This window comes from Pleurodeles waltl, chromosome 10 (assembly GCF_031143425.1).
Source record: "Pleurodeles waltl isolate 20211129_DDA chromosome 10, aPleWal1.hap1.20221129, whole genome shotgun sequence".
Taxonomy (NCBI): Eukaryota; Metazoa; Chordata; class Amphibia; order Caudata; family Salamandridae; genus Pleurodeles; species Pleurodeles waltl.
Window position 1 is genome coordinate 64,954,812 of NC_090449.1, and position 288,358 is coordinate 65,243,169.

General features: G+C 45.4%; 1 protein-coding gene across 1 annotated transcript; it reads right to left on the reverse strand.

Moving 5' to 3' along the window:
• Positions 1 to 15,993: 15,993 nt before the first annotated feature.
• Positions 15,994 to 184,067, reverse strand: SCNN1B (sodium channel epithelial 1 subunit beta). Its single transcript, XM_069209671.1, has 13 exons — positions 182,910 to 184,067; positions 111,727 to 112,048; positions 96,160 to 96,478; positions 91,261 to 91,451; positions 80,134 to 80,240; positions 76,950 to 77,113; positions 73,053 to 73,160; positions 38,773 to 38,890; positions 36,609 to 36,684; positions 32,939 to 32,996; positions 23,553 to 23,614; positions 21,915 to 21,990; positions 15,994 to 18,940 (listed from the first exon to the last, which is right to left on the reverse strand). Exons 1-13 carry the CDS (start codon positions 182,920 to 182,922, stop codon positions 18,587 to 18,589), a joined length of 1,968 nt encoding a protein of 655 aa, XP_069065772.1. The 5' UTR covers positions 182,923 to 184,067; the 3' UTR covers positions 15,994 to 18,586.
• Positions 184,068 to 288,358: the final 104,291 nt, after the last annotated feature.

The window sequence follows — 288,358 nt, forward strand, 5'->3', positions numbered from 1 at the left end:
CTCCACCAGGAAGAGGCACGGAATGGTTAAGGAAGAAAATGCCCACTTTTCTAAAAGTGGCATTTTCAAACCTACAGTTTAAGAACCAACTTCACCAAAAGATGTATATTTAAATTGTAAATTCAGAGACCCGCATATCTCTATCTGCTCCCAATGGGAAATTACACTTAAAAGATATTTCATGACAAGCCTCATGTTACCCTTTTGGAGTGATAGTCCTTACAATTGAGAAAAACGACTTAAGATGTATTTCACTATCAGGACATATAAAACACACAAGTACACATCCTCTCTTTTAAATACACTGCAGTCTGCCCATGGGGCTGCCTTGGGCCTACCTTACGGTGACTTACATGTATTAAAAAGGGAGGTTTGGGCCTGGCAAGTGGGTGCACTTCCCAGTTCGAAATGGCAGTTTTAAACTGCACACACAGACACTCAAATGTCAGGCCTGAGAACTGTTTGCAGGGCTACTCATGTGGTGACACAATCAGTACTGCAGGCCCACTAGTAGCATCTGATTTACAGGCCCTGGTCACATCTGGTTGTAGGACAGTACCATCTTTCTTGGCATGTTACCCCCAATTTCTGCCTGTTTGTCAGCGTGTTTTTACTGTCTCACTGTGTTGTCAGTATGCGTTACTGTGTCACTGGAGTTCTGCTACCCAGAACTCCAGAGCTTATGCTCTCTCTGTTTCCAAAATGTCACTATAGTCTAGTGACTCCATATTCCAATCCAGATTGGCACCCTGGACCCCCCTTATAAGTCCCTAGTATATGGTACCTAGGTACTAGGGCATTGGGGTTCCAGGAGATTCTTATGGAATGCAGCATTTCTTTTGCCACCCATAAGGAGCTCATTCAAACACTCCTTCAGGACTGCCACTGCAGCTTGAGTGAAATAGCGCACACACTATTTCACAGCCATTTTCACTGCACCAGGTAACCTAAAAGTCATCTATATGCCTAAGATTCAGCTACTGAAGGCTAGGTGCAAAGTTACTGTGTGTGAGGTCACCCTTGCACTAACAAAGGTGCCCCCACATTGTCAGGGACCAATTTCCCAGACTTTGTGAGTGTGGGAACACCATTATAAGCGTGTACTACATATATGTCGATACATATATGTAGCTTCACAATGGTAACCCCGAATACGGCCATGTGAGGTGTGTAAGATTGAAAAAATGTACCCCAATCAGATTCTGGTATTGGGGGGCCAATTCCATGCACCCTGGGTGCTCCACCATGGACCGCACCAGTACTGCCAAATCAGCTCTCTGAGGTTTCCACTGCAGCCCCAGCTGCTGCCACCTCACAGACAGGTTTCTACGCTCCTGGTGATTGAGCAGCTCAATCCCAGGAAGGCAGAACAATGCATTTCCTTTAGGAGAGGGATGTTACACCCTCTCCCATGGAAGGGGTGCCCTCCCAGAGCCCCTGGACATGCTTTGAAGGGCACAAATGGTGCCCTCCTTGCATAATCCAGTCTAAACCAGTTCAGGGATCCCCAGTCCCTGCTCTGGCACGAAACTGGACAAAGGAAAGGGGAGTGACCACGCCCCTGTCCATCACCACCCTAGGGGTGGTGCCCGGAGCTCCTCCAGAGTGTCCCTGATGTTAACCATCTTGGATTCCATGGTGTGGGGACCCTCTGGAAGCATCTGAGTGGCCAGTGCCAGCAGGTGACATCATAGAACCCTCCTGACAGGTGCATACCTAGTTAGGTAGCCAATCCCCCTCTCAGGGCTATTTAGAGTCTCTCCTCTGGGTGTTTCCTCAGATTTGGTTTGCAAGACTCCCCCAGGACTCCTCTGCATCCTCTGCTTCAGCTTCTGACTGTTGAATCAACCGTAGACTTCAACATGAATGCTGTAACTGCAACAAAGTATCCAAGAAGGCTACTGCAACTCTGTAAATTCAGCTCCTGCCAGCAATTGCAACAGTTTCCAGGTTGTGCACACTCTGAGGACTGTCTGTCTTCATTCTGCACCAAAAGTACCAAAGGAATCTCCCATGGAGTGACTGAGTCACTTCCCTGCTTCAGCAGGTACCTCTCTGCAATGACAACCCGGTACTCTGGGACTCCTCTTCTGTCAACAAGCATGATCCCTGGAACAAAGATGGTGGACCAAAGTGATCTTGACTGTCCAGATTTGGTGGAGGTGAGGGCTTGCCTCCCTGTGCTAGACAGTACCTTTTTGCATCACGTGTTCTGCAGTTCTTTGGGTTTCTGTGCACTTCTTCCAGAGATCCTTCATGCACAGCGTACCGCATATCCCCAGCACTCTATCCTGCGAAGCTCAGGCCTCATGAGTTGTTCTCCAGCGGCGTGGTATCCCTTTGTGTAGTTCTGAGACAACCGCCTTTTGCAACTCCTTTGTCCCCGTGTTCTGGGACTCCTGTGGGTGCTGCCTGGTCTTCTGAGGGCTCTCTAAAGTGCTGAGAGCCCCCTCTGTCTCCTCAGTCCGAGTTAAGACACACAGGTCCCTCCTGGGCCCAGGTAGGGCCTTTTCCCGCCAACTCTGAGATTTGTATGATCCAAGGCTTGTTGGCAGAATCCAACAATGAAAACCAGCCTACATCAAAGACTGGACATGGGAAATTCTTGCTCCAAGCAGGAACCTGCAGCTGTCTTCTTTGGTGCATTGCTGCCTTCTTCCAACCGGAGAATCCACTTTTGCACCTTCATCCGGGTTGGCAGGGGCTCTTGTTCTTCCTGGACTCTTCATCGACCTCTGGACATGGTCTCCTCTCTTCACAGGTCTTCAGGTCCAGGAATGCAACGTTGGTATCTTGCAATCTATCTTGGTTTTTGCATAATCATTTACTACTTCCTGGGCTCTGCGGTGGGGTATTATACTTACTTTTGGTGTTTTCTTACACTCCCAGCACCCTTCTACACACTATTCCTTCGTGCGGGGGAAACCGACATTCGCATTCCACTATTTTAGTATATAGTGTGTGTTGCCCCTATGCCCATTGCAATCTATTGTGTATTTCACTGTTTGCACTGTTTTATGACTGTTTACTTACCTGATTTTGGATACTAATGTATCTATTGTGTGTAATACTCACCTCCAGAGGGAGTACAGCCTTTAAAATAATTTTGGCATTGTGTCACTAAAATAAAGTACCTTTATTTTTTGATAAAGTATTGTCTTTTCTTGTGTACAAGTACTGTGTGACTATAGTGGTATTGCAAGAGCTTTGCATGTCTCCTTGTTCAGCCTTGGCTGCTCTGCTACAGCTACCTCTGGACAACCTAAGCTCATTGACACGGTCTACATTTCACTAAGGTGGATCACTGGACCTGGTATGAGTGTGTAAGTACCTCTGGTACCCACTACAAACCAAGCAAGCTTCTCACACGGGTACACTATACTAGGGACTTAATAGCAAAATATGCCAATCATGGATAAACCAATACCATTTAGACTTAGACAGAGAGCACTTACACTTTAGCACTGGTCAGCAGCGGTAAAGTGCCAACAGTCCTAAAACCAGCAAAAATGAAATTCAGCACAGGATCACAAACAGGAGGTCAGAAGCCAAATGTTTGTGGATAACCCAGCAAAAACACAAACCCCTCCCTGCCTTAAGCCAGGGTAGGCCAATCAATACCTTGCTGGACTTCATGTCTTAGGGCGATAGAGCCTGGACAATGGCCTACTACTGCAAGGGCTCTTGCCAGTTCTATGCCACTCTGAACCCAGGTGACCCCTCTGCCTACACTCTCCAGGCCCACTGAACTATCCCAGAGAGAACCCTTCTCCTCATCTGTGGACTCCATCTTTGCAGCACTTAACCTTACCTTGCTCACAGATGCATCCCAGTAGGCAGACAGTACCACCATGATGAACAGTGTGGTGTGGCCCATTCCACCCCTCAGGTCTGGCTTCGGTCCCCAACCCAGGGAAAGCTCAGACCACAAGGACAAGAACCAGGAGACGCAACTGACAGCTGTCAGTGTCAAGAGCCAGGCCCCAGGCCATCCAGGGTTCTTTAGCCTCTGTGGTTTCAAAAATTGGGGTGCAGTAGCCCCCAGTGCCTTGCACCCTTTTTCCACTTCACCTCACACCATTTCAGGGTTGGCATCCTGAGACTGGTCACTCAACTTAGAGTCTGTACCCTCAGGAGGAACAGAGGATAGGGGTGGGCTCTCCCTCCTCCTGTCCCTCTTGCTGAACTGCTAGCGCTCCTTTGGCGGCAGCCCCTCCCAGTTCCCCCTACACCAGGGGCAACTAATTCCCCAGAATGAAGTCTACGGGCATCTAGGGACTAACTGTGAACCTTCTCTGGGTCATCTCCTCACCCCACTCTAGGGACACCAGAACCATAGGGTGAAAAAAGTCCTGCCCATGGCTGGAGTCACTCTACACACCTGGCATGTGTACTGCTCTGGGGAAACCAGCCTTTCCACAACCATGGTCCGGCTAGCCCCGGTGTCCCTCAGAGCAGTGACTGTGACCCCTTCCGCTTTCACTTGGTGGAAGTGACGACTCCCCCCCTCTGGGATCACCAGCTCACCATCTGAGTTCACCTCCCAACTAAGGGAGATTAAAGCATGGTCTATGATCTGCCCCTGGGGATTACCTCCCGATAAGGCCACATTGGCCACCCCTGTAGAGAGGCCACCAGTGAGGGTTTTCTTAGTAGAGACAGAGTCCCCTTTCTTGTGTCCTAGCTGGGAACACTCAAAGCGATGGGGTTGAAAATGGGGCGCCCTGGGACATCACCCACCAGAACCTCCCTCCTTCCTTTCAGAAGGGACATGGGAACCTTTTTTCTCCCCCCTTATCCTGGGATCTATCCGTGTCTCCCTTGACCTCCCCCTCTTTCTTCTGTTGGGGACCCTGCCCACCCTTGGCTGAGTCTCTCACATACAACTTGTTTTGGACCCTGGTGCTGAGCCAGCAGTCCGCCTCCTTGGCAAGCTTCCTGGGGGCAGTAAGCCTGCTGTCAGTCAAATTCTGGTGCAGCTCTGGAAAACGACTACACAATTGCTTCCATGGAATCAAATTATACAGCCCCTGATAGTCTGTTACCTCGCTGCCCTTCATCCAACCATCCGATGTGTGTGTAGGAATGCAAATGTACACAAATTAATTAATTCACAACACATGGTAGTTAGGGTTTTATAGCCCCTTTTTCTAAATGTGATATCCTTGTTGGCAGTGAGAATTGTCTGCTAACAAAATCTTGCACTTCTTTCATACCCCAAGCCTCCATCCCCTCATTCATTACTGTGTGATAGGGCTGCCAAGGTGGGCCAGATGAAGCACTGTTGCAGGGCTTATAAGAACACACTTACACTTTCAGTCCCTTTGCTTTATATAGTTAACATATGAGCAATGTGTGGGACAGTATGTGGATGGCAGTTAATTCACCTATGGTGATATGTATGTCACAGACACTTATATGCGTACTTCTCTCAGTTGGGAGGCATACGAGTGCCAGCCTCAAAGAGGAAAAAAATACATTAAACCACTAGGTGATGGTGTTTTGTTTCATTTTAATCTTGATAAAGCTGCCTGTTTGGAAACAAATATGTGAAAGGAATAGTGATAACGTCTAACTTTGATAATACCAATATGTTTGGTTATGCTAAGAAAGCTTTTTGTATTACATTCTTCATTTGCGTTTCGATACTTGTAGTCTGCATTTGTGATACGAAACTAAGGCCGTCATTATGACATTGGTGTTAAAAACTGCCTATCGCCGCGGTGACGGCCGCCAACATACCATCACCGCAGCTACCATCCGACTACCATATTATGAGCACTGCCTGACATCCGCCACAAGAAGCACCTGCAACCACCAGCACCGCCATGCCAGTAGAACGCCACCAGCATTATTATGTCCAGTAATATGTGTGTGTGTGTGTGTGTGTCTGAGTGGGTGCATGAATGTGTGTGTGTGAATGCATCTGTGTGTGTTGTGTTGTTTGTGTGGATGGATGCGTGAGTGAATGAGTGTAAGAATGGTGAAGTGAGTGCTTGTCTGCATGTCAGCAGATTGTGTGTAAGAATGTGTGTGAGTATGTCTGGAAGGGTGCATGAATGAATGCGTGTATGCCAGTGTGAGTAATTGGGTGGATGCGTGGTACGTGTCTGCGGGTGTGTGCGTGTATTGGGGCAGGGGGTGAGTGTGAGGATCTGAGGGGGTGGGGGTGAGTGTGAGGATCGGAGGGGGTGAGGGTGAGTGTGAGGATCGAGGGGTGTAGGGTGAGTGTGAGGATTGGAGGGGGTGGGGAAGCTTGGATAGAGGGGGAGTCGGGGTGTCAGGTGTGTGTTAGGGGGTTGGGGGAGCTGCCTACGGGTGACATGGAAGGAATTCCCTGTGACCGGTAGGGCCTACCGCCATGGTTTTCGCAGCGGTGGTAGGCAGGCTCATAATTCTGCCGGCGGTACTATGGCAGCTGCCGGGCTGGAGATAGACTTCTCCGGGCCCGGTGGCTAATACTGCCATGGCGGTATGAGTGGAGAAGTGGCGGGTTGGCTTCGGCCAACCTGCCAATCTCGATATGTGGCAGTATGTACCGCCAGTCTCTTGGCGGTATTGCCGCCACATTACCACTCACCACCGGGGTCATAATGACCCCCCATAGTGCCAGATGTACAAAGCATTTTTTTGGTCGCAAATGGCCCGATTCACTGAAGGCACAAAATGCTAAATGCTATTTGGTAACTTGTTCTAACCGGATCACATTTTGCACTTGGTATTTGAGCGGGCGTGTTTAGGGTGTCCCTTCCAAATACCGAATCAGTATGTAATGTATTACTGTTTTACAAGTGAATTCCTGACGGACTTTTGTTCATTCGATGTACAAAGAGACAGTAGTTTCAAGACAGCTAATGTCACATGATTCATGCTACTCCACACAATGCCATTCTATGTCTGCTCTCTCTGTAACTACACACTAGGTCATCTTACTCCACTGTATGTTTCTCCTACAGCACCACACTCTAAGCCACTCCACTCTACACCACTTTACTCCACTCTATGCCTCTCCACCACAATCTACTCTGGGACACTTCACTCCAATCCATGCCACTCCATTTTATGCCACTTTACGCCACTTTCCTCCACTCTGTGAAACTCCAGTCTATGCCACTCCACTCTACAACACCACTCTACATACTCTACTACACTCTATTCCTCTCGATGCTCCTCTCTACAACACTCCACTGATAGCTGCTTTGGGACTGTGATTAATTTGAAGTGGACAATTCGGACCCTGGCAACCTCTTTCATCCTTCAGTAGCCAGACAGGTCAAGAGAGGTGATGCAGAGCTTCCCCTGGTGTTTCCTCACTCCCACAGTGGGATTGGTGAAGAGGAAGAGGTTTGTAGATGCTGCTGATGAAGACCATTCTGAGGTTGCCCATGCCCTGGCTCTTGATATACAATAGCCCTGCTTAGTGATGTCCATACAGTCACAATTAAAGTAGGACAGCCTTACTAAGAAGTACAACTATTTCCAGTTGAACCTCTGTTAGCACTGCTCAGTATTGCAAGTTCTATCTAGTTCTGAATATGGTAGTCTTGCTAGAAAGTGCCTGCACTTTTGCATCATGAGTCACAGTGTGGCAACCATGCTCAATAGTGTTGCAGTGGTCCAACTGAAAATATAGCAGCGCTTCTTTGAAGAAGGTATAGCTTCTGTTACTTCCTACAGGTTTACACAATACCTGCTCAGCTGGTTGGCATGCAGTTCTAACCCTCAAGTTCACTTTGCTGCCTCACTATTGAGACAGCCAACAAGTTATAGTATCCTCTTGAGATAGGCATCCTTACCAATTTGACACCAAAATGAGGAATGGAAAGATCATGACAAAATTGTACCACCTAAATGTGTCCAATGGTTGTATCTCTTAAACAAGATGGACTTACAAATGCCAAACTCAATCCCAGTGAGCTCTGGTGGGAAGATCCTGAATGAGAGAGAACTGTGTTCCAAAGGATGCAACAGAGAATAATACATAGACTGTGCACTTGAAAAGGTTTACTCTGGCTCACATTTGGCATTAAGTGCAGGCATTTACAGTACAGACACTTCCCAGTCTCTGATATTGGATTTCAAAAAACTGTTCAAAGCAGTAGAGGAAGGGGTTGAATTCTCTGCTGTTTTGGGTGGCATGGAAAAGTAAATCAAGCTTCTCTCTGATGTTTCATTTGACCTTGTGAGTGCTTCTGAATTGACTAGGGATGCTTCTGCCACCTCCAGATGCAATGTGTATACAAGGGTTGGTTTAGCAGAAATCCTCAGCATTGGGTGTGCCCTTTGAAGGTGCGCATCACTTTGTGCAGGAGCTTGATGAGGAAATGCATATATTGTTTAAAACAGCAGAGCATTCCTCTGCCTTTAAATCTAATGAAATGTCAACAGCAATCATCCTACACAATTTGTAGGAAAGTATTTCAAACAAGTATTCTCAAAAGTGGACAATGGAGTTGATAAAACCCAAAAGTCCTGACTATGCTGGAAATGGCCCAGAATGCGCAGTTGGAGGAAGTGTCCAGAACTTCAAGACGGTATGGGCGGAATCAACTTAAGATGAGCAGGTTCTCTAGAAAATCCCGAAAGGCTGGCAGATATAATGTGTCTCTGTTCTTCAGGATGGATGGGTCAAGGAAATGCCATAGCCAAAATTCCAAGAGAAAGGGATCACGATCCAAGATTTTCATAGAATTCCATATTGCCAGTTCTTTTACAAGAACTGCAGAAAGGAGCTTCCTCTATAATTTTTCTATTTCCCAAAGTGTCAAGAGGATTCAGAATGGTAATTGATCTGAAATAAGTGAATAAGTAATTCACATTAAAATGAAGAATCTGCAGCGAATGATCCTTCTGATTCAAGCAGAGACTTTATGTTTACTACAGATCTGAGAGATCTGCACTTTCATGCTCCAGTTGTGAGGAATCATCAGCACTAGCTGAGGTTCTGTGTCCAGGACTAGCTGCATCATTTAGAGTACTTTTATTATAATTGAGATCTAAACCCAGTGTTTACTAATGTGGTGCCACCATTAGTGGGCCCTCTGTATCTGCAAGGTTGGCCACTTTTTTCATACTTGAATGATTGCGCCTGTATGCCACAATGAGAACCAGAACATTGTAAGTATTGAGGGAGTCTACATTTGTCCAAATAAATACAGATTTCTACTCAACAAACCATAATACCAGAAGGTGCCTTCTGTAGATCAAACCTATATTGGAGAAAGGTTCAGGGTAGATTTGGATATAGTCTTCTTTCCAGGATCCGGAGCACCCCAAAGTTATCCTCTGACTCTCATGGGCATTTCTCAGGCCTCAGCAATGTTCAGGTTGAGAGTGCAACGACACATAGTGTTCTGCATCACCACGGTGCCATGTACTCTACTCTATCTTTGCCCACTTTTAAATCATACGAAGATGTTCTGGAAACCCACCTCTAGTAGCAACATGGCCATGATTCTAGCCTGAAATTCAATCAGGGATTCCTTGGCGTGGTGGTTGAATCTCTAGAACAGCGTTTCCCAACCTGTGGTCTGCGGACCCCCAGGGGTCCGTGACACATTCCCAGGGGGTCCGCAGGCCTGGACTGGCATAAAAGGCACTTCCCCCAGCTGGGCCCTCTACAGAAACGTGCGTGCTTTTTTTTTTATCTGTTTATTCAGTTGTGTGGCAGCTTTAAAAGCACTGCAAAGTTCAGTGTAAGCTTTCCCACATAAATGAAAGGGACAAGATAACTCTGGTAATTAATGTACCTACTGGGGAGATGGGAGTTTCACTAATAGTGGCAGTTTTGACCCATTGGAGGTAGTGCAGATGGTTAATATGCCAGATGCAAAGAACGTGCATCATGCAAAGAGAACCACATTTTAGGTGCATAGCACAGTGGGTTACCGCTTTTGTCACAAAGATTCTTTTGTTATTGTGCAGTTCATAAGTCACAATCATAATCTAGCACAGTGAGTTATGAACTGCCAATAAAGAACTACATGGAACAAATTAGAAAATTATATTTTTTCGAATTCTTTCATTACTGCTAAAAAAAGGTTTGATTGCATAGGAGTACGCTATAATTAAAGTCAAGGCTAGCCACTGTGTTATGTTCTGAATCCTGAGTTTGTGTTTTTCCAGACCAAGAACTCTTAGAATATGCGTAACAGTATGGATGAGGTGAATCCTACACCTTGTAGTCCCCTGTAAAGTGTTTCGACACCCTAGTATGAGAGGTGCTATAATCAAACTAAATACATGTGACAGAGAGGCTATGGAGAGATGAGAGGCCTTTATGGTTTTACTTCCTTTGCCCACCACACATTAAATTCAAAAGTTTATGTATCTAAAATATTAAGAACAAAATTTGCTTCGGAAATGTAGAATCTGACTTGAGGATTCAGCTTTCCTGAATAAAACCAAACATTGAAAAGTTAGTAGCCGAGATGCAGCACCAACCCTCCCATTTAAGTTTTCCAATTTTAGCAATGATATCTTTACTAATTTGAGTATTTGTTTGGCGTGTATTTTTTTGCAAATTACAGTTTTAATGTTTGAAATTTAAATCGTACAAATTTCTTGGGGGTCCCTGGCTTCCAGTAGTGATTCAGTGGGGGTCCTCGGGAGTCAAAAGGTTCGGAAGCACTGCTCTAGAATTTAAGCATACATTTGCAATTGCATTCCAAACCCCAAAGGTCACAATGGATGTTTGTTTTCTTGGGTAGGTCACAAAGTAGGAAGGCAAAATGGTGCATGGCTGGTGGTCTGCGAGGAAGAGAAGTTCATCTTTCATCTGGAGGAAAGCGGATGCACTATCAATGGATTTTGCAGTGTGAGGTCCTGAGATCCTACAATTTCTCTGGGATTAATACAATGCCAGTTTTCCATTCCTATTCATAAATCTCACTGGGCAGCCACTAGACCTTTCTAGAAACCTTGAGGCTCTTTTCATAAAACATGGGCTATAGTGACTAGAATGTTTAAGAGTTTTTTGTTGTCCAGACGGTTATTTAAACACATCATACGTACCTCTATGGGTCCTTCCTTTAGTATTGAAGGTTTTTTCGTATCATCCCTTTGAGCCTCATGATTCACACTGAAGACAGCCTCTTTGGTGGCATTACTTCAGCTAAAGGGTGAGACATTTGGGAGCTCTGTAGGTTACTCTTTCTTTTATTTTCAGTGGAAGAAGTTCAAAAGCACAGTCCTTCTTTTATGGCACAAGGTAGCATCTTTCTTTCACAAACCCAGAAAAGTAGCTTTCCATTTTGTTGTATTGTTCTATTGTCCTCCATCAGCTGTGCAGGACAGCCTTCATAATCTTTATGTGTCAGTATTCTAAGCTATTAACTGCATAAATCTCAATTGCTTCAAAAATCTGAAATCCTTTTTGTGACTTTTGGGAATTCAGGTCAATGGAAAAGAGTCACTTCTTTTACAACTAATTGTTGGATTAAATCTATAATTGCCATGTCATATTCATTGGCACATATTCCAGTCCCATATGATATTCCGGAAATATCAGCTAGCAGCCCAGAAGCTTCTTGGGTACAATTCACTGGTGTTCATCTGCCTGTGATCCGCAGAGCTGCTTCTTGGACTTCACTTCACATTTTTGTCCCTCATTAAAGACTTCATAGACTGCAGAACATGGGCCACAGTTTTGGAGTTGGTGTGTTAAGCTCTATCACATCATAATTGTGATGGGTTCCAATAAATCACGAGTGCGCATTGAAATCAATTGATTTTTGCCTTGATTAATTAGACAAAGTTCATTCTTTGGTTTGGTATTCTTCATAATATGACTCGGATGATGAACAGGGACATACAGAAAAAGGTACAATTCCTTACCCAGATCCCAGGCCCAGTTCTCCCCACGATGCTGCATCACTCTTGCTCCTGTCTTCTCCTTGCTTTTTCCCACTTTTTTAAGTGCATCTTCCTTGCTTTTGCCTTGGTCTCACTGCTTTCTCCTTGCTTTTTCCCTGTTTATTGTGTGCCTATTTGCTTTTCCTTAATGTACACTGGTTTATCCTTGCTTATCCCCCCTTTCTGTGCCTTCTCCTTGCTTTTCCCTTGTTTTCACTGCTTTTGCCACTGTTTTGAGTGACTTCTTGTTTTTCCCTCGTTGTCACTGCTTTCTCCTTGCTTTTTCCCCTGTTTTTTGTGTGCCTTCTCCTTGCCTTTCTGTTCTTTTCACTGCTTTCTCCTTGTTTTTCCCCCTTTTTTGTGTGTCAGTGATTTGAGACCTTCACAGGTGAATTGGTGCACTTTAAAACTCCTTGAATAAATGAATGATTGACTTACTGGTTACTGGCATTACTTTGGGTCCTACTCACCTTTGTCCCAGTTATTATGACCTCTCCCCAACCGTCTCTTAATATTGCTGGTCTTCTATTTCAGGAGAATGCTGTGAATGAAGTTTTTTTCGGCACTCGGCTGGGATCTGGTCCCCACTTTCAGCTAATTCTGGAGTCTCCTGTCACTTGAAGTTGGGATATTCTTAGTAGTGATTGGGATGAGTAGGGTTTAGAGTAATAAAGATGACTTGCAAGTAACTGGGTGATTTTTCAGAACCCAGCTTCACCCTCCCAAAATGGCCTGTGCTGTGTTCACTGTCACTGCTTTCTCCATCAGAAAGAGTTACACAGACTTTCAACTCCCAAGAAAAAGCACTGAGGCCCAGCTTTAAGAGGACCTAGCACGTCCTTGAGCCACATTAACATCGTTTTTTACGCTGATGTGGCCCAATGAGGCCAAAATTGCTGCATCCGAATTACAAAGTGGAGCAATGCATGCATTGCCCCACTTTGTAAACCCTTGCGCCACATTATGCCTGTGCCATGCATAATGTATGCAAGGAGGCATTCCCCTATTAGGACGGATGAAAAATGGAGTACCATTTTTTTCAGCATTTTTAATGTCTGCTCAGAGCAAGCGTTGAAAGGGTGCACACCATTGGTTACAATGGGCCCCTATTTACAGTTCAGGGTAGCGCCAAAAGTTTGCCGCTAACCCTGACCTGTACATCAATAATGTCAAAAATTCTGACGCTATTGCCCTAACCTGAACCATCCTGCGCCGTATTTTAAATATGGCTCACACATGGTGGTAGTAGGGGGCACCTGAGGGGGGCAAGGAAAGTGGCTCTGCACTGGGCGCAGCAGCACTTTTCTTAAATCTGCCCCTTATTTTCTTATAGTCTTCCTCATGGGATGAACTATTCAAAGTACCAACCAGAGACGCAAAGACGTTTCAGATATCTGAATTAGCACAACAATACACCGCTGTGGCACAGACCTACCTTTTGAACCCCTGCTATAAAAAACATATGTCTGTATGCTCATTATAAATAGGTTCCGCAGTCCCAGACATGTCTTGTGTACATAGTCAAACACACCACGTTGAAAGGTCATTTGAGTAAAAACATTTCTCACACTTTCTCGCACCAGCACCCAATAAAACACGAGTTTCACTGTCTTGTAACTACTTTATTGATGCTTGGGTCTTGAGAGGAGGGTTCACAGTGAATCACATTTATGTCTTGAATCCGTAACACCAAAAGCCTATCAGAGCAACCTCCTTATTAGCTGGGGGAATGATCTTCCAATCAGAAGCAATTTAGATGAAAAGGCCCTGCCCTTTCGGCCGTAGTGGGCCTCAGGCGTTTCCCCGGCGGGCTGGAAGGATGGGGACTGGTTTTGCAGCAGGTGGGCCGGTTTCCTTACTGGGGCCAGTGTTGCAGTGTTGTTGCATTATTCGCCTCCAGTTGCAAAAGCAGCAGTGTTTCACACTACCTCAAAAGCCCCACCACCCACCCACAGGGGTCTGGTCTGCCAAAAATGGCTGGGCTGCTTTGGTTTCCCAGTCAGGCCCTGTGGCCTTTCTATTGCTTCTGGAAAGAAGGAGGTAACACAAAATGATAGACAACTCTGATCAGTCCTTCTCCGTGCAAAAGGGTCTATTGGCGCTATTGCCATATAACATATGGTGCTCTTAGCCTGATCAATGATACAAATGTCATCAATCTCAGAACAATAAAAGGTTGGGTGAACTTAGCAGGATTTGAATCTGCAGCTGTAAGGTCAAATGCAGAACACAGTGATGGAAGCAACACACTGAGATCCTCGTTGTGATTGGCCTCTTAGTTCTGATGGGGTCATTAACAGCACTTAACGGCCCCATCAGAATGATAAGATTTGTGGGAACACTGGGAATCTCGTAAGTTCGCCCACAAATTTCAGCTATTAATCTGCCCCACAATGAAGATTTACTGGGGAGTATGGACTCAGAACTACCAATTACCCCAGTAATTCCTCATTCCTTAGTGGCCATCAGGACCTAACTCGTAATGGGCTTGATGTTCTCCATCTCCAACGTTTACAGTACCCCTGTATTGGAAACTCAAGGGTGTGTAAAATCTGGTCCATTTACCAGACCACTCATAATGAGAGCCTGAGTAATCAAACCTGGATCCCAATAGGCTCCAGTTTAACAGGTTTAAAGCTCCATTAGGAGTAAAACTGTGAAATTAGTTTGCTTGTGAAAGTATTTTTTATGAGGCAAAACTGTTGCAGTTCCTTCATTGTCACTTCCATATTCAAACTGTAGGACAATTCACAGGGATGGTACCCTTTCATGCATATGAAACAGTTAACCGCTAAATGTTTGATCGCTTGGTGGGGGAGCAAGGGTTGACTGTTATTGAGTGGGGTGACAATAGCTGTTGTTGAAAGGTGCAGTGGTGCGTCTCAAAATCTGTTGTCGAATAAAGTAGGTGTACGTCCACTGGCAGTTTCTATGGTGATAGAATTGATTCATGACTGCAGTTAATACCACAGGTTATCACTGATTAATGTACAGTTTGCTGTCAAAAAGTTATAGGAAGATGTTTCCTCTTTTGGGCATTGTTACACAGAATCTGATTGATAAAAACAAACACTGCTTATTGCAAAAGTAAAGAAACAGAATGTACCTTGGAAATCCCTCAATACTAGCTCAGAGGCCTCCAAACTATAACACATCAGGAGAATTCATGTTTATTCATTCTGTAGAGCCTTTCATTGGCTGACAGCTTCTTAGCTTCTCCCAAAACTCTTTGCCTAGTTCACTTATCTATTCATGGCCATGGAGGCAATAGCTGCAAACATGGCCAAGCTAATGGTTGTATCAGACCCTTTCTTGACCAGAGATCCACACAGGTAACTCCCTTGCAGACTGGACTTATTATCAAGAATGCCATTTATTATCACGAGTCACGCCATTCTTTCTCTGAACCCGAGTGCCTAGCTCTTGAGCAATTGCAGTAGGACTTCTACAATGACATCTGATTGTCTGAGAAACCTGGAAGAGGTGAAACATCTTCCACTGGATTGTCAAATGTCTTCAAGTGGATACGATTCTGCATCTGGGACCTAGAGAAGAAGATTGATCTAAACAATATTTGGCTGACCCCAGAGTTCTTCTACAAAATATAGCTGCTGAAATCAGTACTTGGGACATATCCTTTTTTATTGTCCCGGTAATTGAAGATCTCCAAGACAGTGTTACGAATCCCCCGGTTAAATAGTCTTCACCTCGCTGGGAATCATATTTAGCCTTGTCTGAACCTACTGGGCCCCCATTTAAACTTATGCATAAAGCAGATCTGCAGCATAGTTCATGGAAGATATTTTTTCTCCCAGCTGTTCCATCAGGTTGAGTGAACCATCTGCACCAACAAACATGTCACGTTAATCCTTCCCTCTCATCTTGTTTGTGTAATTAGTATCATTCTGCTGACACATGTTATATTTTATTCAATTATTTATGGATGTCAAAGTAAATCCCATCGTGTTTATCTTTCTTGGGTATTTCTTTGTATAATTAACAGTTCACCCTTAGCCTTTAAACCAAGAGTTGTGTTTAAAGTATGCTATACTTTCTCCTACATTGTACTATCTCACCAAAATGAACCACCACTGTACATTCTATAAGAGAGCATCAGATAGAATCATTTAAGAAGCAATCTTAAACTCCCTAATTTATTTATTTGCAGTTTTATACTGGATGCAATTCATACAGGCACCATTTCATACTTTATAGTCCCTATCTGGAAACACGTATTTGTAATGCCAATAGATCACAGGAATGTTGTATGGTAGTATGAAGCATTACAAGTAAATAGTATGGGAATTAATGTGTATTTGTATGGAAGCAAAGAACTGTAGAATAATATTGGTGTAGGTCAAAAGGTCGGATGACATTTGCATTGTCAAGCATTACCTAAATATCCATGGCATTTGTGCAATTGCCAGAGAAAAACATCATTAATTAGCTAGTTATCAAAGACACATTCATAGCATTTCAAAGTCACATGTGTGTCCCTAAACGTTTCAGCTCAGGCAGCTGGATCAATAGACAAAATGATCATAGTTGTGTGGAGGACAGGTACTTTGTTGTGGAAGCATATACTTTCTGCCCAATCACAGCACAGACTTCTAGTTCCCAACATGTGGGCGGAGCCAGAGTCCCTCTCCTGCTGATTCTCACATAATTGTCTGGTGACTGGTAGCTGTCAAACAAAACCATGAAAATGTCTCTCGTCTGCCAGGTGTATTTTATAGTATTTGGTTACAATTAGTATGGATTATTAAAAAACACAGAAAATGTTAACCCCTTCAGGCACGTGTTCCTTACAAACTCTTTTTCAAGAATGAAATTTGTAAATTTGGGTCTGCTGAAATGGGTTCTCGGATACTGCAGATTGTCCTTTTGTCAGGAATTCGAAAAACACTCAAAATGGAGAATTTGCAATAACCTGGATCCAGTGCCATAAAGTGCTTGAGTGTGAGTCCAGCGATGGCTGGAGCAGTACACACCAGATTCCTCTTCATTACTAATTGGATGATCCCAGAAAGAGCCTCAAGGATGAGTTCACGGCAGAGTTGATCTGAATGCCCATTCACGAAGAACCCAGGTACACACCACAAGCTTGCTTCATTGTACCCTTGATAGGCCTACAGGCTGTTGGCTATTTATGAGCAGTGGCACAGAGTAAAAACTCTTTCCACCATTCAAGCCAAGCCACTTTGAGTTCACAGATGTTTGCATGGCGCTGTGTCCCACCCATTTTGTTGGTTCAGAAGGGGTTAAATATAAGTGTTGAATAGGGATGCTAAAAGACAAGACATTGCAGACCACTGCATTTTCAGGATGACTGTGAGATGTGAAACCTTCCAAGCAACACATTTTTTGCATTGAACAAAAATGAAGCGGCCGGTGTCTTGCTGTTACCGTCATCCTTGCTAACCCAACGAATCTTGAAGGATGAGAAGGCAGCTCGTGCCCCAAGCTTCAGAGAAATACAGAAATGTCATCATTATATTGTTGACCTGTTCTTGGACATCCGGAAGTCCACTCTGATTGTCTGCAAAGCTAGGCTCAATTTCTCTGTCTGAGCAACACCACGACTGATGAACCCCCAAGCACCCAGAATGAGCATCCTATGCAGTGGCGTAACAAAACTTGAGAGGGCCCTACTGCAAAATACCCGAGGGGGTCCCCAGGACCCATTCAGAGGCCTGTGGCCCAGGCACAGTGTCCTAGAACTCTGGGGCCCCCTGCACCATGGGGGCTGCAGGGGCCTTTGGTACGCCACTGATCCTGTGACCTCAGAAAAGTTTAACTGCTAAGTCCACATTACTGTTTCCACCCCACCACAGTGGAGAATTGTCAATGTTTGTAAGAGTGAGGGACTGGCTCATAAGCGTACTCAGGACCACACAGCTGTGTGAGTCGGTTCTAGGCAGGTGCTGTATCCTTGCTAAGGCATTTATCAGCTGGTTTGGAGGCCTCTGCATGTGTCCTCCAAAACCTGCCCGTGGCAGCAAAGGTGGCAGCCTTTCCCAAACACTGATGATTTTATGCCTGACCCAGTCAGCATATCCCTTTTGACATTTTTTTTTTCCTATACTGCACATTAGCTGCACAGTTGCAATACAATATCAGCTAGAACAAAATAGGCACATGCTTCCTCATATTGTATGTAACTAGTAACTCCCTTTATCAAAATATAACTCCTTGCATTGTTACTGTTGTGTCCTACTAACTAGGCAGTGCAAACATTCTACGATTTTATGATTGCATACTAGTTATTTAATACATTTTAAAAATCAAACCTGTAACAAGTTTAACTGTTGAAAAACACTGTATTGAATAAAATCCCACTTAAACAGTCAAGAAGCAGTATATGCACCATTTTTAAACCTTCTTGGGGTGGGCTTTGGATTATTTCACCAAATGTAGACAAATCCTTCAAACTCGAAGTTACTGGCAGTGGGATAATTGCACCTGTATGGGTGGCTCTGAGGCTACCAAAAAGGATTTTCATGGCTCTTTTGTACTTGTTTCCAGTGTGTTTCTTCTTTGTGAAGCAAGGGACCAAGTGACCAGGGGTTTACCAAAAGAAAGTTTCCATCAGAAAGCGGTCCTCCATCTTCACTCTTGTAGGAGCCCAATCTGGGCTCTCTCTAGTAATTCATGGTTTTCTTTATTGGGCTGGTTCCTTTGCATTGGACTAGGGTGCAAGAGAATTGATTGGGTGCACTCAGTTCCCCCCCTTTTACTCCTCCTCGTCACTGCTGAAGGAGTTGATGTCGACATGATTAACCCGCAGAGAGTCGTAGTTTGGTGGAGGGGTTCCGGGGATGGGGATGCTATCCTCCTCGAGATCTTCTTCTTCAAAGGCGGGGTTGGCGTGGGCTTGCCGCTCCACAAATTCGGATATGGTGGGAGGGGCATCAGGATACTGCGCCCGCGCTATTTTAAGCTTCCGCTCCTTCCGCCAGCCAATGATCCTGATGATGGCGATCCATAAACAATCAATAATGATTTCACCAAACTCGATAATGCAGAGCACTGAGCCGCCCATCCAGAACCCAAACTGCCCACCAAAGTTCGATAGCAACCACACAATCTGTGGGGAGAGAAACAACACATCACAACACGGGCAAGGTACAGCTGAGAACAGTGATCCTGAAATAAGGGTTATATATTCATCAGATTTAAATAAGTAGCTTTTTGCATACAAAGATATCTTAAATATCTTTTTTTTCATAGTTAACTCTAGCCAATATTATACACACCTACCTATCTCTTGGGCTCACAAGTTAAACAGAAGTATTGCTTTGAATCACTTGCTACTGGAAGCCAAGCTGCACACCGTTGTAAACATACTTTCTGAAGGATACGATCAGTGCCCCCCCTTACATGAACTCCTGCACGCCAGCCTAGCCTCCCTCCTCATTGTATTGTATTGCAGTTGTATTTATACAGCGCTTACTATGTGCTTCGTAGCACATAAAGATACATCAGAAGTTGTCTTTATTGTTCCCGTTTTAGGGAAACAGGTTTCTTTTCCCTGGTGTATTGGGGCGCACACTTAGAGAAAGGCTCACCCTCTGCTCAGTGCTGATAGGCTGCGGCACCTTTCGACCCCGTGAATACGAGTTCTTCGGTGAGGGTCTGCAGCTGCCGTACAAGGCAGCTGATAAATTCATGTATGATACATGTGACATGTATGTAGCACACTTTGCCGAAAAAGAACTTCAGAAACCTGACTGTGCTTATTTATTGATGCAAAGCCCATCTGTGCTAAAAGAATGGACTGTTTTCCAAATGTAACTTGTATTTATTCTTTTGATAACATGGCTGCCTTGTGTAGAAAAGAGTCCAGCTTGCATGGTCTACTATGAATAACTGACCAGATACATAGAGCACTGTTTGTGATTTCCCTCCCTTATAAAAGAAGTGCTGTGAGAAATGGGCGGTGCCCTTTACGTCAGCAATGGTTCCAGATTACATTGCACGGTTTGACTTCATTTGCATTCCTTAGGAGCTCCTGCTTCCCTAGATGTGTTCCTGTCCTCTCTTAATGCAGCACGCAGCTCTTGTGCAGTGCGCACTGGCTCTGGGTGCCTTCTACGTGTCTGGGTGAACTCGTGCAGGGATGTGCCTGTCACTGGCCATGGTGCTCACACTACATGATCATCCAATCCTTGGCCTCTTTTTAGAGTGCACCGGGCAATGGTCACATCACATGCGAAAGACTAACAGAGGCGTGAAAGGATGAAAAGGGGTTTACAAGAACTTTGAAGACCACCACCCCTTCCACGGAAATGAGTAATGTTCAATTCAGTCTAATATTTTCAGGATTGAAATCCTTTCATCCTAATCATTTTTAAAAAATGATTTACTCATTTTACTAATTTGTCAGATCCTGTTAACAAGCATTGACAATAGTTCTGGCTTGGTCTAGGTGGGTATTGTGTGTTAAATCTGGATGCATAAACAGAGTACTCAGTGGCACCCAAATAATGGTCAGGGGGCACACTGTCTGAAGCACAGGGGTTTTCAACACATGTTTTATTCCACATCCTTATTTACCGAGGACATGCATCTTGGAAAGCATTCCTACGTGTGTTTTTGGTAGCATCCCATATTCAGACCTCCTCACTCCCAGGCACATTTTATTTCATCCCACTTAAAGCACTGGTGGTGCCTGCCTGCCCCTGAGCTAGACACACTTTGCTGAAATCTAAAAGCCCTGCCCATTGGGAGTAACTCCATGCATCGTAAACGAGTCATTCATTGCAACTGAATTCACTAATAAATATCACTGACCCCTTCCCTAATGGGGTGTGACAATGCAGAAGACACTTGTAAATCGGCTAAAATGCATCCACCTACAGAAACACGGTGAGATGGGCCTCTCCTCCACTAGAAATGTGTGAGGGAGAGTCTGGTGGGAGATGGGTGCTGTCTGCCAAGTGCCAACTTTCCACTGATAAAGTTGGGAAAATGGCAGAAGTTACAATAGAAAATACGTATGAAGGGGTGATTCTATGACACTGTGTTGAGGTCCGTTCAGTGCCCAAATAAGTGTGGAGTGGAACTTCCTATTTAGTGCTCACAAACCGACTGCCCTTTTATGCCCACATTGAAATTCAGTTTCATGCCCACAATCTGCCACCATTTAATGGCCGCATTTAGACTCTACTGTTTCTTGCCCGCTCAGCCAGCCATTTAATGCCACATCCAGGCTCTTCTCTTTCCTTCCTACAACCAAACTGGCATCCAGTGCCCACATTCAGGACCGACTGTTTCATGCCCACTCAGCCTGCCAAGTAACGCTCAAAACTAGACTCTGCTGATTAACAATTACATGTGGCTTCCAACTCTGACAATTCTCTCTTTAATGCGCTGCCCGACGCATGAACTTGCACCAGAACAGATTGCGTTGTGGCACACTGCATTGTGTTAGGGTGTGGTGTTTCTTGGTGTGTAATGGGATACCTTATGCCTCGTGGGACTTCTCTCGGTGCATTAGTTTACCTGTTGCACTCTATGATGCTGTCCTGTGATGATGCATGGGATATCACACCAGGCTATAGTACAGTTACTTAACTCGACATGGGGTGGTGCACTGTTCACTGTGTGTTATACCGTGTTAGAGTTTGATGCATTATTCTCTCTGTACGGTCTTGTGACAAAGATAACAGAAAGGGACCTGTGGGACGTTGGCACCTAGAGTGAGAGTGTACTGGGTGGAAACCTGCACTGGCATATGAAGTCATCAGTTAGATGTCACACAGATCTTTGGGGCCTCAGTCACTTCTCAGCGCCTCGGTGCCTTCCTCTGCACACAAAGCACTACAGGGCACGTTGGTGGGGCTTGGTGAACCACACACGCCCCACAGGTGACCACCGCTATAGTGTATACCTACAGGTGACTCTGGTAATATTTACACAAGTCCACACATGTTACCGTGGACCCACACATATAACTGTGTACAACATGGCGCCCAACAACACAACCCAGAAGGTGTCAGGAGATGTGGTTTGATGCCTTTCCTGGCCCGTGGACACCAGGTCCCAGGGCTATCACTTACATTTGTAGCTTCCGACTCCGCCACCATCCTGAAGTTAAATTCTTGAAAGAATATGTTTATTTTGAGAATGCCATTTCTGTGAAAAAGGAAAAAAAAAACATCCTCAGTAAGTCACACATCAGGTCAGCCGAAAAGAAGCCTACACCATGAAGATGAGAAAAGTGAACAAGTGCAAAGATACCTTAACCAATCACAGCCACTGACATCTCCACCTGCTCGGTGATCCTGGTCCCGGTGTTGAGTCCCTCTTACTTTTAGTCAAAAAAAGTTATTTTATAAACTCTCTTGGCAGAGATTTTAAGTCCCTTATCATCTTTCTACTTGTGGTGCTGCCCGGTGATCTGTGCCTCTCACACCAGCTGGGCGTGGGCTACTGTTGGTGAGCCTAAGGATACCCCAAGGGGGGCTTCATTCATGCCGGCGTCAGCTTCTGCACTTTGGATTGTCAGCTGAAGCCACCAGCTACTCTCAACTCTCGTGACTGTCCGGCCACTTCTTGGCACCCACTCAGCCTACGTGATGATCTGTGCTACTGGTTACATTAGATGCATCAGAGATCTCAGGAGCCTCTCACCACACCGTGCAGGGAGTGGAGATCACTGCCACTGAGGAGGGGCCTGAACAAACTTACAAAAATTCACACAGGAACTCATTTTATGTGGGTCTACGAGGTGCTTTACTACCACTTGTACAGGGCTGTAGGAACTGGGTACTCTTGCATTGTGGGGATGGATTATGTGGATCCCACATAAACCTGTGGTTGTCTCTTTTGAAACCACTGGAGAACTGTTTTGTTGGATCTTGTTTTTTGTGGTGATCCGTGTAGGCAGGATGTTGTGATCTTCTGTGTCCAAGACAGTAGATAGGTCCAGTAGGACTAGTGCATCTGTGTCTGCACATTATGTCCATTCGGCAGCAGAAATAGACAGGTTCAGACTCAGCAACCCTTCAGCTAGTGATATGAAAATAATGCATGTTTACCTCACTGTGTAGCTGGACAACCTGTTGTTCATATGTCTGTCCGACACAAGGCGTGCCGAGAAGAGCTTTGAGGATGGGGCTTGCATGGTTGCAGGTAGCATCTGCCCACCTTCAGCATGCACATGGGTTCATTCAGGGTCCACACACTGCAGGTGAGCGGGGAAGGCTGGGAGAGTGATTCCCTTCAGCCCTATTACCAAGGCCAGCCTCTGGCAATGGATGCCCACGCGCCCAGCCTTTTAGTGAAGCCGTGTCTGTGAACAATCTTGTGTACTACTATGGAGGCCTGGGTGAAATACGAATGACACCAGTGAAATTCCCGCAGTTTCCGAATTTTGAGTGAAGCAAAATTCAAGAAACTTCTGAAAATTTCGCATTACACAGTTTCATGTCAATTTTGCACACAAGAGACTAATTCACATTGAAAATGTCTTGCTGAGACGTATTTCCTGGTCAAGCCGCTCTCCTGCTGATATCATGAGTGATGTTGTTACATGAAGTGTCTGGTGATCTGGCATAAAGTTATACTATACATTGGCAAACCGCATATTGCTCAAAAATTATAAATACACACACAAGGTCTCACATAACTCACTAAGTTTGTCCCAAGATGAAATTATGGATCATTCAAATGACACACACATTACACAGACTCACCTGTTCACAGTGATGTTTGGTGAGAGGTCCCTCTCATAGGACAGGACATGGAAAATCCAATCCTAAGAAAAAGGTAAAAATCATTTTAACAACTTGCTTTCGATTAAACTTTGTGAATGCATTATTTCCTTCTGCAGACATGAATGAGTATCACTGCTAGTTCTGGTCGGTCAAGACATTCTACTACTATTTGTAGGGACTGAGACCGCCATACTCCACCCTATATAGGATAATGGCTCTACATCACTCCCTTTAAGGGCAATAGTCACCCTATGTCCCACTGAAAGTTTGAAAGCTCCTTATGCTCCTTATAGAACCTCTTAGGCGATGATGCCCCTGCAGTCTGCATAGGGCAAGCTCCCTCTCTGGGCTCTTCTAGGTAGCAAGGACCACTGGAAAGTAAGTACTACCTTTGTAAACACATAAGGTGTAACTGCCCTACTGCTTTTCACTGTAGGGATGGGATCCTCGGAGAAGTGTAAACTGTTCCACTAACTCTTATGAGAGCAGGAACAATCTCAAACCTTCAGGGGAGGTCATATGTTATTCAACTGTTCTATGTAGAATTCAATCAGTCCTACCACTATTGGAGGGGACTAAGGCTTTCCTCTATTTCTTGCAGACAGAAGGAATGTACTGCATACTGTTCACAGTCAGGGGATGACCTGTTCGAGTGGAATAATGCACTCTACACAGTGGTGTTAAAAGGCCACTGAACCGCACTGTGCACAATGGAAGAACCACCACACTGGACTACTGTGGAGACCAGGGCCGCCTACTGCACTGTTTAATGAGCCCATAAAGTCCTAGTGCTTCATGTTGGGGAAAGAGACCATCACGCTGTCTACAAAGAAGACATTTTACTGCACCAATCAGGGGACAGAGAGCCCACTGCAGTATACTGAGCAGGGAAGTTCCACTGTACCATATCAGGGGCTAGATCCACACCACTGCACAATGGAGGTTCCAAGGACCATCCAACCCCACCATCTAAGTGGTAAAGATCCCTCTTGCTGCACCATGTAGAGAGCTAGAACCATCTTTCTGCACTGTACAGGAGCTAAGAACCAATCAAGGATTACTGTAGGTGACAAGGACCACCTCTTTTCTCCCAGCAGGGGCGTAACTTCAAGGGGGTGGTGTAGGAAAGTGCCTCTTTTGACATGGTTACCCACCACTTTTTGCCTGGTTTCTGGTGTAATTTCCACTGAAAGTGCACTGGGTACCTGCTAAACAGGTCCCCTGTGCCAGATCTATTTCTCCAAAAACTGCACAGTTATTTTTCCAATTGGCAAACACTTCAGTTGCCACTGTAAGTCCCTAGTAAAGTATACCCTTGGTATCTAGGGCATGGGGCACTAAAGAAGGCCCTCAGGGCAGCACCACAGACTGTGCCACGCTCAAGGACCCCCTCACCAACTGCACACAGTTCTCCCGTTGCAGACTGCGTGTCTTGGTGCAGAGATAAAATGGAAATGAAAACATGACATGGCCCACATCCTGTGTGCCATGTCCCCTTACACTGCATGCAATATCTGTAAGTCACTCCTCTGGCTGGACTTGCAGCCCTAAGGCAGGGTGCAGTATATTACATGTGTGGGCACAGCTGCATGAGCAGCTATGCCCCTGTTATGTCTTTGCCGATTCTCAGACATAGCACGGGACCAATGTAGCCATTTTAAATACATATGCTGGAACACTGGTCATTAAGAGCTCCCCAGCTACATGATGGCTTCACTGAATATAGGGATGTTTGGTGTCAAACATCTTGTATTAATTAACCCTCACTGAATCCATTAATGGATTTATTAATATATATGCACTTGGAGGGCTTCTTAGAGGTGCCCCCTGAAAACCTACCGACCCCTAACATGGTCCATGACTGGTGCAAACCAGTGCAGCCACCTTGGCCATTGTTCTGGCCCTCTGAGGTGAGAGCCAATGCTCTTGAGGACTCAGAACAAAGGACTGCTCTGGGCGGAAGAGATAACCCCTCATCCTGGCAGGTTGGCCATTCCTTGGCGGGGAGCTTTAAGTGCCTTTCGCCTCTGCAAGGCAACCCAGGCCTCTCTAAATGGTAGAGAAGGCTGACCCCCTTAGTTCCTGACCCCACTTTTGGCAGCAGGACTGGCAGGAAAGGTAGTTAAATTAGGAGAGGTTTAGTGCACCATATAGATACATCTTTCTACAGGTAGTGTGTGTCACCCCCCAGATAAATGAATTTTAGGCATGAAAGCTTGGTCTGAGGGCCCTGAGGCGGGTCCTCTATGCTTTTGTTGCCTATTCTCATAATCTTCCTTTGAGTAAAAGGTTTTAACTTGTTATTTTCTTTAAAGGCTCTTAGACAGAGGCTCCCTTAATGCAGATATGTATGGAACCTGTTCCTCATGGCAGCTGAGTATCCCAACCCTTGGTCATCCCTCCACCATTCGGCATACTCTTTATCAGTTGGGAAATTTGCAATTCAGCTCCTGAATCTCACTGACAAAGCTACGCCCCTGGCTCCCAGTACAACCCAACAGCCATCCCACTCCTTTGTGTAGGGCAGAATAATGCTGCCTTTCTGCCCAGTACAGGGTTAGGGCCATCTCACTGCTTCTTTTAAGGAGTAATAATGCTGGCACTGTTCACTTTCTTTGGTCACGGTTACCCACCGTTCCATGTTATTGGCAAGGATGATCCGACCTGGAGTAGTGATGTGCCTAGTGAAGATGCTGCCAGAATCACCAAGTGATCCCTTCTTCGAAGCCATCACCCTCTACGTTCCATCCTATGCGGTGTGAGCTGGGACCCCTCACCAGACTTCGGCTTGAGTGAGTCAACAGTATCCCTGAGCCGTGTGCCCAGCAACCATTTGGCCTCCACACCTCTATCTCTTAGCTTGTTGATGCTGACCACAAGGTCCAACAAAAGAAGTGCGGCTTATATGAGCTGGGCCTATTAAACCATTATTTGAGGGTCAAACTGGTCCACACCCCATCATCAATAAGATGCAAGACCAAGCCAGAGACTAAATTAAAGACACGGGTAGTGAGTGGTAAAAATGCCGCACCTCCGTTCCGTTACAATTCTTGTTAAGGTAACACTGTAAGTAGATGAGAAAAAGAGGTGCCTCTTGGTCAGGTGCCCCACTACCCTGGTAGGCACAGAGATTTGTGTATCAAGATACACAAAAACAGTAAGTACAAATAGACCAAGGCACACAGAGAAGTAAAAGTTCAACAATGTTCATGGGATGAAAGTAGAGCCCAAGTACAACGAATCCGAAGGCGAAGAGTAAAACGATGATTCCGGGTAGGTGTTAAGGGTAGAGTCTTTATTCACAGGTTTAGGTTTATGTCGTCTTACAGGAAACAGCCTGTAAGACGACATAAACCTAAACCTGTGAATAAAGACTCTACCCTTAACACCTACCCGGAATCATCGTTTTACTCTTCGCCTTCGGATTCGTTGTACTTGGGCTCTACTTTCATCCCATGAACATTGTTGAACTTTTACTTCTCTGTGTGCCTTGGTCTATTTGTACTTATCAATAAGATGCAGTCCCCCAGACTTCAAGACCCCGAACCATTGAAGGTAGCGCCAACAGACCAGAGATATTTGTTGCAAAGACTAATGAGTTCATAAGCCTAGTAGGGAGACACTATGGGCACGATAATGCCATCTCCAAGATTAAATCTTGAAAGGATGCTGGAACTACTAACTACCCAGAGACCCAAGTGCCCTGCAGCAGTATTACATTTTAAAAGTGTTTAGTTGGAACCTAGATAATTGAATTGAACTTTGATCAACATTGATTTGCCTTGATTCGGACCCTCAGTCATTCCTCAAACAGTTATGCCTTTGTGAATAGGCTCAGAGGAATGTATCCACCTTCTACAGACTTAACAATAAAAGATTTTCAGCACCTCAGCCAGCTCCAGAGCTCTCCATGGTGCTGAACGCCCATAACACAACAGAGACCTATTGTTCCCTATGAGCGTGGGCTGCGCAGTTACCCGGCTGCGCCAGAACTGCACATCAAACAACTGCTCTGATAATTATAGGTTGCAATATCTCGTAAATGATTAGGACCAAAAGGACTTTCCACCATTCTCCTCTATTTTATCGCTATTTAAGGTGTTTGTAAAGACTTAATAACCCTTAATGGGCATTTATAGTGTAAATAATAACTATATTATTGTGTCTCTGACTCAACCTTCACAAGTCCTCCCATTAGCTAGCCAGGAGAGACAAGCGGGCTTTGGAGCTCCAGCTTTCCATCACAGATCCCCTCCTCATACTGTGATATTACTGGGAAGGCCCTACAAATTCAGAATCTAGTAAAAAACCTAAGATGCCCCCTTTCAGCCCTAGTGAAACCAAAAGAACTGACATGTCATATCTTTGACCCTTGACCCTGGGTTGAGGTGCTTCCTGTTTTTATACATTCTTGATTTAAAGCTCCAGGATACCACATCCTACTACTAAAACTAGCAGGCCCAGGGGTTAAAATAATCATTTTTTACTGCTCTTTCAAGTAAAATGAAGTTATATTGTAGCAGTCGCTTCCTTTCTCCAAACAATATCTTTGTGACTGTAAAGCACTGTTTTTTAACATTTTTTTATATCCTCTGTCGCTATGCCAATTTCTGACCGTTGATTCAAAAGAAAGTTAACTAACATTTACACATGGAGATTATTGTTTATCTAATTTTTATCTTCTCTGTATACAAAAAAAAATACTAATCCCAAAAATTTGCCAAAGTTAAAGATACAATTAATTAAAAAAATATGTGTTGTCAAACGATAACAGGGTTGCACAACTACTTTGGGGGCTTGTTTTAATTATACAAAAAATATAATCTGATTTAGTCGCCATGACATGGCGGCCTGAAAGGCATTACATTTTCACTGAAAGTAGTCCCACGCGTCGGCTGCAGCACTTGGGTGGAATCCCCACCGGGACACGGAGGGCCATGGAAGGCTGGGCCTCCACCGCCCCAGCAGCTATGTGGCCGGTCCGTCGGGCCTTACGGCCCTTAGTTGGACACAGCAGGGGAGGTTTAAAGGGGAAATGGCTGATTGCAGGCGGTGGACCTACTCGGTAAGACAGGCTCAGTGAGTCCAGCTGGGGTTGTGAAAAAGAGGGAATACGGTCTGATTGGGTTTGGGAGGACGAATTGACTGACAGGGGTGAACGGCCGCGAGGCAACTAACGTAGGTGAGTTGTTTACAAGAGCAGGGCCTAGAGCCCAGGGCATCGCCACCCAGCTCCCAGCAGCTCCTTCGGGAGTGGGTTTTTTGATGGACCTCTTCTGTCTGCAACTCGGCAGACAAAGGACCATAAATAACGCAAAAAGGTGGGAGATATGTGGGTGGATGAATGGATGGAAGGATAAATGGTTGGTGGATGAGTCGATGGAGTGAAAGGGTGGATGGGTGCATGGATGAGTGAAAGGATGGATGTAAGGACGGATGAGTGAAAGAACAGATGAACAAATGAAAGGAGGATGGGTGGATGGCTAGATGAAAGGGTGGAAGAATGGAAGAGTGAAAGGGTGAATGGCTGGATGGATGAGTGAGTAAATAGATGGAAGAGTGAAAGGATAAACAGATAGGTGAATAAATGGGTGATGGATGGATGCGTGAGTAAGAAGGTGAATGGATAGATGCATGGATGAATGAGTGAAAGGGGGGGAAGAATAAATGGATGAGTGAAAGGGGGGTGGATGGATGGGTGGATGAATGAGTGAAAGGGTGGATGGATGGATGATGTGAGATAGTGACGAGAGAAAGGATGGATGAGAGAAAGAATGAATCGATGAGCGAAAAGGTGAATGGAAGGATGGATGTACTCAGTGAAAGGGTAGATGGATGGATGAGTGAAAGGATGGATACATGGATGAATGAAAGGATGGGTGCAAGTATGGATGAGTGAAACAATAGACGGATGAGTGAAAGGCAGGGTAAATGGATGGCTGGATGAAAGGGTGGACGGATAGATGAGTGAAAGGGTGAATGGATGGACGCATGAGTTCAAGGGTAGGTGGATAGATGAGTGAGTGAAAAGATAAATGGGTGACTGAAAGAGTAAATTGATGGATGAGTGGATAGATGGGTCAAAGAAGGATGGATGAGTGGAAGGATGGATGGCTGAATGAAAGGGTGAGCTTAGGTTCAAAGTGCTGGGAATTTCAATGTTCTGACTATTTCCTAGCCTAGAGCTGTTGTAATTATTGGGCCTCCCCTTGCAGGGACTGGAGGGCGAAGCGCAGCAACGGATGCGCTAAAGTGCACAATCCTGGCGCACAGAACTCTTCTTCCCAACAGGCCAGGAAGGAGAGGTGGTGGGAAAGGGTGCCAAGAAGCCAGGCAGACAGGCGCCACAGAGAACGGGAGCATAGGCGCCGTTTAAACTGCCCTGTTTGACGTCAGCCCTCAGCCTTGGATCGATTATAGGAGAACCACGAAAAGGGGGCCTCAACGCAGGAGGCAGAGAGGGCAGGTTGGGGTGTTTACAATGGCTAAGGATTGATAAAAGGGGGTTATTGAAAGGTTGATTAGTGTAGTCTGGCTTCTAATTGCATGACCGACTTCTCCAACAAATGCAAACTTTTGCACAGCTAGTCAGTACTGACCAGACCAGTGATGGTAGCAGGAAGCTGGACAGAGGACTAGCTGTCCCTCTGCACCTGTGAAGTAGCTTCCAACTGCCTGCACAGCTCTTACACAGGCCGGGGCAGACATCATGCCGCCCCCTGCACCTGTGACGTAAGTACCTTCCAGCTGCCTGCGCAGCTCTTACAGGCCGGAACAGGGCACATACTGTCCCCCCTGCATCTGTGAAGTAACTTCCAGCTGCCTGCACAACTCGTACAGGCCGGGACAGACATCATGCCGCCCCCTGCACGGGTGACGTAAGTACCTTCCAGCTGCCTGCACAGCTCTTACACAGGCCGGGGCAGACATCATGCTGCCCCCCCCCGCACCTGTGACGTAAGTACCTTCCAGCTGCCTGCGCAGCTCTTACAGGCCAGGACAGTAAGCGTGCTGTCCCCCAGCACCTGTGAAGTAACTTCCAGCTGCCTGCACAACTCGTACAGGCCGGGACAGACATCATGCCGCCCCCTGCACCTGTGACGTAAGTACCTTCCAGCTGCCTGCACAGCTCTTACAGGCCGGGACAGAGCACATACTGTCCCCCTGCATCTGTGTAGTAACTTCCAGCTGCCTGCACAGCTCTTACAGGCCAGGACAGTAAGGATGCTGTCCCCCAGCACCTGTGAAGTAACTTCCGGCTGCCTGTCCAGCTCCTGCACAGCTCTTACAGGCCAGGACAGGGCACCAGCTGTGCTACTGCACCTGTGAAGGGACCTACCAGCGGCTTGGGCCGGGACAGAGCACATACTGTCCCAGTTCACCTGTGAAGTAACTTCCGGCTGCCTGCGCAGCTCCTGCACAGTTCTTCCAGGCCAGGACAGGGCACCAGCTGTGCTACTGCACCTGTGAAGGGACCTACCAGCGGCCTGAGCCGGGACAGAGCACATACTGTCCCAGTTCACCTGTGAAGTAACTTCCGGCTGCCTGTCCAGCTCCTGCACAGCTCTTACAGGCCAGGACAGGGCACCAGCTGTGCTACTGCACCTGTGAAGGGACCTACCAGCGGCTTGGGCCGGGACAGAGCACATACTGTCCCAGTTCACCTGTGAAGTAACTTCCGGCTGCCTGCGCAGCTCCTGCACAGTTCTTACAGGCCAGGACAGGGCACCAGCTGTGCTACTGCACCTGTGAAGGGACCTTCCAGCGGCCTGAGCCGGGACAGAGCACATACTGTCCCAGTGCACCTGTGAAGTAACTTCCAGCTGCCTGCACAGCTCCTGCACAGCTCTTACAGGACAGGGCACCAGCTGTGCTACTGCACAAGTGAAGGGACCTTCCAGCGGCCTGGGCCGGGACAGAGCACATACTGTCCCAGTGCACCTGTGAAGTAACATCCAGCTGCCTGCACAGCTCCTGCACAGCTCTTACAGGACAGGGCACCAGCTGTGCTACTGCACCTCTGAAGGGACCTTCCAGCGGCCTGAGCCGGGACAGAGCACATACTGTCCCAGTGCACCTGTGAAGTAACATCCAGCTGCCTGCACAGCTCCTGCACAGCTCTTACAGGACAGGGCACCAGCTGTGCTACTGCACCTGTGAAGGGACCTTCCAGCGGCCTTGGTCTGGACAGAGCGCACGGCAGCGATCAGTGCAGATGACTAGGTGAGAGGTTCGTCCCGAGTGCCGGGGAGCGGCCCCACGGATTGCACCACCGAGGACTGTTCTTGGGACCTCCTTGAAGTAATTGCCGTCCCTCTTGCTCACATGACCGCTTCCTGCGCCTGAACGTCTGCGGCAGGACAATTAACAGCCGAGAGATGTTATCCAGCGCTCCCACATGTTGGATGAGACCGGTCTGAGGCTGGCTGCACCCACTCTCCGTGTTCTCTCTGCTCAGGAAGGAGCTACCCCACCCACGATCGGGCTACTCCCTTGGTCCCATGCAGTGCTTAATTGTAAATAAAAACGTGCCGGTGCCCAAAGCTCTCCTCTGAAACATGTGGCTGCTGCGATTGAATGTGCGAGCGCTGAATACTGAGACAGCGTAATCCTGAAGCCATCTCCGGCCTCTTTAATCCATTTACAGCCAATCCATGCCCCTTGAGCTCACTCTTGCAGCTTTTTGCCTTTGTGACGCTTTTATGTTTTTTCTTCCTCTATCTTTCCATATGTGTCTTTTGCTCGCAGTTAATACTTGAGGCAGAAAAATAAGTTCCGGCCCTCAAAAATAAGTGCCAGAGATCCTCGCACCGGAAACAACAAGCACAAATTAATCACTGGCCCCACGCTAGCAGGGCCCGCCCTTCACCATTCAAAGGCATGCCCATGGTGGCTGGCATCCAGCACCCAAGCTTCCAAGAGGCCTCTCCTCAGCGCCCGGTTGTCTGTATCGCCTCTAGAACTTTATTTAGCACGTGCAGAACATTACTGAGTCCCAGAATGCAAAGTGCTTAAAAAAGATTACACCTGAATTTTCCACACACGATGCAGTCAATAAGCAACAGTACAAAATGCTAAATCGCACTGTGCCAAGAAGACGCTCTCTGGTCCTTCCAGGCACACTCCAACATGGAAGGGTGTCTCACTTTTAGGCTGTAAAAGTGTAAGTACCAGAAGTACAAAGGCCTTACTGTACTCATATACCACCAAAGTCCACTCTTTTTAGCCGGAAGCTCTGAGGCTTATTAAGCTTCCAGACTGACATTCAGTGTGATCTTTGACAAGTTGCATTAGAATATGCTCCCCCAGTAGAATTGTCTGTAGGCAGAGAGTTAAAAAGACAGACGTCACAACACGTCACTTACCTCTGCCCCCTCAGAAGGCCATTCTGCCATGGAGATGGTCATTAGATACTGGGTGTCACTGTAAGAGGAAGAGAGAGCACTGCTTCAGCTTCAGATAATAGAAGTAAAGGGATGAACGTCAGCACATTTGTGAGTCACTGGGGGAACCTGAGGACGGACCAATAGAAAAGAGGTAGAAAGCAGGAGAACTAGGGGACAAAGGAAGAGAACAGGTGAGAAGAGCGCAGAAAGAGAGTTACAGGAGTGCGAGAAGGGGAACACGAGGCGTGAGCGCAAGAATATGGGAGGAACAAAGGAGGCCCAGGACCAGAGGAAAAGAGGATGAAAGTCATCAAGAGGACCTCAAGGGATCATCAGAGAAGTTGTGGCGAGAGCCTCAGAAGGGTGGCAGAGAGCAAGGGCACCCATGCAGGGAACCCAGGAACAGAACAAAAGTACACCTGCAGAAAGCCAATGAGCAAGGAAGTAGAGGACATCTATTTGAAAAGACAGGTAATCAAATTCTCATTGCAGTCTCCAAGGATGCTGAAATGAGTGTTACTCTTTCAGATGCTTCCTCAGCAGGCAGACACCGCCCTCGTACTCTCCTGTAGAACTGCCCCAACGGTGCCCACCTGGGGGCCCTGGCCTACCTTCTCCATCAGCTTCTGCGGTTCCGGAACTCAGAGGCCAGATTTCTCCATTTCAGCTCTAAGGGGTGCACCGTACCTGCCTCCCACACAATGTTCTGGCTCTTGGGAAATATAATTTAAGGTAGTCTGCGAAGTGCCTCGGACAGTGGTTGGCGGAGGGCCCCAATTCTTGCAACAAAAGCTCCGAATCTACCACCGAAAGTGGAATCTCAGATCTCACGTGATCCCACTGCTGGTGGCCCCCAGGTGAAGCATCTTCACCCTTCAGACTTCTAAACTTTGGAATATTTTCCAACTCCCAGAATATCTTGTATTATAGAAAGCAACACAAACACTGCCTGTTTCTGCCCTCAGTTTGAGGCCTTCACACAATCACTGCATTGCACTTTGTATTCTTTTATTCTCTAACATTCATGTTTGAACATGGCTGACTCCAAGCTGTGGCTGGATGTCTACTGACCGATAATGACCTGGCGCTTGGTCCTATGCACCCATCTCACACCGCAGCCAGGTCAGGGCATGCGTTCTGTGGAGCTATGGACCTTCGCACACCTGTGCTAAGGCATTCTATGGTGCTTTCATGGAGATCCAGGTGAGCCAGCAGAGCTGGAACCAAAGCAGATGAAGCGACAATGAATACAAGCACCAGCTTGCACACAGGCAAAGCAGCTGAGAGAGCAAGTGGCAGCTTGCAAGAAATCAGACTGAGTAACCTTGGTGGCTTCAGTTTGAGCTAGAGGCGCCCTGTAAAGGTATCTGTGCTGCTGTCTGTAAGACGTCTGTGGGATTTGTGGAGTGGACTGACCCCAAGCTCTACATGTATTGGTATTTTTATAAGCCAAACCTACTGGGAAGAACTCTACATTACGTGAGCGGGTGAAAGATGGGCTACAAGGGTGTGTACATCAAGGGGGTCTACGTGAATGAAGACATTTTATGGCACAGGAAGATGAAGTGAGCATAGTGTTAGCTCTTGGATCCAAATAACGTCGAGAGCTTACACTACGCTCGCCTCTCTCCAGACGTAGGATTTATCATGGTCCTGTGAACATCTATCATTATTTTGCAATTTGGAGTTTGGAACTCGTCCGCATCGGTGACACAACAGAGAAGACAGTTTTTTTGCATCATGTGGCAATAACCGATGTCTATAATATATGCCTAAGCACAGCTTTCTCATATGTGACTGTCCCACATTTATAATGGACTCATCTTTTCTAACGCTTCTGCCTTGAAAAACTCACTTGGTGACAAAACATGTGTTGACTTATTTAATTGATTGACCATGAAGAATTATTACGGGCGGCTGTGTATAAATGAAGGAAATACAAAGGACTTTCACTGACATGAATGAACTACGAGGCTACAACAGAGATTTTAGTTTTCTTTAAGGACTGATCCAAAATTATTATATATTTGGAAACTATCATTTGCGTTCTATGTACTCATGCCAGAGTGCTGTGGTCTTAGTTGGATATTTCTATCTTGTGCATTCTTGTGATACATACTGTTTTGTCTTGAGGTAGTAGGGCAATTGACCACATAGCATCACAAATACTTCTTTATTTCAACTACTGGACACATGTGGGAAGTGCTTCTACATTATCATTACTACCAGTTTTTAGGGTCGAGCCTGCGTTGCATGCGCTCGCGCATGCGTATCGTAGCGAGGCGCTTTAGTGTTTAGAAAAGGGCTCAGAGCTTTCTCGACGTCACGTGCGTGTTTTTCATTGGTTCGTGGGCTTGCCTATTAAAATCTGCTTGCTTTCATTAGTCTAAGGCATGCACACGTCATGCCTTTTCCGGTGGCTAGCCCTCCTCGAGCGCATCGACCAAGTACAGAAAACATGAGAGGCTCGCTGTTTTCTGTCCGGCTCGTGGACTACCTTTTCTCTAATTTACTAGTGCGATTTCGCTTTGCAGAAGTCGAGCGCTTTACATAGTTAATTGCACTTTTTCGGGTTACGTGCATAAATGCACTTTTGCCGATAGGTGAAAAGTCGGGTTATGAGTTTACAACGCTATCAGCTCTAACATGAGCAAACGCGAGACCCGTTGCATTGCAAATGCTTGTTCTGTTTGTGTTCATTCCCAGAATCAGATGATGTTGAGTCAAGCTCAGAGGCCAGGATTCCAGCAGGGTCCCCCAAGGCCCACAGGCAGCAGCTGTACCTGCTAAGCCACATCTCCTCCCACCCACCTGTCGTGAGGGTCTCCTTTGGCTATTAGAAAGAGACCAGCAGACTTGCTATGTTTTGGGGGGAAGAGGATGTATGGGTTCCTGAGTCTCTTCTTCAGGAAGCCAGTACCTGTGAGATGAAAGTGAAGATTTACAACAATCGGAAGCCTTTAAGACGCATACTACACTACAACATGGTGAGACATTTATTTCCTCTGAATATCCACTCAGTACTTCTCAATTTATCCGAACCTGGTTTGAACCAGGAATTGCTTAATTTCTTTTGAATGTACTAATTTGTGTATTCGGGCAGAGGGAGCACACACTCTTTACTTCAGGAATAAAGCACTGCCGCGTGGACCACTTTACTAAGGTGAGCCAAGGGACCTGTTCATTCCTGCAGACGAAATTGTAGGACAGAACGCGACACTCTGTCCATCCCCAGATCTAAGCTGCCCTTCCATTTAAAAACCCAAGGAACTCTGGGGAGTTTAGTCCTGGTTCAGATGCATTGAACCAGCTGGATTAAAGAACTGCTGATCAAGATTCATAGAAGGAAATGGAACGATTGATCCAGTTTGTACCAGTAACATTTTGCATCCTCAGAGCCCTGCAGTGCTTTAGAGGGTATGTACCACACGCGGAAGCCAGAATGCTGGCTCAGAAAGCAAAGCACTCGACCACCAGGTTAAATCCTTGGGCAACCAATTGAGTCTTCCAACCTTCCAAAGCAACTAAATTGAGTACCATCATATTGGGTGGCAGACAAATCATTTACAGCACTTAGAAATTGCAAATAAAAAAGCTGCTATAACACAAATCTTCGTTTTCCTAAAACCAGATACGAAAAAGTACTCACTTGCAAGACTGTTTGCACAGGTCAATGCAGTTCTCTCGGGCACTGACTGAATCCCGCAGGGTGTAATAACAGGGTACTGTGTGTGAGAAATCAAACACATACAATAACTTGTGAGTCTTGAGTCTTTGAAATTGCACACGGTGATTGACATTAATTTTGAGACAGGTTAGCTTTGAAAGCAATAGGAAACATAACCCTGTCTCAAGAAGCACTGCTAAGTACGATGCAGACATAGCGAGGTACCATTCTGCCAAAGCAATGTAATGTAGTTTGACACTGAGATGACAAACTTCAGCCACTGACAAAGCAAAGGAGCACTGAAAAGATGGGATCCTCAGTCACTGGAACTGCAAAGCAATATTATCGAGATTGGATTGGATTTCTCTTATAGGGGAAAGTAATAGTGAAAAAAGAGATCCTTCAGTCATTGTGTTGCAAAACAACACTCACAAGAGGCAATCCTTCCACCCCTGGCACTAGATTGTCAACAACCATGCAAAGGAACATTGAGAGAAATGTCATCCCATGTACTAATATCCAAAACATAATCAAGAGAGTGATATTTAAGAAGCCTAAACAAAATTACTAAATGACTCCAGAGACAATCGGACTTGAGTACCAGGGCCAATTCAGGACAGCTGACAATACCAGCAATTAGCCAATGCAGTGGTATCCTAAAACACTCGTCCAACTTAATTATGACCTAAAAAAATAAACTGAGAGAAGAATTGATTGGTTAAACACTGTCACAAGAGAAACGTAAGATCAGTTGAAAGTACTACCCCGAGACCAAGGTAAAGCACAACCTAAAATGCAATACAGCCCAATTCCCAAACACTAACCAAGACACAGTTTCTCGGTCAATGTTAGCCTAAACAAAACAGAAACACAAGATTAATGCAGGACAGATTAAACACAATCCCCACTCCGAGAAAACAAACACAAGATTCATTTCGAGTATTGGAAAGTTTACCCAGAGTTCAATGTCCAGAAAGCTGAAGAGAGAGCCTTTGACACAATGAAAGATCAAATGTGATAACGGGACTAGAATCATATAGGAATTGTGAGCATAATTTCACACCATTGAAATGGTCAGTGAGGATAGCCTGAACCACAATTAATTGCATGATCCACTAATAACTTAGACTTAATGACAACAGCAATGTATAACTGCAGGGCATACACCTAGTAGACCAATGCATGGTAGCCTCAATCACAATTAATATGGCAAAGATCGTCTAAACCAAAATCATTAAACTAATGTCTGTGTAGCCAACAAACTAATCATTAGATCAGTGTGAGATTACTACATTATCACTGGACAGCTGTGGAAACAGCTTAAAGCACCATCAGCAGATCCGTTTGTAGATCATTTAAACTGGAATCACTAGACCAGCAGCAAAGAGCGTCAAACCCAGTTCATAGACTGATGCATGGATAGCATGACAAACCAATCAGAGATGGACAGAAATATGGTCATTAGAGCACTGGACAGTTAGCCTGAAAGCGATCACATGATAAATTTCTTGACAGCCTCAAAGAAAATCAAAGAACCAACGGGAAATCACAAGAAACACACACAGTAGATCAGTGCATGGATGCAGTGCTTAATTTGTCAATAAAAAGGTGCCGGTGCTCAAAGCTCTCCTTTTAAAGAAGCAGCTGCTGGAATTAAAAGTGCGAGCACAGAAAACTGAGGCAGAGTAATCCTGAAGCCACCTCGGGCCTCTTCAATCCATTTACAGCCACTCCCCGCCCCTTCGTCTCACTCTTGCAGCTTCCTGTTTTTCCCCTTTCTGATGCTTTTTTGTTTTTCTCTTCCTCCGTCTTTCCCACGTTCTTTTGCTCGCAGTAAATGCTTGAGACAGCAAACTAAGCGCCGGCCCTCAGAAATAAGTACCAGTGCTCCGCACTGGAAACAACAAGCACAAATTAAGCGCTGCATGGATGCCTGAAGCAGAACTGCCAGATATTGGAAGTTTATTCTAAAGGACCATTCAGGGCGTCTCTATAACAAAATGATTAGCCTTGAACATGCATTGCTAAACCGGACATTGCACGTATTCATGGGTAGCTTGACACAATCACAGAACAGGGAATCGAGAGGCGAGGCACGCTCGGAATGCCACGATGTGCCTAGAGTCATTCAGCGCCATCACCTTACCCCACTCTGAGTTATTCTCATGGTTGCAGTACTGGGCTCCTTTTGTCCGGGGATAAATGTAGTGGACGCAGCCACACTGGGTGAACATCTGCTCTTGGAAACAGGACCGCAGGCAGGACTGGACAGGAAGAGAAAATATAGCTTTGTTAGAACCAAAATGAGCAGGAAGCTTGTTTGCCTACGAGTCACAGTGTACCTGGATAAAATGTTTCCCACCAGGGAAAGGGTAAATTTCACTGCGCCATTTTAGGGCCTCCCTGCGTGGGAACGCCCCCCTTGCATACATTATGCCTGGCGCAGGCATAATGTAGCGCAGGGGGTTACAAAGTGGCACAAGGAGGCGCTAGGGGCTTGTAAATATGCCTCCATATGTCATTAACACCAATAATCACAGGGCCTTTCAATACTCCAGGATAAGTCTTTCCAAATGTCTCCATTGCGGAGAGGGGTCAGAGTCAGATTTGTGGAGATGTGAAGTCAGTAGGTCTACCTGAATGAGTTATAAGCGCTAGTAACGGATTTCTTGATGGCTTAGATAAAGTAGTGCACTTTATCTTGAAGAGATTGTATTGTCAAGTACAACTTCTGGATGCAGAGGTCCCCCCTTCACGCCTGCACACGTTCCATCAATAACTAGGAACTCAAACCACATATACAGACAGCAAACTTCAAATATATACCCACAAAAGTGCTACAAATAACACTCGACTTTTATACACTCACACGAACACACACACTGCTGTGACCTACATACACACTCATCGATTCATACCCAGTGGGTACTGAAGACATCTCTCAAAGTTTATCATTGTAAAACCCATGAAGTTTACTAAAATATTGTGTTGAAGTGACTTCATAATCTGAGCTATTCCATAAACAAATATTGCATTTTTTGGGAAACGTCATTTGGAAGGACGTTATGGCTTTGGTCCAAAACCTAAAAACGACTGACATGTTGTGTTTAATTATGAAACCATAACTGATCCTAATGTACATCGCAGGACTTCACACATGACATTACAGATGGCATCACAAATTACATCATTGGCCCCACTTATGACATCAGATAGGACAAAACTAATGACTCCATTAGTGCCCTACTACTCAAAAAGAGGAGGTTAGAGGTCAGCAAAGGTTTGAACTTTCTGAATTAAGCCATTGAGGAGAGGACGGGCAGAGCTGTAGATGAACTTGATTTGCAGGCCACAGGGCTCCTGAGAGTTACTGTCAGAGATCTGATCCTTAGCTCCTGGGCTCGGAGGGAGGGAGGGCAGATGAGTTGGCTGAGCTCTGATGTCAGCCCCATGGGTCCTGAGGAGGAACGGGAGGGGGATGTTAGACTGATGTTTGGACCAGGGCGCCAGAGAGATAGTGCGTGTGAGTGAGACGGTGAAAGATGTGCTCAGATGAAGCCTCGGAACCAGAGCTCCACAGACAGAGGAGGTCTGAGCATCAGTGGGGGGGGGGGAGAAGAGAGGGGGGGGAGAAGAGAGGGGGGGAGAAGAGAGGGGGGGAGAAGAGAGGGGGGGAGAAGAGAGAGAGAGAGAGAGAGAGAGAGAGAGAGAGAGAGAGAGAGAGAGAGAGAGAGAGAGAGAGAGAGAGAGAGAGAGAGAGAGAGAGAGAGAGAGATAGATTTGCTGTTCTCCGAGGTCTCTAAGAAAAGAGAGACAGAAAGATTATATATATATATATATATATATATATATATATGCACATGCTTTGATTAGGGCTTCGCTGGGCTCTCAAGAGTCAGGGCCTGGACTCACTTGAGCAACGGAGAGCAAGAAAGAGAAAGGAATGATAATGTGAAAGAGAGAGGGTTGAGAAACAGAAGTCAAGTGAGGCAGCGTGGAAAGGTCATAAAGGTAGAGAGAGTGAGAGAGACTGAGAGGAGGAGACAGAGAGAGAGGAGAGCTTAGTTTTGCTGTACTTTGAAGTGTCAGGGCCAGGGCTCCTGAGATACAGAACAAGAAGAAGAGCTGATGAACGTGAGATGCAAAAAGAAGATCCAGATCGGAGGTCGGGGGGTTACTGAGCCCCGGAGAGTCAGCACCAGGGCTCTGGAGGGACAGAGAAGAAGAGAAGGAAACAGAGAGGTGAAATCAGAGACTTCCCGAGCTTCGAAGTGTCAGGGTCAGGACTCCAGAGCGAGCAGGACAGAAAAAGAAGAGCGAGAGAAAGAAAGAGAAAAGGAGAGAAAGAGAGAGACAGGGCCAAGTGAGAGAAAGAAAGAGGACTTTAAAGTTAGAGGGCAGTGTCTTCATACGAGAGCCTGGAGCGACTCCGGTAGGAGGTAAGGGCCACATGTACGTAGCCTTTTGCACGTCGCAAACAGCGCATTGGGCTGTTTGCGACGTTCAAAATGCACTTCCCCATGTACCAACCCATTTTTGTGATTTGGTAAACTATTTACCGAATCGCAAAAAAGGATTGCGACTCACAATTACGAAGGGATATTCCCTTCCTAATTGCGACTCGCAGTCCCATGTATGACTGTTTTGTGACCGCGAATGCGGTCGCAAAACAATCACAGTTAGCACCAGTGTCACACTGGTACTAACCCATTCGCAAACGGGAAGGGGTCCCCATGGGACCCCTTCCCCTTTGTGAATGTCAGTGAAAACATTTTTTCAGAGCAGGCAGTGGAAAAAATGAAACAAAAACGTTTCATTTTTTGATTTTGAAATGCATCTCGTTTTCCTTTAAGGAAAACGGGCTGCATTTTTGAAAAAAAACTGCTTTATTTAAAAGCAGTCACAGATACAGTTGTCTGCTGTCTCTAGCAGGCCACCATCCCTGTGAGGGCCGCCATTCCCAAGGGGGTCGCAAATTGAAACCTACCTCATGAATAATCATGAGGTGGGCATTTGCGCCCCCCTTGCAAATCACTAATAGTGTCATTGACACTATACAACATAAGGTTTTGTGACTCGCAAATTGCAAGTCACTCTGACTCGCAATTTGTGAGTCGCAAAACCAAATGTTGGTACATGTGGCCCCAAGTTCTTTATATCATGTTAGACCCTTAGGTTACAGCAACAGCAGGAAGGGCCTTTTAGGGCTCCCTCCTTTCTCCATCTGTCCCTGTATCCTCCTTCCACTCCAGACCACACTCCAGCATCCTCTTACATCCCTCACTCTCAGCAGGAGAGAGCAGGATGGGCTTCGGTAGGCTCTGGTGTTAGGGCCCGGGCCTCAGAAAGGGAAGAGGCCATAGCTCATCAGAGTTCAGATGTGCCAACACGAGGGACCCCCAGTAAGGAGATTAGAGCTCCAACCGTTCACATCTGCAGATCTCTTAGGAGCACAGAGGTTTATATTTAGTTCTTATCTCCTCTGGTAAGGGCTGTAATTAGTGCGTTGTGAAAAAAATCATTGTTTTATTGGTGGCACAGATTGTGAATGCTTCATTATGTAACATAAGCAAAGGAATGAGGAAGTCCAGGTGAAAACAGAATAACCTATGTATGAAGTCACATTCCATTCTAGTGAAATATGTGTGATAAGTATTTCTTGTTAGAAAACACAGTATGAAATCGTTTAGCATTAAGTTGCTTGAGATCTTGTATTATTTTTTATCTTTGTTAGTGGATATTTCCTAAAATATGGGTTGAATTATCCCCTGGTGTACATTACAAGGATATTGTAATTTACAAAGGAGTCTGGGTCCAAAAGGTGAATCAGTCTGAGTTCAGGTTTCATTTTTAGGTCTCAGAACTCTAAAGTACATTGGAAATATCCTTTTAAAGTATACCCTTATAATGCAAGTAGAGGTGTTTCATTCCTTATAGTACACAGCACATTTTAATATGTCAATTTCAAATGTGGCTGTAGTTTGGAATGTGTTATGACATGCAGGGTGATTTATTATTTCTTGTAATCAGTACTGAGAGGTAATACATAGCCTTCCATAAATATTTCCAATTCAGCTAAGACTATACATTTTTTGGGAAAAACAATTCTGAAGAAAGAGCTGAAACACACGTTTCCCCTATTCACTGTGTGAGCAGCAGTTATACATTTGATTGGTGACTAGCCTATCACACCGGGTCAGGCTGCAAATATTTTAACTTCACAACGCAACTGCAACTAAATTATAGAAAAGCAGTGATCTTCATATTTGCAAATGAGTAATGGTGTTAAAAGTAGACCAGAATAAGAAAATTAGAGATATAGTTAATACAGTTATTGTACACTTTCATCAGCACAACACAAGGGCAAGAAGGTTCCAAACCGGACAGGGGCTTGGAGGCCATACCAATAGCATACTGCACCCTACGGGCCAGATCTACAACAAAAGTGGCACATCGGTCCCGATGTGCCACTTTTCTTGTGGCGACCGTGCCCCACCTAATGACACCATGGTTGAACTGTATTTACAATACGGTACACGATGGCGGTCGTTACTACAACTGGGTCAAAATTTATGATGCTATTGTGGTGCTTTGCTGGATTAGCACCATAAATTATGACGCTAGTGCAGCAAAGCACTAGGGAGGCCCATAGGTTACTATGGGTCCGTCACTTTAAGGAATGCCTCGAGCAGGCGTTAAAAATGACGGAAAAAATGTTGCAGTAAACTCTTGTAGATTTCACTGCGCCATTGTTTGTAGCCTCCCTGTGTGGGAACGCCGCCTTGCATACGTTATACCTGGCGCAGGTAGAATGTGGCGCAAGGGGTTACAAAGTGACGCAGTGCTAGCATTCCACCACTTTGTAAATATGGTGCGGAGAAATGGCCTCCTTAATGCCATATTAGCATTAAAAATTGACGCTAGTGTGGCAGAAGGGAGCCACAAGGGCCTTGTCAGTCTGGCCCTATATACATATGTATAACTTAATGTGTCATTCTGTTCTCATGGATATAGCAATACCTTGGTTTTTAATTTCTGGTATTTTGTCAGAATGCAGTATACAGAAACATTGCCTGACATAAATAATTTATACTAAATATAGTTTACAAGAACATCGTCCCAGTGGGTATAGGTTTTCTAATTAACCTCAATAGGCAGGGGTGTAATCCAGGCCCTTGCAGCACAGGAGTGGTTTGTAACTCTTCAAGGAAACCCTCAGTTCTTCTGGGGCCCCCCCATTCAGCCCAATGCCAATCATTATCTGTGAGGTACGGGAGATTCACGGGACCGCATCACATTTTGTGGTTGGCATAATTTTGCATTATGCCACTGCCAATATTTGTTGAATGATATTTTTACAATGATAATCAGTACAATATCCTTTTTGTCTTCAGCAGTCCCTTGTGCTTAAAAAAACCCTACGTCCTCCATCTTACTATTGGGCCCACAGAGATGCTATCAGCGCAGGGGGGGTCACACTTCCTTGAGCCTTCTGCTCTCCCTTCGACTTGCAGGTACCTAAGTGACCAGCAGTTGCCCTTCTGCTGGTTATGGTGCCACAGTCGGTTGAGATTCACTTGGCCTTTTGCTGCTCCTTGGACCGCAGCCATCCCTTGGGCTTACAGCAGCCCCTTCGTCTTCCTGTAGTAAGTCAGACCTCACTCAGTTGCCTTTGTTCATTGTGGACCTCGAGGCCTGATGATGAGTTGTACGAATCAAAAGGGAGGTCAGGGATTTCCTAATTACTGTTTGCAATGATTATGAGGTTGGACCACTGCAAAATTACAAGCTCTGAATGCAGCATTCTTGTGATGCAGGGGAAGGAAGGGGAAGCTGGTGTGACTGCGGCGGTGGGGATGGTGGGTGGCTGGGGGCATGGTCTGAGTGCGCAGGGCAGATGCTGAGACAGACTGAAGAAAGCTGATGCTACAAATGGAGGAAGTAACCCTGAAGAGCAGCGTGGCGTAAAGTTTAGGGGTTAGCTAGTCTGGCCATGGAGAATGGCTGCTGAGGTCAACAAATGTCTAGGGTGAATATCTTCTTGTCTAGGGTGCTGCCTAGCTCTAAAGCAGCTGCCGAATAGCTGGCACAGGTCTGCAGGTGTGTATATACCCCCAAGCACACTCCCCTTTGGTCACAAGCAGTGGACTCTACAGACAAGAACATTTGAGTCAAGCAGTGTAACTCTATTGTGTTCCTGTTCCTAAATAGGTGGAGGCACTCCCATCATGGCTTCTGTATAGGTGCACACATTGACATGTGCCATTCGCTACCAGCTACATAAAGAACCTTGTAAGTTCCTCTGTGGGGATGGATGGCAGTTCCAAGCATAAATTTATAGGAGATGGAAAAAAAATAGGAAATTCAGGGAATTGAACTGCTCAGGGAGCATTGGGTTGAGGTTGTTTCTTATCTGTTTGCACTCTTAACCAGAGCGGTACAACCTACCAGCTTCAAGATGACATAAGCGCCATGTGTGACCATTTCTGCTCAGCCGATGTGCCAGATGTGGTTGGGTAAGGGTTTGCCATGGAAGTGCGATGCCCTCCAGAAAGAAGAAGATGACTCTGGGATACCCTAAGCCCTGCATCAAGGGTTCTCTAATTGAAGATTTAGAAGTCCACCTCAAGGATTCATGACTTGCTTTTGCAGGTTGAGGGATGTATGTTCAGGGACATGGGCAAGATTTCTGATGATTTAAGACCCAACAATGCACTCCAGAAGTAGTAACAGGTCCTTTAAATGCCGCTTTGGATACAGCGAAAAGACACTGTCAGGGATTTTGCCCAATTTCTCTTGGTTGTAGGGGCAGCCTGGAAGTGAGAAAGCTAATAAGACAGCACACCACTCCTTTCAAGCTTCAGCCAAGCTTCTCTTAGTTTCCATGAAACTTCTGTGGTGGCTGTGACATCAGTCCAGGCTCGCACTGGGGAGATGGTGTGAAGGTTGGACACAGGCAATAATGAACATAAGGAGGGTGGCAGCACACTGCCTCACATCCCAGCACTCAGTTCGCCCCAATGCATCATGGTAAATGCAGTGCATGATAACACTTCAGTGACAGTCTTAAGTTTTGAAAGGATGGAAAATTAAAGACTATGACTGAAATAAGTGTTATCATGTATGGAATTTACTATAATGGACTGGGGGGGATCAGAGTGCCACTCGCACCCTCTTTTTTGTAATAATAAACGTGCTTTTGTTTTCACGTATTGCGTCACAGCACACTCTTGGATTTCTAAAAGATATTATTGTAATATTTATATAGCGCTGCGTAGCGCATTTCCGACGTTTCGAAGTGCTGCTAATAATAAAGAATGGTGGTTTTACCCAGTGTAATCATATTCAATTCCCTGTCCTCGGAAGGATGAAAGGCTGAGGGAGGCTAGAGATTTAAACTCGTACACTTAAGATCACTGCAGAGATGCCAGTGGTGAGCATTAGCTCACAGTCATCTTGTCTGCAAGTCGACATTTTCATAGGAAACAGTGGTGAAAACCGGAAAGGTCAGCACTTCCGGCTCCAGAGAGAAAGAACTTGTGTTACTTTTGGCTGATCTTCACTCTCACCCGGAAGTACTCGGATGAGTGGGATGCCATCTTGCTTTGGCTCTTTGAGAAGTCACAGCTTTCGGTCACAAACACACAGACCTCCAATGGGACAAAGGTACAACAAGGTAGTGTAAAGTATGTAGCAGTTCATGACAAGTATACCACAACAGTCCTCTGAAGTCTGGTTGGACTTTCCAGGCCAGAAAGAGTCGGTTTTCCTACTACAGAGGTATTTGGCCATAAATCACAATTTCATTAGAATAAAATTAAGTTTCTTGAAAACCCTTTGTGGACTTTGCAGTCAAGGTCTTGGCTTGCATTTACAAATGGTTTCTGGCTAGCGATAAATAGTCCTGAAACTCAGAACTGTTCAGTCCCAGTCGGGGTTTGACCTGCTGCAGTAGGGTTCACAAGATTGGTGGTTTGATAGCCCATGGACTAGCTTGTCACGTTCAAGATCTGTCAGTGCCTCAAAGCGTCACTTGGCACCGGGATACCTCTGTGAAGTTTAAGACAACAGAGAACTGAAAAAATCCAACTTCTCATCATGTACCAGTTAGAGGGATTCACTCTTCCCTAGCACATGATTGCTCACCAGGGGCTCCCTTTTCTTAGGCCATTAGTGGTGCTGACAAGGCAAAGGGGCATGCTGCAGTGCAGGGAGTGGGCAAAGGTCTGAGTTAGCGCACAAGTGGAGGCTTCCAGGTAGGGTCACCACCTCTAAGCAGTTGCTCCCCACTTTCATTGCTGTCATTGTGGTTACTGTGGTAATTCTAGTATGCATCTCCGCTGTAGCATGTCCTGTTGGGGCATCTTCCACAGTCCACAGGAGCTGGAAGGGTATTCCTTCATGATCTAATGTCCACCTGTTGTTAGAGTGTCTCTAGTCATGTGACACATTCTAAGCCAACAACACTTCAGGAACCTGGATAGCACTTGGCCATTTGCCTCGGTGCCACCCATAAGAGACTGGCGGACACACAGCCTCAACGTCCACCAAGCATTGCAAAATTTTACACAGGAACCTCTGGGTGGTCAAAGTGCTTTTGTAATGTAGAACTTTCAGTTGTGTTTACTAAAAGGAAGCTGGCCAAGGGTTCAATTCCATTCATGAAAAGCTATCTTTGAAAATCTGGGCAGACAACCACTCAGGTGAGGAGTTGTTTTTTGCATTTCTTTCATGGACTATGTAGGCAATCTTTCCTTAAACAAATGTTCCTTGGTCTTCTATACGCAGTGGCTTCTTGTCAGGCAGAACATGCCTCTGGCAGCGGGGCAGGCTTTAGAACTGGTGGCGCACTGTGTGACAGTCTTTTTTGGTGCCCCACACCCCATGGCCACCTCCTCAGATTCCCTCACTACCACCCGGCAAATGTGCCCCTCATATCTCCATAGCCCCCTTTCACATACATTAATTTGTTTTAAAGCGCTTGTAAAGGTTGGCTTTACTAATCTACTCCGCTAATTACATAAAACATAGTTCTGTTCTTTGCAGCAGGCACATTAACCCACTTCACTACTTTGTGGTGAGTCAAAGCTGCCACTAGGCAAAACTCCCATCTCTCTCTCTAGCAGGAACATTAATCACAAGAGGTATCTTGACATTCTAATTGTTTCCTGAAGGCTGGAGCACCAGGAACTTCTCAGGAGGTGCTTTTAAATCGCAAGTTTCGAAAGTCATTGCTAAACACAGCGCTCCCCCCACTCCCCCACTCCAGGTCAGCACCCGCTGCGGCCGCACCGTTCACACCGGCCCTGTTTGGCAGGTCACAAGGCTACCTCACTTCAAAGAACGAGAGGAGAGGGAGCTCATTTGTCGTAATATGCAGACACTTGTGGGAAAACCACAAGTGTCTTGAAGGAAACAGACGGGATTGTGGATAATGAGTAAAAGCTAGAAGTTATTCCCTTTCGGGGAGCATCTGGTGCTGGAGGTCCAATGTGATGGATGCCGCTGGGGCCGTGGTGTCTGCCTGCTTCAGTGGTGTACACCTTCAGTGGAATTTCAGTTTGATGATGGCAGCTATTCTTTTCACTTTGGCCCGTGGCACGTGGCACGTGGCGGCGAGGCATGAGTTATAATTCAGTGAGGAGACTTTTTCCACACATATCAAGGTCCTGGGCTTCTGAAACAATTCTTTAATCTGGAGACAGTCGGCAGGTCTGTGAAGGGAATTCGCTCTAGGGGCTACTTGGTCTCGGCACCTGAACCCGATATAGATGAAGATGCAGATGTTCCAGGCGCTACAGACATGCCACCTGGGCATCTCCTGCCTACGAAGCATTTAAGACCATTAAGTCGATATTTAGGTTTGAGCCAGAAACTAGGCTCAGTCAGCAGGATTCTTACATGTTAAGGAATTTCTAGGAGATTCCCTCTTGAGACGTTTTAGCATGAACGAGGTAACCCACCTATAACAATAGTTCTGCAGCAGTGAAATCTTTCATAGATTACTTGCTTGGATCATTCCCGTTGTCAGGATGGGAGTCCTTAGAATCCTTAACAAATAGGTGCAAACCATTTTAACATGCTTGAAAGGGCACAGACTAGTGTTTATTCAGTAGCTGTTGAAAACTGCCCAAACATCAGCCAATATGGTAAATGTGCTCTGAACTTCAGTCCTCCTTGCTTGGAGCTCAGATTTTATAGTTTTAGTGCGCAAAGGTGGTATAAGGGGTAATAGAAAAAGGACCACAATAGCCTTAATATTATTTGAAACTAAATGGGCCAAATAGACACTAAAAAAAATACGAGGGGAGCCTGTTAAAAAGGGAAGACCTGCATATAAGATGCCAACACTTTCAAACATTAGTTGCAGGTAAGTAGATAATTTGTTCTTAAGCATTGGATCTTTCGTACATGCTTGAATCACAACAGCAAGCGACACATTATGTATAGAAGTATAACATAGTTCAACATGAGGAATAAGAAAAGTTGCCTCACCTCAATTAAATAAGTTGTGAAGAACTGCCTGGCCTGCCATCATGTCTCTGTCCAATTCTGACTCGAGGCAGTTGTGTCTTGTTAAAACATGTTTATTCCTCCATGTAGATGCTCTACAAATGTTCCCAGAGTGGTACCTGCACATAAAGGTCAACTGTAGCCACCGCCTCTCTTCTGCAATGATCTGTCACCTTTCCTTGGGCAGAACATTTGGTCGCGAAGTCAGAACATGATGCTGCTGCAATAGATGTGGTAAGCCTTGCTTCAACCTCATAGGATCAAAAGTTACAAACCACTTCACCATAATTCTGAAGTCCTTCGTTCTTACCATATAGAACTTTGGACATAACCTGATGACCACAAGTGGATGGACCAGATCTCTCTCCGGAAGTAAAAAGATTCAGAAGAAATGACCACAGTTAAATTGACTGTGCTGGAAATAAGATGGAGTTCTTAGAAAGAACTTGAGGTTATTGGATAGCACTTCTCTTTCTTTGTGAAACAAGAGAAAGTGTTCTTCAATAATGCAGACATGGTTCTTATTGACATTAGTGGCTGGCATGCAGCAGCAGGGAGGCTTCCAAAGACAATGTTTACAAGTTGGCAAACTGGCTGAAATGGACTTTCATCAATTAAGACTGACTAATTGATTTGGAGTTTTATATAGCGTGTCACTGCCCTGGAACAGGGAGTTCACCGTGTTATTTTCAGACTGGTGAAGGACCTAGAACAGGGCTACCTGAAGCCCTTGACAATCCAGTTAGACAAGACCAATCGGAATGTGGATATTGCTGAAAGGAGAATCTTCATCAACCTGTACAACAAGCTTTGGCAAGTGTAATAAGATCTGAGGTGGCTGGCATAAGAATACATGCAAACCTTGGAGAAAGCTCCAGTTATAGAATAAATCTTTGTCTCTTTGCCTTATTCGCCTTTGTAGCAGAAGATGCTTGAGCCTGAGGCAAGATCTGCCAACATTCTTGTGCGATCCTAGGTGCAGAAATTCAGTGTTCAGGAACAGGGCAAATTCAGGGCGGTACAGTCATGATGAAGAATCTGACCAATGTGTCTGGAAAAGAGGCGTTTGTCCTTCTTAGAATGAAATTGTGATTTTGCTGACAATTGAAGAATGCCTGTAACCAAGACTGTCCTGGCCAAACCAAATCTTTGAACGACTCTCCCCGTACTTCACTGAAGACTCCCAAAATGAGAGAATATAGGGTAAATCGTATTAAAATGTCTCATAAGAGTTTATTGAAAAGGCCCAGGGAGATTGAATAGTTGTTTTCCAGAAAAGGTCGCCACTTGAAAAAAGTTGCCACTTGTGTGAAGTATTTTGGGAATATCACTGGGGAAAACTTTAGACTAAAGAGACACATTTTGAACTGTTTACGGCCGATTAAGGGCTACAGCTGACAAAGTTGTAGAAAATCTATTGAGCTTGCCATTTCTTGGTCTGATTTGATCTGCTGTAAGGTTTCATCATCATCACACCATCCAAATATTTCTTCCCCATAGAAAGGCATGTCCCACACTCTGTTTTGTACCTCAGGCAAGAACGAAAATACATCCTAGTTATCCCTGGTGATGAAAGGCTGCTGAGCCTGAAATTTGACACAACCCAGTGATGGCGCCGTCCATTACTTCTTAATCGCTACTGAGCACATGCTTTTCTTGACCATTAAAATGGACCTTATTCAGTGGCGGCTGACATCTAAGGAGAGTGATGGGGGAGGCAAATGGGGGGTGGGTAGTGCCATGCATTTTCGTGCCATATGCCACAAGCGAAATAATTATAATACACTTAACTGGCATGCAGGACATAATCCTCTTCCTCGCTGCACATCCTCCTCCTCTGCAGTCGGGTGTTGTCCTTGACCCTAGCCAACTTCCTTAACCAACCTGGTACTGCTCTCATGCTGTTAGCCAGCATGAGAGAAGCACCAGGATTGGAGGGAGCGGCCTCGCTCGGTGATCCCGAGGGCACTGGAGGCCTGTGGTAGCTCACACCCAGCTGTCTTGTGAATGCTGGGTTAGAGAGGTTTGAAAGTGCGCATGTCTGGCTATCCATCGCAAGACGGACGGTCAAAGGGACATGCGTACTTTGAAATGAGGTGCCCAGGCAGCCCACTGTCCTCCTTGATGCTTCCACTCAGCAGGCTCCTCCCTGATCCATACACTAAGTTTGCGGGCAGTGCTCTTCCGCTCTAATGGAGCAGCCGACTAGACTCAGCACCTTGCTTCTTTGTTATCAGGAATGAGGTCTAGGGAGGGGGTAATGTCCGCCCACATTTGTCTGTCATACCTGTCGATGTGACATGTGGCAAATCACATATCAATGAGGAAGTAGATGAAGAGGTGAACACTCACAGAGGAGAGTGCAATGGCAGTAGCGATTACAAGTCTGTTGACAGGACACTCACAGAAGTAATATTACACTTTGCAGTGGTGGACAGTGCCAAAGGAGTTTTACTAGATGATGAGACCATTGGCCATCGACTGTTTTGGTGAGAAACCTGAAGATTTTCCCTTAGGGCCTGAAGAAGATTTAGGAGGCCTGTCCTGCACCTTAGACATTATGGGGGTCATTATGACCCTGGCGGAAGGCGGAGAAGCGGCGGTAAGACCGCCAACAGGCTGGCGGTCTTTCCTCAGCGTATTATGACCATGGCGGTTACCGCCATGGTCATCCGCCGGTTCTCCGTTCCGCCCGCCAGGGCAGTGATGACTGCCGGGCTGGAGACCTGGGTCTCCAGCCCGGCGGCCGTCACTATACCGCCGGCGGTATTTTGACCCGGCTTACCACCGTGGATTTCCTGCGGTTGGAACCTCCATGAAATCCATGGCGGTAAGCACTATCAGTACCAGGGAATTCCTTCCCTGGCACTGATAGGGGTCTCCCCCACCCCCCACCCCCACCCGACTCCCTCCCCTAACCCCCCAACCCCCCTGCCATCCCCCAAAGGTGGCAGGACCCCCCTCCCCACCCTGACCCCCAAAATAACAACACTCATACACACACAACACGCTTGCAGGCACCACCAACACACATACATGCACATACACCGACATACATGCCAACATCCACACACACAGTCAGACACGCACACCCACATTCAAACATACACGCACACATCCATACAGCCATACCTACAGACATACACGCACTCATTCCCATACACACAACACCACTGCAAGCATACACGCACTCACACACCCCCTCTACATACACACCCCCCCATGCACGCACACAACACATGACACCCCTCGCCCCCTCCCCTCACGGACGATCGACTTACCTGGTCCGACGATCCTCTGGGAGGGGACGGGAGCCATGGGGGCTGCTCTGCCGACACCACACTGCCAACAGAACACCGCCATGCCGAATCACAGGACGTGATTCGCTGGGCGGTGTTCTGTTGGCGTGGCGGTGGAGCAGCCTCCACTTCCCTGCCGCCCCCGCCAGTATGGCTGTTGGCGGCTCTCTGTCCGTAAAAGGACGGAGAGCTGCCAACGGTCATAATAGGCCGAGCGGCAAACCGCCACCACTGGCGGTCTTCCGCACGGCGGTCCCTCAGCGGTCTGGAAAAAAGACCGCCGAGGTCAAAATGACCCCCTATATCTGGTGGTTTCATAGAGGTGGAATTTAGGTCTCTGAAGAAGCTGCTTTTTCTGGACCTTTAATTTTAGAAAGCACAGTAGGCTTCACTTGAGTACCTTTTGGAGGATTATCAGAGAATGCACAGAAAATCTTGGGTTAATGGTTAGAGAACATGTAATTTAAAATATCTTTTTGAGGGTCCACAAAGAAGATCTTTGGCCCACAAGAATCACAGAGGTTGCACAAGGAGTTATTTCTTTGGAAGATTGAGCCACCTTTCAAAAATAGTGTTTACCTGGAACAACACTAACATAACAACACTCCCCCAAAAGAAATTGTGTCTTGATGTATTGGGTTGTAAAAGAGAACCCAAGTAGAAGTCAAAATAGAGAAACAGGCAGGTATCTGCAATGAACAGAGAAGGATTCTTAAGGTACTCCCTCACACATGACGTGCAGAAGAAATCCGACCTATAATGACCTCCAACAGTAGTGCTAGCTTTTGCTTTTTTCATGGAATATGAGAAGAATTTGATAAATCTTGTCAGTATAAGATATTGAGTGTAATTGGGCTGTTGCCAAGGTTTTTTTGGCAGAGGACAATAGAGCTCTTGACAGGTCAATGATTGTTGACATCCTCCGTAACTTGTCCGAGATGTTCATTTGCAGTACTTGCGCATGGCAGGTGTAAAAGTTAACCTATTACAATCAGTGCTAAAAGTGCGACCATATATATCTTCAGAGCCTGGGCTGAATGCCAACATTCCTAACAGGTTGCCACTTTTTTAAACAGAGGAGTAAATAGCTGGCCTGATTAGCTTCTCTTTATAGAGTACAGACCTCATTGAAAAAAAACTGTTTCTGGTTGGGTCATTGAGAATACTGATAGTGGGGAGCGTTCTCTCCATCAGGAGTACTTAGCAGTCAATTGGGCCCCATATTTTGGATAAAAAGCCCTTATAATGCCAGCAAGCGGGCTTCCTGCCAATCTTCAACCTCAGCATCATCCCAGAGACACGAAATAAACAAAGGCAACAGAGGGCAACAGTTGATTTCGTCTCCTCCAAAAGTAGTGGCAGAACAGTGATGATTTCAGTTCCCTTTATTTAGGAGGCTACTTAAGTGTTTCATTTCTGGTCCTTGAAGAGGAAGGTTAACTCTGTCATAAATTGTAAGTTTTGAACCATTCTGTCTTTACAAGTGTTTCAAGGAGGACACAGTCTCTCTTCTTTGTGGCATTTTATTGCCTTGGCATTGAAAGGCTAGTCTGGATTTGAAAGATGCATGTTTTACTGTGATAATATTTCTGCCACACAGAAGGTTTCTCAAATTAAAATGAAACAGACAGATGTGGCATTTCATTTACCTTCCTTTTGGTCTGTCATCAACTCATAAACGTTTAAATCTGTGGTGGTGGCAATGAGAATTAGTGATAACCACATCCTCTTGTTTCTAGATGCCATGCTCTTTATGGTCCTGGGTGCAGCACTAGTAGAATTTGTGTTTTCCACAGGTCTTAATAAATTAAGAGAGATCTTATGTCAGACCTTCCCAGTGAAAGAGTATTTGGCCTTCCTGATGGACACACAGAAGTATTCTTTTCAAGTTGTAACTTAGATGATGCACACCTTCAACAAGAAGATGTGGTCAAGTTTTGTACTAGATCACGTTACACTGGATAGTCAAAACTAGAACTTTTAGCTTATTCCATTAACGTGACATTTCCAAGCCCCCTTCATTACAATGCAGCACAGTCTGAAGTTTTGACCTTTGTGGAGGGTATGTGAAATGAAGAACGTATTCCCATAGCTCTGGAACGTATTCCCATAGCTCTGGAGGCCATTGATGAGATTTCATGATGATTATGTCAGTTGTTGCTTGAAATGATCAAACAATTGTTGCCTGTCTTCTGTATATAGTTTTGGAATCAGAAGCACATAATCTTTGGTTGGGAGGCTATTGTGGCCAGTTATGAAGTAGCTGAACCTGGTCAGAGACAGGGTTGTCCTTGCACAACAGTTGTTTAGAGAGGCTCACATGCTCACATGCTGCACTGCAGGACAGTTGTCCAGTTTGCAAATGAAGTGGTCCCCCTTCCTTGTTGATCTGTTTGCCTTTGACTTTCCAATGTACACTGTACTTCGAGTAGAGGACCCGTGCAAAGGGGCACCCAAGAATGTACTTAGTTAGTTTCATCCTAGGGTATACTTTCTACAGTTCTGTTCTTTCTGATACTGATAGTGTTTGTGAAAATAATGCTTCACAGGGTTTACCAGATTGTAATAACATCTGAATACCCAGCTCAAGGTTGGTTCCCGGGTCGTGGAACTGCCCAAGACGTGTCTGTTTCTCATTTCATCATTATCTTCTCACAGATCTTCATGGTCTTATCAATTGTTTCTGGATCGGAGGATGATGTTGGTGGTATCAGATAGTTCAGTGATCCTGGCACTTTCAGTCAATGCTTCCCAGTTTCACAAGAAGGTATTGGCTGTAGGTACCAATATAAATTATAGGCTATCTGGGCTAGTATGGTTGGCTGGTTTTTGCTGAAGGGTCTCCATTCCATTTCAGGCAATGTGACAGAAGTTAACTTTCAGGCTGACTTGGCACAAAAGAGTAAGGCTTAAAGGTCACCAAATGTGCTTAGTGTGTGCATGGGAGTAAATAAAGATAATACACTGTTCCAGCTAAAGAAGGAGAGGATACTCAGGAGGAGGTCATAATCTTTAGGAGCCAAAACCTCACACACCCAAAAGGGTGTCATGCTTCATCATCGGAGTTGCTCCTCGTCAGACTGGCGCTGCAATGTCTGACGGGCACCACCCCAAATGGGGGGGATCTTTGCCGGAGATCTTAATCGACGATGATGCCACAACCCTACATAAGAGTGTGAAGGGAGGAGATCAAAAGGAAAAGGTTTAAGATTGACTCTCTAAATCTTGAAGAAAATTATCTATTTAATAGTCTGCACGAGGATCAGAGGCCAAGATAAAAAAATATATAGTTACGAGAGTGAAACAGAGGTAATGGTCAATCACTCTATAATAAAAAAGAGAACAGATGGTGGGGAATTTCCAAGCCATCCCTCGTCAGGGTCAACATGTTTCGCGTCGCTAGTGGCCCAAATGGGTCCGGTGACGCTTCTTCAGGACCAGTTAGCTATATGTATCTCCTATTCATAAATAATGTGGATAGTTACACACTAAAATTGTCAGTACAAGCGTATCCAGTCACTTACACTAGTATAGGGAGGAACTACTCTTCCTATCTGTCGCCCATCCCCGTTTAAGGAACGCGCTACATGGGACAACATGGACCAGTCGTCAGGTGCGAAACTTTTTAGTTATCAGTGCTCCTGGCTGCGAGCAAACTACCCGGGTCCGCGTCTCCCGTCAGAATGGGAGTATCCATAAGTAGGGAAGTGGGTTCAGCGACACCATGTAGTGGGGGGTCCTATCCACCACAAATATGGCTGTCTTTCATTGCCTAATTGCAGGGTACTTGTGCACATTTTCTTTGCTTGCATTAGGACCCGTGGCACTCGGGACTCTGATTACTTCCTGTGAACCACCCATTTAGCACTCATCTTTCTTGACCTTTCCAACCGCGGATGCGCCGCATTCCCCACAGAAGTTTCTGCTGGCAACACCACAGTGCTCAAGAATAAAATGAGAACTTCTGAGAATCCCAATCACTGCAAGGAACAGCCTGTGGCCATGAAAGCCTGTTTGTGTTGATGTTACAGTTGAATTCTCGTATATAAGTCGTACTGAAATGTATTTTACTTCCTTATACTGTTTCCCAGCTATGGATCGTGACTCATTGGTGGATACCGGATTTTTGTGGGTTGTGAATTTCCAAGCAATAAATAAAGATGTTTTTAAATTCTGTATTTATCTTGTCACATTTGCTGTGCTTCAGTGCCAGAGGTGTTCCCAACAAACTGCTGCTTATGTTTTTCACCATGGGGATTCGTGTTTACAGTGCAAACTCCTCTCACTTCACAGTCAGTGAAGGAAAATTAAAGTGAATTATTTGACAATCTTGCAGAGGTACAGACAGTGTAAGAGAAAAGGCTGTAGAATAAGTTTTGTATCACACTAGAAAATGGAAATATCTGTAGCTGAACTCTACACCTTTAGAAGCTCGCAAAGGGGAAATAAAGCCAATTTTTTGTGATTCTGAAAGTGTTCTGGAAACAAAGATTTTAATAGGATCCAAGCAAATCAAGACACTTTTACTGGGTGATGAGAAATTATAAATATTCACTGAAACTCGATTTCCAAACATTACCATTTGTGTGCAATATAGTGGTATCAGTAAAACTCCATGTCTATGCAAATTTAGTGGTCATTTCAGTGCAAAATGTGCCGTGTGTAAATGACTGTGCTACCACACTATGCTTTATTTACATTAAAAAACGACCCCCTGTTGTCCATTGTAGCTAGGAGAATCACAAACGTTTCTCATGCTAAAAAGTGAGTTGTGGTTCTAAAACGTTTAGGAACCACTGCACTAGAGCATTGTCTTTTCAGGCCGGTGCACTAGTTTAATCTGCAGTACATTCTGCTGTTCGTGTTCTTTCTTTTTTTTTTTTTTTTTTTTTTTTTTTTTTTTTTTTTTCTCTCTCTCTCTCTCTCTCTCTCTCTCTCTCTCTCTCTCTCCTCTCTCTCTCTCTCTCTCTCTCTCTCTCTCTCTCTCTCTCTCTCTCTCTCTCTCTCTCTCTCTCTCTCTCTCTCTCTCTCTCTCTCTCTCTCTCTCTCTCTCTCTCTCTCTCTCTCTCTCTCTCTCTCTCTCTCTCTCTCTCTCTCTCTCTCTCTCTCTCAGACTCGGTTGACATTTCTGTGGGTCAGTGTTCACATGGTTTCAGTGTTTTTTCATTATTTGTGGAACATGGACGAAATTTCAACTTCGTAACTGGATTTTTGTAAACTTTACAAACATCTCTGAAATTCTACTGAAAGGGAAAATCTTGCCAAAAAGTTTTGCATAAGATTTGTGCTGAAAAATCTGTTTTACACAAGAAGTCTCCCTTGGGAAGCTGGTATGTGATCCAATTTTTGACCAAAAAACCTGATTTTGCATTTTTTTTACAATTAAAACTTTGCAAACGTCATGAAGTTTTCCCGGTATGTAAAGTTTTGAAGTAAAGATTGTGAAACCTGCCAAGGAAAAAAATCCTCCCCTGAAAAATATTCAGTCCTTTGGAATGTTAAGGTACGTCAATAAAGCTTCAGAGTTTTAACTTTTTGAGACAAAAAAATCAAGTCACTTTCTAGGAAGGATCTTGTGTGAACTTTTATGGAGCTTCTTTGTTGTGTGTGTCTTTCTGATTACAAGGCTTTAGATAAACTACGCAGAACTCAGTCCCAGAAGTGTGTTTTTTTAATCATCATTGCCAGTGACTTCTGTTAGCTCAGTGGTTTACAAACTTTTTAATGCTGTCCCCCCCCCCCCCACCGCCCTCCCCTAAGAGGAACAAATCATCAGCCCCCCCTCAGAATTTTTCACCATTAGTCTATTAAGTTGCCAATATTTAAATATGTCTAGGCTTATTTAAACTAGACTTATTTAAACATTGCTGTTAAGTTCTGTTACCTTTTTAAAAATGAAATAAATTATTTTCTGCTTAAAAGAAAGCACTGTTATCTGCATAATGCTTCTTTTGGCCAGAGCCTGGTGCACCCTGGAGTGACTTGAGAACCCCCTTAGGAGGAGGGCCCACCCCCAGTTTGAAGACCACTGCCTTAGCTAGATGCATAACCGGTGTATTGGAAAAGACAGAAGTTTAAAATGTGTAATTCTGATACACATTCAGCAAAGTGGAAAGTAGCATCAAAGGCTTCTTCGGCTGACATTCATTTAAAAGGCACCTGGCGCACAATATGACCTAGGAGATGCTTCTGCTTTTGAGGCCTGTTATTGAACATCCGCAGTTAATGCCTCCACCTATGTAATTTAAACACTCAACTCTTCCATTAAAAGGCAGATGCTCTTAACTTTCAGCGAAGCAAAGTCAGGATTGAATTAAAGACACGAAATGGTTATATGATGTCATCATAATGTATATTTGTAAGGGACACGCTCGCCCCCCAGGGTTTCCTAGTGATGAAACAAGAGATGTTTATTGTTACTCAGCTAAATCTTACTTATACAGTCCTTCTTGGAAGGATTAAAGTCTTAATGGATGAACCAAGATTCAACCTTGCGATCACAGGTCAAACACAGATCCCTGCTGTGGACACATTAGTTCACTAAGCCACCAGACTCGGCTCTGCATGTTGGTTCTATGCCTGCCCAATTCATGCTTTTGTTTTCTTTCTACTCCCGTTGAAGGCTCACCGGACTTATCTGGCAGGGGAGGACCAAATTATATGGCAGGAATGTCTAAATTTTGTGGCAAGAAAAGACAAATTATTTTGGCACATGTTAGCACTGTCTAAGCAAAGATTTCACTTCATTAGTACCAGTTTATAACCTACATACACCAATAAGCAACCGAAAGCAAACTAGTCAACCTTTGTGAAAGCCATTCCACGGCTTGTCAACATGTGGCACCATGCTTTAGTAACTTTTGGTACAGTTGAGATAGAAACATTTTTTGTTAACAAAAGCAAATTATGCAGTAAAGGAGTGATTATGAGGCAAATATGGTAAGTCCATAATTATGTGGAAAATAATGCAGCCGCACAATCCCATGATTTCAGTGGCCCTGTCTGAAAGGTGAAATTTATATGTGAGATTTGAAGTTGTTCTGAAGGAAGAAAACTCCTTTTACTGTGGGATGGGTTAGCTCTTCTGCTGTTTCTACACGGCTCTCGTGCTATTTCACCAGGAGCGAGCAAAACGAATAAGATGGCAGCTGCTGAAGGCCCTGATTTAAACTAGCCTGGTTCCCAATTAGTTCTTACAGGTGTATTACAAGTTCATATTTTTTTGTTATTTTCTCTTTTACTCCTTTGGGTGATAGAACCTACTGTAAATTACTATTAGTTTAAACAAGAAAAGAGCGAGCATAATATTTGCTACATTGTTTTCAGAAAAATCTAGCATTACCAGACTGGATGTTTGGGAAATGTACATTTCAAAGGAAAATTATAAAATAATTTCAGGGTCTCCCATGCGCAACAAAATAAAACCTTTGATTCAGTAGACCGCAGGGAATCCTGAGCCAACATTTGCATTGATGAAACAGTGCAAAATATCATTTGAACCAATTGGTACATTAAAGAACTTGTGTCTATTTGCAGAGATTGGTTGGTGACATTTTTGGATCCAAATCTGCTTTGACACAATACATCCCACATGCAGATGTTATATATTGTCTGGTAGGCACCATCTGGAAGGATGTCTAATCAAGGACTTAGATCTCCCACTACAATATACTCTCCTGCATACACAAGGAAACTTATAGCTAAAGAAGGAAATATCCCTATATTAATTATGCCAAAACTAGCTTCTCCTGTGTCACTGTGCTAGAGCTGTGTGGATCCCAAAACCTGATGGTTTGCAATGTCACAGAGTTTTCTTAAGAAGTTAACCAGATCCACAAAACAGAAATCTGGCAACATTTAAAAAAACTCTGATATGAATAATGTTATGAACTATGTGTTTGATCGTGATATCCACTATATATTTAAAAAGGTTGTTTTTTTTCCCCGTTTCTTCCATGCGTCTTACCTCATCCTCGATATATGGTATGTATTTAATGTGGATTGTTTGAATTGCATCAGTAAAAATATATTTTTTTTAAAGAAAAAAAAATTAAATTAGCCGTTCGTGAATACACTAGCCGGAGGCCGGTATGAGACTTACTATGGTCTCTGGTTTTCCGCATGACCCATGCCTTAACCTCATTTTTTACTGATCACACATCTTCGAAAATATTTGAAGTTTTTCAATATAAACTTCACTTCTACATTGTTTAAGCTTTGAAAAAGTCAAGGGTCACGAAACACGTGTCGGCTGTTTTATCTCAACTATGGAAATTGGTATTGGCTTCCAATTCAGTTGCCGAATGTATTCTATTGGATCAGGGCATTTACTTCCCTGATACAGAACTAAGGAATAAAGGACTTTCATCATAAATCTGAGAAGTGCCGTGGTTTTCTTCTTCCGGAAAATGTATTATGTCTGGCATTGGCGTGACTGTACTGTTTCATTTCTATTTTGTCAAATATATGCAATACGCATGAAAAGCTTAAAACTATTCAGAAGTAAACATGCTGCTGTATAAAGGCATTATGCATATGTTTGCAAAAAGGAAAATGTAAAAATAATGAACTGTTGTAAACTAAATGTAAAAAAACTAAAAATGGAAGCAGAAATGGAAGCAGAGATTAGACCACTAGCCTGGGTACTGAAGTGGACTTTTTAGGTCGATGTACACAAGCAAAATACCATCACTCACAATGAACCTGTAGATGACTTAAGTGGGCTGACCAGTTGCCTCATACGTTATGCTCGGCTGGATGAAGCAAAATCTAAATGATGCTTGAACCCAACAATGGTTGGGGATGACTGACCAAAAGCCTCTGAATGTATATGTATGTATATCTTTTTACTTGGAGTTTTTGGAAAACATGATGCTAGTGAGACAAACCTATTTCTTGACCAGACCTAAAAAGAAACCCTTCTTCTTGGAAGCTCTGTGCTCCCTCTTTGTTCCCTAGTTCCAGAAGTTTCTTCTTACCTGCTCCTCGGAAACGTCTGGAAATGGTGAAAACTCCTGGGGTCGTGTACCAAGGATCAATGGGGGGTGCGGGGGTGCGCAGCACATCCAGGTGTTTCTCTTCCATAGTAAATGGACCTTAGGCTGCACATATTACAATTTCTCCAGTTTGTGCAATTATGCAGTTAACATTATAGTCATCATTAAAATGTTGCTACTTGTTATTTAAATTGGCCAAAAATGCTCATCTTACACAAGTTAAAGCAAAAATGATGGTGCGGACAATAGGGTGCACCACTGTTGTCCTGCAGTGCCATACTCAAAAGCCAATACAGTACCATATGAGGAAATAAAACATCAAGTTCTTCCATAAAGCCTGTATCCGGATTCCAACCATAAAATGACCAAAATGAGGCATCGTGGCTGCAAACTGTTCTCAGCAGGGACTGAGGTTCCTGGGCAGTGTGGTGCCCTTGGCAGAGATCTCTGATGTGGCACACCTGAGGTACGGCAGAACATGAAATGGAGTGGTCCCAGGTGTGAGATGTGGAATCCTGAGTGCAACCCTGCTTCGAAAATGTCCTCAAGCCCAAGAGTGATGGTTATTTTTAGATGGGTTTGCTCATAAGGGAGCAGCGGAAAATGTACTTTGTTGTTGTTTCTATCTGTGACAAATTGTGCCCATTGTGTGGTAATGTATCCCATATAAAGCGCTACATATTCCTAACTAGCGATTATAAAGCTGATTTTTGCCATCATATTTAAAGTGCCGGTCTTCAGCCCACCTCTCCTGGAAATTGAGCCAAATATGCTTCTTGTATAACTACTCTAGGGCCCACATCTGTTGACACACTAGGTGGCGGCCTCTATTGCCTACGCCCTTTTTGGATCAAAATGTCTTGCATTGCGGTACAAAATGCCCGTAGGTTGGGTGCATTCTAAACAGAGGAGTCTAAACTGAGAAAGGAGCCCAACAACCTTTGAAAATGGCATCTATAGTAAAGGTGATGATACACAGGTGGGCTACAACTCCAGGTTTATTCCATAACAGGAGCAGACGGAGAGACCTGAGGTCTTCTAGTGCGGCTTCCAGATGATGAACAGATTCAAGCGTAACCATTCTAAATGGCAGTGCTATTCTAGAATACAAGAAGATTCATCAGCCCACAAACCATACATGTAGGAATACAACACACCTTCTCCCGCCCCAACAAAATAACAAAGGCAAAAACCAATAAAACAGAAAGAAATCCAGAATAACAACATAGGAAAATCAAAACAAAATTGGAAAATTAAAATAGGACGAAACGCTAACAATCCAGAGGAACAACACAGCACCAGAACACAGAATTAAAATCTGATGTTATCACAAGCACTGCACCTCACAACCTAACACCAGCACATTCACAACTACGCGCCACATCCCCAGCCACAACAGGAACAGGCTCCACACATAACCCTCTCTCATCGCTCCATAACGCACCTAACAGTACAATCAGAAAATTTTTGCCCTAAATAATATCTAAATCTGGATTTAACACACATATAAACTCGATTCAAATTCCAGATCTTACCTCCCTCTACTTTCCCCACCTTACTCGACACTCCAATAACTGGTTCAGACAATCTAGGAAACTCCTTTCCTGACATCACTGGAATATTAACACAAATCGACTATTTCATACTTTAAAATGATATTTGGTAGCAGTACCTTTCTTCTCCCTCGTTTTCTGCTCCTATTTTTCCACTAGCTGTCCTGAAATCAGTTCTATGCCCACTGTCCGTGCACTTCTTGGGTCACCGTGGAATAAGCTTAGAACCAGGTTTTCTCACTGTGAGTGACTCAATGAGTGAAATCCCCATTAGAAAACTGGTAGCTTGCAGTGCCTTCCTCCAAATCAACCAAGATTTCACTGCAAACTGGTTAAATTCCTTCATCCCACATTGATTCTCTCAACTTACCCATTAGATTGTGCATACTAATTAACTGTTGCTTTCTGTGTACAGTACCACACGTGAATAAATAATCCTGATGCTCTTTGTTGTACCCTTCTCAGGAATTCTAACCATTTGGTAAAATAATAAGAAGACTCCATTTAACATGCTGTCTTTTCGCTGCTCGCTCTCATGCACCGATCCCTACATCAATTTGTCAATGCCGAGCCACCACTAAACTCTTTAAGGGGCCTGTTCGTATCAGACACTCCAACGTGCCCCACATCTCAAATTAAAAATCCTATTCCTCAAATCTGCAGTGGGAAGAATTTCATACCCTCTCATCAAGATCCCATCCTTCCATCACTTCGTTCTTCATTTTAGAAATTGCACCTAGATTGCCACTTAGCCTAGGCCTTTTGGGCCGTCCAGTCACTAAGTAAGTAAAATCAGTCTCATTTTGATATTACCTATCACTACAGTTCTGCATAACTCCTTATATACAGCACAAATCAAGTTCTCTCCACTGTCCCAAATGCTGACATCCCCGTTTTAAAAAGTCAACTCACAATCATTGACCTGGTTTCAGGTGTAATCTGCATGCACAATTGACTAACCTGGGGACATACTCTACAACAAAATGATAGGACTGAAGCTTGGTGACCAGATGTGACAAACAGGCTGCTAGAGATTCCGCTTCCAACTCTACCTGATGGGATGCAGTTGCAAGATCAATAATGGGAAATACGGCTGCCCCACAAACACGAACACCAGCTTGTCTGAATTTTAGCAGAGAAGGTCAGTCGATTTGTAGGTCTCCATTCAGACTCTATGCCACCACACACAATCTAAGCCCCCCCTTAAAACTTTTTAATGAAAAAAGCTGGAGAAACCCACGGTGATCATACTACAGAGCAAGTATCCCCTTAGGACACACATCTTCTATTATATCTTTGATTTACTCTCTATAAGTTAGGGTCAGACCTAATCTTGCAGAGATTGTGTCAAACAAGTCCTGTGTTATCTTTCAGTTTGATCTTATGTTTAAATCACTTGAATCTTCCCAATTTATCTTTGAACACGTGGAAATTTGAGTATCGACACAGACACATATCCACAGCAATGCCTTCTACAGCAAACACAGGTGGGACAGCATTTGCATCCCATTTCTTGTTGGTGAGGACATCCTAGGATCACCCTCCCCGCCACGTAAATCTTCCCATTAGTCTTCCTAGCAACAAATTCCATGTAGGCCAAAAATATCCTTACTGATCAATCTTGTGTCCATTATAGCTTCATGGCCAGACATCATCATACGAAATCCTTTAGGCATCATATAGTTATCATAATGGACTTCCCTCAGTACTAGACCAGGCACACAGATACACCACAGTCTCAGCATCCTTGCTATCTACTCATACAATGTACCCCGGGCAGATCCCTAGGTTTACCCTCCCTCACACAAAATAAGAACTCTGAAAGCTGAACTTCGGTTGTGCCTGCAAAAAACCTGAACTATTTCAGCAGCAAAAACGCAGGTACACTGACTTGCCTTGTTTGATATTAGGGTTGAGTATAACGGCGGAGTGGGATTGTCAGGATCTTCGAGGGGTACACAGGAAGGAGGGTGTTTGGGAGCTTGGGGATGGGATGTTGTGTTATAGTAAATTGGGCCTGAGCATAACTTGGCTTGTTCCTTATTATTTCTTGAGTTAAGATGTGCATTTTAAATAAATTCAGATACTTCCTTATTAAACCACAACAAAAACACCCTAAAGAGAAATAAAGTCTGTTCTTTGTGTGGCGCTTGTATCCAAGTGTTACTTAAAGTAATTTTAATATGCACTCTTTTTTCAAGCAGTCTGGCGTGGGATGAAAGGGGTGCAGGCAATGATGGGATCTGACCTTGAGCCCTGAAAGAAGCCTCTGATCTTTATTGAAACATCTGTGGATCTTCATGCTAACATCTATCAAGTAAAGAGATATAAAGACAAAATAAAATATGAGATGTATAAGCACATTCATCTATAGGAAAGAGGAGTGAAGTGTCTTCAGAGATTATTATGCAGTGTATTCGTCTCCTGAATACTACAAAAGGATTCATTCTCATTAATGACAGGGGTGTGTCACTTCCTACAAAGTCACTCTGCGATGCAGTGGCAAGTTGTGTTTTATTTCTGTTAATTGTTATCATTTTGTTATGTCATGTGGATCACTGTTAAATCACCTACTGCACCCCTGGGCGCTCTCAAAGGAGCAAAAGAGGCAAAGGAAGGGAGGCAGAGAAAGTGAATTATGAGGGAGAATTATGAATAATAAGAGTCGTCTCAACACAAGCACATCACCCCTGTGGACTGAGCGATAGTATGTAGTAGGTCAATGTGCCACCACCCTAAGGGATTGTTGCACTGCATTTCGTCCTGGAGCTCTTAATGGGAGGGATGGGCTACCATTTTTTTTTAGCATGGTCAGAAGTTGTTGGAGGAAAGCACAATGAAACGTGTTGCAATTATTAGCCAATTAGGAAAGAGTTGAAGACACACTTCTTTAAAGAAGACCACATCACAAAGCATAAACTGTCCACAACCCAGCTTTCTGGTCTATACTCTATGTTTGTCTTTGACTATGTACAGCATTCCAACGTCTTTCGGCTAGGTTAGCGCTAGAGATATACCATACACATACATACTTTTAAAAAGTATAAAAAAAATAGCTTGTGATACAGCCCTGCAATTACTACATTGGCATATATACACATTGGTTTTTATGTCTTGAAGAAGGCTGTGCTATTTTATTGAAATGAAGAGACCGCAACACCCACAATACTAAAACTCTTATATGAGGCCATTTTGAAATATTGCTGTCTACAGGAACAGATTATACAACGACCTATACCCTGAGGGAGATGTAATAAGGTTTTTGATTCTACATCATTGCCCACCTCGTTGGGTCAGTCGTGTAACCGACAGAGGCGCTATAATATGATCAAGTGCCTGATTTTAAGTCTGTATGAACACATTTATCTTATATCACTATTACTGACCCCAACATACGTCTCTGATAAAAAATGAGAACATGACTATGTATTGAACTGCATAGCACTCCTTTTTTGTGTATGTTTTAGCTGCAAGGAACTGTTTAATACGGTCTTTAAATTTGTTCTTAGAGAGCAGAAACTATTTTTTCATGTAAATTAAGGCTCAACCATGTATCTACATAAGAAATGATTGAACACATTACCTGGTGGAAATAATACCAATCTGTTCTCCTTAAATGCTGGGATACACACAGGCCTATACAGTTAAGGTTGCTTCTACAGGGAATGAAGGCTGCACCCCAGCTCCTATCAGAGTGAAGCCTGCACGTCAGCTCCAGGAATGTTCCGCCCCTCCCTTCCCCATCAATCACTGTCAGGGTTCTAGTTCATCAAGTCCTGACTGCCAGGTTCAAGGCACAGACTGCATACCTGTCATTCTGGAAGGAGGTGGCTGCATCTGGTTCCATCTCGCTCTGCTCTTATCAAAAGCAAACCCAGGTTTTTTTTTCTTTAAAAAAAAAAAGGAGCAAACAACGTTTTGAGGTGTTCATTGTTCTGTCATCCTCGCCCGTGTTACGCATCACAAAGAGGGCTTTAAAGGTAGACTGCCCATAATTGGGGGGGCCTTTCTTTTTCTCTTTGAATTCACACAGTACACCAGTATGACAGGTGTGTGGAATACAGAGTTCCAATATTGCGCCGCCCCCCCCCCGCACAGTGCTGAGGGGGCACAATAAGGAGGACGTTATATCGAAAATAAAATATAAGCAGGTAAGTATGTCTAGAGGGTCTAGAACTATCCTCTTTTATGTACCTGTGTTGTACATATATCTTCAAGGTAAGTAGATGTGGAGTTAGAAGTAGTAAATCTATACTTCCCTATATGCACTTACCTTTCAATATTCTGTCCTCGATACTCTTGTACCACAATATTGTTAGTGTCGATATTCAGCAGTGCAACCAGTGCAAACCACACTAATCAGATTCTTTCCAGCTCCAAAATAATCCCACTGGCTCCCAGAGCCCCTCTACAATTTTGCGCAATCTTCAGAATACGGAAGAGAATAGGGCGAAAACACCTACAAAACCTAACTTCTCCCATCACATCCTGCAGCGATGTACTACGAAGCAGAGCAGATGGGGTTGTTAACAACAGATTCACCCTGAATTCTCTAAGAGGATGAATTGCCGAAATATAGGTGCACACCTCTGGAATTCACTAAATCCGGACCTGGGAAATCCACCGAACTAGATGCCTTCAAAAAAAGTTTGAAAATGAGCCTCTTCAGTGGTGGCTTTCTTGAACTGCGAGATGTGTCAGGGACCACCCGTCCTTCTTTTCAACGTAAAGAGCCCCATACAAGACTGCGGACCTAGGAAACTGGCATTGTATACACATCAAAAACCAATAAAATAAACACATTAATAAATAAGAGGCCTTTGTGGAACCGGGGCACCTGGTCCATGCTTAGAGTCGGTCACTGCGTTAAATCTGTAACACTAGTCGTAGATTAGAATTGAAATACCACTGATCATATCATTTGAACCAGTCAGCAGTCAGTTGATTCCACCCTGCTCTCGGAGAGAGTACTACTTAAATCCAGCCTTGAAGACACAATGGGCCTCATTACGACCCTGTTCCGCCAGCTATTATGACCGGGGCGCAATGGCCACGGCCATACCTCCGGCCCCTCCAACATACCGCCAGGCGGAAACACTGCTGCCCTGGGGATTATGAGTCCCCAACCGCCAGCCTGTCCACGGTGGTAAACACCGCCATGGAAAGCCTGGCAGTAAGGGAGACTCAGGGTGCCTCTGGGGGCCACTGCACTGCCCATGCTCTTGGCATGGGCAGTGCAGGGGCCCCCAGGCACAGCCCCATTGTGCATTCGGGCAGTGAAATGCACAACAGGTGCTACTGCACCCGCTGCACATCAACATTGCCGCCTGCTCTATAACGAGCCAGCTGCAATGTTGATGTGACTTTTCCGCTGTTACCGTCCGCTGGCCTAGCAGAAAAGTCATAATAGGGAACCAGATATACCGCCAGCACTGGCGGTATACTGGCTCCCGCAGCATCGCGGTCTTTGTGAAAGACCGCCGAAGTTGTAATGATGGCCAATGTGCTTACAAATAGACAACTTGCCTCCCTCCATGCTTTGCACAAGCAGCCATGCTCATGGCTTGTGCCAGGGCAGGCCTGTGAAGCCGGCTGCCCCGGTCCTCCGTCGGCCCGGGGTCTCGCGGAAGCACCGGGAAGGCTCTGGCTGTCATGTTTAGCTCGAGCCGTGGGCACCCTGCTGTCATTCTGGCGGCCGCCGGCTTCAGCTGGTTGAGTCTCGCTCTAATCTTCTCAGAAGCAAACCTGTTATTACTGTGAAGGGGAAACAACTGTTCCTCTTTGCTCCAGATGCCTCACACGTGCAACACGCCCCAGAAACTGAATGCGGTCTTGCACGGCCACTGGATACCCGGGGGTAACGTTTTTGCCCTTAACCCGGTGTAACCAGCATGGCAGAAGTGGTACAGAGGTCGGGCTGCAAGTTTTGTGAGAGTCTTTTTGTCCTTTGTGGAGAGGTGAGACAGGCGTCTGATTTGGGGAGCGGGCAGTAAGGGTGATTGGAAATTGATACATTCACACCCAAACTAGGACATTAACTTTGTGAAACGTACTTGGGAAAACAGAGGGGCCCAAGAGGAACATTTACAAAACTGCATCAGCAGGAAGCAACCCCCCCCCCTTAACTAGGGAGAGAGAATGAGAGAAATAGATAGAGCAAGAGAGAGAGAGCGAGCGCACGCGCAGAGGTGTACCTCTATGATGGGAAGGCCAGCTTGGCCAGGCCGTTTGGCTTTGTCAGTTCAGACAGGGGCTCCCACTTTAGCCCGTATCTGTCCACGCCACTGCACCAAGGTTCAACTCCAGGGCCGGGGAGGGGGCACGATAAGTAACTCACCATAACAACACCTTAAACCCACGCAGAAGAACTAACCAAGGGATCTCAAGATTTGTCCATACGTGGTTTAAGTACCACCCTCCACTTTCAACAAGTGATTAAACAATCAATGCAATGAATTTGAGATCTGGCTAAGTGAACACCAATACAGAGCAGACCTTCTGTTTCCAAATATTGGCTGCACAAGGAGTTTGTGTTTTTTCACTTTGTCTCTTTAAATACCCACTTCAGTTCTATGTGGGCAAGCGCCAAGGTAGGGTCAGGTCTGGGACCCTTAGTGCCCCATCTCTCACTCCTTCCCTAAGGTAAGCCCCCATCCATCTCTTCCAACAGTGATATCGAACAACTCTGTTAGTGGAATGCTGACATCTACCTACTCTGACAAATGAATCGATATCTGTCGCCACCCCTGGCAATCCCTGCTGCCCAGCACATAGGTTACTGTCAGTGTCAGGCCACAGGTTCACCTTTCTCTTATTTTTTTATTACTTTACTTTAGAGTTGTTGATATAATTATAAATTCGATTTAACGCTAGCAGATTCAGAACCAGAAGGGTGGCGCAGCGCTTCACAACAGGTAAGTTGGTCAGAAGGCCTGGCGACCTCTCTAACATTTCCGCATTCCCATGCATTCTCCCTCATCCACAACTAAGCAGTCAAGATACCCCCACAGTGGCCATTAGCTTTGCCGGTCAACTATTCTCACCGAGAGGTCTCTTCAACCGCTCAGTCAGCAGAGACACCCTTAAAGGTGACATCAGTGCCAATGCCGAACCCGGCCTAGATTAAGAATATGAAGACGGAAAGCTGCAGCTCCTGACATCAGTTGATTTCTCAGGGTGTTGCCTCTTAGGTCATAATTCTCAGCAGCATGGATGAGGGTTGTGTGCTGTGATGCTGGGGCATGAGGTCTGATTTCGAACAGCCGAGTGTGGTGAGTAGAAAGATGCTCTACTTCGGGCAGCTCGCCTGCACTTTTACTGTCGGTGTGTTCAGTCGGGCCTGCTTCTGCCCCATAGCCAGGCCTCCCTCAGGCAGCTGCCCTTAGGGCACACAGGATGCTCCTTGGTTGGCTGATGTCCTCCCTTCACTGGGGCTCCTGCTCCTCTGGCAGACTCCAGGCAGGAATTTAATGACGCCTATGGCCGCACTCTTCCTCTTTGGCGTGATTGTAGCTGAACACATGAGGCCTATTCTTCCATCACTCAGGAAGTACTCCTCAGGTCCATGCAAGTTCTCCATGGTGTTGTTTCTCAAAATACTAGAGGAAGAGACCCAGTGCTCATACACTTCTCAAGTCAATCAGGAAATTACTTTGTTTCATGCTTACTCAGTTAAGGGATCATCATTCCGGTTTCTCTTCCTGTAGATGAAGTGATGGGTGGAATGCATATGGCTGATCCCAGCCATATGCAAACCAATCTTGACACCTTTGTTGCTGTTTTTCCTTGTTTCTCTTCCTCCTCCTTTTCTGCTACTCTGTGTTTCTCTTGGTCAATGGCTGATGAGGAAAAGTAAGTGCCGGTCTCTGAAACTGAGTGCCGGTGGGCCACATGTGCAACCACCGGCTCCGCCTTTGTCTTTTTTTTCTATGTAACTGGCTTTCAAATATTTTAGAAATGTTATAATAATGTTTGTTTTATTAAATTAAAAACAAACATTGGCATGATTCTTAGAAGAAAGAAGACAGAAGATGGAAGAAGACAGAAAATGGGGCAGACAGAAGACAGCAGAAGTCAGAAGACGTGAGAAGATGGTAGAAGACAGAAGACCGAAGGTGGAAGAAGAGAGAAAAAGACAGAAGGTGTGAGAAGACAGGAGATGTGAGAAAACAGAAGATGGTAGAAGACAGAAGATGACAGAATACAGAAGGCTTGAGAAGAGTGCAGACATGAGACAACAGAAGACGGCATGCAGTAAAGAGGAAAGAGAAGACAGAAGACGGTATGCAGAAAGAAAAAAGATGAAGCGCAATGAAGACAGAGAAGAAGGCATCAAAGAAAGAAGACGTCAGTAAAGTAAGAAGATGGCATATCGGAAGAAAAAAGAAGATAGCAACGTAGAAAGGAGACAGAGAAGACATTAGAGAAGAAAGAAGACAGCATGCAAGAAGAAAAAATAAGTACCTTCAGCATCACAGCCAGCCAGCCAGTGGGAAGGACACTGGCCAGTGTCAAATAGTAAGTGACCGGAAGGGGTACTTGGACCGCAGGCAACTCGATGGCAGGATCGGCAAAGAAGAAAGACAATGACAGGAGGAAGCGACGTGCTGGCCAATCCGAAGCAGATGAATCAGAGCGACTTTGCAGTAAGCTAATGATAAGTTCAGGTAAGTAAAAGGCTGGTTCCAAGCCCCTTTTAGATTTTTTTAACTAACAAAAGGTTTCGCAAGCATGCATGCAAGCGCATGTACAAGTGAAACCAAAAAATGGCCTTCTTCCAGGCGACCCCTTTCCCATCTCCAAATCTCTGACTTCATTAAGCATGTTTTTGAACGGCCACGTCAGGCTTCAAGAGGAAAAGCATGTGGGTACTTCCTTCTTTGAATCACCTGGCTCTGTGATTATAGCATGAACACTATCTAGGAAGTTGGCAGTCCCTCGATTTTCTCATGCATACCAGGTCTTGTGGATGCCTAGCATCTTTTTCATACTGAGTGTCACTGAAACCATCCTGCATAAATAACTTATGCACCTGCAGTTCCTAGATGCTTCCATACAGTATATTCCCCACATCCCTGTTTCAATTAAGAATCAATACCACAGGGAATATTTATGAGAGGCTTGTGCCATAACTGCATCACTTTTAGTGACGCAACAGTGGAACAAACCTTTCAACCATATTGATGAAGCCAGGCAAAGCCACTTTATGTGGCTTTGAATGGCCTCATAGATATGGAGTAAGGTAAGGCAAGGCAGCATAAATCAAGGGAGTCATTTCATAGGTGTTGCTGCGGGTGTTCCCACGCAACACCCATGGATTTTGACGCATCCTCAGATTTACAAGAGCCTGTACACCTGGAGATGCGCCAAAACCCTGTCCTCCCTAGGGGTGGCGCAACAAGGAGAAATATCTTTATTTCTCCTAATTTCTTTCCTCCTCCTATGTGTGCTGCATTTTGCAGCACACATAGAAAGAGGAAAAAGCCTTCCAGGATTGTTTTGTGCAGGAAGGTGTGACTTTCTTCATAAAACAATCTTGCATGCAACGCAGGCACCCTTGCTCCATGGTGCAAGGGTGCCTGCATTGGTTCTAGGCAGCCAAAATGGCGCCAGTGGGGTGGGAAAGGACAGGAATGCGCCATATTGCATAGATTCAAAGCTTTCCTTTTGACGCAGGGCAGCACAGCAAGGTGACTTTCTACACGGGCCTGCGTCAAAAGCCCATAAACCTGGGCCCAAGCTGATTCATTGTAAGAAAGAATTAAACTTCTACCTAACACCCTCAGTGTCCTAGCCTCATGAGCGTCACAACAAAGCTGACAACACACCTCCCCTGATAATACACTGACACAGCTTAGTGGCTACTATGCTTACCTCCACGTACATGGACCATGTCTATACCTACATCTTCGAGATATCTGGAAGAGCGGTTAAAAACAGTAAATCTGTACTTTTCTAGGTTCTCGACATTTAGGCCACAGTATTTTCGTAGGACATTTCTTGACGTCTGTGAACCTCATCAACATAATTGAACAGAGTAGGAGCCCAGGCCCCTTCCAGACATACCTGTATAGAGTAGGAGCTGTTATAGTCACTGTAAAGATTGGCCACTGGGACATCTGAGCCATTTTCCGTGCATTCACTGTAGGGGTGACCCATGTGCTTTGTCTGATCCTGTGAAATGAGAAGAAATGTACCTCTTGAGTCATGACAAGGAGCAAGTGACAGGCGTGTGAGATGGGGAGGACATCCCCTCTAAAATATACTGGCACCCCATGCCCGTTTCAAATGGCAGACTGCCTCCTATCCAGGTCTCCCAGTCCAGTTATGTTCAAATGGACAGATTGTGTGGGTGATGTGAGCCCATTAGTGAATGGAGCCATTGTATATGGCACGGCTGAGACAAGCATAGCAGACAGGATTTGGCTGTGCACCACAAGCTCTATTCAGAGGTTTGTGCATCTGCTGTGTTGCTTGACCTCATATTATCAGACTGTTTTCTTTGCTCTTGAAACTCGGCATTTCTACTTGTTCTAATGAAATGATTCTACACTGTAATGGACTCACGCTACATAGTCTGAACTGATTAATGGAAACTGTAATATGTTTACATGCTTAAAGTAGATTCCCTATGTAAAAACTTAGGTGGTTATTACAACTTTGGAGCAGGTGTTAATCCGTCCCAAAAGTGACGGTAAAGTGACGGATATACCACCAGCCGTATTACAAGTCCATTATATCCTATGGAACTCGTAATACGGCTGGGGGTATATCCGTCACTTTTGGGACAGCTTAACACCTCCTCCAAAATTGTAATAACCCCCTTAATTTGTAAAAACATAGGTGCCAGGGCCCGTGTCAGGAGGCCACTACAGCCCGCACCACTCATTGTCCCTGCCAACGGTACCACTGACTATACTAACAGAGCTATTAGCCATCACACGCTACAAGTGTGACAGTTCAGACTTCCCCAGGCCCCTAAAGCTATAAGAATACCGTGGGCGGCAGGTGTAAGTCATTTCTGCTTATAACCTATTGTTGTTCTGCTCGTCTCTAAATTATACAAACAGCACCGCCATGTGGCAGACTGTCATAAGTACAGATGTTGACAATTAAGTGCCAGTGCTGAGCACTGGAAACCACCGGCTCAAATTAAGCACTTCCCTACATCTATAAATGATAAAAAAATGTATTCCCTGTGATCTGATTCCCAATTGGACATTGTAGCATATATACTTCTAACTCAGGGTGTATGGTTTCTGCTCTCATAAAATCTCACTTGTTTAGTTAAATATGCTATTTGTACATCACAAATGATACACATGCTCATTTCTCTGCATGTTTTGCGCTGAAGGCCTCTAAGTCACCATACATCTAATGATGATGACAACACGTAAGATGATTAGCGGTACACGTTAACTGAAACTAACTCTTCTATAGATAAATGTAGCATCATGTGTTTTGGTTTCAGCTTTGTTAAACCTTACTTAGCAAAACATAACCACTAAGAGCAAAACATGTGTTAATTGTTTAACTTTAATTAGCCATAACACAGGAATGGTTATATTTTGCCAGGCATAAAAGGAGGAAATCAACAGAACTCTGTAAACTAATGTATGTAATTGTCATTACAGGACAAATGTGTGCCATCCTTTGTGTTACTTGAAGAATGGGGAGGCATAAAAAGTGATTTTTTTGAACCTGTGAATTGCAGGAACAAAAATGAAGGAGTCATTGGTGCGTAGGAGCTCCTTCTGTTAAACTGAAAGACTGCCAGCCATAGTACTGTGGTAACCTCGAGTAAGGGTACAGTATCTGCACCAAATATTGTCAAACCCCCTATTATGAGAGAATGGAACGGCACCCCTTAGTATCTTGAAAACGGAGTAAAGGATAGTGGGGTATTAGGGTTTTGCACTTACTCTGGGACCCGGCAAATATAATAGCAAAACTTGAACTGAATGTGAAACCAGGGAGTGTACCCCGGTATTCTGGTGTAAAGGAAACCCGAGAATTTTAGCATCACAGGTATTAGCAAGCAGGAAGTACAAGATACCAAGGTATTTTGAGACCTGGGATAAAGAGATACTGCCAATAATCTGAGTTTCTCTTGTTTTAGGTAGTGGCAAAGATATCCAATTATTTTAAGATACTCAGGTATTGAAAAATGTGGTGTGTCCCTTAGTATTCTGGGACCCATGAGTGTGAGTGAGTGGGGGTGGTACCTTGATATTCTGGGGTTCTAGATATGAGGCTTGGGGAGGGCAGCGCAGGATACTGGAATGAGGGACAGCTATCCTAGTATGGCCCTGATTACAAGCAACGCAGATCGATGTGCCAGGGCGCCGTGTGCATGAAAATAAGGCTTCTAGGCGGTATCCATGCACACAAATTTAGCTACAAATCAATTCCCGTGCAAATTTAGCTACAAATCAAATTTAGCTACAAATCTATGCAGGTCCAGATTTTCTGGCAAAATTCGGTGGGGGTTAACACTCCCATTCACCACAAGTTCAATGGAAGTAGGGGCTCTGGAGGGCAGGGGTGGGGGATAGGTGGGAAGGGAGGCGGGGTGAAGAGAGCGTGTGGCTCAGCAGGGAGGGGTATTGCACGCTCTCCTGTGCTTTAGGATGGGGCAGAGTGGGTACCTAGAGCATAATGTGCAGCCCAGGGTTTTGTAGGTACACCCCCTTTGTGCATTATTTCCAGCTATGCCCATCTATATCTTGGGATGTAATGTACCCTATGGGTATTAAGGTACGTCTACTGCACACCTATGTATATAGGTTTGCAAGGTACCCAGGAGTATTCAGGGGTCAATCGAATAACTGCCCCCACTTCCCACACACACAACATGACATACCTATAATTATGAGCACCAGCCATTGACCTTAAGGAAGTATTTACTATTCTAACTCCACACACGCTTTGTTATTAGGGAAGGTTATAAAGTGGATGGAGGCAAATGTAAATGCACTTTTAGTTTTTTGATGCACTCGCTCGAAACAAACTAAACACACAATGGAGACGAATCCATCCTATGCACAGGTCTTCACTAGAATAGCGTTTGTCTGGCCCAGACAGACACACACACAGACACCATACCCAGCCCCCCAATCACTCCCCAGCTTGGAGCAGAAGCCACACGTGGCCCAGATCCATGAGGGAGCAGTTTGACTAAGGAGGGTGTGGCATTGCGGCTAGTGCTCCCCACTATGGAGTTGGGAATCTAGGTTCGAGTCTTGAGTTGGCTCAGCTCAATTTCTTGTGATTCTGATTTAAAAATCTCTTAATGTACCCTGCACTCAAAGTAGACATAAACGTCACCTTTTGCATTGCATCTGATTCCTAAAAATACATAAATGTGGCCTTCTGTAGTGTAACTAGTGCTCGATTAAAGCGTCCAACACCTTCGGTTAGCGCTATATAAAATTAATGAAAAACGAGTCCATGTCTTTATTTGCATTCTGAAATTCGTAGTCTCGTTGAGCACGCTATAAAATAAAGGCTACAAGTCCCAGAATGCACTGAAAAGTTCTGGAACGGATGAGTGATTCACGCATGTGGCTTGTAAAGCGCCTGGACGCGTGAGCACTCCTCACACTAGTGCAGTGGTTGTGAGGTCTAGCACACACTGCAGATCCTCGGTAGTAGCCTGGCACAGCCTGGGCCCTGCCAGCGGCGAACGGCTGACATTTCCTGGCTTCGCTTCGATGCCAGCCTCCTGTTCTTGGCAGAGGCGCCTGAGTCTCTTCAGGACTCTGTGTCCTTGAAATGCAGAAAAACCTGTGTTTTCGTTCTATTCTTAAATTAAAACACTTGTAGCAAACTGGAGTCATTAAAGTTATTTCATCAACGATGTCTGAACGGCTCTGGGGCGTGCTCTGTCTCGGCTTAGCCCTGTTCCAACCACCCCGGAGGCCTTGGCCCGGGTCCCATCAGATAACGCGCGCGCTCACGTACCACCACCACCGAGATGGAGGTCTCCGAGCCCGCCATGGCGTAGATGCCCATGTCCTTGGGGAAGGGGTAGCTCCGCTGCTCGTGCACCACCAGCCGTGCAGCGGCCGTGGCCTGCAGGTAGGGGATGTAGTCTTCCTGGTCAATGTCCAGAATGATCTTTAACCCTGTGTGAATACAAAATAAAAGCGATTCAGTCACAAGTCACAGACATGGACGTCAATTTAACAAAACGCCAGGTTAGCGGATGTGACATCACACGCCATTTAACCTTTATTTTCAATCACACAGGCATTCTTACACATACGCACACATTTACACGTACGCACAATCGCTCTCACTTAAACACACTCTGAACAGCACACGGCATATATTTTAAATAATATTGTACGTACCTCAGCTGCTGGGGATGGTCATATTCCGGAAATTTGTAATTCACTCTTTCTTAAAATAACAGAGTAATTAAAAAACTGACAGAAAACAATGAAAGTGGAACTGCCCTTTTTTTCCTGGCACTGATTTTTCTAACTGCAAGGCCAGGGGTCTCAAAGGCAGTGCAAGGGGTCGCAGCTGCGACCCCTAAATGGTCCCCGGACCCACAGGCATTCTGGATTGGGGAGTTTTGAAGATAAGGGGCGTTCAATAGTGCCAGGTCGGGGACACCCACGTGCCCAGAGTTAGTGGGGGTAGGAGGCGGTCACTACGGAGACAGAACAGAAGGTAGGTACACCCGCGGCCGGTGTCTGCGGGGGTAAAATGGTTCCACTATCAAGGTTGTGCCCATCAATAGTGCTGCAGGTGCACTGGCACCGGGGCCCGGGGATCGCATGGCCTGACTGCACCCCAATCACAGGTATTAAATATTGGGATAATAATTGAGGGTGGGACACTTTCCTTGCTTGCATTAGGGCCTGTGACGCCTTAGCTACGTCACAGCCGACTGTGCACATAGAAACACAGGTCAGAGGCGCGTCTGTGGGGTCAGGGCACCAGGACAGACAGCGAGAGACGCTACAGGAGCGGCGTGGACAGCTGGGGGTCCTGATCCTGCTGTGGCGGTGTGTAGCACCTGCCTCCGCTCCCAGTGGCGCGCCTCGAGGCTGGTTTGCAGCACCATGGACAGTGGGAGGCCCGCCCCTGCTCGAGAAGCGCTCTGTGGCGGCCTCGGTTACCCAGGGCCCGGATGTGCATGGCTGCAGGCCGGGTTCCAGCCTCTTGGGCACTGGGAGGCTTTACCCGCTACAGCAGGAGTCTGCGGCCATCCCTCGCTCTCCACGACGCGTGCCTCGAACCGCCAAGGCCTCCTGTAGCACCGTGGCCCCTGAGCGGCCCAACTCTGCAGGAGCGGTTCTGCTGGGCCACCCCGTCTCCTTAGCCTGGCTCAAACCGGGAGTGTCGTTCCCTGCGCCATTGCTAGTGACCGACATCTCCGCTCTGTTGCAGAGCTCAGTGGTTGAACTGCGCGCCTTGGTGCCCACTTAATATCCAGCACCGAGAGCAACTAGAGATCTTAGACAACCTGCAAACCGGGTTTTAGAGGATCTCTGAGGTGAATGTTCTGTACCTGCACCAGCGGCCGTGTAAAGTTTAAACCCAATGTAGTCGCTCTCCCTACACCCCTTGACTTAGGGCATCAGAGTACTCTCACGTACAGTGATGGGCGAGTGGCTTAACAAAGGCCCGGTCTCAAAGCTTCAGAAACAAACAATGCATGCTCGTGTTGAACTTTCACTAGATCTGAAGTGGATTTTTAACATCTTATGCCTTTGCTTTTCTTCACGTCTTCCTAACAGTTCTTAGAGAATCGCTGTGAGCTAACTAGATGGTTCTACCATAAAACTGCACTAACTACCAGGTTTGGCTGATAAATCTCTTATTTTTAGAGGTTAGAAATTAATTGCCTAGCGTCAACGTTTCTGTCGTTTATCACATCAAAAAAGTATTTTAAACTTTGCATGTGTTATCCTGCTATTTGAGTTTACACCCTGCAGGAATTTGGATAAACTCCATGTGTGAGATGCTGCTATCCGTCTTCAATGTTCATTGAAATTTGTCTACATTTATGAAATAGGATGTTGTTTTTATTTGCATATGGCACTTTACTGGACTTGGTTGCCTAAATAAAGTAAATCTGAATTTGAATTTGGATTTGTATTGCGGCATGGCCCTGGTGTTATACTGACTCAGAGCTGTCAAGGCGCTGTTTATCAATAAAACCAGAGACTCCCGTCTCCTTGGACCCTGCGCACTGCGGATATCCACGTCCTCCATGGCTCAGCTTTAAGACCCTGCAAAGTCTTCTCCAGCACCAAGGCCTACGAGAGGCCCATCCTAGCTGTTATACTGGCCGTAGGATACGCATTCCTCCATGCCCCGGTGTACTGCATGGCCTTAACCTGCTCCATAGAGGGTGAGATGTCTAACCCTGATGATGCAGTCTCCTGGCCTATCCCTAGCCACCTAACATTAGGCCTCCAAGGCAAGTTAACAGTGAAAGGCCTAACCCTGATGTTGCAGTGCCCCGGGCTATCTTCTAACCCCCCTAACTCTAGGCCTCCAAGCTCTGTGAACAGTGAGAGGCCTAGTCCTGATGACACATCCAGCCACACTATCCCCAAAACCAAGGCCTCGACCTCCACAGCCTTCTCCAGCACCATGGATGATAAGAGTTCTGACACTACTGCAGTGGTCACTTGAGCTATCCCCTGCCCCCCATCCTCGAGCTTCATTGCCCTCTCCAGCACCACAGGGGGTGAGCCAGTGCTTAATTTGTGCCTGTTGTTTGTGGTGCGGGGACCATCGCTTATTAGTGAGCTGTAGGGGCACGGAGTGACTGTAAACGGATTAAAGAGCCCGAGATGGCTTCAGGATTACGGTGCCTCAGTATTCTCTGCTCGCACATTTAGCAGCAGCAGTCGCATGTTTCAGAGGGGAGCTTTGGACACCAGCACGTTTTTATTTACAAATTAAGCACTGGGGTGAGAGGCCTGTATCTCTACTAACAGCTGTGCGTGGCCCCCAGGATTTGGCCTTTGCTGAGAGGCCTAACCATGCTCTAGCAGAAGTCTCTGTCTCTCCATCCCTCCCCGTGTCCTGGGTCTGTAGGGTGGAGTTCAGTGAGACGGGTAGGAGCAGAGCTTAATCCTCCTCTGTGATTACAATATATGGGGTCCTGGGGGGTACTCACCAAACTCCGCACCAGGGTTGGCTGAGATCAGCTCTTCCTGCCCTGCCTGGCCCCAGTTAAAGATGAAGCAGTTACCATAGTCCGGGTTAAATATTTGGGTGAAATTTCTGAAAGAAAAAAAACAGAAGTGGGCATGAGATTTTAATTCCCAAAAGAAGAAAATGACTTTCACCAAAGTAAATTAAAGTTCTGGCATGAAATGTATAGGTAAACTGGAATTGCAAAGCCCGAATGCTAGCTTACATTCAAGTGTACTGGAAGAGCCATCTATGCGTCCAGGAACTGGAGCATTGTCAGAAGCAGCTCGGAATAAGGTGGATTGATAGAGCTCCGAGTAGATCCAAGTTCTAAAATATTGTCCGGGGCAGTTTGGAAATTATTGTATGGCTGGAAGTGTGTGGGGTTCAGCACTGGAATAACTGGTTATGCAACAGCCTGGAATGGAGGTACATTGGTAGAGCTGTGTATGAGTCCAAGTAATGTAGCACTGTTAGGGCGATTAGTAATGGGACGTATCATCAAAGTTGCGTGGGGATCTCAACACTGGAGTAACTGGGTGTGCTAATGGTCAGAAGAGGAGGTACATCAGTAGAGCTGCAATGGCAGAGCCCTGTGTTGGGCTACTGGAACAGCAGTTGGAGGACCTCGGGTGAACTGGACAGTGGTCTGTCCAGTCATGGGATGGGCTAGCAGGGATGCTAAAGGGCTGTGGTTGAGGTGCACGCCTGGAGCTGTGTGTGCAGGGCTGGAATGTGAACCCAAAGCAGCCCTGACATAGTTTGTCATAGAGAGTGAGCCTGACTGCTATAATGGGGTTTGGTGGATTCTCCCCCAAAGAAAAATTGGGGAAAATGGCAAAAATGTGCATTCTACAACACATTGTCCATCATATACTCAATTGTATTAGTTATTAAAGCATAGTAAACAATGTCCTTAGAGAGCACCAGGATACATCTGTCTTTATTGGGGCTCTTCAATAATGCCCTCACATCACCCTCTAACAGTGCCTCTCATCCCTCCACAGCCCCTCTCACATGTATTTCATTTGTTTTGTAGCGCCTCTCTTACCAGAGTAAGATGTTGGAGCACTTTACATCACATACAGAGAATGAATCACAGGTGTGTAAATCAGTGCATAGAAAATGTTACATAAGACAAAGGGGCTACAAGGTTCACGTCATCCATACTGGTAAGTATTTTTTAAGAGTGCTTGGTCTGGGGAAGCAGAAACTCAGGATTCAGAACGTAAACACTGTGGTTAGGGTTAACTTTACTTCTATTTATTTATATCCAAACAAACCCTTTTTGGCAAATTTGGAATAATCAAAGGCTGGTAAAACAAACATAGCTTTCTAACTTGTACCATGCAGTTCACATGCAGCTCTTTGATGGCCGTTCATAGCTCACTCTGCTAGATTATGACTGTAAATTATGAGCTGTACAGTAATAAAAGGATCTCTGTGACAAAAGAAGCATCCCATTGAGCTAATACTGTTCTGTGATCTGCATGGTACACTTTCTTTGCAGCAGGTACATTAACCCTCTGTGTTACCTTAGATGAGCCAAGACTGCCACTAGATTAAACTCCAATCTCTCTCCAGCAGGTACATTAGACATCAGAGTTATCTTGGCACTTTTATTGTTGCCTAAAAAACTGCTAGATATACAAGGAACTCTGCAGCGCTCCACAAAACGGCCCCAAGTAACGAAAGGAGCCCCCCAACCCTTCCAGCCTCCCAGGGAAATGCCCAATGTGCGGTATGGCCAGTCTGTCCCTGCATATGCCGGGTTCCACTGCTAGAGCAGCGGTGAGTGCTCCTGATCAGGGTGGTTTCTTGTGGGATGTCATCCCTTTAATTAAGGGGCTTCGGGGTTTGAATAACTGGGTGTGTCAAGGGCAGGGAAGATGAGCACTGGTGGAGCTGTGTGTGGGTACTCCATTGGAACACCAGAACCCGCTGAGCTGCAGCTGGTTAAACTGAGGAGCTGTTGCTGAGTGGGTGGCATCCAAACTGAAGCAGCAGGACTTCAATGCCCACCCCCAGCCCCCTGTGGCACATAAAATGAGATCCTACTCATTATGGATTTTTAAAGCGCAAAACCTACCCAAGGACTCTTGGCGCGATTGCTATCAGTAACTCTAATAGGGAGAGAAACCAACCTAGAAAGGTAAATAGAGAACCAGAAATTCGAATAAAAGAAGGAAAATTGGACCAGGAATAAGAAACTGTAATAGGAGGTACATAGAGAAGTGTGAAGCAAGAAAATTACATGGAAAATCATGCAACCCCCTATTCGTTATCTATCTCTAGTTTGCAAATATTAACTGGTGGTATCTCGTCATTACCATATGCATCCATTGGGGTGGGGCATGTGGTGGTGCTTGTCCCCTCCCTGGATTTAGGTACAGCCTGGTGTGAAAGCTCACAGTGCAGGGAAACACTACGGCCGCCGTTGTATTACGCTGCCTGCACTAGTACAACAAATTATGCCACCCCCTGAAAGAATTTCTGCAGACGCCCATGGTCATTACATTGTAGATGGGCCATGCACTGTTAGCATGTAGACCATATGATTTGAGGGTCTCTACACGTTTACGGTGTCTCACTAGCACGAAGAGAATCAAACGTGGTAGAAAACAAACACAAAACGCCTGTAGCCCGCAGCCAAGTGTAAGACGAGGGGGGGCATGTTTCTGGCATCTCACAAACATACAACGGCCTCTGATTGGGCATTCACCCCTTACACGTGCTCTTCTCGGACTCCCATCTTATGAATGGCCTGGGCTCCGCCCACTGCTAGCAGGAACCCTCACAACCTTTATCTGCACAGGCCACGTGCTGCAGGCCCTCAAGGAGATCACCTGCATTATTCCTGACTGAGGTCACCAGAAGACTGAAACCGTGTTATTAAGGACTCGCTACTACAGACCTTGTTTTTCATTTAACATCCCTGTGCTATCTAGGAGAAGTGGTCCTGGATTAATTCAGTAACCCGGTATGATAATGAAAGACTGAAATACTTTAAACTGGCAAAGCACACAGAAATGGACAGACAAGGACGGAGCAGGATGAGAAGGGGGCTGCTGTTGGCATATCCTTAATGCACAGAGCGTCATGCACCCCTCAGAGTAGTATTGGCGCCCAGGACTGGGACCAGATCACCCATGCTAAAGGCCTGCCCGGCTTGCAGAGCCCTTCTACATAACCAGAGATTTATGCTGCAGAATGCTGCCTAAATTGTTCTATAGGTACATGTTTGGGGCATAGTGATTAAACACAATTGAAACCTTCACAAAACCTAGTGTTGCTCTTCAAGAGGGTGTTGTGCTCAGCCAAGTTCAGGGAGATAACCTGGTTCACCTGCTGAAATCTGAAGCTGTGAAACACTACAGAATTTGTTAAAGCAAACATGACCCAGTTTAAACAGTGCCACCATCTTGTCTTGAGGCTTTCATGCACTCATTTCACCCACAAGGCGGACCCTTCTCAAAACAGTCGGCCATTTTGATCTCACTGTTGACAAGGCGGTATGGTAAATATGTGAGGGAGTGACCTGCCGCCAGGACAATGCACACTGCGGACACAGAACAGCAACATTTGGAAACTCCAGGTACAAGTAAGATAGCCACGAATCTTATCAGGCAGCGGATTCTTTGACAACAGAGGGTGTTTCTTGCATCCCCTCCCTTCACCCCAGGCGCGAGGGTTCAATGCTTGGCTTCCAATATTTCACTGTCCTGTTCGTATTCATTTCAAACTCCTTATTGTTGCCCAACAGAAGTGTGAAGCGCGAAGCTAATGTTGGGTTTGAGAATCTAGAGGAAGCTGAAAAGAGCAAACAAACAGGCAGTTGTTTCAGAGACAGGAGCAAGGGAGTACCCCACAGAGCTAGGAAACGAAGTGGATACCGTAAAAAGGAGAAGAGAACCAGAGAGAAGCAGATAGACAAGCGCAGAGCCAGAAAATGAATGGAAAATCACCAACAGGAGCAGCAGAGAGTAGCAAGAATATGAAGTGGAGAATCAAGAACAAGAGCAGCACTGGAAGAACTTGGAGGGGTAGCACACATATTGTGCAGCCAAGAGCGAAACAGAGCTAGAGAGATAAGCAGAGAATCAGGAGTACGAATACAAGAGGAAAGAACAGAGCCAAGAATTAGAAGCAAGTATAAAAGCAGCAGGGAGACAAGCATAGAGCCAGAAAATGAATGACCATCAGGAGAAGGGATGGACGAAAGAGTCATGCAGGAGAACTGGGCATCAGGGCAAATGAGGGAAAGACAGAGACAAAGTCAAGAGACAATCAAAAACAATAACAGAGGTGGGAGGAACAAGACCTGAAATGTAATACCAGGTGTAAGAGCGGTAGAGAGACATGCACAAAACAAGACAATTAAATAGAGACTCAGGAATAGGAGCAGCGGCTTATGTAAGAGTCACGGAGGCGAAACTGGGGTAAGGACAGCCAAGAGAGAAACAGAGCTAGAAAGGCAAACAGAGAATCAGAGACAAGAGCAGAAGAAGGAGGAAGCAGGTTAAGAGAGCATCAGGGAGAGAAGAAAGAAAATCAATTGGAGAATCAGGGACAAGAGCATCAGTGAAAGCAAGAGTCATGGAGGAGAAACAGAGATAACAGCTGCAAATGGAGAAACAAAAGTAGAAGGGTAAACAGAGAATCAGGACAAGCATTTGCAATGCAACGGGTTTCGCGTTTGCTCGTGTTAGAGCTATTATCGTTGTAAACTCCTAACCGAACTTTTCTTGTCACATAATCTAACAATGAAAAGTAAAACAGTTTCACATATGTGAGCCGATGGTCGCCATGAGCATGAAGGAGACACAGAAAAAGAAACAGAAGTTCGCTCACAGTGAAATTTATCAGCAAAAATGATCAATTATCAATTATCCATGTTACCGGCAAAAGTGCAATTATCCATGTAATCAGCAAAAGTGCAATTATCTATGTAAAAGGGTTGATGTCATGCAAAGAGCTCAACTTCTGCCCAGCGAGATCGCGCTGTGCAGGAGATGAAAAGATAAAGTAGTCCAGAAACCAGCTGAAAACACAGAGCCTCGTATGTTTCCGGTAGTTTACCAGTGCGCTCAAGGAGGGCTAATAACCGGAAAAGGCATGACTTATGCATACCTTTCACAAATGGAATCAATCAATTCTTAAAAGGCAAGCCCACAAACTAATGAAATTGAGGGTCCTGACATGGGCGTGGTTAGAAGCCCACAGAGAGATTACAACATGGTCCAGAGCGCTTGCGCACGCTCAATCCTAGAAAAGAATAGGATAGGGAGGAACCAGGTATGAGACCATCAGGTAGAGAAGCACAAAGCAAGAACATTAAATGGAGGATCAGAAACAAGAGCAGCAGCTTATGTAATAGACAGGGAGAAGAAAGAGGGAAATGGCCTCCAATAAAGAAGCAGAGCTAGAACGATAAACAGAGAATCAGAAAAGGTATAAAAGAGGGAGGAACCAGTTATAAGAACATCGGGGAGAGAAGTACAAGCGAGAAAATTAATTGGAGACTCAGGAACAAGAGCAGAAGTGGATGTAAAAGTAATGGAGGAGAAACAGGAATAAGGGCAGCTGAGAGAGAAACAGAGCTAGAAAGGTAATTAGAGAATCAGGAGTACCAATGTAAGGGGAAAGAATAGAGCCAATAATTAGAACCAGGTATAAAAGTAGCAGAGAGACAATCACAGAGCCAGAAAATGAATGAAATACAGGAATACGAGGGGTGGTGGAAGTAAGAGTCATGCAGGAGACAGAGGCATAGGGGTAGTCACAAGAGAAACAGAGACAAAAAGTCAACAGAGAATGAGAAACAACAACAGAGGTGGTAGGAACAGGGGCAGACATTTTAGCAGGCTATAAGAGCAGCAGGGAAAGAAGCATGAAACAAGAACATTAATGGGAAACTCAGGATTAACAGCAGAACTGGCCATAAGAGTGAAAGAGGAGAAACAGGGATAAGGGCCACTGGGAGAGAATCAGATGTTAAATCTCAACAGGGTAACCCTGTATACCTCAGAACTTGGGCATCATATGTGCGTTGTTAGGATTGTTCTGTCGGAGGAGGTTTAGATCATCCGTGTCAGTGCTTAATTTATAAATAAAAACGTGCCATGCCCCAAGCTCGCCTCTTAAACATGCAGCTGCTGTAATTAAATGTGGGAACACGGAATACTGAGGCTGCGTAATCCTGATACCATCTCTGGTCCCTGTAATCCATTAACAGCCACTCCCTGCCCCTTCAGCTCACTCTTGCAGCTGATTTCCCCCATTTTGACGCTATATAATTTTTTCTCTTTATAGGAGGCTGGCCTGGTTTGTAGTGGGTACCTAAGGTACTTACATCTTATACCCGGTCCAGGTATCACTTTTTGTGAAATGTAGACAGTATCTAGAAGCCAGGCTCTCTAGGGGTAATATGGATGAGCAGCCAAGGCCTAACTAGGAGACATGCAAAGCTCATGCAATACCACTGTAGTCACACAGTACTCACACACATGAAAGAAAATACTCAGTGTTACAAACATATAGGTACTTTATTTTGGTGACACAAATGCCCAAAATACCATAGAGACTATACTCCCTTAGGAGGTCAGTAATACACAAATTATATACACTAGTATGCAGAAATAACAGTGCAAATAGTGAAAACCACAATAGTTAGAAATAAGGCCTAGGAGGAACACAAACCATATACTAAGAAAGTGGAATGCTGAAGTCGTTTTCCCACGTAGGCAAGTGTAGTGTGTAGAGGGGCGCTGGGAGTATTAGAAAACACGAAAGGTAAGTGATAGCACCCACCCCTGAGCCAGGGAAAGCAGGAGTAAATCACTGTAACTTTCCTAGAACGCACAAGAATACGAGAAAGAAGGTATTGCAAGAACCAGAAGAGACTGCAAGACAACAACAATTGATTCCTGGACCTGAAGACCTGTGGAAGAAGGGGACCAAGAAGCACTGAAGAGTCCGGGGAGAACAGGAGCCCCTGCTAACCCGGGTGAAGGTGCAAAAGAAGAACCACCAGTGAAGAACAACAGTCAATACTGCACACAAGAAGATGCATGAGGGTTCCTCGTTGGTGCAGATGATGTCCCACGCCGGATGGATGATTGCAGTCTGGTTTGCGTTGCTGGATTCTGCCAACAAGCCTTGACACTCGCAAAGCTCGCGGTTAGCGGAAATGGTGCTGCCTGGGTCCAGGAGGGACCTGGCAGACTCTACCCAGGAGGGGTAGTCAGCGGGGGCTCTCAGCAACTCCGAGAGCCTTCAGAAGACCCGGTAGCTTGCACAGGAGTCCCATAGCAAAAAGGACAAAGAAGGTGCTAAAGAGGGCCCATGCAGCACTACAAATAAGGGTCCCACGCTGCCAGAGAACCACACAGGAAGCTGTGCATCGCAGGATGGAGTGCTGGGGGCTAGAGCTGCACGGTGCACGAAGAACTTAATGGAAGGATTACAACAAGCCTTGGCAACTGCAAAACATGCGGTGCACGGGGGTACTGTCTTGCGTGGAGAGGCAAGCTCTTACCTCCACCAAAGTTGGACAGTTGGACGTCAGGACCGTTGGGACACTTCAGTCCACCACCCGTGATGCAAGATCCACGCAGCTCATCAGGAGAGGGGTCCCACACAACCAGTCGTCATTGCAGAGAGGTGCCTGATGAAGCAGGGGAGGGACTCCTTCACTCTAAGGGAGATTCCTTTGTTCTTCTGGTGCAGGCTAAAGACAGGCTGACTTCTGAGAATGCATGGCCAGGAACCAGTTGCAGTTACTGTCAGGAGCTGAAGATAAAATGTTGCAGAAGTCGTTTTTGCTTCTTTGTTGCAGTTTGTAGAGTTCCTGGAGGGTCCAGATGCAGTTTCTTCGGTAAAAAGGTGAAGTAAAGGATGCAGAGGATTCCTGGTGGAGTCTTGCAATCCGAATCTGAAGAACCACCCCAGAGAGAGACCCTAAATAGCCCTGATAGGGGGATTGGTCAGCTACACAGGTAAGCACCTATAAGGGGAGGGCTCTGACATCACCTGCTGGCACTGGCCACTCAGATGCTCCCAGAGTTCCCTGCCAACTCGGAATCCAAGATGGCAAAACCCAGGGGTGGTGATGGACAGGGGAGTGGTCACTCCTCTTTCCTTGCACAGTTTCACGCCAGAGCAAGGACTGGGGGTCCCTGAACCGCTGTAGGCTGGATAATGCAAGGAGGGCACCATCTGTGCCCTTCATTTCCAGAGGTGTGGGGAGGCTACCCCTCCCAAGCCTGTAACACCTTTTTCCAAAGGGAGAATGTGTAACACCCCTCTCCCACAGGAAATTCTTTGTTCCGCCTTCCTGGGCTTGAGCTGCTCAAGCAAGAGGAGGGCAGAAACCTGTCTGAGAGGTGGCAGCAGCTGGGGCTGCTTGGAAAACCTCGGAAGGTTGGAATGGCAATACTGGGGGTCTTCTAAGAAGCCCATAGAGTGCATGGAATCATACACCAATGCTTAGTAAAGCATTGGGGTATGAGTCCAACATGTTTGATGCCAAACATGGCGATATTCAGAGTTACCATTGTGGAGCTGGACATAGGTAGTGAGCTATGTCTAGTACACGTATAAAATGGCTTCCCTACACTCACGAGGTCTGGGTAAATGGTCATGGGGGCACCTCTGCTAGTGCAGGGGTGCCCTCACACACAGGTAGTCTGCACCCTGCCCTCAGGGCTGGAGGGCCTGCAATAGGGGTGAACCTGTTCCCTGATTTCTTTCCTCCTTTGTTTGTCAATTTACTAGTTCTCTTTCCCTTTCCCGTGCTATTATCTGCTCTATCTTCAGGTTCTCCTGCAACACACGTCGTTTTTCTGATTGTCTTTCTCCTTCTATTTTTCTTATTCCTGGTTCTCCTGCCTTTGATCTCCCACTGCACTTTTTGTGGTTTCTGCTTGATGTTGATTCTACACGCCCATTTCCCACTCACATTCTTAGTTTTAGTGCTGTTTTCCTGCTTGTTTTCTGATTTCAGGGAGAAATCAGGGAGTGCGCTGTAAAGAAAAAGTTAGCTAGGAAAATATACTAAGAAATATATGCAACCTAGAAAGGATAAGAGAAAACAAGCTAAAAGGCCAGGAATCTGCAAAAGAAAGCGGAAAGGCTTGCAAAGAATTAAAGCAACAGAGACCGAGCAGAGGAAAATAACTACCCACAAAACAAATAAAACCAAGAATAACAGCAGTAGTGGAAGGAAGCCAACCACAAAAAAAGAACCAAGAATAAGAACAGCGACGGAAGGAAACTAACCACAAAAAAAAGAGAACCAAGAATAAGAGCAGTAGTGGAAGGACACTAACCACAAAACAAAGAGAACCAAGAATAAGAGCAGCAGTGGAAGGAAACCAACCACAGAAACAAAGAGACAAAAATAAGAGCAGCAGTGGGAGGAAACCAACTACAAAACAAAGAGAACCAAAAATAAGAGCAGCAGTGGAAGGAAACCAACCACAAAACAAAGAAAACTAAGAGTACGTGCATCAGTGGAAGGAAATCAAGCACAAACAACATGAACCAACAATAAGAGCAGCAGTGGAAGGAAACCAAGCACAAAACAAAGAATCCCAAAACTAAGAGCAGTGGTGGGGAGAAACCAAGCAAAAAACAAAGAGAACCAAGAATAAGAACAGCAGTGGAAGAAAACCAACCACAAAACAAAAAGAAACAAGAATAAGAGCAGTAGTGGAAGGAAACCAACCACAAAACAAAGAGAACCACGAATAAGAGCAGCAGTGGAAGGAAACCAACCATAAAACAAAGAAAACTAAGTGAACCAAGAATAAGAGCAGCAGTAGAAGAAAACCAACCACAAAACATAAAGAACCAAGAATAAGAGCAGTAGTGGAAGGAAACCAACAACAAAACCAAGAGAACCAAGACTAAGAGCAGCAGTGGAAGCAAACCAACCATAAAACAAAGAGAACCAAAAATAAGAGCAGGGGAAGGAAGCCAACCACAATACAAATAGAACCAAGCATAAGAGCAGCGGTGGAAGGAAACCAACCACAAAACAAAGAAAACTACGTGAACCAAGAATAAGAGCAGCAGTGGAAGGAAACCAACCACAAAACAAAGAAAACGAAGGGAACCAAGAATAAGAGCAGCAGTGGAAGGAAACCAACAACAAAACAAAGAGAACCAAAAATAGGAGCAGCAGTGGAAGGAAGGTAACCACAAAACTAAGAGAAGCAAGAATAAGAGCAGTAGTGGGAGGAAACCAAACACAAAACGAGGAGAACCATGAAAAAGAGCAGCCAGGGAATCGTGCCAAGAGACAACCTGAAGTAGGTAAAGGCGCATCAAAGCAAGGGATTGAATCAGGAAACATAGAGAGCCAAGTAGTAGCAGGGGCCGCTCCTCTGCTAAGACGGAGGAGCGTCGCCTCCCTGGATTGTGGGGAAAATAAAAATAAAATGATAACAACGCTACATCATTATCATTTTATTTTTCCTAGGAGAAGGGGCTGGGCTGGGCTGGAGAAATGAGGCCAGAGGAGGCTATGTGCAAACAAAGTGCGCATGTCTGTTTGACCGGCCGTGTTAGGCCGGCTAAACAGACATGCGCACTTTGCATGTTCTCCACCCAGCTGTATTGCACAGCCGAGTGGAGAACATGCCTACTCTCCCACTCCCAGTCTGAGCGGCGAAGCAGGTTGCTCACACCATTCACGACACTGCTGTTGCTGGTGACAGCAGCGTCATGATTGGCTGGGAGCCTGGGAACAGGAAGAGGACGAGGAAGGAGAGGAGACAAATGCGTCTTCCCCACATGTAAGCTTTTTTTTTTCACCCCGTCCCCTCACCCTGTTCTCCTGCCACTCCCATTGAGTGGCAGCCGCCACTGAGAAGTAGAGCAACAAAGGAATCGAGCCAGCGAACAAAGAGCATCAGAGGAATGAATCAAGATGCAAAACAAACAGAACTAGAAATAACAGAAGCAGAATAAGGGCTTGATTCAAGAAACAGGAAATCAAGAATAAGGAGGAAGAGGTGGAGGAGCAGAGCCAGGCTGGAATGAGGACTCCAGTAGAGAGGTGTGCCTCATCAGGGAATACCAGAAGGACCTAGGCCGCAGTCTGTACCTGTAGCTGCATGGCTGCCCCGCAAACAGGCAAGTACGTATCAAGTCTTCTGGTTGGTGTCCAAGTTCAATTTTTTCCTCCAGGGACAGCTTTGAAAAGATTTCAGAGAGCTGCAGAGTGTACCACTCAGTGACCGCCTGGATGCCGCTGGTGAAGTTCCGGAAAGAGCAGTCTGTCCCATTATTATTGCACTAGAGAAGAGGAGACAAGGCAAATGAGGCATGAAATAGACCCCACAGTCAAAACCTCAAGACTGGGAGAGAAGTAACGAACTGACATCACTCTTTTGGAAACGGCTGCATGGCTTCATTTAGTTTACAGAACTCTGTATGATCCAAAACAACATTTGTTTTCCCAAACAGTTGTGCACCTTCTGCCTAACCGCAAACTGAGATCAGAGGTGTCTGCCCTGCTTTGGATCCCAAAATTTACATGCTCCTGTTTGGGTGGTCAAGTGGTTTTAGTGGCAGCTGTGAAACAGTGGAATGTCCTAACTTTGATACTACATGACAAAACTTCTCTGACCAAATTCAGGAATTTTTTTAAAACTTGGCTTTATCCAAAATTAATTTAATACTTGACTGTCTTATTATGAAGAACATGGCCCTGTTTTTCATAAGTCTCAATTAAATGTTACTTTCGCAGCATGATACCTACGTGGTAAACACCATGAATTATAAATCCCGAAATAATAAAAATAAATAAAAACTTGAGTGAACAAACATCTCTGAGAGCATGAGATCCAAAAATCCCTAAGTGCTGCTCTTAAATCGAGAAATGCTGTTATTACAGAGACACCTGTTGGCCATTGTTGGGAGTGATGCTCATAAGGTGACACCTGTTGGCCAAGGCTGGGAGTGCAGGTCATATGAGAACGTCTGCAGACAATACTGCTGCTCTTTCCAATGGTCAGACTCTGGGCAGTTTTGTTTTTATGGGTGAGTGAGAGAAAGATAAACATCTTCTTGGAAAATTTTTAAAATCTTCTTTCACATCGACCCATTTGAAGCCAGACATAGTGGCTTTGCCAGTGATTGCCTTGTAGATAGTGTTTAAGTGGAAGTCCCCAGACCAGAAGAGGTTGAAGGAGAACTGGATACGCTGAAGCTGAGATCCAACAAACTCATCTGTTGACAAAGGGAGGCGACAAGCAAGAGCTGTATGGGGTACCATTGCCTTTCTTTTTGGTAGGAAGCTAGATGTGAAGGTCGAGTTGAAGGCAAGAGGTGTTGCATGATGAAGGAAATAAAAAATAGAATGAAAAACAATGAAGAGATTAAAAAAACTAAACATGCTAGCAAACGTTATTTATAAAGCAGCACCAAAATTAAGGGCAGAAATCAAGAAGGGGGGCAAATTAATTATCTAATGCAAATCGGAGTCTAAAGATTAGAGGTTTATTATAGGAGCCCGTTAAAGTCTGGAAAACTTTAAGGGAGATATTAGATTTTTTATTTTAAAAAGTTGGATACTATTTGTATAAACAAGTTGGAAATATTTGCAAGAGGTGCGTAATTAAAGAAGGCATTCCTGTACACATAACTTCCGTTCGGCACGTGCACGTTTCCCAAAAATAGGTTAGGGATCTGGTAGAGATAGGGGCATGCCAGGTTTCTGGCCATCAGATACTGCGGTATATTAATGCACATATCCTTGTCTGGTCAGAGCAGACACCGGTTATCTTCTGATGACTGGCTACACGTTCTTAGACCCTAAAAAAGAGTTTCAGCTCCCTCCCCTAACCCATCCTTGGACGATGGTGTAAGATTTAGTTTCTCCTCCTTTGTTAGGCGTAGAAACAGAGCTATTAATGGAAGCATAGATGTGCAGGTACTCACTATTTAGAGTACCCGTGTGCTCCCAAGAAGGGCCGGTACTCTCCCATTAAATGTATTGCAGCAGTGCTGAGAAGTGTAGGCACTCATTCTTTAAGATTAAAGAACTGCAGGTCCTCAGAACCGGACGGTACCTGCCTATATAAAGGACTGGTTAGAAAGGTTAGTGTGAGCAGGTCACCCGTGCGTGCATCCTCTCTAGCTGCCTGTACAGATCTCTTAGGCCTCCCTAGTCACACACCTGGATGAGAAGATTCAATGCACAGATAAATATTCTTAGTGTCGCATGGATTGAGCAGGGTGGCTGGGCTCTGCGGCCTTCCCACTGCATGCAGATCTTGTTTGTGAGTTCAGGACCTGCATGTTAAGACCTTCTTTAGCACTGTGAATAGGACCCTAAGTATTGCCAAGGATCTTATTTAGCTGAAAAGGGATAATTGACCAAGTCAGGTCAAGAGAGGACCCGAAAACGAGCTTGCTACCATTATAAATTGTCAAGAGTGCCTTTCACCCCGTCTCAAGAGGACACAATAACAAGATAGGTTTTGTAAAAGAACTCTCACCCACTAGCCTAGTTAGTGGCATGCTTCACCCTTGGACAACTAGGTTAGTGGGCATTCTCAACTATATATATGAGTGTTAGGAAGCTTATTTTCATGTGATTGTTTTGTTTACAAAGGAAAGAGAAACAAGGTTATCTCAGCTTCTCACTCTTGTTTTGTTTCCTTGCAAGAGAGGACCTGAAAACGAGCTTGCTACCATTATAAATTGTCAAGAGTGCCTTTCACCCCTGTCTCAAGAGGACAAAATAACCAGATAGGTTTTTAAAAGAACTCTCACCCACTAGCCTAGTTAGTGGCATGCTTCACCCTTGGGCAACTAGGTTAGTGGGCATTCTCAACGATATATATGAGTGTTAGGAAGCTTATTTTCATGTGATTGTTATGTTTACAAAGGAAAGAGAAACAAGGTTATCTCAGCTTCTCACTCTTGTTTTGTTTCCTTGCAAGAGGGGACCTGACGCACATTTGCAGAGCATTGAAGCCCCTGGTAAGTTGAAACTTTCTGGAGCTCAGCTCATTCCCGCAGGAGGGGGTCACAAACGGAGTCCATTGAAATCTCATTGTTCAGATCAGCTCAGCAGGAGTTACGTGGGTGGGTGGGAGGATTAGTGTATCTATAGTTACACCTGTGACCTAAAGTATGCTGTGTATTCCTCAAATAAATGAAGCAGTTCCTCCCTATGTGGTGATGTTTTTGTGGAGAAATGCTTACTCCTGCTGGAGGTTGCTGCCCACGGACTCATAGGTAGTCCCAGTGGCTTTGGATAGTGCTGTCTATACGGCTTTTTTGAGACGATGTACCTGGCAGAAGTTGACGCAGAATAACCAGAACTTTGAATTGAAGTGACAATTCCTACTGGTTGGGTGTGTTTTCTCAACCTGCCCTCTATATAAATAAAAATATTTACACTTCTAGCAAAATAATCACTTACAAAAATGTTTATATACATGATTGCATTAAAGATCGTTCTCCGACAAATCACAATTCATAAATATAACTTGTTGCTGATCACCTGTGAAAATTACACGCCCTTCCAATACCTTCCTCAACTCGGTCAAACTTGGGGTTCTACCACGTCTCTTCAGACCGAGGCTTGTGTTGAACAGAGCTGTCAAATGATTAGTAAATGAAAATGCCTTGTGCAGTATTTATCCTGCTCTCTGTAAGACCTAGAGAATTGGGAATAGTATGAGGAATATGTGGTACCAGCTTGACTGCAAGGATGGAAGGCCTAGACCCAAGAAGTGGCCATGAGATAGCTTCCAGCTGCATAGGAAAACATCAGGCCATTTACAGCAAACAAATAGAACAGATTTGGGGGGGGAAAGGAGTAAAAGACGCAAGAATACCCTCACAATGGTGGCCAAGCCGGGAGGGTACACGAGAGGGAGATGAAGCAAGGTAATGGTGTGCACCCACTGGTTTACTGACAGTAGAGGCTGGGCTACTGAAAGTAATCAGGGATTTATACTTCAGTGGCTCCCTTTTCATTCCCTAGAAAAAAACAAAGAAAGTTCTCAACTATTTCTAATGAGCCTGGGAGCTATCGGAGACCTGAACCGGGCACACTTGAGGACATGTTGTGCACTGTAAGATCCTCCTCGGACTCCCACAGTGCTCCATTTCCTCCACTGCAGATCTCATGGGCTCCTTGCAGAATCTCATGACCAACCAAACTTCCATTTTTAAGGGATCTAATGCACTTTCCTGGGACTTCCAAAGCAATCTTATAATTTAGAACACTGTGCACTTCAATGTATCTTTTTTTTCAAACACAATTTATTGTGTTTTATTGAAATGTCATTTCACATCAACAATATATTTTACAGGTTTAGCGTTGTTCAATGAGTAATGAAACATGCCATATTATGGCATCAGCATTATTGAGATCATAACATTCTGCAAAACTGTTACTGGAACAAAACAAAACCCCTTACACCCTTCTCCCCCTCCCAGGCAACTTAGTCATGTCACCTATCTACGGGGTAGTGTGTGTTTATCTATCAATTAGTGGGAGAGTTGGAGTATAGGCCGTGGGCAGTGATGGGTGGTAGCCAACACTGCCTTCCATCGTCAAATGCTGAAATAAGCATGAGCAGCATAGTTATAATTAGGGGCGCGCAGGGTGCCTACTGATTGCCAAGAGCCTTGCCTGTGGTCCGGCGTAACTGACCTCACTTTTGCACTTCAATGTGTCTAACGCAGATTTGCTCAAATACCTGGGTTGGGGGTCACAGAGGGTTTACACACAAATCTACAATAGGGCCACCTGTAAGGTTTAGAGTAATGAAATGTAAAAAAAAAATATATATAGTAAACGTAAAATGAAGAAAGTGGGGCCAAAGCACTGCCAAACTTGCACTGTTAAAGGAAAATAACCATAGGTTAAAGGTGGTCTTAATTCTTTGCCAACATCTCCCAATACCCTTGTGTCTTCCTCATAGGACATCCCAACCATCAAGAAAGGTTAGCATCCTGAGTGCAAATGAATAGAACTCACCAGTTTAATGGCCACTTTAAACCGGTCGCCATAGGATGTCTGATTCTGAGCTGAGAGCCTTGAACTGCTAATGTCTGGATAAGTAGGGTTATGATCTAAAATGTTGATCACAACAGGTTTATCCGGGTCGGACTGATCTATGACTACCAGCGGAAGATATTTCCAGAGGCCAACATCCAGAGACCTAGTCTCGTTTTCTGTGAGCACAAGGTCAGCAATGCCTCTTTCCCCGCCTCCATCGCTGGATTTCCGGATCCGCTTCAGGGCAGTGGCCACCACATTATCCAGGTCATTCAAGAGATGTTTGACCTTGGAATACCTGCAAAAGGGGGAAAAGTTGTGATCACAGATCCTGCCAATAAATCAGTCCTCAGGCACACAAAAATGAATAACATGAACTATGACTTTTATGTAGAACATCATACAAACTAAATTGTCTTTTGAGGGTTAAATATTAGATGTCAGTATTCTGCAACCCATCCGTACTGTTTGTGATTGACTGTTTTAAATTCACTTATGTATTGAAATGAGTTATACAAGCAAATACCTTAATTTCTGGAGCCCACATGACCTAATTTTCCAATGCTACCAACATTTGCAACACCCACACCCCATATCATTAATTCCTTAGTTTAATTTTGACATGTAGCCTATATTCCCTGTCTGCACTGTATCTTTCTTAGTGATTCCAAGAAACTTTCCAGTGTATTGCTATGAGCTTCTTGGATGAGGATTGAGGATCCAAGGTGAAATATAAAGTAATATTTTAGGAGATTACAGGAGAAAGATGTGCACCTACCTGGATATTAACAAAGAAGAGGATAAGCAGCTAGGGCAGCTATATACAATTATTTAATTTAGACTGATGTTCCTCAGGAAGTTGTCAGGCACAAGAGAAGTGCCACCCACTTCACATCATGCCTTCCATCAAGGGTGATTCAGTGCAACCCTCATATGCAGCTCCTCCGGATGTCCATTTTCTCTGATTCTGAATACCTTTAATAATTTCTGGAAGGCCTGTGGTTAATATGGGTCCATTTCATGAAGGTTTGAGAGTCATCTCATTCATTTAAGGGGAGATCGTGGAACCATTATGTTTACAGATACAGGGTATAGATCACCCGCAGTATGATTGCTGGTCTATTTCTCCACTCTCACCCTTACAGCCATGGCCACAAAGGCTGGAATTTACTTTGATAACTGGTTAGGTTAGCTACCTTCCTCACCACCATCACAAGCTTTGATGACCTGTTCTACCTTTTTAACATCTGCAAGAATGCTCCACAAAGACCCTGGTGAACCCCTTCATCATTAACCAGCTGGATTACTTTACCAGCCTTCACAGAAGCCTGGGCTTCCACCCCACTTGATACCGTCAGCAGTTTTGACATATATACATTTGCCAACCTGCCTGGTACGCACACCGTAATACCAAGAATCTCACTGCCTGTCTGCAAAGAACAAATCGTACACTAGAATTCTCAACAACATCCACCTATATACGTCTACAGGATCACTATGCATACAATAATTTGTTGCCGCTCCTAGAAGTCCTGCCCAAAATCCTGCTTCTGTGCATTCATTCTTCTGTCCTTTCTGTGTAGGAATGTCCTCTCCACCTCCATCACCTAGCCCTAAGAGCAGTTAGGGATGAAGGCTTTGCCAAGGGGGCGCCCTGCAGTGCTCCACCCAATGCCATAAAACGCAAGGGTAGTATGCATGAAATCCATTGAAGGCTGCTACCTTCTGGCGCCATCACAACAGGCCACAAGAGGGTGTCAGATTGCACCAAAAAATAAAGGGGAAAACTCAAATGGTAAACTACCGTTTTCATGTGCACTTGCAAAATAATTTCTCACAGCTTCCCCACAACACATTCCATTAAATCAATCACCCAATAGGGGATCCAGGTGCTTGCAGGTCCCAAGATACCGTAACCCAGAAGTGACAGGTATGCTGTAAGTGGATTTACTGGTGCGTGCCCTTTGCCAAACACACTGCTGCTTCCCTTCCTCCCCTTGGAGTACATATCCACCGTCTACTCAGTGTTAGGTACTGTTTTTAGCTATTGCCCAAACTTTCTTGTTGAAAACCTCCAATTGCTCAGAAACACAAATACTCTAGTAGGCAAGGGGGGCATTCTATGCCCCACGATTTTCAATGACTGAAATATTTCAACCCACCACTCCCCAAGCACAAATACCAACAATAAGGCGAGGAGATGTGGTTTAATAACTCAAGTATCATCTGTGAAACGTGTAGACTTGTATTCTAATCCCAAATTGCCCACTAAACCAAACTGGGTGATACTGAGCAAATCACTTTATCTGCCTTCCCTTCAGTCCTCTTAGTTACAAAAACTGGAAGTGCTTTGAAATGGACTACTAGCCAGGATTAAGAGCTGTGTGAAAATGTGACACTTAAGATAGCATTGTATTATACAATACAACATTACACGAGGCAAGGTGGATCGTAGGAGGAGAAGGTGGCCACAGACACATCCATTCAGCTGGACATGGCGCCTGTTCTGTTGGGGTGCTCTTGAGGTTCAGTCGCCTTCCAAACCAGGCATTGAGTGAGTGACAAACCTGGCACTGAATATACTGATGGTTACTGCAACATGTCTATATGACTTGCCTTGTTATATTTTCAAGTTGATGGATGTTTACAAAGATTTTTTATACTACAATGTTTATGGTGCACATAATGTGCATGAACTCCCAATACTTTATAGTAGTATAGCATTTGGTATGGTGTAGTGGGTATATACAAAAATGCTCTTATTTGTCACACTGTGCTTCCTTTTTTAATGTGAGTAGTATCTTAAAATTAAACTGTTTCTTTCAACAGGTTTACATCCACCAATATGCACACAAAAATTATCAACCTGTTGTATCCTTTAAACTCCTACAAGAAAACTGACCTTCCAATCACTTTTGTTTTTTAAATCGACCTCTGCTTCTTTCTACCTGCTTTCGGTCTCCCTCATCTGTATACACATTACTCTAAAAATCTCACGCCTGTCTGCCTTAAAACTCTTTTGAAACCATAACAATATTAATTCCAGCTAATAATTTTGCCTCATGCAGCCGCTCAAATAATCACATCAAACTAAACAAGCCCCCTCACAGGCTGCAAACTAACCCCAATAACCAGTGTACTAACCACTAACTAGGCTCTGAGTAGCCTGCTACTCACCGTAAAGCACTTCGACACCTCATCAAGGGTAGTAAGTGCTATAAAATACAAATACAACATATATTTACACTTGGGAGTAAACCGTTATTCCAACTGTTTCCTCTTTTTAAAAATAATTGATGCAGTGTCCTTTTTATGAGAGGGACAGTGTTTATTCTGAGAATTAAAAATAACCTATCTACCAGTTTACCCTATGCTAGGGTGACCAGACGTCTGGGATTTCCCTGGACAGTCCCGGTTTTCAGAGGACTGTCCCGTTGTCCCGACGCTTCTCTTAATTTTAAATAAATGTCCCGGTTTTTGGGACAAAGGTCAGATCATCTAGGGGAACCATAAGTTAAAGGTATGCTCTCCTTTCACAGAGGCCTACAAAGTATGAAATATTTAAAAGTAGTTTATCTGCAACTGTCAGGCAACACAGTCTCCTGTTTGCTTCCAGTAGAGAGATGGGGTGGTGCGAAGAGAGAGCAGAGTGGGTGGGCTGGGGGTGCAGTGTGGGAGGTCAAGCCATATGTAATGGTAATTTCTTTTAAATGTGTGGTGTGTGTACTATATATATATATATATATATATATATATATATATATATATATATATATATATATATATATATAAAAACACACAAGTATAGGCATACATTTACAACGCTATGCAAAAAAATGGGACAGGCCAGATTTAAAAGAGAGAGTAAAGTCTTTAGTCCTTCTTATATGTGTGACATATCCCGGGTTTTGTCACCCTACCCTATGCTATCAGAGTCTGAAAGCTTGAGCCGGTCCTGAACCTTTATCCAACACAACTTTGTTCCCTGAAGCTTGGAAGTGCACACCTCTAATGGGAAACTATAAAACTACACTTCCCAGCAAGCAATGGGGGCTTGAGGGGCAGCCGACCAATGGGAGGTCTGCCCCTGGGAATTTTGGGAGAGCGGTTCAGTCATGCAGGTGACCTGGTGATAGCAAGGAACCAGTGGGCGTCATTTTTTACCGGAACCAGTGGGTGCCATATTTTTACCTTTTTTATAGCCACACAAAAATATAGCTTGAGTCAGGGGAATGGGAACTGGAACAAAAGGCTTGTACTCTGGTTAAGGTGGTCAGGTTGGAGTACTGGCTGGGGTTTTACATTGTGCCAGAGGAGTTGAAAGTAGTGCAAGAGGGTTTGCAATGAGGTTTCGTTTGGACAGTACAAGATCAACTAGATATGAAAGTAAAGAAAGGCAGGCTAGTGGGCCTTTCTGAGGACTGGCCAATGGAAAATTTGATTCTAGTGCAGGAACCAGGGCAATTTTGGTTAATTCGGTATATGTCATGTCCTGAAGGTGGGTCAGTAAATGATTTAATTTTGGATGACTGTGTCGGTGTCTTATTTATCCTGGGACCTGACCATGGAACTGGTGGTGCCAGCCTTGCTAGGAGCACTGATGGCAAATTGTGATATGAAGTCAGCTTTTCAGCTGTTTCCGGGACATCTGGATGACTTTCAACTGCTAGGGACGCACTTTGAAGGAAAATGGTATGTGGATACAGCCCTACCAATGGGATGTTCAATCTCTTGTGCCCTTTTTGAGTGTTCAGTATATTCCTGCAATGGCTCTTTACATAGCATACAGGCCATATTACTTGAATAATTACTTCTTCGTGAGGGTACTGGGCACGATGGACTGCCAGCAAGTGTTGGTAAGATTCCAAGTGGGTTATGGGTGACCTGGGTATTTCGTTGGCATCTGAGAAAATAGTGGGCCCAAGTATGGCCTTGTCTTTTTGGGAATCAAAATTGATCCAGCAAAGATGGAAGCGAGATTGCCTTGCGACAAAAAGGAGGCAATGCCGGCACTGTTGGAGGACATGCTGACCAGAGAGAAGGTGAAGTTTAGGGATATTCAGGTGCTGCTGGCACACCTCAAATTTGCATGCAGGGTGGTCAAGACAGGATGGACATTTTGAAGGAGGATGGGTCTGGCACTGTCAGGTGTAGCATTGCCAGATCATTGTGTGCACATATAACTGGGGTTAAAGAAGATCTCAGGATGTGGAGGTTTTTCTTGTTTTCTTTCAATGGGATGCTGTTGGCCAGTCAGAAGGATGTGGAGTGGGGCGTGCAGATATTCTCAGATGCAGTAGGAGGGTTGGTGTATAGTTTGTACTAGAAGGACCACTGGTGCATGGAAGAATGGCCAGTATACTGGAAAGCAAAGGGCAGAAGGATCAGTTTTTTGGAATTTTTTTCCCCTAGTGGTGACGGTCACATTTTGGGGAGCAGAGATGGCATACCGAATAGTGCTGTTCTCTGTGGACAACATGGCAGTTGTGCAGATGGGAATAGTCAGTGAGAGATGTGCAGGTTCTGAAATGTATGTGTGTTTTTATGCTGGGCTGCCTGTGGCATGATCTCTCTTTCGGGGCAAAACATGTTCCTGGTGTGGACAATGACATTGTGGATGCTTTGTCTCATTCACCATGGGAGAGATTCTGTGGACTGGCCAAGGAAGCAGACAGATGCAAGATGCCCATTCCGGTGGAGTTGTGGTCGGTAGGCTACACAGGATGATTCAACAGGTGGTAGGGTCCTTAGCTGAGTCTACGCAGAGAGCTTATGGGCAGGCGCAGTTGGAATTTTTGGCATCGGGGGCATAGAACAGACAATGTGGTTCTGTTCATTTTGGACTTGACGGAGAAGAGCCTGTTGCGCGTGCCAGTTGCTGTGAAACTGACAGTATCACTTTTATGGGGAAATTATTGTGGGGATACGCCTTGTCAGCTGGGGAACAAGCGCAGATGATGCATGAGGGTTGGGTGAGGGAGCAAGACCGGTTGGGAAGGCTGTGGGGCCATTGACGTGGAGGATGTTTGCGGGTTGCTTCCGGAATTACTGTGTGAATAGTGACTGCTGTTTTTGTTTCAGGTTCAGTTGCTGGCCCAGCTGCAGATGACGTGGCCAATTGGGTGACTGGACATTTATTAATCAAATTGTCAGAGCAGCAAGCATCTCCGAGGGGTTCTGGGGCCAGTATGGGATTTGACAAGCATCTGTTTCCTGTTACATGGTGGGGTAAAAGTGGAATAAGGTAAAGAGAGCTGATTATGTGTTTGAATGGTATGTTTAAGGGAAGTAGATACAGATGTGTTGGTTAACCATTTGAGGGAGAATTACTTTGTACTTGAGAAAGGCGTAGTTTTGATGAGGGCTGTGGACCAGGACCTACAGCAGATAAAGGCTCAGGGGTTAGGTTGCTTTGTTTTTGGGATGGAGTACATGTGACCCAGGCAGTGAAAGGGGGGGTAAGAAAGTGTAGGCGGTAGACAGGGCACACAGGAAGGTGAAGAGGGAGACAAGCCGGTTTTGTAAGGAGCTTGATTTTGGCCGCATCTGTCATGTGGATATTAGGTATGTCCACACTGAGTTCTTCTGGAGTGACTGTGTCCACCTTTCTTAGGTTGGAATGAAACTGTATCTTGTGGAGTTGAAGGAAGTATTGGCACAAACGCTGAATATTCGTAGGTTGGGAAAGGGGCTCTAAGAAGTTTGCTGGGGGGAGGCAGAAAATGTCAGCAGGCAGCCTTTTCTGGGTGGTGGTGGTTTGGAAAGGTTTGCAGGAATTCACTGAAGTTTGATTGGAGTTGCCATTGGTGAAACACAGGGGGAGGGACGATAGGCAGGAAGTTCAAGGTTAAGGATAGGATGTTTAGTTGCTTATGGGTTAATACTTTCAGTCATGGGTGCAGAGGAAAGGTAATGTTGAAATGCGATACAATAGCAATTAATTACTTGCGTGGTGGAGTATGTGGGAGGGACTGTAGAGGTGGGGGTAGGATTTTGGACAGTTCATTAGATGTATAGCGAGGTTTTAGTTTTGTAAGGTGTTTTGCCTAGGAATACGTTGTAGCGTGCACCTGTTTTAATAAAGCAGACGTTTTCACACTTTACAAATAGTCTGTGCTCTGTGCTGCGCCCATCTCTTCAAAGTCATGTTGGTGGAACATGGTATGTGTTTTAGCATGACACAGAATCACTTGGCGGGAATGAATTGTTGATGTTCACTTCTTGAGAATTAAAAACAACCCAGGCTTTTGAATGGAAGACATTAGTCACACAAGGGTTTTGGGGACATGATCTACCGGTCCCTGCTTTCTATGTCATGCATGCCTCTAAAGCCTGGCTGCTGGTCGGGATTGTCATGGCGGCATTTCCTGCGATGCAGAGTCTTAGACCTTGGACTCTGAGGGCTTTCCCCTGAACCATCCTCCTCAGGTACAGCATGTTCCAGGTAAGCGACAGGGCCCATCACCAGACACAGGGTGTTGATATACGAGGCTGCTGGCACGCATTCCTGGCCCCAGGGAGGACTGTGCAATAGGCAGTGAGTCTGCTAAGAATGCCTGTTCAGTTGGCTTTGCTCATTGCAAAAAGCAGCATCTCCCTGATCACCCTACTTGAGACATTGTGTGACACCGCCCAGTGTTAATGACGCCAACATTAGAAACATGAGAGGAGGGTGGCACATACTTTCAAACTGCATTTTGGTGGAAAGTTTTACAATGTACACTCCAATCCCACAGTTTACCTCCTGTTTAGGTTTACATTTAGGGGCTTATTTAGAAGCCCCTTGCACCACCTATAGGTCATCTTTTATGATGCTCCGGCAGCCAAAAGTGCAGACCCGTATCTGCGAGGCCACGCAAAGCCACTTTGCATGGCTTTTCATGGCCTCATAGATATGGTGTAAGGCAACATGGAGCAAGTCAGTGCGTTGCTTTACACTGCGTAAGGGGGGCATTGCATGGGCTTTGCGGTGGGCTTCCCATGCAACACCCATGGATTTTGACACATTCCAGGATTTACAAGGATCGGTAAACCTGGGAATGCATAAAAAATGTGCGCCTCCCCTGGGGAGGCGTGACGAGCAGATATATCTTTATTTCTCGTTTTTTCCTCTTTTATTTGTGCTGCAGAATGCAGCACACACAAAGGAAAAAGCCTCCAAGGACTGTTTTTGTGGAGGGAGGTGTCTCTTCTTGCACAAATACAATCCCGCCAAGAACACAGACACCCTTTTAGGAAAATTGTGCACCGGCTGAAAGGGTAGGAATAAACCGTACTTCGTAAATACGGTGAATTCCTGCCCTTTCGAATTCTTTGTAAATACGTCTTTTGCTACTATATTGGGATGGTCGGGTCGATCCGGGCTCCAGCAATAATTGACGTCAAGATCTTCCATGCTGTTTTGCCTGGCCGGACTTTCCCGCCATCAGGCCCCTCAGGAAACCGTTTTATCTCCTGGCTGATAAATTGGCAAGCATTCACTTCCGAATTGACCTTTTAAATGTGTTAAATAGGGTAGTTGGTGTGAATAACTTTTCCCTGGGAAGAGTTGAGAATGGTATTATGGCTGAAATTACCACCAATGTAGCACTTGTCTGGCAGCATTAGCAGCAAAGCACTGCCAGTTTAAGCGCAGATATTTGTTTTACTTATTTAAAAAACTTGTTAAATGTGGCAACCAGAATAAAACTCCCTTGTTCTCAAGTTGAGTGATTATGAGCTCTGTTACCGCTCGGCTGAGATGATTAGCTATGTTCGCAGTCAGGTGGTCACCTCAAACCTCGGCACCGGCCTCTTCGAGCGCGCTATTGCTATCTGAGACTAGGCTTTGCCAACAACACACTGGACATGGCTTGGATGAATTTGTATCTTCCTCGCACTTAACCTTTATGCCTTTTCCAGTCTCCATGTATGTTGTTCCTCTTTCACTTGTATCTTCTCCCCAGTCCCACTTTTATGTCCTCTGTAATGCCATCTTTATGTTACCTTTAGCCACTTTCCAATGCCAAATGTATGTCTTCTCCAGTCCCACTATTTCCTTCTCCAGGCCCATCTTCGCATCTTCCCCAACCCCTACATTTGTGTCTTTCCCAGGCCCACCTTCTTGTCTTCCCCACTCCCACCCTCATGTCTTCTACAGCCTCATCTTAATGTCTTCCCTAGTCCCACCTTCATGTCTTTCCCAACCCCACATTCATGTCTTCTCAGTCCCACAATTGTGTTCTCCCCAGTTCCACTGTCATGTCTTCTCTAATTTCATCTTTAACAGCCCCACTTTTATGTCTTCTCCAATCCCACCTCTGTCTCTTCCCCAGTGCCACCTTCACGTATTCTCCAGTCTGTTTGTTTCCCTAGTCCCACCTTCATATTGCACCACCTTCACGTCTTCTCCAGCCCCACATTTATGTCTTCCCAGTCCCACCTCCATGTCTTCTCCAGCCTCAGCTTTAGGTCTTCCCTGGTCTCACCTTCATGCCCTCTTAGTCCCACCTTCATGTCTTCCAAATCACACCTTCATCTACTCTCCAGTTTTATCTTTGTCTTCTCCAGGCAGTGTCATAACAAAGGCTCCTGCAGCCCCCTTGGCGCGGGGGGACCTTGAGCTCCAGGGGGCCACCTTAGCATAGTACACTGTGCACGGGCAGCAGGCCCCTGACCGGGTCCAGGGGGAGGTGGCCACCTCAAGGTACTTTGCAGAGGGGCCCTCACGTTTCGTTACACTACTGTCTCCAGGCTCACAGTAATATCTTGTCCTGTGTTATCTCATCCCCAGTTACAACTTTACTTCTCAAGTCCTATGTATGTGTGTGTCCTATGTAATCCCGTGGAAAAAATGTAATAAAGTGATAACTCACAGAAGCTCTGTACTCAGTGTTTCTGATCTCCTCTCTTCTATTTTGGAGCAGAATACAGAGAACATAGGCAGTACTGGATAGAAGCAGAAGCTAGATTGGCACGTGGAGGGCACCCAGGAAATGAGAGGAAGCACCCCTTTCCATCTGACATTTCAATCAGAGGGTGAAGGACACAGCAAAGACATGGTGAAAGTTATTACAACCCTCTCCATCCTGTTGGCCAAAAAAGAAAAATCAAGAAATGCAAGGAAACTGCAGGTTCGCCACTAAGATCACCTTTACGACCCCAGTTAAAATGCTAACGATAAGAGCATCAACCATTAATGTGCCTTGAATGTTGTTCGGAAAAGCTTTAGTTTTAAAATAAACAAGCACTTGTAAAGATAAAAGACAGCATTTTTTAATATTGGGAGCAGGAGCACCCACGTGCCCCCTCTGCCCCCCACACAATAACGTGGTAGTAGTAATGATGGCAATGATGGGAGTGATAATGATGGTATCAGCGTTAATGCTGGTAGTTGTCCTAATGGTTATAATAGTGGTGGTAGTAATGGCTAGCACTCAACTATTGGGTTGGCTCTTTGTCTCCAGTCAAATGTTAAATGAAGAAAAAAGGTTGCATAACAATGAAACAGCTAAAGTGTCAAGAAAGCAGGTGGCTGCCGTATTAGTTCAAATTTGGTAACTCTCTTGAATGATAAAACAATAGCATACTGTGCACAATACCTATTCAAGATGGTTTCCACCATAATTCTAAACATGGTAACCATCTTAGTAATGTAAAACAATGATGTACTAACTACAACACAATTCCAAGGAGGCTACCATGTTTTGAATCAATTGGTGTGCATGCTGTTGGGCAGCTGCATCCAAAGGAGTGCCTAACAGCACTCACTTGGGAGCTGCAAAGTCTTCTAAAATACAGGCGAGGGGCTCATCTGATGCAGGGAGAGGATAGCTGCTCTGAGCATCAAGCAAGAGGCCTGGCAGTGACCTGGATCTCCAAAGGAAGACTCGTTTTGCCTGGGGCTGATGTGGATGGCAGTGATATTAGGGATGTAGGAAAATGCCCCTTTATATCTAAACTTGACTGCTCTTTGCAACATTACCAGGACTGAACCAAGGATTTACTAGTGTGATTCCAAATATCATCTTTGGGGTATTGTGAGAGTATTACATGGTGAGGACTAAATGCCCACACCACATAATACTCCACTTTCCTACAAGGCAAAAATTACGTTACTCACGGAGCCGGAATCCCCACTATAGATGGCTATCATATCAAGTGTCCTGATCCAAGTGTGAATGCGTCACAGAGTAACGCATCCAACAAAATCTAAGTCAGGCCCTTAATTTTTACCCAACCAATTTTACATTTTGCTTCTGTATTTATCGATATAGTTCAATTATCTATTAGAGTGACTTAATTTTATGAGATGCCGCAGACAGCCTGAGTATGCTTCACAGACCCTCAACGGTCTCCAGACAACAGGTTGAGTACCACTGCTCAAACGTATTCTATGAGTGAAACAAGCCTCTGCTCAGAATGTCTGCCTGCCTTATGTAATTTGTGCTATGTCATTCCCAGGACAGATTTTGACTCGTTTACACTTGGCAACTTTCACCTTAATAATTGTATCATATTTTGCTAGGTGTTCACCCCATAAGCCAGTTTTTACCCCCATGATGTACACATGGCTAATTGATCACAGCTTGCTTGCAAATAGTTTTCATCTGTCTCAAGCGGGTTTTTGATTTTATGCTCGTAATAATAGCTGTTAAGCAAAAATCTAGACTGATGGCGAGTGCTAAATAAAAACCTCCACCTCCTTTGGTTGCAAGAACCCTTTCCTCACGCTTTGGTTCGCCCTTGGCACAGAAACTATAAACCACTGCCTGTTCACCTAAAGACCATCTTCACAATTTTCAAAAGGGATATTTGTGTCCCTTTGGCGAAGCTTTCCCTTTGCAAATCAGTTACAACCCAAACTGGGTGGATAACTGATCAATGGAACCACAATTGCCATCATAAACCACTGATATATACATTTCTGAAATGGAAATAGGAGAGGGAAGTCTCTTCAAAGTCCCCTCTTGTTGACGAATTAAAACAGGTCATAAAAGCATTTTCAAGAGTCAAAAAGACTTTTCCGGCTCACAAAATGGCTTTTGCAAATTGTGAAAATTCCATTAAAGGTCACAAACAGTTTGATTTTTGCAAATCTCAGGTTTGGGGTCTGCAACTGGGCTTTAAACATCTGGCCGTTTATTCTTGCAAGAATCTTCAAACTTCCTGACAAGATACTGTCAGTTGCGGCCCGTTTCGCTTAAAAGCAGCAGGGCTGGTACGGCAGGTGGGGGTGGGGCAGTGGGTTTCACCTAAAATTTAATAAAATGACGTTTAAAAAAAAAAAAAAAAAACACGTACCTTTTTGGCTCTGTCCTGCGCCGCACTCCTCTTCCTTGCTGGCTGCAGGCACAGGCTCCTAGCCTGCCCTGAGGCCAATCCTTACGCTGCTCAAAGCAGCGTCAGGATTGGCTGGGAGCGCCCTGGCTGGGCACTCCCAGGCAGACTGGGAGCCTGTGCAGGCTCTCTTCAGCCCAGCAACAGTGTTGCTGGGTTGGAGAAAGCCTACAGCGCATGTGTGTTTGGCCGGCCCGGGACGGCTGGCCAAACACACATGAACTCTGAGGGAGAGTGCTGGGGGAGTGCTGAGCACTCCCCCAGCACTCCCCTTCAGAGCATGGCACCCCGCGGCCCCGCCCATTTACAATTAAACGGTAACATACGTTGTTTGTTATTGTTTCCTTGTAAAGGTTTGCCAGCTGCAGCTGCTGGCTGGGGGGCGATGCTCGTCCACCCTCAGAGGAGCCGCCCCTGGATACTGTATATTTAAAGCAGGCAGCAGGGACCAGTTGACAAAAGTACTGTTGGAATTGAAGCCAACAAACAAAACACCCAAGACCACCATTTGCTGGTTCTTTTGTAAATTTACCTTTATGATGGCAGTGATTGTTGAGCCTTTAACCCTAATTGGTGGAAGCGGCATAAAGTTTGGAAGTCCGACACCGCGTGACAGTAGTAACAACACTCAATAGCGTTCGAACATGATAGTTCTTTTCTTACACATGAAAAAAAGAGGGTAGCTAAAATAATAATTGGCATAGCACTTTCTATACCAAGATATTCTCCCAACACATCACTTATTTACTAATGCATTATAGTAGAAATGCCACAAGGCCCTATGGACAGGTTCAGGAGAGCTCACCTAACTTCTGGAGCCCTACGGACACAGCCTTCTGTTACTGCAGTTTTTATAGGTTCTAGAGTAATCAGTGTGACAAAGGAACCAGCCAGAATGCTACAGTGTACCAAGTTGTCTATGATATTTCAGCATTTAGCGTTACTTTGTCAGCTATTTCGGATGCTCGGAGAAAGGACCGAGTAGGTTGGATCTCTGGTGGCCACGAAGCTGGCAAGACGACCCAAACATGAGTGATCCCCGTGCTACACAAAGACCCAGCACCCAAAAGGAACAGGGGAGCCAATCCTCAAAAAAAGAGCGGCAGTGGGCTGCAGGGTTGGACTAGGACAGAAAATAGCCCAGGGCACCCAATTTAAAGAGGTTGCCAATAGTAAGATAGCTAAACAGTGGCACATGTTTGCAAATTGGGGACTTGAAAAGACACACTATAAATGTTACAAGTGTTTAGCAAGGTATGGAAGACTTTGTGCTTGCTGGAGGTAAACTCTGTTTTAATAACACAGAAATCAACCTTGAAACAGGCCCACAAACAGTCAAAAAGCTGACCCACAACCCCACCGGTCAGACAAGTCCTCCAGGCACTGCCTGGTTGCTTTATGGTGGGCTGGTTTCTAAACATGTACATGTCTATTAGCAAGGTAACTGCTGCCCTGGGGAAGGTTAGCAGTTGTGAAACAGGTATGTTTTGGGAGGGGGGTGTTACTGATGGAGTTACCAGCTTCCACGATACTTTGCAAGGGTTTTCCACACCGCACAGTTGGCAGACTGGTAGGTTGAGGTCAGGCGTACCAGTTGCAAGGGGTACCACTGGGATCTGCAGTACCCCCTGACACTTGTCGTTTACCAATTTGAACTATGCAACTGAGATTAAGATTGAGGATCTGGTTGGGACATTGGTATTTGATGTGTCTGGATCTGTAAGGCAAAAGAGTTAGTCAAAGTATTTCTGGAATAAGGAAGATTACCTTCCGCCACTGGGTACTACAGTAAGACTCAGGTTAAACCTGAAAGATGTGCCCCTTCTGGTCTGAGAATCAACGACACGTGCTCCCACAAAATTAGGCAAGGTGAGGAGATGAAGGCTCACCATACCTGCAGTCTGAATTGGCTCCTGCGGGAATATATCTTTGGGTGGGGTTTAGCCAGCTCATAATGGTCCCATCAATGGGACTGTTAGGGAGGAATTAATTCTTGCAAGAGATCAGCATTGCTATTTCAGTGCAGCGTGAGCAATGGCTTATCTGACTATGCATGCAATGAGAATATGCAACTTCTTGGGTTGCACCATACCTTATAAGTGCTATTTCCATGGAAGTCTTTGAAGTTGTGGTGTTGAGAAATCCGTTGCAGAATCTATGGATTCAGAATAGGGGTTGCTTCAATTGTGTTTGTCCAGATGAAGACCCCAATGAAGTGGACTTAGGGGGCTCGAAATGTCAAGGTATTGCACTGTTGACTGTCATATAATGTAGATTCATAAAAGGGGAACGAACATACAATTACTCAGTTTTTGTTCCCAAAAGTATTCCTCCAACCAGTGGACAGTGGTTATAGGTTCTTGTGTCACATGCACACCAATTATCACTTTGGTCACTACTCATTCGCACTTTGCTGCATTTTGGAGCACCTACATGTTTTTCTATTATTGTTACAGAATATAAAGAATATATTTGCACAAGTACAACTTAGTGTGTGTTCGTTTATTTGCATTTGTTTTGTGTTGCCAGGAGAGCTTAAGCTTAAAGCTCTTAATGAGGGAATCATTGTATTTCTTTATTCAGGTAGTCTTCTTGGCAGGAAACCCCACTGAAACACCTACAAGCACATGTATGATTGAAAGCATCCAATAAACACATGACAAATGTGAGTATGAATTGGAAGGTGCAATCCCCAAGAATTTGTATGAATCAGGGCTTGCTAGGCAAGCCTCAATAGTGAGTATGGATAGGGAAGTGTATTACACGCAAGACGAATGAGTATAATTCAGGGCGGGCAATGCACACACTGAGTGCGAGCAGAATTCAGAGCATGCAGTAGACATATGACGAGTAACAATAAGATATAGAACATGCAACGAGTACATGAAGAGTGTGATTCAGAGTGTGTGATATGCACACGCCAAGCGTGATTTTTTACCCTTGCACCTATCATGTTTGGAATTCAGTCTTGAAGAGTAGAAGTTTACTAGAGCACACATGATGCGAGAACCTGATCAGAGCCAAAGGTACACCTGACTGAGATAGTGTGTATCAAGCTAGATTACAAGAGACAGACATACTAGGCGTATCGTCATTGATTCTGGCACCGCCTAGTGTGCAGAGCTTCCCTGCATGCAATCTGGAGTGACTGCAGGCCTGGGAACAGAGGGTGCTCAAAGAGGTCAGTGATTGGCTGCTATCCCCAGGGTAGTGTTGCACAGGACTCACCTGTACGGGTTGGCGTTGCAGATGGTCACTGCTGGGAACTCCATGGCCTTGAACCCGATGGACAGGGATACAGAGACCCCGTAGGAGAGGTATGTCTGGATGGCTACCCCCCACTGCCAGAAAACCAGGCCAGCAAAGACGAGTGTCAGCAGGAACCACATGACCTTCTTCTTAGGCCCCTCGCTGATGATGCGCTTGGGCCCATGTGTGTTGGTGTTGTTACAGTACCAGACCAACAGCTCCTTGTATGTGTAGCCTGGACCCTTCTGGATCCGGTGCAGGGCCCGCCTGAAATACTTCTTCACCCTCTTTATTTTGGCTTCTGTGACACAAAAGAAACACCGAGGTCAAATCATTTCAGCTAATGCAATAAAACCCATAGAATCCATCTTATCACCATGTCCCAGCGTTGGTAATTAAAAACAATTCCAAAGAACCACTGTCCAGTCTCGGCACAGGAAATGTATTTAGGTTAAAAATGCTTCTGTCCAATAGGGGCCGTATGGTTCCAAATTTAAAAGCACAATTTTCCTATTATCTCATTTCGCTTTTACAAAATATTGCATCTTGCACATTGGGCAACTTGTTATGATTTGTGAACTAAGTTTACCACTGTCAGAGCTTTTTTTTTCAATGATAGCTGTAATGGAAACATGGTGTTCTGGTGATCTTCCCTTTAGACTGCACATACTCTCTAAGTGCTGAGCCCACTACTCCATGGGCAGGATTGGGTGGGAACCATGCACGAATACACAGATGTGGTAACCCTGATAATTTGGGTGTCACACCAGGGTTGGTTTCAATAGCCCTCAGAGGAAACTATGGGCCTGATTATGACCCTGGCGGAGGGGATTACTCTGTCCCAAAAGTGACGGATACCCCGTCCGCAGTCTTTCAATTTCCCAAGGATATAATGGAACTTGTAAGACAGCAGGTGGGATATCCGTCAGGTTTGAGACAGAGTAATCCCCTCCGCCAAGGTCGTAATCAGGCCCTATGACTTAAGCAGAAAAAAGGAAAACAGTCAAGTGTTTCACATCGCTTCTTCTAAGTAGTGCTTACAAAATGTAGGAGCGGTGTTTGGAATCCAGCAAACCTGTCAAAGAATGTCTTGTAATTGAAGATGAAAAATAAAGTGGCCCTGACTGAATCCTGCAAAATCAGTGCACACACAATCATGGAAGTTTTATACTAAGTACTATTTACTATGTGCTGTTCTTCTGCAAATCATATGAGTAAGGATTATCATCACAGTGAGGAATACATCCCGGATTTAAAATAACAGGAGTGAATATAAAATTGTTTCCAAACATTGTACATCACGTATCCCTAACTTACTAGTCTAAAACCCCAAGATAACACGCAGCATCATTTTGTTAGTAACTCTATTCAGAAGGTCTTCAAATCCACGTTCTGATTGACAGCATCTCTCCCCCAGCAACCGGTCCTTCTCTTTGATCTATCCCTTGTGAAAGGAGTTGCTATACCTTTTACCATTTAAATGTCTATTGAGTAAGTGAAGGCTAATGCACTTGGACACTATGTTTGCAGGATAAATCTGAAAATGAAGCATCCATCAGAAATTGTAGGATGCAGTGAACCAACAGCCTTTATATTGTTATAATTTTTTTATTCTGATTTATGCAGCTCTTGTAATGTCACACATTCAGGAGTGAAAGTAAAATCCTTTTCTAACTGAAGCAACAAATATATGGCAATTTTACATGCATTTATACTCGGTGGGTCATTTTGGGTTTGGCGGGCTGACCTCCGTTCTACGAGGGCAGCGGAGAGAAATACTTCATTAACCTATCAGACTACAGCCTAACTTATAGATCTGTCTGTGCCTTCAGAGGAGCTGCAGCCATGGCAGATGCCCTGAAAGAACTGTAAATTTGCAGAATCACTGCCATTTTTCACCTGGCTGCTCAGCAAATATTTTTCTTTTTAAAAAATGAACTCCCAAAGCCGTTTTTTTTGTTTTAAAAAACAAAAAAATAATGGTACTAAGGGAGTCATTATTATTATTTTGTTCTGTTGCCGGCCACCCCCCCCCCCCCCCCCAGGTTCTCCCTGGCAGCCTTGAGCAGGAAAAACAAGAATGTGAGAATGTAAATAAGGCTTATTGGTAAGAGGTACTTGAACCAACGGCCGGATATCCGTGAGGCCATTGTTCTAATGTTTCAGCTGGCGGGCCCAGTGTTGGTCCTGCCGCCAGAAACATAGAAGGTCGTCTGACTTTAAATAGAGTGGGTGAACCATCAGTTTGGCAGAGAGGGGGGGGTTTGACCAGGCATCCTTAGGGTGGTCTTACCCCAGACGTTTTGTCTTTGCCCTCCTGTTTTGTTGCTGTATCTTTTTGTTTGCCTTAGGACTCTGAGCTCTTTACCACTGCTAATGAGTGCATGTGCTTCTCCCCTAAAACATGGCAACTTTGGTGTATCCACAATTGGCATGTTTAATGTACATGTAAGTCCCTTGTAAAGTGATATACCATTTTCCCAGGGCCTGTACATTGAACGCTACTAGCGGCCCTCTAGCACTGATTGTGCTGCAGTAGCCCTGTAAACATGTCTAAGACCTACCACAGTAGAGCCTGTGTGTGCAGTCTCCCTGCCACCCTAACTTGGCATTTAAAACCTCTTGCCAAGCCTCATACTCCCTTTTTCTAACATATGTCACCCCTAAAGAAGGCATTAGGTAGCCCATAGGGCAGGGTGCCATGTAAGTAAAAAGGCAGGACATATACTTTTAAGTTTTTCATGCACTGGTAGTGAACAACTCCCCAAGTCATTTATCATTACTGTGAGGACTGCTCCTCTCATAGGCCAGCATTGGGAATTAATTTATAAGACTTTAGCTGAGAGGTTTAGCTGCATCATGTTTAGTACCATTGGGATGGTAATAACAAATCCTCTCTACTGGTGCAGGTAGATGTATTACTACTATTTAGAAATTCCACTTTAAGAAAGTGGGCATTTTTCTGCTCTCACTGTCCTGTGTGCCTGCAGCCTATCTCCAATACACCTCTGGCTTGGGCTAGGTTACTGCTACACTTGTGCATTCCCATCATACACCCACAACTACTACATCTGCATGTATCTGCATACTGATGGGCCTTCCTGGGAAGGAGGTTGGGAAGGGCTCCCACTTACATCTCAAAGGGTAGTGGCCAGGGCCCTCACAAAGGGGCTGGTTACCTCCCACTGATAGTCTGGAGCCAGGGCTGAGCTGAAAGGGGGGCCTGTGCACTTCACAGAAACCTTTTGAAGTCATTCCCCACATCAAAGGCATTTTCGAGTATAAGTACTGGGTCTCTGACCCACTCAAATCAGTACACTTCTGGACTCAAGGAAACACTGCTGAAGTAAAGACTGCTATGTAAGGATTGCCATTTTGCCATGATTAACTGTTCCCAGGACTTGCTGCCCTGCTGCCTCATCCTGCTTCCTCCGCCTCGTGACCCAGGACTCATCCACCTGCCCCAAAGTGACTCCAAGTAGCTTTGCTGTACTTTGCTGCCCGCTTTCATCAACAACCGCAAGCGGCTTTGCTGAGCTTTGCTGCCTGCTTTCATCAACCTCGAGCAGCTTTGCTGAACCTTGCCACCCGCTTTCATCAACAACCCTGGGCGGCTTTGCTTGACTTGGCCGAAAAGCTTTCATCAACAACCCTGAGCGGCTTTGCTGGACTTGACCCACCCAGTTTCATCAACGACCTCAAGCAGTTTTGCTGAACTTTGGCCACCCACTTTCATCAGAGGCCCCGAGCGGCTTTGTATACTTTAGTGATTGCTCTGACCTTCAGGATCGGGGGCCGCGGAAGTGGTAACCCCCTGGTGCCACTGGTCTCCACCTCGTAGTCCCCCCCCTCCCCCCCCCCGGTTCTCACCTCTTTCCTTGTAACCGTGCTGGGGAAAAACCTAACACTCAGCTGCTTTTCAAGAAGAACGCACCCCGAACATTACTGTAATCTGTGGAGACAATGCATATTTGTGCTGAGGAGCCCCCAGCACCACTGCTTTATCCCATAACTGTATGTCAGCTTTTTTCTGCTTAAACCTAAAACGTGAATACCTAATAATTAACGCACTGGATTTCTGTAGTCCTGATCTTGATTTATGCAGATAAACAAGCTTTATTTTTATACACTTTTGTGGAGTCTTTTTGAGGTGTACTTCCAGTGATTACTGCGAGTGTGTCACACATATACTTTACATATTGCCTTCTAAATTAAGCCTTTCTGCTCTGTGCCAAGCTACCAGGGGGCGAGCACTGGCTAATTTAGGTTGGATATTTAAACTTACCCTGACTAGGATTGTGGTCTCTACTTGTACAAGATGCTTACCGCTGCCAACTAGAGACCCAATTGCTAACAGGGGTTTCTGTTACGTTTCTGGTGGAGTAACCTGTGCTCCAAACTCTAAATACCCCCCTCAGTTAGCTTGCACAAAATGAAGCAAAAAATCGAATATAAGTTCTGAGGCCTGAAATCCAGGCTTAGCACGCTTATGCCAAGTAAACCAACAGTCAGTACCATTCAGTGCACAAACACGGACTACATTAGCATGCATTAAGGACTATATTAAATGTTAACATTATTAAACATATAGAAAAGCTTGCATCTACTTGATAATAATATACAGATTTAGAAAGAACAGTATGACTGCACAATATTGCAAAAAAAAAAGTCAGTGTCTCCATCATCTGGGAAATTGGCAATGACATTGTTGTAACCCCCATAACTAATGGAGGGGAACTGCTCTCTTCAGAGCATAACACACAGGAGTCTTTTCATCTGAAGGCAGCATCATTTATGGCTCACACCAGTCAGTCTGGAGCTGAATATTATGTTTAGCACACCACAGCAGATAGCTGTCTGCAGGAGGGGAGGCATACCAGAACACGGGCACAGTCTGCTCTCTGAGGGCACTGGCCTTTATGGTCTACCTCAAAACACGTTGCTCCAGGATCAGTGACATACATCAGAGGGAGCAGCATGCTGTTGTATGCCCATGTGGTTTTGGAGTTGTGTAAGTTGGAGCATATTACTGCCAAGAGTGCAGTGGAGTGTCTGTAGCAGAACACAGCACACAGTTGTCTGTCATTTATAGGTAGGGCAGGAAAAAAGCAGCAGCATCATGTAAGGGGTGGGGTGGAGGGAGGACAGAGACAAGCTAAAAAAAAAAAAAGTAAAATAAAAACGTACCTTGCCTCTGTTCCTGCCGCATCCTGCTGCCGTGGGCTTCTCTTCCTCTCGTGCCACAACATTCACTGCTGGGACACCAGCACAGGCTCCCCAGCAATCATGGTGTTGCTTTCATGCAAAACCTTGCATGAAAGCAGCACCAGGATTGGTCTGAGCGGCAGTAACTGCTGCTCAGACACAGCCCTGGGGTCTGTGCGGTTTTTCCAGCCAGCTGTGTACACAGCCAGGGTGGAGAAACCTAAGTGTGCATGTGTGTTTGGCCGGCCTCAGACTGACGGCCAAACGCACATGCACACTTAGGTGCACTCTCCCCTGCTCCCCACTCCCACCTCCCACGTCCCAGCCCCGCTCCTCCCTGCACTGCTGGCTGTTTGATTTGTCTGCTTCTGGCACAGCCAGTGGGGCGACTCTCCTTCGCCATAGCGAAGGAGCTGATGCTGACGAGTAGGCGGTGCAAGAGCATTCATATAACTTATACAGGAAACGGAGGCCCCCATTGCCATTGGACGGGAGAGGGGTGAACAATGAAAATCCACTTCAACCAGGGTGCCTAGAGCTTCCTGTAAGCCCTGATCTAGAGGATGGACTGCTAATGGTGGAAAACATCAAACCTCGGGACAGGTTTATCATCATTTGATGCAGCGCAATACAGCAAGACAACTTGCTGCTCCGCATCAAATGGAGACGGCATAATTGCGTCATGGTGCAAGGGTGCCTGTGTTGCAGGCAGGATTGTTTTACTCTTTCTAAGTGTGCTTGTAGAAAGAGGAAAAAACAAGGAGAAATTAAGCTATTTCTCCTTGCTGTACCTCTGTTGGAAAAGCGTACCAATTTTGACTCGTTCCCAGGTTTACCTGTCTTTCACTTCTCCATGGAAGTGGATTAGAGACGCGATGTGTATTGGGTAGTACAGCACACAGCGGTCATTAGGTGGCATCAGTACTGGATGCACAGCACATGGCGGCTTTGCTGTGGCACCATCACTGCAAACAGGACACAGCACACTGGTCTTGAGAAGGCATCATTATTGTAAGATATTGCACACCAACAGTGACCTCAGGGTGGCATCATTCTCGCAAAGCACAGCACGCAGCGGCCTCGGGGTGGCACACCTCACATCACAGTGGTCTGGGGCATTTTGTAGAGATATGTATGGCGGAGCATAGCTCACAGCAGTGTGGGATGGCAGCATCACTCAGAGATTTGAGGCAGCACAAAGTACAGCAGAGCACATCAGTTTTCAGTGGCACAGCACACAAGTGTAAGGGTGGCACTGTGCAAAATAAAGCACACAGTTGGTAAGGGTGTTACCACTCCGTTTAACATAGTAAAACACATCTAGGTTTGGGGAGGGGTACCATATCTAGCAGAGAACAGCACACAGCTATATTGGGTAGCACTGTGTATAGCACTGATTAGTACAGAGATGCGCTGGGTGGCACCATGCAGAATAAAGAGCACAGCGGTTTGGGGTGTCACTGCGTATAGTGGAGCACAGCACTCGGTAATTTGAGGTGGTATTGTGTACAGTGCAGCACAATGTTTAGTGGTTTGGGGTGGCACTGTGCATATTAAAGCACAGCACTTAGTGGTTTGTGTATTTTGGAGCACAGTACTCAGTGGTTTGTGTATTTTGGAGCACAGGTAACAGTGGTTTGGAGAGGCACTGTGTATAGTCGAGCACAACACTCAGTGGTTTGGGGTGGCACTGTGTATTTTGGAGAACAACACTCAGTGGTTTGGGGCGGCACTGTGTATAGTCGAGCACAACACTCAGTGGTTTGGGGTGGCACTGTGTACTTTGGAGCACAACACTCGGTGGTTTGGGGTGGCAGTGTGTATAGTGGACCACAGCAGTCAGTATTTTGGGGCAGCACTCTGTATTTTGGAGCACAACACTCAGAACTTTGGAGTGACACTGTGTATAGTGGAGCACAGCACTCAATGATCTGGTTTGGGACATGTATAGTGGAGCGCAGCACTCAATAATCCGGGGTGACACTGTGTATAGTTGAGCACAGCACTCAGTAGTTTGGGTGGTACTGTGTATAGTGGAGCACAACACTGAGTGGGTTGGGGTGACACTGTGTATAGTGGAGCGCAGCACTCAGTGGTTTGGGGTGGCACTGTGTATAATGGAGCACAGCACTAAGTGGTTTGGGACGTGTATAGTGGAGCACAGCACTCAGTGGTCTGGGCTGGGACATTTATAGTGGAGCGCAGCACTCAATAATCTGGGGTGACACTGTATAGTGGAGCACAGCACTCAATAATCTGGGGTGACACTGTATAGTGGAGCACAGCACTCAGTAGTTTGGGGTGGTACTGTGTATAGTGGAGCGCAGCACTCAGTGGTTTGGGGTGACACTGTATAGTGGAGCGCAGCACTCAGTGGTTTGGGGTGGCACTGTGTATAATGGAGCACAGCACTCAGTGGTTTGGGGTGGCACTGTGTATTTTGGAGAACAACACTCAGTGGTTTGGGGCGGCACTGTGTATAGTCGAGCACAACACTCAGTGGTTTGGGGTGGCACTGTGTACTTTGGAGCACAACACTCGTGGTTTGGGGTGGCAGTGTGTATAGTGGACCACAGCAGTCAGTATTTTGGGACAGCACTCTGTATTTTGGAGCACAACACTAAGAACTTTGGAGTGACACTGTGTATACTGGAGCACAGCACTCAATGGTCTGGTTTGGGACATGTATAGTGGAGCGCAGCACTCAATAATCTGGGGTGACACTGTGTATAGTGGAGCGCAGCACTCAATAATCTGGGGTGACACTGTGTATAGTGGAGCACAGCACTCAGTAGTTTGGGGTGGTACTGTGTATAGTAGAGCACAACACTGAGTGGGTTGGGGTGACACTGTGTATAGTGGAGCGCAGCACTCAGTGGTTTGGGGTGGCACTGTGTATAATGGAGCACAGCACTAAGTGGTTTGGGACGTGTATAGTGGAGCGCAGCACTCAATGGTCTAGGCTGGGACATGTATAGTGGAGCGCAGCACTCAATAATCTGGGGTGACACAGTATAGTGGAGCACAGCACTCAGTAGTTTGGGGTGGTACTGTGTATAGTGGAGCGCAGCACTCAGTGGTTTGGGGTGACACTGTATAGTGGAGCGCAGCACTCAGTGGTTTGGGGTGACACTGTATAGTGGAGCGCAGCACTCAGTGGTTTGGGGTGACACTGTATAGTGGAGCGCAGCACTCAGTGGTTTGGGGTGGCACTGTGTATAATGGAGCACAGCACTCAGTGGTTTGGGACGTGTATAGTGGAGCGCAGCACACTGCAGTCTGGAGTGGCATCAGGTACAGTGGAGCACAGCACTCAGTAGTTTGGGACGGGACGTGTATAATGGAGCACTCAGTGGTTTGGGGTGGCACTGTGTATAATGGAGCACAGCACTCAGTGGTTTGGGGTGGCACTGTGTACAGTGGAGTGCATCACTCAATGGCTTGGGTTGGGACATGTATAATGGAGCGCAGCACAGAGCAGTCTGGGGTGGCATCATGTATGGTGGAGCACAGCACACAGAGTTTTGGGTGACACCACGCAGAGTGACGGACACTGCGGGCAAGGACATCTTAAGGATTTTGGGGGGGGCCCTGTTGGGAACAGCTTTGAATTTATGATCCAGTTTCAGCTCTTTCATGCCCTCTTTGGTCAGGTCACTGACAGTGCACAGGCACATTGTCCGAATTCTGAATGTGTTCACATCTAATATTCTGGTATCTTGACTTGTTTTCAATACTGTGCACAGCAGCAGCTCACTAATATGCATATGATCTCTGCGACACCCTCTCATTTCTCTTATGCGAGGACCTGTTATGATCTAAAACAACTTTTTAATGGATTTTGCATGAAAAATAAACACAGCATTTCTCTGCGAAATGTCTGTGATGGATTCCCACAAATAAACCACATTAAAAATACATTTAAGAAAACCCGTATATACAACATGTTTAGAATTACTCAAGGTCATCAGGAAGAGACTCTCCGCAGAACAGAGCTGGCTCTATCAGGGACCCCCTGAAAGGCTGGGGACCTAGACCTGGGCCCACTTTGCCCATGCCTTAAAACGTCACCGACTGCGGGTTGAGGTGGCACCGCATACGGCTGTTTATGTGCCTGTGGCAATATTACTGGAAATCAGAGCACAGCACACAGCGGTCTGGGCAGGGAGTGTAAAATTCAAACACAGCATAGTAATCTGGGGAGTCCGTGCAGGGACGTAACACGTGCCCCTGCAGCATGGGCGTTTTGTAAGTGTGCTGGGGCACTACAGCCCCTCCCTTCATGGGGAGCCCATATTGCCCTAAGGCATACGAATGTTCGAGAGCTATGGGAGACTCAGATGCCTCTTTACAGTCTGCAGGGGGGTCGTCATTTTGCGTCATGCCACCTATCAATGGCGTAACAAAGGCCCCCATGGTGCGGTGGGAATTGCTCGAGCTCCGGTGGCCTCCCACAGCACAGTGCACTGCGCACGGGTAGCAGGCCCCTGACTGGGTCCAGGGTGGGGGCACACTACAGGTACTTTGCGCTCCCGCCCCCCCCCCCCCCCCCGAGTTTCGTTACGCCACGGCCTCGAAGGAGTTAAACGATCGCACACGTAGTAGAAAGTAAACTCTTCAAAAATACAGTGCTTGATGTAAAGAGAGTCTGTCCGCAGCAGCGCTGAGGGAGAGATACTGCAATTACCGCATTCCTGCAGTGTGATAGCACACACTTAACCCCCCGGGCACCCTCCTGCGGTTTACGGGTACAGGGAGGAGAGAGAACGAAAGAGCGTGAGGGAGCGAGAGGGGAAAGTAGAATGAGACCTGGAAGTGTCAGCGAGAGTGAAAGAGAGGGATGGAGAGAAAGGGAAATAAAAAGGGGGTAAAGGAAGCGAAAAAAAGAAACTTAGTGACGGATGGGAAAGAGGTAGCAAAAGGGATAAACTGAGCATTTCAGGGAGAGAAGGTGCAGCAGGGCGGGAAGAGAAAGTCGAATGGGAGGGAAACAGGTCACTTCGAAGAGAGACAGAGAGGGCGGGAGGGAGAGCGCTTGTTCTTGGTCTTTTGAAAGTTGCCATTGGTTAATGCCCAGCAGCCTTCGCGAAATCATTGCACGCATGCGCACTGACAGCCCTGGAGTTTTACTCTCTCCACCCGTCAGTCTCCCAAAAACACACTTGCCCTAAATATATGAGAAATGGAGTTAGAATTGCGAGTTATCCTTTCCACGAATATTTGGACACATTTTTGTCCCTTCCTTTTTCAAGGAAAGCACAGAAATAGCACCACTTTCGTGTGGCCCAGCTGATGGGGAACCTTGTAAATTGAAATACTGGCTTTTCCAGAAGTTCTCGCAGGGGCAGGAAGTGTTGCCTCCTTCCTAGGACGCTCACCACTGCTCAGTGCCCCCCTCAGCCTCATCCTTCTGCACCCAAGCACTTCCTTTGGCAGTTGTTGGTAACGTGGGGGCATCTGTGGAATGATGCCCATTGCCCACTCCTAGTACAGTTACCCCCTCACAGAATCGTGATAGTTCATGCCAGCTAGTTACCTCCTTGGCATTATACCCATAGCCCACCTCTAGTAAAACGCTGGCCTACGAATAATATTGGTAATTCTTGGCAACTTGTGGTCATCCGTGGGATGTTATCAACTGCCCACACTTGTAAAACACTGGCCGTGGCACAGTGGTGCTCACGCATGTCATACTGGTGGGTCTGGAAGTACAGTTGCGTTTCTTGGCATATTGTGGCATCCACAGCATTATGGTATCAATTCTTGCTATGATGCCAGCATCCATTGCCCCACTGGTGATAATTCTTGGCCTGGCACCCACACTTGCTACACCACTGCCCCCTGCATTTTGGAGAGAATTCAAGACATGCTGTGGGCATGCCAGACATGATGACGCCCACAATGCATAATGCCAGCTGCTGGTTTAAGGTGGTATTTCCTGACCACACCTGCATATGGGTGATGGGTAGACTTGACTTGTGCGTCCGGGCTACCATTCCAGGGCTGCACCCCGGATTCCCAACAGTCTTTGCGTGGCGTCAGTGAAGTCCCTACAGTTGCATCAGGGTGGATTTGAGCTGAGATTCATTTCTTCCATCTACATCTTCGCTCATGGCTGCCTCTTCTTCCATTCCTAAGATGCCCATGGAAAGAACCCAGGGGGCCAGGTAGAAGGCATGGGCATCATTTAGGGGTCGCCAGGGGTTGCAACTGCACCTCTTAGATTGCCCCTTACCACACCTAGCACTGCCTTTGCGACCCCTGGTCTCAGAAGCGGCAAATTCAGTCGCAGGAACACAGAGGCAGCTTATGGAGCTCAGTTGGGAATCCACCCTTCTTGTTTTTTGTTTATTACACGAATCTATACTAATCACTGATCTAATAAAAGTGGGGTATAATTAGCTGGAATATGCCCTTCCGTGGCAGCTGAGGGAAGTAAAATGCTTTTAAATGTATGTTGTGCGCGTGCTTGTGGGGGAAGAGTGTGTTTACGTGAGCGCACGTTTGTGTGTGTAAGTACGTGTTGGAGTATAAGTGGAGGTCAAAGGGGGCCTGATGTTACTTCTGCTACCCATGGCATTTCGGTGAATTGACATCCGTGGTAGGAGGGACCCCCCTCCTTACCCTCAAAGCAGAACCTCTGTCCCCTTTACTTCCACGGGCGCTGATAGGTCTCGGTTTACTCTTCCAACAGATGCTGGAGAGGTTCACAGAAAGAGACATTAACACACTGCATTTATCCCTTTGAAGTGAGTTGGAGGAGTGGACAGGCTCTGCCTGGGCAGCAATAAACCCTGCTCACGAGCGCTCTGGCCCTCCTTCCAGACGTGCACCTCCTTTCATGAGACTTGTGCAATCCATACTCTTTAACACACAGTTTCTGACGCAGCTGTCCAACTATTAAACTTTTTTTTGTCCTATAGCGTAAGCTTTTTTCTATTTTCTCTCAGATTTTTACCTCCAGTGCATGTCAGGAGTCACAGGCGTCACGCTGATATTCCTTTAAATTTAGTGGAATCTCAAATAATGGTATCTTGTAATTGTATAAGGTAAAACCTCTAAAAACAAGCTTTTCTATTTGGGTTGCTTGGTGAAAAACTAACAACGTGACCCAGAACATCGAGACTTGCCTCTATATATACAAATGTCTCCCCCCAAACTTTAGTGGTGTCGTGGAACAGACATTTTCGGGCCTTTTTGCAAGCTTCACTTATTGCACAGAAGTAGTAGGTAGTAGCGCTCACAAACTACAAAATGTTATTCACAAACTTGTGAGTGGAGTCCACTGCCACTCCTATCTTTTCTGTCTGTAGAGCTCCACCATGATGGCAGATATCTCCGCACACATAAATATTCTTGTAGTCAATGTAGAAGGGACCCAGGGGGACGGAAGTGGTTGGAAAATGGGAAATTCTTGCTACTAAATGTGAGCGCTTTAAGGAAAATTAAGGAGAGGCTTAGGGAGGGACATTCTCATTCAAAAACACATTTATAAATGAAAGGCCATTGCTATGAACAAACAACACTTTTAAACTTACTACAATCCTAAAGGTGTAAAAACTTGTCTATATGTTCTCCAACCCAAAGTAAGTCAAGCGCCACACATGGCCACTTGCAGGTACTGCATGCTGCACACTCAACAATGGAGGCACTGAAATACAATAACACCCTATAGGAACTAATGTTAAATGAATTCAGCATGACCACATGGGGGCTGAGCAGGCCCCTCTGGGAATCCTGCAGGACCACCATGAAGAAAATAAATATATATGTTTTAATTTTGGCTCCGCGACTCCCAGAAGGGGAATGAGTTCAGGATATTCTTACCCTGCCCCCTTTTATATATATTTTTTATTTATTTTTCAGGACTCGGCAGGAGCCACAAAGTCCTGTAAAGGCGGATGCAACACTTCTCCCACCATGTTACACCAGCCAATCAAATTGCTTGGTCCTGTGGAATCCCACGGGATCAGCCCATCAGAATGCTTTATTTTCCAGTGGCACTAGATAGCACTATTTTTGAACCTGCATTTCTTAAAAGCAGCTGAATAGATTTACACCCAGAGGTGGTTCCCCTCTTAGGGCGTGTGGGCGTTGCCACATTTGTGCCCCCAGTCCCTGGATTGAATGTGAAAAAATCTGTAATGAAAAAGTGTTTTATTCTGGCCACAGCAGTGAGTAATTTTGCAGCTGCGGGCAGTCACTTTCAGTTCCTGAGTTAGGCAGTGTGTGCACTGTGGGAGTGGGGCTTAAAAATAATTGGCAGCAGCAGTCACTCCTTTGTCCTGCTCATGCTCAACAGGTTCCACGCTCTTGAAAGTGCGCAGCGGACGCGTGCAGCGGGCGCGCCTAAGGCAAGCCCGTCTGCGCCGTCCGCGGCCATCCGGGGCCAGGGGCCAAAACCCCTGCCCAAAATTTTGTTGCATACACTCGTAATAATCTTCTGACCCTACGACCCGTCCCCAACCCTTTTTGCTCACTCCTTATTCCTGATACAGCCTCACACAGCTGCTTGTGTTGTAGCTTTACCCTCCCTCCCCCCCTTCACTGGAGCTCCATTCGCCATGAGTCTAGTCGAACTCCTCCTTTGACCATCAAGACTAACCTATCCCTTACTCCCTTTACCTTTTTCAGTCTTAATTGCCGCTCACTACCTAAGCATAAGGGCGACATTCTGAATATTCTTATGGAGCTACAACCTGATGCCCTCTTTCTAACTGAAACGTGGCTTAATGAGAGTTCCGGACCCGATATGGCGTATGCGCTTCCTCCTAACTATACCTATCATGGAAGAAATCGTACTGACCGTACTGGTGGGGGTATAGCTTTAATCTTCAAAACTGACTATGTATGTAAATGGGTAGACTTGGATTTTAAAAATTGTGAAGCCGGGTTTTTTAAACTTCACCTATCACCTAATTTTACTCTTTCCGGGGCCCTTATGTACCGTCCTCCTGGCCCTGCGGGTCTTTGGGCATCGACCCTTCCTGACCTGATTGCTCCTCTTCTATTAGAAACCACCAATTTTTTGATTTTAGGTGACCTGAATTTACATCTCAATGACACATCTTGCACTACGAGCTCTACTCTTATAGCTAACTTAGCGGCATTAAATGTTCTCTTACATAATTCAGGCCCCACGCATAAGGCAGGACATTTATTAGACCCCATTTTTTCCAATCTTGATACCATTTCATGTAAACAAGCCACTCCTATTCCATGGTCGGATCATTTTTTGGTGGAATTTATGATTGCACAATCACGGGGTCCTACTCCCTCCATATCCCTTGCCAAATCCAGTACCTATAGAAACTGGAAAAATTTAGATATTAAGACTCTGAATTTAATGTTGAAAAAAACCCTACCATCGATTACGAGTATAAGAGATGACGGGGTTATCCGTGATTGGCTAACCTCTGCAATAGATGAATGTCTTCCTCTATCTAATAAAAAGAATAAACAGGGCTACCAGCATCCTCCCGCCCCCTGGTTCTCAGAAATACTCAAAATAGAAAAAACTAAGTGCAAGAACTTGGAAAGGAAATGGCGTAAAAACTATGATCCTGACTGGAAATCCACTTACAAACTAGCCCTTCTTAACTATCACCGACTATGTAACATCGCGCGTGCCGAACATGCCACCGAGATTATTTTACAATCTCAGAATTGCCCCAAAGTGCTGTTTGAAGTAGTTAAGGAACTTTCTGGTGATTCCCGTTTATCTAAGCCCCCTGATCTTGACCCTAAAAAATGCAACGATCTGGCAAATTTCTTTGCGGATAAAATTGACAAAATTTATTCTGAATTCCACAACGACTCTAACAATCCCAGCACTAGTATTAAACCTCAATCCAACCATCTTTTTCCTTCTCCTATCACTCAAGAAATGACTCAAGTTAATAATATTAATTTACTTAATGAATGGCTCCCCATGGATACTGCCTCTTTTTCTAAGATTCTTACAAGCATCAAGTCTGGCTCCCCCCATGATCCTATCCCCATTACGGTACTTCAAAAGCTAGACCCTTCCATACTTATTTCCATTATGCAGTTCCTTAACATGTCACTTATGGAAACTTATGTTCCTGCTTTGTGGAAGCACGCAATGGTCCTTCCTTTATTAAAGAAAAATAACTCTGATCCGGAAATTTTCTCCAATGTTCGCCCAATTTCTCTCCTTCCTCTTTTTTCCAAAATTCTGGAAAAACATGTTAATTTTCAATTGACCCAGTTTGTAGAAACCAGTAATATCCTCCATCCTTCTCAATCTGGTTTTCGTGCCGGCTATTCAACGGAGGCAACTTTACTGGGTGTGACTGAAAATATCCGTCAACAAATTGATAAAGGAGAAACAGTAGCTCTCATCCTATTGGATTTAAGCGCAGCTTTTGATACTGTATCTCACTCTTCTCTTTTAAAAACTCTTAATATCAAGGGTATTGGCGGCAAAGCCCTCTTGTGGCTGTCCAGCTTTTTATCCAATAGGACTTTTCAGGTTTTCTCTCACACAGCTTCCTCTCTGATTCATGCATCTCCTTACAGAATCCCTCAGGGCTCCATTCTTAGTCCACTACTTTTTAATATATATGTCAGTCCTTTGGCAAGCATAGCAGAACAAGCTGGTCTAACTATCTATTCTTATGCTGATGATACTCAACTTATTTTTTCACTTTCTCCCAAAGAAACCTCTAACTCTCCCTCTTTGCAAATAGGATTATCTAAGATAGCCAATTGGATGCATTTTAATAAACTCAAACTTAATGGAGGAAAGACAGAACTCCTCATTTTTGGAAACAAAAAATCACTCTGGGGCCCCCAACATTGGCCCTCTGAGATTGGTGCCCCCCCAATCCCTTCTCTTTCTGCATGTAACCTGGGCATCATTATTGATGACCAGTTGACTATGAAACAGCAGGTGACCAAAGTAGCTTCTACCTGCTTTGCTATCCTAAAGTGGCTTCGTAAAATTCTTTGGATGCTTCCTGTGGCTGCTCAAAGAACCGTGGTCCAAGCGCTGGTTATTTCTAGACTGGACTACGGAAACGTGCTCTATTTGGGTGCGAATAAAGAAGTATTACACAAACTTCAAGTTGTTCAGAATTCTGCGGCCAGGCTTCTTTGCCAACTTCCCAGAATTGCTCCTACTTCTGGTGCACTTCGTGAACTACATTGGCTGAAAATTGAGAATCGCATCAAATTCAAAGCCCTATGCTATATGCATAGAATTACTATGGGCCTAGCTCCCAACTACCTTAAAACTTTGGTCCAACTCTATCAGCCCTCTCGTTCTCTTCGATCCTCCAATCAACACAAATTCCAGGTGCCCAGATTCAGACGTGCCAAAATGGGGGGACGTTCTTTTGCCTTTATAGCTCCCTCTCTTTGGAACTCTCTTCCTCTTCACTTACGGCATGAAAGGGTGTTCATTAGATTTCGTAAGGAGCTTAAGACATGGCTTTTTAACCAGTAATCGCCCAAGTTGATCTCCTGACTCTGCCTTTTGTCTTGCATTGTCTTGGCGCCGGGAAACCTCCGGGTAGCTGTGCGCTCTATAAATCCAATAAATAATAATAAATAATAATAATAATGTCTTCCTGGCCGGCTGCCTTTCTCTGGCCAGCCCGACATGCGCACTGGAAATCTCTCTCCCACCTGCACTAGTGAGCCGGGGGGGATCACTGCCACAGCCCCGGTCTCTGAATGAGCGCGGAGCTCGCCTTCTTGCGCCAATCCAGCAGCTCCTTTCATGCTGTGTTGGTAACATAGCAAAGAAGCAGCACCTGAATTGGCTAATAAGATGCGAACAGGCACGTGCAGTGGTCCTGCACGTGACATGAGGCAGAGCGGGAGGAGAGTCCTTTCCCAATCGGATTATATGCAATGAATAGAAGGGAAAGCTTCAGGTCAATCTTCGAAGTCAGCGGCAGGAAAGGTTTGTACGGTTCATTTAGTAGATGTGTGGCTTATTTCAGCCACTCTCTTTTCGTAGTTATTGAAGCTAGATGCTGTCTAGACAAGAGGGGGCAGTTGATAATTCGGAGTGTTAGTTCTGTGCTCTCCCCCCTCCACCCTTGCGAAGCAAACTGAAATGCTGACCACGCTGCATATTAAAGAGCGAGGCATGTGAATGACCGGCTATTACTGCAGTGTGAAGGGGCGCGGCTCCGTGGCGCGCGCCGCGCACAGGTGTGGATGAACTGGCGCCGCGTGCATCACAGAGAGTAGTCAGTGCTGGTGCTGCAGTGTGCAAATCCATTCGCAGTCAAGCTTAGGTTCCTTTCCAGCTTTGTTCGTGAGTTACACAGATTCACTAATAAGTGTCAAGTGTGCTATTTAAAGGCGCGAGACAACAGGAAACATGGAAAAAATTGAAACAATACCTGCGTGGTCCTCGAAATCGGTGGAGCTGTGCATGCATCTTTCAGACCAGCAGCCTTCCTAGAGATGCCAAGACCTCTCTTCTAATATATGGGTGTCTTCTCTTTCCTTTTCATGTTCTCTCCTCCATCATCATGGCCCTTCTTTCCTCTTGTATACATTGTGTTAACCATTTCCACTCCAGCCTACGTGCGACCTCAGGTTGGAACTAGCTTATTTGGCATTAAGGGAATGGCAGATGGGATGCCCACAGAGCCAGCGTGGGCTGGGCATGAGCCTAGGGTGGCAATCGGCGGATTGCTGTGTTGTATGTATACAACTGTAAGAGTTGAAGCAGCTGAGCTAAGGCTGCCCAACTAAAGGCACGTGACTCGTAACACAAGCGCAGATTACAGATTTGTTCGCCCCTAGGACTTCCCCCTGCGGCGTGAGTGGTTCACCCAGAGTTGAACCCTACTTTTATTGCTTTTTATTCGGGTGCCTGTAGTTTTGATTTTTCCGATCCAGAATGCAAATCACAAATTAATACTAAATGACTGTTCACACGTGTCCTGCTTTCACCCACGAGTAGCTCGGTCAGCCTGGTCTTTTCCTTTTTGTAGTTCAGTCGAGCCCATTAAAAGACGAGTACTACAAATCCCACAAAACACCCTGACCTGGCCGCGCTACCCACGAATGGTCCAGCCCTGGGATGCTCAAGAACTCCACGTGGGCCCATCAGTCATAAGGACTCATGGTTTTATATTGCCCTTACGTCATTACCCATCTCATATCAGCTTGTGTGCGTTTCCCACGTGCGTTGCTTTACAACGTGTTTTCCTTTACCCTGAAAGCGCCCAGTTGTCACAGCCGGTCTTCTTCCTGCTGCAGGACACCTTGTTGCCCTGTGCATGCGGCAGTCAGTGCGTTTTAATCTGCAAAGGCACACCGAGTCTCCATTAGTATACGGAGTAACTATTTCCAATATCTGTCTACGCGCTTTGAAGGCCACAGTAGTGCATGAATATCAAGGCTCTGCGAGTTAGTGTGTGTGGCAAGAACCACGTAAATGCAGAAAGATTCTCGCATCATGGGAATGCTAGTTAATTATGGTAGATATATTGTCTAGCAATGTGCTTAACTGTGCATGGACTCACTATGCGAGCTTCTCTCTGAATCCACTCTACGCGGACAGCACACCAGGACTATTTCTCCCACATCAGTTGCAAAATGTCCTCACAGGCCTGTGCTTTCACCGAAGAGACTAGTTGAAAAGTGTGTCCGTATCCAAAGATGGCAAGGAGAGTGGATGTGTTTCTCTGCTTCCGTCATGCTGTGATTTATTCGGAGCTTACCCTGTAAACCCATGAGTTCTGTTCTGTCACGGAGTTACAGGGCTTTAAACAAACGTGTAATGTTAACACCAACCGGTGTGAGAGGCCCAGTATTGGAAGCACCCCCTTCTTAAGCCCAGAATCACCGCCTGTGTTGTCCTAATGCCTTAGAGAGCCGACTCGCATGATTTATTGCATACTCTAGACTCTCATATTTACTCACTTAAACGTCCAGTTTTTCAACATTCTTTAGAAAAAGGAAAGACCTGCTCAGTTTGATACACTGCTGTTACAGAGCAGCCACATCATTATATGACGTCTTCACTGATGTCCTTATGGACATTTCCTTCATACAGTTTAGAGAGGTTCTTATAAAGACTAACTAATATATTTGTACTAGTGGCGTAGTTAAGTGCAACATGTTTAAATATTTAAAGTCCAAACTTTCACATTGTTTTATAAACATTCCTGCGTTCTCAAATTTGCCTTAAAAGGCACCATTTGCTCACTCTTTTTTCAAAATTGCCCTGGCGAGAACCCCTCCCCCCCCCGAACCCTCTTTATGATGGACAGACTCATGCGCAATATTCATCCCCAACGTTACGCCCCACCACTTTCAAATGTCACCAGCCGCCGCTGTTTACACCAAAGCAGAAAAAACAAACTTTCTGACTAAAGGTCTAGCATTCTGCCAAATGTGTTCTAACTCTGTGGCGCCGTTTGCTCTCTATGACCGTTCAAAAATCCCTATGGCAATTGCATGGACCACAAGTGGTTGGGACCACCCCATTTTTCTCAGCCGTCCCTTGACTGACACCCCTCCAACTCTTTCCAGCAAGGAGCTGAGGTACATTAACTTTTCTATGTAAGTTTAGTGAAGATTCGTCGTATGGCAGCGTCATAAACAAAACAGGAACGTTTTCCCATAGAAACTCTGACTTACATATAACTACACGTAGGCGACCGCCACTGTGCTCCAGCTACATTTATCTTATTATTTTTTAAATTTAATAATAAACGTAATTAATAAAAAGGACATAAAACCTTTAAGAGTATGAAAATAATAATTTAAATCCATTAAACACATTTTAACAACATAGACTACATAATAAATAAAATAAAATAATGTTAGTGTGCAATTTTTTGAATTATTGTATATAAAACTTATTTATGAATTAAATTAATGCATTTAAGTTAATTATTAACACACCTTTAATTTGTGTGAGTTACTGTGCTACAACATTTTATTTTTCTAGATTTGGGTTAAAGATTTACAATACATTTATATTTAATATTAAAATATTTTAAATATCTTGTAAACTTTAATAGATTTTATATTCTTTCCCATAGGGAGATGTCTGGCACGGGGGGAGTAGATCTCCATCCACCTGTGCAAACTTAATAATAGTAACTTTACTCTCATAAATCCTGATTTGAGTGGGTGGAGACATTTAAGCCACACCTGTGTGTTACTTTACACTGGGAAATGGTGCATAGCAAAACTGTTTAGTGTTATACCTAGGTGTAGTAGTATATATAGATGTGACTAAATTTACCAGTATATATTTATCTTTGTGAATAAGTCCCATTGTGCCCTGTGTTTACAAAATTATTGATGCAGTGGGTGTACATTTTATTAACTCCAATGGGGCAAAAATTATTGTTAACGATATCTAGAACACAATATTTTTGTCAGGTGATATTTTGATTACAATATCCTAGTAGCATAACTTTGCACTTACACCATCCAGTAAAACTCTACCTTCTCTTACCCTCAGAATGTAAGTACACAAAAACTTAAATATGGGGTCTAAGTTAATATGATAGACTGGCACAGAGGGATATTTCAGCAGCGCCCTAAGGAGACAATACTCATTTGCATCGTATCACAGCTGGACCTGGATAAAGGAGCCCCAGCACCAGTGGCGTAACAAAACGTGAGGGCCCCCCGTACAGTATATGGACTGCGGACTCACACAGGAGCTCTCAGACCAGGGTACTGTGCTGAGGGCGACCCTGGAGCTCACCCTCTTACCCCTGCACCACGGGGGTTTGTGAGCCACTGCCCAACACAGTTTGGTGCAGCAACTTCCAGGGTGCATATTGACGTCAAAGAAGAAAGAACAAATACATCCTGGTACATAAGCAGCTGGTTAGGCACAGCCAGAAAACAAGGAACACATATAACAATGATGTGTATAACCCTAAGGAAAACACAACTTATCTGAATTTTGAAGATATAGCCTCTAAAAATGGTGCAATACGCACTCAGCTTTAGCTGACTCCGACCTCCCCAGATCCAAAGCAAGGAGAATGGCGTATGAGTCTGGTTAATTGCTGCTCCTTAGCGGCTCATAAACTGGACATTTTCGGTCTCATTTCTGAGACAACGCTGGATCTGTTATTCCCAACCGAAACCCAGCTTCATAAGGATTCCTCACCTGAAGTTGTCCAAGCCCTGCCACCTGGCTACCTCATCAGCAGGGCAGACCGGACTGGCAAGGGAGGTGGTGGGGTAGCCATCACCTATAAGGATTTGTTCAGGTGTTCCTTTACGCCCCTCAGCTTCCTGAACTGTGACAGCCTTCCCTATCTCACTCACCGTCACTTTGCACTTTTATAAATTCTACTTTTTAGAACCCCCCTGACCCCATGATTTTTCTATAGGCATTTCCCAAACTGGTTGCTAGTCTGGCTATGGACAAGGCCAGTTTCACCCTGCTAGCTGACCTCAATATACATGTTGATGATGCCAACAATGGTGCCTCAAGGAATCTCCTACAAGATCAATCAATCAGAAATATGTAAAGCGCACTACTCACCCGTGAGGGTCTCAAGGTGCTGAAGTAGGGTGAGGGGGGGGGGGGGGGTGGGGGGGTAGTGGTGCTGCTACTGCTCGAACAGCCAGGTCTTGAGAAGTTCCCTGAAGGTAAGGAGGTCTTTGGTCTGACACAGGTGGGTGGGAAGAGTGTTCCACGTCTTGGTGGCGCGGAGTGAGAATGATCTGCCGCCGGCTGTAGTTTTGCCGACACGTGGGACAGTTGCGAGGGTGAGGTCAGCAGAGCAGAGATGCCAGGTTGGGGTGTAGAAGGAGAGCCGTCTGTTGAGGTATTGTGGTCTGGTGTTGTACAGTGCTTTGTGAGCGTGGGTGAGGAGTTTGAAGATGATTCTCTTGTTGACTGGAAGCCAGTGCAGGTCTCTCAGATGGCATGTGATGTGGCAGTGGCAGGGGATGTCCAGGATGAGGCATGCGGAGGTATTCTGGATGCGTTGCAGCCTCTTCTGGAGTTTGGCTGTGGTTCCTGCGTAGAGGGCATTGCCGTAGTCCAGATTGCTGCTTAAGGGGGCTTGAGTGACTGTTCTTCTGGTTTCGGTGGGGATCCATTTGTAGATCTTTCGGAACATGCAGAGGGTGTTGAAGCAGGAGGAGCAGGTCGCGTTGACTTTCTGGGTCATGGATAATGAGGTATCCAAGATGAATCCTAGGTTTCGTGCATTGTCGGTGGGGGTTGAAGTGGCTCAGAGAGAGGCAGACCACCTGGAGTCATCCCATGCGGAGGGAGTAGCGCTGAAGATGAGGACTTCCGTCTTGTCAGAATTGAGTTTGAGGCAGCTGTTTTTCATCAATTCGGTGACGGCCTTCATTCCTCCGTGGAGGTTGGTCTTTGCGGAGTCCTTGCTGAGGGAGAGGATCAGCTGGGTGTCATCGGCATATGAGATGATGTTGAGGTTGTGGGATCGGGTGGTGTTAGCGAGCGGGGCCATGTAGACATTGAAGAGAGTCGGGCTGAGGGATTAACCCTGGGGTACGCCGTAGAGGATTTGTAGATGGGGGGGGGGAGGTGGACTCTCTGTATTCTGCCAGTGAGAAAGGAGGTGACTCAGTCCAGGGCTCTGTCGCGGATTCCTGCATTGCTGAGGCGTGAGCATAAGATGTGGTGGCAGACGGTGTCGAATGCGGCCAAGAGGTCCACGAGGATGAGGGCCGCGGTTTCACCGTCATCCAGTATGGTTATGATGTCGTCGGAGGCCAGGTTCGGCACTGTGGTTGCTGCGGAATCCGGATAGGGAAGGGTCCAGGGTGCAGTTCTACTTGAGGAAGCAGGTTAGTTGTCTGTTGATGGCCTTCTTGTTGACTTTTGCCGGGAAGGGGAGCAGGGAGATAGACCGGAAGTTCTTGAGGTCCTTTGGAACCACCTTGGTTTTTTTGAGGAAGGCGTTATCTCGGCGTGTTTTCAGCTCTGGGAAGGTGGCAGGCTCAAAGGAGCTGTTAATGATCTTCCGTAGTAGGGGTGCGATGACGGAGTTTGCTTTGTTGAGGATGTGGTGAGGGCAGGGGTCAGATGTTGAGCCGGAGTGGATGGTGTTTATGAAGATCTTGCCTCCCTACAGTTTATGAGACTGGTTAAGGGCCCTACTCCTGAGAAATGACACACTATTGACTTAGTATTCAGCAACATCCCAAACCTACAAGTACAAGGGCCTTTGCCACTAACCTTGTCAGATCACTTTTTACTAACTATCCCCTTGCCTTTCCCCTTCCCCCGTATCGCCCCTCTGGTTAAGGAGAAAGAACGAAGCTGGCCCGAGTTAATCTTCATGGAGTGAACAGTTGCCCTGAATAAAACCAGACCTCAACAATCTGGCCACATTACTATGTCTATCCACAAGTTTAATGAGTGGGTCAATAACTCCTTAGATTAGGTCTTACCTGCAAGATGCCACAAGGTTGTCCGGCAAGGTAACAAATTGCCTTGGTTTAATCCCAAGTTTATGGCCTTAAAGAAAAAATATAAGCACCTAGAGCGAAACTGGAGAAAGTTTTATGACAGTGCCAGTAAATCTGTATAGAGGAAAGCCATTAGACATTACCATGCAGAGATCAAAATCTCCCAAGCCTCCTATTACTCTGCCATGATTGAAAACTCCAACTCATCCAGAAAAGTCTTCCAGATTCTCAAAACCATCACTGAGCCCAAATTAGTTAGTCGCTTACCTGAAGCCTCTGTGGAGCACAGCAACAGCCTGGCATACTTAGAAGATAATGGACATTTATTATTCCTGTTCTGATATGCCAGACCTGGATGACCCTTTGTCCAGGAAGACCCGATCAGAGCGACTTGAAGATGGCCTCCTGGCCTTCCTTGACTTCATACCAAGTCTCCTTACAGATTTATTTAGCAAGGTAAAGTCAGGCTTCCCCTTAGACCCGGCCACTCTTTACTTTCTTGGTCAAGGGTCAGAAAGTATTTTCCCTGTCCTGCTTGATATGATGAAGACGTCTCTGATTAGTGGGGTGGTTCCCACTGCACTGGAAGCATAGGGTGGTAAAACCACTATTAAAAAAAACCAGCCTAGACCGTCTATGTCTGGGCAATTGTAGGCCAATTCCTCTGCTGCCAGTATTACCAATGCTCCTGGAGAAACATGTAAACAAGAATCTTTCCATCTTTCTTTCTTGAATCCAACAAAATCCTCTACCCCACCCAATTGGAATTTAGATCACAACACAGCACTGAAATAGCACTGTTGGCTGTGGTGGAGGAGCTGAAACGGCACCTGCATCATGGTGGCTCCACAACCATCATTCTCTTGGATCTCAGTGCAGCTTTTGACTCTGTCGACCATGCAATGCTTATCCAGAGAATTTGAGATGCTAGCGTTGGAGGTAGGTCACTAAAATGACTCACTTCCTTTCTTGAAAATAGAACTTTCCAGGTGTTAAACCAGTTCTTTTACTTAGACAGTCTGCCAGAGAGCTGTAGGGTACCCCAGAGCTCGGCCTTGGGCCCCACCCTTTTTAACCTATCTATGCATCCCTGAGCAGAAATTGTACAATCCTTTGAGCTGTTTGTCTCTTACGTTGATGACACCCAGTTAGCCATATCCATTTCTCCACAATCCAGTTCGAATAACATCCAACTAGCCCAATGCCTACAGGAAGTGGCCAGATGAATGGCAAACTGATGCCTGAAACTCAACAAAGACAAGACAGGGGTCATGCTGCTGGGCTACATTACCAGAAACCAGGAGCTGACACTTTGGCCCACTTATTTCAAGAGCCTTCTGAGCCCCAAAAGCCTGCTAAAGAGCTTGGGAATTTGGCTGGATAATAATCTGACTGTGTACTGTCAAGCAAAAAAGCTTGTCGCAAGGTGTTACAGCATTCTTAGCATGCTTAGAAAGGTTCTTGACCTGCTCCCTTTCCCTTCTAGAAGGCTGATTATCCATGCCATGATAGTCTCATGCTGCGACTATGGCAACTCATTGAGTCCTTTCTCTCCTCCATGTGCTAAAAAGGCTGCAGGTTGCTCAAAATGTTGCTGCTCGCCTCCCCCTAAATGTACTGAGGCATCAGTCTGCCAAAAATACATTGGTTGAACTACATTGGCTCCCATTGGAGCAGCGGGTGCAGTTTAAGCTCTTCTGCATGTTGCACAGAGCACTTCACAACAACAGCCCCTTGCTGTTACAGCCTTTAGCCTCACCCTATATACCCACGGTAGGCTACTTAGATCGGCCCACTGTCTGTCTTTCCGAAAGATTCTCAGACCTAGCTAGAGAGGCCGCTCGGCAGCCTATTTAGCTCCCAAACTTTGGAACTCTTTACCAATAGAACTACGCCAAATGGACCAAGAACTCCCCTTTAGAAAGCCCCTGAAAACTTGGTTGTTCATGAGTTATCTCCCCCAGCCCTCCACCCCCACTTCTGCAGTTTTGTTGGTGCTGTGTTGTTTTTAGCACTGGGAGGCCCATGGGAAGCCACACAATTTACAAATCTTGCAGAATAGAATATATCCACTCGGTGCTCAGTTGATTCCAACTCATCATTCTAGAGGTTGACCTGGAACTAGCATTACACCTTCAGACCCTCACCTAAAAATCACTGTTAATGGGAAATGTTTACATTTTGAAAGGGAGGTGAGAGAGTAATCCAGTGACAGAGCTCATATAAAGCCTAAGAGCACCAGGTTGTCTCTAAATAACTACTCCCTAAGTTGACATAGCCATACGTGCATAGACATTGATACAGCCAATATTAGCATCATATCTCTATTTTAGCTCAATCATTCCCAAACCCTGCTCCTCAGCAACCTGAGGTACCTCACAAAATCCCCCATGGATCAAAATACCCGAAGTCAGGCACACTAGACAATTCAGAAGGGTTGACAGAACCAAATGCCAAAAGTCCTACTCTAGGTCTAGACTTAATCCAAGAGATAAAGCAAGTGCTTAGAAGATTCTCAAAACTCTAAGCCTCAGTAGTTTAAGCAGATTGATTGAGGTCTCAAAGTCTTCAATTTCCCCACAGTACCGTGCTCCACCGAATGACTTGAAGAGTTGGCCCTCTTCTTTGCTTCACCCAGGACACCACCAAGGGAATTAATGTCCCCTTCACTGCGGGTAGGGTACCCATTCCCCAGAAAACCTGTAGTCCCCACTTGTAGCTGGGCCCAAGCTTGTACTGAGGCCATCAGTCCATGCACTACTCACATATGCACACCCACCTGCGGCTCCTGCAACACTAAGTTTTGCGCCTCACTCAAACTAACTTCAGAGCAGCGGGGCATTCACACACTTGTGGCATGCTGGCACACTTCACGAGGGCACACTTAACTTAGTCCAACACTGACTCCCGACTGCCCTCGATGATGCACGGATTGCCTCTTGGTGTTTCAGCTCATGCTGGCTCTCTGTGAGGCTGCAAATGCCAGGGGTGGCTGGAGTAAGGAAACATCCTACCTTTTGATTCCTCCATATTTAACTCTTTCTGTGGTGTATGTGGGCATAGTCAGTCTTTTTATTGTTCTCTCTCGAATATGGCAGCCAAGTCCCTATATCATATTAAGCCCTACCCAAGATTTGAGTCCACTGAATTTCCTACCACATCACTTCCCGCCCTTACCATACATAAGAATTCCAGTACTGGAAATAGACATTTGAATGAACCACATCCAAAGATTATTTCTGTCACATACATAGCCCCTTCAGCAACTGTTTTTATCCACAGATCTTTCTTTTTCCAGTTTTTCTTCTGGCCAGTTTCCTCGATACTGTGAGTTTGGTTCAGTCTTACTCACTTTTTGGGTGGATCAGCCCCTTTCTTCTTCCCCTCCTCTGGATACCATCATCTCCAAGAATACAAAGTTACATTTATTTCCGGGGAGGTTTTTTCTGCCATTTGGCTTCTTCCTTTTTTGAGACTGATTCTGGAAGATGAAGATGTTGGCTACCTTTCAAGTGCCTGTACTGGGCAGCCTAGCAGTGTGGCTACCGGAAAAGGTTGACCTTTCCTCACATAAATAAGACAGTTCAAAATAGAGGGACTGTTTTGTCCAGTTCTTGCTATGAAATACTCCTTAATACCACCTCAGCATCAAAAAACTATCATAAACCTAGACGTCTATCCTGTTTATCTCGGCCAATATTTAAACACCGGTCCATAAGCAACTTCATAAAAGGAGAGGTCACCAGACAACTTTTGGAACAAATGGTACAAACTAGTTCCACAGCCTCTAATATCATTTCATATCATTGCAGACACAGAATCATTAGTGGACAACATCAGAAAGGACCTGCTAGTTATTACTGACTCAGGCAACTTATTGACTTATCAGCAGCATAAAATGCATTAGATCAGTCTGACACAGCGGATGGGAACCTTGGGAACAGCACTCTTTGGTCCCTCAATCCTGCAAACGAGAAGTTAGCATTGGCACACCCGACTGTAAGGCAGAAGGTCTCTTGTGACGTCACAAGGAGATCAGTCTAATTTCCCTCTCTGGGTCAATAGCTACATGTATCGAGTAACTGAGGTGATTGAACTGCACAACCTCAAATTCCAAGGGTATGCTGATGAGAATTAGAAAAACATTCACATTAATAATGAATCAAGGGACCAAAACAATTCCACACAGAGCATCAATCATGCCCAATTGTCTGCAAGAGACCAATGTCCTCTCTCAAAATGGATTGAAACCTGGAATACCGGTCTGGCAAATACCCCTTACAACCATCAGTGCAAAAATACACCACTGTGGTGAAACTCAAAGCTACTCCAATCAAAGTTCTGAGATAAAGGCTATCATCAGTGTTGTTTTAGGTTACTTGAGGGAACTCCTAGCCCCTGAAATGGCATACATTGATGACCCTTAGCTATTTTACAATGACAGCACTTTAATTTACAGACAACCTCTTGTTTGTTTTCCCTGAATATTTCTTTTGCAAGCTTTGGTAATTCCTCCCCTGATGGCCACCTTTAACCTGCCATCTTTAAATTGTCCATCAAGTGACGGGAAAAGAAACAGTTCTCTTTGCTCAGTTCCACACAAACCATCACCAAGGATAGGCATCCAAGAATGTTCCTTTGTTTGATGCTGTCTACTTGGGATTTGAGGCATACTGTGTCATCATTCACTAAGGGATGCTTTAAAGTCAATAGCAATTGCTATGTAATTGCACTTCAACAACTGTCAATCATCTGTATGATTTTTTGGGTGTGATTTGTTCCCTATATGCGCTACTTAATATTTTATGAAAATTCTGTTTGCAAAATGCTATAATGCTGAGGATTCTAGCAACCAGCTACCTAGACAACAGAAATAGCAAGAGAAATGATGGAGGCAGAGCACTGTTTTATTGTGTTCCAAACCAGAATTATTTTTGATAAGCACAGGACCTAGATTCTCACTTTTCAAGATGTTGTGTTTTTTTCTCTGTGGCCCTGCTACTGCAAAGTACGTTGCTATTATTAAATAACTCTGACCAATGACAACACTTATTTAAAAAAATATTATGGTTAATTAATTTTGAAGACAATCATTTGTTACAAGGTATACACATAAACATATTTTTATAGACAATGCAAATCTATTTTTAAAAGTGTTCATAACCATTTGACTTTTTTGGACCTCCGCTAAATCATTACTGGAGTTCGCGAACCCCAAATGAATCATTTTTGGAAGCCAGGGGCTGCCAGTCCAAACAAATTCTGCAATCTAAATCACAAAATAATACACACAAATATAAGAACAAGTATACTTCCAACAAATTGTCAAATATTTTGTTAAATTCACCATCAAATATATGCATATTTTTTTTCAATTTTTTCTTCTTTATTTGTATAAACTTTATCAATTTTAATTTATTAAAGTTATTATTATTTAAGTTTGAAATACAGCTGCGGATCCCCAGGGGTCATTGGTCCACTGGTTAAGAACCACTGTTCTAAAGGACCATGAATGCTGAAGGAGCAGAAAGTAAACAGTTCTCTAAAAGCCTTGTTTACCTTTTTTTAGTTTCTAGAATGTACCACCCACTAATACCTCAGAAGCAATACCATCCATTAATTCTCTCAGAAGCAGCGGAAAGTTGTTGAGTGGCTAAGGATGGGACAAGGGGCGAAGCCTGTGATGTCATTAAAGGTGTGTGATGTCACTTCCACTTGCCATTGTGTATTGGTGAATTGACATCTGGTGTAAACCACTTGGAAAAGTGTCTAAAACTAAACAAATGCCATTTTCTGCTTCCGAAAGCCTGAGAATATGTTTTGGAATTTCCATTTCAGGCTGCTTCTACTATGACCATCTGTTGAGCTTTTCTTGCTTTGTCCAAGTCTTTGAGCGCAGCCATCATTGATAACATTAAGTCAGTAGCGAGAGGAATACGAATTTCCCTGAGCCTTGTCCTGCGTTTCAATTACTTGATTTTCTCAAAATTTAATTTACTCAACCTTTTACAAGGATGACCTGAAGCTTCCATTTAGGTAGCATTCCAACCCATCATTTTTTGTCCATTATGCTACTCAAGATCGGGACCCACCTAATGGAAACCAGTTTGGACCCTGCTCCTCCTAGGAACAGTCTATCCCAAAATGCCAGGTGGGACCCCCTCCAGAAGAGACAACAAGCAACCCCAGACTGGTTTTAGCCTTATTAGGCTTCATCACTGATGTATAGATTGGATCCTGTGGCACAAAGAGTAAGGCATCCGCATCTACGCATACCCTTCGCCACCTAGAGCAACACATCAAAAACAAGAGCTGGTGGGATGAATGCTTGCAAATAGTTTTACCAGGTGGAATTGTTCGAGGTAGTGTTTCATCCACTATGCTACTCTAGACTGCAGTGGCGGCTGCCACTCAACTGAGGTGATGGGGAGGGACAGGGTGAGGGGTGAATTTTTTAATCATTTTTTTTTTTAAACGCTTACCTTCGGGGGAAAAACTTTCGTCTCCCCTCTGTCCTCGTCTTCGCCCTGGTTGCACACAGGCTCCCAGCCAATCATGATACTGCTATCACCAGCATGACTGCAGCATTGTGATTGGTCTGAGCAGCCTGCTTCGCCGCTCAGACAGGGAGTTGGAGCCTGTGCATGTGCTCCACTCGGCTGCGCAATACAGCCGGGTAGAGAACTTGCAAAGTGCGCATGTCAGTTTTGACAGCCGAATACAGCTGGCCAAACAGACATACACATTTTGTGCTGCAAAAGCACTCCTCCCGCCCCCTCCGTCCTGCCCAGCCGTCCCCCTTAATCCCAGGAAAAAAAATGAAAATAACATTGCGTTATTATTGTTTTATTTTTCCTTTCCCTATAATCCAGTGGGGTGACGCTCCTCTGCCTTAGTTGAGGAGCCGCTCCTGCTAGAATGAGGACCACATTTTGCAAAACAGTACTGAACCCCAGAGTGGTCCATCCATATGCTAAAGTTGGTTGCAGCCATTACACCTCGTCAGTGAGCTATAGTTTGCATCCTGTGGCACTGCAAGCAAGGGACTATTCTGGGCATATTCTTGACCACATAGGGCGATATATATAATGCACAAAAAGTGATAAGAGGAATACTTCCATACAGTCTCATCAAAAGCATTTTCTCCAGGTAGCATCCCATCCCATGACTGTACTACTGGGGATATCAGGTGACTCCTTAAAAAGTATTATATTCGTCCAGTGAATTGATCCCAATAGCAGAGAAGTCCTTTCACTGGGAATGGGGAATGTGTCTATCTATACAAAAGCTCATTGCTCTGTTTTTTCTCCTTGGAGAAAGCATGTTTCCATTTGGAGAAAGCCCTTCTCCTACAGTTTAGGGTTTTCTCTTTCCCCCAATGTGGATTTAATCTGTTCCTGTTCATACCCTTGAAGTGGACTTACTCTAGCCGTTTGTCCAGTACATTTGTGACCACATCCAGGGTGGAAAATGGATGGAGAAATGTTTGGGAATGTCAACAACTCTACATTTCTGGACCTTTCTAAACTTCCAAGACAACCACTCATTGGAACACCCTCCTCTAACCCCTCAGAGGTATATTTACAAGTACAGATTTCTCCACATTCTTGGTGGAGAAATTCACACTAGCCTGTAGGTTGCCACCAGCCAGGAATTTGTTTGTGAATTTGGGGAAGACGTTAAAAACATAAACTTAGTCATGAACTAATCCACGGTATAGTGGAAGCACTGTAGTAGGGTTGGACATCATCGGGAGCGCAAAGGATACCTTCTTAGGAAGTGCAGGACCCATCTCTTCTACTATCTACAGGTTCTGCATCATTTCACAGAAATAGAAACAGGACTTAACAGAGGAGAACAAAAGAAGGAGGAATACAGGAATACGTAGAAAAAGTGAAGAGGTGTGTAGAAAGTACATAGGGAGAAAATTACTGTTGGATGTCAGTTATATTACTTAGGTGTAGGGTAAGTAATCGTCCCGGATGTGGCGGAACAGTCCTGGTATTTCATCATCTGTCACAGCAGATTTTTACTAAAATCATTACGTCACGGTTTTAAGGCGGGTCAAGTGAACATAGAGTGATGCAAGTTTTTATGTGTTACAGTGTAAGATTAGTTACCAGCCTTTTTAGATTTAAGTAACACAGATGATTATCTGTTTAAAAGTTGAATTTAATGTATTCCCCTTAGTGCTTTTGTCTGTGTTTTCTCTAGTGGTTAGGCCTTCGGTCAGTTCAGAATTGTAGTCCTACTTCTATGTTTGTGAAATGACTCCGTATTTAATTTTCAAAATCTAGTCACTGTACAAAACACAGGGTCTGGACTAAGAGAAAAGTAGGTTTATTTGTATACCGACAGGAGCAGACCCATCACAGCAGCTAACACCACAGTTTTTTTTTCTTTTCAACCGCTCCCCTTCAAAATACTCCCAACATTCTCCAACGCAGTTCCCCCAACGTTCCAAACCTCACATTCTAAGAGGGCCAAGGAACACAATGCACCCAGCTACAGGACTATAAGAACGCTGTTAATACTTAACAAATTACAAGAATTTTGCAGGTGATTGTTTAGTATGTGAAATCCTTCTTAATCAATCTTCTACACATCCAGAATTACTTCCAGAATTGATTCCACTTCTCTTGCACTCTCATGGTCATCACAAACAGTGGAATTATGCGTGCCAACAGAATTGCGTGCACTGTCACAAACAGGTACATCAAAAAGCACATTTCCCTTTTCTAGATTCTTTTAAGGATTGAGCACACTCAAATAGGCACACTCTAGGCTTGTAGACACTGACAATTTGCTCATGTTCCACCCCGTATCTCCTGTGACCTTGAATGATAAACGTACACAACTTTAACAGGATCTGACCAACTAGGTAACTCCTTGTCAGACAACACAGGTTTACTTGACACAAACCCAATCACTTGGGATAATTTTGACACAAGAAGGTTTTCCCTTTTTCTTGTTCACTGTCTTTCTCTTTTTATCTTGATAACTTTCCCCACTTTTCTCATAATCTACACCCGCAAGAGATTCTCTACCACACGCCTTCAACCATCACAGAGCCAGCCTGGTCCCAGGTTTACGTCCGTGGAGCAATTCAAATGTGGAACAGCCAGTTACAGTATTAGGCATTGTAGGATATTACAATAAAGTGACCTGCAACACTTTTTTCCATGGTAAACCACCCTTACTGGCCAAGTGAATGGATTCCCTAAGAATTCGGTCTAATCGCTCAACTTGACCACTTGACTGGGGATAATAATTCAAAGTTTTTTTATGTTTTATACCACACCTCAGTAAATACTCCTCATATCTTTTACCCACAAATTGGGGTCCATTGTCTGAAACCAATTCTTCAGGTAACCCTTCTCTGCAAAAAAAAAAAAAAAAAAATCCTAAAAAAACAATCAATCACAATCTCAGAGTTCACTTTCTCAGTCATAGTAACTTCGGGCCATTTGGAAAAATAATCAACTAATACAATGGCAAATGCTTATTTAGGTGAAAAAAGGGCCTAAAATATATCTCTACCTAACTTCTTCAGCGGACCCAATCAAATTCAGCAGGTGAGCACTCAGTAACAACATGGTTTGGCAGTTTTTATTACTGATATAACAAAGTTTACAACCACTTACCAAAGCACCTACCATACTGTCAATTCCAGGCCACTAGTAAAACTCCTACATACGTCTCTTAGTGGCTGACATCCCAGTGAGCCCCTCATGTCCTGTAGCAAAAATCTCCTTCCTAAGTCCCACAGGTGACACAACTTGATTTAGAGTTTGGCAGAGAGGTTACTCCATAACAAAAGTGACGAATATCCCATTCACCAAAATATAAATCCCATTATGTCCTATGGGATTTATATTTCGGCGGATGGGATATCTTTCACCATTGTCATGGAGTAACCCCACCATCAAACTATAAATCAGGCCCTTTATCTCTTCAAGATGGTCAAAACCCATCATACATCAACCCGTCTTCCACTTTGAAAAACACAGCTAACTCTCCACTTAATTTCTGCTCTTCAGGTAACTCTTTGGACATGTAATCGCAAACCAAAATCATCTCAACATCACCTTTCAAATGATTTTCCCAGATTTCTCTGGAAAACATCCTAGACTCGCCATCTGAAAGATCCCAGCCATTTATGTCATCCATGTCTTACGCCACCTCAGAATCATCCTTCACATCCTCTTCACCACCCTTCAATGCTATGGAAAGTCACAACAAAAAGTCAGCATGCACATTAATTTGTCCTGACACATATCCAACTTTAAATTGATACAACTGATATTTTGCTGCTAAACGAGCCAGTCTAGCTGTCCGACACCTCCCACCCCAAGGAGAAAGCAAGTAAACAATAGTTTGTGGTCTGTCAGCGAAATGAACAGCATGCCCCATAGGTACTGCCTGAAGTGATGAGTAGCCCAAGTACACACCAGCAACTCTTTCTCAATCACAGAATAATTTTCTTAGGCTCTCTCAACGTTCTTGATGTGTAAGACACCACCCACTCTTTGGATGTATCTCTTTGCAACAGAGCAGCTCCCATCCCGCAACCACTTTCATCCACAGCAATGATACACTCATGGCCCAACTCAAAACTATTAAGAAAAAGGGCATTGACCAATTCAGTCTTGAGGCCAGCAGAGGAATGGTTTTGTTCAAACCTCCCTCCCCCATAGAAATTCATTTTTCTTCCTTAACAGACTTTGTAAAGGTTTAACTTTGGTAGCGTAGTTGACAATATATTTTTAATAGAATTCTGTTAAACCCAAAACCAACAGTAAATGCTCTTTTGTTTTTAGAACTGGGGCATTCACCACAGCCTTTAAATTATTTTGTTTATGTTTAATACCATTCATTGAGATACAGTGCCCTAAATATTCAACTTCCTCTATTTTAATTTGCATTTTGACTCTTTTAGAGTTAAACCCTTCTGACCTATCTGATGAAGAATATTTCTTAAATTTAAAAAAATGTTCTTCCTCATCTTGACCAAAGACCAATGTGTCATCTTGAAATTTGATGCCCCATTAATACCCTCCAATGTTTCTATTATTAAACCCTGGAATACAGATGCCACACAGACCAATCCGAGAGACATTCTGCAAAATTGAAAAATACCATGTGGGGGTCACAAATGTAGTTAGATAGCAAGATCCCTCGTCCAATTAAACCCGGTGATAAGCACTAAGTCCAACAGGGAGAAAACAGTAGCCCCAGCCAACATCGAAACTAATTTGTGCAAATTTGGTAAGGGATGCCTATCAAGCCATATAACATTGTTTAGACTCCTAAGGTCTGCGCCCGACCTGTGGTTTCCTGAATTTGTTTTATAACCCATTCTTTATTTTTGCAAGAAATTACAACCAGAAACACCCATGTCAGCACGATGTCTCTCGCAAGATACGACATTCTAGTCCTTTGATGACCCAAAATATATGCTTGAATTGTTTACTGATTGCAAAACCCAGTCTTTATTATGAGCTATTAAGCTGCCTATATATTCAGAATGTTTTTCCAGTATTTTTTATGAGAATTTATCAGGTTTGCATGTCCTGAAGTGGTGCGAGCTAGGAACTCTTGTGCTATTTTGAGGATTCCTGATTAAACATTTTAGAATTTAGGTTTCTGGTTGTCAGAGGTATGCACTCTGTCTAAGCAGGAGCCACAGTCCTAGTCAGGGTAAGTCACAAACACACCCTAGGATAACCTTCACTAACCATCGGTTAGCTTGGCACAGAGCAGTCAGGCTCAACTTAAGAGGCAATGTGTAAAGTATTTGAGCTGTACCTCAACAGTCAGACAGTAAAAACACCACACAAAACGAATCCATACCATAGCAAAAGAATATAACTTATTTTAATAAACAAAACAAGACATAAACAACAAAAAAATCAATAAGTAGAAGTCGGGATATTAATTTTTAAAGATTAAATGTAAAATAGCGCGTCAAAGCAATAAGCACTCAAATGGGATATTTGGTTGCGCTGGACCGGGCAAAGTTAAAAGTTCCGGCTGACTGCGAAAGAGCAAGGGCCAGATACAGGGACCCACTTGGGCCCATTGAACCAAAGTACCTTGATCCAGGGTGTGGCAGCCGCCAGTGAGGATGCGAAGTGCAGCCAAAGTGATGTGTCGGTGTCAAGCCACGCAGTAGATGAGGTGTGTTGATTGCTCCACACAACTGTGGCGATGCGTTGGTTCCCAGTGCAACACACTGGTTTGGAATGCGATGCGGGCTGCTGCTCCCGCAGTAGGTGATGCATCTATTTTGAAGGCGATATGCTGGTTCAAATGCAATGACAAGGATGCGCTGATTTTGAGTCAGGCAAAAGCAAAGACGTGCCAGTTCCGGTAAGGATGCGTGAGTTCTGGTTTTAGCAGAACTTTATACCCACTCCTAAGGGCCCAAGACTGGATTGATTCTATCTTGGCAGGGCAAGACTTGCAAACAGCAAAGTCCAGGTGCTGTAGCAGGGTGAGTTGAAGTCTTTTGTGTACCTGACACTTCAGAAAACTGGTGGCAAGGCAGCAAGCCCTGGGAGTCACTATGATTTTGGGTTGGAGTGATGCAGGTCCAGTCCTTCTCACAATCAGGCAAGGAGGGCAGCAGGCCAAACCAGCAAAGCAGGAGTCCAGCAGAGCCGCAGTCCTTGTAGCAGTACAGCAGTCTTTCCTGAAAGAGGATCCACAGCTCCAGAAGTGTACTGAGTTGGTTGTGTCTGAGGTCCAGTACTGATACCCAGCTGTGCTTTTGAAGTGGGTGAGACTTCAAAGAGAGGCCTTTGAAGTGCACAGAGTCCCTGCCCTTCCTGCCCTGGCTGCAGACTCACAAAAAGGGAGCATGCAGCCGTTTGTGTGAGGACAGGACCCTGTCTATTCAGGTGTAAGTGCCAACTTTCCATGCCATCCTGCCCAGAATCACTCATCAGGTTTTTGATGACCCATCAGTCACACCTAAGCTTCGTTTGTGTGTGGATGTCTAGAGGGAATGTATAAGCTCAGCTGCCACACCACATTGGAGACAGGCAGAAGGCACCAAATGGCCAAATTAAGAAAAAGCCAACTTTCTAAAAAATTTATTTTCGGGACTGCAATTTATAATCCGAGTTTACCATAAGCTGCGATTTTGAATTGTGAGTCCAGAGACATTAAACTTGATAAACGTATCTAATCCAGATTGTGAATTACATTTACAGGATGTAATAAGGTAATCTTAATGTTATCCTATGGGAGAGATAGGCTTTGCTGTAGTGAAAACAACTTTGGGAGTTTTTCACTACCAGGACATGTAAAAAGTAAAAGTACATGTCTTACCATTTGAGTATAGAGCACCCTGCTCTCTAGGTTGTTCAGGGCCTACCTTATGGGTGACATTCATATAAAAGGGGAAGGTTCGGGCTTGGCAAAAGGTTTATTTTGCCAGGTCGACATGGCAGTGTAAAACTGTACACACAGGCTTTGAAATGGCAGACCTGAGACATGGATAAAAGGCTATTTAAGTGGGTGGCACAATCAATGCTGCAGACCCACAAGTAGCATTTAATTTGGGGAAGATGGCCATAAGGCTGTTGGGACTAACAACATTTAAATAAAGTGTTTGCAAAGTTTAGAAAACTGACAAAAAAACAAATACATTCAGTGCAAGTGAGCCACTAAGAGAAGTGAGAAAGTGCAGCCAAAAAGAGCAGTAAGAGATCCGAGACTAAAAAAAGAGAAAGTGAATTTATGTTGCTACTGCAAGCTTCTCAACAATCAGTGCATGGCATAGGTTTGTAACTCCATGCAACATACTGTAGGGATAACACTAATATGTCAGGGAGTAAGGAGATGCTGTTGGGAGTGAGAGGATGCTGCTGATCAGCAAACAAAAGCAGTACACTTTTTATTATTTTATTAGTTCTCAAGTAAGCAGATTTTATATTCTACTTGTCTACATTATGCATGTTCTGTCTTTAACTGGTTATGCCTGGCTTGGCACACCATCTGTCACCCGACCTTATGTGATCAATCTGAAAAGAGTTTTCAGGAGTACTATAGAGAGGAGCTTTGGCTTCACCCCTATATTGGTGGACAGATCTACATATTTTGATTCAGCAGAAGGTGTTTGAGAGCAGTATGAGATGCCCAAGGTTACATTAATCTACATGCATATTTAGGTCAGCCTTGACAGTGCAGCTATAAGCGAGATCTTATGTGCTCAACAAAAGAGATAATTAAAAGACTACTGAGAGAGGGGTTGGGCTCCACCCACCTATTAGTTTTCCTGAATACAGGATTTGATTGGGGCAAAGGTAAGTGCATCCACTAAATAGAGTGTGTGTATTGCACTTTTTGGCTTGGGAAAAACAAAGCATAGTTGGTTATAGTAGCAAACCAAGGATCTAGGCTATTTGCCTGATCTGTTTATTATGAAATGTTATGAGAAAGACAATAGGCATGATTTATTGTGAAAAGCAAATGTAAAATTCATTATGCATTCATGGGTGAATTGTTATTGCCCTATGCTAAAGCCTACAGATAGGTATTTTGTTACATGGAAACTCACAGATTATCATAAAAGGAATGCGTTTTGATTTTGGTACCCCATAACAAACCATAGAAATGGAAGATTTGTTCTGTGAGGATCTCTGTTAGACCATCTTAGAGGAGGTAGTATTTTGCTTAACCAAATGTAATTTTTTCTACCTTTGTAACTTTATCACGGTGTCTGACTGTTGCCTTGTGGACAAACTTACACTCAAAACAGAAGGCCTGAGTTGCTTATGATGACAAGCTATAGGGTTCGTAGGTGCACTGGGAAACACTTTGTCCAATGCCATAGGCCTGATCTGCTTATTACCAAAAGGTTATAATAATGCCAGTAGCCTTAGTTTACTTACTGTGAAAAGCATTTACTAAAGCCAGTAGGCTTATAATAGCTGCTTGTTATTGTATCATGCTATAGGCTGTAGAAAGGTATTTCGGTAAATGTAATAACAATGATTACCGTAGCAGGCAAGGATTTTTGGCGTTCGCCACCCACTCTGACAAGTTGTAGGACTTTTCAGTGTGATAGTTCTTGTTAGACCCTATCGAAAGTGGATGTGTACTATTTTGCACACTGTATTTTTCCTCATATTTGTAATTTTATAACTGTATTTAAGAAGATTGCCGATTGTGTGCCCTTGAATATTCCTTTGCTGGTTGAAGTGGAAAGCCAAAGGTAAGGGTTACAGACTTTATAGGTGCATTGCAACAAGTCATGCCAAGTTGTTATTATGATTACTGTTAATATTAATTGCATTTGTGAAGCATGACTGATACCTTAAAATGTCCCAGAGCAATAGAACCTTACTACTGCTTACAATACAACAAAAGGAGACCAGTAGAGACACCACATCACAAAGTGTATATAGCCAAGTTTTAAGTAGTTTCCTGAAGGAGAGAAGATTTCTGTTGGAGCGTAATAGAAAGGAAAGAAAATTCCACAGCTGTGCAGCCTGCACAGAGAAAGGCCAGCCACCAATTTGAGCTCCCAAAACTTTAAGGCAGCTTGGCCCCCGCTTAGTGACGCATATGGGTAGGACTGTAATGGATGAACCTAGATTGCAGAAAAAGCAGCCCAAATCAAATATACAGCTTTATGACCTACAGTGATGGACGGTAATTTTAGGAGGGAGTGGCGGGCGGGAAGCACACTCACACTTATTCTTTCACACAAGCGTGCACACGCACATCCATTCACAACACTCATCAAATATTCAAACATACACGCAAGCACCAAACGTTCATTTAAAAAAACACACACACACACACACTTACCTTCAGCTCTGCCTCGGAGGTGTCAGGAGGGTTGGGACTGATGCCTTCCCTCACTGGCTGCCTTTGGTCAGCCACTGAGGGAAGGCAGCAGTCCCAACTTCGTCACAGAGTGGGATGGGGTCAGTGAGACTGCTGACCCCTCCCCACTCTGTGATGAGGTGTCACTGATTGACACTCGCCCTGGGCACCTCAGGGCTTAAACCTGAAGCGCCCAGGTCAAAGTCAATGGGTGACGCTTTCCTCGTCACGGAGGTGAAGGGTCTCGAGGCACCTTTGCTGAGCTGAGGAGGTCACACCCATAGGAGCTGTGACCTCATCAGCGCAGCAAAGTTCAGCTCAGGCAGATAGGAGTCTGCGCAAATTGCGCATGTCTAAATCCTGGCTGCCTGACCTGAACATGAAGAGTGTCTGTCAGGCTGGCCTTTGCTCAGCCTGACAGGCACTCTTCATGAGGGGCAAAAGTTGGGGGGGGGTGGCCACTCCGTCCTAAAGGACGGGCCACGGCTGATGACCTATACACAAAGCCTTGAAATTGACCCTTTTGGGCACAGGTCACCAGTGCAATGTGTCCAGTGCTGCTGGTAACGATGCCAGACAGGGGCAGGATAATGGTATCTTCTCTACGGCTGACTGAATGCTGCTCAGCTGTTTGATAAGATAGTCAGGTGCACCTAAGAACAAGGATAAGTGACTGAACTCCTGTGGATAATGTTGATCAGGTAGAAATGGTAACATTTTCTGGAGTATCCCCATTAGAGAAAAACAGGTGGTGAAGAGCTTGTTTACCTGGATGAAGAGAGAAAGATTTGCATTCATGTAAATGCCGAGGTTCCGCACCCAACGTGGAGACTAAAGGTGTTGATCACTAGGTAATGGGCAGAAGTTTATCGGTGAAGGATAAGGTAGTTTGCTTCTAATTGACATATTTTCCTCATCAAATTTAAATGAGTTCAGTCCCTGCCAACATGAGATTGCCCTTAAACAGTTGTGAAAGACTTCCAGAGACAGAGGGTTAGACTGATCCACTGTCAAAATTACTTGTGTCATCAACGTAGTTCATTAATTTGATTCCATAACTATGAATCAACCTTGAGAGGGGTTTCAGGGAGATGTTGAATGAAGTAGGGCTAAGGGAAGAGCCCTGAGCAACTCCCTGCCCTACTTTCCTGAACTGAGATTGAAAGGTCAGAAGATGGATGGCTTTGACTCTGCCTTCAATATACAACCTACAAAATTGATAATGATAATGTTAATTAGGCATACGAATGCCTGTGGGTGTCTTGGCGCTGGCGTATTTAAGAAACACAACAGAAAGAGACTAACAGGGAAGTGCAAAAAGCCAGGATTTAAGTTGTTCCCTAAAAAAAGACAGATTGGACAGATTCTTTTAGATGCAGAGGCATCTTGTTCCAAAGGTTACATTTAGATATAATCAAACTTCTGCCGCCCGGTGGGACTTTGTTACATTTGGGAATTATCACTGTTTTGGCTGTATCAGATGAAGTTCTTCTAGGTGCGTACCATAGGAATTTCTTCCTTAGGAACTCTAGACCTGTGTTGTGCAAGGATTTGTGAGCTATACAGGGTGCCTTCAAGGCTACTCGCTTCTTGACTGGAAACCAGAGAAGCTCCACCAGTGTGAAAGAAACAGATTTCAATTTGGGACTTCTCTTAAGCAAATGGGCTGCTGCTTTCTGTAATAGATAACGTTTATTCATGGAGTGTTGGCGAATGCCCAGATAAAGGACATTACAGTAAGCTATACTGGAAAGAACCAGCACAGTTCCTGCTGTTTTCTCAAGGTCAAAGGGTGTAAAAGGGAGGATTTTTCTTAAGATTCTTAAATGGAGGAAACAGGAAGAAGAGACCTAATTAATCTGCTCTGTAAAATTGAGCTTTGTGTTGAAGATCACTCCCAGATTCTTGAACTTTGGGACGCAGGAGTGAAGGGGACCCAGATGTTGTGGTCACCAAGAAGGGTTCCAAAATGTAATATCTTTCCAAAAAGAAGAACCTCTGATTTCCCTAAATTTAATTGAAGGCAATTGTGTCTCATCCAACATACTACTTTGCTCATTCATCTGTTGAAGCATTGCGAAACATCCTCAGCATCAGTGGACATTGACACCACAATTTGGGTGTCGTCAGCAGAGGAAGTTGACAAAAAGCCAAAGTAATGGATCAGCCTGGGTAGGGGAACTACATGTACATTAAACAGCATCGGGCTCAGTGATGACCCTTGAAGTCCACTACAGGGCAATGAGAATGATTTCGATGTAAAATCTCCCACAAAGACAGACTGCTCTCTATTATAGAGAAAAGAGCATAGTAGATCGAATGCTAATCCACCAGCCCCTATCTTATCTAGGAGGTCAATGAGAATGGAGCGGCTCACTGTGCCGAATGCTGCAGATAGGTTTAAAGAATCACTGCGGCTTCCCTTCGTTGTCCATGATGGATCAATGTCTTCGGTGGCAGCTAGCAGAGTTGATTCCGTGCTATGGATTTTTCTAAAACCATATCGAACCCCATCTAGGACTTTGATGTTATCTAAATAGTCAGAGAGTGTAGTGTTAAGATGTTTTCCGAGGATTTTCGCAGGCACTGGCAAGCACAAAATCACATGGTAGTTTTTTCCTCACTGGGATTAAGAGTAGGTTTCTTTAACAGAGGGAGTATGGAAGCCTTTTTCCAATTGGTTGGAAACCGTCCGAAAATGACAGCATTATTCAGTAAAGTAGCGAAGGCATCTGCTACTGCCCCTACTATTTCATTGAGGAATATACGGGGGCAAGAGTCCATGGGGACCCTCTGACTTATTGAGTGGGAGAAACTTCAGAAGCTCAGTATTTCTAGTGCCAGGGGTTTCAGTTCCAGAGCCTGTGGGGGGGGGGGGGGAGGGGATAGACTGTGGAGGGGGGCAGGGGGGTTATTGTGATGACTGGAATCAAATTCACCATAAACTGCCTCAGATTTTTATTGGAAAAAACTGGATAGTTCCTTCCATAAAAATTGACTAGGCTTCAAAGCATCAGGAGAATTAGGGCAAGAAAGACTTGAAACAGTTTTAAACAATTATTTTGTTGAAATTTTCGCTAAATTAATTTTCTTGGAGAAATAGTTACTTTTCTCAGATATGATTAAGTCCTTGTACTCTTGAATAATTTGGTTGTAATTACCTCTTTCTGGTTAAGCTGTGGCATTCTCTACATTTGTTCTCCTGCCAGCCATATTTCTGTTTGATTGCCCTGAGTTTGGGGTAAAAATCAAGGAATTGGGGCCTTATTTCAATGATCTTTAACAGATTTGAGTGGAGCCAATGTACTGGCTGCTGAATTCATACAACTGAAATGATTGGCTGCAGCTATATTGGGGTCGAATGAAAGATGGGACAGAGTGCCAGTTAAAGTTTCTGTAAATTCACTTTTATCGATCTTGTTCCAGGCTTGGAATTTAATGACAATTCAAGGGTGCAACCCTGAATGCCGACCTCCCACAGTCTTGAAATCAGAATATTATGATTTACTGTATCAAAGGCAGGAGGCAGTTGAGTAGCATCTAAGCTACAAAATGGCTCGTCTGCAACTCTAAGGTCATCTAGCATGGCTACTATTAGACATTGGGGCCCATACGTCACTTTTAGTGACAGTCCGGCGGCGCAGGCTGCTGACCCATATCTACAAGGCCACACACAGCCACTCTGCATGTCCTTTCATGGCCTTGTAAATATGGAGTAAGACAATGCAGCGCAAGTCACTGTGTTGCCTTAATTTGCGTCAGGATGCGTTTCCACGGATGTTGTGTGCTTGACGTCCATAGATTGCGATTAATTCCCGGATTTACAAGGTTTTGCGAAGTTCTGCAGCACACAAAGAAAAAGGAACATGCCTCCATTGATTGTTTTTGTGTAGGAAAGTGTCCGCTCCTGCACAAAAACAATCATTCCCAAAATGGAGCCACCCCTGCGTAATGGTGCAAGGGTGCCTGCATTGGTGCATGGCAGCAATTTCTGCACCAGCGCAGGGGGAACAGGACAGAAATGCACCGTATCTTGTAGATACTTGCATTTCTGCCCTCTCCCGTGCTGCAGGACAGTGCAGCAACGCACTTGCTTCATCACCCTGCACTACTGGGCCGTGTAAATATAGCCCTGGGTCTCTAGTTGGCAGAGGTATGCACCCTGTCCAAGCAGGGACCTCAATCCCAGTTAGGGCAAGTCAATAACACGACATGAAGTAGCCTGTGCTCACCGTCTGGTAGCTTGGCGCACAGCAGGCAGGCCTAACTTAGAAGGCAATGCGTAAAGTACTTGTGCAACACACACACAGTAACCTCATGAGATACACCATTGAAAAGGACTTCACACGGATGTAGATAAATAAAGCTTGTTTATCTATATAATTACTTTTTCAGCACATTACAGATTAAATTCACAAATACCCAATTATAGGGTTTGTAGACTCAAAAAATAGCAAGGTTAATGAGCAAATGTAATAGATTAAAAGGGTGGTGCCAGGGACTCCTCAGCACGGGTCTACGATGTCCTGATGGACTCCAGTTCTGACCTGGGTGTGCTCCTCTGGGGGAGCAGTGTGCAGCTAGGCTGGGCAGAGTCGCTCGGTTTGACTGAGAACAGTGGGCGGTGAACGAAAGCAGGGCTGCTCCAGACCAATTGCAGGTGGAAGCAGCAAAGGTTGACAAAGCTGTTCAGGTTGAGCTTGAAAGTAGCAAGTTGCACAGTTTGAAAAAGTTGCTTGGGTTGATTTGGAAAGTAGCCATCGGCAAAGTGTGACAAAAGCTGCTCAGGTTTAAGTTGAAAGTGGATGGCAAGGGAAAGCAGGGCCACTCCGGGCTGCTCAAAGATGCGAGTGGCAAAGTTTGGCAAAAGCCGTTCGGGTTGAAATTGAAGGGGAGCAGCAAAGGAAGGCAGGGTGACTCTGGGCAGGTCACAGATGCGAGCGGTGAAGCTTGGCAATAGTCGCTTGGGTTGAAATTGAAGACAGGCAGCAAAGGAAGCAGAGCAACTCTGGGCAAGTTACAGATGCAAGTGGTGAAGTTTGGCAAAAGCCACTCGAGTTGAAATTGAAGACAAGCAGCAAATTAAAGCAGAGGTCGTTTGGAGTCACTCTGGGTTTGAGGACGAGTCTTGGGCAGCACAGCAAAGCAGGGCAGCAGTTCCTGAGAGCAATCCATTCTGGCAGAGTGGCAATCCTGGCACATAGCAGTCTTTAATCCAGCAGTGTTTTCTTAAGTCCAGAAATGTACTGATTTTTAGGGGGGGGGGGGGGGGGCAGGATCCCAGTACTTATACTAGAAAGTGCCTTTGATGTGGGGGGGGGTGACAACAAAGAGTTTTTGTGAAGTGCCCAGGCCCCCTTTCAGATCAGCATTAGCTCCAGATTATCAGCAGGAGGTAATCAGCCCCTTTGTGTGGACTCTAGACACTACCCTTGAGGTGTAGGTGTGAACCCTTCCCAACCTCCTACCCAGGAAGACCCATCACTATGCAGATGCATGAAGATGCAGTTGAGTATTCTGTGTTGTGGGTGTTTTTGAAGGGAATGCACAAGTGTAGCAGTCACCTAGCCCAAGCCAGATGTGTACTGGAGATAGGCTGTGGGCACACAAAGCAGTTGAGAGAAATGCCTACCATCTAAAAGTGGCATTAATAATACAGAAATAATGAATCTGACTTTACCAGGAAATTCCAACAGTACTAAACACGATGCAGCTACTTCTCTCAGACCAGGAATTACAGCTTAAAGGTATTATAAGGAATTCCCAATGCTGGCTTATGAGAGGGACAGGCCTCATGGTAATGATAAATGACTTTGGGGAGTTTTTCAGTACCAAAACATGAGAACTTAAAAGTATATCTCCTACCTTTTGCTTACATGGCACCCTGCCCTATGGGCTACCTAGGACCTACTTTAGGGGGGGACTTATATGTAAGAAAGGGGGAGTTTAAGGCTTGGCAAGAGGTTTTAAATGCCAAGATGGGGGGTGGGGGGTGGGTAGTGGGACTGCACACACAGGCTCTGAAGTGGCAGGCCTGAGACATGTTTTCAGGGCTACTTAATTGGGTGGCATAATCAGTGCTGCAGGCCCACTAGTAAAAAGAACAGGTGATGACCAGAATGCTGAATAATGCAAACATTCACCCCCAGTCACAAAGATCTGGGTTTAAGCCATCATTTCTTTGCCCACCACACCACCCCAGTTTGTACCCAACCATATGCAAGTCAGTCTTGACCCTGTTCCCAATGAGAAGAGTGCAGTCCGAGCTGCCAAGACAGGTCCTCCCTGGACTGGAATCAAGCATCCTGGGACTAGTTTTGGGGTATCTCCCCTCATGAGCCATTGAGAAGCGCATACACTTTAATATCGGTTAGCAGTGGTAAAGTGCTCAGAGTCCTAAGGCCAACAAAAAGATGGTCAGAAAAATAGGAGAAAGGCAAAAAGTTTGGGGATAACCCTGCAGGAAGGGCCATTTGCAACAGCTACCAAGGAAGATTCAGTGCAGTGGCCTGGGTGAAAGCGTGACTGTGACATAGGTTTGACCTATTTATTATGAAACGTTACAGCAAAGCCAGAATGCCTGACCTGCTTTTTGTGAAAAGCATGTGTTATAGGCAATAGGCTTTTAGAATGGATTGTAACTACACATGTGGTAAAGCATGTAGGCAGGTGTTTTGTTGCATGGAATCTCCCAGATTGTCATGGGTTTTGGTGCTGCTGTCTACCCGTGTGGATATAAGATATGCTTTACGGCAATCCTTGTAAGGCTCTCTTATGAGAGATAGTACTTTGTTTTGCCAACCATATTTTTTTGCACATTTGTAATTTTATGACTGTATCACTGATGGTTGGCTTGTGGATATTTTAGGAATAGCACAGGTAGAACTGAGTAGATTATGGTGACAAGCCAATGGTAGCATCTATAAGTTTGTTTGGTGACAAACCTATGGTTATGTCTGAATGCTATGCCAGCAGCCAGTATAAGAAAGACAGTAGGCCTGGCTTTTTCTGTCTGTGAAAACTATTTGTTATAGCAAATGGCCTCTAAAAGTGAATGGTTATCAAAACTATTTTAGAGGCCATAGACAAACATTTTGTTACAGGCTATCAGCCTTGTCGGTTCACTGGGAAAAGTTATGTCAAATTCCTTACGTGTGATCCATTTAGAATTAAACATTATGATAAAGCAAGTAGAGATCACTTATTATGAAGCACATGTGTTATATTGAATATTCAGTGGGCTTTTAGATGTTGATTGCTATCCTACTGCGCTAAAACCTGTGGGCAGGTATTTTGCTACACAGAGTATCGCAGATTACGTTAGTAGGAAAGGGCTTTGGTGTTATTGACTGACACAACTAAACCATGAGGATAGAAGATTTGCACCATTGTACTGCTCAGTCGACTATGGCAGGAATTTTATATTGCTTTGATAACTGTAATGCTGTTAATATTTGTAATGTTATTACTTTATGCATGATGGTTGCCCTGTGGGAAGGCTTGTGATCAGAACAGCAGGTCTGAGCTGGTTACGGTAACAAGCCATTGATAAAAGTTATAGGCCGATTGTTTGTAATGAGAAGTTGAGATAAAGCAGGCCTGACATATAAATTGTGAAAACTCTATATGTTACAGTAAGAATGCATAATTAAAAGCTGCAGACAGGTGTTTCACAGATAACCTTTGTGTGAGGGATATTGATGTTGAAGATCCCTCGCTGACAAACCCTAGCGGTAGAAGACTAAAATAAATTTTGCTATCTCTTCAGAAGGCTAGCAGCTTTAGATGATTGTGAGGATCTTGTAATTAAATAAAATCACTAAATAATATATACAAACTTTTTTATAAATATATTTCCATATGGATACATTTATGCAGGGGCATCCCTCTTCTGCCATTGGTTGGTCTGAGTGCCATTTACACTCTGCTTCCATCCGTGACATCATACTGCATGGGGTCATGAGTCAGTCCACCTCAATCATTGAATATCTTGCCATGTGAATGGCCATCTACCTGAAAATGAGTGTGCTTCAGTGGCAGGGGTGGTTGGCCAGCTCTATGGGCAGTGCTAGCCGGTCGCTTGTGTGCCACTCATTTCATCTGCAGGGCATTGTATCCTTCTTGACCACTTTCTCTAAACTGGGCAAGTATTGTGGAGTAGTGTATTCTCTAGTGTATCATTGAATATAATTCCAAGGTGGCCAACACATTGCTTCTAAGCGTGTCGGCCATACTGGAATTGTAAAACAACTATAGATTATGTACAATACTTTTGCAAGATGGATGCCAGCAGATAGCTTTAGTTTCTTAATGAAAGCATCTATGCCGTTTTGTTCGATGGCAGAATGTTTTCTTTTTTCTACTCCTATTCTTTTGGTTTATTGTCCATATGTTTTGAGTTTGTGGGCGTTTTGTTGCGGTTGTGAAAGGGTGAATGCAAGAATGAGTGAGTGAATGAACGGATGAATGAGTGCAGAGTGACAATGCATGCATGATGTCTTACTGAGTGCCTAAAGAAATCAGACACAACAAGCACTTAAGCCAGATGATTGGGATTACCAACGCTTGTTTGTACGGTCAAAGATGTGTCATTCGGCACCTACTGGAGAAAGGCGCAGGGGCATCCGCTGTCACTGTTCAGGTTGCTGGGCGATAGAGTGTGTGATCTCAATGACATCTTGGAGTAGGACGAAGGTCCTGATCCAAGTGTTCAGATAAGCAGAGAGGTAGTTGAACATACATCAGAGGGATGCCATCTTGAGGTATGGACAGCTAGAGGGCAAAGCACCCACATTTTATAGACATTTCTTTAAAACATTTAATGCACAAGAGTTTGCTGTAAGGTTCCTTGAAGAGTAGCCATAAGCCTTGGCAGTGATGGAGGTGCAGGGAGGGTCTGGTAAGATCCTTTCACGAGTAAAAATCAGGATTGGCAGTGGTGGGACCATCCAGGGAAATTATGCGGGGAGGGAGCAAATCAAAATAGCTGAAATAATCTGAGAATATTGTGTTCTAATTATAGTCCACAAATACAGTGCCCTCTGGAGATATTTCTGGATGTGATACATCAGTCAGGCCCACTGTGCCTTATTCTTCTCCATCATCCCCATAGAGCTTCCATCCAGCCTTGGCAACCTGTTTGGCACTTCAGTGTCAGGTCTCCAGAGGCACCGCAAGGCGGCGACTTTAGGACACCACCTAGCAGGACAAAAAATGACTTTTTCAGAATACAGGGTGCCCTTTAACTGCAATTCACCGTCTATGTCTAGGACTCTGAAAAGCTTTTCATTAGTTCTGAGGCAGTATGTATGAGGAAAATGCTCTACTAAGAATATAAGGCATTACAGAATATGGCAAAAAACAAGCCTTGACAAACACAGCAGGGAACCAAAACTCAGCCCAGGAAAACGTCTGGCCACTTGACTCCACACAGAAGAATATTTCTTTCTCACCTTTTACTCTTGGGTGCTTAGAATATCAGTCCGCCTCCTACAGGTTGCTTCGCAATGCGCGAGGGGCTATTTCGCAACTCAAATATTTATCTCATAGATGCAGTGCATACAGAAGAGAATCGTTTGTTTATTTTTTCACAGCTGTAGTTTGTTTTTCATGCTTTAGTATAAATGCAAGCCAGATTAATTAGACTTGCCAATGTTTGTTAACAAAGTACCTCTCAGACTGTGAACACAAACCCAGACAAGCTCCCCTGGACAAGTCCTGGGTGCCTGCAGACTGTACTTTGATGAGCAGCAGCCTGGAGGCCTACATGGACTTGTTGGGTATTTTCTGGCTGGTGGAGTTGTGTGATGCTACCCTTTTTCCTGTAGTTGTAATTTAAAGTTCCTACCTGCCTGAACTGCTTTTATACAGACCAGATGCATCCTCTCTAAAGGAGAACACCAGCATCACCACGGGACCAGCCAGACAACACTCCTGAAACCATCAAGGTGCCCAACAACCGGGACCAGACGTGGCACAGTGGAGTGATAACCGACTGACCAGAGAAGGTTAAAATGAGCAACATGAATTAGTGACTCTTGGTGCATACTTTGACCGACCTCCAGTAACCTTGAATAAGCATTGGCTTTGCCACCTACATGCATCAAGCCAGGGCCTCAGTTCTCCCATTTGTACTTTGAGGATTTCCAGAGACATGTGGCCTTGAGGCCCAGGAACCTGTAGCCTTGTCTTGGATCCAGCAATCTTTAACACTGAAGGGCCCCTGAAGCTACCTTGTACTGACCAGAATCCCTATAGGGAAAGTGGGCTAGGCTCAGGTATTTCTGTATGTCTAGAGCGCCTTTAAGTGCTTAGATGTGGCTACGTGATGTGTAATTCATCAACAAAATGTGAAACATTCGAAAGCTGAGGGCCTGCTCGTTTTATGTTACACAAAAAGGCTAGTCACAGCTGCCTCCAGTGACAGTTCATCAAAAGAACATTTGGGTGTGTAAATAAACATAATTTTAGTGCTTTGTCAAGTCATTGTGAGAATGTGAATATGCCGAAGGTATATATCTTTCTATTTCAGACTTTCTTGCCCCTGGGACTTCTGGTAGTTACGCTTAGAACGATGTTTACTGTTTTGACAGTAAAGGGGAAGTCAGTACTCAGTTATCAAAACCCAGCTACTTATGTGCTTGTCATTCAATCACAAGACCAGGTTTGGGTGGAAAACGTCCCGCGTGGCCTCATTTGCCACCGCATTCTGATCCATTATCAGGCACATGTTCTAGTCCTACCGGACAAGCCCATATTTTGTAACTTGCATCCATTTAGAAGGGGTCAATTCGCCTAAAGCAGGCATTGGAAAATGTCTGTGGCTCAAAAGAAGACACCATTGGCTACCAATGTTCACTTTAGGGGTTGCGTCATTGCACGGTTGCACATCCGGTCGGGGCGGAGCCCCTCCCAGGCAAGGCGTCTTGCTGGGAAGTGCCGGCGAAACCCTTTGATGTCTGCAAATGGCGAAGACAGGTGTCGCCATCATTAGGGCTGGTAGATAGTCATTCACAGAGAGCTCCGGGCTTTAATGGAGGAGCAGCCCACCAAAAAGATCACAATCAGATGTCACGAGTCCAAGACAGAATGTAGACGTGAATAACTCTACGGGATCCCAGGAACCGACCATTCTGATTCAACTTCACCCCACATAGCAAGGGGGTGTCTTAAAATTCTCTAGAAAACGTCTCTTTCAGGAAGAACCGGCTTTCCAACAGCCCCAAGGTTTGGCCTTTGACATTCAGTTTCTATCCATATGCCGAGCGTCTTAAAGTCACCAACATTTAAGCTGTAGGAAGTTTAGTTTAAGCCCCATGACCTGTGTATTTACAATCACTGCAAACCCACACTTAATCAGCAAACTCACAACTAAAGAACAAAAGAAAAAAAACACACTGGAAAAGCCAGTAGGTCTGGCATTAGCAAGTTGGTGCGATGGGAACTTTTTTTTTTTTAGTTTTAATAGAAACCATATAATAACAACAAGCGTTTCCAATGCAATAGGTCTCGCACTTGGGAGAGTTAGAGCTAGTGGCATTGTAAATGACAATGTCTTTTATCCATGTACTTTGGTTTGGGGTGGATGTATGTGGTGTAGAGTGGAATTATGTGGGTTGGATTGGAATTGTTGTGGAATTTTGTGTGGTAGAATTGTGTGGTGGGAAGTAGATTTGCATGGCGGAATTATGTGGCATGGCGTGCCATGGAATTATGCGGATAGTAATTATGTGGTATTGAGCGTACTGAATTATGTGGGGTGGGATTGTGTGTTTTGGAGTGTAATTATGTGGAAGGGTATTTTGTGTTGTAGAGTGGTATGTAGTGAAGTTTAATTTTGTGGTATGCTGTTCAATTTTGTGGCATGATGTGGAATTCTGTTTTGTGGATTGGATGTATGTGGCGTGTTGAGTAATTATGTTGATGAGCTGAATTATGTAGTTTGTTGTCGAATTATGTGGTGTGGAATGGAAACGTATAGAGTTAAATTGTGTGTTGTAGACGTGTGTGGCGTGGAGTGTAATTATGCTGATTTGAATTATGTAGCATGGTGTGGAGTGAATTTGTGTGGACTGTGTTAGCAAGTTTTACAAAGAATAGTAAAACAGATACCTGAAGACACTTATTATTTTTCTACAGTAAGAGAAAACTAGCTATCAGGTTTCCAAGTGCCTTGCGTGTCGAGCTCCTCCAAACCAGTTTTACATGCATTTTGGTATTTGTAGACTTTTCATCCCATTAAAAACAGGTATCAAAGTGGGTGGCTTCCTCAGAACACAATGTGCCCACACATTTTGTCTTTTAATAAAAACTGCTTGCTCAACTTTTTTGTTAAGACAACTTTCCCCAGACTGTTGATTCTGACACTTGATATGATTCTGCCGAAATTGAAGGGAAGGAGTGTCCGGTGCTGTGGAGCACAGGGAGGGACAGACCGCTTCACAAGAAACACGCCTTCTTGACAGGGTGCCTCCTCTCTGAAATAAAAGGTAAGTGAGTGAAACTGGCTAATCTGCAAATTTAAAGGCTGCTTAGACGTCAGAATGGGCTTTAACTGAGTCACTTATGGCTCAATATGTATTATTTTTTAGAGAAATTGTGAGGGTGTTACCAGCTGAGCAATGGCATGAAATAACAAGCATTTTCAATGCAATGGGTCTTGCATTTGTTCGAGTTAGAGCTATTAGTGTTCTAAAGCAAAAAAAAAAAAAAAAAAAAAAACGCAGCGCGATCGCACTATGTAAAATGCAGCGCTATCGCGCTGCGTGGAAAATAAACAGATAAAGTAGTCCGGACTCCAGGCTGAAAACATCGACCCTCGTATGTTTTTGGTACTTTACCGGTGCTGTGTAGGTGGGCTAAACACCGGAAAAGGCATGACGTATGCATGCCTTTCACAAATGAAAGCAAGCGGATTTTAAAAGGCAAGACCATAAACCAATGTAAGTGACTGACGTGGCATGGGCGTGGTTTCAAGCCCAAGGAGAGATTACAGAATGTACGGAGCACTTTGTGCTCACCCATAAAAACAGGATTTGTAAAGCACACTTAACCTGCATTAATTCTGTGCAAAGAAATGGTGTGAAACAGAAACAAATGAGTGCTGCCAGATGTGTGGGAACAGTACATATCCTGCTAGGGTGTATCATTGAGCTGTTTAAGGGATAGCACCCACATATCTAAAATACCAGAAAGGAATAACAAACAGTGACAAACAAAAAGGACACAAATTGGTGTTGAAGAGTTACATTTTTTCACAAATTGAAACTATTCAGCAAATGCAGCAAGGCTTAGCTGCTGGCAAATTACTAAAAGGACTAACGCAGCAGAGTAATTTAAAACGGTGTGGTTTTTATACACTTGTTTAGCTCCTATATAGTGTGTTTTTGTTTGTTATAAGGCTGTTGGTGCTGTACTTTTGGGGAATTGTATCTTTTTTTAGAAGATTTTTTTTGGAGGAGTATCCTCAGATAAAAGTGTACTTATATCTGTTTGTATGTAGTCTCTTACGTTTGTCACAGAGAAAAAAGTGCATTTTGTTTGTGTGTTCTGTGGGCTTTGCTGTAACTTTCTGTATACATGAACAAGGTCACACTATTTTTAAGATGTCTGCCTCAACTGATGCATAAAAAGGATGAACCAGGGGTACACTGGTGCTTATTAAAGAAGATGCACTTATACACAGAACCTATCTTTGTGAATCTAAATTGAATACTAATGTGCGGTTGGCATTATATGGGGGCATTCAGTATTGCCCGTTCAATGGAAAACGAGCATCAATCTGGGTGGGGATGAGGAAGCAGTCAACAACAAGCAAGCAATAGGAATCCATGTGGCGACAAAGAACAAAATGGTGCCTGAATCACAGCGCATGCACTCTTCCCAAAGAAACTCTTGTGGCCTGCCACATTAACCTGCATGACTCACAGTCACAAAAAGCCAGCAAGGTACGTGATGCTATAGGCAGCCACTGTCATGTAGATTAAAAGTAGTGCGTTATGAACGATGAGCACTAAAAACATAGCTAAGCAATTAAATATGCGGCACCAGAAGCAACCGCTATGAACTAAAATGAACGCTGGGCACTGCAACCATGACTTGCTCATCAAGTACGTGGCGCTGCAAGCAAATACTCTACTTAAAAATGATGGCACTGCGTTGCAATCCTAACTAAACAAACAAGCATTTGCAATGCAATGGGTCTCACGTTTGCTGGAGTTAAAGCTATTAGCGTTTGTAGGAGGCTAGACTGGCTTGTAGTGAGTACCAAGGGGTACTTACACCTTGCACCAGGCCCAGGTATCCCTTATTAGTGTATAGGGGTGTCTAGCAGCTTAGGCTGATAGAAAAGGTAGCTTAGCAGAGCAGCTTAGGCTGAACTAGGAGACGAGTGAAGCTCCTACAGTACCACTAGTGTCACTTGCACAATATCATAAGAAAACACAATACACAGATATACTAAAAATAAAGGTACTTTATTTTTATGACAATATGCCAAAGTATCTCAGTGAGTACCCTCAGTATGAGGATAGCAACTATACACAAGATATATGTACACAATACCAAAATATGCAGTAATAGCAATAGAAAACAGTGCAGACAATATATAGTCACAATAGGATGCAATGGGGGCACATAGGGATATGGGCAACACAAACCATATACTCTAGAAGTGGAATGCGAACCACGAATGGACCCAAACCTATGTGACCTTGTAGAGGGTCGCTGGGACTGTAAGGAAACAGTGAGGGTTAGAAAAATAGCCCACCCCAAGACCCTGAAAAGTGGGTGCAAAGTGCACCTAAGTTCCCCAAAGAGCACAGAAGTCGTGATAGGGGAATTCTGCAGGAAAGACCAACACCAGCAATGCAACAACGATGGATTTCCAGACGAGAGTACCTGTGGAACAAGGGGACCAAGTCCAAAAGTCACGATCAAGTCGGGAGTGGGCAGATGCCCAGGAAATGCCAGCTGTGGGTGCAAAGAAGCTGCCACCGGATGGTAGAAGCTGTGGATTCTGCAAGAACAACAAGGGCTAGAAACTTCCCCTTTGGAGAATGGATGTCCCACGTCGTGAAGAGTCGGGCAGAGGTGTTTTCGTGCAGAAAGACCACCAACAAGCCTTGCTAGCTGCAAAGGTTGCGGTTAGGGTTTTTGGATGCTGCTGTGGTCCAGGAGGGACCAGGATGTCGCCAATTGCGTGAGGAGGCAGAGGGGGCGTCCAGCAAGACAAAGAGCTCACTCAGAAGCAAGCAGCACCAGCAGAAGTGCCAGAACAGGCACTACAAAGTGGAGTGAACCGGAGCTCACCTGAAGTTGCACAAGAGGGTCCCACGAAGCCGGAGGACAACTCAGGAGGTCGTGCAATGCAGGTTGGAGTGCCGGGGACCCAGGCTTGGCTGTGCACAAAGGAAATCCTGGAAGAGTGCACAGGAGCCGGAGTAGCTGCAAAACATGCGGTTCCCAGCAATGCAGTCTAGCGTGGGGAGGCAAGGACTTACCTCCACCAAACTTGGACTGAAGAGTCACTGGACTGTGGGAGTCACTTGGACAGAGTTGCTGAGTTCAAGGGACCTCGCTCGTCGTGCTGAGAGGAGACCTAGAGGACCGGTGATGCAGTTCTTTGGTGCCTGCGGTTGCAGGGGGAAGATTCCGTCGACCCACAGGAGATTTCTTCGGAGCTTCTAGTGCAGAGAGGAGGCAGACTACCCCCACATCATGCACCACCCGGAAAACAGTCGAGAAGGCGGCAGGATCAGCGTTACAAGGTCACAGTAGTCGTCTTTGCTACTTTGTTGCAGTTTTGCAGGCTTCCAGCGCGGTCAGCAGTCGATTCCTTGGCAGAAGGTGAAGAGACAGATGCAGAGGAACTCTGATGAGCTATTGCATTCGTTATCTAAGGAATTCCCCAAAGCAGAGACCCTAAATAGCCAGAAAAGGAGGTTTGACTACCTAGGAGAGAGGATAGGCTAGTAACACCTGAAGGAGCCTATCAGAAGAAGTCTCTGACGTCACCTGCTGGCACTGGCCACTCAGAGCAGTCCAGTGTGCCAGCAGCACCTCTGTTTCCAAGATGGCAGAGGTCTGGAGCACACTGGAGGAGCTCTGGGCACCTCCCAGGGGAGGTGCAGGTTAGGGGAGTGGTCACTCCCCTTTCCTTTGTCCAGTTTCGTGCCAGAGCAGGGCTGAGGGATCCCTGAACTGGTGCAGACTGGCTTATGCAGAGATGGGCACCATCTGTGCCCATCAAAGCATTTCCAGAGGCTGGGGGAGGCTACTCCTCCCCAGCCCGGACACCTTTTTCCAAAGGGAGAGGGTGTAACACCCTCTCTCTGAGGAAGTCCTTTGTTCTGCCTTCCTGGGCCAAGCCTGGCTGGACCCCAGGAGGGCAGAAACCTGTCTGAGGGGTTGGCAGCAGCAGCAGCTGCAGTGAAACCCCGGGAAAGGTAGTTTGGCAGTACCCGGGTCTGAGCTAGAGACTCGGGGGATCACGGAATTGTCTCCCCCAATGCCAGAATGGCATTGGGGTGACAATTCCATGATCCTAGACATGTTACATGGCCATGTTCGGAGTTACCATTGTGACGCTATACATATGTCGTGACATATGTATAGTGCACGCGTGTAATGGTGTCCCCGCACTCACAAAGTCCGGGGAATTCGCCCTGAACAATGTGGGAGCACCTTGGCTTTTGCCAGGGTGCCCACACACTAAGTAACTTAGCACCCAACCTTTACCAGGTAAAGGTTAGACATATAGGTGACTTATAAGTTACTTAAGTGCAGTGGTAAATGGCTGTGAAATAACGTGGATGTTATTTCACTCAGGCTGCACTGGCAGGCCTGTGTAAGAATTGTCAGATCTCCCTATGGGTGGCACAAGAAATGCTGCAGCCCATAGGGATCTCCTGGAACCCCCATACCCTGGGTACCTCAGTACCATATACTAGGGAATTATAAGAGTGTTCCAGTATGCCAATGTGAATTGGTGAAATTGGTCACTAGCCTGTTAGTGACAATTTGTACAGAGAGAGCATAACCACTGAGGTTCTGGTTAGCAGAGCCTCAGTGAGACAGTTAGGCATCACACAGGGAACACATACATATAGGTCACAAACTTATGAGCACTGGGGACCTGACTAGCAGGGTCCCAGTGACACATATCAAAACATACTGAAAACATAGGGTTTTCACTATGAGCACTGGGCCCTGGCCAGCAGGATCCCAGTGAGACAGTGAAAACACCCTGACATATACTCACAAACAGGCCAAAAGTGGGGGTAACAAGGCTAGAAAGAGGCTACTTTCTCACAGCGTTGTAAACTCCTAACCGGACTTTTATTGCGACATAAACTGAAAATGAAAAGTAAAACAGTTTCACATAACTAACCGGACTTTTCTTGCCATATAAATTGAAAATGCAAAGTAAAACAGTTTCACATAAGCGAGCCGACGGCCGCAATGAGTGCAGACACACAAAAGGGAAACAGAAAAGTATCAGTGAAACGTATCAGCAAAAGTGCAATTATCCATGTAACCGGCAAAAGTGCAATTATCCATATAACAGGGTCGATGTCATGCAAAGTGCTCGACGACTGCCAGCGAGATTACGCTGCCTGCGGAATAGAGAGAGAAAAAGTAGTCCAGAAACCATATGGAAAACATGGAGCCTCGTATGTTTTCAGTAGTTGGCCAGTGCGCTCGAGGCGGGCTAAACACCGGAAAAGGCATGACGTATGCATGCCTTTCACTAATTAAATCAAGCAAATTTTAAACTGTAAACTAAAATGAAAATGGTGCCCTGCAACTGTAATTGAATCAGTAAAGTGAGTGATGCCCTAAGCAGCCCCTAAGATGCCCTATAGCCAAAAATAAACATAATGCACAGTAATCATGATTATCCCGTTGAGTTCAGCAGCACCCGCGGCTACTGTAAATTAAAAATTGCAAATGGTTTCCTGCAGCCACAATGAATCAATAAAGTGAACGGCTCCCTGCAGTAACAAATAAACATAGTGCACGGTAACCCTGAATGTCCCATCTGAGTTTGGCTCATGGGATGTTGAGGGAACTGTAATTGAATGCTACAACAACTACAACTGATAGAAAAAAGAAGCATGGTAAGTGAAGTTTCAGAAGGCCCAAAAAAAAAATAGTACCTGAATTGCGTCAGGCGCAGGGGACAGGCACTGATTAAATTGATTGAATCTGTGCTTGATCCCTGCTCCACAGCAAGTGGCGGAAGTGATGTTTCGGCTGCACTGGCAAATAAAAATGGCTGCACAGAAGAGGGACGCAGAACCCAATAAACGGTAAGCATGAGTATGCTCCAAGTCCTATACTGTATACAACAGTGTCTTGCATGCGAGACGCATGCACTAGCACATTCTCAGCCCTAAAAATGCATGGGTAAATGAAACTGTGTGTCGATAACTGAATGAAGGATTTAACAAATGACTAAACAAATGCAGTGAAGAATGATTGAATGCATGCATGAACGGATGGTTAGATTTATGACTGAACAAGATAATTATTAAATGCCTGGATAAACAAATGTATGTGTGATTGAATGAATCAAAGTGCATAAACACATATCTGAAAGAATGCATGTTTGAAGAACCTATGAATTATTGACTCCATATATAGATGGACGAATTGACATACATGCGAGCAAATGATTGAATGCATGGATAAACAAGTCCATGGATTACTTCTTGAATGAATGAAGAAAGCTTTGACAATAATAAGAAATAATTGTTTGTTGCATTTAAAAATACATAATTAGTTATATCTTTAAAGCAAATGATTGAAATCATTTGTGTAGTACACCTCTGCAAAGTCAGCCTCCTCGCGGCATGGCTGGACTGAAGGGCTAGATGTACAATAGGAACAACACTGCTTCTAAGAGCAGTGCCAAATTTCATTTTCTGTCTTGTCCCTACCGCCAGCAATAACCAAAATAAAATTGGCAAATCCAATAGGTCTCTGCAATGTGAAAGTTATTGGCTTTATCAATGTCTTTTAGCCTTGTTGTGTAGCAGCTACATAGCTCTTTCTTTCCTGACTATGAGCCATGTCAAAATGCAGCCATGCTGCTACCCAGCATGATAAATCTCAAGAATGCAAGAGTTATTGACTTAGTTAATGTCTTTTTACCACGTTGTATAGCAACATCGTAACACTTATCCCCTAACTTTCAGCCATGTTGAGCAGAAGCCATGCTGCTAGACAACAAGGCTTAAAGACATTGACATAGCTAATACAGCTCATACTGCCGAGACCTATTGGCTTTGCCAATGCTTGTTTTTACTCTTTTTTAAATTTATTTATGGGATTTAACTTTGGTACACACAAATGAATGTATAACAGCAGTTCCATATGTACAATCTTACATCATCGATAGATTTGGTGCTGCCATAAGCCATCCCCAGTAATTTATTGGAAACTCAACTAGTCATTAAGTATTTTGGAAGAAACTTTTTGTGCTTTATGTGAGGTTCTACGGTAAAAAAAAAAAAAAAAAACACAAGTCTGACAGAGAAGTACGTGGTAGTTAGAATATAAAAAGCATATATACTTTCAATAATTTTCTGACTTATTTTTTAGAGAATTGAGATGAATACTTCACCAAACAAAATGTCTCAATGGGGCGACACTTTGATGTTTTGGGATACAATATCAAATTGATGTTGCTGGCCTGATGACGGCACAATCAACATGGTTTATTTGATGATTACTGTCTTTCATGCTATTGAGCTGTATGCTTGGGCCCCTAGTTGTAAGAAGAAATGAAACTGACCTCCGTTTGTGATTTTAGTGCAATTTCCCAGACTTTATTGATATGAGTCTCTATGTTGTCTGTAGGACTGGAGTCCATAGACATCACAACGGATATAACTAATGGCTGACCGTTTTGTTAATTAATTGTATATAGGTATTGGAATGTAAGATATGAACTGTTTTATAAAGGTTAGAATTTTTTTATAGACTTTGTATAAATTTAGTAAATAAAATCTTCTGTATAAGTGACAGTGCTGCATTAGTGTTCATAGTTTCACTATCACCCAGTCATTGTGGATGCTGGGTGTATGAATCACCCAAACATCCACTATGCCCCTGGCTCCAACAAATTGCCTTGAAACCTGGACCACGTACCTGGTTGCACAAGCAGCCAAACAGACAGAAAGTGTATTGGTTGCTTAATTTGTGCCGGTGGCTGCAGCCCTTTTTTTTTTCATCATTATCTTTGATACAGAGCAAGAGAGAGAGAGAGAGAGAGAGAGAGAGAAAGGGGAAGCAGTGAGCAAAGGAAAAAGCAGGAATAAACAAGGAGGTACAAACGTAAAGCATTTACTAATGATGATAAAGGATTTTTGAAAGGCACGCCCATGAACGAGTGATATCAGTGGGCGTGGTTAAAAGCCCTCAGATAGATTACAACAGGCCAGAGCCGTACACCCTCCACCTAAAAACAACCTGCAAGCTTGAGCTAAAGAGACTCATTAAAGGGTGGTGGACAAAAGAGGCTTGAGTTGTAATCTAGATATGAATTGCTATTCGGCAGGGACGGCACCTGGCCGGTCAAAGGTGGGCTGCTAAGAAAACATTGGGCCCCTGCACTTATTTTATTATTGTTTACAGATGAGGATGACACTCACAGGATGACTGTCATACATTCCAGTTCCTGAATATAATGCTTTACAATTTTACAGAGTCCGTGGGAAAGTCAGAATTAAATTGCGGCCTCCCCTTTGTGAGTGATTTCTTTTTCTGTATTTTCAGAAAACAGTGTGAATATGTGTGTTTTCCACCATGTTTATTCTCCGCCATCCAACATGCACTAGGCAGGGTCAAGATATTGCCCAAAGGTTTCCAAACCCACCGTGTATGGGAAAACATAGCTTCCTACCCCTCTCCCTGTCCCCCGCACACACTCACTTATTCTTGAATGGTTTGATAGACTGACCCTTGTCAGCCGATACCCCTATTATTAGTCCTAGGGATTCCTTTGAAAACTGCTGCATTCTGGGGGTTGTAGTATTTACTTGGTATGATTGAATTAATTGGTTAGTATGGTGCATGCTAACACTGATTTCCAAAAGTAACCCCACTGCTGGTAAGAGGACGCTTGCCTAACATTGGAAGAGGTCATGTGATCGGTGATATGGCTCAAGGTCTTCCATGTCCGGGACAAGTAGATTGCCCAGTCCTGGTTTTATTCTTGTGTGTTTGCATTTGAAGCTTTGCTTTTCTTATTTTAAATGCAGGATCACATACCCCAGACTGCAAAGAAAACCAGGCAAGAGATCGAGGATCTCCGAAAAGCAAAAAAATATGCAATTAAATCTTTCCCCGGTGCTCCCTGATTATTTCTCATGTGGAAACTTGGCTCCTAAGAACAGAGCCGGCTTATTGCAGAGCTGCGCCCAATCCTTCCCCCCCACCCCCCCCACGTTAGATGTGGTGCGGGGCAGGCCGTCTCAGAACTCTCTCCGCAGCCCCCGCCTTTGAGAGCAGAGAACTTTAAAAAAAGTAGTCCAGAAACCATGTGTAAAACATGGGCGCTGCGTATATTATCAGTAGTTGGCGGGTGCTCTCGAGGAGGGTTAAATCACGGAAAAGGCATGACGTATGCATGCCTTTGACAAATGAAATCAAGGGAATTTTTAAATGAAAGTAATGGGTGTGAAATGGGCGTGGTTAAAGCCCACAGAATAGATGACAACAAGTCTGAAGCACTTGCCCGCTCGACCTAAAAAACTACAGACAGAGAAAAATGAGACATGCTGCCACCTCAACGTGGCAAACATGCTTGTAATAAAAGTGAGAATACACTTTTAAGCTAAATGAAGCATTGCATATAATTGTAATAATAGAGCAGCGTGAGTGGTTCCTAGTAGGCAGGTGTACTTAGAACAGGTGCAGAAACCCTTTTTAATTGTAATGCAGGTCACAGGAATCTATGACTCATATATATTAATGCAAATCACATAATGAGAGTGTAGTATTATAGGCACAAAGGAAAGGTAATTTGGCTTTGAATTACTGTATGTGAATGCCTAGTTTAGAAATACAGGCATGCCTAAAATAAGTATGAAGAATGGAAAGAAAAAAATACATTGACAACTTAACCTATTAGCCCACCAGCCTTGGCACTGAAATGCACATTTTTTCAGGCAGAGTGCATCAGTGATCGAGCAAAATTCAACCACTTATCATGTTGCACAAGACAGCAGTAGCTGAAGTGGGCTGAGCCACTGTCCCACACTGTAAGCTCTGGTTGGCCGAGGGTTTGAATGACAGTTGAACAGACCAAAGGATGGAGATGGCGTAACCTATGTCGTGGTTTATACATAACATATTTTTAGGTTTGCTTTTTTTTTTTAATATTAGAACAGCTAAAGCTGTCTCCAGGCCAGACCTAAAACTGGACCTTTTTTCCCGAAAAGGCTACCACAAAATACCAACTACTGCCCCAAAAGTATTTGCTGAACACTCATGGTCTGTTGTGCATAAAGTACTTTGGGGAAACGGGACACTCGCTGACTCCACCACCTCTTCTGTTTGCATTGCATAGCGCTGAGAAGTAACTGTGAGGCGATGCTCAGCACTACATAAAACTCCTAAATAAACATATACATTTACCAACCTCCCCACCCCACACAGACAATAAACCTGGGGACAAAGGGCAATGTAAGACTCCATGTCACTGGACCAGTACCCAAAAGGCTTCCATCCTCACGATGTACCCCAGCAAGCACCAAGATATCACAAGACACCGTCAAACCCCTCCACCCCAACAAAGACCCTGAAATCTCAGGTTGCTCTCTAGTTCATACTTCAGCTTGCACCACGGGTGACTGGTAACCTACGCTTCAGAAGGCTGAATGGTAGAGCCATAATTTATAAAATTTCTGCTTCAACGTGATTCCATTTTTGAGTTATTGGCTGGAAAGATTTGCCCCAAATTAATTTCCTTAAGGTGCATCCACCCATGTCCTTGACACTATGTTACAGTACAACCAATTTAGGCTGTCAAAGAGCTATGCCTTACTGGTCAGAGCCCAGACTTAGGATACGGGGCAGTCTTTCCATACAGTACATCTGGGAGGGGGTACACTGGGCCAGAAGTGGTGATGGTGGTGTGACACTCAATGAAGTTAGACCTTTTGCCCACTCTTCTTCCCTTATGGGAAGCAATGGTGACAGCCGCAGCCCCCTATTGCTGGCCTGGGCCCACGTACACTGGGTCACCGAAGGGCTTATGTTATCCCATGAGTCACAGTCGTGGAAGGAGATGCTAGATGCAGCAGGAATCCTTGTGAACCCTCCAGTACAGATGCTCAAGTTCACCTTTGGCGCAATGGTCGTCTGATACCAATTACTACTACAAACAGAAACTCAAGGCAAGTTTTTCTTTTCTAACTACTTGGTCTCTACTTTAGTTTTTGTAAAAAATGATCAGATCAGTAAATACTTGGTACTCTTTGGAGGCCAGAGGCTGGATTCCCATAATACACCCTTTATTTATTGCTACAAGCAAGTCACATGGCCCAATTCTACAAGGGAGCATTGTGTCCAGTACCACAGACTCGGCGATTGATACTCCAGGGAGACCCTGCCCTCGGTAGTGAGGTTTTACCCGATACCCAGAGTCCAGCAAGATAATGATATACCCAGTACAGTGGGCAGCCATGGTGCCCGGAGCTCCAGGGTACAGGGAGGGCACAACACCCAAGCCCTTGTTAAAACCTAAGTGAAAAATTCAGACCCGTGTGCAAACAAGAATTTGCCCAGGGGTCGAAATTACGAGTTTTCTGATAATTATCGCATCCTAGCAGTTTCCCTCAATACCTGCAAAAATTAGTCTGTAGAAAAAAAAACATAAAAAAGTCAAAACTTTGAGAATTCAATTCTTCAATCTATACCTCATTTTCCCGTGCAGAACTCGGAATGGGAGGTATTTTCCGTACTTGGTGAATACTTCACCCAGGGGTAATGGCGTTTATTACTTGTGGTAAATACCCTTCCCCCGCTTCTAAAAGAGGAGGGAAAGTATTATATGCACTGAATAACAAGGAAACCTTCAGAGCCGCATTACACAAATGGCAGTAGGCTTAAAACCACGGCACCCAGTGCTCATTGTAGAACAGAGAAAAGTGATAAACCACGGAAGCCTATTACAGCCAAAGAGTGGAGTGCCTATTACCCGTGGACCATCAGTGTGCACACTACAGGGATCTCCAGTGCCCAAGCAGCGGGCAGCAGGAACTCTACCGGAGACCAGTGTGCCCATCACAGCTCACTACTAGGCTTGGACTGGCCCAGCTGCTGTCAGGGCAGTGCCAGCGGTGCAGGTTCAGTAGACCCAGGGGGCCTGTTTGTTGTGCCAAAAGGGACAGGTTTTGTGGGATCTGTAAACGTTGGAGAAGAAGACCAGAGCAAATTCTACATCATGTAACTAACAAGGAAGCAGGGAAGAGAGGGGTTTTCAGCTAGGCTTGTGCTGCACAAGTACCACATTCATACCGCTGCCACAAACTTTCCTCGAATGCTCCAGCAGAGTTTACCAGAGCCATGTGTTGCTCAAAGACTTTAATCTGGGTTTGTGGGGTTTGGCTTCTTTTCTTCTTGGCGCCCGGCCTATTTTTGACCACTTTGGCCCTCCTCGATATATTGTAGGACCTGAGTGCCTCAGGGGTGGGGCTAAGCACCCAATAATGTAAGGGACAGAAGTTCAAACAAGTGCCTGATGCCAGAGGGAGCCAAAGTACCAAACATGTGGCCAATGCTAGGGGGTGACCGAAGTGCCAAACGTGTCCAATACCAGAGGGGACCAAAGTGCCTAGCATGTGCCTGACACCACGGAGGGCCGAAGTAACCATTTCTGTAAGGGAACAAAGAGCCAAACATGTCCTCAATGTCAGAGGGGACTGGAGTGTCAAACATGTGCCTGATGACCGAGAGAACCGAAGTGCCCAATACTGTAAGGGATAGAAGTGCCAACAAAAGCCTGATGCCAGAGGGGACCAGAACATTTACTTACTCTAGTAGGGCACTAATCATATTAAAGAGGACCCAAGTGCCCAAGATGCTCCCAGCACCTTAAGGGACTAAAGAGTATTACATGCACCCCTACAGCAGAGGGAACTGGAGTGCCACAGAGGAATCCAATACTGCAGGGGAGCTAAGAGCCTCAGGTCTGCCTACTACTATAAGGAACCAAAGTGCCATGCAAGTACCCAATACTATAGGGACCAGAGTGGTACATGTGTTGTGGATACAAGAGAGGACCTAAATACCACAAACATGGCCTATACTACATAGGACCTTAGTGTGCAACATCTGCGCTCTGCTAACATACACCAAAGTGCACATGTGTGTCTGTTACCATGTTGAACCAACATATCATGCGTGTGGCCAGTGCCATAAGGGACAGACGCGCCATACATGTTAACACATATTTAAGGCAATTAAAGTGCCATAAATATACTAAATACTACAGAGGACCTGAGCGCCAAGGATGCTTCCAACACTATAAGGGACGGAATGCCACATAGGGGACAGTGGTAGCACAGATGTACCCAATGCCACCGGGGACCAATATGCCAACTGTGTGCCCATTACCATACTACTATAAGCTGGACAGAAGTGCCATCCATGTGCCCATACCAGAGAGGACTTAAGGAGCACACATGCCATAAAACAGGGGACCCAAGCGCCATGAATGTGTCCAATGACATAGTGGGATACATGTGCCCAGGGACACTGGGTCAAATTATGTAGCAGGGTTGAGTAAATTATGCGGCAAGTAAAGGTAAGTTACGCAGCACTGTGCAGCAGATTCTGTGATAGTATTACTTCACTATTTTGTCATTTCTAAGCTTTTTAACACTGTTTGGGCAATAGTTGTTCCTCATTAGTACCGATTTAAAACCCAAATATAGCAATACGCTACAGAAAGGTGACCACTCAACCATTCCAAAGGACCTTTCATTGCGCGGCAAGGCATGTTGCTGCGTTTTTACTGACTTTCGAACCGTTTGAACTAGAAACTATTTTTTTGTTAAAATATGCAGGTTATGTGCCAGATGATGGATTATGTGGGAAATATAGCTAAACTTCAGTTAAAAAAAAATTAAATCGCAGAATTCCAGTGGCCCTGACTATAAGGGACTGAATGGTCAAAGATGTGTTGAATATTATGAGGGACTGAAGTGACATAATCAGTACAACAGATACCCCAGGTGCCAACTGTGTGCCCAACAGAAAAAGGGAGCAGAGGTTTTGAACCGAGAATACACACAGAGCTGACCCTTGCTAAAATAGCGCCCTGGGCGTGGGCTGAGAGAAACTTGTCGCCCTTTCTGAAGGTAGTGAATTAAATGAGGCAGCAGGGTTCTTTTTGTGTTCCCTGGTCAGTACCTGGATGAGCAGTGACTGGACCATGAACACAAATACCCTCCCCAACCCCCAGCTCACCTAAATCACCCATAGCTTAGCTGTCTCAAGCTGATGATGGTTTTGTTGATGGGTCAGCAGCAGTGCTTAATTTGTGCTTGTTGTTTCCGTTATTTTTGAGGGCTGGCGCTTATTCTACTGCCTCAACCATTTGCTGCGAGCAAAAGACATATATTGGAAAGAAGGAAGTAGACAAAAACGAAAACGCGTCACAAAGGGAGAAAGCAGAAAGCTGCAAGAGTGAGCTGAAGGGGCAGGGAGTGGCTGTAAATGGATTAAAGAGGCCCGAGATTGCTTCAGCATTCCTGCCTCAGTATTCGTGCTCGCACATTTAATTGCGGCAGCCGCGTGTCTAAGAGGAGGGCTTTGGGCACCAGCACCTTTTCATTTATAAATTAAGCACTGCTCAGCAGGGGTCAAGGGTCAAAGGGCAAATTGAGGTCAAGGAGGGGGGATAAAGGGGTGTTAAAAACATCCTCCTGAGTATAATGAAGGACTAAAATTACTTAAAATGGCAAATCGGACAGAAAAGAACAGGCAGGGACAAGGGCAGAGCAGGATGAGAGGGGCGCTGCTGTTGGCATATGCTTAATGCACACCGCTGCGCGCGCCCCTCAGAACATTGGCGCCCAGGGCCGGGCCCAGCGCGCGCATACTGAAGGCCGGCCCTGGATGCCTCTCGCGCCCGGTGCCGGGTGCGACTGCAGCACTGCACACCCCAGGAAGTCGGCCTCCTGCAGGAATGTGCCCGCCCCAGAGGATGGACCAGGCGAGCACAGCTTTGAGAATCCTGCGGAGCCAGTTCGACAGCACGACTGGCAGCAACGCACCTCTGCACAGCCAGCTGAGCGCAGGGCCACTGAGGGTGTGCAGATGCCACGGCTGCATCGTGAGCACGGGGCGACTCCCAGGGTGCACCGGGAGAGAGAGTGTGTGGGGCGACGGGAGTTCCAAAACCCTAACATGCACAACACCAAGTTTAACTTCTAATGCACAGAAAACCGAGTCTAAGCTGCCTCGGCGCGAGCCATTGGAATCACGTGACAGGCCCAAGATAGACTCCGAAACCACACAACCCCCGTGTGTTAAAACTCGACAAAGAGATGTTTATCTGCTAGAAGACAATTCAATAGCATGAAAACACCAATAAAAAGTGTCAGTTTCACAGTCAGCGTCTGTTGCCAAAACACAATACTCCCTGTTTGTGGTCAACCCATCAAAGCCCAGACAACAGCCTATTGCAGACTCATTTAAGGGCGGTACCACGCCTCAACTGTCGCCACTTAGCAGTAATCATACTCCGGGCTACCGAATGGCGCTGCGATGCCACACGAACCGCAGGTTGGGCGCTAGACAAAAACTAACGAAAGAGGCGAGGCACCTCCACACTTCCAGCAAGTAGGAAACATGCACAACCACAAATGGAACACATGCACAACACCCAGCAAGAAACTTGCACATCGCCAACAAATACGACAGCTACACAACACCAGCAAGAAACCCTCACACCGCCAGACACGACAGCCGCAGAAAAACACTGTGCAATGCCACCAGGCCATGGCAAGCCCCGACACCAGATGTGACAGGTACCAAACTACGGCAAGGACTAGGGGTGGTAACAACACAACCAAGCAAGCCCTCTGCACAAGAGGCCATATGGAACAGCTGACGTGCTCAGCAACACCGCACACAAAAACCTGCAATTCAATAGCTACTCTGATGTCCTCAACACCAAGCAAGACGCATTTACAACACTATATTTCACACCTACAGAACTCTACGTATAGCATTAGTGCAGCTACTGCAAACATTACACGTGCACAATGCAAAATGTGCGGTCCACATAACAAAGCACAGCGTGACAGCCATACAACCCAACCAAATGTGGCCTTAGAAGAACATCACCAAATGGAAACCGTAAACATCAACACTAAGTAAAACGTGTTGTTAGCAAAACCACAAAAAATGCACATGCACAAAAGATCAAATGTGCCACTTACACAAGGGCACCAACCAAGCCATGTACCAAGCATCACCAAAGCGGACATCAGCCTCGAGTGGCACCTGCATGAAACACCAGGCTGTGCTAAGCAAAACACCTGCAGAAAAACCCTAAAGTGACGTGCTCCAGGACACAATGGGGATACTTGAACAACACAAGTGCGAAACCTACAAAGTACGACGAAAAATCAACATTGATGCACAAAAGTCACGTTTAACGCCTGAGAAACACAAAGTGAGACATCTGCTTAGCAACATTGTGACACTTGTACACCAAAACCAAATGTCCACCTGCACAAAACGCTCCGTGCAACACTTGCACAATAATGAGTGTGACGCCCTAATAATAACAGCTGCAAATCAACAGAAAGCAGCAGAGTCATCAAACAGCAGAACACCTGCACAGTACGAATAGAAGCAAGAACTGCACATCAATGTACGGGTAAGAGATCTTACAACACCAGCAATAACGTGCACATCATTACTACAGGCAATCCGTAAGCAGCACAGGAACAGCACCTACACGGCTACAGCGAGGTTAACACCTGCACAATAACACCAATAGTGTCAACTGCAGCAGAGGAGAGGGTCCCAGGGGAAGAGAAGCACAGGCCCCAGGCGAGGAGAAGCACGGTCCCAGGGGAGGAGGAGCACAGGCCCCAGGGGAGGAGGAGCACAGGCCCCAGAGGAGGAGGAGCACAGGCCCCAGAGGAGGAGCTCCAGGGGAGGAGAAGCACAGGCCCCAGGGAAGGAGAAGCACAGGCCCCAGAGGAGGAGGAGCACAGGCCCCAGAGGAGGAGGAGCACAGGCCCCAGAGGAGGAGAAGCACAGGCCCCAGAGGAGGAGAAGCACAGGCCCCAGAGGAGGAGAAGCACAGGCCCCAGAGGAGGAGAAGCACAGGCCCCAGAGGAGGAGAAGCACAGGCCCCAGGGGAAGAGAAGCACGGGTCCCAGGGGAAGAGAAGCACAGGGCCCAGTGGAGGGAAAGCATGGGTCCCATGGGAGGAGAAGCACAGCCCCCAGGGAATGAGAAGCACAGGACCCAGAGGAGGAGAAGCACAGGACCCAGAGGAGGAGAAGCACAGGTCCCGGGGGAGGAGGAGCACAGGCCCCAGGGGAGGAGGAGCACAGGCCCCAGGGGAGGAGGAGCACAGGCCCCAGGGGAGGAGGAGCACAGGCCCCAGGGGAGGAGGAGCACAGGCCCCAGGGGAGGAGGAGCACAGGCCCCAGGGGAGGAGGAGCACAGGCCCCAGGGGAGGAGGAGCACAGGCCCCAGGGGAGGAGAAGCACAGCCCCCAGGGGAGGAGAAGCACAGCCCCCAGGGGAGGAGAAGCACAGCCCCCAGGGGAGGAGAAGCACAGCCCCCAGGGGAGGAGAAGCACAGCCCCCAGGGGAGGAGAAGCACAGCCCCCAGGGGAGGAGAAGCACACTAGGGGAGGAGAAGCACAGCCCCTAGGGGAGGAGAAGCACAGGGCCCAGTGGAGGGAAAGCATGGGTCCCATGGGAGGAGAAGCACAGCCCCCAGGGAATGAGAAGCACAGCCCCCAGGGAATGAGAAGCACAGCCCCCAGGGAATGAGAAGCACAGCCCCCAGGGAATGAGAAGCACAGCCCCCAGGGAATGAGAAGCACAGCCCCCAGGGAATGAGAAGCACAGGCCCCAAGGGAGGAGAAGCACAGCCCCCAGGGAATGAGAAGCACAGGCCCCAGGGGAGGAGAAGCACAGGCCCCAGGGGAGGAGAAGCACAGGCCCCAGGGGAGGAGGAGCACAGGCCCCAGGGGAGGAGGAGCACAGGCCCCAGAGGAGGAGCTCCAGGGGAGGAGAAGCACAGGCCCCAGGGAAGGAGAAGCACAGGCCCCAGGGAAGGAGAAGCACAGGCCCCAGAGGAGGAGCTCCAGGGGAGGAGAAGCACAGGTCCCAGGGGAGGAGGAGCAAGGCCCCCAGGGGAGGAGGAGCACGGGCCCCAGAGAAGGAGACCACAGGCCGCAGAGGAGGAGCTCCAGGGGAGGAGAAGCACAGGCCCCAGGGAAGGAGAAGCACAGGTCCCAGGGAAGGAGAGCACAGGCCCCAGGGAAGGAGAGCACAGGCCCCAGGGAAGGAGAGCACAGGCCCCAGGGAAGGAGAGCACAGGCCCCAGGGAAGGAGAGCACAGGCCCCAGGGAAGGAGAGCACAGGCCCCAGGGAAGGAGAGCACAGGCCCCAGGGAAGGAGAGCACAGGCCCCAGAGGAGGAGCTCCAGGGGAGGAGAAGCACAGGCCCCAGGGAAGGAGAAGCACAGGTCCCAGGGAAGGAGAGCACAGGCCCCAGAGAAGGAGAGCACAGGCCCCAGAGGAGAAGCTCCAGGGGAGGAGAAGTACGGGCCCCAGGGGAGGACATAGACCACAGGTCCAGTGGAGAAGAAGGGGAGGATAAGGGCCGAAGGCTCCAGGGGTGAGGAATGGCCTCTGGTCCCAGAGGATGACAAGAAACACACCACCCAGAGAAGGACAAACACAACAGGCCAATAGAAGGTGAAGGGTAGGACCCAGGGGAGGAGAATGGCCACAGGTCCCAGAGGAACACAAAGATCATAGGCCTCAGGGGAACAAAAACACGGGTCCCAGAGGAGGACAACGACCACAGGCCCAAGGGGATCAGGAGGTCCACAGGTGCCCGCGGTGGAGAAAGACCAGGGTTTCTATGGTTTAAGAAGCAGTAGAAGTGTCAGGGGAGGGAAAGTCCAGCCTGTGAAAGTGGCATGTCACTTGTGGCCACCTGACAAGGGGTCCTAGAAGTCCCGCTGGCTCGAGCAGGTGAAAATGGCCACGCGTATAAGGGGATGGGAAGCCCCATGGACGGCAGGGTGAGAAGGTACCCCAAGGGGGAGCTGGGGGAGAGGCTACAAGCCCAGGGCAAGGAGGGCAACGTACCAGAAGGGGTGAGAAGGGGGTGTGGGGGCAGGGCAAGCAAGGGAGATTCTGTTTTTATCTTTTCCCGTTTGATATAATGAACCCCGGGGGCGGGAGCAGCATTAAGCGACACGTCACTGTGCTGTCATACATGTAACATGGTGCTGCACACTCAAATATACAAGCACAGAACATTCTCACCCCTTTCCCCGGATATTACACCCATGGGAGGACAGATATTCCCCCTATTGATTCGTGAGACTCCTTTCCCAAACAATGCCCCCCCCCCCCCCTTTATAGCGCTTCCAGCCTCCCACCCCACTCTCTGACAAAGACAAGTTCTCCATACCTGTGCCCCCCATGGTGCGGCGCGGGGGCCCCTCGGGTATAGGTGAGCGCCTCTTCCTGGATCACGGATCGGAGCAGATCCCAGACTGCAGACGAGGACAGCTTGGAAAGGCTGGACGGAGGGGCCCCTAGGGTACCGGAGAGTGGAGGGCTGTCTGTCCACAGGCGAGTGTTGGGTGCTCAGTCCACAGGCGAAGCAGGATCTTCTGCGAGCAGGTCAGTGGAGGGTCACCTGTGTCCAGCTGAGTGCTGGGCCCTCTGTGTACAGATGAGTTCAAGGGCTCCTGTGTACAGACGAGTGCAAGGGCCCCTGTGTACAGACGAGTGCAAGGGCCCCTGTGTACAGACGAGTGCAAGGGCCCCTGTGTACAGACGAGTGCAAGGGCCCCTGTGTACCGATGAGTTCAGAGTCCTCTGTGTACAGATGGGTGCAGGGGCCCCTGTGTACAGATGGTCCTGGCTCCTCTGTGTACAGGTGAGTACAGAGTCCTCTGTGTACAGACGAGTGCTGGGTCCTCAGTGTATCGATCAGTACAGAGTCCCCTGTGTACAGATGAATGCTGGGTCCTCTGTGTACAGATGAGTGCAGGGGCCGTGTACAGATGAATGCTGAGTCCTCTGTGTACAGATGAGTTCAGGGGCCCCTGTGTGCAGATGACTGCTGAGTCCTCTGTGTACAGATGAGTGCAGGGGCCCGTGTACAGATGAATGCTGAGTCCTCTGTGTACAGATGAGTGCAGGGGCCCCTGCACAGATGAGTGCTGGGTCCCCTGTGTACCGATGAGTACAGAGTCCTCTGTGTACCGACGAGTGCTGGGTCCCCTGTGTTCAGATGAATGCAGGGGCCCCTGTTTACGGGTGAGCACGGAGTCCCCTGTGTAGAGATGAGTGCAAGGTTCCCTGGGTACCGATAAGTACAGAATCCTCTGAGTACGGATGAGTCCTGGGTCCCCGTGTACAGATGAGTGCAGGGCCACCGGTGCAGAGGGGAGGCCCTTCTCGCAGTACAGGTGTGCTCTGTCCCTCTCCTACAGGTGCACCTGCTGCGGTGAAATGTCTGATTAAATATTGCAGCAGCCTCTACTCCGTACCTGTGAGCCAACTCGCCCGCCTCGGGCAGGTGAGCCCGGGAAACCCCGCCCGTTCCACACTAATCACATCCTAGCGCCAAATTAAAGCCTCCTCAATCCCACAAGGAGCCCCGCCCATCCGATACTGTACCCCACCCAGTGCCAAGGTAGCCCCACCAGCCCCGGCACATCCTACCCGAAAACTAAAGACGTACCATGCCACAAGAAAGCAGCTCACTAAGTCTTGTTTTGTTTCCCGTTGCATTCTGGTAGTTGTGGTCCTGTACTTACAAAAGGAGGACGAGGAAAAAAAAACTGTTGGGAACCAGAATGAAAAGAAAGTGCCACAGGCCACCAGACCCCAGAGATGGGAAGGCTCCCTGAAGCGGTGATAGACAGAAACCTAGCACAACGAATAGTGCCAGCACTTTTCAGGCAAGTAATAGACGCTACGAGCACTTCTAATCAAGGACGCTGCACTTCAAGGGCTGCCCCTCCCACCAGATTGCGCTTCCAGGCTTTATGAGAAACAAGAGGCAACATAGCCAGGCTCCTATACAATCAGTACAGTGCTGGCACTTTTCAGAAGGGTTGTCATAACTCTAGCGGGATAGCACTGCCACTTCTATGCAGTGACGTTTTAATGGGCCACTTACAGCGAGATCTGTAGCAAGCGCCAAGAGGCCAACAATTGATGAACTCTGCAGCTTTATTAAAATACCCAGCAACAGAGCAAATCTGTGCTGCTTAAAATTAGGAAAACCAGCAGATAATTGCAGCAAACAGGCACTTAAGCCCATATTTATACTTTTTTTGCGCCGCATTTGCATAATTTTTGACGCAAAAGCGGCGCAAACTTACAAAACACAATTATATTTTGTAAGTTTGCGCCACTTTTGTGTCCAGAAATGACGCAAATGCGGCGCAAAAAAAGTATAAATATGGGCCTTAGTAGGTTGTACCATGGTGTTAATGCATGCATTTTAAAATGTGTTAAGCAATAAAGAGTTGTTGCTTTTAGAGACTAAGGGAGTCATTAGGAGTTCGGCAGAGGGGGTGCTTTGGCCTACCCCGGTGGAAAGAAACCGCCAACACCAAGAGTGATAAGCGTCTGCCTGTTTAGCCACTGAAGAGACATGGGTCTGTCAGTTTGGAGTGGCTCTTGCCCATTAGTAGTTCCTCCACAAGCATTGGCGTAACAAAATTTGAGGACCTCCCCTGCAAAGTACTTGGATGGACCCCATCTCCCCTGGACCTGGTCAAGGGCCTGTCACCCATGCATAATGTACTATGCTGAGGGGGGCCCCTGGAGCTCAGGCCCTCCCTCCCCTTGCACCACAGGGACTGCAGAGGCCTTTGTTACACCACTGTCCACAAGAGACCCAAAAATCAGCTATAGTCAGTCATCACCCACTGATGCTGGTGTGTTGGTCCACAGTCAACCATATTTTAAGTTAACCACTGTCCATCTTAGGTTGTACTTCAATATTACAAACGCAAAATAGCCACCTGCGCCATACTGTGAAAAAGTCTTGTTTTTCCCCGGATCCGCCCCAATTGTTGACTGATATTGGTGGTTACTGACTCTGACTGTGTCCCGAGGTTTGCTAACCAGGCCCAGGGCCAGTGCTCTGTTTAAAAGGTAAAGGTGTATGGTAATTAGGCATAGTTATAATTGGCTTTGATAATCTACCTTTAAATCTCTAGTATATGGTAGGGCATGTAGGTTTAGAGGCATAGTAGATTTAATGCACAAGTGTGCACTGCTGTGGTACCTGCTGACATTTAAAAAACACAGCCCTGCCTTGCAGGCTGCATTTAACTATATCCAAATTCGACTTTGGAGTAAAAAGTACTTCCAAAGTCCTGAACTGCATTATTTTTACATATAAGTCATCTCTAAGGCCTATCCTGGGTACCCCAATGGAAGGATGCATTTTAATAATAAGCAGGGACATTATAAAATATGCTTTATATGCCCTGGTGAGGGAAAAAGCCAATTTCCCTTTTCCTCATTGCAGTACAAAAGTTCCATAGCCTAACATGGGAAGGTTTTATTTAACACCAACAAAGTCTATCTTTTGACAGGAGTGAGCTAAATTTAATTTAATTCAAGGTGTCAAATTAATAGTTACAATAAATTCCGCAACTTGCCAAGGATAGATTTATTATAATTAGTACAGGAAAATAGTTTTAGAACTGATCTTCTAAAGATCCCTAAAATCAGCCCTGTAGCAGCCTCTCCTGATTGTTCAACCTTTGACAGGCTGGCCAGGCTGCTCTGGTGAGGTGTGAGGTAACCTTGGTTGAGACAAAAGAGACATCTGGTGAGAGAAGATCTGCAGCGGCAAACGCCAGGACAGGAAAGGAGCTGGGTAGCCAACTGGTCTTCGAAGGGAGAAAGACACTTGGGACACAAACCAGGAGCACCCCCACTTCCTGCATCCCCAGCCAAGTGGGAGCCTTTCTGATTAGATTAGATGAGGTGTTAAAAGGGGAGTGTAGGGGAACATTAGCCCCACTTGCAGGTGGGCTTAGCCAGACCTGAGACTATAGGAGAGATTTTCTCCATTTTGGTGAAAAATTTCTGGGACAAAAATACGCCACACTTCCCAGGAAGTGGTCATCTCAGAGGTACGCCATTGGTCAGGGGTGCCCCCTGCTTAGTAACACACAAAGAGATGATGGATGGAGTCCTGAAAGTTTTCAAACACCCACCCTCAGTCACAGATCTGGATTAAATCCATTGTTCCTTTGCTAAAAATGCTACTCCAGTTTGGACCCAGCCATATGCAAATCCGTCTTGACCCTGCTTCCCATGAGAATAGTTGAATGGGAACTGCCAAGCCAGGTCCTCCCTGGACCAGAAACAAGCATCCTGGGACTGGTTTCAGGGTATTACGCCTCATCAACCAGGCTAGCTTCAATCCAGTGGTACAGTGAGCAAGGTACCCACGTCTGGGCATACCCTGGACACCTAGGATCAACATAGCTACACGCAAAGAGATGATGGACGGAGTGCTTAAACCTTTAAAACACTCACCCCCAGTCACAGATCTGGGTTAAATCCATTGCTCTTTTGCTCACCATGCCACTCGAGTTTGGACCCAGCCATATGCAAATCAGTCTTGACCCAGCTCCCCATGGGAACAGTCCCGCTTGAACTGCCAGGCCAGGTCCTCCTGGACTGGAAACATGCAGCCTGGGAATAGTTTCGCAGTATCACCCCTCATCAGCTAGGCTAGTTTGAATCCAGTGGCACAGTGAGCAAGAGACCCACGTCTTGGCGTACGTCGAACCGTGACTCAGACTGAAATTCAGGTTCGCCCTCTGAAGGCTCCAGAGCTCTGTTGGGCCTGTTCATCAACAACGAGATCCAAGACCACAAGGATTTCACCAAGGCCTTGTACTGAACAAAGCCACTAACTTGTAACCTGGCCTGTGAGGAGCCTTGCTCGATGACGAGTGAAAAAGAACCAAAAATGTGACTGTGAAGGTAAAAGTTTGTGCGAGGCCTACCACTCAGTGTAGCTGACCCACGCTCCATCGCGGTCGGCCTTATCTTTTTATTTTGTCCCGGTCAGGTGAGAACAGATAGCTCTGTTTGGCACTTTTCACTTTTTGGCCCGGGAAAGCACATTATTACATTTAATCTTTAAAAATTCATATCTCCGCTTCTCTACATTGGATTTTTGTTGTTTCGATGTTGTTTTGAAGATAAAAATGTTTCCTGTTTTTATTAATTTGTGTGGGATTTTTATTGTGTGTTGTGTCTTCCTTATTAAGTGTTTTGGTGATATTAAATGCTTTACACACCTGCCTCCTAAATTAAGGCTGACTGATCATCAACCAAGTAACCAAGGGTAGAGCAAGGATTAATGATTGAGACTTTGACTGGACCTTAGTTGTGTCATCAACCAAGTAACCAAGGGTAGAGCAAGGATTAATTTATGAAGACTTTGACTGGACCTTATTACTAAGTGTACCTATCTGCCCTTACTAATAAATCACTTTCCAACACACACACACCCCACACACACATCCTCTACACACACAAAATAGTACACCATTGTGACACCTATATCACACATTTAGGAGTGAAAATCCCTGTCATAGGCAGACAACTCAAAAAGGTGGGAGAGGCCAGTAGCCATCTCTTACTGGCAGGAACAGGGGAGAAGGTCTGTCTTGCCACTGTAAACAGCATTGCTGCCACCATTATAAGTCCTCTATAGGCCGATGAGGTGACACTAGCCAGGCTCAGAAAAGAGGGTGCACATAGTGTGCACCTCCAGACCACAGTACCCACTCCGGGTCTCAATTAGTTTCACAAAAGTACCTCCAAGGTACATGTATGATGGTCATCAATGCTGAGGCGGGGCTCAAAAGCAACAGCTTGAGATTGTTGTTGTAAGGCTCGAGAGACTGCCCTTTAGTGCACTGTGGGGGACCTTTCTCCATCCTGACTCTTCCCATATTAGTCAAAGTCATCTGTCCTCCGTTAGTCCCGAAGTGTCCTACAAAATAATTTTCAACTTGGACAGCTATGTTACTAAATTTAAAAACACATTAATCCGGCAGTGACATCCATCATCAAAATATGGGAGTACAGCTAGTAGGGTAACCAGTGGCAATGAGATGTTCAAAAAAGTGTGTTGCATAAAATCAAAGGACTTCAGGTCAGTGGAGAAATTTATGTAAAGTCAAAAGCATCACATCTTGGACTAGCGGTTGGATTGGCAAGGTAAGCGCATTAGAATCAGATGGCATCGAATCAGAAAGTAACCATTAGATGGACATTTGAAAACAGGATGTCCAGTTGTTCAAATTAGAATCCATAAGATTCATGAGTTCTATGAAAAGTTTAATATTGACGACAGTCCTTCCAAATAGTATTACCACAGTATATTATTAAAAGCAAAAGGATTATTTTCTTCGTAGGTTGGCGGGGGGGTTGTTTGATCCAATCGAGTCGTGTTATATAGTTTTTGTGCAACATCCAATGCAACACATTTCTGTGTCAGGGTGTGTCATTGTGCAAAAACTAAACTGTATTACACAAGAATCATCACACCACATGCAATGTAGCAAAGCATCTGTTTGATTCACAACCCTAAACGCCTGCAAGTTAGTAAGAAGAGGACCAAGTGAGCCGCAGATGACTTGTTACAATTCACAAGTGCGGAAGTGAACCCCCAGGCTCAAAAAATCACTTAAGTTGATGAGACACATCATGTACATGTAACATCTACTAAAGTTTTGTCCTGCAACATGAGCAGTTGTGAGATAGCATGAAAGAAGTTGAAAAGTAGTTAGGAACACATGCATAAACAACACACACGTGGAATGAGACCAATGAACATAAACTTGCATCAACCAAACACAATCTTGGAGAGACAAGAGTATAGCTGGCCTGGAGCAAGTGCAATCTTTGCCCCATTACCTCATGCTCTTGTCTTAGAAAGTTCACACCAACAAGTTTTTTGCATCACTTAAATCAGACAATTGCAAATGAAAAGACAGTCATTGCATTGCATCACTACATGTGTCAGTAATCTGTTGAATGCATTTGTTTGCTTTGGCATTCAACCAAACTTGAACATGCCCAAGGCCAAAAATATTCAATACAGTCAAATTCTGCACGAACGACACCACTTGGAATGGTGTCATTATAGTCAAAAAAACATAACTGGTAATTGACGCTGGAGAAGGCCTACTAAAACAGCAGCCCTACAACAGTTTACTTAACAAAGGTCTTTGAAAGTGTTGAACTTGTCATGCAGGCACGTCACTGTCAACCACATACATAGAATACGTGTATTTGCAAAATACAGATTGTTATCACTCATGGGCTGACAGCCATTGCTGGGCAGAGTCCTATATGTAGACACACATCAGGATGTATAAAGCACCAAATGTTAGTTCTGCCTTGTCTGCTTTCCTGAGCAACTTTAACGTAGTCCTTCATATATGAACACAAGTTTGATGTGTGACATGCCATCTACACATCCATCTATGCTACCCAAATATGCATATTCAATCATACTGAATGGTACATGTCAGAAATCTGAATGCCACAAATGCCGAATTGTTTCAGGCACAACAGCAACAAGGTGTCTGATGGAATGCTTGAATAAATCTCAGTCACTGGCAATCACGCGGGGTCGCCTTCCAGTCTACCATTTTTTGCTCACCATGCCATTCTAGACAAAGGCCTACCCTATGTAAATCAGTCTCAACCCTGCTCCTCATGGGAAGAGTCCATCCCTAACTGCTGGATGAGGCGGCCTTCAGAAGAGACCACAAGCAAGGTGGTAGGATATATGCATCCTTCAACCCTGAAAGTACCCATGTGGCACCAATCTATAGGAAATGTAAGTCAAGTGAACAGCAGCAGGTGAGGTCCTTCCAATAACTTCCGCGACCACCAGTCCCTCTCTCCCTGAAAGTTACTCCCCACCAGCAGGTCTGGAGTATTGTTCCTCTGCTGTCGTCTAGTACCAAGCAGTAAATGATGCCTTCAGATTCCTTACAGCTCTTCTTAAAGCAAGGCCTTTTATCAGTTGTGGTAACGTGCTGTTGGTTGAATCACTCTTTAATATTTTTCAATATGTCTTTACTGATTTATATTATGTTAATGGAGCAATTACATACCAAACATGCAGCGAATCAATCCGCAGGGGTATACAGTCAAATGTCAGTTTTGAGGTAGAGCATATTGGTGTACAGTCGGCACAGATATTAATGTCAGAGCCATTGCAACCAGTGTGAATGTGCCAGTGCTTAATTTGTAAATAAAAACGTGCCCATGCCCAAAGCCCTCCTCTTAAACACTCGTCTGCTGCAATTAAATGTGTGAACACGGAATACTGAGGCAGCGTAATCCTGAAGCCACCTCGGGCGTCTTCAATCCATTTACAGCCACTCCCTGCCCCTTCAGCTCACTCTTGCAGCTTTCTGTTTTCTCTCACTGTGAGGCTTTCTCGTTTTTCTCTTCCTCCGATTGCAGTAAATGTTTGAGGCAATAAAATAAGTGCCGGCCCTCCAAAATACCGGAAACAACAAGCACAAATTAAGCACCGCGATGTGCAATACGAACAGCACGGGCAGCGTGGCGTAGGCGTAAATCTGCAATCAATCGGAGCATATGCACTTAATCGAAACATGAGAAAATGAATTGTGGGTGTGTGGTCGTTTGCATTCAGCCATTCCGCCTCAGCTTCGGACCACCACCTCTTCCCAGGCCTTCAAAACTGACCTCAAAGCTCTCCTCCTTCAAAGACACTTCCTAAGTTAATTCAAGCCCTCTGTTTTCAGAAGGAAGTCCTTCCATTATAGGATATTCTGTTCTCCATGCCTATAGAAGTGCCTTCCCAGGGTGTTTTTGTGTTTTGAGTGTCTGCCATTTAGTGCAGTATTTTACCTCTACCTGTATCTTGTACTCGTTTGTAACATGCACACGGCACCTTTCCTTTTCAAGTATCATTTGCTACCTCTTATATCTTGTTTGCTTTTGATACATGCACAACGGCCACCACTGCCTCATGTAACGTAACTATTGTTTTAGTGTTTTGAGTGTCTACCATTGATTGCAACTTTTTAACCTCTATTCGTACTTTATTTACTCTTGTAACCTGCACACGTCACTTTTTCCTCTCATAACGTATCGTTTGCTACCTCGTTTATTTTTTGCTCTTGATACGTGCACAATTATCACGATTGCCTCTTGTAATGTAACGCTTGTTTTTGTAACAGGCTCACTTGTAATTTGTCTCCTCTTGTATCTTTACTTTGCCTATTGTGAAGCGCTCTGACACCTTCGGGTAAAGTCCGCGCTATATAAAAACGCATTAAAAAATGCATCTGGCTGGCATTGGGTATCGAAAGGAGGGGGGGGGGGCGGGGGGGAGGCAGAGGGAGGGGCACCCGGCTTCGAACAACGAGAGTCTAGTTTCAATGTGGATCTGGCTAAGGTAATAGCTAGACCTAATTTTTCCCTTCCCGGGAAAATGGTGGACTGCGTCTATGTTGGGGACGTAGTGGGAGCCTGGCGTAGGTATCTCAGGCCTGTGGGTGGCGGGAAATCTATCAAGGTGGTCTCCATTTGCTCCAAGTAAGTCTTGCCCCTTTACCCGGCTGCGTGTAGTGCCCGCTGTTCCTCCATATGCCCGAGCAGAGGTCTGGAGCCACAGGGAGTGTGGGGGAGGGGCAGACGTTCGCTTTGTCAGAACCAGGGCCAAATCCCAAAAAGTGTTGACGGGTTTGCATGCAGCCGTGCGGGTAGTAACCCCCAGTAAGCAAAGCTGCCCACCCGTTGGACCTGAGAGCCCACGGCGTCAGAGAGGACCCCGTCACCTCCCCCCAATAGGAGTCGAGATGGGGGTAACTCCATACCATGTGTAGCAGGTCTGCTACTAGTGTGGCAGCGGGACAGGCGTCTGAGGAGCCAGGGTGCATGGGCACCAGGGGTACGGTGGTGTGATCTAGATAGTGGAATTGCATGCACTTCAGTCTAGTGTTTGTGGAAATGTGTTAGGTGTCACTGTGTATTGTGCCCTTTGTTTATCCCTTAATGTGATGGCAAGGGCAGTTTTCCAGTAGGTTCGAAGCGCGCGCGCAGGAGGCTCTCTGACCGTGCTCAGGGAGCTACATAGGTGCCTGACAGCCGTGCGCTCCACCCCGTGCGTAAGCATTACCTGGAAGGTTAAGGACATATGTGGCTCGTCGTGTGTCCTACTCCAAACCGAATGTAGGCCACGCGTGAGTGCAGTACAGACAATGAACGAGCCCGGTGCTATCCCATAATCATCCACTAAGCTTTCTAAGGTGGCAAGAATCTTGTCCGTGAGGAGATCACCCCACACGGCGAGGCCTGCCTCGGTGCACAGGCAGAGTCTGGGTGTAATTGCAATTCAATACACCCTGGTAAAGCCCAGAGGGAGAGCTCAGGAGCATGTGAGGGACAGGCTCGATTCTGGATTATGTCTTCCAGCCTGTCCTGGCCACGCCCGTTAGGGCATTGTCGCCTCTCGTCACTCCTTCCACTTTAGAAACAAGCAGCCACCCCGGAACCAAGGTCGATGTCGCTCTTCCAGACCGATATCCCAATTTAGATAAGTTCAGGCCCGCTAGCCAACGCATGGACTCTTGGAGTTGTGGGCCTACATTGCGGTGCTCTTAGTTGGGAGTGCCCAGTCCTCCCCGCTCCAGTGGAGCGGATATCTTTGAGAGCCCTATCTGCCTCCTGCCCTTGCCCCATATCAATGTGCTCAGTAGAGAGCACAGCTCAGCACATTCTGCTAGACAATAAGATGGATATGGCTGAAAAGAAGTACAGTAGCCTGGGGAGTATCAGCATTTTGCATATATCCTGCAACGTGGGAAAGTGCGGCAAGCCTTTCCAAACTGGAATTGATGCTCACACCCTTCAAAGGGCTTTGCCCACATTACAGTCGATCACACCATTATCAAAGCAATACACTCGGAGGTATTTGAAGGAGTCACTTGTCCAGGGGAGTGGGGTCTGTGGGAGTGCTCTCTGCTGTCCGCCATAAGGGGGAACAAATGGGATTTACCCCAATTCACCCGTCGGCCAGGCGCCTCCCAGTACTGTCGTAGAAGCGTCATTAAACCAGGGAGCACCGTGGCATAATCTCAAAGGTACACCAGGGCATCATCAGCATATAGGGAAATGCGTGCCAATGATCTTCAGTTCTGAGTCCCCAATCTGCAGCTTGTGCTTGAAGGGTGTATACTAGTTGCTCCACAGCCAAAGTGAATAATATGGGGATAAAGGGCATCTTTGACGAGTGCCACATTCAACATTAAATGTGTCCAATATTGAGATTCCGGTTTTGAACCGGGCGAGAGGTGCAGTGTATAATATATCAATGCATCTGAGCAAATGGGGGCCTATGGCCATTCTCTTGAGGACTTCCTTCAAATACTGCCATCCCAGGTTGTCGAATGCCTTTTTGATGTTCAACGTTGCAACCCAGGAGTTGGTATCCATGGATCGCACTCATTCCATTATCATAAACAGGTGATGGAGGTTCAAGAAAGAATTCCTGCTGGGTACCAACCCGTTCTGATCTGGGTGTATTATGTGTTGTGCAATGGGAATCAGTCAGTTGGCCAGCCCCTTACAAAGTATCTTTAGTCAGAATTCAAGAATTCACTTCATCCCTTCTGGCAGTAACAATCAAAAGATCTCCGGAAAAGATGCCCAGTGGGGCCAGTAAGGCATTGCAGTGCCATCCTGACAAGGAGCAATGCCCAGTGATGAAGAACATCACCTATAGGTGAGTGAGAGCAATTGTTCTTAATGAACAAGTATGTGTTGACCTAGAGACTCTCCTCCTAGTTGGTTGTGTGAAGTCCACACCATCAGCACGGTGTACTTTATGTTGTAGTGAACATCACGTAACCCAGAGTAATATGAGCATTCATGTGTTGTGGGGTGAAGGCTGCGCCAGGCGTTGAGCACTAGTGTTTGGGAAGCCCAGTGCTTCAGATGGTGGGTAAGCACTTCGAGATGAGCTCAAGGTATAGGCGGGCATGAGCGCTTTTGTTCTAGGACACAGTTATAATCTCCTACCCAACAACAGGGCACCAGTGCATTGTGCATCAGAGCAGGAGTGAGGAATCGTAGGAAGAGGACCTGGTTGGCACTGAGAGTGTTTAAGGAGACTAGTGTTACATGGCGGAGCCATCTAAGACTGTTCCTTTGTTGGGCAGACCGGGTAGCATTTGTTGCCGGGTCTGTGGCATCATTGTATCTTCCACTCCATCGGAGAGTCTGATGACTCCGTTGGTGTGGCTATGATGCCCTTGTGTTCCAGCCAGGACAATGCATCCTCAAGGCCTGGCGCAAAAGGTGGCACTGTCGCCCTGCATGATCCGGAGCATTGAAGGGAATTGAAGGGCATATTTGATGTCATGCTTACTGAAGCACTGTTTCACTGCCAGGAAAGAGGACCTTTGTCTTTGTACCTCCAGGGTGTAGTCTGGGAAGAAATTACCTTGTGAGTTCTCCACCTTCTATAGGCCTCTGGCACGGGTGACCTGCAAGATGTGATCTCTGTGTTTGTAGTAGAATAGGTGGGGACCATCTGGCGCAGAGGGGCACCTGGAGGGAGATTCTGCCCAGTACCCTATGTGCAAGCTTGACAGAGAAGAAAGTAGAGTATCTGCCCTGCAAGATGGTTGTCAAGAACCAGTCCACGAGGTCGAGTTCCATACTGGTGCCCTCTAAATATTCTGAGAGGCCCACAATCTGTACATTGTTGCAGCAGGATCTGCCCTGCTGGTCGTCTGCACATCTTCGGAGAAATGCTACTTCTTCCTGCAGCTCTTTGATGTGTGTGCTAGCATTAGAGACCAATGGGCCGAGGGACACTAGAGCAGATTCTGTAGCCACCATGTGTTCTTTCCACTTCTTGTGATCCTCCCTCATGAGGCCCATGCCGATTCAAAGGGCATCGATCTTTGGCTCCAGGGTAGCTTTGATGTCCAGCCCGGTGGTGACGATCTCATTGAATCTGCGCGAGTGCTCTGCCAGTGTGTTACCCAGTGACTCATCAGGGCCGCCTTCCTGGGTGCTGGGCGCTACTTCCATAATTCTGCCTTGCTTGAGGCGGATCATGGTGGCAGTTCACTGCATCATTGGGAAATGGCCTGAGGCAACCTCAAAAGTTCACTGTTCCCGGAGCACTGCACGCTTAAATTCTGTGCACTCCAAGATGTGGCACAGCAGTCGAGTCTCAGGATACTTAGTGTTGGGGTGAGGAATGGGGCGCTCCAGCACCCATGTGCCACTGGATGTGGCACAGTTCAAGCACTCTCCCCGCAGCCCCAATGCCTCGTTCCAAAAGACTGAGTGCACAGGTGCAGTGGTAATAATAGGGAACAGCAGCACAGTGGCAATCGCTTGTGACTTCCTGTTTTATGTCTAGGTACTAGAGTGCCCGCGTTGGCCCTTAGGTGTGTGGATGGGGATGACCCTACTCTAGCACTGTTGAGTGGTCAATAATCGGGGGGCCTGCTTTTGTGGATGCCTCAGGTATTGATAGACCGAGGCAGGCAACATGAGTCCCCATCATAGGGTCAAAGAGGGAAGAGCTCTTGGAAGGGGCCAACAAATGTCTCAGTCATCACTTAGGGGTTGGGGGAGGGGAGAAGAGTCCAAGGCCAGAAAATGGTCTCCCCTGCAGGTCACTCACCCCTACAAGGTCGGCTGGGTAGGTAGTGTGCCCAGACCTCGATTGTGTCCACACGCCGCTCAGTGGAAGTTGAGAGCTACGGTGGTGATCCACTTGGCATCTTCGTTACAGCACGGCCACACTTGATTTTAAGCAGCCTTTGCGGGCTGGAGTTGTTCTGTCTAGTGCCAGTAAGGCAACTGCATTGGTGGGATGGAGGGGTCCCTCTCCTGTGAGGCCCTCATGTGAGGCTCTCATGTGAGGCGCCGTAGTCCGGGCCCAGTGTGTCCCGGCTGGAGCAGTTCATGTCCATTGGGCCCACACCTCTTTGCCACAGGCCACGCCCCTCGGTCTTAGAGCCCCCTGGGCCAGAGGGAGTGCAGCAGGTGGCGCAGAGGTACCAGGCGGCCTGCCAGCGCACATCAGGGGAAGCCGGTGACCATGCAGGTATCTGGGGGAGCGGTAGTGATGGCACAGGATGTTTTTACGAGGGCCAAGGGCAGCGGAGCTCTTTCCTATGCGACCTGCGTGATCACCAATTTGGCCACCTTCTTAAATCACTCTGTAATGTGTGAATCTAGATAATCTTGCACAGATGTTGGAGAATATGGTTCTCATAACACATTGCATGGACTTTGCTGGAATGGTAATATTTCCTGTTATGGTACATCTGCTCATGTTCCTTTGGTGGAATGAGTGCTCCATGTGGACATTCTATTGCACCAACAACATGCTACATATTTGACGAGAGATGCGCATTATGGAGGGTTTTAGATATTATTGAAAGCAAATGTACTGATACCCACATGACATCATGTAATCTAACACTCATAAAAGCATAGTTGAAAATATAGGAAGCAAGATTCAATTTGCTTCTGCAACTGTATATTGAAAAGACACTCAAAGGTGTGACCCCAACAAACAGAATCATCACAAATGATTTGAATGTGGTGTTCTTATTTAGGTAGGTCTCAAGACTTGATTTGAAGTTTGCTGTTGGTGCCATGATTATTGCACAATTTCATCTATGCATTTTGATTATGAGTTCTTCTCTCATGTCATTAGTGGTGACAGAGGCTAGGTGGCAGTCATATGTCAATACACAGCCTCAGCGGTCGGACGAGGCTGACTGCCAAGGCTGTACCGCCAGTCGGCTGTCTGCCAGGCAGACAGTGAAAAGCGCGATGGGGCTGTGCCTGGGGGCCCTTCAATGCCCATGCCAAGTGCATGGGGAGTACAGGGGCCCCCAGGGGCCCGCGACTCCCCTTCCCGCCAGCCTTTCCATGGCGATGTCTACTGCCATGGACAGGCTGGCAGGAAGGAAAGTCAAAATCCCCAGGGCAGCGTTGCAAGCAGCGCTACCCTGGTGGATTCAGACTGCCGGGACAACCATGGCGGTAAACCGCCGGTCCCAGCGGTGTCCCGCGGTGCTACCGCTGTGGTCAAAATATGGCGATTTGCACCGCCAGCCTGTTGGCGGTACGATCGCCACTTCAACCCTGGCGGTTGTAATGAGGCCCATTGTGTCAAAAAATATTATGCTACAAGAATACTGTAGACAAAATACTAACTACCACAACATCATGAATATAATTATATATAGATACATATAGATTTGCTATTCTTTAACTAGACATTTGAATACTTTAAAGATATACAGATTGGCACAACATAGATGTGGAATTAAGAACATCAAACTTATACTTTGCTAGAGATACTAACTATGATAATATTGTAGTAGTGGATAATTTAGCTGCAAAACTTCTATAGCTTAATGCTTAATATATAATACTTGTTTTAGTATACTCCATGTGCACTTTGTCTACATTATCTCTGTCTAATGTGTTGCTTCAGTATTGGGTTCTGGTGTTACCTGTCATGACAAGCAGGAAAATGAGAAACTTCAAATGGTTACTGTTGCAGTGTGGGTTCCATCCGATTAATCTTCCAGGATTTTTTACTTTTTCCAGTTTTTGTACTTTAACTGTGAAAGACTCTCACTATCTGAGTTTCATTCACTGTAAATTCTGTGGAAATAGACAGAGAGAGCTAATTGCCAGTGCCTGCCTTTCAAAATAAGGTGCTGCACAACTAGGATAAGAGATTCTGAGCAGGTTAGAACTCAACACATAAGCACACACGTGTGCACACATGTGCAAGCTCCAGATGTGAGGATACTATCTTGTGAAGCCTGTATCTGCATACTGTTAACCTGTCGCAGACTGGACCCTTCAAGGATTGGTGCTGACCTGACGGAAGCCATACAATGTGAGTGAGCATTCACAGTGTAGGTTTGTAGTGCTTAATGAAAGTCTGTGGTGCTTAGATGAATTACACTTTACAGACAAAATCTGCAATAACATACAATTTCACTCCACTTGGTCCTACAGGGTGCAGCAAGGTATCAATCACAGTGTAAACATGCATCCCAAGGGTAGATCCACAATCACTTTTGTCATAACTACATTCCTTATGACACCTTGAGAATTATGATTTTTCCCTGACTCAGCCATAATTAGATTCCAGGCTCTGGAGTCAAATACAGGAGGTGCTCCCCTTTGAAGTTTTGGTGGGAAAGGATCAGTCAGCTGTATTAGTTGGGGGTGGAACTTATGCTCCCATAGAAGGTCTTTCCAAAGACCACTTGAAGTTACCATCTCAAAGAGTCCTGGAATGCTGTGTAGCAGGGCTGGCACAAAAATGGAGTAAAGTGGCACCCTAGGATTGGCCAGAATTTTCCACCCCCACCTAGAAAACCATGCACAAGGGACAGACAGTTTAGAAGACTATGGGCCTGGGAGTGACAACAGAGAAAGAATGCTCAGCTTTAAGGAGAAGTCACCTAATGCTGCTGCAAAGACGTACTTAAGGATTTTAACTCTAGCTGCCACCCACCCAGGACTAGGATTGTTCTCTCCAGATCCAGTAATGCTACCTCCTTTTACCGCCTTGAGAACAGCTGGGGAAAGGGCCTTCTGTGTACCCCGGGAAGTTTCTCTACACTTCTATGGACTGGCCCTTGACTCAGCAGACACGCAGGTGCCCTACAAGTAGGCAAGAGGCTGTGGACCTGCGGAATGCAGCATGGGATGTGTTTGGCTTGCTGGCTGTGAAGGAGCTGTGAATGATGCCCACAAGCAGGAGAAAGCATGAGGAGCCCAGGAAAAGTAAGGGCTTGGCCAGAGATCAACCAATTCAAGCTCCACAACAAAAGTCATTTTTAGAAGCTAGAAGACCTGAAGGGCTAGAGCTGGCCAACTGGAGCAAAATGAGTCCAAGAACGTGTAAATCAGCCATATGGGGCAGGAGAAAATAGCCTTTAGAGCCTGGTCCCTCGGGTTACCGGGTGGAGAAAGAAGAGCATAGTGCTATGTCATAATTTTCTTTAACTTCTCCTGGGGATGGCCAAACACCCGGGGGTTAGTGCAACCGTCATCTTCATTAATTTGTTTTTTATAGGGAGGGGGGCTGCATGGGCCTTCATCTCTGAGATCCTTCTTGGGCCTGTGGTCCACATACTCCAGGGCAAGATGCAAACTTTTTGTCTAGGGTAACCCCATCCCTGGGGACAAAGTTGAGCGCCACCACACTCCACTGTTTAGTGGTTTGCTGCCCCTGTCCCTTGTGCCCATGTTTGGGGAAGTGGGGAGCACACCACACAAGCAACACTGTGTCACAAAGATGTCCATGGTAAAGATAGGCCACTGGCTCCAGCGCTGGCACCAGGAGCAGTGGAAGCCGGACGGGGAGCTGGCTGAGCAGCACAGAGTGGACCCTCTGGACTGCCACGGCTAAAAGGCATGATCTGGGTTCCTTAGTATTTAAAATGAAAAGGTCACTGCACAAGGCTGCATACCCAGAAAGAAAGGTCTCACCGCAAAGCAGCCAAGGTGCTACTTCAATATGCATGACATGTGGAAGGGTATGCCCTATAAACTAGAAAATCTGAGCTAGAAGATTTGCATACATTTCTCTGCGTGGTGACCCAAGAGGAGACGTGGCACCACCAATGTTTTAGGATCCCATTTGGGGGCTGCAAGAGGTGCAGCAGCCATTCCCCAGGAAATGCCCAAAAAAGTGGCCTGACGACTCCTAGGGTGTGGCGTTTATATTCCCAGTTAGAGTTGTTTAGTATTTAAGCACTCCAGGAGCTGGAGTTTTTGTTCTCACGTTCTGTAGTCTGGGGATTCTTATTGGTTGGTCGTAAAGGTGCAGTAACAGAATGGTAAAAGTAGAAGTAAGACCCTAGGACACACGGAAAATGTTGATGGTTGACAATGCAAAGTTTCCATTACCATGAATAGACTGAATGTTGGTACTGTCCCCATTGATTTTGTTACATTGGCGGGTTATGCAGTGTTCTCTAATTTTACTAATGTGGTGACCCCCTTAGAAAGCCAGTTGTTCATGTGAAATTGAATGTAGTATCAGTGTTGGTTGTGAATATAGAGTTCAGGACCCTCTAAGGGGGTAGCGTGTTATCAGAGTGTCACCAGATCTACCTAAATGTATATTTTTTGTAATTAATGCATAGTATATAGTAGTGTTGGTAATGAAAGTACTTTTTTCTTTTTGAAAGAAAAAACAATGGACAAAAAATTATTTAGTGTTACTGCATACCAGTGAGCTGTGGTTGCAGGCCCCACCACCTCCCCTGAGTAAGCCTTGGACTGCTCTTTTTCAATACCCTGAGAGAGTCAAATACTGCACTGGGGCACTTGGTCGCCAGTAAAGAGGAACCTGCAGACTTATCACTTGGGAGGGACTCATATTTTCGCAAATATGAACCCACTTCCTTTTCTTACAGTTACGTATGCTGCTCAATGACGACACAAATGATAATAGTGGTGCAATGTACACAGCTATAACAGGACACCTATTAAGTGTTTCAGAACATCATATGCAAGCTTACATTGTGAATTGGTTTGACATCTATGTATTATCAGTATCATGTCAACTATGTGCACGCAAGGAAATTACAGCATGTAACTTCAAGCATCAAGATACACTTTTCAGCCTCACTCATCTTAGCATATCATGATACTTGTTATGTCATGTGTCAAAAGAACACATTAGATCTGAGGTAAACACTTATTCTAAATGTCAGACAGCTGCATAGCAGTCTGAATGTAACAGTTATCTAGTCTCTTGTCCATAGGTTCTGCCTGTCGCTGTTTGTGTGTACCCAGCACTGTATTTCGGGTTGCCTAAATTAATACACCATGATGTGTGCATGTCTTAGACAAAATCTTCAGTAAACATTTCGCAAACTTAGGCATTAAGGGGGTGATTCTGACCCCGGCGGTACAAGACCGCCGGGGCCAGGGTCGGCGGGAGCACCGCCGACAGGCCGGCGGTGCCCCGCAGGGCATTCTGACCGCGGCGGTTCGGCCGCGGTCAGAAGAGGCAAACCGGCGGTCTCCCGCCGGTTTACCGCTGCCCTTAGAATCCCCCATGGCGGCGCAGCTTGCTGCGCCGCCATGGGGGATTCTGACACCCCCTACCGCCATCCTGTTCCTGGCGGTTCGCCCGCCAGGAACAGGATGGCGGTAGGGGGTGCCGCGGGACCCCTGGGGGCCCCTGCCGTGCCCATGCCAATGGCATGGGCACGGCAGGGGCCCCCGTAAGAGGGCCCCGCAAAGTATTTCAGTGTCTGCTAAGCAGACACTGAAATACGCGACGGGTGCAACTGCACCCGTCGCACCCCTGCAACTCCGCCGGCTCAATTCTGAGCTGGCGTCCTCGTTGCAGGGGCATTTCCTCTGGGACGGCGGGCGCTCTTTTGGAGAGCGCCCGCCGGCCCAGAGGAAATGTCTAAATGGCCGCCGCGGTCCGCGGTGCGGTCATTCAGCGGCGGTACCTTGGCGGACGGCCTCCGCCGTCCGCCAGGGTCATAATCAGGCCCTAAATGTGATGGCACGTGGTTGCCAGACATCATCCATCATCAACAATGACCAGTGGCAGTCTGCCATAATAGCAATCAAGTGTTAGGTGGACTGTGGCTGCAGGCATGATGGTCAGATGACATGGTCACCATGGTTGGTGGTTGAGGCCACCATGACAACATTTAGGTCTTAAGGAGACTTTGATGCTAGCTATGTTATTGCATCATGGCCGACAGAGGATGTGGCCTAATAGGTAGAGGTGGATGCTGCAACAATAACATTCAGGTCTTACTGGGATTGTGGCAGGCAACTATGTGGACATATGGAGAAAGTGATGTATGGCAGTGAAGGGTGTCATGATGGCATTGAAGTCTTATGGTAAGTAAGACTGCCAGCCACAGCAGACACATCATGGTGGCCAGTGATCAAGGCCACCACATTAAAGCAAGCAACATTCAGCATTTGTGCTAAAACATTGGCAAAATAATGATTGGCTGTATTCAGGCTGCCCACGAGGACATGTTCACTGGCGAAAATCATATGTAACTCACAAGGAGGCCTAAAAAACGCATGCCTTGTGACCACCCATTCAGCAAAGTCCTCCTCTCTAGCTGTTCATCTAACTGGTCAGAACCACAAAATGACTCAGGATTTCAGGGACTGAGCAAACAAGTTCCCTCGAGAATAGAATTGTCAGTGGAAGGCGCCCCTGCAAATTATCCTCAGCTGTACTGAAGCAGAGAAGCAGGTTAGCCGAAACACAAATAAGAGCAGGAGGTTAGGTTCTAAATGGGTGAATTCCCATGTGTGCCTTCAATATACAAAGTAATGTCCAATAACCTGTGGTGCTCCAGGAAGGAGAAGAGGCCACAACCGAAAGCACAGGCCCCCTTGCAATCCTGGCACTTCTTTCATGCTAAACCTTGCATGAAAGCAACATCAGGATTTGTCTGAGCGGTTTGCACTGCCACTCAGACACTTCCCTGGGGTCTGTGTAGTTACTTCAGCCGGCTGTTCAACACAGCCGGGCTGGAGAAACCTAAGTCTACATGTATGTTTAACAGGCCTAAGACAGGTGGCCAAACACACGTGCGCACTTAGGTGCACTCTCTCCTCCTCCCCCCACCTCCCATGACCATGCCCATCCCTCCCTGTACTGCTGGCTGAGTCAGCAGATGAAACATAAAATGATATTAAACTATCGTATTATTTTTCATCTCCTGGCTCTTGGCGAGGTGGGCGATGCTCCTCTGCCACTGCAGAGGAGGCGCTCCTGATATTAGGGACCTGATGACTTTTTGGTGCTCTGAACTTTCAATAAAAATACAGATACAAGCTCTTACTGATAGGAGCCTAGAATAATATTTTTCTTTTGGGACATTAGTCAATAAATTGAATAATATTGTGTTACCAGCTCAGATGAAGTCAGAATCAGTTGAAGGTTAGCCACAACGCCAAAGAGAAGATCAGTGGGCTATTCTCAGGGACATTTGGAAAAGGGTGGGTGGGAGTGTTGGGCGGGGGGGGGGGGTGGGAAACCCATAGTTACCACAGCAAAAAACAATGGAAGGCTCTTCCACTGTGGTCCAAATGAACATGTGTGTGTTTCATTTGGGTTAGGGATGAGAGGAGTTTTCACCACACAATAAAAAAGATAAAGATATGGCATATCATGCTCCATGTGGTGCAGAATATCCTGATGGATCCCCCACCTGTCTAGACAGCTATAAGGCGAAGAGAATCCTCAAGGGAGTGAGTATCATTACATGAGTATTATTATATACAAGACTGTCTACATAACAGTATGTGCACGCCAAACATAACTGTTTGCAATAAAAGAGGTAGTCAAATGGGTAGGGTTATGACACCTTAAATGTCTTTGCACATATCAAACATTATAATAGCATTTTCCTATTTTGCTATGCTATAATAATGACTGTGCCTGTAATAGGAATTTCTTCTTATGGGGGCAATTGTGAGTTAATGTAGATCATTGGTGCATTTAAAGATATCATTTTAAGTGCTGACAATTGTAAATTGAAAGTCAAGATAAGACAGCTTGCCAATGTGTTGTGTTAAAGTTGCCATTCCTGGCTTTTAGTTTCAGTACTTCCAACAAGTTTTGCATGTCTTTACAGTAGGACCTGTTAATCACAACAATGAACTAAATAGTGCATTTTTCAAATTTAATGTGAGTCCTCTTACATTTGTATACAGCTCTTTTTTTTAAATGTCATAGTTCACTGTGAAATATTAGGATTGTAACTTATGAACTGCAAGTAACCAAAGGATATCTGTGACAAAAGCAGTAACCCACTTACCTATGTACAATCTCTTTTTACCGAAACAATAAGAAGAAATCTGAATGTATGCCTTTTTAAATAGTTCTATATGGGATCTGGCTGTGTGGGACATTCCAGAACCATTCATTTTATTGCAGTTTGTCTAAATTTTCTGTTTCGGTTAGTGTCGAGCCTGCGAGTGATTGCGCTAGTGCATGTGTCTTGCTTGCGAGACTGTTGTGTTCAGTAAAGGGCTTGGAGCCCGTCTGTCGCTCACCATTTGTTGGTTTGCATGGCTTTACAGCCTTGTAATTCATCAAGGCTTGCCTGGCATCACTTCTGTGTGGAGCAGGGATCACGCACTAATTGATGCAACTTAATTAGTGCCTGTCCAGTACTATTTTGTTCTAACTTCCAATGCCCCGCAAACAGAAGGCTTGTGACTGGCAAAAACATGTCCAGCAGGCACAAAATTGCAAAGGTTTTATTTTTCAAAGCTATCTTTATTTTATTTTGCCAAGTCGTCTTTTCTCAGTTTCTTCTCATGTTTTCTTTTGTTTTTGCTCGTGGCCGCTGTTCTCAATAGATGACAATTAACTTGTTTGAAATATGAGAGACCTATTACATTGCAAATGCTTTTGTTTTGTTATGGTATGGTTTTGGCCTTGTGTAGGGTCCTAGAATTTTTTGGTCTAAGTGTATGTTTTTTTTGTTAGTCCACCGGCCCTGTATGGACTGTGCTCCGAGAAGGACCTTGTGAAGGGCTGGGACCCGTTCGCCCGCACATGGCTCTCCCTTGTGCTGACTCTGCCCCTGTTACTCCGAAGCTTCCTGGTCAATCTGCCCATGATTGGTCGGTAGTTCCGCAGTGGCGGGGCACCAGAAGGTCAAATGTGCCGCTGTCAGCACTTTCGGCGTGCGGAGGTCGGAAGGAGGAAGACGAGGAGCGGAGCCCACCTGAGAGCCAGCACCGACGGTACCGTCCGGTTATCGGAGGAGAAAACGGAAGACGATTGCCAGACGGCCCTGTTCCAGGTGACCGGGAGGACGAAACGCAGCATCCTGCCACGCTCCAGGAGAAGCGTGGCCATTCAGGTGTGTGGGACTACGTCCATGAGTGAGTGGAAATACGAGAGAGATAAAGGAGTGGAGTGAGAAGGGAGTGGGAAGGAAAACTAAAAGAGCAACACGGGGAGTAGGAAGGGGGACAGACAAACACTGAGGAAACAGAAAGGCACGAGCACTGGGGAAAAGGGAAGGGGAAAGAGGGAAGCGAACAAGGATCAGGAAGAAAAATAAAAACTTACCGTCAGGCACTATAGACCACTGTCACCTTTAAGGGGCCAGCCAAAACCTGAGCACAGGAATGGTTGAGCGCTAAAAGAAACTATATAAAGACAGAAAGATTAGGAATCAGACTCTTAAGAAACAGAAGGAAAGTACGTGCTAATCGGAGCTAATGAGAGTAATATAACCTTACCAAGAACAGAAAGACAGGGACTAGAAAAGACATTGTAAAGGAAAAGAGATACCAGTATAACGATCACTTACAGATATTATTCTCTTCTCTCCACATGCGCTTCCCGGGGAACGACCTGTGAACAAGGGAGACAGAAAGAGATGAGTAAGGACCAAACCTCAAGAACATCCCACCACCTCAAACCCAGCATCACAAGACTGAAACAAACATACCTGCATCATGCCATCCTCAATATCTTCAATAAAATTCCTTCGTTTTTAAGTCAATAACGCAGTCTGGAGTGGTTCCTCCACACCCACACGGTTACAAGTGGTGTCAGAAGTGGGATTTGTGGAGACACCGCCACCATGGAAGAAAAGGCAACAATGGCAGACGTAATCGCTCAGTTGGCAGAAGGGCAAAGGCATCTCCAGTTAATGTGGGAAAAACAAATGAAAGAAGCCAGAGAGGAACGAGAGGCGCTGCAAACAGCCCTTTAGAGTCAGGCAACGATTATGGCCAATAATCAACTCGTACATGAGACCGCCTTGGGTAAACTAACCGATACCATCGCTCATACAAAAGTACACCCCACAGTACGGAGTAGTGTGTTGCAACGATATCAGGAGCAGGAAGACCCCGACTCTTTCTTCAAAAACTTTGAAAGGGTGGCCAGCACTGCTAACTGGCCCGAGGATAAATGGGGTCAGTATATCGCCCCCCTAATCACCGGCCATTTACAAGCAACATATCAAGCTATTAACCCGAGTGGTACTCTTCCATACAAAGACCTTAAGAAAAGCATTTTAGAAAGAGTAGGTTTGGATAATGAGAGTTATCGCACCAGGTTTAGACAAATGAAATGGCAGCATCTAGAGAATCTAGAGAACCCCCGTACCTTATATTATCGAGTCCAACATGCAGCCGGGAGGTGGTTACATCCCACAGAGAACACAAGAGAAGACATGTTTGAAATCATAGTCTTGGAACAATACTTAGATGCTCTACCACCTACCACCCGGAACTGGGTACGACAACATCCTGGACTCACAAATGAAACAGCCATAGAGCTTGCCTGTGCTTATCATAGAGGCTCAGACTTCCGGGCTACCGTTAGTCGGGCCCCACCACCGACCTGTCCGGCCATACCTAGAATGCATATGCCGCGGCCTGTAGGGAATCCCGGAACTGACCGATCACAACCAGCTGGTCCGGGTCCCTCTGGATACACAAGCCATGGTCCCCAGTGTTATCACTGTTCAGAGTGGGGCCATATTGCCCGGCATTGCCCTAAAAAAAAAGATACAGAGGAGCCCATGGAGATAGGCCTGACCAAGGGAAGAGTGTTCTGGGCCGGAGGGGAGAAACCCAAATATACCCTCCCTCTCCTTAACAATGAAGTAGAAAGGATGGCTCTCATCGATTCTGGATGTAGCCAGAGCGTGTTCAGGGACGATTTAGTATTGCCAGGGCAGGTAGAGACAGAGACTCAGGTCCTCATTACCTGTGTACATGGGGATCAACGGTTTTACCCCCTTGCGACAATACAGTTGAAATGGAGAGAACAGAGTGAGACCCTCTAGGTAGGGGTGCTTCCCAGCCTCGGTGAAGATATAATCCTCTGGACAGATTATGAAGATTTTCCCTCCTTATTAGAGAAAGCCGGACAGAGCACCTTCTGAGGAATTGGTGGATGGAAGCACCTAGTGAAATGGTCTCAGAAGAACCCAAACAGGTACGAATTGCCCTCAGCAGGAGACAAAAAAGAGAGCAACGACACTCCTATACGCAGAACTGCCCATCCCAAAACGGTTCCAGTGGCATTGGGAAGGTTTGCACAATCACCGGAGATTTCCGACAGAATCAAAATGAGGATCCTACCTTAAAATATGCATGGCAGCAGGCCGAGTCCGGGACAGCACAAGGGGTAGGTCCCTGATTCTTGATTCGTAATAGTCTCTTATATAGGAATCCCACGCCCACAAGAGGAAATGACCTACAACTAGTACTACCTAGAAGTCACCGTCAACAAGTATTGCAACTAGCACATGGGGATAATGGGGAAGGGCACTTGGGAAGGGAGAAAACTGAAGAAGCGGTCCTTAGACAATTTTATTGGCCAGGGGTTTATGGCGAGATACGTAAGCATTGTTCTGAGTGTCCCAAATGCCAGTTGTACAACCCCTCTCCACAAAAACAGGTTCACCTTCAGCCTCTTCCCATTATTGATATTCTTTTTACCCGTGTTGGAATGGACCTTATCGGTCCTCTTACCCCTTTCACTCGGGGTAGACAGTATGTGTTAGTCTTGGTGGACTATGCTACACGATATCCCGAGGCCATATCCCTTTCCAGTATACAAACTAAAGCTATATCTCAGGCTATGATAGAGTTCTTTTCCAGGGTGGGTTACCCGAAAGAGATATTGACGGACCAAGGGGCTCCTTTTATGTCCAGATTAATGGCAGAAGTATGTCGACTACTGGGGGTGAAACAGATCCGTACCTCAGTTTATCATCCGCAAACAGATGGGCTAGTAGAAAGATACAACAAAACCATTAAATCTTTACTCAGAAAAAGTATATCTGAAGCTGGAAAAGACTGGGAAAAGAAACTACCATTGGTTTTGTATGCTATCTGTACACATATACAAGCGTCCCTAGGCCATAGTCTTTTTGAAATGTTATTCGGCCGACAGCCACGCACACTGTTAGATATGTTAGCAGAACAGTGGGAGGACACAGAAGAGGAAGTAAAAGACCTCTTAACCTACACCAGGGATTTAAGAGACAATCTCCATACAGTATGGGAAGAAGCCCATACGGCCTTACAGGAAGCACAGAATAAGCAGAAGCAAAGGTATGATACCCGAAGTACTGTTCGCACCTTATCAGTAGGAGACAAAGCTCTAGTCTTACTCCCTAGCACTGACAATAAGTTGTTGGCCAAATGGCAGGGACCATTTGAAGTGATAGCACAGATCAATCCCACCACCTATAAGCTGGTCATTCCACAAGGGAGCGGTAGGGAGCAGATATATCACATCAATCTACTGAAGAAATGGCTAGAACCCACAGGAGACAACTCTGTTCACTTTATCAACTCAGAGATTACTGACGACATCCCATATCCCAAGATAACTCCTCAGGATCGGTCCAACCAGGTACACCCATGCATCAATCCTGATCTTACTAAAGGGTATCACAACCAACTAATCCGTTTAGTACAGCACAATCCAGATGTCTTTTCTAAATATCCGGGTAGAACCACCTTAGTCCAACATCCCATCCGTTTGAAAACAAATACTGTCTCACGACAGCGGCCATACCGCATCCCTGAAGCAAAGCAAAAGATAATTGAAGAAGAAGTCCAAACCATGTTGGCAGCGGGTATCATAGAGCCGTCAACCAGCCCTTGGTGCTCGCCAGTCGTATTGGTACCCAAGCCAGATGGCAGTACACGGTTTTGTGTAGATTATAGGGGTGTCAACAACTTAACCTATTTTGATGCTTATCCCATGCCTAGAATCAACGAACTGATTGAGAGATTAAGCCAAGCCAAATACCTATCCACCCTAGATCTCACGAAGGGTTATTGGCAGATACCCTTAAGAAAGGAAGACAAAGAAAAAACAGCATTTGCTACCCCTTCGGGATTATATCACTTTACTGTCCTCCCTTTTGTGCTCCATGGGGCCCGCCACCTTCCAAAGGCTCATGGATGAAATCCTATTACCTTTTCAGCAATATGCTGCTGCCTATCTCGATTACATTGTTATATATAGCAAGACCTGGGAGGAGCACATGACACATCTAGGTACCATATTGCATGCTCTACGAAAGGCCCACTTAATCACCAATCCAGACAAATGTAAACTCGGACAAACTAGTATCAAGTACTTGGGCTATATTGTGGGGAACGGTATGATTAGCCCACAAGTAGAAAAAGTAGAGGCCATCTCTAAAATGGAATTCCCCAAGAGAAAAAAGGACATTAGGGCTTTCCTAGGTTTGATTGGCTATTATCAGCGCTTTATTCCTCATTTCTCCCCAACTGCGGAACCTCTTACTAATATGCTGAAAAAGTCCTGTCCCAACACCCTTGGACCCCCCTCTGTGTCTGCAGTACGTAGTTTTGATCAGCTAAAGACCGCTCTCACGTCTGAACCTGTGCTGTGTTGTCCTGATTTTGGTAGACCTTTTGTGTTATTGACTGATGCCTCTGACGTGGGGCTTGGGGCAGTGTTATCCCAACAGCAGTATGATGTTTCCCTCCACCCAGTGTTGTACATCAGCAGGAAGTTTCTACCACGGGAATGTCATTATCCAGCTACAGAGAAGGAGTGCTTGGCGATTAAATGGGCGATTGAATCTCTCAGATATTACCTGTCGGGCAGGACTTTTACCCTGATTACTGATCACGCTCCTCTGACCTGGCTTGCCCATCCTAAGGACACTAACGCCCGTGTTCTCCGCTGGTTCCTTTCCTTACAGCCAGTCTCCTTTCGGATCCAGCATCTGCCGGGGAAACACATGGTGGCCGCAGATTTCCTTTCCCGTTATCCGGCTTTGGAGCGCCTCGACAGGCCGCTCTCTAGGGGGAGTGTATGTGACGGGCTGGGACCCGTTCGCCCGCACATGGCTCTCACTTGTGCTGACTCTGCCCCTGTTACTCCGAAGCTTCCTGGTCAATCTGCCTGTGATTGGTCGGTAGTTCCGCAGTGGTGGGACACCAGAAGGTCAAATGTGCCGCTGTCAGCACTTTCGGCGTGTGGAGGTCGGAAGGAGGAAGACGAGGAGCGGAGCTCACCTGAGAGCCAGCACCGGCGGTACCGTCCGGGTATCAGAGGAGAAACCGGAAGACGATTGCCAGACGACCCTGTTCCAGGTGACCGGGAGGACAAAACGCAGCATCCCGCCACGCTCCAGGAGAAGTGTGGCCATTCAGGTGTGTGGGACTACGTCCCTGAGTGAGTGGAAATAAGAGAGGGATAAAGAAGTGGAGTGAGATGGGAGGGGGAAGGAAAACTAAAAGAGCAACACGGGGAGTAGGAAGGGGGACAGACAAACACTGAGGAAACAGAAAGGCACGAGCACTGGGGAAAAGGGAAGGGGAAAGAGGGAAGCGAACAAGGATCAGGGAGAAACATAAAAACTTACCGTCAGGCACCATAGACCGCTAAAAGAAACTATATAAAGACAGAAAGATTAGGAATCAGACTCAGGAAAGTACGTGCTAATCGGAGCTAATGAGAGTAATATAACCTTACCAAGAACAGAAAGAAAGGGACTAGAAAAGACATTGTAAAGGAAAAGAGATACCAGTATAACGATCACTTACAGATATTATTCTCTTCTCTCCACATGCGCTTCCCGGGGAACGACCTGTGAACAAGGGAGACAGAAAGAGACGAGTAAGGACCAAACCTCAAGAACATCCCACCACCTAAAACCCAGCATCACAAGACTGAAACAAACGTACCTGTATCAAGCCATCCTCAATATCTTCAATAAAATTCCTTTTTTTTAAGTCAATAACGCAGTCTGGAATGGTTCCTCCACACCCACACGGTTACAGATCTCCATTTCAGTTATGCTCCCAGATGTAGACTGGAGTCTGGTGCTTTAAACTAATAGCCAGCTTGAGGGCTGAGGGGGGCAAATGAGGTGCAAGGCTTATTGATCACACGACACAGGCAGTTTATTTATCATTTAATTGGAAATGTGAATATTTCTGTAATTTGAAGAATATCATGTCTACTACTCCATGAATACATTTTTATTGAAGTTAATTAAAATCATGTCAATACAATCATCTTGTGATAATCAACGATTTTGACAACACGCACTGGCAAAATCATAGTTCTCAATTTTGTTGGATAATTGTTTGGGCAACTGTCTGCTTGTTGCCCCGGTTGCCCTAGAAAGAAAATCCCATAATGAAGTAACATGTTGGGCTCCCACAATAAGGAAGCTTGTAGAAGGCCCTCTTTTATCAACCAAGTGCATTAACAGACACGCTGTAACCTCAAAGAAGAGTGTTACTAAAAGAAGTCCGAAGATGAACCTTGCATTTCAAGTACTGAGGTTAAAAGATACACGCATCAAACTATTGTCCAGTTCAAACTTTTGACAAATGGCCCGCATTTATGTTGCATCTTTAGGAAAGGCAATGCATGAGCATGTTACTTTGTGAACAAAAAAGCTGTAAATCCAGCATCAGGTTATGGATGTACAAGAGTGAGCAGTAAATATTACTCTATCTTTGTGATAGCCTAAGTCATACAAACGGCAAGCCCTTCCTTGACCAAAAAAGCAGAAATCAGCCATTACAATACATTTATGTCACCAGAGCAAATCAGAGCACACAGAGTAGCTCTCTGCCATTTTTGTGCTGATTTAGGCAATGAACCAGAACCACCTCAAGCTTGTGCAGCTTTCAGACAAGAAGAAGTCTAGACTTCTTGGAAGAAGCCCTGTTCAATGAGGTGTTGTTTGCTACAGCATGTTCAGAGCTGGGCCTTCTGCATGTAGGAGGCACTCGGCTGCCTGTCTGCCCACAGGATCCAGAAGCGGTTCCGTGGGATAGCAGAAAAAGTAGTGTTGTCGATTGCAGTTGAGCTCCTGGTGGCACATGGAATGTCAAGCTTGGGGCTTCTCCTTTGTAGGATCATTGTCATGAAGTCTTGTTGGAAGACAGAGCTTGACCATATATAGTGCCCAATTCCAGACAGATATTTCTTCATTGCAAATCACATTACTTCCCAATCCAAGATGTGTCAGAATATCTTCATCTGAGCTTATTTGCTGTCTTTACATCTCTGACTCTGATTATACTGTTTAGTTCTTTCTCCGTCCTGATGCCAGGGGAGGAGATGTATCCTTAATGATTATCACCAGTGCAATCTACATCATCAATCGAGATTTATAGACTGCCACAGGAGGTTTTCCCCATGTGGGGTTTTTCTAATAGCAGTGACCCTCTAAAGTAAATACTAGTCACCTTTCATGTGTGTTATTTTTTGCGGGGTGGCACCATAGCTATTTCGAGAAGCCACTCTTTTCTCATGTATTTTTGAAGGGCACTCACCAGACTTACATCACATCCAGTTTTTGACATTCTCAGTTAGAAACAACACATTGGCGGTCATTCCAACACTGGCGGGCGGCGGTCGCCTCCCGCCAGACGGGAACCGCCAATCAGCCGCCACGCGGACAAAAGACTGTTGCCGGCATTCCAACCTTCCCGCTGGGCCAGCGGGCGCTAACCATGTTAGCGCCCGCCGCCCAGCAGGAAGGAGGCCTGCAACACAGAAGCCGGCTCCGAATGGAGCGGGCGTGCGACGGGTGCAGTTGCACCCGTCGCGCTTTTCACTGTCTGCTAGGCAGACAGTGAAAAGCTGCCCCTGCCACTGGCAGGGGCAGTGCAGGGGCCCCCAGGGGTCCCAGGACACCCGTTCCCGCCAGCCTCTTCCTGGCGGTGAAAACCGCCAGAAACAGGCTGGCGGGAAGGGGGTCAGAATCCCCAAGGCAGCGCTGCTTGCAGCGCTGCCCTGGCGGATTTGCCCAGCCGGGGGTAAACCGGCGGGAAACCGCCGGCCCCAGTTTTCTGACCGCGGCTTTACCGCCGCGGTCAGAATGGGCATGGAAGCACCGCCAGCCTGTTGGCGGTGCTTCCGTCATTCACGGCCCTGGCGGTGTTTACCGCCAGGGTCAGAATGACCGCCATTATGTCTTCTTTGTAGTCTAACAAAAGGACTACTTGATGCCGCATCACAAAAAAACCTAGTGGGAACGTAATTGGGACAATGCAACCATTCACCAAATGCCATTAACTTGATGGGCAGTCCATCCAAGGAAACATTAAATTATTTTGAAAGCCAATCATGTAAGGCGACTTACCTAAAGACTATTTTCTTTCTGTTCTTGCTATTGTACCTTCCTAAAGAATTGATCACATGACATCTAGCAGGCAGCCAAAGTTGTCTTTAGCGAGACGTCAGAAGAACATTGTCTGTTCAGTTTTATTTATTATGACAACCTTTCATGAAGGAAAACAACTCTTAATGACAATTTCATATTAGGAAAATTACAACTACAGCAAGCACTGTGTACAGTGTCACGCCCCTCTTTTCGAAATTCCGAGAATGGTACAATATTCTCAGAGTCAGATAGATCTTGTAGTTGAGAATGGGTCATTATGGCTGGAAACAAAAGGCATAATATGGAGCTTGGTGGAAAGGGGGAACTGCTGTGATTCGTTGGTTAACCCACCCTGCCAAGCCTAGTGTCCTCCCCACTTCATTTGGAGGCGGGGGATTTTGCAGATTGCAATAGTGCAGCCTTGGCTGGTTCTGCTACCGGAAACCTCTGACCGACAGCCTGTTCCACCATGGGTACATCCCATGTGAAGCATGGAAGACACAGGCAAGAAAACCTTCCTTGGCACCAATGCCCGCAGAAGACTCTTTTTCCTTCTGGGCATTTGCTCATTTTTGCATTTCATAAACAAACCCCTTCTTTGGGGGCCAGTCATCATTACGTTTGGATTGATGGCTCTGCTATCAGAAATCACCTGGGTGGTGGGAGGAGACGGTGGGGTTTGGTGGGTGCACTGTAGTCCAACAACTGAACATGAGCCCCAAAGGCAACATTTAATTGTCTGATCAACCTCAGACTTTGTCAGGAATGACACCCTGTGCCATTTCCGCTGCCCCTCACTGAACGACTAGCTTCTTCAATACCACCTCACTTGGGGGCACCATTTTTTATTTTCAGTTCTCTTATGATCCTTGTGCTAACAACATTGAAATAGTTTTCTGTTTTTGCACATTTTCTCTTGACCTCCAGTGAGGCATATCTGGCTGTCTTACAACCATTCACAATCCAAAGTGTTTTGGTCACTCATGTCCAACGGCTCCAAGACAGACATCCGCTGCTCTCTACGTTCCATAACTGTTCTATTTAACACTCTAGTCCTGAAGGAATTAGACTATTCCAACAGCCTGTTGATAGGCATCCATGGATATTATGTTATATTTACATGTTTGGAGTGTGATCCCATAACCTAATATAGCTTTGGACAAAGAGGAGCTCCTGAGAAGATTCCTAAATTGAAAGGAATATACTCGGCGGAAATAGCAATGTTTTAATCTCCTTATGAAACACAAAGTCATTAACAGTGGTGTGTGTTTTACACAGAAGAGAAATTCAGTACTTGGCAGCCACAGATAAAAAGATCTCCACATGCAGGCTCATCTTGCCCCAATTGTTCACATAAAGTTGCCCAAAAACATTCTGGTAGGAATATAAAGAAGGAAACACTGCTCAAGATACATTGGTCCTTGTGTGTACAAAGTGCATTGGGACTTGAATACTGAACGCTTAGCTACTGGGACCCAATGAAGGGAAGCTTATGTTCAGAAATAAATGAGAGAGCAGGAAGTCCAAAAGTAGGCCAATCAGCAGCATTCTGGATAAGCTAGAGGTGCTGGATTAGGTAGGCCAGATGTCCCAGATATAAGGAGTTAAGAAGTCCATGCATGAAACAATAATCACCTGAACATTGTTTACCTGCACACCACTTAAAGAAGTGCAGCAATCTTAGGGGGGCTTTCATCCGCATGAAGAATGTGACAGAAACCCTGTTGATTTCTTCTACAAAATATAAGAACGCTGTCAAATATAATCTCCAAAAAATAAGCTGATGAAAGAAATGGAGGGGGGAGGGAGTAGCCTTGGTCTGTACATTTCCAGGCCAGTATTCAGATTAAAGGAGGCACCCCAAAAATCAAAACTTCGGTTTTATCACCAAATAGTTTGAGAATGTTGGAACTCATCTAAGAAGCTAGTGCTGCCAATAAAGCTTGACATTTAGCTAAGGTGTGTCCAAGATCTTTCTTGACTGAAAAAAAAACTTGAATGTTGTCAACATATGAAATGAGAAAGAACTGACAGATTTGATCAAGATAGTAAGTGGAACTATATACAAATCAAACTTGTTGGGCTGAGTGAGGATCCCTGAGGAACTCCACATTGCAGTGGCTTGAAGAGAGTTGGACTGGATCAAGGATGTTGCTTAGCTCATATTCATAAGAAAAGATTTAGCTCCTTTTCTTGAATGGCTAGTTGGTGAAGACAAAAGTTAGGAGTTTCATGAGATATCGTATCCAGTAGGCTAAGTGTTGCCTTTCCACCATCATCAAGAGTGCAGTGCAGCTCATCAGTAACAGCCAGAAGTCTGATTTCTATGCAATGTAAACAACAGACTAAGCTGATTCAAGAAAGTCCAATGAAGTATCTGGAGCTGCAGAGCAATCAGAATGAAAGTTCGAATGTACAGCAACTAATTTATCATAGAACATTTGGAGAGAATATTACCCAAGATAGTTAAAGGGGGGTTGAGAAGGAGCTTGCTAGAGGGTGAGAAAGTTCCTTCACAATGTTAAAAAGTTTGCAGCAGATGTGTCCATTTCAGTACAAGAAGAACAGAAGTTACAGCAGGGCTTCATATTTAAGTGAGTTTGTGTAAACAAATCTATCAGCTAGGATGTCTCAGGCTTAACGCCACAATGTGTGTACCATAACTAACATATGGCGCACCATGGCGGTAGTTAGGGAACTAGCATCAGAATTTTTGGTGCCATTTCGGAGCTTTGCAGGATTAGCGTAAAAAATGTTGACGCTAATCCTGCAAAGCCCATTGTGGCCCATTTGTGCCTCCTTTCATGCCTGCTCTGAGCAGACGTTAAAAATGCCCAAAAAAATGACGCAAGGAAATCTCTTAGATTTCTTTGCACCATTGTTTTGGCCCCATAATGGGGGAACGTCCCCTTTGCATACATTATGCCTGGCGCAGGCATAATGTAGCACAAAGGATTACAAAGTTGTAAATTTGGAGCAGCGTTTTTGGCCTGGTTGGGCCACATTAGCAAAACAAATACGCTAATGTGGCGCACGGAGGCGACAAGGAGTATTAAATCTGGCCCTTTATACTTAAATGTCCTACCAAAATTAGTTAGGAAAGTGTAAAAAGTAGGATGCAAAATGAGCAAGATGATGGGACCACTGGAATAGTAAACAAATGCCCAACAATGGATGAAATAGTATAAGCATCACTTCTAGAAAAGGGGTTTGTGCAAAGGAAACATTATTGGAGAGCAACCTGACTATTGGGAGAGAGGAGAAGTTAAAATGAGTCAACCTCACCTCAGGCGCATTAGTATGGTCTTTGTGAAAGATTTTTAAACCTTCTGTAATTGTACAAGTTATACAAAGCCCAGAAAAGATATGAAACCAAGAGCCAGTTATAAAAAACATTGAAATTAATTGTATAAATGGAAAGGTTAATTTACTTTTGGTGACATACAGGTAAGGGAATTCTTTATCAGGACTGAAAGGGAGGCTTACACATTCTCCTTGATTCATTGAACTGCAGAATAAAGGGAAGACTGCAAAGACAAACAGATATTAGTTTAAGAACTACAATTCCCAAATATCAGCACAGAACAATAACCATTCCCATCCCAAATAAGAGCCTATATTTTCCTGAACACTTCCGGCCTGGTTCACAAAATAAATCTTTTAGCATGTAAAGTAGTACTATAGTGGTATGATTTACCACAAAATACAATTCCTAAACCTATGGATGGAAACCTCCACCCCTCTGATGAAATAAAACTTGGAGTTTTCCACATAATTGTTCTATTTACTTGTAAATGGGGGAGGGTTTATAGGGAGTGGCTGGAAAATGGAGAATTCTTAGCATAAAATAGGAGGAATTTATGGAGGAGTAGGGAGCGATTTATGGAGGGAGATGCTAATACAAGCACCCACCCACAAAAGAACAAGATCATTGCTATTCACAAACTACACTTCTAAAGTCATGTAAGCCTAGTACAACACAAGGCTACTGACAGGTATTGCAATGGAGACAGACTTAAAATAACACCTCATAGGAAATAATGTTAAAACATATACACACACACGCACACAATTTTTGTTTTAGTGTTAGTGTTGAAAAGTAATATTGCATTTACATCTTTTCAAATTAAAAAAATAATATATTTAATTCAAACATTATTTTAAATTATTTAAAACATGCCTTTTACTTAAGTTCTTTAGTAAGGGTTGTTTATAAAAAGTAATATCTATAAATTAAATTAATATGTTTAATTATTACATTATTTATTGAACATTTCATTTGATGAGTTTAGGTGCCGCATAATTTTATTTTTCTAATTCTATGTGAATAATCATTATTTTAATTTCATTCACATTTCTATTTTATATTCACATATCTTTAGTATTTTTAAGATTTGTGTTTTCTATGTTCTAATTTAGATGAATATATATATATATTTAATGTAAACATCATTTTAAAGTGTTTTTAAAAAGTAATATCTATAAATTAAAATAATATGTTTAAATATTAAATTATTTATTGAACATTTAAGTCAATGTTGTGCATCACTTTCTTTTTTTAATCTACAAGAATATTCATTATTTTAATTTAGTATACATTTTAATTTTATATTCACATATGTTAAATATTTTTTAAGACTCAAAGAAATAAAGTTTATTATTTTAATAATTTAATATTTTCCGCTATAACTCATAATAGAGAAATCTCAGCACCATGTGGCGGAGATCTCCATGTAGGTGAGACAATTTAGTAGTAGTAACCTTATACTCATAATTTCAGTCTTTGATGGTCTCAGTTATGGTGCTGAAGGTCAAATTATCCTTTTCTTCTTTTTAATACTAAGATAGCCATTGTCAAATTCTCATTTTTTTTCATTTTTCCCATTTGTTTTCCGAATGTCAAATTCCTTTGTGAAAAAGAAAAAGATTCTAGGTGATTTTTTAAAGTTTTCTATTACACACAATTCTTCACAAATACCATATTTGCAAAATTCATTCCATTAGGTGGTTGGTAACACTTTTCACTTGAGCCACACTTGTTTCATCCCATATATAGCCTGCAAGACGGGGGCTTTTTTAAGGCTTGTCAAAAGTAACAATGCTAAAATCGAGTCCTTTGCTGTGCCTTTGTTTTGTGATTGAAGTGCAAGGCGGTCCTTCCAAGAGTGTCTACTCAACACCCGTGTTTTCCTGTGCACTGTCGCTTTATTACACTTGGGCCAAAATGAACCATAGCTTTCCAGCAACCAACACACACTGGAATCGACGCCTGACCTCTGTGGGACACTATGATTGTAAATTATCCCTGGGTAGTGGATTTCATGAATAAAATAGCCACCTTATTCAGAAGAAGAGGAGAAGAGGGAAGGAATTCACTGCTAAAATGACCTCTTTGCTACTGTCCTGTAGCTTCAGACCAACATGGATAAAGGAAGGACCATTTCTTTTTTTTCTAAAAGGTTTAGCAACTTGACGCTGAATAACCATGGGGTAGACGGAGAAATGTGCTCCTACTTTCAGGGAATGGTTAACGGAGATGTAAAGTATTGCTATGCTGGAGGGATGCTTTATGTAAGGATAGGTTTAAGGGGCTTGAGAAAGTGCCCATTGACTCCTTATTCAAAAATACAATGGTCTATCGTAATCCCTTGACTCACCAGATTGGTGGGTCTGATTTTAATAGAATACCTGAAATATAAAGTGTGCTTAATGAAATTTATTTGGATTTTCATTATTCAATTGCTTATTTATTAAGTTTATGGAAAAGAGAAACTGTTCAGAAAATAGCTTTCTATACTGAATAATATTCTTTGAATACTGTAATTTTACTGTAATAGATACAATTAAATCAAATAGCAGGCATGTGCACAGCAGCTTGTTCGTTTCTGTACTTATTTGTATTTGCATCACCCTGCTGATTTAATAAAAAATGTGCATCCCTATAAATGACAAAGCTGCCTTGAGAAAACTTGCAACAGCTTAACAGACCACTTATCTAACCATCTTTTGATCTTTGGATACTAAATTATATGACTTGAATATTCATTCTGATCTTTCAAACACACCTCTATCTTTTAAAACTCTAGGTCTTAGCTCATGGAGCCTCCTACAAGACATGCCCAAAATATCTTAGTAATAGATTAATCCATTAGTGTTCCCATAGGGCTATGACACCATCTGAAGGTCTTCTTCTGAAGTTAACTAACATTAGTTTGATGACAAGAGGACATCATTCTTTTAACTATTTACCTTCCAAGCTTGGAATGGCTTGCTTCTCGGACTGTGCTGCATGGCCAATGAAGATCTCTTTAGAAAACTCTTGAAGATATGGCTGTTTCACTTTTAGTTTAACACCCAATGCTAGTAATCTACATTACCTCTGCAGCGTATTTAGAAAATTAAGTTATGTTTTGGTAGACAAAACTAAACAATTAGAAAAACTAAACAGAAGTATTTTTCTAGTAAAATCTTTAATGCCCCTAACCTGACTGCCAAACTTTTCTCAGTCACTTGTGAACTACAGAGCCCCCTAGATGAATAGACCCACCTTACATAAACCTTCCTCCTGAAAATCCCATTCCCCTTTTCAGCAGATTCTCTAACTCATTTTAGCCTTTAAAGCATAAATGATTTAATCAAGATAATTTCAATTAGTAAATCTACAGGATCCTCACTGATCTGCCTACCATAAAAACTCGATAGGAATTAGTTTTTCCAAGGTCCCAGCTGGACATGAACTGTTGTAAAAGGTTTCCATTCTTCCCAGTCTTCTGGCCAGGGCCATATTTAGTTGAAACTGGCCCACGTGACACATCTGATCAATAAGCCATCAACGAATCCTGATATTCTGCACAGTTATCATCTATCTCTTGATTGAGACTCTTTGCTAAGTTACTGGAAAAAGCATATCCAACAGCAATCCGCTTTTCTTGAAGGCGATGATCTCTGGCATTCAGCTCAGATGGGTTTCCATTCTGGACAAGGCACTTAGCTGACAGTCATTTCAGCTTTAGATAACCAATGCAGCTATGCTAATTATAATGCCTCAGCTGCCTTGATCTTATGGGAGCTTTTGACTGCTTTTGACATTGTGTGCCACGAACTATTGCTAGATGAACTATCTTATTTTGGGGTGAAAGCTCTAGCCCTATTATGGCATGCCACTTATTTGTTGGATAAATAGTTTAAAAATCCTCTTCCAGCTTTGCTTCATCTGGCAGAGTGTGTCCATTTGGGTTTCCTGTCCTCATTGGTATTTATCTCATATACAATACCACTGGATTCAGTCTTGCAGGTTCAGCCATTCTGTCTATACAGATGGCATTCAGGTTATTGCCAAGTTATTGTCAAGAACATTGGAGATGTCTGCAACATGGCTGACCAACTATCTGCATGCCTCTCCAAAGTGGAACGCTGGATGAGCTATACCCATCTAATACTCAATGGAAATTAAACTAAAATTGTTTGCCCTAGAAAGCCCTCTCATTTTTGGAGGATTCCATTTTAGCTCTCATCGTTGGGCCTGACCGCCCTACAACTCATGGTTGTGAAGAACTTTGATATAATAATTGAGTCTACCTTATCTTTAATAGCCCAAATCACCACAGTAGTCAAAGGCCCTCATTACAGGTTTGGTGATTGGACAAGCCGACCACCAAACTTGCAGGTAGGATTCCACCCCCTGAGAGTATTACAATGTTCCCTCTGGGAACACTGTAGCACACAGTTCCGCCGGGCTGCCTGGTGGAAACAGTGCTACCATATTGGTCTCTGCTCCTTTAAGGGAGCCAAAGCCAGTACTGTAGCACATAGCACCCTCAGAATGCACAGTGTCTGCTGGGCAGGGGGCCATGGACAGGGGCAATGCAGGGGGACCCCTGTGTCCCCTGGCACTGGCCTTCTCCCAGACTTCTCATGGCAGGGACACCGCCATGAGAAGACTCGAGAAAAGCTAAGCTGGAATCAGCCCGGCGAGCTGAACTCAGCGTCCCCCTGGCTGAGTACAACTCAGAGCGCCTTCAGACCATCGGGAACCACGTTTCCGGCAGAGATGGCGGTTCCCTTGTGGGTCTGCCTGCCAGGGTTGTAATGTGCCACAATTGTGGCGGCCCTACTATCACCGCGAGGCTAACGGTAATTGTACTGGCAGCCTTGTAATGAGGCCCAGAGACTGTTCCTTTCAGGCACCGAAACAGGCTCTTCATCTTGATCACTTTATCACAAGGTTCAACTTTTACATGCTTTTGTGTCTGCATGGCTGGACTGCAACATAACTTATCTTGATCTTCCTGCATACTTGTTCCAGAAGCTGCAGTTAGTTCAGAACTTTGCCCTGGGCTTACCCTCAAGGAATCACATCTACCCAGCCATAGCTTTGTTACGCCAGCTTCCTGTCAAGGAATGAATTTGAGATTGTGGTTTTTAGTGCCTTGGAGCCTGAATAGAGTGAACATTAGGGCTCTACAAATATCCATAAATAGATAAAGTAAATAAATAAATGAATAAATAAATGAATTTACTGTGTATGATGATTGGACGCTTGGTTTTAATATGATAAGAGTACTTCTTTACTCCTACACATTGTTTATTTACATAGATCTGGGTAGAGGATAAATCCAGTATAGCATGAGATGGGAGCCATGTTAGAGCCCTTACAGGCCTATTTATGACACTTCCACGGCTTAGTAGCTATAATTCCAAATATTGTTGTCACCACCCTAGGATTAAAGATGGGCTGAAGTCTCAAGCCCCTCCAAACTCCTGGAAGACTCTAAGGCGTGTTTGTCCTGCAGGTCGCCATTGTGGACAGCTGACTTTACGGCCAACAGCAGGTCTTTCAGGAGAGAGGTTTCCGCTCACATTAGGCTATGTGTTCAAATGGTTTACATTTCGGACTAGACATGTTATGATTGTCCTCAGTGACCGCTACAGTTGACCTTGCTGGTGTTAGTTGTACAACTGATTATTCGCAAGTGTGCTGGAAAACAAAATCATGGCTAGCAACTCAAGCTGAACTCTTCCTATTGGAGCGGCACCGAGACTAATGTGCTTGTGACCCATTAAGATACATAACCAAAGCAGAGACTTGATTTCACGACTTGAACGCTTTTTACCGCAGTAATCCACCGTTCTCTGCACACCACCTGGTTTCTTGCTTGTTCTAGATTGACCAAGGTAGGGGTGACCCTTTCCAGTAGCCACGGTGCTACTGATAATAAAACACCAAGCAGGCTGTAACCTCCAGAAGGAGTCCCAGAGGAAAAAAGCCCAGCAGGGAAAAACCTCTAATCAAGGAACTCCTGAAAGATAAGTAAAGAAAAAATATTGAGGCACAAAAAGGACTGGAACAAAAACTGAAGTCAGGAAAAAAAAAGTAGCGAGGAGCACAACCAGAACGGAAGTGCTTGCAACACAAGGAACAGAAGACAAACTGTGCTTATATACAGACAAGACTGGAAATGACATGCAGGAAGTAATGAAGACACCATCTTCGATTGGGAAGAGCCACATAAAGGTAAATGGAAAAATAACTATAGTATGAGATAAGTGTGCAGGGAAGAAATACATACTTCTGGGAAAGAGAAAATATGGCAGAAGAAGAAACAAAAAGTAAAAAAGAGAAAAAAGAAGAGAAGAAGAAAAACAAACAAGTAAGAAAAATTAAGGGGGCAAAAAGTGGATGCAGCGAGAAACCAAGCCCAAAGGAAAAGTCTTCAGGTCGCGCTGTAGCCCGAAAAACAGGTCACAAACTGAAAAGCGGACCGCAGCAGAAACGGATGTCCGAGATGCGGACTACCGATCTGACCGCGGCCCACGAGTGGGGTGATGCCGGTCTGTGCTTCGTCACACAGATGCATTTAGGATCACACTAGGGTAAGAGCGATTGCAGTGGGATGCTGTAAGGTCAGGTGCACGGTTAGCCATCCCTGCATGCATAGCAGCACACCGATAATGAGAAGCTTGTCTTACTGGAATCAACATCAAGCAGTGCTGTCTTATTTGCTTTACCTAGTGTGTCCCCTACATTTTTCTAGCAGTCACTGCTATTTTTATTCTGGACCAATTGCATTCCTTATGAACCAGATGTAGGTTGACGACAGAGTGTGCGTATTGTGTAGCACAAGGTGCTGGAGAACACGTTTCTTTTGGTTATTTGATTCTAGGACTTGAGGGCACCACTCCTGAGTACCCTCTCAGCTCCTTCTTTGATATAATGTCCTGTGAAGGACATGTTCTCCCTCCCAATACACTGCAGGGCAGCCAAAACAGTACCTGGGAAAGCCCTTGTTTACTGTCCGTCCATGTACCATGACAGACTATTCTTGCTTTATCAGTCTACAGGCTGAAGTACATATGTTTAGATTAGGCCACTAACCTACAAGGCACGTGCCCATGCAAACTTCTTCCACTCCCCCTACGCATTTATCTCAGTGATCTAAAGTTCACCAGAGAAATGGAGGCTCAGATGTTCCACTCTGGACCTCTGGATCCCAAGCCACTGCACTACTTCTGGTTCTGCCTTTTCTCCCTTAACCCACTTTCTCTGTCATGCTCTGTTACAGTACTCCCATTCTGATGTCTCATGGCTTGGGTAATATATGCCCAATAAAAGAAAAACAAAAGAAAACATCTCAGAAGCATTTTGGGGCATGCCAACTTAATTAGCACATACAATTGTATCCAATCGTTTTTTTTTAACTTGCTTCTTGGAAAATGTAAGCCAATCCTTTATGAAATAATCACACTACAGAAAATAGCTAATCATGATATTGTTCTTGGATTTAGTACTTCTCATAGAATATTTCACCAGGGACAATATAACATTAATATTTTGGAAGGAATCAATTCTGTAAGATGCAAACTCTATTTTTAAATTTGCTTTTTCACTGTTCCAATTGCATCTCTATTCTTCCAAAGGTTTTACATTTCTATTCCAAATATGTTTCCCTCAGGATGTTATTACTCCTAAACTGTAGACAATGGTTTTGGTGAAGTTTCCAAATCAGAGCATCAATTTTTATGTAAATATATACTTCCCTTCCCAGCAAATTTGTTCCGTGTTGGAAAACTCACTCTTTTGTGATTTTTTATTTCAACACATCAGTATGTTTGATTGCTTCATATTAATCTGGAGCCAGGTGGTTAATCTATAACTTGACGCATGATGCAGCAGTGTCTGTCAATTTAGAATGCGTCCTCCGCCCACTATAGAGAACAACTCAGGGTGTGTCTTGGAATATTTGATAATGTAGGAAGATGACACCTGCAAGTAAATTGATGTAAATAATGGATACAATGCAATGTCATTTCCACAATTGATGCTGTACGTATCACAACATTTTACAGTATCTAACCACAAAAATAAATAGATTGGTGGATAACTTAACAGGTTAGTGTTACCAGTGCTGGTAAGTGAAAGGTAATGCAAGACATTTCATACATTGAATCATATTACATAGATCAAAAAAGATTAGGAATGAACTACAGCTCTGCTTAATTTCACTATGATTTTAAAGGTTTTCCACACTTTTCTGCATGATAAATTCTTGATTGTGATTTTGTTCCAATGAAAAGAATAATGGTATTAGAAAATGAACATCACTATCTGTATGTCTCAGGTTATTCTAAAGTAGTTTCTGATCAATAATGTGTTAACAAAAAGTATAAATCAAAAAGACAATTTAAAATGATATTCCTGTTTAAACATGATATCTGATGAAGATATATCGAAAAGTGAAGCCCTGACTTTTAGTAAAGAAATTACCACACAAAAGTCCTTGAAACTTGTTGAGAAAGTTCATATAGGGATGAGGCTGGCACCCCACAAGATGGATTTCAGAGCTTCTAGGTGAGGGATACTCTTTTCCTTGGGAGTGAAGATCCCTTCATTATTAATTCAATGCTCTTGCTATCTGTGAATTCCCTGGGACATTCTTTATCCAATGTGCCACCCTCGATGTTGGATGGCACACAAAATGGTGTGACAAAGTAAGGATTCAAGCTACCCCTCTTGGGCCTGGAGTAGGGTTACCACCTTCCTCATTGAAAAGTACATTCCATTTGTTCATGCTTTCTGATTCCGGAAATACTTGGATTGGCTATTACATGAATAAGACATTCTATAATTTTTTTTTTTTTTTTAGCATTGCAGTTCTGCCTCTGTTGGCTTTAATGATCAATTACTTGTGAGGCTCCCACTTCTAGTGTGCTTTTGGAGTAATATTTTTTTGTATTTGATGCTTGAAGTTTATATTCAAAAGGGGGAAAAGCACATCTTTTCCTAATTTGGCAAGATTTGTTTTTTTACCTGTAACTACATCCTAAAGTGAAGATTGAACGTGGCCCAGAAGGTCGTGGTACAGTGTGGGATAAAATTATGGGTTTCCCAAATTCCAGATGACCTGCTGTGGCTGCCTGTACTTTCATGCATAGGATCTGAGATCCCTACATATCTGAGATTACAGACCTTGATGAAGGAGAAAGAGCCTGAGAGAGAATGGTGAAAGACTCTCTGATATTAATTTTTTTGTGGTCCTCCTTCCAATTCCATGGGCAATTCCCTGAAAATCTGAGCCATGATGAATCATGGGTTCCATCATGGCTGAAGAAGTGAAAATCCCATGAGGATTAACTCTTTGAAGTTGCATGGGAGCCACCATAAAAATAGGGTGCTGAGTTAGGGATGGTAGAATGATAGTGCAACAAAAGGGATGGGCCATGTAAGGTTAGGGTGAGTGGTAAGATGGAACCGCTAAGACATTGGGGAATTACAAAAAAATAAAACTAATTTAGCAATTTTAGCAAAGTGTTATTTACTAGTAAAAACTGTACCATCGTTAAGTGCGTCAAATAGAAACTGATGATGTCTTGTACCCTGTTGGCATTGCCTCCCTGTACATTTTTAGCATGTCCCATTTCTGCTTCCTGGTGATCATCCCCTACTCTAGTATTATTAAATCAAGGCTTCACATGTGAACTTGTTCTCACTGGAAAGAGGACTAAAATTGTTGTGCTGCCTCTGCAGATAGGTGCCCCACTGTTAAATTATCCCTGTGCAATCTGTGATGTTGAGATAATGTTGTCCACTCTGTGTGTGTGTGGTGAGAGAGTGAGTTTATATGATGTGGTGAATGTGCAAGGTACCTCAGTTGTAGGTGGATAGGTGGAGAGTGAGAGAGAAAAATAAAGGGTAGAAGATAGAAAAAGATAAAAGAGATAGGAAGATAGGAAATAGTGACAAGAGTAGTAGAGGAGGAAGTGCCTGGTAGAGGTAGGTGGGTAGCGAGTGGGAGTGAACACGGTTACATGGACGTGTGTGTTATAAAGTTGTCTAGTTTGCACCAGAAGTTAACATTCTTCAGTGGTGTTGTCTTCAGGTATGCGTTTAGTGAGTTACTTGCAACTCTGATGAATTCAACCCATTCCCACCATATGTGGGAGGACAGTTTAGATGAGTCCTCATTCATTGAGGATAGCTTTGAGGTCATTTGTGACCAGAATGTCCCATAGGAGTCATTGTTAAGTGCATGTTTAACATTAGGGGAAGGATACCCAGTGTAATAGATGCTAGGGTAGGAGTCCATTCAATGCGGAATATTTGTAATGTGGTATTACTGAAATCCTGCCAGAACTTTCTAGTGGAGGTACACTCCATTAGCATGTATTTCAAGTCTCCTATTTCCTTCTTAAAACTCCAGCAGGTGTCAGAGGGCTGAAGACCTAGTTTATAAAGCTTGGCTGAAGTCCAGTGGGCCATATTGTCTATCCAGTACCGACATTGTGTTAGTGATGGAGTTAATATGTTGGGAGTGATATTTTCCCAAGTGGATGGCCAGTCTGGGGTGACCTTTTGTGAATTGTTTGAGTCTGAGATTAGGGTCCCACATTTACATTGAATTGATTTGTTTAGCGAGGATTTTGTGTGTGATCAGAGAGAGTACAGTTTGGCAGCTAGGTGACTGCCTTCGGCATAAAGTAGGTCAAGAAGCGTTGGAGGCTTGTGTCTGGCTATAAGTGATTTAATTTTAAGGAAGTGGTAGAAGTCTAGATCATTTAGGTTGAACTTAGCTATGATTTGGGAGAAGGGTATGGGTTCTGTTGGGGTTCAGCGATCTCGCACCAAGAGAATACCTTTTTGTACCCAATGTTCTCCCTTCAAGTTTCATATTTTCATTGTGCCATAGGGAGGCTAGGTATGCGTGTCGCATTTTGTTGGGCAGTTTATTGTCAATTTTACAGAGTGCCTGCACTGTTTTAGATAGAATGTTTTCAGAGTGGTATGTTTTTATTTTCTTTATAGTTATAAAATAAGCAAGGGTGTTTGGCGAGGTCATTTGCAATAGCGAGCCGTGGGGGCAGGGGGGATTGATTGCAGGTGGAGTCCAGTGATTTCCTTATTTCCTTCCTTCTTTCCTTGTTGGCTTACTTGTTTGTTAAATATCCCTGAGTAGCCAATGCGGCTCCAGAGGTTTTGGCTTTATCTCCAGCAAGTGACATGGGTGTCGCTGTCAGCGGAAGTGGAGCTTAAGATGCTCAAAAGTTGGGGGGAATAGACTTGATGCAGAGCTGAAAGTGCAAGACCTTTGGAGCCGGTGTTTTGATCCTTCAACAGAGCTTGAAGGGATAGTGAGCCATGCAAAGCAGAGGGCATAGTGCTTAATTTGTAAAATAATAAGTGCCGGTGCCCGGAGTGTTCCTTAGTAGCATGCAGCCGGCACTGGCAAATGCTAGGTTCGCGGAATACCAAGGCTGCCGAGTCTTGATTCCACCTCAGGAGTCTTCCATCCACCTCCAAACACACCCTCCCCCTTTATCCAATTGTGCAAATAGTTTTTCTTCCTTGCTTTTTCCTTCACTACTGTTTTCTGTCTTTCTTTTCTTCTTCTCTTCATCCTTTTTTCCCACTTTTCTGCCATTCTCCTTCTCTTGTTTCGGGACAAAATCTGCTAAAGCGAAATAGGTCCCGGTCCCCGAAAAAGAGTGCCAATAGGGCTACACTTGCAAACTCCTGCTCAAAGTAAGCACTAAACGGGGGTAACATTAACTACAGTAAAAAAATCGAAATATAACTGAGAGACAAAAAGCTGGTTTAATCAGAGTTAAGCTCTTTATGGGCAATAAGAGAGAGATCATGTTTATCCTATTTGTATCATTCTCACCTGATTTGCTCAGGATTTGTCCATTGTACCATTCTATTGGGCAATTACTTCTAATAAGAAAAGTGAGGATAAATAATACAATACAAGAAAGTGCAATTGGAAGGAGGGTTTGTCCTCAGGACATCTTCCTTCCCAGTGTTATCAACAGAGCACCAGTCTGAACAGCTACTGAGGACAGCAAGTGACCTGCTCGGCGTTACTAGCCCTCTACAGAGGCCGACTCAACTTAGTAAAGTTGCCACTGGATAGCACTTTTGCACAGTAGAAATCCTTTTTAAATCCTTTTACCTGAACCTGTATAAACTTGTAAAATCACTAAAGATCATTGTGCATCCAAGGTTGACATGTTTCACTCCGGTAAAAAAAAAAACAGAATAGGTAAAAATGGGCGTGGTAAAAATACAGAAGCGAAGAAGGGAAATTAAAAGGAGATAAGTGATAAAGGTGAATTTAACGAAGATAGGTCTGACTAGGAAGGGACCACTGATGAAACCATGAAGGCAGCAAGCTCTGTTCATAACTTTGATAAAGACACAAGCTAAGTGAATCTTCAGATATTAGTGTAACTCCTGGACACAGAGGAACTAGAATGTCAAGGCAGGAAACAAGGACACTATGGAAAATCTGACTTATGTTCTACACAGTTATTAACCGCCCAGTGTTTGTCTACATTAACCCCAATGGCTAAACCGTTTAGTGTAATTCCACAAGAACCCTTTTTAGGAGCTATCGCCAATTTAATGGGGGTTTGGGGGGAGTGGTGTGGGCAGCATTGCCTGGGAACGGGTTTTGATGGAGAGACTGCGAAGGGCCGGCCCTCCATGGCGAATCTGCCCGAGGTGTGGTGTCATCAGTGCAGAAGAGGCTGGCCAAGTCGAAGGGGCCCCCGGGGGAGGAACGACAGGAAGGAGACGAGCGTGGGCCAATGAGCCCCACTGTGCTTGTTTTGTGCTGGTGGGAGCACTGGGTCTGGGATGTGGGCACAGGACTGGAGATGGGGCCCGCTGAGCATAGGTTTCGCTCACAGTCCCCCGACGCTGCTGAAGCAGGAGTCGCCTTTAACGGAAAGGGCGGGAGGAAGTGCAGCAAGGGTTGAACCAGCCTTACTTGTACTGCCATGTTTAGCCGAGCGAGTTGGGAAGGGCGTGGTGACACTCCTGGGTGGAGGTGGCGGAACTGTGGAGCGCAGGGGTGGACCAGTGACATGATGGGCGTGCCGCTGGATTTGTCTAGTCCGCGCAGGCGGGCACAGAGAGGGGAGGAAGGACGGGCGAGGTGGGCCCTCTACAGTACAATTTTGAGGGCTGATAGTATGGCCTCTTCTATAGCAGTTTATGAGAGGTGTGAAAGGACAGAGGTGGTTGTGGTGGGAGGTGAGCTGGGGAGGCACTCCCCACATCATTAGCAAGAGCGGTTGGGGCAGGAGGGGGGGCTGTCAGACGGTGCACGGGAGGGCAGTGGGCAGCACAGATGAGAAGAAATGGAGAGGGTGGGACGAGGAAAGTGGAACGAGCTCCGGGAAGTGAGTGTGGGTGCCAGATGTCAATGGTGTTGCCCACCACACCAGAGGTCAGGGTGTGCCAAACAGGTTGGGCAGGTAGGCGCTGCAGAGGGAGCAAGATCCACAGCAAAGTCAAAGTCGGGAGGGTTTAGTGGGACCCAGGAGCCCTAACCCGAAGACAGAGCTTGTGACCGTGCAGCCAGTTCTGGGAAGGCCGAAGATCAGTCACTACTGAAGCGGGATGGGAGTTTCTGATTGCCTTGCAGCAACAGGATTCATATCAGGGGCTTTATAAGGCGCAATTAGGGGACAGGGTGTGGGCGATGGTGAAGTGCTAGCGCAAGTCGAGATGTGGGGGTGAGAGGATGTGAGGTAGAGGTGATGTTGGATTACGAGGAGTAGGAGTTGGAAGAAGCGGAGATTGTGGGGGCGCCCTGTTGGTAACAGACTGGTGGAAAGTGCATTATTGTGTGCATCATCGCCGCAACATCAGTAACCGGAGCAAGAGGTTTGGTGTGTTACAGAAGGTGGTTTCTGGCTCAGCGAGCATGAGAGCTGTGTCAATTCAAATGGATATGAGGTCGACATCACAATGGATAGTTTTAAGGTAGGCCTTTACCTTGAGGCCAGGTAAGAAACCTTGCAGTTAGAACACTGATAATGGTGCAGAGGTAGATGTGCATGCCATTGGGTAGAGGCAAATGAGACAGGTGGGGATACGAAGCTTCGTTTGTCCCGGGGTTCCAGAGAGGTTGGCTCCCTCTACTCACACGGTGAGTGGGTGGCCGGTGATATACAGGTCCTTGTGGGAACATCTCACCTAAACGGGGGTGGGCACAGCAGGAATGGGACAAGCAGGGAATGCAGACAGTTGTTGGTCCTATAACAGGAAAGCATGCTTGCAGGAATTTTGCAGATACCACCACAAATGTTCAAAGTGTGATGGGAAGCATACCATTATCCAGTGTGGGCCTCAGGGAAACAGTGTTGGAAACCAGGGCAGTGCTGGGGGTCAGTGACAGGACAGCAGTGATATATAGACAAGGGCAGAGTGGGGCAGAATCCTTTGGGAAAAGGCACGTACACCAGTTAAAATTGAGAGGCTACGGAACTGGCTGCAGAAGTTGGCGATGCAGCAAGAGGAGGCGGTGTTGGTAGGTTTTGAGCATGGTTTTAGGTTGTGTTAAAGCGGCAGCGAGAAGGAAGAAGGGCTGAAGTCCATGAGAGGGAACGAAAAGTTGGTTTGGAAGAAGCTCGTGTAGGAAGTCAAGGAAGAGCATATGGAACTCCCATTTGAGGATTGGCCTTTTTACAACTTTATGGAGTCCCCGATTAGAGTCATCCCTAAAAAACAGAACCAGGGGAATTCCGTTTGATTTAAATTCTGTAATGGCCGAAGGTATGTCAGTCAATGATTTAATTCCGAATGCACTCAGTAGAATACACTAATCTCGAGTGAATTAGGCAATTGCCCAGGTAAACAGATTGGGACTGGGGACCCTGATGGCAAAATGTGACATCATATCAGCCTTTCGCTTACTTGCTGTGCACTCCTCTGATTATGAGTTGTTAGGCATGCTTTGGATATTTATTTATGGACAAATCATTGCCAATGGGGTGCTCTATTTCTTGTTCACTGGTTGAAGTTTTTAGTTCCTTTTAGCAGAGATTGTTTCATTACACAGTGGGTAAGCACATCATGAGACATTACTTGGATTAATTTTTCATAGTGGGTTCACTTGCATCTGAGGAATGTGCAGTAGCGCTTGGTGTGTTTCATGAGTTGATGAAGGATGTTGTGTCCCGTTGGCGCAGGAGAAGACTGTTGGCCCAGTTGAGGTAATCACTTTCTTGGGAATCGAATTGACTCGGGGCACATTTAAGTCAGGCTTCCTGTGGATAAGAAACAGAAGTTAATGGAGTTGTTGGATAGGATGTTGTTGAAATTCAAAGGTAAAAGACATTCCGGGGCTTCTAGGGAATCTCAATTTCTCTTGTAGGGTCATACATGCTTGGAGGACGTTCTGTAAGCATTTGCTAAAGGCATTTGCAGGAATATCATAGTTGCATTACAGGGTGCACTTGAAGTCGGGGGTGAAGGTGGGTTTGAAGGTGTGGCAGACTCTTTAGAGAGATTTCAATGGGATTCCCATGGCCTGTTTGGGAGAGTGGGTGGAGTGGTTCTTGGAGCTTTTCTCAGTTGCAGCAAGGAGACAGGGATTTGACATATTTTAGCAAGGGTGGTGGTTTGCAGAGAAATGGCCAGAGGGCTGGAAGAGAAAGGGATGGAGCATAGCTTTTCTGGATTTTTTCCCCTGGTGGTGGCAGAGTGCATGTGGGGACGGCATTTTGGTAATAAGTCATAAATGTTCAAAGTAGATAACTTGACTGTTGTGAATATAGTCAACAAGCAGTCTGTGGGAGATCCAAAGGTTTGGCATTTGTTGCAGGTTTCTGTCCTGGAATGCCTGAGATCAAATGTGACTTACAGAGCACAACACACTGCCGGAGTTGACAGCGAAACTGCTGATGATCCTTCTTGTTCCCAGTGGCGGAGGTTCCATGGGCGTGCCCCATGGGCGGAGGAGTGGAAGACGGTGACGCCAGTTCAGTTGAGGTCAGTGGGCGAGACCATGTGTTGCAGATTATCCTCAGTTCCCTGTCCTAGTCTATGTGGTGGGTGTACGAGGTTGTATTACAGAACCACAACTGCCTGAACAACAAATACCTTTATAACAATGGCTGAACAACAAGAGCGTCTTTACAACAAAAGGTTTTACAACAACTTTCTTTATCACAAAAATGTAAGTGCTTTCAAGGTAAGTATGAACTCTTTATAAATATATGTATATAGAGTTTATATTTACATGCAAAATACTTATATTTTTGTGATAAAGGTATGGACAGTAAAGGCATATTCATGGTAAAAATGTTACAGGTAAGTAGAACCCATATATGCCCAGCACCCTCGGAATGCGCATTCTGCGGGGCAGACGGTGAGCATTCCGATGGTGCTGTCCCTTATTGGAGCCTAGACAAATACAGTAGCACTGAACCTGCAGGTCAGCCCGGTGGGAACATTGTAATACAAGAGGGGGGGGGACACCGCCGGGACGTCCTCACAGCGGGTTTGGCAGCCCCGCAGTGGGACCGCCAAAGTCATAATAACCCCCTAAATTTCAGTCTAAAACATCTACTTTTCACTAAAACAGCAACATTAAATTACGTTATGGCATCATTATTAAGGGAAATGAAAAGCTCAAGTAAAAATGAATTTGCCGATGAGAACAGCGTGACGCTTCATTGTAATTGCATTTTCTCCTGTGAAAGAAATACTCAAAGCATTGTCAGGGAATCTTCCCCTCCCTCTTTTGCTTCCAAAAAACATGTGTTTGCTTTTGACATTTTTTCAATTCAAGCACCAGTTTTTGTGGTGTATTCACATTCTACTGTAGAAAAGCAAACGACAGCAGTGAAGGCTCTGTGTCCATAATGTGTAAAAGAATTAGAACTATCAGGTGTGGCATCTCTTAAACTGCTCAAAGAGAACTTCAGAATGTAGTTCATCACTTTGAAACAGCTCAAAAGGAACTTCAAAATGTGGTTCATCACTTTCATGAAATATACACTGGTTTTTGTAATTTAAATTGCAACTAAAGTTCTAAGATCATTAGGCCTATATGCTGAATATTATTTTTCTTTGCAGTATATTGCTTAATTATGTGACTAACATAATTCTATTCACTATTAGGAGTGGAAGTACTTAATGACGTGCATCAGGTACAATAAGGAATAAAACACCCCTAAATATAGCTAATGAGTTAGTCCATGGTGCCTCAAAGACATTTAGCCTGAGGTCTGGTGTCTTTCTGTGGTAACGGAAATTCCTGGTTACTTGTAAAAAATAGGATTACGTGCAGTCGGGGGAGCTTTATTCTGTACATAAGGAGGCACGATATGCCTGATACTCAGAAGGAAGGTGTTTATGAACAATAGACCGCATGTCACTATTATAGAGAATAAATATCTGTACAAAGCCTTTGAAGACTTTTCAGCCCAGTCAAGAGCAAGATTACCCGTTTGAGCTGCATGACATTAATTATTGGATTAGAAGGTAATGATAGCATAAATATATCACTTCCTCAACAGGTTGATGTCTAATTACAGGCCTTCGTGACGTCTTTGGATGGAAGCCAACTGGGATTAATCTGATGCACGTGTGCAGTTACTTTGTGTACTGTGTGTATGAATGTCATGTAACAGGACCAAAACAAGCTGATGTGAATCAGCATGTTAAGTGTGTTTTTTTTCTTTGACCTATGTTCTTTACTGTATGCACCAATTTAAAAGCAATCTCTCTAGTATTTTTAACAGTACTAAAACACATGGCAACTATAGATTACCTTATTATAGGATCCCACATATGTAATCAACACATGTCCCTGCCATCTTTAACTAGTGTAGTGTAGGTCCCCATGGCCTGCCATCTTGGACTGGTGTAGTGGAATTTCCTACCTAGGTAATGAACATATGAACCTGCCATCCTAGACTAGTGTAGTGGAGATTCCCATGTAGAAAGTGAACACATGACCTGCCATGTTAGACTGGTGTACTGAGGGTTACCACATAGGTAATAAGCACATGTACCTGCCATCACAGGCTGGTGTAGTAAAGGTTCCTTTGTAGGCAATGAACATATGAACCTGCCATCATACACTGGTATCAATTTTGCGATGATTGAGGGAGAAATACATGGAGAGAACACAAGAGTAACAACCTTGTGATTGTACTTTAGAGTTTCAGGAAACTTGATAAAACATAACAGGCACTGATTCGTTGTCCTAGGATTCCTTCTAGATTTCTGGTCAGAATGGCAATGTGGCTGGGTCAATTACAACCCTTCATCACTCCTCATGGAGCTCTGGAGCTGAGACCACAAGGACTGGTGAGGCTCAGGACTCAACTAGAGTGGAAGCAGTCCGCTCACCTTGGGGTAGGGCACCAACCCACAGTGCAGCTGGAGTAGCAAGTGCGTGGGTGAGGATTGCCTCAAGGGGTCCTATCAATTTCTCTGCAATTTAAGGAGAAAGCATTCAAAAGATTAAAAAATAGTGTTTGGTTTCCTAGCAACCACAGATATTCAAAACACGATGTTTAGGTAATATAACCCAGCCTAAATCCAAACTATGAGCTATATCTTCTCCTCCCTCAGGGTCGAATTCTGAAACTCCATTTCTTTTTGTCTTTGCTGTCAGTGAAGCCGTATGGTTTTCCCCCAAGATGTTGAATAAACACAGTGCCTCCTTGTTGTGGATCCTCATAAATATGTGTAGGTGTTTACAAATAAGTGCCAGTACCAAGCACCATAAAACACAAAACACAAATTAAACTTTGAGGCTGAAGCAACCACTGGGAAGCAGAATGTAATATTTTCCCTGTAGACATGGTGCAGGTACTTTGGCAGAATGGGTCAAGTGGGTGAGGTGAGAGGCCAGTGTAGATGTGTCAGCATACGGTGATCTTTACATTAGGGGTGCAATCGCCTCGCATGTGATGAAGCAGAAAAAGAAAGACTAACAAACATTGATATATCATGTAACAAAATCGTATAAGACAATGTGATATTAGCAAAAGAAAAATAATGAATGTAGAAAATGTGCCCACGAAGTAGGTCGCCATTAATATAAACAAGCTTAATTAATCATGAAAACCGACAAATGTACGAATATGTTATAATTGAAGCTATATTAGATGATTTTCTCGTTAAAACTGTTATATGCTTAGCTTAAATTTAGCAGAGGCTTTGGCCTAGTTTGCCTGGTCTCAATTTTAACTGCGTAGTTTTCACTTGTATCAACAAAGACATGTTTTAAACCTTTATAAGCTGCATTGTTCCAGTAGAATGACTAATACACTTATCGCAAGGTTGCGTGCTGGGCAACTTTCATCCCCTTTCAATCTCAAGGTCAGTTTCTGCAGGTGCAGACAATGAAGACACTGATGCAGAATTAATTGGCAACTTTGTTGCTACTTATGTTCCAAAACTCCAAGGACACCTTATGTGTAGATGAGTATTAAGAGAAAAGACACTATTCATTGGTCAAAGAGAAATCACCACATGGACCCTCCAATGGAAGAACCTGAAGAATTTGGAACTTTTCTTACTTAATCCCATCGGACGAAGAAAAGACAGCCATTTTCTTTGATGCCATTTTGAAGCCAGATTTGAGAAGCCATTTTGATGACACTTTGATGCTTTTTCTCTATCCCAGAGAGAGAGACTTTAAAGAATTCTCACCCTAGAGACTTTAACTCTACCCTGTCTTGCCCATACGATATCTTTTGCCCCTGCATTCCTTGCTGCTGCAAGGAAAACTTGACTTAAACTTTGGCCCCCTTGAAGTCTGCCCCATGCTGATCGAACCTGTACCTGAAGGACGAAGACTTACCTTGAATGCTGATTGTATTTGGTAATTATGAAAGGATAAATGTATTATGCATTGTGTTTTCCTTCTTAGGTACCAACTGCTTACTTTGACAGAGCCCAAGCTAGAAGTTTTCTAAATTTATGTTGACTAAATTCGTTTTGCATGAAGCCCCACATGCCAATGCTAATCAGAGGTTAGTTGAGGTATTCATTTAATGCACCATGCTGGATTGAAATCTTATTATGCTGATCAATGTATGCAATTAGTCAATTTCAGTTACTTTTATTAGTGATTTGCATAGCTATATCAGAGTGTGTGATTATTTTAGTTTTACGTAGGTTGCGTTTCTTTCGTCGCTATGGACAGCCAGTAATGTTCGTATACATATATCATTTGATTTTGAGACTTACTTACATTCTGTTAGCTTTGTTAATATAGGGAAATAAACACATTAACTTTTAATAAACAGGTGTGGTTATTCATGACTGAAAGGTCCTGGTGTGTCTAATTACTGATTTCTGTTTAACTAATTTGTTGATCGATTACTAATTGAGTATTGGTTATTGATTATAATTGATTATTGATCACTGATTTGAGGGATCTGACAATTTCTTTGGATGAGGAGAACTCAACCCGGTCAAAAGGTTCACCGACCTCCGGCGTGTCCAAGTATAAGTAAATTACAAGGACTGCCCGCTATCACATGTGTTTCAGGTGGACACGTGACTTGGAGTTGTCATAAAAGCAACAGACTGGTGAGGTGATTCAGTATTTATAGAATTTCATTTTAAACAGATTGAAGGCATGGCAGTGGATATGATGAATAAGCGTTGAAATAGCATAATAGAAGCCTCTTTTGCCTTGCACAGAAATGAACATTTTTGTGGTGTTTTTTCTTTGGTGTTGGTGATAAAATATTTAGAGAAGGATAATACTCATATTTAAAAGACTGAAGACTTTTTTTTAACATTGCCCGGAAAATCTCTATTTTCGATCAATGAAATCAAATCAATACAAAACTCATTGAGTAATTCAAAGAAGATACCGTTATATGATACAAATTTTTGTTATCTTTTGGATTGTATGATGGTTTTTCTTGACTCTCTCCCTTACCAGGTCTTTAAAGCGGTAAGAAATTATGTAGAAATGTGATTGTTAGGGGGTGAAAATAAGAAAGGCTTTTGTGTTGGGGAGTTAACTAGAATTTTTTTCCTTACATGTTCAAGAGGAGCGCTCTTTGATTTCATTAAGCCACCCCAGTTTGCTAGCTGCTTGGCAGTGTCATTGACTCTTGGGCTGCTGAGGCTGCAGGGCTACCTTGTTTAATTCTTGTGGTTGGATAGAAAACTATATTATGCACCATAACTTTTATGAGAGTTGTAAGAAGGTACTCATTAAAGTTGAATTTGTTTTATAAATGTTTCTTCTATGTCTCGTTTGATGTTCAAGGCATTCCACCTTGGAAATTATACTTTTTAGGTGAAACATTCGAGATCTTTTCTATACTTTAGTATACTTCTTTATGGGCTTAAAGTGCACCCACTGCTTTTCATTTGTTTGTTCCAGGGTCCTTTAAAAAACAACCTTGCTTGCTAGTGGTCAATCCTCCCTCCTTGTCCCTCTTTTTAATCTGTTGTTCACTGTCACAGAGCAGTGCCCCAGTACTTGTACACTTCCACTTGTCCCATTTTCCATCTGTTTAGAGACTATTTTCACCATCCTCTAACAGCATTTGACATGAGTTCTAGTTGTTTTCAGTCCCTGTGATGTCCGTTTCAGTAAAAAGGGTAGTAAATCATGTTCTTAGCTCATGCTTTCAAGCTCCCAGCTGCCCCTACTGCTCTGTTGAGTGCCATGTGCAATTCATGAGGGAACTTGCAGTTCCTCATGTGTTTTCATGGGGTGGACAGAACAACACTGCCATCAAGCAGTGTCCCCTCCTTGCACTATGCAAAGTCTCCTCCTAAGACTTGTAACCAAACTTTAGCCTATTTTCTCGAAGTTCCGCGCAGTTAAATCAATTACTCATCAATATTGTTTAGTTCATCCAAACAAAAAAACAAACTTATTTGTTTGGTTATCACAAATGGCTTAATATTCATCCATGGGAATTACTCCATTTGAAAACCGTTCGAATGTATTTACGTGTGCATTCTACTAGTCGGAATGCATTTCTGGCTCGTGCCCTTCGTCAGGCGATATTTAATCCTCCACGTGCATCGGGGGCTCGTGGCAATCTCCGGCTTTGGTAATATAAGGAGGGGACACTGCTGTGTGGCAGTGCTGTTCTATATGTTTTGTGTACACAGTGTCACAGGATGATACCCTCATGTACACAAGCAACTGTTGAAGAGGTTTAGTCACTTAGGGCCTCATTACGAGTTTGGCGGCCTTAAGACTGCCAAACTCACGATGGTGGTCCGACCACCGTGCTACTGGCGCTCTGACTGCCAGATTACTACCCTGATGGCCGGACCGCCAGGGGTCTGCTGTCACCACCAGAATCACGGATTCCGATGGGGTGGCACAGTCAGAGTCATGGTAAGCAACAGCAGTGCCCATGGCAGCACCATGGCAGCACTGCCATGCTGATAATGAGTAAACTTTCTGCCGTGCCATGGAAAGGTTGGCAGAAAGCCAGTGCAGGGAGAAACAGAGGGGCCCCTGCGCTGCCCATGCCCATGGCATGGGCAGTAGCACCCTCCGAATACACACTGTCTGCTCTGCAGACAGTGCGCATTTCGAAGGTGCTGTTTTGTGACGGCATTGGCAATGGCACTGCTTCTGCCGGGCTGAACAGCAGAAACATCGTAATACAACGGGGGACAGGCTGCCGGTATGAAGGCAGCATCACTCACGTGGGTTTGGTGGTCCGACAGTTGGACCGCCAAACTCATAATGAGCTCCTTAGTGTTAGTTGAATAATGGAAGTGCATTGTCTTGTTCAATTATACTTTTCATGGGGGTCTCGTGGGCGCAGGGAGGTCTCCCAGAGGGGGCAGTGTCAGTTCAGTGTTACATGTCAAAAAGAATGTTACAATGTTAATTAAAAGAATGTTGTGTCTGAAGCCCAATCAGCACCGCAGGCCCACGGTGCTGCAGTCTAGCTCTTCCTACCAGTTCCTTTCTCACCTCCCCCTGCTCTGATTATACAGAGAAGGCAACCTGTTCACCCTCTGCCTGGCTGCGGGAGTGGCTCCATGCCACAATAAGAATCTGAGCCAGGCTACTGGCTGCTTCCTCTGCTCCCAAACGCTGAATCCAGACTCCCTGGAAGCTACACAGACACACGCTCCTATCGACGCTGTCACGCGCACCTGGTGTGATTGGCGTGCACACTTCAGGCATCATGCACGGGCTGAGGCTCACATCTAGCCGCTGCAGCCTCTTAATTGTGAGCTTTCTTTGCCTTCAATAACACGAGCCTGGTCTCAAACGCCTCTCCCCTTAGCCTCTGCTGGGAGGTCGTCTGATATCCCCCATTCCCACCAGTGGCAGCCGGCACAAACCTCAAGATGGGGGAGGGAGGCGGGGGGGATAGAGGGGGGAAAATATCTAATAAATAAATTAAAAACATAAACTTACCTGTTCCTGCCGCCGCCCCTCGCCTCACGCTCCTCTTCCGAAGGTGTTGGTGTCCCACCTGTCCCTGGGACACCAGCACAGGCTCCCCACGCAATCCTGGTGCTGTTCTCATGCTAAACCGAGCATGAGAGTAACGTCAGGATTGGTCTGAGCAGCTTGGTCTGTCGCTCAGACACCGCACAGGAGTCCTTGCAGTCCAACCCAACTGTGCAACACAGCCGGCTTGGAGAAACCTCAGTGCACACATCAGTTTGGCAGGCCTAAGACAGCCAACCAAACAGACATGCGTACTAAGGTGCACTCCACCGTCCAACCCCCCCACCCCCCACCCAAAACCATTGTTTTTTTCCAGCTACTGGCTGTTTTGCGAAGGAGCGGCCCCTGGTCCCCACCCCTGTCACTTGAGCTCTGTTTATAGCCATGTGCGATGGACAACCTTCCTAGTTTACAAATGAATACGGTCTATGCTGTACTTTTTTTCCTTGAGTGCAGTGCTTTGCGTCTGGTCTTCATAATTTCAACAGGTACACAAAGCCGATTGCCGTGGCACTGTGTTTTAAGTGTATGTACACAAACGTTGCTAAAAAAAATCAGAAAGCAGCTCCCTCTTCACCCTATTCAGTATTAAACAAATTGCACAGCAGTGAGTGTTTCCCTCTCTGGACTAACACCAGAAAGCCTGCCCTGAGTCCTCTCCTACAAAATATTGTGCATTATGTAGGAAACACCACGAGTGGCTAGTTGCTGAAACTATTTGCAGTGCTACAAAAAGTTTGATCACACAAGAGTAAAGGAAGTGTGTTACTTTTTTATGATGCTTCCAAGGGTACTCTTGGAGCTTTTGTTTAAGGTAGCAGGGAAATGCAACAAACCTCCACATGTATCAGACATTCGTTGTTAGACCAAATTTGCTTAAATCATATGCCAGAATGGCCGGGGTATTGGCACAATGATATTGTGCAATCTAAGCATTGCAGCATGGGATAAGATGCAGAGGTTGGGGAAATGTCGAGGGGTTTCAGGGGCAGGTAACTGCCCAGCGGGTCTTAGAACAGAGTGCACATTATTTATACGGATGCTGCCATGTACAGAATGGTGCATCTCTGCTGGAAAGTGGCTCCGGCAGCCTGGACGTCTGTTCCCACTAAGAGTGTTTACTGCAGTGGGTAACAAAGGCCCCCGCAGTCCCCGCGCTCCTTGGGCCCCCCTCAGCACAGAGCCCTGGCCTGAGAGCCCCAAAGTGAGCTCGGAGGTGTGCCCCTCCATGTCCTTTGCAGGAGGGACCCCCTGAAGTTTCGTTACTCCACTGGTGCACTTGGTGAAGGTGCAGTTCGCGCGCTGAGCTCCAGAGCGCCAATCACAGGCCTTTCTAGGAAGGCCCTCTAGAATTTTTCCTCCTTTCTTTCTTTCTTTTCCTTTCCACCTGTCCATCTTTCTGTTCGTTCAATTCGGTTGTCCTCATCACCTTTCTTTCCATCCTTCTTAATTTCCTTTCATCTTGCTTTCCTTCTACACTCTTTCCATTTCCACATTCTACTTTTATTTGTGCTCTCATTGCATTTGCTTCTCACTCCTTTTTCTTTGTATCTTTGTCGTAGTTTCTCTTTTTCTTTGCAACTAAGTTTTTGTGTGATTTTTATGCAGGACAAATAGTAGCTAGATCCCTTAAAGAAACTATTTATACAGGAGTGTATCTATTGAAGAATATACATTATCATGAAAAATAATATATGGTGAGTCAGTAATGTTTTCATGATGAGCAACCTGCCTTGTGAGCCCAGGAATAACCCATGGGGCTCAAGGGTACTTTACTGCTCGTCTGGCTGTGGTCCAGTCAGCCTGTCTCATGGGTGGGTTGTGCCACCTCCTGCCGGGCCAGCCGATGCCCATCAACGCATCTGGGAGGCTTGCGACTGAGTTCCATCATCCTCTGATAGTCCAAGTGGACAGAGACCAAGTGGGCCCCAAATGAAAGTCTCTGGGTCTTGGAGTCTGAGGTTGTAAGTCAGCACATCTCACTTATGAAGTTACACGGGGCTAAAGCTGCATGCCAGCCCTGTTTCCGAGGGATGCGGGCCCCACACCAGTGCATGGCGACCCTTCTCTTAGGCAACAAGCAGGTCATAGCAGCCAGTCTGTGAGAATTCGCCGAGCACAAACCAATAGTCAAAAAAGCTGTGCAGTAGTGCATGATCAAGCCAAATGATAAACCCAGCATGTTCTGCATCACATTGAGGGCAGTGGTGTGATGGAGAGGCATATATCCTCATCTGTCATTCTGATGGGAAGTAAGCTCTATGAAGGAATTTGAGATGAACCAATGTATGTTGATAACCTGTGGACACCATTTGCGTCTGCTTACAGCAATACGTTTGCTGCTCGTCTGTGAGGTTTATGTTCAACTCTGTCTCTGCTAGTCTGCTGCGTTTTTGTGGGTGAGGTTGAGGAGGTGGGAAGGGAGTTGAGCATCTCAAGACAGAGAGAATATACTCGGGAGACCCACCTCGAACTTCAAGACAGCGAAGGAGTTGGGTCAGAATTGTAAGTTCTTTGGGTTCTCTCAGCAACTCAACTAGTCATTCCTGGACCGTATGCGCCATTTTGAAATATGCGTAATGGTCTAATGAAGAGAGACCAGTCTCTGATCGTAAGGTACCTAATGATATGAATGTCCCTTGGTGTTAAGGTCCCGTTCTTTAATACCCATCTTTCCTTAGGCTGCTTCAGTATGAGGTTCTAACTTCAAGGGGAGCAGGGGGTTTTGCGACAAGGGAATTGCAGGAGAGTAGCACCCATCTTCCTGCAGAGCTTTTTCCATGCAAAAACATGACATTGCAATGGTCTTGATCCCTCTCAAGTCTCTGGGGGGCCCGTGGGGTAAACACGCTTGAGGTGGGATGCCCTCCATTTGATCTTGCTCAAGTCTGAAACATGGAAGTTTGGCATTAGGGTGGTACCAGTGTCTAGTAAACTGGCCTTGAGCTACCAGATAATACACCTCAATGCCAGCAACCTCGAATCCTCATTTCTCATAGCGCAACGTGAAGTTCTTCCAACTGATTCAAGGCTGGCGACCTCTCTACAAAAGTTGGACTAACAGGCCTCTCAGTGTGTCAGAAAAGCTCTGAGTGAGAAGGTCAGGAACGTTAATGAAGAGGAAAAGCAATTTAGGAAGCGGAACCATCTTGATAACTGCTATTGTTCCCCCAAGAGATAGCTGTAGCTTTAGCCAACCCTCTATTTGTGTAGTTAATGTATCCACCAGAGACCCCTAATTCAGTCAGAGCACTGTGTCTTAGTCTCTGTAGAGCAGGATACCTAAATATTTGGCTTTTTCTGTCCTCCAATTTATTGGGTATTCTAGTTCAGGGTATTCTAGTTACGCTTGGACTATACTTTCCATAAGTGGAAATATTTTTGATTTTGTCCAATTAACCACAAGTATCGGTCAGATCAGATGATCTCTCATATTATAGGCGAAAGGTTCTGAGACGGTTCCCTGATGGATAGCAATATGGCATCCGCATACATAGACAGCAGTAGGCGACGGGGCAAAAACAAAATCCCCTATGAATACCGTGTACCGGAAGTCGTTGGGCTACAAGGTCCATGTCTGGCATCAGCAGGAGCTGTGATAGGCCCTGTTTAGTACCACTGGTGACCACAGTTAGATCTGACATCAAACCAATAACACAAATTTGAGCTGCCAGCTGAGAATACAGAAGTTTAATAAGTTGTATAAAATTACAGGCATACCTGAGGCAGCACTGCCAACAGAAAAGGCCATTCCAAACAGTTGAACGCCGCCTTGGCCTTGAGCAATACCAGGCAACATTTGATGCAATGTGGCAAAGATTGAATGGCATTTGAATGCTGTCAATCTGTGGGGATATAGGCCCGATTGGACCAATAGGATCAGCTGTTACATAAGAAGGGACGGCCAACCAGCTAAAATTCTGTCCACAATTTTATTGTCAAGGTTTAAGAGGGACAGTGGCCTCTAGGGGGAGCTCAAAGAAGGGCATTTTTCCGGGTTTTAACAGCAATGTGAACATGGCCTCTATAAGAGCTGTCAGCAGCATCCCAGTTTCAATGGCTCTGCATAGATTTCCAAGTGCGGGGCAAGTGTGTGCTTGCAAGTTTTGTAGAACTCTCCCGTTAACCTGTGCGATCCTGATGTTTTACATCGTCAATGCCACCCAGTGGCTGCAACCAACATCAGTCTAGCACTTCTTTCTTTTTTGCAGTGATTTTTATTAACTTCTGTTAGTGTACTGTTACTGGTGAGTCCCAAATCAGAGTTCATGGGCTTTAAAGAGCAATCTAGTCTGTCCACAGGACCCTCGCTGGAGCTGGAATAGTGGGTTGTTCACTATGTCATTGGGGAGGCCAGAAGCACATGAGGGAGGGAGCTGGAGAGCACATGCACTCTTGTGGAGTGCCTACATTAAAAGAAGAAAAGCAATTCCTTAAAAGTGAGCAGTGGAAAGACACCAGTAAAGAGGCTGTTCCCCAGAGAAGGATCAGACCCAAGATAGACAAGGCAAGCCGTTGAACAAGAAGCAAGAGAATTAGAATGCCAATAACATGAACCAATGGTAAGCAATGGGCAGGCGCTAAGCCCGCTGCATATCTGGTAATCTGACAAATGGTCTTTTGCAACTAGACCCTTTGCTCTGTCTAGTAGGCTTGACCTTAAAAGGATTTTAGACTGCAAAGGGTTGCTCACAGATTTCGAAGAGAAGTGTGCCACAGCAACAACTGTATGTATACCGGTGTGGTGTCTTACATTTCAACTTCCCTCCATGGAAAACTACCTTGGCAACACCGTCAGGGCTGCGGTTCCATGCACATGAGTAGGAGCTCCATGGCTCTGCCTAAAAGGTACAGCACTAGGCGTCCCTGCGTGTGCGCTGCCACTGAGACACCTGCGCCACAGCGCTGTGCATTTGAGAGCTCTCCTGAGCGCTGGTGACCAGCCCAACAGCAGAACAGAAGCATCACCCAGCTCACACCCAGGAGCGGAGGATTCTACTGTTGTGATTGTCAGGACTGGGAGCCTCTACACTCTGGATCTCAATCGAGGCCACAACCTCAGCTCCTGAGCTGTAGCAAGCCAGGTTCTGTCTCCACCTTGACTCTCTGCCCTAATGCACCTCACACTCCTGCTGGCTTATTTGCAATAAGCATCCTTCTACACAAGAGGTGGCTCCCAAGGCCGGACCAGTAGGGGGACAAGGGCAGGGTACCACAAACCTTACAGGTTCAGCTGCAGCATCTTGCTGTCACTTTTAGGCCCTACTGACCTGGAATGTCAAGCTGGAAAGAGGGAAATTCAACACTTTTGTCATTTCTTTTATCGTCAATGTTCAGGTGTCCAGCACTGATTTTGTTCTCTAAAAAGTCCCAGCAAGGCTCTTTTCAGAATCGACCTAGCATCCGAGGGAGCTTGGAGAGGAGAGAAATGGCAGCTAATAACAATTATTTAACCTGGACAGAGGAGCATCACCAGACTTCTCACATCATGCTCCACAGCTGCATTTGCAGAAACGTTTGAATGCTGTTCATAGCTATCTTCTACTTGCTATTCTAGTTTGTCCTATTTTATTTCTTTGCCTGGAGTACCTGGTTAGTTTAATGTCATTCCATCTGCTCACAGCGTTTGCCATTAAATTCAAGGCACACTCTTTAACTATGAATGAGAGTCACCAACAAAAGCTCACCCCCTGTTGTTTTTATTTAGCGGAATTAACTTGAATGAGTTGATGTCACATGAGCTCTGGGGTCATTTGACCCAGAAGGTTGTATATTTGATTGCTTATGTTTGTGAAAATCAATAAAGAAATAAAAAATAGAAAACATCATGTAATATGCCACTTAGCATCCTGCAACTCTGATTGTGGGGGAACCTCAGTCAATGGCTATTGAACCGGTATGCCTGTGAAGTGCAATTCATGGGGTGTACAAATTTGGAAAAAAATCCCAGTGCAAAACTCATGGGGGCATATTTACAAGAAAGTGGCGCATCAACTCTGATGTCCCACTTTTTTTGCGTCGCCCTGCATCCACCTAACTTCACCATGGTAGCTCTGTATTTACTATACAGCGCAACATGGCGCGTGCTAGCACCATAGCATCAGAATTTATGATGCTATTGTGGCACTTTCCTGGATTAACGCTATAAATTATGGCACTAGTCCAGCAAAGCACAGGGAAGCCCATTGATTAAAATGGGAGCGTCACTTTAATGCCTGTCCTGAGCAGGCGTTAAAAATGACGGAAAAAATGGCGCAGTGAAATCTTGTAATTTCCACTGTGCCATTTTTCTGTGCCTCCCTTTTTAGGAATGTCCCCCCTTGCATAAATTATACCTGGTTCAGGGGGTTACAGAGTGGTGCAGTGCATGCATTGTTCCACTTTGTTAATATGGCACATAGGTGGTCATTCCAACCTTGGCGTTAAAAGGTGCATACCGCTGTCAGAAGACCGCCAACATACCGCCCCGGGCGCGGTAAACCGCCACGGTCATTCTGACCCACAACATGCAAACCGCCAAAATACAAACATCCACAAAAGTCCGCCACACCAAAGGCCAGCGAGAAACTGGCGATAACCAAACCAACACCGTCACGCCAACAGAAATACACCCACACTATCACGACACACGAATCTACGCGGCGGTCTTTCAACCGCTGTATTCTATTGGCGGTACACACCGCCGCCCTCAAAATACACACACACTTACAAAACACAGCCACATTGGACAATTACAAATACACACACCTGATACACATACAAACACCACTCCCACACACTCAATTAAATATAAAACACAAACCCACATCACCCACAAACCTCCACTCCTAGAGAACCGTGACCACGCACAGAGAAATAGAGATCCGAGCACCCAGACGCGCATATTACCATCACCCAGCAATATTACCACGCACTTCACACAACACACCAATACACATCACCACACTTAGCACCACACAATCCACCCCACATATCACCCACACCACCCCATGGCACCGCAAAGACACCCCAGGTTTTCTGAGGATGAACTCAGGGTCATGGTGGAGGAAATCGTACGGGTAGAGCCACAGCTCTTCGGAACACAGGTGCAGCACACCTCCATTGCCAGGAAGATGGAGCTATGGAGCAGAATAGTCGACAGGGTCAACGCTGTGGGACAGCACCCAAGAAATAGGGATGACATCAGGAAGCGGTGGAACGACCTACGGGGGAAGGTGCGTTCAACGATATCCAGGTACAACATCGCGGTTCAGCGGACTGGCGGCGGACCACCACCTCCTCCCCCAGAATTTACAACATGGGAGGAGCAGGTCTTGGCGATCCTGCATCCTGAGGGCCTCGCAGGAGTATCTGGAGGAATGGACTCTGGTAAGTCTCATCTTCACTACTTCATCCCCCCCACCCCACCAGCATGCCAACTCATACCCCCACCCTCACCCTCACCCCCATCACACCTACTCCTTGCAAATGTCTCACCATCACAACCCACCCATCCCAACCCCAAGCCCTGCATGCGACCACAAAGCATGGACACCCATCACCAAAGCATGCCCACTGCACATCCCCATCCCCCCCCCCCCAAACCACCGTCACAAAAGCCCCCACACAGGAATGCAAGCACTGGGGTACACGGGCACCCACCCATTGCACACTATGGCACACACAGATGCAATAATCATGGTTTTATACCCCTCCAGGACCCGAACGCCACATCACCGCGCAGGAGGGTCCACAAATGTCCACTCCACCCCCAGAAGAGGCCCACAGTGATGACAGCACCTCTGTCGACCTGGATCTAGATGACCAGCCCGGCCCATCGGGGACCTCGGGACAGTCGGTTCCCCTCACACAGACACAGGCCACAGCAGACCTTCCCCCCTCTGGGAACACCAGCACAGCACCCACCCAGCGGGCCCATCCCTCTGTCCCCAAGACACGTCAATCAGTGGTGTGTCCACCACTACAGAGCACCCAGGTTAACCCACCACCCCAACAACAACAGGGACCTGGGGGCAGTGGTAGTGGGCACACAGTCCAGGGGACAGAGGCCCAGGGAAACAGGGGAACTGGGAGGGCTGCTGTGCGACAGGGGGGGACAGGCCCAGGGAACCCACTCTCCACGAGGCCCTCTCCTCCATCATGGGAGCCTACCATCATTCCCAGGAGACGATGGCGTCGGTACTGGCCAGGTTTCAGGAGATCCAGCTCCTGCAGGAGGAACAGTATTTGGGGTTCAGGGAGGAACTACGAACCATCAGTTCCGCCCTGGGCACCATTGTAGGGGCTCTGAATCTGGTAGTCACCACATTGCGGGACACTGTGGCACCACAAAGGGCCCCTGACACTAGCATGGACCAAGAACTGCCTACCACCCCTGCCGGCGCTAGTGGACAGGAGGCCCCGCCACAGGACCAACAGGCCACCAGCACCCCACCCCCTGCAGAAGGAGAACCACCCCACAAGCGGTCCCTGAGATCCAGGAAGAAGACAGAGTAAGATGCCAAGACCCCCTCCAGGAAAGGATACCTCCCTGATTGTCATCCCACTGTCCCACATTGTCACCCTGTCCATCCTTAAACTGCCCCTGCTCCACTTTCCACAGGCATTTGGACAATGCACCTGTGATACAAATAGTCTGGACTCTGCCATGGACATTCCTCCACCATCACCCCTCACCGATTTGCAACCACCCACCAATATAGAGCACTGTAATAAACACAGTTATTGCACAAAACAATCAGGAGTCTGGCTGTGATTTTGAACAAATGTATTAGACATTACTGTGCCAAAATGCTTATTTACATTGTGATGCCAACATACCAATGTCACACAGCTGTAGTCCATGGGGAAACAAAGCAGATGTCACACAGTGGGGCCCACATCTCTGAAATCGGAAGGGATAGTCACAACTCAGTTACCATACACTGGGTGAAAAGGACAGACAGTAGAGAGGTAGTAGTGTTTAAGTATATGTAATATGCCGGGGTGTATTCTTACCTGTGTGTCATAGGAAATACTGCTGTATTACTGTGTTCCTGTTGTCTATGTTGTCTTCTTCGGCTTCCTCGTCTTCACTCTCCGCAGGCTCCACAGCTGCTACAACACCACCATCTGGACCATCCTCCTGCAGAAAAGGCACCTGTCGTCACAAAGCCAGGTTGTGAAGCATACATCAGGCCACGATGATCTGGCACACCTTCTTTGGTGAGTAGAATAGGGATCCACCTTTCATATGGAGGCAGCGGAACCTGGCCTTCAGGAGCCCGAAGATCCGCTCGATCACCCTCCTAGTTCGCCCATGGGCCTCATTGTACCGTTCCTCTGCCCTTGTCCTGGGATTCCTCACTGGGGTCAGTAGCCATGACAGGTTGGGGTAACCAGAGTCACCAATTAGCCACACACGGTGCCTCTGGAGTTGACCCATCACGTAAGGGATGCTGCTATTCTGCATGATGTACGCGTCATGCACTGAGCCAGGGAACTTGGCATTAACATGGGAGATGTACTGGTCTGCCAAACACACCATCTGCACATTCATCGAATGATAACTCTTCCTGTTTCTGTACACCTGTTCACTCCTGTGGGGGGGGGTACCAAAGCCACATGGGTCCCATCAATGGTACCTATGATGTTGGGGATATGTCCAAGGGCATAGAAATCACCCTTCACTGTAGGCAAATCCCCCACCTCAGGGAAAACGATGTAGCTGCGCATGTGTTTCAGCAGGACAGACAACACTCTGGACAACACCTTGGAAAACATAGGCTGGGACATCTCTGATGATATGGCCACTGTTGTTTGAAATTACCCACTTGCTAGGAAATGGAGCACTGACACTGACATTGAGGATGCAGAAGGTGATGACTATTCTTCTCCCCCTGTACATTTCACATAGGTCAGCGCCCACCAGAAGATCGATATTTGGCGTGCCATCGCCAAGGACGTCCGGACCCTGGGGGTCCACCACAGACGGGGCACCCACTGCCGGAAGAGATGGGAAGACATCCGCCGCTGGAGCAGGAAGACGGCGGAGGCTCAGCTGGGGATGGCCTCCCAACGTGGGAGGGGTGCCAGTCGGACTTTGACCCCCCTGATGTCCCGGATCCTGGCGGTGGCCTACCCTGATTTGGATGGGCGCGTGAGGACATCACAGCAGACACAAGGGGGTGATTACACTCTCATTCTGCTGACTTTGCGCGCAGTGGAGGTGTCTGGGTGGGGGAGGAGGGCTGTGGGTATCCCTAGGCCAGGGCGATTTCTGTAGGCTAGGCCCCTCCGTAAGGCATGGCCCTGTGCCCCCACCCCCCACCTCTGTAGGGTGCCAAGTACAGCTATTCATGGCCCTGTGTCATCTATGTGTGCAGATGTCGTCCATAGGCTTGTAGGCCATGTCCCACGGATTGAGTAGTCGACCCCAAGTGCGCAGCGTAGTGCAGGGGGCTTCTGTGTCTGTCCTGTCCGCGAACGGTGTCGCCAATGCATGCACTCAACATGTCTTTATTCTCCCCCCCACCTTTTTGTGGTCTTCCTGTTCATGTGTGCATTAGCATCATCAGGCAGAGGAGAAGTGGCATCGGAGCACGAGGGAGCTGCATCCCACATGGCCATGGAGGGCCACGCAACGGACTCCGAATCCACCAGTGGGACGGAGGGCGAGGTGAGCTCCACAGCGGGGACTCGGGCAGACATCAGTGACACCGACTCGTCCTCTGAAGGGAGCTCCCTTGTGGTGGCGGCAACATCTGTGCCCCCCGCAACAACAGGTACAGCCGCCACCCACAGCCCCAGCACCGCCCTCCCAGCAGCCCCTCAGCGTTTGGCCCGTGCCCGCTCACCCAGGAAGGTGGCATCTCCTTCGCCCCAGGCACCTCAGGCCCTGCCCCAGTCACCCCTGCTGCCCTCAGTGAGGAGGACATTGACCTCCTGAGGACGCTCACTGTTGGGCAGTCTACCATTTTGAATGCCATCCAGGGTGCAGAAAAGGAGGTGCACCAGAGTAATGCATACCTGGAGGGCATTCATTCTGGTCAGGCTGCCCTTTAGCGATCGTTCCAGACTCTGGCCTCAGCACTGATGGCAGCCATTGTCCCTGTCTCTAGCCTCCCCCTCCAACTTCCTCCACCCATACCCTATAACCTGTACCTCTGCCTATCCCAGACACACCATCAGACCAGCCTGCACTCACCTCAACACCCAAAGGAAGCTCAGCCAGACATAAGCACCACACATCACACAGGCATTCACACAAGCAACATCCACATACAGACATACCAACACCCATTGCCTCCACTGTGCCCCCCTCCTCCTCGTCTCCCTCCTCCTTCCCTGTCACGTCTCCACTCACACCTGCATGCACAACATCTTCAGCCACTACGTCCCTCAGCAGCACACACACCAGAACCCCCCGCACACGTGCAGTCACCAGCCCCACTGCCATTCACACGTCCCCTTTGTCCTCTCCCAGTGTGTCTGTGACCCCCTCTTCCAAGATACACAAACGCAGACAGCCACCCACCCAACAGCCATCCACCTCACGACAGCCTCCAGCCCAAGCACCTGTACCCAAAGACACCAGACTTACAACTCCTACAACCACAACCTCTTCCTCCACTCCCATACCCACTACACCTACCCGTCCCACTGCTCCTAAAAAGCTTTTCCTGTCTAAACTCAACCTCTTTCCACCAACTCCCCCACCCCGTCCATGTCATAGGACTACAGTCAGCACCTCAGCCACGACAAAACCGGCCCCTGTCATCACAGTCTGCCATGGACTGTGGAGTGCTCCACCCTCCAGGGCAGCCAGTTTGGTGCGAAGCCAAGGCACGGGCAGCCCATCCCCGGAGAAACATCCCAAGATAGGCAGTGGCCGGCGCGAGAGGGTGAAAACACCAGGAACTAAAACCCCTACCATGGCTCCGGCAGGAAGTGTAGAGACAGCTGGCACACCGCCCAAGGTGGGGAAGGGCCACAGGCGATCAGGGAAGGCTGGGAAGGGCAGCACGCCCGACAACACCGCCATCAGCCCAGCTGGCCAGGAGGGCCCCGCCAGCCCCATCCCAGGTGGGCAGGAGGCCACCAACAGCCCCGGCACAGCTGCCCAGGAGGGCCCCGCCAGCCACAGGACAGATGGGCAGGAGGGCCCCGCCAGCCACAGGACAGGTGGCAAATGACCTCCCCGCCATGGCCGGAACCGCTGAACTGGGCCCTTTATCTCAAGCACCGCTGCACTGGGCCCTTCATCTCAAGCACCGCTGCACTGGGCCCTTCATCTCAAGCACCGCTGAACTGGGCCCTTCATCTCAAGCACCGCTGCACTGGGCCCTTCATCTCAAGTACCGCTGAATCGGGCCCTTCAGCTCAAGCACCCCTGCACTGGGCCCTTCATCTCAAGTACCGCTGCACTGGGCACCGCCGTCTCAAGCACTGCTGAACTGGGCACCGCCGTCTCAAGCACCGCTGAACTGGGCCCTTCATCTCAAGCACCGCTGAACTGGGCCCTTCATCTCATGCACCGCTGGCACATGAGCGGCAGGGGCTGGCCCGCATCTGTGTCGGGCAGGGCTGCACGAGGCACTCTGGGCACCAGGCCCCTTCCAGAACCAGTGGAGACTGTTATCCACTTGTGAGACTGTGGCTTTGCACTCCCCAGGATGTAACAGTGGGCAGCCCACCCACTGTCTGGACTTGTGAGACTGTGGCTTTGCACTCCCCTGGATTGAACAGTGGGCAGCCCACCCACTGTCTGGACTTGTGAGACTGTGGCTTTGCACTCTCCAGGATTGAACAGTGGGCAGCCCACCCACTGTCTGGACTTGTGAGACTGTGGCTTTGCACTCCCCAGGATTGAATAGTGGGCAGCCCACCCACTGTCTGGACTTGTGAGACTGTGGCTTCGCACTCCCCAGGATGTAACAGTGGGCGGCCCACCCACTGTCTGGACTTGTGAGACTGTGGCTTTGCACTCCCCAGGATTGAACAGTGGCCATGGAGGCCCCTCGTGGATCTGGCGTCGTGCACTCATCTGGCTGAGGTGCCCCCCCTTCCCTTCCCCCTGAGGTGCCTGTAGTTTTGCTATCTGATGCCCCTGCAGTGTTCTCTCCATTGGAGTCAGGTATCCTGTGTGGGCTTTGCCCATGTGATTTGGGCCCAGTGGTCCACGAACAATGCCTGCTACAATGCTCGGACTTGTACATTTATGTATATAAGAGTTTTTGATGTGTATATATATTTTTTTGGCAGTAATACAATTTATTCCAATGTTTAGAATCATTTCCTTTTGTATTTGCATTCTTCCGGGGGGTTTGGGGGGTGTAACTCTGATGTGTTGCTATGCATTGATGTGTGTGTTGTAGTGGGTGAGGGTGAGGGTGGGTGTGTCGCGTATGTGTGTACCCGTAATATTTTCCCCTCCCCCTCCCCTGTGTCGTAGGTTCAGTACTCACCTTTGTCTTCTGCGTGGGCGTTCGTGCTCCTGGTAGAGGAGCAGGAAGACTATCGCTGGGAGTATGTGGAGTTCGGGTTCCATGCTGTCCTGATTCCTTGTGGGGTGTATGGAGGTGAGCGTTTTCCCTTTCGAAATGGCTGTTTCTGCCGTGTTTTTATTGGCGGGGCTACCGCCCCGGAAAAGGTGGCGGATTGGTAGGTTGTGATACAGTGGGCGGTATATTGTCTCCCGCCTGTCTGTTGGCGGTGACCGCCGCGATGTTTGTTTGTACCGCCGTGGCGGGCGGTGTGTTAATGTGGCGGTCTCTGTTGGCGGTTTCCGCCAGGGTCGGAATTCCATTTTTTTTCCCGCCAGACTGTTGGCGGTTTTGCCGCCGCTTTAAAACCGACCGCCAGGGTTGGAATGACCCCGATAGGGGTGGGGCGGCACGCGAGGACGGGGGGGATGGGGCAGTTAATTTTTTTTTAAAACACCTGGATTATCGCCACTGCTGCGGCCACCACCGCGCTGCTCCTCTGCTGCAGGCACAGGCTCCCAGCCTGCCCTGCGGCCAATCCTGATGCTGCTCAGATCAGCGTTACAGTAGGCTGGCGGCGCCCAGCCAAGGGCAATACCAGGCCGACTGGGAGCCTGTGCTACACAGTGCACATGTGAGTTTGGCCGTCCCGAGACGGCCGGACAAACATACGTGTGCAATGAGGGGGAATGATGAGCACTCCCCCTAGGTGCTCGCCATTCCCAGAGCCCCGCCCCATTTACTACAAAACAATAATAAATGTCGTTTTTTATTGTTTTGTAGTATAAGGTTTGCAGTTGCTGGCGGGGGGAGGCAACGCCCCTCCGCCCTAACGGAGGAGCCGCGCCTGCCTAAGGGTGAAGTTTTGTCACCTTCGTAAGGGCGACATTGTATTTTTTCCAAACCATAGTTCACTGCCTTTTATGCTCGTTTTGACAATTTTATATAGGGAGGTTTATGTGACTCCACTCATGATCTCTCCCAAGTGTTCCAGGTAGATGGCGTGATGCCAAATGGCACCATATTGGACCGCCTCCTTTCACTGGCTTACTGTGCAAAGACAACCTGCCAAATTCTCTGGCCGCCTGCCAGCTACCTAAGGACATCAACTGAGGCTGGATGTGGGTGCAGAATCTATACTGTAAAATGCATCTTTAAATTATGTAAACAGCTGTCTCCGCTGGCTTCTGGGTGTGCCACCCACACCCAGGGCACTCCATTAGTGGCATATTTCCAGCACCATTCTTAGGCATCAGTATGCACATAACTTGCAGCCCATTGCATTCTATGAAGTCAAGAATCATGTTTTCAGTATTTACACTACCAGCTTAGATGCCACCTCGGATCAGTAGTCTACCCTAGCCCGTCAGCAAATGCCGAATATCTGGGATGTTTTTGTGAACAGGTCTCTGGGAATCTTTGGCAAAGGGGAATCAGTGCCATCTTCAGCCTCTCAGAATCAGCGCACCATCTCATTATCAACCACAAAATATTGTTAGACAAAAATATTGTTCCAAACATATTAAGTACAATAATATTAATTTTAGAGCATTCCACATAAAACTCGAATATCGACAAGGAAAATTTTGCCATTCTAAATAATTATAGTAACATTAAAACAACTACAAAAATATAAGCATAAAAATAGTGATAAAATATCATAAAAAACTGAACACTCCAAAATGAATATGTAACAACTCCCTTCTGACAGGATATACACAAAATGTAAAAACCAAACGTTAAACAAATTAGCTTTTTACCAAATAAGGAATAACCCCAACATAATTCAAAACATGATTTCTAAACCAATCACATACAAATGTGCAGGAGTTAACAAAGAAAAATACACTAACAATTAAAAGGTGTAGAGAGACGACAAACAATAAATGCGAGCGCCTTCCAAAGAAGAAAGATTCCTGTTACTGTGGTGGAGAGCAGAATTGCAAAATTACCAAAACATAAGTATATATTTTTTTCATTTACAAAACACTTAACTAAATGTAAAACTTACTTTAATATAAGACCATTTATTTATTTGTAATTGTAAAACTATATTTTCACTTTTCCGTGATTCCCACTACAGGAACATTATTATAAAAAACCAACATAAAATGATACTGCATGAGAAATAAAATTACATCTATAACTGAATATTTCAACATCTAAAAGTTAAAGAAAGAACTGCATCCCAATAAACCAAATTATGTAGTATTTAAATCACATACAGACCCCAAAAGGTCTCCTGAGGCAAGCTTTACCACCTCACATAACGAGGAATCACTTTTACCCTATTTAGGATACACATGCATTGCACACAAGGATGCAAACACTACTGTTCAAATGGATGTTTTGGGAGAGCTGCAGCAATGACCAATGAAACTGAAAATTCAAGAGAACATGATGATCCACACTCCATGGTACAGACAGAAGTTCTTAATAGTGCACAGGACTTGAAACATGCTTCCACAAGCTCCACTGCTCCAAGCGGAAGCATAGCAAAAGAATACACCATGCCAGAGGGCAACTGCCTTCTTTTCCTCACTTTAAACACACCATATCTTGCAACAGAACAGCAGAGACAAAAGCAAATCTAGCCCCAAAAAGATAAACAGTATTAGATATTCCACCCAACCTAACTCACACCAAGAAAGAGTTCATATTACATGACAAAATAAACAGTGACAAAAAATATAATTTTTGCCACTGGAAATAATCTCTTGACCTTAACACAAGCACCTATTTGGTCGTTTGATAGGACATTCAAAACATGCACAGACATTTTAATTATTACACTTTTTCCTTTTAGGTATTCCTCATTTTTAAGTATATATGTTGGTTATTATATGAAGATATCAAAATATTAAAGCAGATTTATTTATTCTTTACACATGAAATCCTTTGTTCTTGTGATTGTTTTGGAAGATGGACAAGGTTTCATGGAAGCATGTGTTTTCACTTCTCATTTGTTGGTTTTAAACAAAAAGCATGGTTCCCCAGAGTGTAAGTGAAAGGTGCCCAGGGCCTTTTTTCTAATTGTTTATTCTGAAAAGTACAACCATGAACAGACAGTTAATATAAACTAAGAACAGCATATGAAGATATAGGGAGGAACTTCGTGCCAGTGACAGAGGCCATTCAGAATCATATTACCTTCCTGCCTCCAGGCTACCGGGAGACACATTTAGCCTGTGGTACATTTTTTCTATTTTTCTATTCGAAGATCCCTGCCCAGTGGTGGAGATGTCCACAAACGAGGACATTTATTAATAATACATTTTCAATCGTAAAGTCATTTGTGGGAGTCTCCAGCTCACCATAAGAGGGGTGGAGACTCTTAAGTCTACACCAAGTGGTAAACTACATTTGAAAATGCTGAAGAGCAAAAACGTGGAGACTTACATCTAGGTGTAGTAGCAGATGTACACATAAGTAGTGCTTTAGATGCAAATGTACATTTGTTAATCGGGCCTAGTAATTCTATCTGCAATTTTGACTTTTGTGTAAGGAATCAGATAAGAGGGTTTGTCACATGAACAGTTGCCTGTAAAAGGCAGGTCTCTTATGCCACCGAGGCTGATTCACTCACTGTCTTTGAACTAAGTCTGCATTGGTTTCTGGGGAAGATGACTTAGTGACTTAGGGGGTCATTTAGACCCTGTTGGGTGGTCTACCAATGCAACTGCCTAATGAGAGGTTCTACAACACCAGCAGCTTTCTTCTGACAATAGTGCTTCCCCCGATATGATGGATGTACTTTTGTCAGTAATGAGTGCCAGCCGGGCCGCAGTGTCATTGTAGCGTGCTGGCAAATTTATTCTTCAGAGGAAATACCCAATGCAGGGTTTGTTTTTAAGAAACAAAAATGATAGTGCAGCAAGAGTGCAGGGTGTTTACTCTTTCTGAGTACACAAAACTTGGTTAATTTTCCCTTCTCGGTTTCATCATGCTCACCCTTAAGCAGGGTAGAATCCCTGATCCATCAGAGGTGGTAGGCCTGTGGTGGATGGGCCTTTGCAGTGGACCCATGGAGGAGGCTTCAACAGCATTCATTCAGCAAACACCAACCTCTTCTAAATGGAGCTGGGAACTGCATGTTTTCTGGAGCAGAACCTCTGCTAATTGCCAGTCAATCTCCTGCTCTTCCAAATACCAAATTATCATATTATTGCATGCTACAGACAGCCTATGTATGTTGTGATGCTGGATTTAGTATCTGCCTTTGATACTGTTGCTCACACCGTATTCTATAGTCTGCTGATGGCTATACTGGTTTTTCAAGGCCCTGAACCTGCCCTAGAAGCCCGAGCTGCAATGCACTGGCCTATAACGAGGTAGAAGAACCTCTAACAAATGATATAGCTTGAGGTAGAAGGGCTATAAGGCTATTAGAACATTCCACCTAATGAGAATATAAAGTCCTAAATTAAAAAGGAGAAACAGAAAGAAAAACATTGGAATGCTGGAGAAGAAAGCTTATACCAGCCATCATTAGTCCTGAATAATGTCATTGTCTTCTATGAGGCTCCTGAAATTCCAGTGTTATGGTATATGTTTTATCTAGCATTACCTTCTTTGAGACAGGTGTTAGTGCATTATGTAAGGGGTCTACCACATTTCGGGAACCATGTTAAAAAGAATGGTTCCACTGTATATTGCTGTTAAATTGAAATTGGTGCTGATGAGAGTTGATACCGGGGATGCTCCAGTTACTCAAGCTTTATCAGATCCATCTCTCAACACAACAGTCCTGCAGTCAAAATAAATCAGTCTCACACTCAAGCAGGGATGCCTGTCAAGTAAAACCTTATTAAATCATGAGCAGCTCACACCCCAATGTCATATTTGCTTCATGTGAGGAAGTGAGTATCCAAACTATCATGGTTAGCAAGCTTAAGAAACATTAGGCAATTAACATTGTATTGCTGAGATAATCAGAATATTGCCACCCTGAGAAAAATGACCCATCTCAAAAAGTAGCACAAGCCGGATATGAATCAATATGGAAAACTATGAGCATTTAATTGATTATAATATTACTTGCTTGCTTATAATATTAAGTGTATGTCAGTAATGTAAACTTGCATCTTTGAGCAGCAGGCAGATTAGCATTCAGTTGAGCATCCAGCTGCACGTGGTATGACACATGCATGTGCACTAATTATGTTATGGGTGTGGCTATTGTCCACAATATCATGCGCTCATCTTCGAGTAACAAGAAATTTGTGAACAAATTAGGGAAAACCTAAATATGGAGGAGGTAACTGAATAAAAGTTTAGTATAAATTAACTAGTTTTATCTCCAGATCTGAGTAACTTGAAGATATATATCATCTGAACATATATCTTCCAGCTCATAACTGAAAAAAATCAAAGGTTAAAGTAACGTTATAGTTGGGTGAATATGTCAGTGAAATCATTAATGTAACACAGAAATTCATCAGTTATAGGTAGCAGAGCTACCTATAACTGGCGCCCCACCATGCACTGCTTTATTGCATCATTTCTGACATCACTGATGACATCTCAATGTGTGTGTTAGTTTGTTTTATAGTTTACATAGCGGAGGATAGCTTCCATATTACTTTTCTACCTAATTTTGTAAAGCATGCTTGTGGACCTTCGGTCATGAACTGATGGAGATAACTGTTCTGGTCTGCCAGAAGTAAGGGTTATCCCTTCTAGTAGCTAAGTTGTTGCAAGCATAGAAAATGTCCAAGCAATAAAGTGCCCTCCAGAAGGAATCCCAATGGAGGAAAAAACCAAGGGGCAAAATACCTCCAGATGAAAGTTGGGGTTCAGGGGGGAAAACACAGGATTGATAACTGGAAGGAACCTAGCAGATGAGAGAGTTGGAAACAAAGGAGCACTTCTAAGAAATTTCTGAGACAGAGTAACCCAATCTAAACAGGAGCAATGAAGAGTAAGGCAGGAAGCTTGAAGTGTTGAGATGCAAGGAAATGGCTGGGCAGACTTCCCAACATAGCACAAAAAACACACGATGTTATAAGGAAGCCATCTTGGACTGGGATAAGGTAATAGAGGCTGAAGTGGTCATCTTGACTTATGCTTTATTAGAACCCAGGATCCCTGCTAGGGCATCCTGGAACAAAGATGTGATGGAATGGAGGCACCAATGGCGTCCTCCAGCAACTTTGCTCCCCATTATAGAGGCAGGGGCACAAGAGTAGTGGCGGGTCACCTGCCACATGGTAAGTGTCAGCAAGCATAGCAGCGACCTGCCGGTGTGCTGCAGTCGCACCTTGTCGGCCTCTAGCAGTGTGCCCCGCCTGCTCAACATGATCATAAATGTTGGGTTTGGATGATGCCTGTGGCGGAGCAACATCATAGGTGTGTAGAGGTATTGAACACATTATAAATCTTTGCAGGTGTGGCTCCTCCGCTATGGTGGAGGTGCGTTGCCTCCTCACCAGCAGCAGCAGCAGCAGCAGCAGCAGCTTCAAACCTTTTATAACAAAACGAGGCCACGGGCTATGACAGAGAGCACTCCCCCTCAGTGCACATGTATGTTTGGCCAGCAGTCTCGGGCCAGCCAAACACACATGCGCACTGTGCTCTCTCAAGCCTGGCACTGAGTTGCCGGGCTGGAGAGAGCAGGCACTGGCTCCCAGTCTGCCTGGGAGCACCCTGGCTGGGCGCACTGTCGAATCCAAACGCTGCTGTTAGCAGCATTTGGATTGGCTGCAGGGCTGGCTGGGAGCCTGTGCCTGCAGCAGAGGAGTAGCGCAGTGGAGGGTGCAATACAATTAAGTGGTTTTTTTTGTCGTTTTTTAAATTAATTCCCCCTCCCCCCAACACGTGCCGCCTCGCCCCTACAAAGCGCAGTGAGCCACTGCTGAATCTTTGTATTGAAGAGTAACTCTGTGCGGATGATAGTTGATGACTTGTGTCCATATGTTCCACACACATTTTTTGGCTCTGCCGAAAAAGTTTACAACAGGGCAAAGACTCTACGTAGTAGATACTAGGAATTGTAAACAGCTTTGAGTTATTAGGCAGAATTGTCTCACCAGGACAGTTTCTACATAACATAGACGACTGTTTGCACCAGGCACTAACCTACGTAGATGTGCTTCTTTTGCTTTATGATGGAGGGCTATCTATAAAGTTATAACTACAGTGCAAAAGCTGCAGGGAGTATGATCTTTAGCATCTTCAGACTATGATTTATTTAAGGGAATAGTGTCTTTTTGACAAGTGTTGCATAGAGTGCACACTTTTCTTGGTAGATACTTTTTAATACTCTGTGGTGTATTTCTCATGAGAGTTTCACTGTCTGCAAACAGTGCGGTACAAAGTAAACTCTCTCCACAGAGTTAACACTGTTTACAGTACCCACTTTTCTAATCATATCAACTTCATTTCTCAACATCCCTAGGGCCAAACACAATAAAATAGGGGAGGGGGTCCAATCGACTCCCCTCCCCAAACCTTCTTGGGCCTGGGTACCCCATACCCGTTGCCAAAATCTAAGGGAAGGGGGCATGCATCCCCCCTCTTTGAGCCTTATGTGGCCCACAGGACTGCATCCGGTAAGGCCAAATACAAAAAATAAGGGGGAAAGGTCAACTGACACCCCCCTCCCCGAGTCTTATTACGCCTTGGGGATCCCATTTCCCATGGCCAAACCAATAAAAAAGGGGAGGAGCGCCATGTGTCCCCCCTCCCGAGCCTTCATAGGCCCCAGGAACCCCCATCACCGGGGACCATTTTTTTCTGTCTAAAAGGGGATGGAGGCTGTATGCCCCCCAACATCCCCTAGTCTTATCAGGCCTCAGAACCCAATCCCCCTGGGCCAAAACTAAATAGAAAGGGGAGGGGGCATGCAGCCCCCCTCCATGAGTTTTCTAGGGCTCCAGGGACCCCATCCCAAGGGGGACACATGCACAAAAAAAGGGGAGGGTGGGCTGCGGCTCTGCACCCCAATGCTTATTAGTCCCTGGGACCTCATCTCCCAGGGCTGAGTAACTAATAAACGGAGGGGGTGTGCACCCCCTTCCTTAGCCTAATTAGGCCCCAGGGACCCCATCCCAGTGCCAAACTGTAAATAAAAGGAAAGGGGGCTGCATGGCCCCCTCACTGAGGCTATTTTGGCACCAGGGACCATAGCCCCAGGGTTCTTTATCAGTTATAGGTGTGTGCCCCGGTGCCCACCTGGGGCACCCACCCACCAACATGTTGGGGGCCACGAGCAGAGCCCCAGGGCCCTCACAGCACCAGCCAGCTCCCCGCATGGTGAGGGAGCTGGCAATGTTCCTGCCTTGAAGAGTAGCTATCCTTGCATGCTCCTAGCAGGCAGGAGCAATATGATGTTTTGTTTCCGAAACAGAACACAAGTCTCCTCCTAGCCAGCGGGATCACTTTTAAAGCTTTCTTTGTGTGTGTGCAGACCTGGTGTTTGCTCCTGTTTGGCAAGAGATTTAGAAACGCTCCCACCAGATGGGAGGAAAAACATGTTCCATGTTCCAGGGGGTGGGCTCCCTGGGACGCACTTAGTGATGGATGTACAAATGATTTGTGACTTGCAATTGTTTGCAAACCTATTTGCGACTGAAAAAGTGTCATTTAGGTATGTACGAATGCCATTCGGTAACTAAAAATAGTGATGCAACCCATTTACGATTCAGTATTTTAGTGTCTAATTTTTGCAAGTCACATATACAGAATCAGTAATTGTGACTCGGAAACCTTACGTTCGAGGGTGTTTCAATTTGTCCGTAGATGGGACACCTGTTCCTAATTGTCCTCCAGGAGATATAGAATACTTGTTTAGAAATAGGAAAAAAACAGCCCCAGGGACCCCATCTCGCGGGGGCCAGCTCTCTTGTCCACATGTATGAACAAAAAAAATTGCATGTGATGCCCATAATGTCATCACAGTTATAGTGGCCAAATACCCAGGGAGCACCCACGACACCTACACATCTTCAGGCACAGTGGAATACATCAATGCCTGGAATATGGGGAGTTTGAGGATGGCTATTTACTGGGTGATATGATGCTGCAACATAACACATGTATCTGTGTCCGTCTAATCTCAGGTCCTGCCATCGTCACACTTTCTTGTTCTAGGTGACAGTGCATATGCTTTTAATCCTTGGATATTGACTCCTTACCTAACCCCAGGTAACCAAAATGAGAGGCGTTACAACATTGCCCATGGAAGCACCAGAGCTGTCATTGAGAGGTCCTATGGAATGCTCAAATCCAGATTCCAGTGCCTTCACAAAAGTGAAGGTGCATTAATGTATGCTCCAGAGACAGCCTGCTAAATTGTGGCAACGTGTGCCATTATGCACAACATATCCACCATGCGCACTACACATCATTCTGGGGACACAGATTCTGAAGATGAGGAGCCAGAACACCCTCTTCAGCAGTCTGGAGACTGGAGCATAGAAGTGGAGGAGAGATGCTGATGGAATCACATAGCACTGCATTTCTTTACAAGGTAAGTCATATATGACACCACCCTCACTAACATTATGAAAGCTGAGACAATGTTGCAAACTGAAGCAACCTTTAATGTCAGGCTACTATATCCATAGTTTAAGTTGTAAACTGTATGATTACCAAGTGGTCAGTAAAGTACAAACAAATGTTGGTGACATCACCAAACACATTACAAACATGTGAATATGCCACACTAAGATGGGCTATGGCTGCGACTGCATCACAGGTCACGCGAATCACTGGCATATACACTGCTAACATCTGAAATACTCTCGCTATCCTCAGGAGCATCTCCAGTTCCTCTTGCTATCTTTGTGTTTTGTAGCAGCTCAACTGCAGACGTGATATGCCAGAGGTCCCTGGGAATGTCACCTCTTAAGTGTCCCATTTCCTCCTGCAGTGTAACAGTTCTTCTGGATTGGCCGAAATCAGAATTGTCAAAATGACCAAAGGAATGACTTAGGCGGTCCATTCTAGCTGCAGGATTGCAATCACGATGCCTTTGATAGGCACAGTTGGCACGCATTTGCTTGCATAATCCCTGTATGGGGGTAGTGAGGCTGACTACCTTGGTGTTCATTGTCGCCAATTGTGTCCCAATGTTGTCGAAGCCAAAACATATGGTCTACTGCATATTCTGCATCTTCCTACTTATGATTTTCATCTGCTTGTTTTGCAGGTGTTGAGTTTGAAGCAGGGATGCCTCCAGACCTACAAACAACTGTGTGTTGCCTTCAGCTTCTACAACTTGATGTGCCTCATGGCACCTGCTACACCCATGCCCTGGAACAAGCCTGTGTTGCCTCAGACATGGCTGTTGGATGGGACTTGTTTGTAAAGTGACTTCTCTGTCCTCCGTTGATGCAGCCTGTGGTGACAGTGATGAGGTGCTACATTGGGTGGTGTGACTGTCAATAGGGATGGGTTCCTCAGCTGCCATGTTGACGTCCTCCACCATCTTCACATTTGTGTCATCACTATGTACCTCAGGGGGATCCGAGTGACAAATGAGATTCATTATAATCATATATATTGTGGGATTTAAAAGCCTTTGTTATTGGAGCAGTAGCCCAATAAATGTGTACACATTACGTCTTAGCTGACTTTGACTACATCTTCATTGATGCACTATAAAGGTAAATTTTCTAACATATTTGTGGAACAACCATCTGATATATGCTGCAGTTCTATGTGGACTTTGACATCCATGTGAGGTCTGAGATGTGACAAGAATAAATCGATAACACTTACTTTGTGAGGTTCCAGGTGCAGAACTGTCAATTTTCCCAATCCCCACAACAGCCTAAGGCTCCAGGGTGATCTCCACCATGGTCTCCAGTACAGTGGGTGGTAGCACTTTTGGGGGGGCACCTCCTGTTGCCCGCGATTCTGACAGTCACATAGACAACTTTCCCTTAAGACACGGCCTGAGGTCATACCACCACTTACAGATTTCATCTATGGAGCCGTGGGTGGATCCAATGGCGTTAAGTTTGGATTGTGATTCCTGCTAGATTTGTTTTTTGTGATTCAGGTACTGTCAAGGTTGCCTTCCCAAATAGGGTATCATGGTTCTCACATCACTCCTCTGTGAGCATCTCAAACTCTTTTTCTGTAAACTTGAGTTTTCTTTTAATTCCTCCAGCAATTTTCTTTCCAGTTTGGCTGGAGAAGGTGGTGATTGGGCTCCTTTGAGGTTGTTGAACCTGAGCTTGAGTGGCAGCTGCACCCAACCTCCTCTCAGGCTGGTCTCCAGGCAGGTACTGTGAGACACTTTCTGGTTCAGACGTAATTACCCATGACCAGTAAGTGTTATTTTTCCCTATTTGGGTTAGCGTTTGCAATTTGTGAACTGATTCACAGTTTCGGTAAGCTCTATTTGCGATTACTAAAATTGCAAAGCAACTTAAGGTTGACTTGCAATTTATGGACTTACATTTTACGTACATTAGGATTCGCAATTTACTATTTGCGATTTGCAGTGACTTGCAAATTGGAAATCGCAACTTCTTTTCTCTGTATATGTGGACCTAAGTCAGCTGGCCCCCACGAAATTGGGTCCCTGGGGCTGTTAACAGCACACTGATGGGGGCCGCGTGGACCCCTACATTGTGTTTAAAATGACGGCCCTGGTGGATGGGGTCCAAGGGCCTTTTTAAGGGTTAGGCAGGGGGACGCATGGCTCCTATTCTTTTACTGCACATTTGGCCGCATAGGATGGGCTCCCTGTGTCCGATAAATGCTCAGGTAGAGTGGCTGTGTGCCCTTAAGAAGGAGTGCAGCCCTGGGAGTTGGGCTCCCAGGGCTTATAATGGCTCAGGGAGAGGAACCATGCACTCCCTCCCCTTAATGAAAGTAGGGGACGGACATACTGGATCCTATAATGGCTCAGGGAGGGGAGCCACATGCCCCTTCCCCTTAAATAAATAATGTGGTCCCAGGAGATGGGTCCCCGGGACCCAAACTGGATTTGGGGATGGGTCCTATTAACACCCACTTCCCAAATTTATATTTGAATAAAACACTATTTTGGGGAATTTGGACCTGGGGGGGGTCTCTTTGTGTTTTCCGCTGGGGGGCAGGGTATCCCTACCTCTTGATATAATTTTTTTTATATTTCAGGAGAGGGGGAATAAGTCCCTTAGTCCTGTAATGACTGCCAGCAACATTTTTTTTATGTTGTTGGCATGCAGTCACAGTACTTGCTCCTGCAGGAGTCTGACTTCCACAGGAGGTGGAGCAAGGGAAAGGAAGCTCCTGGGTCAGTCAGAACAGGGCACAAGACTCTCACGGACCCAAACATCCGGACATCCAAATATATATTTTTAAAATATTTGTACACCTTGATTTCTCCACACCTACTGAACAGATTTACTCCAAATCACAAAAATCACAATTTGCAGAGCAATATCTAGCTTCCTGACAAATTTGGTGTAATTCCATTCATCAGTTTTTGTGGTAGAGCTTCTTAAACAAGTCACTGGGAAATACATGGGGATTTTGAGGTTTAAGACTCCCCTTTTTTTCAGCCCCTGCTTGACAGCTCACCACAAAATGTTCCATGCTAACTATAATATACTTGTAACCTTTTTTTTTTCAGTAAATTTCTACTTTTTTTAACGTAAAGTAATTTTCATTACTATGAAGGTCCCTGTAACCTTTGTTTTTTTTCAGTAAGGTTCTACTTTTATTTAACGTAAAGTAATTTTTATTAATATACGTTACCCAAAACACCACCATGCACTGCTGTGCGCTGTGGCAGTTGGCCACAGGGCCTAGCTGCAGAGGCCGGAGGCCAGGCCCTGGGGCCAACCCCTGTATCAACCCATCCCCGCGCTGTGCATAGCCTTTGGCCATGCACAGCGGGAACTGCGGTCAACACCTATAACCACCCAACCCTGCGCTGTTCACGGCCTTCAGCAATGTGCAGCGGGGGTTGGCCCAGGGCCAATAACCACCCAATGCCGCTCTGTGTGTGGCTTTTGGCCATGCACAGCAGTAGTTGTCCACAGGTCCACATAACCCCCTCCCTAGACCAATCTCATCCCATGAACCCCATTCCTCTGGGGCATGCCTAAATATATATATTTGTTTTTGGAGAGGGGGGACGCACGACCTTCCTTCCCAGGCTAATCAGGGGCCCTGGGGACCCTGTCCCCATGTCCCAGCCTAATTTTTTTTGGGGGGATCCCCTGGGGCCGATCTCGGCCCAGGGACCTCATTCCCCAGGGCCCAGCCATGTGACCTGGGTGCCTCCCAGGGCACCCAGTCACAATGTTGGGGAGCGCAGGGGAAGCCTGAATGTGGTAGCTGGCATTGCTGTCACCTGGAGGGAGCTGCTATAACAGCTCACTCTCTATGACAGCAGTTTCCTCTGTTTCCCTCCCTGCATTATTGCAGGAAGGGAAACAGAGCAAACCTCTCCCTCGCTACGAGCAGAGTGTTTGCTGTAACTTGGCAGTGGCTGTCAAAGCTGCTGCCAAGCCACAGCACACAGTTATGTCCCAGGGGTGGGCAACCCGTGACATAGCAGGAGCCGGCCCAGGCCCATTGTAGGCTCCACAAAGAGGGCCACATGGCCCCCCTCCAATGACAGTGTACACAGCCGGGCTTGAGAAACCCAAATGCGCATGTGTGTTTGGATGGCCAGCTTACGCCCTCCAAACACACATGCGCACTTAGTGCACTTAATTCCTCATCCCCCCTCCCACCTCCCGTCGCCCAGCCCGCCCCTCCCTGCACCTGCTGGCTGAGCAAGCAGCAGAAAAATAAAACAACAGTGGCAAACTTTGCTTTGTGTCACTCTTGTTGCTGGATGACATAAACTGATGGGCGCTGCCAGTGTGTTTATTTTGTCTACAGAGAGGAGATACAAACACTGATTTTGGCTGCCTCCGAACAGCACTGGCTGCTGCAAGAACACATGTACCAAATTAGCACTCTCTTAGAACGAGCAATGTTCATTCATTCATTTATTTACATGGGAAGTTATATAATGGAAGCCATCACCTTCTCAGAGTGATGAAACCGAAACGAGAAAATGTATGGCAAGAAAAGTTCTGAAAACAAGAGAGAGTGTCAAGGCAGACGCGTGAGAAGTCTCCACATCTGGCATTCTTATATCATGCTAATTAAAAACGACAATTATAGTACGCTTTAATTGGAAATCTATTTTGAAAAACTGCATATTCATTAGTTTCCCAAAGAAGTGGCTCAAACTCGGAGTCCAATGCTGAGGCTTTTCGAACCCTTGAACCACCCCCCCCACCCAATGATCTGCCACGACATGAATCCTTTAAACGACCTTTGTTAATCAATTGATTAAAAAATAATGGGCGATCCCTGGCTGGAATATGGGTGACTCGAGTTTCCGGTGGCAGACAGGCTACTTGCCACTTTGGTATTTTTGCATAAGGCACAGTGTGAGAGTGTGGCATTAATTCACTTGAGCAGGACCGGCTTTAGGGCGTGCGAGCAGTGCAGTCGCACCGGGTGCTGACCTGCATTAGGGGGCGCTGACCTCAGGGGGCTCTGTGTTTAGTAATAACTTAGAAACTTGCAATTTAAAAGCACCTGCTGAAAAGTTCCTTGTGTGTCCAGAGTTCAGGAAGCATTAAAATGTAAAGATACCTCTTGTGATTAATGTAAAAAACAGTCTGTGGCACAGGGCACCTCCTAAGCTAAAGCCGGCCCTGCCCTTGAGCCTCCACATCGAGATATTGTAGTGAAGCGGAGGTTGGAGTCTAATGTGATTTAGCAGGTTTCTGGCATGCTAGGATAGCCTGGGAGGGAGGCCCATATTGGAAGGCCAGTTGAAAGGAGGTGACTCTAAGCCGCCAACTTGTACGACAAAGGCACCCGTCTTTGATCCATTAAAACAGATGTAAGTTACTTTCACTCAAAAACATGGTCTAGAGACTCCACAATCCACAAGGCTGTAACTTTCTCCATTCATTCTATAAAGAGATCTGGAGTTGTTTTTCATGAGGGCAGATTTGGAATGACACCTGATGTTGGATTATACTTAGGCCAGTACAAGCATGTAAATGTTGAAGAGAGGAAAGATCCCTAAAGGACTCAACATTTTACTGTACAGGAGGATGAGACTGAATATCTATCTATCTATCTATCTATCTATCTATCTATCTATCTATCTATCTATCTATCTATCTATCTATCTATCTATCTATCTAGCTAAGTGATATCAGAGAAGACGTTTCTGACACCTTTGACGAGGGATAGTAGGCAACTGTAAACAATATATATATATTCACTGAAAAACACAAAGGTTACGTTATAGTTAGGAAATAGAATTTAAGAAAACCTCAGAAATTCACTTTAAAAAATAGAAGGTTACAGGGACGTTATAGTGAGGCTCACATTTTAAATCTAGAAAACCATAGAAATTCACCTGTTATAGTTAGAACTCTCTCAAGTAACTATAACTTGTGCCTTAAAGTAACTATAACTTGTGCCCTGGTACTGGCTTCCATCCCAAGCCTCCAATCAGCAATATACCACATGGTAAATTAGCACGTATGAGACGGAATTACTCAAAAGATGTTGATGCACATAAAAAATATGATGAAGTAATAAGCAGATTAGAAGACAGATGATACAAGTGGAAAAATGTTAAAGGCTTGGAAAGGGTTCAATTGAAATCTTGCACTAAATCCCCGATTACAAAGAAGGAACACGGTGTAAATGATGAGGACCATATACACATAAGACTGGTACTAAAATATAGTAAGGTAAGAGAGACGATCCAAAAAATATTTTTTAAAAATTGATATCTTATTTCGAAGTATCTTTATGTTGTAACAAAAATGGTTGGCAAACCTCAAATAACATTTAGAAAAGCACCACCACTCAAAGATAAACTAGTGAGTAATTTTTTCAGATTCGGGTACCAACAATTAGTTAGATGACTTACAAACTGGCTTCACCAAATGCAAAAGCTGCAAAGCCTGCAGAACTGGTAAAATTATGAATGTGATCACTCATAATAACACCCGACCAATTAGGATTAAGCTCAAAGTCACATGTGATTCCCAGCTCATAGTCTATGCTATTAAATGAGAATGTTGCCTTAAATACATTGGGAGCAATACTTGCATGTTCAAGAAAAGAGTACTTGAACAGGTGTCATGATAACAAATGGAGAACAATTGGATTTTTTGACATTGATATAGTGAGCAGCCGTGAACGAAGGGAAGACAAAACTAAGAAATTACATTATCATCCGGTTGAGAACCAAGTGCCCCTTTGCTCTCAATAATGATGAAGAACTTTTCTTTAGGAACAATAAATTGGGATACTAGAGCATGAAAACAAGAACAAATATTATGAGCTCACTTTGGAACTGACATATAGTTATTACTATATGACCAAAGTTCATGATGACCAAGAGTTTAATCTTTAAAAGTATCTTCTCTGCATTAATTTAAATTAGAGAACAATATGTAATTTAGGTTCATAAGATCTCACCACTGAGGTTACAATTGATGAAAAGTGTGAACCATACGGCGTGATTTCCAGAGTACAAAAATCAATCAATAGACTCATTGAACTGCTAGGGTGAATTGTACTAGTTGTGGATACTGCAAATTCCAGATTTGTTTGTTTTGACTTCTCTGATTTCTGTTTCACTTCGGCTTCCATAAGGCCACGCAATTGGCAGGATAGGTGATAGAGTACACAGATGGACCTAAAAAATTGACTCACCTACCATGAGAAAGTGAGAAAGACCTAGAGGGTCAAAACGTGTTTTGGAGAGATTGTTTGGTTTTAATAAAGAGGATCAATACCCCAGTTCACAGAGTGCAGCGATTCTTATGGTGGATCAGTTAATTGGGGAGCGACGGTCTGCTCCTCACGCATGCACCAGCTGCACAGCAAGCCATTTTTCTGAGCTGCATTGGAATATAAAGGCCAGAGGTAGTTATAGTTAGGATTGCTTTTCCATAGGAAAAGCGTGTTTTTGTGATGCTAATAACCTTGGGACTGTTTGACGAATCTCCACAAAAGTTTCAAAAAGTTGCTTGCTGTTTTTTTTTAAATATCTTTTTATTGGGTACATAGTTATAAAAAACATTACAGTTACTAAAGCAATTATCAAAGAAGTGAACAGATACATCAGTATACTCCCTGGGTACCAGCCAGTACAGGTACAGTTTTAAAATGACAACTCTCCATTTCTTCAATGTGCTTGGTTTATAGAAGCACATTTGGCATCTACGTTTGGAACCATTGTCATTGGAATAGCGCATTGACTGCCTCTATAAGTATTCCACTGGCCCCAGTTCTTAACCCATTTGCCAGAGCAACCCCTACTCTCTTACACCACTTTCTCCACCACCATGCGGCAATCCATGTCACACTTCCATTCACTGAGAAGTGGTACAGACTGTGCACCCCATGCATTGTCTATATTTTGTTTCGCGATAATGAGCCCCAATGTGACCCAATCTGCTCCATGCAGCTCAAGCCTGTGGCCTCCCACACATTCAGAAGAATCCATTTTGGTGAAGGAGTCATATCTCTACCACAGACACTGCTAATACATGCCACCACTGCTCTCCAGAAGGTCTGAATCATAGGACAGTCCCATATGATGTGGAAGAAGGACCCCTCGTACCCACACTGCCGACTATGGGTTGGGTCAGATCTCTTGCCCATTCTGGCCAAGGTGTTACAGGAAAGGTACGCTCAATGTAGAATTTAATCTTCACCAATCTAAATCTGGCACAGATTGCTACGTCTTTCGGGGAGGTGAGCACTTCTGCCCAATCCTCATCTGTCAGGTCTCATAGGGCAGTCTCCCACCAAAAACGTAAATGAAGGAGAGTATCTGAGGCATTGTTAAATAATTTCTTAAATGTTAAGGATATTGCCTTTCGGCTCATGTGATCGTGTAGCAATCTGTCTTCCAGTGGTGATGCTTCTGTAAGTTCCTACTCTTTAGTGATCGTCGCCTGCAGGGCATGTCGGACCAACAGGTACCAAAAAGTCTCTGTAACAGCAAGCTAATACTCCCTATGTAAGTCAGCGAATGAAAGAACTGTGCCATGGGACCAGAGATCTCCTATTTTGGAGATGCCAATCAGGTCCCACTCATGAAAACCTGGCTGTGAACCCAACCCACCCAACTTTGCTGAGTGCCAGAGTGGTGTGGCCTGGGTGAGCCTGTCTCCCCATCCCATTGACTTTAGTGTGGTTTCCCAAATCTGCACCGTGAGTGTCGTAGGTCCTGTTAGGGGTAAGTGTTTCAGAGGAGTGTACAGTGCTCGACGGTAGCCGCCCGGTCTCAGAGTATAGTGGTCCATTTGGTACACCAGTTCATGTGTGGGTTGATGAACCCATTGATTAATGACCTCCAGTTGTGCTGCCCAATAGTACCTCTGGATATCCAGCAGGGCTATCCCTCCATTGTACCAGTCTCATGTCAATTTATTGTATGCTATATGCAGGGCCCCCCAATCTGATAGCAGGACTCTAACTTCACCCTGTATAGTCTTGAAATAGGGCCTGGATATGTTGTGTTTTGCAACATATAAAGGAATCTCAGTAGTGCCATTATTTCAAACAAAGCTGCTCACCCGAGCAGGGAGAGCGGGATTGATCTCCAGTGCTTCACGTCTCCTTTGACTCGATGTAAACGGCCAGTAATTTAGCTGTGCAGAATAAGTTGGAATCAGTAGTAACATAGATCCCAAGATAGCAGAACCCATCAAACACTACTGTGCCACAAAACATGTTGGCAGATTTGGAGCTTGATGATAGAGGACATATATTGTAGATTTGGCCTAGTTGATCGTATACTCATTAATATTTATTAAAACTATTGAGGCTATCCAATAGTCTACAAATTGAAGGGCATGGCAACGCTACGCAAAAAGAATGTCATCTTTGTACAGAGATATTCTGTCTTCCCACTCTTCTGTCTAACGCGATCCATGGATCAAGGGGTCTTGCGGACCCAGGCCACTAGTGGTTCCAATATTAGGGCAAAAATGATTGTTGATTGTGGGCAACCTTGTCTGGTCCCTCACCTGAGGGTTAATACGTGAGAGGTTCTGGCATTAACAACTACTTTTCCAAGGGGTTCAGCATACAGCAGCCACACCCAAGTCAGAAATTTCGGGACCAAAGCCCATACGTTCTTATACTGCAAAAAGGGATGGCCATTCAACAGTGTCAAACGCCATACAGGCATACAGTGACAGGATTACTGCATCTTCATGGATTCTTCCCACACGTCCCAAAACTCCATGAAGTCGACGCAGATGCAGTGCCGCGTTTCTGCCATTGACTTAGCTTGTAGGCGCTCTATAAGTACTTTCCAAATATGAATTGTCTCAAAGGCAAATTACAATATATGTTCCCATCGGAACTAGACAATCGCTGTCTCTCCCATGACCACAATAGCAGTTCTGGTCACAGCGAACGTTCTTCAGGGCACACTGTGGTGCTACCTCTGTTTAATCAGGATCCAAATTTTGGCCTTGGAATTCACCCGAGTTGTGAGAGGGACGTCATTGTCGCTGTTGCCTCTTCACTCTATCCTTCTTGCCTACCGTTGTCCAGCCCTCCAGCCACTCCCAAGTCCCCTCTAGAGTGGAGAAGAACAGGGTTTTGTCCCAGACTCTACTCCCAGCCAGGTGGGAAATAGCATGGAGTATTTAATTCCTTTATTTCTCAGTTTGCTTTTAACTGCCTGGAAGCTACGACGTTGTCTCTAAACTTTGAGGGTAAACTCTGGGAAAAAAGGTAATAGTCATGTTCTCGTATGTTGTTGAGGGAGCCATGAGACCTGCCTGGAGTATCACATCTCTGTTGCGGAAATTGAAGATCTTGGTGATTATTGGTCATGGAGGGACTCCAGGTCCTGAACGTCCACAAGGGACTTGATGGGCCCATTCCACTGAGAAATACTTGGACAGCCCACAGGGTTGCAATACTTTGAGTACCAGATCCTCATCAAAGAGGTCTGTTGTTGGTACCTCTGCATGATCTGGGACTCCCAGGATACGCACATTATTCGCCTGGACCTACCTTCATAGTTTTCAGGTGGGCTTCCATGGTTTTAATAAAGATCTGTAGGGCCTTGGCTTGTGACTGCAGTGTCGTGGTGTCCTACTTAAGGCAGGGGTTTCTTCAATTTCTTTAACTTGGAGCTCACATTGCGAAGATCTGCCCTCAACAGTGACACCTCAGTTGTGACCAAGTCTATGCTTGACTCCTAGGAAGATTGCACCCACTGGATCGCAGCCATAATGTCCTGCAGGGTCAAGGCTTCGCCAGCATGTTCTGATTCAGTTGTAGGCTCTGTCTGCTCCAGGGTCTTGTTTATTGGTCCTGAGTCATTGGGCAGTGTGAATTTGTCCAGTTTCATTTGCCTTTACCTCTGGTCATCTTGTTTCGGTAGGCACACCGACAGTCAGGGACCAACACTAAAGGGTAGTCACCACCGAGGTAGCACCTTTCTCGCCGTGTTACCTACTTGCTTCAGTCCAGCCTTACACAGGTTGAAGGTGCAGCAGGTTTTGTAATGGTCAAAGTCTATGACTGTAGTGCTACGCAGCCCCTCCTCGGGTGCAGAGTTACTGGTGTGGAATTACAGTGCTGGTGTGGCTCGCTAGGGTGTCCAGGAGAAGTAAGTGCATGGACACATGTATTATGCACTCTTAATGTGGCCTCTCTCTCCGTTGGGCCTCCCCTCCCACCTTCACTGTTGAGCGGTGGTGCAAAGGAGAGCTCAGGACAGGCCTCGGCTGTTTCAACAGCCCTGCTGGGGGTCTACCAAACCTCCAGTCACCCAACAGTCTCTAGTTGCAGGCCACTATGCCTCGTGGGCAGCCTGGCAATCTTCCACTTGTGTCCCGCAAGCCCGCCGAAGCAGGCCACATTAAGGCCCCAGCGCAGACATTCCCAGGTGCGTGTCTCCTAGAGTTGCCGTTGTAGCTCTGGTTTTCGTTGGGGGGAGGGAAGGAGCCAGCACTCACCAAGCCTCTTCTTGTTGCCACGGGTCCAGCAGGCTCCAATCTCTGTGGTCCCCACATGTGGGCGCTGCTGATTGTACACTGCAGCTCAGAGGCCTGCACGTGGAGAAGCTGCAAATTATAGCCAGGGCTCCTCCCCATCCTCGACAACGCAAACAATCCTCACAACGATTACAGGCAGTCGTGAGGGGCTCACTGGGTGTTCCGGGGCACAATATATTCCTGGTGTCATCGGGTTGCTGCCCAAGGACTGATTATGGGACTGATTTATTGGTGGAACGTGGCTGGGCATAGGAGCCGCACTAATCAAGAGGCCATTTTCTTTCGCTGCTGGCCATGGCTCTCGCTTGCTACTTTGTGACTAGTTTGCGCATTGCAGGATGATCCATCAAGATACACAATTTTTATGCATTTTACATAGACTTCATTAAGAAAGGCTACAGCAAAAAGTGTTGAATGGAATTACACTAAATTTAGCTAGAAGCTATATCTTGGTCATGAGAAACATGTTGTTGGCATCCATTGCCAACATCATCCACCCCCACGGCCTCACCATCATTTCATACGCTGACGACACCCAGATCATCATCTCCCTCACGAGGAACCCATCTACCGCCAAGAACAATCTAGACGCCGGACTCCTCGCCATCACTAACTGGACGACAGCAAGCCACCTCAAATTGAACTCAGAAAAAAACGAAATCATAATCTTTGGTCCCAAGAAGACAGTATGGAACGACTCTTGGTGGCCCATCACCCTTGGACCACTCCCAACACCCACGCACACAATCTCGGCATCATACTGGACTCATTTCTCTCCATGACTCAACAAATCAACGCCATTTCATCCTCCTGCTTCAACACACTTCGCATGCTACGCAAGACTTTCAGATGGATTCCTTTAGAAACAAGAAGAACGGTCACCCACGCCCTCATAAGCAGCAGACTGGACTACGGCAACGCCCTCTACGCAGTGACCACAGCCAAGTTTCAGAGAAAACTCCAGCAAATCCAGAACGCAGCCACACGTCTCATCCTTAACCTCCCTCACCACGAATACATCTCCGCCCACCTCAGATCCCTACACTGGCTGCCCATCAACAAAAGGATCATTTTCAAAATCCTTGTCCACGCTCACAAAGCCCTCCACGACACCAGACTGGCCTACCTCAACGAACGAATCAACTTCCACAAACCAACTCGACAGCTCCGCTCCGCCGACCTCGCCCTCGCTACAGTCCCCCGCATCCAACGCACCACCTCCGGCGGCAGATCCTTCTCCCACCTTGCCACCAAAACCTAGAGCTCCCTCCCCACCAACCAACGCAAGACCCAGGACCTCCTAACCTTCAGAAAGCACCTCAAAACATGTATTTTCGAGCAGTAAACCCCCTCCCCAAGTGCTTTGAGACCCTACTGGGAGAGTAGTGCGCTTAAGAAATTTGTTTGATTGATTGATTGCTTGATTGCAGGACTCTGGGTCTTAGGGCCCGATTTAGATATTGACGGGCAAGTTATTCTGTCACAGTGGTGACCGATATCCCATCCGCCTAAATCTAAATCGCATAGGATATAATGGGATTTAGATTTCAGCGAATAAGATGTCCATTACCGTTATGACTGAGTAACTCATCCACCAATATCCAAATTTTGCAACAGGGTCGGGTTCATTGCTTTTTGCCCTGGGGACCCCACCCCTTGGCTGTTTTATAAAGGGGTGGGGTGCGACATGGCTAACCCCTCCCTGAGCCACAGGAGGCACCAGGAGCCCACCCCCAGGGCTGACATAACCTTGTATGGAGAGAGGAGTCATGTTGCCCCATTCACTGCAGAGGGCAGAGGGAGCACACCCCCGGGGGCCATAATTTGTTTCTATGGAGAGGTGGAGAGGACCTCCCTCCTCGAGCCTCAAATGGTCAGGTGCCAGCAACATGTAAAAAATGTTGCTGGCAGCCATTACAGAACTCATGGACGTGGGGCCTGATTTTAGAGTTTGGCAGATGTGGTCACTCTGTCACAAACATGACAGACATCCCATTCGATATATCACAAGTCCATTATAGCCTATGGACATTGTAATACGGCAAACTGGATGTCTGTCACATTTGTGACAGAGTAACCCTTCAGCCTAACTCTACATCTGGCCCTACGACCCCTGTCCTGATGTTCTGTAAAAATCACAAAGACATATGGGGCCAGGGTAGGGAACCCTGACCCCCTAGGCACCCAGAGGGTCAAAAATTGCTGCGATCCTACAAGAGTCTTGTGGTGTCAAAAATAAACAAAATATATGTTGCTTTAACCTTTAGTTTATTCAGTGAAACAAATACATATATATATACACACACACACACACACACACACATATATATACATATTCAAATATTAGGCTAAAACATCAACTTCCTTGCACAACTTTAGTATATATAAAGTCAAGGAATATCAAAGCTGCCTGCTGTCACTCGTCAAGGTTGCCATGGCAGTGTTCTCTGATATTTGCTAGAACTATTTCTTTACATGGAGAAGGTGTGAATCGAGCCTAGTGATGATTCAGGATATAGTTCTCATGCACATACATTTAGAGTTGTCCTTTGTGAAACATTACTTACTTGAATAACAGGTTCTGTAAATGTCAGGATAATTGCCGCCTTCGTTCGTGGAACATTTTCACTTTTCACAATTACAGCTTGTAAGTGTACATCCAGCATTGTAAAATGCAGATAACCACACCATAGACTTTCTAAGGATACATTTTACAGACATTTTAACAGCTTAAAGACCCAATAAAGGTAAAGCTTTCTATGAAGCAATAGTCCACCATGGTCCTAAGGTGCCTGGGAAACCTGAAGAAAATTAAAGAAAATGTAGCCAGATAGGCAACTTTGTGAAGCTGATTGATACTAGTACAATTTACCTTTAGGAATCCTACAGGTTCCAAACCCACAAATGCCCTGCAGTCCAAGTAGGCTCACAGAGTCACTTATATTGGAACGGCTTGATGAAGATGTAGCTGAGCAGCATGCCATTTATTCATTGGCTAAACAGTAATGTTTAGTAATTGTATGGAGTGGCGGGTGGCATCTACAGGGGGGCGGCGGTCAAATGGGTGGATGCTTGCACGCACACTAATAAAATGAAGAAAAAAAACAAAGAAAAAAACACTTACCGAATCGGGACAGCAAGTCATCCTCACTCTGGATGTCTTCTGCTGAGACTGAAGTGCGGGCCAAAGCAAAGCTCCCTTGACCAATCCTGGTTCTGCTCACATGCTGTAAACCAGCATGAGAGCAGCGCCCTGATTGAAGGAAGCGGCCTGCCTTGGCGCTCCCCAACACACTGGAGGCCTGCACGTCCTAAGACAGCTTGGTGGAGAGGTTTAAAGTGTGCATGTCAGGTTGGCTGTCGCAAGAGCCTCCTGCCCACCACTCCTCCCTGCTGCAACTCAGTAGGCCCCACCATGACCTGACGCTGGGTTGAGGACGGGATGATGAGAAATAAAAGGGAAATAAATTCCCCTTTTATTTTTCAGCTCTAGAGCTTTGGGGGGCATTTAAGTGGGGCGATGCTCCTCCGCTCCAATAGAGGAGCTGCCACTGATTGTATGGACAGATTTTGCAAATGTCAGCTTTATATATCTCATTTAGTGTAAACATTTTCATCCATGCTGTCATACCTGCTTTTCCGCTCATGAAATCCACCCTTAGTTTCTGTGCTAGCTGGTAGCAAAGGGCAATACAAGAGACAATCTATCATACAAGGGATTTTAATTTTGACATGGCAAATTATTTACATAAAGGACCATAGTTAATAAAGACCTGATTGAATTTTCAGAACTAAGGCCCTCATTATGACTTTGGAGGTCAAAACAGTTGACCGCCGAAGTCACGCCGGCCAGGAGACCGCCAGTGATGGCAATCTTGAGACTGCCATATTATGACTCCTGGCAGCTCTCTGCAATAAATTGGGCAGAGAGCTGCCAGCAGCCATACTGTAAGTCGGTGGTCTAGTGGAGGTTGCTCCTCTGGCACCGCCACGTCATCACAACACTGCCTGCCATGTTACAACTTTGTAATCGGCGTGGCGGTGTTATGGTGATGGGGCGGAGACGGCAGAGCAGAACCCCATTCCCTCCCGGATGACCACCGCGAGCAGGTAAGGTGATCGTCTGACAGGGGAGGAGGGTGGGGGGGGGCAGCGGGGGTGTTGAGTGTCGTGTGCGTGAAACGGGATGTAAGTGTGTGTGAATGGAGGGGAGGGTGTTTGTGTGCATGTGTGTGCATGTATCTGTGAATGTGTGAATGCGTGTCAACGGGGGTGGGGGGGTGTCATGTATGTGAATATGTGTGCGTGGATGTGTGTGTGTGGTGTGTGCATGTGAGGATGGGGGTATGTACAAGCTTCGGGCCAGGGGAGGGTGGTGTCTACGGAGGGGGGCCGTGGCTGTTTCGGGGGGGGAGTCACATACTTGTGACAGGAATGTTAATTCCTGGCACCCGTATCCTTTCCGCCAGGGATTTCTTGGCGGGGTTGGCGCCAGGATATCTCTGGTGGAGAGGAGACTCATAATACAGTCAGCAGTATAAGGTGGACCGCCGGGCCGAAGGTGGTACACCTTCGGGCCAGTAGTCCCACCGTCCTGGTGGTACAGGCGCTGAACTGGCTGCTGTGCACTCCATTCACCCTGTGGTCATAATTTGGCGGTCTTTCTTCACCACGGTGTCTGCAGTGTTACCACAACCGCTGGCGTGGCGGAGCAGGACCGCCAAACTCATAATGACCACCTTAGTCATGTCTAAATAAAAACTTTTAAATCTCTTTATATCTTGAGAATTATAGAGACCTTTTTACTGGAGTTGAAGGATTATTAGAGAAGACTAGTAATGTGATTGAATGGTTAATGTGGAACTCAAAGACCGCATTGGGCAGAAAAGAGGTAGGAGGTCTCATCATTATTGAAATCAAATGCTGATAAGTCTTGCAAATTGCTCACTCTATGAAACAAAACAAAACACGCTAGGAAGGCTGTGTTCAATCTCATAGCTGCAATGTGGGTTTACATATTGGTTCAAATGAGAAATCATCAGCTTTGAAAGATTCAGATCGATTTCCTGTGGAAAGTAAGGTTTCTGAGTGGAAGGAAACACCTTTATCAAACACTGCAGAAAATCCATTATCATTGGTATGATAAAGAAAGATCTTCGAGAATGACCTTTGTCATATATAGTTGAAGCTGTCAGATAAACCCTGATTGAAGGAAATTGCAGCTTAGACTTGGCCAGGTAAATATATTGATTCATCACCACTTCTTGGCAGATAACTTGATCTTCATTTTGTTTTTGGCTCCACAAACAAAAATCTCTTTGGCTTGAAAAAAATAGGCCAATCTTGTGGTGGTTCTCTTGGGCTCTATTAAGACTTCTACAAAGAGAGGTGGTTGATTGAAATGTCCATATCTTACAAACTCAGAAGTCATGCTACCAAGATCGTTGATGTTATGCTGGGAGGGAAAATCTGGGCCTGGTGTCTGGACAGGAGACTCCGGGCCTGATTTAGATCTTGGCAGAATTGGTCCCACTGTCGATTTTCCATCGGATTTTCCGCCCACCGCCTTGGCAGTCCACCTGCTTTATTTAGATGTTGGCGGTTCCATGGATGAAATTCCATTAACGAACTGCTGCAACTGCAGGATTGTACATCCGCGTGGACGGTGCCATAGGCAAAAGCAGCTGGCAGTGGGACTCCAGCTAGTTTTACCACACGGCCAATCACAATGTGCCTTCCCGCCGAAATAACTGTGACGGGTAAGCCTCGACATCTAAGTTTGCAGATTGGGAGGTATATAAGCATAAAACTTACCTTTTCCGACTTTACTCATTTCCTGCCCCCATGAACCCAGTCATACAAGTCCTACCATTGCTGCTGCTACTGGACCACAATGAAAATCAACCCCGTCATCGCCAGAACCAAAGGTAAGTGACTATTTTACCTGTCATCATGATATTGTCTGTGTACATTAGCTCTGAACTCATGCATGTTTAAAAAGTACTTGCAAGCAATAGTACAATGATGTACCATGCATTTAAGTGTAATGTGGAAGTTAGAAAAACTTAAAGAAACACACCTCAATATATCATTAACACTCACCAATCTGGTGCTAACTGCCTTTATGCCAGTGGACACCTACACGAAAAGTCACATAGTCCCAAAATCGAAATGTGTCCATACAGACGTGTTTAATCATTTTCCATAAACTACGTCATATACATAAACAGTACAAATCATTGTAACTACAGAAATCCAAAATAATGTAGTAAGTGCAACACAAAATGCAACAAGTAGGGTTACTCAGAATGTACAACCAATGTTACCGCTAAACTTCAATCATGACAGAGATATACTAAGGTCCCATGTTCCCTTGTCCTGTGCAATTGATGTTGAACATTAGATATCATTTAACAGAAAGTGTTATTTTTCCTGTGTAATGCAAATGTGTATGTTATTAACACACATAATGTTAAAATAAACACACCTGCATTGTAAAGTTACAAAAATATAAATATTGATAGTGTCCATTGTCCTGATGAATGCTTGCACCAAAATTAGCATGTACATCGCAAATGTCCAACACTAATGTATATACTATATAAAAAGGTCAAAAATATTATCTGTGTTTGTCACTTTCAGGAATGAGAATAAGTACATGTAACACACACAGTGGCATAAATAACATTATCAGGAATCAATTACTAATAATCTAAAATTAATGCCATGACAAAGGTATTGAAAATAAATTAAAATGTAATACAACAATGGGATACGTCTCTGATATAGAAGGATAAATGAAAATGTATATGAAAAATGTACAAATAGTCCAGCATTGGCAGTGTGGGGGTGCAGGCCCAGAATGTGCCTCCTAGTTACACTGCCAAGTACAACCTCCTCAGTAATGGATATCTACTGGACAGAGCAGGCACCTAAATGATGTTCCTTGTAAGGAGTGAGTGTTGGTTTGACAGGGGTCGGGGATAGGGCAAAAGTGAAAGCATCAGCAGGAGAAGGAGTAGAAAGGGTGAGAGAGGATGGGGTTTGGGAGGCAGAGGGAGCTGGAGTGGGTGTTTCTGTCTGTTGTGCATGTGAGTCTGGAGTATGTGGTGCATGTTTGGGTAAGTATGTTTTGGAAGTTGTGTGGTGTTCAATTGAGTGTGTGTGTGTTTGGATGTGTATGGTTTTGTTGGTATAGTGTATTCTGGTGATTGGGAGCTTGATTGTCTGTTGGGTGTTGTTTTATATGTAGGTGTGTGTGTGACTGTGTGCGTTTGGATGCATGTGATGTAGAGGTGGATGTTGTGGTGCTTGTGCATATGCTGATGGATGTGGATGTGCTGGTTGATGGGCTGGTGCTGGTGCATATGTCTGTGGTGGTGGGTGTTGTGGGTGTGGTGGATGTGTTTGTGGTGGTGGATGTTATATGTGTGGTGGTTGTGTCTGCGATGATGGGTACTGTGGTGGTGGGTGTGGTGGTGGGGGATGTTGTGGTGGGTTTTGTGGATGTTTTGTCAGCAGTGTATGTAGGTTGACTGGGGGCTGGCTTGGGTTTTTTTGTTTGCATTTATGTGTGTGTGTGTGCATGTGTGTGTGTGCTGCTTGTGTCCGTGTGAGTGGGTGTATTCAAGGAGGTGAGTGTGCATGGGCAAGGCTGGGAATAGGGAATTGGGATGGGGAAGGTGTGGGAGTTGGGTAGCAAGGTTGGGATAAGTGGGAGGCTGTGTTCAGTGAGGAGGATAGACCTTAAAATGACCTCTGTGGGCCATACATAGCACTATAAATGCCTTCCAGGTATTCTACCATTTGTTGCATGTGGCAACTAAGCCCCTGGATGGCATTAAGGAGTGCAGTCTTACCTATGGAAATGTTCTGTAGGAGGTCAATAGCCTCCTCACTCACCACGGCTGGGTTAACAGGGGTGAGGGGAGGTGCCTGCAGTGAAGGAGATGCCACCTCTTTTAAGGGGGTTGATTTGGCCTAGTTGGCGGAATGCAAGAGGGAGGGTAGTGATGGGAATCTGAGTGGCAGACATGGATGCAGGTTTAATAATTGTTGTAGGGCCCGCCACCAGTAGGGGCCGGTCTTCCACGGAGGCCAAAGATAATGATTTGGAGCTTGTTGCTTCTATGCCAGTCCCCTCACCCTTTATACCACTGGGTCTCTCTTTGTCAGTGGTCTCAGCAGCCAGACCACAGTGCCCAACTGCTTCCCTGCCTACGTGGTTAATGTCTCCACTCCACTGCCTGCTCCTGACAATGCTGAAATGACAGATGCAACAGTTTTATTGTATCTGTGTGAATAGAACTGATCATGAACTTTGAACAAAAACATTTTCCAAGTTTTCATATTTCATCTGCTTCAAGCTTCGACTATTTTCAGAAACCATTTGTTCACAGTTTTGTAATTCCCCATGGCAGCTCCCATATCATGTATGACCTTGACCCTGAAATAAAAAAAATTGTTTGCAGGAACTGTTTAACCCCACTGAATGGGTGGGCTTTGTTGTTTAGAATAGTGAACTCATCTCACGAAGAAGGGTATGAGCCAAAAATATATTTGTCCAGTGTGTTTACAAGGCCCAAAAATTTGCATCATTTTCAATCAGAGAAAAAGCAAAACATGAATCAATGTGGGTCAACAAATCTTGCAATGTTGTGTCAATATTTGTATACACTGAAACCTGATTCCTTTGTTTAGGCATTGCACAAGGGTAACCCTTACTTCAAGTAACTAATGTATATTTCAAAAGTAAAAACAATTATTGGCTTATGAACTGAAGTGGATTATCAGCGTATTAGTGAATTACACACTATGTAGATATCCATGCTGTTGAGAATTTGAGAATAATATTTTGTAGTGGATTGACAAATGACTCATACAGCATGGGTAAATACAAAGGTATTGGTACATTTCTGATCCACTTCAGTATAGAGCAAGAACATTTTAACAGAGCAAGAACATTTTCACATTTTGACTCCTAAATATCTCTAGTTACAGATTACACCTTATGCATTTATACATCTTTTACATACCTTCCATCTGCAAAAGCACCTTTAAATATCCAGTTTTTCTTTACAATTGATTCATCAACTGGACAGAACTAAGGACATTGTAAAATGGTTTACGGTATGTAGTACTCTATCACCAATGTGTACACATTCCTATCTGTGTTGTACCAAGAATTGTATGGCTCGCATAATAATTTTTCACCAAACAGGTTGGCTTGCATGCACAATTGTGAAGCAATAAGACATTATGAAAATCTATCACTTTTAACATGAATGAAATTGTATTTTTGTTTTAAAACACACTTGGGATATGTTTTGAAACAACAATATAGCCATTTAACCTGATGTTACTGGTCATTTTGGCTCACATGCTCACTCTTGTTTCTGTATAAAGCCAACTTACCAATGTAATGTTTGGAACATCCACTGTATGATAACAGCATTTTATGCCATGTCACATGTAATAGGGCTAAAGTGTCATTATTCACAATAGTGAAGGAGCATAACGCCTGACACAATAAAGATCAGTGGCCTGTTTGGTACTACTGTCCATTAGAACATCAAACTACCTGATGTATATTAGTTGTTTAGGTAGGCATGTGTCTGCTTAAACCAGTCCTTTGGTAGTGAACACAAATCAGGAGGTATCTTTTCCCAAATTTTAATCTATAAAACACCTTAGACAAAATGTACACCTTTAACAACTCTTTTTCTGCGTTGGTCATATGTCAACCTTAATGTTGAAGGCAAAATTAGCAACTGTAACAAAAATTAGTTACTTAACATGTTGAACCAACACAAGAATGTACCCCCCTTTGTGCTGCTGTTGATTTCTTAACTGCCCATCATGGTCTGGAAAGGCCACCATACGTTTGCGGGTCATTAGGGGGGTCAGGGTGAGGCGTACGCACTTCCCACATTGGGAGAACTGGCCGAGCTGGACTTCGAATGACTTTCTGGTCCAGCATCATAGGTTTGCCCATCTCTTACGGCAATGGATGCTGCGCCGCATGATAGATCCTGAGGTCTGAACCTTCTTGGCGACAGCCTTCCATATCGCCTTCTTATGATGGGCGTTGAACTGTATGGATAAGAAAAAATAAAGAAACAAAGTTTTGTGAGGTTTTGTTTGTCTGTTTTGCTGTGACACAACTATGTAACATTTCTCACAAGTGCAGTGCAGATTATTTACAAACATTTTATTTTTCCAGGTAATACTAATTTGTAGTGAGCTGATGAGTACCCTCAACATTTTCAATGTCCTCATGTTACTAAACCAGGACACAAACATCATCTAGGCAAGGGGTCTGAAACCTTTCCTGAAATGAGAGCCACTCATGAGCAGTACAAATCATTGGGAGCTACTAACAGCTAAACAACTTGTACTATAGTAGCACACACCCCCACGCATAGCTACATTGCTTGCCACTTTTCTTTCAGAGGCAGATCCTATGGTTTGAAACACATACAATGACTAAGGGCAGCATGCAAGGGCTACCATCTGTGTCAGTGAGAACATGGTGATGTATGAACTAGTGTGTCTAGTAATGGGACATACTTGTAGGGGTGATTGTGAGCCTGTGTCATTTATACTTGCAGCGTAGGATACACCTTTCCACATATGTGGCACTAGTACATGACTAAAACATACAGACACTCATCCTTCATAAATTGGGATGTAGTTTAAATTGGCCCTTGTCACCTGCTTTGCCTGGCATGCTGGCTCCCAGAGGTCGGTAACAGCGGAAAAAGTAGAGGGGGTATTGTTGGCTGCAGTGTTAGGAGGCAAGTGAGCTTTTATTTAGACAAAGCGAACAAGTACACATCATACGTGATCCGTGATGGAGACGGACATTACCAGTGGCTTTCGTGCATAGCCATCACACATATTAGCCTAGGCCGTGCCTGTTGTGGAGTGTTACACCTACTGTGCGGACAACTTCCGACCTATTAGCCATCAGATAACCACTGTCCTGACATCAAGGTGAGGCACCCGCCATTTTAGGATGTGAGGCAGTGTATTTTTTTTATTTGATGTGCATCACCACCACTCAAATTAGTGGCTAGTTTTTTTTTTTTACTAACGTAAGATGCGTACAAGACAGTTTTTATAAAATTTGACACATTAAAATGTAAACTGTTATTGTGGTTAACATCAATAGTGATGGATTAAAAAATAAAAATAAACAATCTGTAAACTAATATGTCAAATGAATTATTTACACATTATTGTTTAAAAAAATAGAAAATGTAAAAAATTGTTATTTGAAGTTGCAACATAACACAAAAATGATGTGTACATATATGTCACAAAGATATGTATGTGTACAGAGACATGAGATGTGTTTTGATTATAAAAGATTTGTAGGACCATTTGAAGTGATAAATTGTTTTCTTTAAATGCAGATAAATCAACACAGGGAGGGGTAGAAGATGACAGCTTCAAGTCTTCAGACCTTTTCCAGACCTTGCCACCATGGAGGAAAGGGACATCATGAAAAATGCAGAATGAATACACGAACTAGTCTGGATTTATGTCACCAGCTGACACCAGATCTTAAGCCTCACAATATGAATACAACAGCAATAACACCAATAGTACTACATCATGGCGGTACTTCTTTTTGTGGCCACAGGATCTTTCCAACACACTATGGCAGTATATGGAGGCATGTCACAACTAACTTTCAGTGATGTGAAGAAATCCTTTCTTCAACGATGACACACATCAACAGCTTCATCCAGTTTTAATGACATCAGGATTTTCCTAAGGTGAAGTGAGATTTGTATGCTTTGGGTAGCCTACCACATGTGATTGTAGCAGTTGAAGGCACACATATTGGCTTGGTGCCAGCACACGCCAGGGAACAGGTCTATCACAATCGGAAGAACTTCCATTCATTGAATGTGCAAGTTGTCTGCTTTCTTGATTTGTACATCTCAAGTATGTGTTCCCGTTTCCCAGGGTCCACACATGATTCCTTTGTACTACAGAACAGCACCATACCCCTGTAAATGTCACAACTTGGACCTGAGAGAGCTTGGATTGTTGGTAAGTACAGTATGACATGAGGATCATTTGCTTTATTCATAGTTTAGGAATATACAATGGGATAAGATATTTATGTTCAATATATTTTTAACTTTCATATAGGAGACTCAGCTTATCCTAACCGACCATGGTTGCCAGCCCTGCTGAGGAATCCAAGAATGCCAGGGAAAGTCTGCTTCAATGAGGCCATGGAAGGACACAGAGGCCAGTGGAGTGGGCTTTAGGGCTCCTGAAGGCAAGATTTAGCTGTCTGGACAAGACCTATGGTGCCCTCCTCTGCTCACCCGATAAGGTGTGTCAAATCACAGTTGTCTGATGCATGTTGCACAATATAGCCCTGCGATGGAATATCTCAATCATCGCAGAGGATGGAGACCATGAAGAGCCACCAGGTGAGGATGTTGAAGTGGCAAATGAAGATTACAGTGGTGGAGAGGAAGATGGTATTGACAACTCCTGAACCTGAGTGTAAGTTTACCTTTACATATTGTAACATCAAATGACAGAACAACTTGTAACATAGTGAACATACCAGTCTGTGATGGTAATTTAGTAGTAATGGTTAGTTCAGGAAAGTCCAGGGCAAAGTTGTTTGTTGATCAAAGTTTCAAAACAATGACTACTCTGTTTAGTGATATCTTTGCTTGTGCTAAGTTTATGGTGGTCATTCTGACCCTGGCGGTCTTTGACCGCCAGGGCGGAGGACCGCGGGAGCACCGCCGACAGGCCGGCGGTGCTCCAATGGGGATTCCGACCGCGGCGGTAAAGCCGCGGTCGGACCGGCACCACTGGCGGGGTCCCGCCAGTGTACCGCGGCCCCATTGAATCCTCCGCGGCGGCGCAGCTTGCTGCACCGCCGCGGGGATTCCGACCCCCCCTACCGCCATCCAGATCCCGGCGGTCGGACCGCCGAGATCCGGATGGCGGTAGGGGGGGTTGCGGGGCCCCTGGGGGCCCCTGCAGTGCCCATGCCACTGGCATGGGCATTGCAGGGGCCCCCGTAAGAGGGCCCCTACATGTATTTCACTGTCTGCTGCGCAGACAGTGAAATACGCGACGGGTGCAACTGCACCCGTCGCACAGCTTCCACTCCGCCGGCTCGATTCCGAGCTGGCTTCATCGTGGAAGCCTCTTTCCCGCTGGGCTGGCTGGCGGTCTGAAGGCGACCGCCCGCCAGCCCAGCGGGAAAGTCAGAATTACCGCCGCGGTCTTTCGACCGCGGAACGGTAACCTGACGGCGGGACTTTGGCGGGCGGCCTCCGCCGCCCGCCAAGGTCAGAATGAGGGCCTATGTGTCCTCCTCACTAATCATTTTAGCCAATGTTCTTACTTGAAATTATTAATTTTCCATTGTTATTCTGTTTTAGGATCCTTCACCATGTCA

Bases quoted from the DNA above. Each gene is read 5' to 3' on its own strand.
- SCNN1B (XM_069209671.1), bottom strand. The intron at 96,479-111,726 runs GTGAGTCCTGTG...CCCCTTTTGCAG, and splicing joins TGCAACGCCAACCCGTACAG to GTATTCCAAGGTCAAACATC. The intron at 36,685-38,772 runs GTAAGGTGATGG...TCTCACACACAG, and splicing joins TGAGAATAACTCAGAGTGGG to TACCCTGTTATTACACCCTG.